This window comes from Microchirus variegatus, assembly GCF_963457635.1.
Source record: "Microchirus variegatus genome assembly, chromosome: 8".
NCBI classification, from domain to species: Eukaryota; Metazoa; Chordata; class Actinopteri; order Pleuronectiformes; family Soleidae; genus Microchirus; species Microchirus variegatus.
The window spans coordinates 17,542,012-17,793,515 of NC_139809.1; the positions used below are offsets into that span (position 1 = coordinate 17,542,012).

Consider the following 251,504-nt stretch of genomic DNA (forward strand, 5'->3'; position numbering starts at 1 on the left):
CAGTAAAAGTTTGAGTAAAGTGATTAAAAAATGTCTTTTGACGTTTGTCTCCTTACAGGAAAATGTGTAATTAACCACTGTGACAAATTTGATTACAAAAGTAATAAAACTATTTTACAAAGATTGCAAAGAATGTCACTGTTTGTCAGCGTTTTTACAGAATAATAATGTTCACACACCAATATCAAAATTAGTTAATTAAAAAATCAAAACTACAATAAATTATTAGGTCAAAGTTTGCCCCATGGTTTCCCTTTCACCACAACCTGTCTAGGCACATGGCCGCACGTCTTTGAGTCGGGTTCTGTCAGAGTTTTTTCTCTCCACTGATGCCTCTAGTACTTGGTCATTGTGTGAACTGCTCTGGTTCTCTTCTCACTATAATATGATAAAGATGTCTTAAGATAATGTATATTGTGATTTGGCGTAATACAATTAAATTAAATTTAATTAAATTTAATTAAATTTAATTTAATTGATCTAAAACATGTAGAAAATGTTCTATAATGTTCTAAAAAATAATGTTCCCTTTACTTTATTTGTGTTCATATATATATACATATATATATTAGGGCTGTCAAAATTAACGTATTAACGCAGGATGATTGATTTGTGGAATTAACACGTTAATTTTTTAAACGCATTAACGCACGTTCTTACTTTCATCGCGCTACGGGTAGACGTGCAGTTTATGAACAGGCAAGGCAGGCAACTACTTGGGGCCCCGAGTCGATAGGGGGGCTCCCATGGATGTATAATATGAACTGGATAGAGCTCCGCCCCCTCTGCCTTGAAGAGTCCCGGACATCGTGACACTGATGACGGTGTGGACTACGGAACTGTGACCGTGTGATGCACTGAGACCTGCGGTCACTTCACCACTGATTCCCGGGGAGGCTAACGCTAACTAGTAGAAGTAGTGCTTCTCCTGCTGTGGGTTTAGTACCCCCAAGAAAACTATTTAACTTCTATACTTTATATTTTGTTTATAATGTGAGTTATTTACAGTGCAATGTGTAGTTTTTTAAAAAGTTTGTATAGGTTTTTACAAGTTATTTACAGTATTTTATTGTTCTTTACATTTATATTTTCACATACTTTATTTATTTCTCCGTTCCTACAACAATATAAAGAGAAAATTCTAATGTTTTTTTTGGCATATTTATGAATGGTAATTAATCGTGATTAATCGTGATTAATCCACAGCTAACCTGTGATTAATCTGATTAAAAATGTTAATCTTTTGACAGTCCTTATATATATACATACATATACATATACATATACACACATATACTATATTATGTTCCCATAGGTCCTTGAAATCCTTGAAAGTGTGTGAATATGAAAAAAAAAAAAAGAATTCAAGGGCCCTTGAAATTTTTGGAAAAGTCCTTGAAATCCTTGAATCCTATGTAATCCTTTGGATTAACCACAGACAGACCAGGAACCATATGTGGCACCTTCATGGACCTTGGTTTTCTTGTTATATCCACCAATAACCCTGTAATTTAGTGATGAAATGTTTCATTAACCAGTATTTCTCTAAATCTTCTTGAATCACGAATGATTAAAACAAAAAAAATGGGAATTTCTAATGTGACAAAAGTGAGCCGATGTCCTGTTTTCTCAAAAAGCCAGAAATGGCGTTGTGTGTGTGTGTGTGTGTGCGCTCACCAGAAAAAGGCTGAGAAGATTCGATAAACGGCAGAAAATCAGAGAAGTGGAGAGAGAAGACGAGACGAGAAGTTCAGCTGCAGAGGCAAGAAAGTGAATTATCAGCAGCCGCAGAGACCGAGACAAAGAAGTGGAGACGACGGCGTGGATGGAGACTCGCGGCGAGGTCATGTGGTTCAGTGAGGACGCTGTGCCACTCTCATCTGATTCACTCTCTCCAGAGGAATTCAGGTTCCCATTTCCTGCAATTAGAGGCTCTTTCTTTCCTCTCTTTTTTTTTATCCGTGCGAGTGTTTGTTTTCATGTGTTTGTGTGTGTGTGTGTGTTCCTGCTCGAGAGCAAAAACACACAACACTGATAAATCTCTCGTTACGGCAGCGCTTGATTTATTTCTCTTGTGTTCTGGCAGTTTGAGCTCAACACTGAGACTCAAGCAGGACAAGGACAATCCTACGCATGTCTGTCAAGCTCTAATAATGGAGAAATAACAGGGAAGGATGAAGCGCTCTGGTAATCACACCTTTGAAATTCAACGCACACGACAATAAGATTGTAGGATACATGGAAAACATGTTAACTCTTTACAGGGCACCTGTAAGTGAAGTACTCGTAGAAAAGCCAGGTCCATGAAGGTGCCATATGGTTTATTTTAGTGCTAGCGTCATGTTTTACGTGACTCCTGATTGTTAAAACGAGTCTGTAAGGCCAACTTTACATTATGCTTTTCGCTAACTAGCATATAGCGTGCGCCGATTAGCATATACCGCGCGCTAATTAGCATATACTGCAGGTCTTTTGTTCCAAAAAAAAATGGCGGGGGTGAAGGAGGGCGCTGTACGCTGTATGCGGAGCACCTCCAAAAAACTAAGTGCCCGATCAGTATCTGGTCGGAGGACGAGATCCAGAAGAAGCTGGAGTCATCCAGGAACAAGATTGTCTACGTAAAAATCCAACAGCGGATGCGGGAGGCCGGCTACGATCGTACAGTCGAGCAAGTAAAGAGGAAAGGTGTAAGCGCCACGGGTGTCCTGCCAGATTTCTGGGCGGTGTGTCTAAAGACGTCATGATGACAGCGGTGTCCCGACAGCGGGAAATGTCGCCGCGTAATGTAGCGTAATGTAAAGTGGGCCTAACGTAACGCTAAACTTTAAAAACAGACGCACATATACACAGTACACAGGTAAGCTGGTTATTTGTAGCGCTGCTCTTTTCGTTAAATAATAGACAGACCACTCCGGTTCAAATGTAGGTGCTAAAGGAGCTAACGGAGCTAAAAGGTAAACAGTGCCTGGACTCATTTTAATTTTTCGGGAGTCATGGAAACATGACATCACGCGCGTCATTTTCCGGTCAGTCTTCATGAAAACGCGCTAACGCTGACGCCGCTAACGCTGGTAACGCCTTTAATGCGCCCATCACTAGTTTATTTACCATCTGTGGTAAATAGCAAATATCCAAAAGACTGTACGACTACACAAGAAACACACAAATCAAGTCAAAGGAACATTATTTTAGAACATTCTAGAACAGTGTTTCCTAATCCTAAAGTGATCTCTTCATCCTTTCTACGTCCATCTAAAATGTTGTTTCCTCAAAGTTCTGTTGTTTACAAATGTTTACAATTATTTATTGAACACGTTTTCAAACTTCAAGAATCCCAAAACACACACACTCTAAATTTGACTCTGTCTCCAGCTGATATTCATTCCGTGTCACATTGTCAGGTCACTAAATCTCGTTCCCAGCTCTGCTGATAATTCCCGTGAAGTTCAGACAGAGTTGAAGTTTACACAGCGGCTCATGTTCAGCAGCTGCAGATTAAAACTCTGCTGCGTCAGATAAGACTCTGCGTTCCCCGGAGGAATGAAACAGAACGCAGAAGTGTGACTGAGGAATACTCCTGGATACACACGGATAAGGAAACATAATAATGATAATAATAATAAGAATAATATGATCTGGTAGTTTCATCCCCATTCTGGATCTGTCGTACATTAAAGCAGCTGCAGCTACAATCTGTGCTCAACAACTCTGTGATATAAATGTTTGAGAGGAAAGACTTCATCTATCAAGTCTTTGATCTCAAAATTCTGACGTTACTTTAATCTCAAAATTCTGACTTTAAACCAATAAAACAATACATTTTCTCAGAATTGTTTAATCTTAGAATTTTTACTTTAATCTCAAAATTCTGACTTTTTCTTTAATCTCATAATTCTCACTAAGTCTCTCAGAATCCTTTAATCTCATAATTCCGATTTATTCTTGAATCTCAGAATTCTGATTTAAATCTCAGTTCAGACTTTTTCTTTAATCTCAGAATTTTGACTAATCTCAGAATTCTGATTTCTTTAATCTCCGAATTTTGACTTTAATCTCACAATTAAGATTTTCTCAGAATTGTTTAATCTCAGAATTCTGATTCATTCTTTAATCTCAGAATTCTGACTTTCATCTCAGAATTCATGCCGTTTTATTTATTTCCTTTCTTTCATTTTTACATGTGGCACTAATAGTCTTCCGTAGATCCTCCTGGTTCACATACATATAGATACAAACTACAGCTTTAGTGTAACATGATGTCATTTCATCTTCATCTGTGTGTGTGTGTGTGTGTGTGTGTGTGTGTGTGTGGTTTCCTGTCACTGTTCATGTAAATCACCACTTACTCTCACTCTGTTTTTTTACTCCAGGCGAGACAGAGAAACAAACGACTCCCTCATGAGCCACAACAGCAAACTCCTCCGTCTCCAAATCTTTGTTTTTATGTCATGCAAACATGATTTCAAAAGAGCCAAACTGTAGCTCAGAGCTAAAATAAAAGAAGAAGAAGAAGAAGAAGAAATCTTTCATTGTTTCTTGAATTGTTTCTAAGTGCTTGTGTTTTTTCCTCCTTTTGATAAAATATCCTGGAGCCTGGCGTTTACAAAGAAACTGTTCTTTCTTTTCCTCCCACAGTGCAAACACGTGCAGGTCACTCTGTCACACTAACTCCATCACCATGAGAGTGATGAAGAGCTCAGGGACTTTACTTTCAAACACTTCTAAATTATTCAACATCGGAGCCATAAAACATGACCCTTGTCCAGATTCTACTGTGTGTGTGTGTGTGTGGCATAAACACTGACCTTGTCAGGACCAGTCGTCCTCATGGAGACCAAAAACCTGGTCCTAATGAGGCAGAAACTCATTTATTTCAAGGTTTCCTCTGAAAAAACACTGTGTTTGCCTTCATAAGGACATTTTTAGCTGGTTTTCACAACTTTCAAGGGCTTTTATTTTGACAGTTAAGAGCTATTTTTAGTTTTGGAGTAAAATTTGGGTTGATGTTAGGGTTAGTTTAAGGGTAAAGTGTTTAGTTATAATAGTTAAGGTTAGGGTAAAAATGCCATTTGAGACATTTTCTGGCACAAACACTGACCTTGTCCTGACCAGTCGTCCTCATGGAGACCAAAAACCTGGTCCTAAAGAGGCAGAACCTCATTTATTTTAAGGTTTGGGTTGATGTTAGGGTTAGTTTAAGGGTAAGGTGTTTAGTTATAATAGTTAAGGTTAGGGTATTTGTTGCCTTTTGGGACATTTTCTGGTACAAATACTGACCTTGTCAGGACCAGTAATCCTCATGGAGACCAAAAATCTGGTCCTAATGAGGCACAACCTCATATCGACGTGTTGGGTTTAGATTTGCGTTGATGTTGGGGTCATTTTAAGGGTAAGGTGTTTAGTTATAAAGGTTACGTTAAGGATTTCCTTTGAAGACACGTTGCCCAAACCTGTATGCGAGTGTGTGTCTTCGTGAGGACATTTTTAGCTGGTCCTCACAAGTTAAAAAGACATGTTTTTTGACAGTTAAGACCTGGTTTTAGTGTTTAGGAGTTAGATTTGGGTTGATGTTAGGGTTAGTTTAAGGGTAAGGTGTTTAGTTATAATAGTTAAGGTTAGGGTAAGGGGTCAGGGGATGAATCGTGTCTATGAGTGTCCTCATTTTCTTGTATTTGTTGCCTTTGTGGACATTTTTCTGGCACAAACACTGACCTTGCCAGGACCAGTAGTCGTCATGGAGACCACAAACCTGGTCCTGATGAGGCAGAAACTCATTTTTAGCTGGTCTTTTTTTGACAGTTGAGATTGAGTTTAAGTGCTGGAGTCAGATTTGGGTTCATGTTAAGGTTTAGTTTAATGGTGAGGCATTTCGTTATGATGGTTAAGGTTAGGGCTGTTAGGGCATTTGCTGGGATAAACCCTGACCTTGTCGGGACCAGTCATCCAAAACCTGGTCTTAAGGCTTAGGTATGAACTGGTTATGGTTAAGGTGAAGGATAACACATTGTCCAAATGAACAAAAAGTCAATGTAGTGTCCTCGGAAGAACACCTGTGTGTGTGTGTGTGTGTGTGTGTGTGTGTGTGCGCGTGTCAAGGCCCGTCCAGGCGATGGCAGGTACTAATGTGACACCAATTATCGTCATCACCATCCACCATGTTGTCAGGGAACCAGTCAGCCTCCAGCTGAGGACACGGATATAAAAATAGGAGGAGAGACGAAAATGGAGTGTTACACTGATGGATGGATTGATAAATGAGGGGAGGTGGGAGGAGAAGAGTGACGTGTGTGTGTGTGTGTGTGGTTCCCCCGGGGGTATCATGGGTGTAAAAACAGTGCTGATCGATGTGCTGCTTGTCCAGAAAGTATAAATTGAGTCCAACGCGTTTGACAGTCAGTGGGCGATGGACGACGGCAGAGGACGTGTAAATGATGACAAAGTCAAAGATCAGAACCTCGGGAGAAAACATGTCACATTCAGGTTTGGGCTGAGAGAGAGCGAGAAAGAAGTTGTCCAGTTTACTACAGTGTGTGTGTGAGTGTTTTTGTTTCCTTTTGTGCATTGTCTAACGGGAAAAGATCTCGATAAAAAACGCAAAACAACAAAAAGTGCATGGACAAAAGGGTTTGCTGTTTATTGTTACGTTTTTTTTTAAATTTCAAAGGAAAATGTATGTGTCCCCACATAATTGTTCCCCCACGCAAGCCAGGAAGTGCAGCAGTTCCCTGACCTGGTGAAGTTTCAAGTAGATCAGTCGATCTATGTCCAAGTTAAAGGGAATTTCCTGTTTCATGGGGGCGAAATGGCGGCAAAATTCAAAATGGCCGACATCACGTTGGGTCAAGTTTGTGTTGGTAGATGTGTTCGGGGGCGGTCTCTTGTGTCACTTATAAAGTTTTGAGACAATCGGTCAATGTATTCCGAAGTTATAGGGGCACTTCCTGTTTCGTGGTGAATGTTTTTTTTTTAATTCGCCAAAACGCCAATGGAAGGGCATGGCCACGCCCTTTTATATCCACAAAACCTTTTTTGACAACTTTTCGCCTTTGATTTGTGTCTTGTACCAATTGTCACATTTTTTATAAGCATAAGAGTACGAGTTCACTCATTTATGTAGGTTGCAAATCACCAAATTGGACACCAAAATTTAAAAAAATGGCAGACTTCCTGTTGAGTTGAGGCCATGGTTACGTTTGTCTTTTTTGTTCGTATTGGTCTGTAACATCTTCCCACCAAGTTTCAGGAAATTCGGTGGAACTCAACGTATCCCGAAGTCATAGGGCACTTCCTGTTTCGTGGTGAATGGTTAAAATTTGCCAAAACGCCATTGGTTGCCGTGGCCACATCATTTTGAATCCGCAAAGCCTTTCAACAATTTTCCACCTTTGATGTGTCTAGTACAAATTGGCATTTGTTTTTATGTTGGTACGACAAACGTGCTCAGACGATTTCACTCATTTATGTAGGGTGCAAATCGCCACAATGGACACCAAAATTTAAAAAAATGGCAGACTTCCTGTTGAGTTGAGGCCATGGTTACGTTTGTCTTTTTTGTTCGTATTGGTCTGTAACACCTTCCCACCAAGTTTCAGGAAATTAATTGGAACTCAAAGTATGCCGAAGTCACAGGGCACTTCCTGTTTCGTGGTGAATGGTTAAAATTCGCCAAAACGTTGTTGGTTGCCGTGGAAACACCCTTTTGAATCCGCAAAACCTTTCGCCAATTTTCCACCTTTGATGTGTCGAGTACAAGTTGGCATTTGTTTTTATGTTGGTAAGACAAACTCGCTCGGACGAGTTTGCTCATTTACGTAGGGTACCTTTCGCCAAAATGGACACCTAAATTAAAAAATGGCCAACTTCCTGTTGAGTTGAGTCCATGGTTACTGTTGACTTTTTTGCTCGTTTTGGTCTGTAACATCTTCCCACCAAGTTTCAGGAAATTCGGTGGAACTCAAAGTATGCCGAAGTCACAGGGCACTTCCTGTTTCGTGGTGAATGGTTAAAATTCGCCAAAACGTTGTTGGTTGCCGTGGCCACACCCTTTTGAATCCGCAAAAGCTTTCGCCAACTTTTCACCTTTCATGTGTCTAGTACAAATTTGCAATTGTTTCAATGTTGGTACGACAAATTAGTGATGCTCAAATGAAGCAATAAAGCAGTATTGAACCACTTTGCCAACTGTATTGAACATGGGTTCATTCATTCAAAGGTTCATTTCAGTGACATCTAGTGGTGAAATAGTATACAGCAAACACTGTCAATAATGTTTAGCTGATTCAGTAGACTGTGTTGATGTTGACTAGTAGTATCTGGGATTGAGAGAGGGTGTGCTTTAGGAAACAGTATGTGCAGGGAAGGTAGGCTGTGCTTGTGTAACATAGACTGTCATGATATTTGGGGATGGGAATTCAGAGGCTTTTATTGAGGAATAAGAGTTCTTCCACAGTTTTTGGACTCAGGCAATTTCTTTTTTCTCCTGCCTTTGAAAAGACACGTTCACAAGGAACAGATGAGGCTGAAACGCATAAATATTGTTTAGCCAACAAGAACAAATGTGGATAAACATTTCTGTGCTCGTTCCAGTACGCCAGAGGATCCTCCGATCTTTGCATGGGAGGATCAGTCATGTATCGCTGAACTTCTATTGTGGCATCAGATGTGTGATTCCTGTGAGCTCTTGCCAGTGAAGCATCAACATCTAAACGTTTCCAAAGGTTGAAAGCTGAAAGAAAAATAAAGACTTGACAGTCATGATGAACAGACAAGTTTCAGCGTGTGTGTGTTCGTGTGTTTATAATTACCAACTTACTTCTACCTGTGGAGGACGGATTTTCTGCATTTGTTGTTGGTTGAGGTGGAGCAGAAGTTGAAGGCTCATCTGAAGTGTCCACTCGTGTGTGCCTCACCAGTGCTGCACATTCAGCTGTAAGTTTCTTTACAGAATTTTGGGCCTTTTCTGGACTGTGAAATCCGATGGCCTTGAATGTACAGTTGAGTTCTCGAGGTTCTCAAACTTCTTCATGTGGGTTGCTGTTATATTTTGTCCAAGAAGCGTTGCTGTTACATTTGTGGTCTTGTGTATGACATCCCGCGTTGCTTGAAATAGCATCTTAACAAGTGGAATCACCATTGAACCTGACACTCTCTTCTCCTGGGAAAGTTCCACAGTTGCTGCATAGAACGGAGAGAGCACTTGGAGACATGCTGCAATTGTTTCATATTCCTCAGACGACAGAGTATGAACATCTGTCTTAAGCCATGCCAGAGCTGCCCCGACTGTCTGCCTCTCATTGTACAAGCGCTGCAACATCAAAAAGGTGCTGCTTCAGCGTGTGTCCACCTCCTGAATGAGCTTCATCACTGCACAGTTCATCTGCTGTTGCATGTGCTTCAGTTTTTCTTTACCAGTAGTGCTTGACCTAAAATAAGTCACCACTCTTCGTGGCTTTGTGCGCAGATCCTCAAGGCCTGGCGTTTGATCCAGGGATTTTTTTTACGACCAAATATAATGCATGTGCAATGCAAACAACATGTTACATGGCCAGTTTTCTCGCAGTGGAGACCATGTTTGCAGCAGCATCAGTCACCAGGCATTGAACCTTCCCCTCAAGTCCCCACTCCACCATCAGAGACCTCTGAGCAGCAGCGATGTTGTCAGCACTGTGGTCTTGGGGGAAAGGCAGCACTCCTAGAAGTAAAGTGGCTATCTTCATATCATCCAGCACACAATGACAAGTTACTGTCAGATATGCATCCATATTGGTGGAGGTCCACATATCAGAGGTCAGGCTCTCTGCCTCCACGCTCTGCAGCTGAGCTTTGGCTTTGGCCTTCTCCTCCTCATATTTCTCCTTCACCATCTTCTTCAGACCCTTGAAGCCTTGATCGTCCCCAATGGTAAAAGGCTGAGAGTCCTTCACCAACATAGCATTTTAGTGGTGTGTAGAATTGTGTGGATAAACATATATATTAAACATAACCTACCATGAGTGTTCTCTTGCTTGTTTTCATGCTTAGCTATGTTGTGCCTAAGCATCGAGGACAATGCAAGCACTGGACCTCTATGAACAGTAATGATCAAACAAGAAAACAAACTGTCAGGTGATAGAAATCACTTAAATCACCACACATGCAACTGTACTTAACTTACAAACTGCTAGCTTAAGCTTACTACTGTTGAATTGCTTGTTTAGTAATAAAGTAATACTCACCTTATTAGGACTGATCAGCTCAAAGTGTTCCCACATTTGAGAACGGCTTCTCTTCCTTGTTGGCTCCATGTCAATCAAACAAAAGCAGTGATGATAATGATGATAACAGCAATAACGCATACAACAACTCCAACAACCCACAGAGATGTTGTGGGGGGTGTCGGGTGCCTTTAGGTGTGTTTTGGCGCGCACAAGCCTCTTGAAGCAAGTCTCGCGACGACGAGTCATCTCGCGATATGAAGCTATTGTGAGATTCATTCGGGGACTGAAGCAGTCACTGCTTCATACGTCATCGCTTACGTCACTTGCTCTGAAAGTGAGATAATGGTCTGGAAACAACACAAACATTTTTCCATACTTTTTTCCCCTTTTCCATACTTATGCAGACCTGGAAATGTTCTGCTTCTATAGCTGTATGACAAAACACAATTCAAAAAAACAAAAACACAAACACTGAATTATACCTCAGATATATATTGATAAGAATTTGGCACACTGGCAGATATGACATGAATACAGTACATCCAAACTATTCCATAAGTTTTCCCATAACTACTTGGAAAATCAAGAGAACAACATTAGACCATCTGCAAGACATAACATGGTTAGCAGCCTCACCTCTGCGGTGGTGGAATTAGCCTGCAGTTGCTCATAGCGGTTCCTGAGGCGTTCAGACTCATCCTACCTCTCACGTGTCATCCAATCCATCAACGTCTGCACCTGAACCAGCTCTTTCTTCAGGACGTCCACATCCTCCACTCCTAGTCGCTGCAGCTAGAGGGCAGCACATAACTATTTTGTTGAGGACATGGAGACTGAAGTTGAGCAACAGAGGCTATGATATAACTATATATCAAATATATTACAGAATAGATAAACAGTCCAGACAGTTTTGGGAAATGGCCAGCCCAGTGTAAAATGTCAGACATCACCAGGAGGTGCGCTCCCTCTACTACAAACCTATAATGAAGGTAGCTTTTTTTTTTTTAAACAGACCAGTTTACAGGTCAACAATAGCCTAAATGCTATTCTTAAAGCACATCATAGATTCATGTATATCTCAAGCCTAGTAAGAAGAGAATAAATACCAGGAGATACTTAAGTATTGGTTGTACCAGTTCTGTTTGGAGTCTCTCATTCTCCTGCTTCTCATTCTGCAGTTGGTCAGTCAGTTTAGTCAGCCTCTGGTTAGCCTCCTCCCTTAAGCTCTTCTCCTCATCATATCGGGACTTTAAATCTGTCAGATTCAATAATAATAAAACATTCTTTTGATAAAAATTCTAATTCAAAACATGGTATTCATATGCATCTAATCCAATTTCCCAAAAAGACCAAAGGAAAATCATTTCAGTTTGAAATAAATGAAAAAGAAAGAAAAAGAAACTCTCTAACACACAGTGGGTGGATTGAGCTCAACAGTTCATTGTTCACTGTGTTAAATGATGTAGACAAAGATTTTTCAGTTTCCTGGCCCAACACTAACCTACTATCTCTGTGGCCAGCTGGGCAGCCTTCTGCTCAAACAGGTCTTTCATCTGTTTGATGTTGAACTTTTATGTCTCACATTTACAGACACAGACATTTTTGTCTCAGTTTCTCTTAACCTCTTCTTACCTGACCCTCTTTTGGGGGTCCCTACTCAAAAATGACATGCCCAAACTAAATAGAGTAAATCTCTGCAGTTACAAGCTCTATATGAATTACCTTGGTATCAAAATAAAGATAACACTGAGATTTCACTGTTTCATGCAGATGGAACTCATCAAATTCAATTAAGGATTTTTCCCCTTGCCTACAAAAATGTTGCATTTTAAAGTAAATATCACCTTTAAAACTATGCAGTAGGAGCTTAAAAACTCATGAAGGTCAAGTAACAAAAAGTGAAGCAGAGTAAAATTACAGCTGCCTCGGGAGATTTCTTAGGTACAAAATTATTAAAACCATTTAATGCATGAATTAAAAAACAAAAAAAGTAACAACTCTCCGACTCTGCAGCATGTTCAGATACGCAGGGCCATAGCTCTGGCGTACATTGGTCAATTTGGGTGATTGACCGCTTGTTATCCTCTAAACTAGGGGTGTCAAACTCATTTTCACTAAGGGCCACATCAGTATAATCGTTACCCTCAAAGGGCCAGGTGTAACTTTCATACAGAATAAATATAACTAAATGTCACCAAATATAATGTAAAATAAAGGTAACTACTCCGTAACATATTGCTAAATAACTCTGTATTTATTACTTATTTCACTTGTCGCATGCTGCATATACAATGATACACTGCCATCTAGTGGCGGTGCCCTCACTTTGCGGGTAACGCAATTGCCATGCATTGTGGGAAATGTAGTTGATGGTCAATGCATGCCTTAAAGCAGCATAGATCTATTTTAACACAGATATGCGGGCCACATATGGTTTTCTGCTCCTCCTAAAGTTAGACTTGGTTTTATGACATTTTTGTCACTGCATGCAACACTCAACACTAAATCAAAATGTCACTGACCTGAGTCCTCTGAGCTCTGTCCATCATTCTGAGAAAACAAAGAAAAGACACATACAGTAAGAGGAGGCATGACCATTTTGTTTTATTAAACAGTGTTACATTTAGAAACACTTCGTAATGAATCAAGTTAAGTAACTTGAGGGAATTACTTGCTTCAGATGTCCTTGGACTTTGTCCAACTCCTTCTTGAGTTCTCCAGAGAACCATCTTTCCTCCTACATCAAGTGAAAACACAAACATGCACACAGAGTGAAGTCATTGAATGAACCTTCCATTTAAACAGCCACAGAATTAAAACTCAACAACACCTTTAGAGAGGCATGCAGGTCCTGAACTTCTTGTCGCAGCATTGTGAGGTCTTCCCTAAAGCCCAATTTATACTTCTGCGTAAAGTGCTCTGCGTAGGCTACGTAGAGACTCTGCGTCGACGCAGAACCTGTCGAAGAGCCTCTGCGTCGTCTCCGGGTGCACGAAATATTTTTTAAGTGTCCGTCACTCCGTCAAGGGACAACGGAGACGGCAAGAGCTACGATTGGTCCTCAGGACAGGCTGAGCGAAGCTGCTCTGTGCCGGCTCTCAGTGCGCTCCGGGCGTCCTGACAGAGGCGGAGCTGATCCCCGCCGATAACGCCGCTGCCGAACTATAAATACGTCATATCTTAACACACACGGCACATGTTTAGACCCTAAATGGCCAATTTCTCGCCTCAAATTATCTTAAAACTGCGTTCCGTCACACAGAAAAGTGAGAAACGGCCACTGTTTCAACAACAACAGTCTTTTTCTCTCTTTCTTTCTCGGACGCCATTGCTCACTGTAGCCAGAAGCACAACAACCTTGCGCAGCGACCCCTACTGATCGGGCGGGAAATTGCAGCGAGTGTCCGTCACCACGACGCAGAAGTATAAATGCTCGAGGCGTCTCCGTGGTGACGCAGACGGATAACGCATACGCAGTCGGAGAATTATAATGTGGCCTTAAGAGAGGAGGACAGCATGGAAAGACAGAAATTAACAGAGTAAAATTCTGTCAAGAGGTCAGACTCTATGTCATAATTGATGTAACTTTAATAGCAGTATCACCGAGTGGGGGCCATGTGAGCTGGGAGGTCTCCAGTATCATGGAACAGCTCGTAGTGCTTGAAGAGCTCCTCTGCAGAGTTATGAGACTTCATGCACTGAGGACAGATGAAGCCCTGGACATGGAAACACGCCAGGAGAGTCAACCATGTGACAAACACTTACCAGACAGCTTCAATTCAGCACCTCTGCATAAAGAGTATAATTAGGTTCAAGTTATCAATACACAAAAGGGAAAGTTGCTTGTTACCTCAGAAGTCTGGTCGTGGTTAAGGTCTGTGCTTGGCTGCTCCGACTCTGCATTCTGGGAGCCTCCCTTTCCAGGAGTCTAAAAAGGAGATAATAAATTGAAATATTTTGAATGTATGTTGTACATACACATACTCGGTATATCCAGTTATGCTTAAACCCTTTCCCTGTAGAGTTTGCAATGATTAAAAGTGGGTAATCACACTGTTAAAATTGAAAACTACCACAGTCTCTGTAGAGCTGACATGGCTCCTGATGTAAATATAAAAGTCTCTTGCAGTGGTAATGGAAAAACTCATATAATCAGATGACGGCTGGCTGCAATGATTATTTGATTATTAATCGTCAACTATTTTGATGACTGATTCATCGGTTTGAGTGGTTTTCAGTAATTAAATCAATTATCAAGCATTATAAATCTGAATCTATATAATTGTGTTTCATATTGCTACAATAATTGTAAAAATGCATTTTAATTAGACTACTATAAAGTTGCTTTTACTGCAAACTGCTCGAAAGTGGATAATCCTGGTTTACAGGCTGAGACGTCAAATATTCGGCCATCAATGCACCGTGGGAAATGTATCCTTGATTGATAAAGAAAATAATCAACAGACGAATTGGTGAAAATAATGGTTAGTTCTAGGAATAGACTTTACACTTGAACAATTTGTCTTTTTTTCCAAAGTAAGCTTTAGAGCTATAAGCATCTAAAAAAAAAACGTAAGTCTGTACAGTGTCTCCCATCCAAGTAGTAACCAGTCGTAACGTCACCCCTAACAATCTGAACTCCCATTCTGAGATCAATCTGAGTTCACTCGAGAAGTCGAGATAGATGCCTACCATACTTGAAGACACTGTAATCAGATGTGTACATCTGTGCCATCATGCAATTTTATAATACCTCACTACTTTCACCTCAGATGATCTCTTCAACTCTGTGACTGAACAGTCTGTGACATTTGAATTTAATAGGCGGCATTTCAGGACATAGTCTTTGGTATAGTGTTTACTGCAGCACTCTAGAAGCTGTTTGGTCGTAAAAGAGGCCGTTGGCAAGACAGGCTATATTAAACAGCACACCCAGGCATTGAAAAGGGAGAAGGTAGAAGTAATAAACTTAGCGGCTCAGGAGGAGGTTGAGAAGTGATCTCTAGAGATCAGCTCAGTCCATTGGAGAGAAACACAAACACACTGAGTGCATGTGGAAAAAAGGGTGTTTGGGCTGACGGTTGTCTGCATGAATGAACTAGGTCAAAATACACGAGTGTGTGTGTGTGTAAATCCTCATCCATCTTGGAACATATTGGAGGGCTGATACACACCACTTTAAGATAACACTGAACATTTACATCATGGAACAAAGTTGACACAATTCAAACAAACTTAAAGCATAATCCAGCACTGCACTGATTTTCCCACAATGAAAATATTACTAACCTTTAGACAGTAAATTAAACAACTTTCCTACTTCAGCACAGCACCTATGTATAACTCGAAATAAATCGTTTTAAATATCATATTTCAATTTGGAAATATATATAACTGGGAACAAGCAAATTTTAATAATGTATAGGTCCGACTTAGCATTATAAATCCGAACCTACATAATTGTGTCTCATGATATTACTAAAACGGACAGATAAAGTTGGTCTTATTGCAAACTGCTCGAATGTGGATTTTCCTGGTTTACAGGCCGAGACGCCAAATATGCGGCCAACAATGCACCGTGGGAAATGTAGTCCTACTCAGAAGCTAACCAAAGAGTCAACATCTGTTAGTGTCACTTTTCACTTGAATGTCAAGCAATGTATTAATCCCTACTATAACGTAACTGCTAAAATTGATATGACCCCGTTTGAATAAAGCATGTTGGGTTATATTACATGTTGTTGTTGTTGACAGTGGACCTCACAACAGTCACTGGCTAATTACAGTATTAGCACATGATAACTGGTAGATGAGTTAACCTACAGCATAGCTAGCACACGGTAACCACAAAAACGAGACGTAACACAAACACATGTCCTCAGCTGAGTATACCAATCTTTCCCTAGTCAACCATGAAAGAGGACATGTTGACCAAATATCATAATCTTACATCTCGGTAGAGGGTGGCAAACATTAGACACAAGCTAGCTTGTCGTGGCTAGCTGTGTCAATCCCACATAAAGGAGCGTTTGATATATCCGTTATAACCTGGCGGGGTGGCGGAACTACGCCAATGGAGCAACTCCTTCGCTTACCAATAAGAACCCCGCCCACCAAGGACACTCCGTAGTTTTAAAACGTACATCCCTAACATGGAAACGGACCAGGATAGGCCCCGTGTTTCCAAGGAAAACGACCGAGTGTAACTAAACCGCAGCGATACGGACGGTTACCTTTGTCGCCTTAAAAGCTTACCATTTGAAGTGTCCGTCTGAGCATGGCCGCGGCTGTGTTTGTCCGCTCACTAAATACAGTCAATTTCACAAATACAAAGCGCCCGTAGCAGCAAGTCTAACTAGGGTTGCCACCCGTCCCGTAAAATACGGAATCGTCCTTTATTTGGCAATTAAATGTTGGTTTGTTCCGTATTTCCTTAAATATTCAATCCACATGTCTGTCACACACACGTCGACACTAAAGATAAAGATGAAAATAAAACACAGGGAATAATAAGCCAGCAAACTTGTCGTGGCGGGATCTACGCAGGATCCCGGCCGCCCCGACTCCGGTCCTCTGTGCGCGTGCTGCTGTCACGGTTGCCTAGCAACAGACGCCAAACATCGGTGCTGCTCACAGTTAACTGAAGAGATCAGCTCATCTGATTAATCTGTTATTCCCTTAATTACAGCTAAACTAAAGCTCTTCTACAAAAAGATTGAGACCACGGAGTGAAAACAATGAAAAGTGCGCTGTTAAGAGTTGTTAACACTAAGATCTACTCGGATCCCCTGCACGTCATCGCGACTGTACTCGATCCTCGTCATAAAGATTATTATTGGATGTAAAGATAAAACTGCGTGTAGAGAAATAATCCAGTCTGTACTGATATGGAAAGATCGCTTGGAGGAAAAGCTCAGAGCGCAGCAGCGACGCACAACGCAGCAGAGAGAGAGAGAGAAACCACAGTGCAGGTGCGGTGCGCAGAAAAAAAGGCCCGTCTGCACCAGATGAGGGGGCGCACTCTATAATATAATATACTATAATTGTAATGCCTTGACTTTAGTGAGGTAAGCACACACAGTCCCTGCCATAACAAAATTAGAAGAAAAAAAACAATGGTACAGAATTAACACAATAACTTATTTCGGTTTTCTGGTTTCGGCCAACTGTTTCCTGATTTTCTCTGCATCCTTAGTTATATTGCTCTTGCCAATAAAGACATTTCATGTCCATGTGTTCCCCCAGCTGCTTCCCAAAGTAGATGTTTTCTGTAATACAGAGTTCTGAAATGTTTTGAGTTACTTGGCTCATAAACAGACATATTACATTATTTCTGAGGGGCACATACATTTTGTTTCATCACATCATGTTTATTAACTGCACGCACACACACCATAATCATCACCATCCCGTATTGTTTCTATAGGATTATTTCTGTGTCACATGCACTTGCGTGAAACGGTTTCTGATCTGTTCCTGTAAAACTATCTGAAGTTACACTTTGGAAACTCTAATCAAACAGCATCTCCCGTGTGGCGGCCTGTTGCGCGCGCGTAAACACACACACGCACGCACGCATGTTAAGCTAGTCTGGCCCAAACCAAAATGGCAACGGCGGTAAAACGAATAACCATTACAGTAACTTCTTGCCAACCGTGAACAGCAATGTATACCATGTCAACCAGACAAGAAATCATACCATCAAAATGCATGTGAAGCCATACAATATCACAAATCTAAAACAGAGGGGGAATACTTACTCTGGAAAGACCCGGCAAAATGACGACTCCTCAATCCGTTACGACCTGAACTTCTGCCTTCACTTGTCTCGACGTGTCTCATGAAACTGCGCATGTGCAAATGCAAATCAAACGCAATGATATTTCAGAGTAGCAGTTACTTAGTATTTTCAGGTAATGTGCAATGACAATATAATAAATTAAATAGTATGAGTAAATCTCTAATAAAACTGACTCAACACATTCAGTTAATACATTACATGAATACACTGTGTAATTAATTGTTTTTTTATTTAGTTACCACTGAATCTTAATATTATAATGTAAAAATTACTATCTATTACAATGCCCGAAAGTCATTTCTTTCAGTGTAAAAATATACATATACAATTTTAAATATACTTATAAACCATCGGCACTCTTTAAGCCCACTTCAAGTGGTTTCATATCAATGTTAAGAAGTCTTTGCTGTGCATATTAAGAGGGTCCAGTAGTGTTTTTCAGAGCATATTTGTTTCCAGATATCCTTTCAGAAGAACGGCTGCCGTTGCTGACAATCCTATCTATTCACTTGATCCGAGCGCTCTGTGGAGCAATCACAGTGAGGAGGGTTGTCGTCAGTAATTTGGGAGCTTTGGTTGTTGTTGTTGTTGGTGGGGTCACACACGGAACTGCAGGTTGGACTGCAGGTGTTTGGGAGTTTGCGGAGGTATTCTGCATGGACGGGCTTGTGGCTCTGCAGAACTTTGAGAGCTTCATCAACTGTGAACCACTTCCTCTTTCTTCCTGCAAGGACAGCAAAGAACAGGACAAAGTGTAAATTGTCTGCATCTGGGGGAAGATGAATGAACGTAACTTTTGTGCTCAAGGACACCTCAGTACTTTGGAACTCAACGTGGGGCATGAACTTGTGCCAGCATCCACTTCAAAGACTATACTGCAGCTCCTAATATTCTTCACTAAAGCTATTTAGCAATGCTACTGTATACCTGAATGACAGGTGATTTGCTATACCACAAGTTTAAACAAGGCATTCATGCATTCCTTACAGAAAACTTACTGTTTATGAAGCCTTCATAACATTTTAAAAAATAAAATACAAAAAAGCGTTCTCTCCAGTTAACTGTCAGATGAAAGTTTGACCTCATCCTATTCATCTCCAAACAGCATTCGCTGTGGCCTACTGTGATAATCAGAGGGTGGTGATCGAGAACAGGATCTGTCCGATTCATGTTGGCACACTCGAGTGCCCCCTTAGCTGGCCTTACAGCAGAGGGAGAGAGCAAACTAGACGAGGGATCCTGAACTGAAGTGCCGGGAAAAAGAGGAGAAGTGAGGAGGGGGCTGTGGTGAGAACAGATAACTAGGAAAATAAGTGATCACAGCAAACTTCCCTCCTCCATCTGAACAAGCTCAACTCTATTTCTGTGGGAGACGGGAGTAAATCATCATGACTGCTATTTACTACTCCATGTAGAAAGAGAACAATTAATGGTTATCGTTTTTGGACTTCAAATACTTCTGGTTTGACTTGATCGATAAGCCTGTGCCCCAGTTTCTCAGCCGACCGAGGCCCAAATAATAATATATCATATATTAATAATTAAACTAAATGGTCAGCAGGAATTATGTACTGATTGTATAGATGCATGTTATATGTGTACCATGATACATAAATAAAGCTAAAATCATTACATTTACACTGTGAAGTTGCTTCATTTGAGATTTAAACATAGCGACATACCAATGTTGACTGAATCCTCCCAGTCTTCCAGTGTCTCTGTCACTATGAGGGTGTAGACGTATGTCCTGTGCTTGCTGTCCTGATTGTACTGCAAAGATTCAGACACTACATTTTATATTTATAACTATCAAAAGAGTCAAGCACAACACATTCAATATTTTTCAAATCAGGAACGAACAGTTTACTCATGGTTTCTTTTTAAGCTAATTAGACACAGGATTTTGAATGGTGTTGACACCATTTGAGAGTTTTTAATACCATTTTACAGCTTACCTCAAAAATCCCAAGCAGTCTGCCAATCTTCCCCTTAACACCTGCCTGCACACACAGAAAATATACAAATAATAATTTATAATAATTTACAAACCAGTTATGACACAGGGTTGTATAGACAGTGTGTAATATTTGTGTGTGTGTGTGGGGGGGGGGGGTTGTATAAGTGTAAAGCTTTTTAAATGTATTTTAGGCAAGAGCCTTGCTTTATCGAGGCCACAGACCACATCATGGAGAGCAGAGAAACCCAGCAAAAAAAACTCCCTTTCAACAGGAATAAATCTCAGACAGAACCAAACTCAGATATACAGCATCTGCCTCGAACGGTTGGGGTGAAAGGAAAAATGGGGGACAGAAAGGACAAGATGGAGAAGAGGTAGAGACAGAAGACAGGGACCAGAAGCAGATAACAATTGTATTAAGATCAGTGATGACATGTTTATAGAACTACAATGCCATTTAGACAAACAAAACCAATACTGAATATTAATAATAACGATGATATGATATGAATAATAATAATAGCCTCAAAACTGGATCTGGATCCTGCAAGATGAGTACATAGAGAAAGAGAAAGGACAGGAAGGAAAGACACAAACTAGGGAGCAAAAGAACATGGTTAATGACATAATATAATGAAGTCATATTCATACCCTGAGAGTGAGTGAGTGAGTGAGTGAGTGAGTGAGTGAGTGAGTGAGTGAGTGAGTGAGTGAGTGAGTGAGTGAGAGCACCACAGGAATGTCCCCAGCAGTCTAGGTCTATAGCAGCATAACTAACAGATGATGAACTAGTTTTTCAGTGTCCTTTGTTTCCAATTTTCATAATGTTCCGCAGGTGGAAGAAGGCTGTTAAAAATGGGTTTTATGTCTCACAGTGGAACTGAAAGCCATGGTAATGTCAGTATAGTGAGTCAACGTACTCTCATGAAAGGGTTTGTATGGAAATGTATGGAAACAAAAAAGTATGTTCCCAGTTTTTTGTGCATTATCCTACAAAAATCAAACGACGCGGTGAAAAAAAAAAAATCTGTTACTGTTATGGGTAGGGTTAGGGAAATGGAGAGGGTAAGGGCATAATATGCCCTTATAGCGCATCGTCACGTGAAAAGTACGTGTGTGTGAAAGCAAGCAACACTGCATTACTTTTCGTAGCTTTCAGTACGAACCTTTCATGAGAACAGGCTGAGTGAGTAACCTCCGTTTTTAGTTTAAAAGTAGAAAGTTACAGGTCATCCAAGACTGAGTGTCGCTGAGACATTCCTGGAGTTGAACAACCCGACTTATTTCATCCGGCCTCATTGATAAATAAAGCTGTGTGTCATCTGCATAACAATGAAAGTGTATGTTGTGCTTTCTAATAATGTTCCCCAAAGGAGGCATATATAAGGTAAAAAGTATAGGCCCCGAACACTGAACCCTGTGGAACTCCACAATGCGATGAGGTATTATCATCATTATCATTTACATGAACAAACTGGAATCTATCAAGTATGATTTAAAGCTCACATAGAGTGGTCCTGTTGCACATATGGAGGTCTACTTACATACATTAACTAGTTTTTATGGTCAAAAACCTCCTAGTTGCTGTAAACGAGCCGATAGAAATCCTTTTCCCAGCCGCGAGATTTGAGACTCAACTCTCACACCCAGAAGACAGAGTCTTGTGATTGGCCAGTACTATTCAGCACCCGCTCTCAGAAGCGCAGCTCCCCCCTCTGGAACGGTGGATGCACTGCTACTCATTATCAAAACATTGTTTTAACAGTGATTAAAAATAGCTTCTTCACGACTCCCCGCCACAGTCCCTTTGATGACTTTGACCCGGAGTCAGACCCAGAGTCAGAAGACACTGTCGCTCGTGAAACACCTCCACAACGGACGTTATTCTTCTTCTGCGGTTCAATGTACGCAACCGGATGTACCCGGACTAGTGCCCAGAGCAGAACAATCTGCTGTTCCGGAGAACTGGTGCTTACGTAACCGGACCGGGTTTTTTCAGAGATCTCGCTGAGCCCGAGATTACAATAAAACACAGCGTTCTCAGCAGTGGCTGAACTGTTTGTTTAGAACCTTCAGGGCTTCTTAAACAAGGAGATGATGCAGATACACACTACAAACAGCGTTAATTGGAACTTCCAGTCTAGGTCCGCTTTAAACAAGCAGAGGGCAGTACCTGTGATCCCAAGTCCTAGTCTATGCGATAGCTGCCGCTATGTGGTCCGCACTAACTACAGGGGACGGGCTAGCTGACTTAGTTTCTATGGTGCAAAGCCGAGTTTCTACCTCACTAAGCCTCGCCTCCAGCCTGGCTAACAAGCCACACTTATAACGTATCCTTATAAAGTATCGTAATAGCTAAAGGAGGCAGAAGGAGTAACTGAACATGTGGAACACACCACAAGAGAGAGCAGGAGAAGGAGAGAGAGAGCCATTGCTGCTAAGCTAACTTATTTCGCTATCAAAAGCACCGTATGAATCTACGTGAAAGTAGAGTGTATTAACCAATTTACAAAACGAGTGCTTTTTCAGTTAATGGATGGTAATAGTAGATAGGTAATCACTAAGAGTCAGACAGAGCAGAAGAAACCCTCAGCATAACACCGGTGAAAAACAGGGATACAATGCACAATTGTATAATCTCATTCAGGTGCACACATTGAAAGAATCGCATGGATGTAATGTTGACAAATGTGTTGAACTTGATAGTAAGATATTAAAACATGATGTTTTGAATGAGTGTCTTGCCGCAGTCTCTGGTTTACAGCTCATCTATATTGAGACACATTTCTGGTCTGGGTAGCACAGCAGGTGGGTAACTAGAAACCCTTCCCAAATGTCACTGCCATGCTTCAAAGCTGTCAACACACTGGGCAGAAGCACACACTCTAGTAGACACTACTGGCCAGCTACCATTTACTCCTTTACTACACCACAGGACAATTAAGCAGTCTTTTATGCATTACTGCCAAATATTTTTCCTCATCTGGATGTGGTTCGCAAAACACAGTATGTTTTTATGAACAGTCAAGTTGAGCTACAGCTGGACTACACCATTCAATTGGACTACTGTCCTTGTCCAAGTATACCAGCAATAGTAGGGGTATCCATTTATTGAATGAAGTGTGTCCACCAGTTTTCAGTTTAGCATGCGGCAAGGTATCCATTTCTTTAAGCTGAAAAAGCATAAAACTGGTCTCAATCTGTAGGCTACCGGCCTGAATTTTGCAATGACCAGCTTCTTACTATTATGAATCATACTAAAGGTGTATGTGCAGTAGTGGCTCAAAGTGTGTTGGTCTGACTTAGAGAAACTTGAGAGTCAAACAAGTTTACGTGTATTTTATAAGTCTGCTTTTCAACATTAGAACTGTGAATCTGAGAATCGTGAGACACTAAATATAGGTTTATATTTGGTCAGAATGAGCAGTCATAATTTGTAAATTCTCCATAATTTGATAGATAATGGATGGATGGGTGAAAACACTTGGTTAAGTAACAAGGCCAAATAGTCATACCAGTGTTTGCTTCTATGTGAAGTTTGTAATCATATGGCAATGCAGTTCTGAGAAAAACATTGTTAAAAAAAAGATGAATGGATACACATGGTTGTGGGAGTTTTTACCATGTGAACAGCTGCCACACCAACCCTTCTCAGAGCATGTTTTTGTAAAGTGGTGGGGGTGAGTTTTTCCCTTCAAATAAAAATGATTTAATCATGAAATAGTTTCAGAAAACGCAGCATAACATGAAATGGTGTTTGCGTTTAATGGTTCTGTAACAGAGGCAGCAGGGGGGAGGTGGAAAACACTCTGTAAAACACTGTAGCATTTCAGTTCCTTGACTCATTTTTGGGTTAGGATACTGAGGAGTCCTGGCATTTTTGTTGAGTTCAGAGGAGCTGCCACACATTGCACATGCATCAAATGTGAGCCCGGCTTTAGAATGTGCTTTTTAACATGTACAGTATGTGCTTACTGCCATATTTTTTTACAGCAGCCCAAATGGAAAAAAAACAGCCAGAGTAAATGATTTGCTTATATGCAAATGAAGAAAAACATCATCCTGTCTGGTATGCTAAGGCCATTGTAGTTACCCAAAGAGCTTGTGAAATACAGGGATGAGTGAAGGAGTTCTCCATTGTCCCGGTCGGCAGTCGAGATTATTAGATAACACTTAGGGTGAATTCCAATTCCTTGCTTAACCCTCACTCTCAAAAATGTGAGCTCCCTCTAGTGCAAGTGCTGTCCTGATTCTCAGAAAAATTAAGTTGAGGGTCAAGTTTAAGGGCTGTATCGCCCATAATATTGAGATTTTCCGAGACCACCCTTGGGAGCAAGGGCTACCCAGAATGCATTGCGTGTTTTCACATAAGAAAGATGGCGTCGAAAGCAGCGAAGCGAGTGCGATACAAATTAAGTATTTTCTCTGTTAATAGAGATATAAAAATGATGAAAACCATTGTATTATCTTAGTTTAGGCCCATATTATGGATTACTGACGTCATTGTTGCGTAACATTTATTTTTATTTTACGATCTTTTGTCAATAGCCGGCCGGTGCGGACAAGCGATCGTTTGCTATGGTTTACTTTTCAATAAGCCGTGGTGTGTGGTAACTGTCAGCTGAATATGTCCGTGGTTGTGGTATTTGTATGAGTATCATCTTATAACTAACTGACAACCTAATAACTTGACTGAAATAAAATAATAAATAAATAATCCTGACGTAAATGTGTTCTTCTTCTTCTTCTTTTTTGGAGTTGACAGACTGGACGCAGCTTTCGCGTTATTCTGCCCCCCACAGTCTGAGGACGTATCTGCATTTAAGGGGTGTCCCATTTCTAAGTGACAAAATAACCCTCAACACTTGGTTTTGAGGGCCAGTTAAGATTAAGGGTTGAGCTTGAGGGTTAAGATTGAGGGTTAAGATAGGAATTGGCCCTTATTGTTACACACTGGACCTTTGAACAGAGGTTTAAATTCAAGAAAACCCAACTCAATCCAACGTCGATCTAAATTAAAGTAAGTAGTAAGTAAAGCATGCTTCTGGAAACAACCAGTGATGTGAAATCTGTAGAAAAACATGCAAGTACATACTGTGTAATTACAGATTTAACAATAAATATTTGTAATTACTGCCAACCACAAAGTGAAATGTGAATGTCAACACTTGGTCATGGTGCATGATGTGCTCACCTCTTCAAACACCTCCCTGACAGCGGTCCCACACGGCTCCTCCTCTGGCTCCATTCCTCCTCCAGGCACGATCCATTGGTCTGGATGTCGACTGCTGCTCACCAGCAGCACCTGCCAAGTAGGAAGGCGTTTGTCAGGTATCTGTGGCTGAGTTGAGAGTTTCAAAGAGTTTATCATCACTACAGGTGTCTGGTGGCAGTGGAGCGTGACGTTATTCATTGGCAGCACACGTATTGAACGGCTCGCATATCATTCACTTCATTTACTCAATGCAACATGAGTGTGGTGTGAATTGGTCCTGTGGTGGCTGTCACACTCTTCACCTCATAATTAAAATAAGTGAATGCGAGGAACAAGTGTGATTTTTTTTATCTATTAACCTGCTGTTGCATGTTCCCACATAAGCACAGACACATTTGTTATTACTGTGAGTGAGAAACACTACATTAGATGTTGTTTTAACTCAAAGCTAGGATCACTAGTAGCTACAGCAAAGGCAAGATTTTCGGCAAACCTTACGCATAAGAATTACATTTCAAAATGTAGAGACAAACACTCCCCACAGTATTCATACACTCCCCTATCTTGCAATGTTAAGGATATAATATCTAACATTTCTACATTAAATTGTCTTTAAAAAGATGAGACTAATGTCATACATTATTTTATTTTTTTGAGTAGTGTACTTGCATAGCTGAAATGTAAACGACACTTTTTAAATTCATAGCAATCCATATTTATTTTGAAGGTATTAGACTGTTTCATTCTATCTAGTTGCCTTTCAATGATGTGATTCACTTTGTGGAGCTGCTGATTATATCAGATCACCATAAATACTGAACTTTTAAATCCTCCTTGCTGTACATATTTCACAATATTTCACAATAAATGCTTTGTTATTAAAAGTATATATTATTAAATTATTTGAGTGCTTTTCCTATGAAATGGGTACAGGAAGTGTTGCGTTTGTGACACATGCAGATATGGATGTTGACCTACTTTTATGTAGTGACCAGAGAAGGGAGGGTATTGGTCTTTCGGTGCTCCACTTAAAAAACAACAACCATTTACCTATTGTGAGCATTGCTCTCTTAAAAAAGAAAGATTTTACTCATTAGTTATGTGTATACAGTAGTCGTTTAGGTCTTTGGACTGTGGGAGAAAGTAGGAGTATCCAGAGACAACCCATGCACACACAAAAAACCCTGATTGAACCAGAATTCAAACATAAAACCTGTTGTGAGGCACCAAATCTAACCACTGTATGACCAAGCCAATAGTTTTTAATGATCTTAAATAGTTACCCTGAGAGTCTCATTGTTAGCTGTGCTCATTCATTCGACTGCATCGCAACTTATTTCCAGCGTCTCTGCAGGTTTCAACAAGACAAATTTAAGACTTTTTAAGAGTTTTTTTAAAGACCATAATGAATACAATTTAAGACCCATTTAAAATCCATGCTGGCAAAAAAGTACTAAATACTTTTTTGTACGATAAATTCTCACCGGGCAGCATAGATGGCCTACTTTAGTTCCGCGTTGTAGTTATGTTATCGCATCCTGAAAAATGGAAACATTTCAAAGCGAGACAGAAGTTTATGCATATTTTAAATAAAAGTCACGTTAATAATAATTTTTAAGACCTTTCTAAAATGTATTTAAGACCTTGTATGAGATTATAGGAGAATTTAAGACATTTTAAGGCCTCAAATTCAAATTATTGGATTTAAGACTTTTTAAGACCCCGCGGATACCCTGTATTTCACTTTTTAATGCATATTTAACATTAAGCTTATTTGTATTTATTTTTTTACTCGAATATAAAGATGCTAAATATACAGAATTTATGAGCAAATGAAGAAAACACAGGGTATAAACTGATGTGTCCCAGTACATAGTCCTTCAGAGCTGGAGAAACACTGGCCACACTTTTATGGGCAGTTTTACACAAACACCATGTGAAACACGTAGTTAGAGGCACATACATAAATACTCAGAGCCAAAAGGCTTTTCAAAAACCAGTGGATCAGCAGCTGCCTTTCTGTATGAAAACAACAGAGCTTAGCAGAGAAGGTTAATGACCCCAACAGGCACCACACACTTTGGGCATGTCCACATCCGCTTTTAGTGATGGCACTGATCACAGTCCAGATAAAACACTGTTGACAGACATTATTCTCACACAAAGTAAACAGGTTGCGTCGTATAAGACAGGTAAACGGAAAACCTGAAAGAAAGATTGTATTTGTATTTGTATTGTATAACTAATAAGGAATGCAGGCTCTGTTGTAGGCACAGAACTGGACAGTCTGACATCCATAGCTGAGCGACGCACACTCAACAGGCTCCTGTCCATCATAGACAAACCACACCATCCACTACACAGCACCATACACAGACAGAGGAGCAGCTTCAGTGACAGACTGCTGTCAATGTCCTGCTCCACAGAAAGACTGAGGAGATCATTCCTCCCCTATGCCATCAGACTCTTCAACCTGCATGACACATACACGCAAGCACACATGTACATGTTCATGTCATTCCTTTTAACGTCTTTATATTTTTTATATATTTTTTATTTTTTCCTTTTATACATAGACTGTACATAGACTTGCATGCCTCTTATGTTTCTATCTTGTAACATATTCTGGAGCTGCTGAACTGTGAATTTCTCTGTGAGATGAATAAAGTATCTATCTATCTATCTATCTATCTATCTATCTATCTATCTATTTTTTCCCCCCACATTATTATTGTCAATTCTTGTCCACAAAAGATTGAGAGACAAGAGAGTGCTTGCAATCAGTGATCAACACAATTATACAATATAATGCAACATGATAGAAATACTCCAGTATACTTTTAGTTTTGCAATACCTTGGCCCTGAAGGCTTGGGAAACAATGTAGAGTGGTATTTTTGCATACAGTGGTATGCAAAAGTCTGGGCACCCCTGTAAGTAAATGCAGGTAAATGTTTGTGATTTTCCTTTATAAATCATTGGTTGTTTGGATAAGAATTTTCAGTTGAATATATCATAAAGGAGACAAACATAGATATTTGAGAAATAAAGTTTGGTCAGGGTGAAGTTGTGCCAGGGCTGGATCTTTCAACAAGACAACGACCCTAAACCCTGCTCAAAATCTACTAAGGCATTCATGCAGAGGAACAAATACAACGTTCTGGAATGACCATCTCAGTCCCCAGACCTGAATATTATTGAAAATTTGTGGTGTGATGTAAAGCGGGCTGTCCATGCTCGGAAACCATCAAACCTGACTGAACTGGAGATGTTTTGTAAAGAAGAATGGTCCAAAATACCTTCAGCCAGACTCTAATTGGAAGCTATAGGAAGTGTTTAGAGGCTGTTATTTCTGCAAAAGGAGGATGCACAAAATGTTTTCTTTTGTGGTGCCTAAACTTATGCGCATGCCTAATTTTGTTTAAATAATTCTTGCACACTTTGTGTAAATCATATAAACTTTATTTCACTTCTCAAATATCACTGTGTTTCTCTCTAATATGATATATTTAACTGAAATATCTTATCCAAAAGACCAATGATTTATAAAGGAAAATCATGAACATTTACAGAGGTGCCCAAACTTTTGCATACCACTGTATATATACATAGACACACACACACACATTTATTATAATCACAAATGTGATTTAATGTCAGACAGTGTCGGAAAAAAGGTATAGAATATATATATGTATATATATATATATAATAAGGTGCATCCCAGAGGTGGGTGGTGATACCTTACTGACTGGGGCACTGAGAGGATACAGAGTACCTGACAGATTTTAATCTGTTCATTTTAATAAATCAAGATTTATTACAGTGAGGTATAAGCAAAATTCAGTCCTCGCCTCACACGTGTGGAGGAGCCAGGAGTGCAGCTGGTGGACAGTAGAACGTGCCGATCCAGAAGATGGTCTGACCGTAGATGATCTCCAGCACTTTCTGAGGGATAGCAAACAGTCACAGTACATCACTATCAGTCTGAGGAGAGCAAGGCAACACAAAGACACAAAAAATAAGGATGAGACAAATGTACACCACCTATTACGATTTAAGAACTAGTAGAAGAAAAGCAAGAACGTTGGATGGGATGCAAGATTTATTTTACTTAATGACATACAATATTATATAATTATGATCATAAATAAAAAATAAATAGAAGCTCACCCACCATTTACTGAGAAAACCCTGCACAGAGCTGGCAGAAGTGGGAGCCGAAGCCAGGGTGCGAGTTCTCAGAGTAGATTCCCCGAAGCACCCCTCTTTTCCCTTTTCCTGAATATGCTGTCGGTAAATAAAAACAGTTCTTGTTAGAGGGCCCCCCTTTATTTTCTATGGATTATCACACTGAAGAAGTCCTTGGTGTCTAGAAGTCCTCTGGTCAGTATTCTACCCATAGAGATACTCACTGTATGGTTCTATTTTTGTGTCTCTTTTTGTGCGTTTTATTACTTGTAATTGCAATTTTTACTTGTGTCAGTTTTAAAGATCTATAATTATTAGTTATTAAATTATCTATATTCATATGTATTATCTTTCTTTTACTACTGCATGAGACCATCATTATAGCCTTATGGATGCCCTTGGAATGGGAATAAATTAGTTTTCCAGTACTTGGTCAACACACTACAGTCTTTGCCATGTCTATGAACATTTTTAAAACAAGTCATCTCTAGGTAGCAAACACTGAAAGAAGTACTCATTTCCATGCACATCATGCCTTTTCATCATACCTTGTATGCAGTTTTTGAATGTCACCCTGCACTCTCTACATGTGTCCAGAGTGTACATTTCATAAGATTCTGCCCTGTATGCTGCCGAAAAATTGGTCCGGTTTGAAAGACCTGTAGAAGACAATTTTGAGAATAAGCTGATCTCTTCAATTTATTTTACATGGAAAAGATTGAAGAAAATGCACTTTTTTGCAGTAGTAGTAATAGTAACACTGAAAGCATGAGCACTGAATGTATTCAATAAATATTGTATTCCTCAAAAATAGAAATGCATGCAAACAAACCAAAACATAAAGAAATTAGATGAGATAACCTGTCAGTCAACATTAACACAAATCAGAGCTACAACCTCAAACACAGTCCACAAACAGAAGCACATGCTTGATAAGGAGGGGAAAGGCAACAATACAAGTGTTCTCTCAGTAATATGTAATACCTTGATGATGCACAGCCAACTGGTGATAGGGTATTTTCTGTCTTTCAGTTGTTGTGTAGCAAAGGTTGTATCCGTCAAAGGGATATATGGATGATCTTCACTTAGATGGGTGGCGTGCTGCTGAGACAAACGTATCAAAAGACAAAGATCATTAGATGCAAATAGCGAGTAAACTCATCAAGTCAGTATGCTGGAAAAAGTCAGCCGTGATTGTGCTACTGTGGTTCATAGTTGAGTACAACAGACCGCTGTAATCAAGTAACAGACACAATTCCATAACTTAGCAGGTAGTCCAACTTCCACTCTGACTTTTATCCAAGCACTCTCCCTTACTGTCCGGTCTCTGTATGCGTATACAGAGGTATGGTGGTATAGAGCTTGGGGAGCAGACCCGGCTCGAAACGACACAACAAGACAAAAAAAAAATAGCTTCTATTGTTGTGCTAACTGGGGCTAATAGTGCCCGGAGCTGAAAAGGTAATGGCTGACGGCGAAATAACATAACAACAATTCACTGCAATAAAACTAAAGCTCATATCACTTGTCATTACATCACAATGAGGCTTTAATGTTTAACACTCACCGACATGACGATCGTCTTCCTTCTTAAACCGGGTGGTGGACGGCACACTGATCCTAAAATGGTATTGTGGGCGGAGTTGGACGGGCAGCTTGCAGAAAAGGCGGAGTTGGATGGTCCTCTCTATCGAGCATAATTTTATTAGAAAATAAAATGATTAACGTATGTTTCTTTCATGCCACCAACTACAACTCGGTGTACGTGGTGAAATAAGCATTATATAAAACCACCACATCTATGTTAATTCAAGTTTAACTTAAAGGGACACTGTGTAGTATTTATGGGTTTATATAATCCAAAATCCACTTTTTTATACATATTATGTGCTCCTGCATTGTCTAGTCGTTGTATAATAGTTTTTGTTTCATTTTCGTAGTGTTTCAAAAAGTCATGTAAAATAACATGGTCGCGGGCCGCGGTTGCATAGCCACTGTTAGCAGCGAGACGCAATGTTTCTACCGGAGCCTGTAAGGACAAACGCGAGAGAACAAATCAAGCGTCGCTTTACTTGTAGCGGAAGTCCCGCCTCCACTCTCTCCACTTCGTCTGCTACGGCCGCGGTAGCTCGCCCTCTCCCTCGCCTCACGAACCTCATCTGCTGACACGGAGAAAGACGACGAGGACGACATTTGACCGGCTGCGGACACCGTAGCGCTCAGGTAAGGGAGGGGGTGAGCAGAGGAGCAGTTCTTTGTTGTAAATTTCAGCCTCTCCTCTAGATGTCACTATAAACTACTTACTTCACCTTTAAAACAAAAGTTTGAAAGTCGCGCCGTGATTGAAACTACTGTTTCATGGTGCTTACAGACAGCAGACAGCGAACAGCAAATGCGGCTGTCAGTCTTGTGACTTGTGCTTATTAATTACATAAGTAGCGATACAACTTTTAAAACAGAAGAAACATTAAATTTGTTTCGTTTTTGCTGCTGGCGCGCAAAGATTTGTGGGATATGGTCGGCTGCGAAGGATACCCCAGACCTATCCTTCAAAAACAAGCTAACGTTGGCCGCATATCTCGGCCGCATACGGAGCAGTCGAGGTGGACCGGTTCATTCGGGACAGACTACGGTGCATCGCTGTGATGCAATTGGACGACATCCGGTCGACATATCCACACTTCCTCTGCCGACCAAATGGGACAGACCTCTTGTGTCGCCTGGTGACATTCCCATGTTGCACACAGGAGGTGATTCATTTTATGTCAACACAAGCACAAGTAAAGTGAGATGACACCGATGCAAACAGTATGACTGAAAATACCAAGCTGTTCTGCAGTTTAATGATATAAATGCATCCTATATCCACCCACCCCTGCATTATTGCTGATTACATGCTGCAACTTCAAGGTGATTACAACCATAGCACCTCCTCTCAGTGACGTCACGTTACAAACTAGAGGGGTGGGAAATGAACAATAAAGAGCAATCTTGAGTCTTTCTTCACTGAAACCGGATGTCTTGTAAAAATACACACAAACACTCCCTCAGTCAGGTCTGATAGTATTGCTGGACAGAGGCCGTTTTTAGATGAAGGACACATCACTACAGTAGTATGCAAAACTTGGGCACCCCTGTACATTTTCATGGTTTTCCTTTATAAATCATTGATTGTTTTGAATAAGAAATTTCAGTTAAATATATCATATAGGAGATCAACACAGTGATATTTGAGAAGTGAAACAAAGTTTATATGATTTACAGAAAGTGTGCACGAATAATTTAAACAATATTAGGCATGTGCATAAGTTGAAACCAATTTGTGCATCCTCCTTTTGCAGAAATAACAGCCTCTTAACGGTTCCTTTAGCTTCTAATTAGAGTCTGGATTCTGGCTGAAGGTATTTTGGACCATTCTTCTTTACTAAACATCTCCAGTTCAGTCAGGTTTGATGGTTTCCGAGCATGGACAGTCCGCTTTAAATCACACCACACATTTTCAATAATATTCAGGTCTGGGGACTGAGATGGCCATTCCAGAACGTTGTATTTGTTCCTCTGCATGAATGCCTTAGTATATTTTGAGCAGTGTTTAGGGTCGTTGTCTTGTTGAAAGATCCAGCCCCGGCACAACTTCAACTTTGTCACTGATTCCTGGACATTGTTCTCCAGAATCTGCTGATACTGAGTGGAATCCATGTGACCCTCAACTTTAACAAGATTCCCAGTCCCTGCACTGGCCACACAGCCCCACAGCATGATGGAACCACCACCATATTTTACTGTAGGTAGCAAGTGTTTTTCTTGGAACGCTGTGTTCTTTTACCACCAAGCATAACACTCCTTGTTTTGCCCAAATAACTCTATTTTAGTTTCATCAGTCCACAGCATCTTATTACAAAATGAAGCTGGCTTGGCCATTAGCATACCTCAAGCGACTCTGTTTGTGGCGGGTGCAGAGAAAAAGCTTTTTCTGCATTACTCTTCCATACAGCATCTCCTAGTGTAAAGTGCGCTGAATAGTTGAACGATGCACAGTGACACCATCTGCAGCAGGATGATGTTGTAGGTCTTTGTAACTGGTCTGTGGGTTGACTGTGACTGTTCTCACCATCCTTCACATCTGCTTATCTGAGATGTTTCTTGGTCTGCCACTTCAGGCCTTAACTAGAACTGTGCCTGTGGTCTTCCAATTCCTCACAATGTTTCTCACAGTTGAAACTGAGAGCTTAAATCTGAGATAGCTTTCTGTATCCTTCCCCTAAACCATGATGTTGAACAATCATTGTTTTCAGGTCATTTGATAGTTGTTTTAAGGCTCCCATGTTGCCACTCTTCAGAGAAGATGCAGAGGAGAAACACTTACAATTGGCCTCCTTAAATACCCTTTGTCATGATTGGATTCAGCTGTGTATGGAGGTCAAGGGTCACTGAGGTTACCAAACCAATTTTGAGTTCCAATAATTAGTGCTACAGGTATTGAAACGACAAGGGTGCCTAAATGTATGCACATGGGTTGTTTAAATAATTCTTGCAAACTTTCTGTAAATCATATACATTTTATTTCACTTCTTAAATATCACTGTGTTTGTCTCCCTCTGCAAACAACCAATGATGTATAAAGGAAAATCATGAACATTTACAGCGGTGCCCAAACTTACCCCTGTAAAATAATGATTTGATGTTACTGTTCACAAGAACCAATCAAAGGCAGAATAATAACCTGACCTAACAACAATAACCATAAGTTTATTATTATTAATAATAATAATAATAATAATAATAATAATAATTAATAATAATTTGTTATCATTAAACTGGAAAATAACAGTATATGAAGTTAATTTCAAGACCTTTTTAATACTTTTTCAAGACCATCTCAAAATATTTTAAGACCTTATCACCACTTCAAGCTACACATTTAACTTTCAAAACAGTTTTAGTTTGCAATCAAATCTATAGAGCACAACCATTCATAGGAACTCATCAGCTGGGGGAAAAAAATGCTCAAAAGAATAAATTAAAACTAAGGTCAGGTTTATTAAAATAAAAAACAAGTAACACTTTAACTGATTTTGGTGTTATTTCGTGCAACTTCGGATATTATTTCCAGGAGGAGCATGTTCGCTATCGCAAGATGCATAACGTCACGTGTACACGCGCGGCCCTGAGCCAATCTTGCAGGGCGAGCATGCCTGCGCATCATAGTTTTTAACAAACACGGGGAGGAAAATAAATACATTCATGCGTACTTTTTGCAGTCAAACTCTACGGACAAAATATAATACCTCATGAAATCGCCAATAAGACTTAAATACTTTTTAAGGGCCTTAATTTTCCCAAAATTGATTGGTCAATTGATTGATCAACAATACTTTTTAAGACCCCGTTGACACCGAGAATAATTTCATTATCACTCATTCTGATTTGTAACGATTAGAATCCAAAAAGCCAAAGAAAAAGCTATACGTGTCCAGCTCTAAACATAAGCTGTAAGGTGAGAACAGACAGATGACATCTTTCTCTTCAGACCTGTTGCTGTCCTCCTAAACTCCAGCTGACATGTTGAGGAAGTGACAGTAAAGCAGGTATGCAGACTGTGTGGATCGTTGACCACATAAAGTCTGTCTCACACACACAAATAAAGACGGCGAGAGTGAAGGAAATCAGTGTCGTATACAATGAAAGCACTTTCCATTTCCAGTCAGACCAACAATAATCAAAAGGTAGTGTTTAGCACATGTCAGCACATAGGTCACACATGGATTGCAGAGAGAGAGTGATTAAAAGTGAGTGAGAAAGTGAAGAGCAGTGTACAGGAAGGAGGAGCAGGAAAACATATCTGTCAGGGGACAGCAAGTGCCTGCACCTTGTTTCTATAAATTGCAGCTAATAGGTCACTTGGTGTTTAGCACTCAGTGTAACACTCAACCCTTTCAACCCCACTCCCCTATCACATGTGGTCCTGAGATGGGCTGCCGTCACTAGGCAGACACGTCATGATCTAGGACACCCCTCTGCCCCCCATGCAGTCTGTCACTGCATGTTGTATGAAGTAGGCATGGGACCATATGAACATTTGTCAGATAAATGTGATCCTTAAAGCGGAACTCGACCGGAAGTTCCTATAAATGCTGTTTTTTTGGTGTGTATCAGCGTCATTACCTTGTTTACGAAGCTCTGAAGGTTCGAAACAAACAGTTCGGCCACTGCTGAGAACGCTGTGTTTATTGTAATCTCGGGGCTCAACGAGATCTCTGAAAATCCTGTAATAGTTATGTAAACAGCGGTTCTCCTGAACAGCAGATCATCCTGCTCCGGGCACTAATCCGGGCACATCAGGTTGCGTACATTGAATCGCAGAAGAAGAATAACGTCCGTTGTGGAGGTGTTTCACGAGCGACAGTGTCTTCTGACTCTGGGTCTGACTCTGGGTCAAAGTCATAAAAGGGACTGCGGCGGGGAGTCGTGAAGAAGCTATTTTTAAACCTTGTTAAAATGATAATGATAATAATGATAATAATGAATAGCAGTGCATCCACCGTTCCAGAGGGGGGAGCTGCGCTTCTGTGAGCTGGTGTGCTGAATATACTGGCCAATCACAAGACTCTTCTGGGTCTGAAAATTCACTCTGTAACATCGCGGCTGACGAACAGCGTCAGAAAAGAGGATTTCAATCAGCTCGTTTACAGCAACTAGGAGTTTTTTGACCATAAAAACAAGTTAATATATGCAAGTAGACCTCCATAACTAACATTTATGTGCAACAGGACCACTCTATGTGAGCTTTAAATATAAAAATGTACAAAACGTCCCTAAACTATCTTAATTGTATCCGTAAGCTTTTTGAGAATGTGCACAAACAAAGATCAAAGGAAGTGATGTAACCAATGTTATTGTGTTACCAAAACACCTTGTAAAATATTATATAGTGTTACAATAATAATACAATACAACAATACAATATAAAACACAATGTTTCAAGAAGATCATTATAGATTCACTAGGACTGTATATTACATGTCACTCACTGATGAAATACTACTGATAATAATCTCCATTCAGGATTGTGAGCATGAAAATTCACAGCAATCAACTTTTGAGAGCTTATTATCACGATGCGCCATAACATTGTATACGTGTCCCATTCCTCGTGTGTAGCAGCAGCAGCAGCGGAGAGCATGTGTGGATATTGAAATAATCTTGTAATTGTATTTGTCACATAGGCTCACATGTCAGTGCAAGTGTGATTTAGTGAATGTAGATGGATTTTTTTAATGACAGGTAGTAATTACAGGCCAGGGTATGTTACATTAATGCAACTGTGCACCTGTAATATTTACTCTATAATATGCATCAGCAGTCAACAAAAAAATGTTGATCGTTGTCATCGACATTGCACAGTCAATGCCTCAGGACTAGACATCTTGGATGCCCAGTCTTTAGGTGTTATGAGCCCTCTGGACAGGAAATGAACATGACGGTGTCCTGCAGCGAGATCTGGTTACAGTGGGTGCAAGACCTCATGTAGTTTAATAGGTTGAATATTTGGCACTTTAGCTGGGCCCGGCGCCATGAAGGGGCATTAGGGGGCTTAGCCCTCCTTAGTTGCATCTTGTGCCCCCTCTGTTTAAGCCTAATGCATCTATCGCAAACTACTGACAACAAAAGGAATGTTTGAGAAATGTGTGACTGACTACAGGACCACGCTGTTGTGGCCAAGTGGAAGGGAATTGGGCTTGTAACCTGAGGGTCACCGGTTGAAATTCCGGGACAAGTCAAGGGTTGTTGACTTGCTCCTGTGCCTGGTTTGTGCGTGTTCAATACTGGTGTGTAAAAAGTTTTGGTTAAATCCAGAGATCAAATTCACAAATAGCGCCTCTCCCTGCTAATTCTGTCTGATTTCATTCACAAATATAAATCAATATTGAGTGCTGTGCAGGGACATTGTAGGGGAACACTATGATGTCATAGTTACTATTTTGAAGATATAACAATACATGTCCTGTTTGATAATTCCAATTGGAAACATGTATGTTCTTTGTTTACCCCCCCCCCCCCCTTTTTTTTTTTTTTTTTTTTTTTTTACAAAGATGCAAGGATCACCCTTTTTCTTGACCTCTCCGTACTCCCATTGAATGGCTCAGTCTTGGTTTGCTTTCTATCACAGAGCAAATCCTAGCTAGACAGTGATGTTATTATATGCTTAAAGGTGCATTATGTAATAAATCTAAAGCAACTGGCCATAAAATCCTCCTAATATGTCACAGAGACTCAGGAATAATGTTCATATAACAAACTGAACTCACCAACAAACAACAGTACAGCCAAAATATTTGCATAAAAAAAATATTTTGCAGAATATTATTTTGCAAATCATGTTTATGTTTTGAAATCATGTTTTGGCGTCATGGGGCGCCACCTACCGCCGTCTACCAATCATTGCAGTCAGTAGAGTCTCAGCTGCCGCGCAACCACGGGTTGCCAGTCACGTCAGAAAAAGAAACCTAAAAGACCTCGGTATTTTGAATTTGAATGTAGTAACCATTTTTTTGGCAACATTCTTACACATGGCACCTTTAAAGAATCAATAACTTGAATGATAAAATGACTCATTAAACAATTCAGACAGAAAAACAGCATGGCAAATGGCAAATGGCAGTTGGTTATCTATTATTTAGAACAAAAAAATTAAAACCTATATTTAATAGCTAGCTAGTTTAACCACTCCTTCAACGTTAGTAGTGATTCTACAAAGAAGTCAAGTTTGAGTTGTAAAATTGGATATTTTTAGGTTTGTGTGTTTCTATTTCTAGCAGCGCCCCTGGTGCTGTGCTACGTTGTGTTCATTTGTGGGTTGCCTACTATTCTTGGTGTTTAATTAACTCTGAAACTATAGTTTGATGTTGTTTAGCCTTTCTCAATCTGTTTTATGGTTAAATAAATCAGTTTGACTGAAAAGACCATTTTTAAATCCCCCTCAGCCAGGACAGCCTTCAGTTGTGTCCACCTCTGCCCTAAATCTGGCAGTGAACCGGTAAATCTGTGGCTATGATATAAAACTGTATAAAACTGTGTGATGGTCAGCGAGAATACTGTACAACAAGCTAAAAAGATGCCTTATTGGTAAATGTCCTCTCACCTCGTCCTCCTTTTCGTTCCTGAAGCACAGACACGCCGCTCTTCTCTTGAATCCCTCGCCGTCGTATGTCCTGGTCTGGTTGGGCTTATATTTCATCATGAATAATGTCCTCAGTCGTCGAGTGTAAGAAAACGGCCCGAGGAAAAGCGAAAATATTCTTCAAACAACTGGAGTAGAGTGAAACGACGTCAGGAGCGGTTAGGTCTGATTTACACCTCGTCGCGCGACACTTTAAAAAACGTTTAAAGTAACTGACATGGAGAGAGAAAACCACCGTCGCTCACATTTCCCTTTCATGTCGAGCACCTGTGGAATGTTCTTGTGCCGCGGACACCGTCACACTCGGTGGTCTACGGTCCCCGTGTGTGTGTGTGTGTGTGTGTGTGTGTGTGTGTGTGTGTGTCTCGACGTGTGTAGATGTTACATCTTCAACTGTCCGACCAACACATAAGAGTCCCTGCTGCTCTGTCACTGACCACCAAGATATATCAATATATCCATCAAAACAAAGAAAAAGTAACATATAAGTGAATGTACAACTAAGACAACAATTATTGTTATTATTTAAGACTGCATTTTATGGGGGAATTGCACCTTCTACCAATTAGTCTCACTCATGTTGCACCTGTGCCAACACTTCAGTCCTGTGTGGTAAGTTTCTTTGTAGAGTTTATATACAGTTATTATAAAAAGACAGTTAAAGGGACACTGTGTAGTATTTATGGGTTTATATAACCCAAAATCCACTCTTTTATACATATTATGTGCTCCTGCATTGTCTAGTCACTGTATAATAGTTTTTGTTTCATTTTTGTAGTGTTTCAAAAAGTCATGTAAAATAACATGGCCGCTGGCCGCGGTTGCATAGCCACTGTTAGCAGCGAGACGCCATGTTTCTACCGGAGCCTGTAAGGACAAACGCGAGAGAACAAATCAAGCGTCTCTTTACTTGTAGCGGAAGTCCCGCCTCCTCTCTCTCCGCTTTGTCTGCTACGGCCGCGGTAGCTCGCCCTCTCCCTCACCTCACGAACCTCATCTGCTGACACGGAGAAAGACGATGAGGACGACATTTGACCGGCTGAGGATACCATAGCGCAGTGAGCAGAGGAGCAGTTCTTTGTTGTAAATTTCAGCCTCTCCTCTAGATGGCACTATAAACTACTTACTTCACCTCTAAAGGTGCCATATGTAAGAATGTGGCCAAAAAACGGTTACTACATTCAAATTCAAAATACCGAGGTCTTTTAGGTTTCGTTTTCTGACGTAACTGGCAACCCGTGGTTGCTCGGCAGCTGAGACTCTACTGACTGACAAACTGATTAATTTAACCGTAAAACAGATTGAGAAAGGCTAAACAACATCAAACTATAGTTTCAGAGTTAATTAAACGCCAAGAAGAGTAGGAAACCCACAAAAGAACACAACGTAGCACAGCACCAGTGGCGCTGCTAGAAATAGAACACACAAACATAAAAATATCCAATTCCCAATTTTACAACTCAAACTTGACTTCTTTGTAGAATCGCTACTAAAGTCGAAGGAGTGGTTAAACTAGCTAGCTATTAAATATGGGTTTGCAAATAGCCACATTCTGTTTTTAGATCTATTGTTTTTTTTAATTTGATTTTTAGTCTTATTGTTTAATGAGTCATTTTATCATTCAAGTTATTGATTCTTTAAAGGTGCCATATGTAAGAATGTTGCCAAAAACGGTTACTACATTCAAATTCAAAATACTGGGTTTTTTTAGGTTTCGTTTTCTGACGTAATTGGCAACCCGTGGTTGCTCGGCAGCTGATACTCTACTGACTGCAATGATTGGTAGAAGGTGGTAGGTGGCGCCACATGCCAAAACATGATTTCAAAACATAAACATGATTTGCAGTCTGCAAAATATTTTTTTTAATGCAAATATTTTGTCTGTACTGTTGTTGTTGGTGAGTTCAGTTTGTTATATGAACATTATTCCTGAGTCTCTGTGACATATTAGGAGGATTTTATGGCCTTTAGTTGCTTTAGATTTATTACATAATGTACCTTTAATGTGACTATTGGTACTATATTCAAAAAGAAAAGAACACATGTTTTATAATTGATTGCTATTAAAAACTTAAACTTCTACTTTGGTGTACTGAATCATTAAAAATATTAAACTACTGAAACACAGCCAGACATTTATTTTGAAACAGTCACAGGAAAGGAAATGTAGATTACCAGTGAGGTTACATGTCCCAGATAATATATTCAGTATTGTTGTTGTGTATAAATATTGGTTTAATGAATATAATTTCTTTAAAACCTTGTATTTGTGGCCCTTCTCTTGCTTCATGTATGTCAGTGTGACCCAGTGGGGGATTTTTTATTTATTTATTTTTTACCTCACCTACCACTGCTTTAGATCCTGCTGTAGTAATGACATTAACCAGGGTCTTTGAATGCATCTCATTAGTTTCTCCCATTAGAACTGAAGTTAGTTTACAGTAATGTTAAAAAGCTCAGCAAGTACTCCCTCTAGTGGACAAAACCCGACATTGAAGATGACAGTCGTGACTTTTGAAGACTGATAAAAACCAATGAATACAGAAGGTACTGTAAAAAACGTATTATTTCTATTATTTACTTCTCAGCATATATTACACAATAAGTGTAAAATATGAAATATGTGTACATTTCATACAGCAACATTTTACTGTCACTCAGCATTATTTCTATTTTTTAAAAACACTTTGATAATGATAATTCTTGACATATTTCCTCTTTTTTGTGTCAGTCTATTCCCATTTCATTTAGCATTATGTTTATTTATATTTTTTTTTCCAGAACAATCTTTTCCATTCGATTCCAAGACCTCTATGTTGAAACTATGTACCTTCTCTTCTCTAACTTTTAGTTATTTTGTTTTCTTATGTCCTTTATGCATATTTTTGTTCCAATATAATTTTATGTATTACGAGGCCTCTCATTAAGAGGGCCGCCCGGCCACATGATTATTTGGGGGGGTTCTATGTGCATTTATGTTCCTTTTATTCCTTTAATCTTTCATAAAAAATACAAATATAATAGAGGTGATGCTGATATAGATCCAAACAGGGTTACAGTAATTACCTCAATACAAGCAATATAACAAAGTTCATTATCTATCACTATACCATTTTACATAATGCTAACACCTTTGAGACACTACAACACACAACTCATGGTTTGACAGAGGAAAGATATATTCTCTATTAGATCTTTTTAACTGAACCTTGAAGGAAGAACTTTACCCTCTACTCGATTACAAAAAAAACAAAAAACTAAACGAATTTTGCTTATGGGCGTTCATACCGTGGTCTTAAAATGCCACCTGCTACCAACCTGATCCAAACACCAACACGCATCAACAGTACTACATCTACATCAAGAATCACAAACAGAGAGTTATTAATCAATAGATTTTATTTACACAGCATGACAATATGCAGGTGAACTGTTCCAAAGCACTCTGAGAGCAGCACAACATTTCCTCCCCAGATTTATAGAAATAATTCATTTACAAACAGTGAACTGAATACAGACTTTTCGGCAAAAAAACAGTTAACAACAACCAAGTCTCACAGCCTTCATTGAACTTTTGTTACCATATGTATTTTGCCTCAACTCCCCTGACACCCACTGTTATCATAAAACAACAGCTTACATGTTACTCCTCACTCCTCACAAGTTAATGCCATTAGAAAAAGTAAAATCACTGTCTTATAGAATTAGACTCTGATGATGACAATGGGGAAACAAACAGAACAGTTAGTATAGCAACAGTAAGATTTATTCACATATAACAGACTGGATATGGTCATAAAACACACACTAAGTGCTAAAAGTAAAGGTCCAAAATGTCCATCTTAACCCTCCAATTCCCCAGTACATCCACGTCTACAGAGTGGTTGAACATTAATGAAGCAGGCTCAGTTTGTTTTTCTAACTTTATAAAGCCACATGTGACATCAAGAACATAAATGGGCTCCAAATGCTTATTTGTCCTGCAGCGACATCTTTGCAGCAGCAAAAACTCTCGCCCAACTTCAGGTGAGTGTCTACATACAGTGGGTTAAGAAGTAGTAGTTAGCTCAGCTTCATAAACAAATCAGCAAGACAATAAAACAAAAGTTATAAAAAAAAAAAATCATCAACAGTCAAACAAACTTAAAATATATTCCATATTCATATATTAAAAGTCTCTCACCCATTCCAACACCCCGCCCCCCTCTCCCTGTGAGCGTATCTGTTCAAGCACAGGTGATAAAAGCCTTCCAACTATCAATGGACAGAGAAAGAGTGAGAAAATCCAACACCTTGGCCCCATGCATTTTTCAACAGTAGCAGGTTAGGACAAAGAAGCTATTTCATTAATTAAGTGCATTTTAATCACCAGCTGTCAACAGTTGTGTTTTCTTTCACAATATACTCAAGTTGAATTTTGCACGTGTGTGTGTGTGTGTGTGTGTGTGTAAGAATGTGTCCCTTTAAATTCAAATGGAGTAGGAAGAACATGAGGAGTTGTGTTCACACACAAAACTTCCATTTTGCGTCTTGTTGCACTCGGGCTGCTCTATATTTCATTTTTGCTTCCAGCGTAAAGCCTGGTCCATGACTTGGCTGTAGAGACACAGAATAACAACATGAGTCCAGTTTACCAGCATTTCTGCTCTGTTTGCACTGTGAAAAACATACCAAAAATACTTTATACACATAAACTCAACAACAGCAACAGTCCTCATGACATTATTTTAAAGGTCCAGTGTGTAACATTTAGGTGAAAAAATGCAACTGATAAACCTGGTGGGACCACAAGGCACTGCTCTCATGTCTCTTTTATGACGCTGTATCCAGTCAAAAGAAGTATAAAAGCTTATATATTCATTTTATTTCACCCACTGAATATTTTCAACAGAACTCTCCTGGAAAAGCAAAAATAAATCAGATGTGTTTTAATTGTGGATGTATGGTATGCGTGTTGTGGCTGGATATTGGTTTAATTTAAAGTGACTAACAAAGTCAAAAACTTTAAGTGGTTTTCACCTATTTCTATGGCTTCAGCTTCATTGTTCTTCCACTTCTCTGCAACATCATTTGCTAGAGGATCATCAGGGTTGGGTGCACTTAGTAATGCCTGGATCGAGAGCAGCACTGTGCGAATCTGCAGAGCTGGTGACCATTTATCTAAAGGAAGGGGGAAAAAAACAAAGCTGTTAATGAGAGTAAAATTGATGCGGCAGCAGTTAGTGTCTACATAAGAGGACATAGGACGGGCTGTTATTGTTTTAAAACACATACATTCCTCTCTGGACACCCCTGTCATCCACCCTGCAGTTTCAAAACGTCACTGGCTCCATTTTTGCATGATCTGAGCACAGATGAGCAAAAACAGAACTCTTTGGAAACTAAGGCCCAATTCCAATTCCTATCTTAACCCTCAAGCTCAACCCTTAATCTTAACTGGCCCTCAAAACCAAGTGTTGAGGGTTATTTTGTCACTTAGAAATGGGACACCCCTTAAATGCAGAGACGTCTTCAGACTGTAGGGGGCAGAATAATGTGAAAGCTGCGTCCAGTCTGTCAACTCCAAAAAAGAAGAAGAAGAACACATTTACGTCACGACGATTATTTATTACGATCAAGAGTCAAGTTATTAGGTTGTCAGTTAGTTATAAGATGATACTCATACAAATACCACAACCACGGACATATTCAGCTGACAGTTACCACACACCACGGCTTATTGAAAAGTAAACCATAGCAAACGATCGCTTGTCAGCACTGGCCGGCTATTGACAAAAGATCGTAAAATAAAAATAAATGTTACGCAACAATGACGTCAGTAATCCATAATATGGGCCTAAACTAAGATAATACAATGGTTTTCATACTTTTTATATCTCTATTGACAAAGAAAATACTTAATTTGTAGCGTACTCGTTTCGCTGCTTTCGCCGCCATCTTTGTTATGTGAAAACACGCAATGCATTCTGGGTAGCCCTTGCTCCCAAGGGTGGTCTTGGAAAATCTCCATATTGAGGGCGATACAGCCCTTAAACTTGACCCTCAACGTAATTTTTCTGAGAATCAGGACAGTACTTGCACTCAGAGGGAGCGCACATTTTTGAAATTGAGGGTTAAGCAAGGAATTGGAATTCACCCCCACAATTATCTGCAGACTGCTTCTGATCAGTTGCATCAATTTTACCATCAGCTGTGAACAAAAACACATTTCATTTTTTTTCCAAATAGGTTAAGCATTCTGCGTACCAGACATAACTGGACATGAGTTCAGGGTCTTCCTCATGACACACAATCTTTTAAGTGTCTGCGCTGTAACAGTGACATGAACACTTTCTGACTTACCTTTCAAAATGTCTAGACATATTCTCCCCAACTTGTCTACATTGGGATGATATATTTTGGTCATGAAGCGCACTTTAGGAGCTGCCATGGGATATTCCTCTGGTAAAAAGAGTTCAAGTTTAAATGTGCCACCCTCAAACGGTGAGTCCTGAGGTCCAGCAATGACCACGTGAAAGTAGCGGGCGTTGCTCTCATCGGGCTCTGCCTTGATGCCTGGGACAGGCTCTGCAAGCAGACGCTGTGTTTCCTGGAATACAAAAAGAAACAAAGAAAACATTTAAGAGCTTGTTTTTAGTTATTGTAATAATGTAATATATACGTTTATGTTGGCAAATTTATTATTCTACTTTATCATCAACCTAGAGCTGAATTAATGTCTTTTTCTACACATGATAAAAAATAGGCATAGGCATAGCATTACAAATAACAAATAATATATTATTACTGGTTACTGAAATTTGAACACCAACATTTATGTTGATTCAAAAATAGTTCACAATGTTGAATGTCATTATTTTTTAACAAAAGAAGTATAGAGGCAGCTGTATATGAGTGACTCAGTGCTTTGACTCTGAGGACACACTGTGCAGCAGGCAACTGTCAGCCACCACCCCACAGTAGACAATTACTGTCATTCCCATCAGCCACTGCAGCAGAGCTACTCCCATCTACTCACCGCTGAGTGACCTACAGGAACACACAAACTCTCACACACACTCTAAATGAAGAGCAGATACCTGGGGTGTGACATGCACGAGCATGCACAAGTGACACACCTGACTCAAATTAGTGTTGTGTTGGTCATGAATGATTCGTTCGAAAGAAACTTTTGAGTGAACGAACTGACTGGGATCACTTCATGAACTGAGCTGCTCAGCAGCGAGTGTGGCGGCCGGGAGTGGAACTGCAGCGTTCTGTGAATCACTCGTGAAGTCGTTCGCCGGCACCGTCACTCACTCGTGAATCTTCGCCTCTAGCCAACGTGCACCGAGCGGGGAGGGAGTGACTAGTATGAAGAACTGTGTCTGCCGTGCTGCTATGATTCGTTCGCGCTGTCAGTCACTGATTCAGTCATGATTCGCGAACGAACTGACACACAGAGAACTGGAGAACTGTGGCTGAGGACATGAATCTCGTTCGCGCTGTCACTCACTCTATGACCCGCGGCACGAACGTACTGCACTCAGGGAACACGTGAGTCTCGTAGCAGGGCACTGGGCTCATTCTAAGCACTGAACTATTCGAATCTTTTGAACGAATCATTTAATGAACGGATTCTAGTGATTCAGTACACTTAAATGAACTGCCGATCCTATCACTAACTCAAATTCAACAAGGAAACTCATTGTTCCTGTTTGACATGGAGCCTTGTAGGGATAAGCTAATTGGTATTAGGCCGATACTGGTCAAAATCACTGGGTTGGATAGCAGACAAGAAAAATGTTAAACATAAAAAAACCTAATTTCACATAAAAGCATCTTTAAAGCATTAGCACTAATGAGTTTGTTAAGCTTGTCAATTTTAAAGAAGCTAAAATGACTGTATAGGACTGATATTGGTATGAGTAGATTCTCATGGCTGTGATAGCGGTATCAGACAACAAAATGAGTGATGTCTGTATGTGTAATACACACAACAGGATAATAAATAAACAAATCTGTATAATGAACTATAAACCATAGCACATCCAACTGCCACCACTCTTGTTGGGGACTTTCTTCTCCTGAATGCAGCTGGGAGTGAGATTCCTGAAATATTTCAGATAACCCACAGACAAAACCATGCAGTGAAAACACAGACACGAGCGGGGCTCACAGTCCCAGTCACACGCTATGTTGTCTCAAGGGCTCTGTCCACTAAACGTCAACTTCCAAACTTCCCACCTTTTCCCACCAACAGCCTGTCTGTGGTTTGTTTACTCACCACGTGCACAACTCCTCTTAAGATACATTCTTTTTCCTGTGATATCAGCCTCAACATACCAAGTTCAGCTCCATACAAATTACTTGATCCAATAGCAGAGAAAATTAACCAAAAAGAGGATTTAACAAATATACATTCCAGCTAATAAATATCCTGAAGAAAAACAAAAACAATGAATTTAAAGATATATGTAAACTAAAAATGTTCTAAAATGACAGGACAAATGGTATATGTTTTATTGAGTGGTGTAGCTAAAGTCTTCACATCTATAGAAATCTGTATTTGTATTCGAGGTAACAGACAGTTTAATTTTGCTTGCCAAAGACATCAATCTTCTTTTCTGCAACTTCTGGGCAAACCCCAAGGAAACATGAAATATGCAGTACTACTAGTTAACCAGTGAGTTGCCTTTTGTTTTTGTCATTTTATTGCCTGTGTGTATTTGACACTAATGGATCACATTGCCATTTGCTGCACATTCTGTCGTCAAAGCTCAGTCGGTACAGCACTAACACACAGGGTAACCAAACAAGCCAACAGTCCCCATGATCCTACACTGCTTCCCTTTGTGATCAAACCAGGTCTTCTGTTTTTATAGTATTGTTTTTAGTGGCTCTGTGTGTTTGTCGGTCTGTCTGCTTGTGCTTCCACACTTGCACTTGCCAATATGACCAACAGAGGCCGCCAGTCTTGTTGTGTGAATGGGGTGAAGTCTGCCATCTCTGATTGTCTTGTTTTGGTTAGGAACAGGAAACAGATGGCGTGATGTTCAAAAATCCCTTACCAAAAAGTGTTATGTCAAATTTAAATAACATTGCGAAATAAATGTATTGTTACAAAAGCTTGTTAACTGTTAAGGATATTTAGTTTGAGTAAACATTTGAAGTGAAAAACCAAAAATAAGAGCATTCTAAATGATGAGGTCCTAAAATGACTGGAGCGATGCAGGCCCCCCTTGGGGCAATTGGAAATAAGTTATTAGGAATGTATGGTGGTAAGTGAGATGGACAGTCACTTCGTACTGAAATATTGAAGTTCCAGTGTGTAACAATTAGGCACGGTAAGTTCAATAAAATGTACAAGTTTGTATAAGTGTATAAATTAGTTTAGAATAAGCCTTTATATTCACTTTAGGCAAGGGTTGCCATCTTTCTGCAACAGCTCTTGAGGACAAACCAGCAAGAACATTTTTAAGTGGAAGCTTGCGAAACTAATGAAGAAAAATATCCTTTCTGGTATGTGAAGGCCACCGTAGTTCCCCGATCCACTTGGGAAATAGAGTGAGTGGAGGAGTCCTCCATTTGTTACAATCTGCAGTCTCAACATTAGATTTACACATTGGATTGATTTTCTCTATTCATGATAATCCCAATAATGTAAATTTACTACAATGCATTATTGGGAGTGTTTATTATATGTCTTATGTATAACATCCTATATTCCCCTGTCAGTTATTGATGCTGTCTCATTCAGCCAGGGGCCAGAATGTGTCATCCTCCTGCTTTTCTACTGTAGTTAAAATTCTAATAGGCAAAATAAAACTGTCAAATTAATAAGTAATGACCTTTTTGAGTAAATTAAAAAGGGTGTTGGGGACTGCAGGTTCAGCCAAATCTTTAAGTATAAACACGAGTGCGTGGGATTGACAGGACAGTGTTATCTTGTCAAAAGCTCATCAGAATACAAACAGTCCTAACACAGAATTAGCTAGTCTGGCTAGCCAAACATTCGGTTAGCCCCACAGTAAAAAGTTCAGAACACAAGCGCATTTATTAAGTGTGTTACACACACGACGAGCTCCACACAGAGAACATTAACTGTCATATTAACACGGCACCCGTGTATTCTACCTATCCCCTGCGCTATGGGAGTGAAACGGAAGTTACTTTAGCAGACTAGCGTTAGCCAGCTGGATGCTAACGTTAGCACAGAGAAGTGCACACCGGCGGAGCTTTGGGAGTTCAGGCTGTGCGTCAGACTGTGTGTGTGTTGTCCAGCTGTAACACAGAGTCATACACGCAGCTGCTTAAAGGTTGAAATAAACACTTGCCTTGGTTATCCTACGGGGCAGTCCTGCCATCTTGAATTAAAAATGCGGGCGTTTATCTCTCTCCCTCTCCCTCGCTCTCGCTCAGTGAGTGTGTGAGTGTCGTTGTCGTTGTTGTTGGTGTTGACAGCGAACACACGTCTTCCGGGTCCTTTGGTGTTGACAGAGGATGGAGGGCAGAGGAATACTACTTTGAAGTTGTGTTACAGTTAGAGTTATCTCTCTGTATTAAGATACAGTTGGAGTTAAATATTGTTTTCCGTGGCTCTGTGTCTCTCTGTGCTTCCGCACTTACAAACACGATCATCATTCCCATGTATATTATTGTTTTCTCATGGGGATACAGAAATTCTACTTCATTTCTGAACTTGCATCTTGCATCTTTCAACACATGCATGTGGTTATTGTTACAGCTGAGCTGAGCTCTATGTCATATTTGAAAGGTTTAGCTTCACAACAAAGTGCTCCATCAACATAACAATTTACAGATTCAACATTACTGCAATGTTTGGCCTGTATGCTGACTGACAGACACTGGATACTTACATAATATACATACACATAATTCACCATGGCTTTAAAAAAATAATAATAAGTATTTCTTAAAATCTATTGTACATTATTAAAAGCAATTTTAAATCTTAATTACAAAACTACAAAATTATAACCATTTATTTATATTAAATGACCTTAAATTCACAGCCCACATGCAGCACCGTCACGGTCAATCAGTAGTCCACACTTTGGGAATTGCTGGTTTGAATGATTGAGTAAAAAGTAAACAAAGTAAAAATGACAAACACTGTGCTTCCCTCTTATATAATATAATATAAAATGAAATATTTGTACTTTATATGGAAAGTGCCAAATAATATAATGTAATCCAAGACGTCCACCAGTTTATAAATGAAATAAGACTTTATTTTCACTGAAATGCATGACTGACCAATCCTAAAGCCATTCTGGACTATGAGCCTTGAATTCCTCTTTTAAACTTATATTAAACATTATTTTGAATGTACATATATTCTCTCTACCCTCTCTTTTCTGTTCTTCATTTCTGCATGTTTTTGCATTACTTTGTCTCATGTGTAATTTCACTAAAAGCTGGGAAACCTAAAAAGTAAAAAAAAAACAGGTGGATTCAGGTGCATTAGGCACTATTGTAATAATGATAATAATAATAATAATAATAATAATAATAACGTTAAAAGTAATAGAAGTAAGAAATAGATTATGTTGCATTTCATTGACAGATTCTACAAGAACAACGTTTCTCACCGTAGATGATGTCAACATTATTACATTTAAATCTGAATGCCATGGAGACACCAGCTGCATTTGCCCTTGTTTCCCTCTGCAGTTATAGATGGGGGCAGTTTTGGAAGCTCCTCCCTGACGTGCTCATGTGGACAAAAGCTTTGTCTCTTCGTGTGTCACGTCTGTTAGGTGAACATTAGCTGTGCGGTAAACTAAGAGGAACTTAGGAAAATTAACATTTTCTGTCCAGCATGCTATTTCTGCTCCAACACAGCCCGGCAGGTGGGTTAGATTATTATTATTATTATTATTATTATTGTTGTAATTGCTTAATCTTTCTTTAAATTGTTCTGTGGTATGATCTATTGTGTGTTTGCTACTGCAGGAATATAGAGATTATTTAGTTTTTTTCCCCAATTTGCCAGAATAGTAGGCTATTATATGATCTATTTCATGTTGTTCACAATTATTTTCACATTTATGAATTGTGCCATGCAGTAAAAATAGAATATTTCTTATTGGAGATTGTTTTGGAATACTTAACTATTATTTCTGACGGGTATCTGAGAATGGGCTATTGTGCCTTTGTCAGTGATAGTTATGTCTAAACCTTGACCCTGAATTCACTGTCACAACATAGCATTAAACATCTGTCATTGAGTCTTTGTGACTATGTATGTCACAGTCAGCAGTGCACAGTGTGAGTCTGTTATTAACTCAGGTTTTCTGGTTTCTTTACTGCTCATTTTGACTTAATCATGGGAATCCTTTGAACTATATTTTATAGTATTTTATAGCTTCTTTAGATGGACTTAGATTTCTTACTCAATCTTATTAATATGTGTCCGTTTGTAAAAAGGCAGAATTACTGGATTATAAACTCGTGTCATTTATGACAGAACAACATGATTTGCTGTCACTTATCCACATTTTCGTTAATTCTTTGCTGCAGTGTCTTTTTGCTTTCTGCCCCTCCCCACTTTACCATCCCTCCAAAAGATTTTCCATTGTTCAACACACACGGAAACAGATGAACCAGCGCTTAATCGGGTCCCGTCTCTCAGTGCACAGAGAGAACAGACAGTATCAGCCACATTACAGGGGCTGCTGCTCACTCACACACACACGCCTTGACCCGAGTGTGAAGATCTCTTTTGACAGGGATTTAACACACTCATATATCAACTGGGAATCATTTACTTAGAGACATTAAAGTCAGCCTGACACTAGAATTACTCTTAACAACAAAATATATATAGTTATATTAGTAATATAACTAATTATCATTATTTCTCCTTAAAGTCTCATTGTGTATCCGTTGCATGTAATGGCAGTTGTATTTAGATTGAAAATACACTTCTACAGTCACACTTCTGGGTTAGGCAAGTTTATTTTTAAGCAATTTTAAATATTACACCAAAAACATTGGAATTTGAAAGCGACAGGAACAGAAACAAGGGAGCAGAGTTTCTAAGAATGAAAAAACACTGGAATTAAAATATAATAGTATTAGTATATAAACGCGGTGAAGACACGTTTAAAACATGTTTGGTGTTTGTTTGTTTGTTCGAATGATTCTTTCATTTTCTTTCATTTTATAATTGTATTGTTTTACGCATGGATAGTATATAAAAAGTTGACATGGTCTTCATGGTTTTACTAGATGAGTCCAACCTGGAAGTAACAGTAAGTTGAATAGCCAGCAGGGGGCAGCTTCACTGGCTGCAAAAAAGAACTGAGATTGAATGGGAGTCTGTGTGAAAATTAGTCTAATCAAGAAATTATTTAAATCATTTATAAATGTTTAATTAATAAATCAATACCAGGGAATATCTACCTGAGGTGTGCACACACCGTATAATTGAATTTATAACACCAGTGTGATTGACAGCCGGTATGATATATTAGTTATACATATATGTATGTTTTTTGTAGCAATAGATTAACTTTGTATTATAAATATGAATGTTTTGTTAGGGTTAGGGTTATGTGTATGTTTTTTGTAGCAATAGATTAATTTTGTACTAATATGTTTGTATTGATAACAATATAGCATTCATCAACACTGACTCTTTTATTTTGAAATTCTGCTGAATGTCATCGCCGATATTGTTGCAGTCTCATGATGGAATATTGTGATATCATTTCACGCTCATGGTGCCCAGCCCAACGAACAGTGACTCATTTTCGACAAGTGTGGTCTTATTTTGTTAACATCCTGACCAGATGAGACGCTCAGTGGCCCCCAGGTTATTTGAGTTTGAGACCCCTGCTCTATAGGAATAGATGTTGCTACTGTAAAGATTTACAGTGATGAATGTCTTTCATTTATATCTGTTGTTTGCTTGAATTCTTTTCTTCATTCTTAGCTCACTGGAGCACACGTTACATCCTGCTGTGCATAGCCATCATGATCGCCTCCTCTGGACCAGTCTCTCCTTTCCACGCTCCTCCAGTCACAACAGGTCTCCGCTCAGCTTTCTCTGCCACACAAACCACCAGCATAGTGGGAGGCAGGCAGAAGGTCGTGACCTTCGACAGGCTCATGGTCAACATCGGAGGGGATTTCAGTCCCGACGGCGGCCGCTTCCGCTGTCGCATCCCCGGGGCTTACTATTTTTCCTTCTCCGTCGGGAAGTTTCCAAAGAAAATACTGTCAGTCATTCTGGTGAAGAATGGGAAGGAGGTGCAGGCTATGGCGTACGACGATTACCTCAAGAAAGGGAGGAAAGTTCAGAGTCAGAGTGTCATGATGGAGCTGAGGCACATGGACACAGTGTGGCTGCTTTTACAGCCGTCTCCTCAGTACGCTTTGTACAGCAATGCCGGGCCTTACATCACCTTCTCTGGCTACCTCATCTACCCTGACGTATCCACAGCCAGCTACACCAACAACCACCTCTCTCCACCAGGCCAGTCCTACCCACACTGCCCTCCTCCTGCTGACCCACAGGTCAGAGGTCAGACGTCAGAGCAGCCACGGTCAGCCTTCTCTGTGGCCCGGACATCCACGCTCATTGGTCAGAGCAGCGGGCGGCAGAACAAGCGACCTCTGACCTTTGACGTGGAGTATATCAACATCGGGGGACATTTCAACAAAACCTCAGGCCTTTTCACTTGCCGCTTCCCGGGCGCTTACTTCTTTGCCTTCACTGTGGGGAAACACCCTCGCAAGGCCGTTTCTGTGAAGCTGATGACGGGGAAGGGAGACGTGCAGGCGATGGTGTTCGACGACGACACGTCAAAGAGGCGGGAGATGCAGAGTCAGAGTTTGCTGCTGTCTCTCAGGAGAGGCGACACGGTTTGGCTGTACAGTCAGCAGGATGAACGCTATGCCGTCTACAGCAACCAGGGCAGGTACACCACCTTTTCTGGGTTCCTGGTTTATCCCGAGGCAGAACTCTTCACACCGTCGACCAACTGGGACACAACTCAACTCTGAATGTGTTTTTAGTAGCAGAAAAGACAAAAAAAAAGTTTTTAAAGAAACAGAAAAATAAATTCTGCATCACCATAGAGCGAGAACATTCACTACTTTTTTTTGTTTGCGATTGACTTCATTCTCAGTAAATAATTGAGTTCCAAATTACACCACAAGATGGTGCTATGACACAATAGTGTACAACATGGTATTTGTTCCTGTACAAAAACAAAAGGCTAAATGTATTATTTGTGTTTATGTATAAATTATTGGTGAAGTCAAAATTGTTTTTTTCGTGAAAAAAAAAAAAAAAAAGATCATTTAATTTTATATTTAATAGTTTGGATGCTCTGTATCTGTTATGTTGCTGTTTATGCTTCCAGGCTAATCTAAAATAAATGTATACACTTAATTCCATTACAATGTCATATTTGCCTTTTATGTCAGTTAATAAAAATGTTTTGAGAGGGTTAAATAAATGTCAGTTAAATCTACTGACTGACTGACTACAGTTACAACTGCAGTTAATGACAACGACAACGATAATTGGCATTAGGCAAATAAGGAAGAAAAGAAGTAGTAGAAGGATTGAAGGAAGGAACATTCAAAAAGTCAAAAGGTCAATTGGATTTTAGATATTCTAATACACACACACACACACACACACACACACACACACACACACACACACACTGTATATACACACTACCAAGTAAATGGAAAGGTGTGTCCAAACTTTTGACTGGTAGTGTATAAAAGAATATAAATATTGGCAGAGTGGTAAATACTGAGGCATAAAAAGTCAATGCTGTTAAAGATATTTAAGTTACATAATTTAAGTACATATTGGACAAGAATTTAAATTTGAAGAGAATCATGCTTTTCAGATGCAGCTGTTTTCTCTGTGCTGAACACAAGCTCATATATTTACCCTTTTAATCACATGATTTATTTAGAGGAAAAACACAACACTTCAATGTCACACTTACTGTATTCATTTGTAACTAACTGTTACAGATGAAAAATAAAAGAAGCTATTATTTAATTGAACCTTACACTTTGAATACGTTCCAGTGTTTGTACTTGGACTAATTGCATTGGGTCTTTGGGATGTTTTTGATTGATGTTCACAGGTATAGTTTCCTCTCTGTGTTGTAAACACTGTCATTTCAAATGCTTCTAAAAGTCTGACTTGGCTAAATGACACAGGAAATTTAGACAGTGATGGTGTGAACCATGAAGAAAGTCCATGAGCAGAGCAATAATCTTTAAAACTCCTGGAGTCCAAACATGACATGAATAATATGTCTTATAAGTCAATTCCCGGGCGCTTGTTTTGCGTTACTCCACGTCCCATATCTCGCAGAGCAGCGGGGTGAACTTGTGGTCGTTCATTCTCCACGATGTGAGCATCTCTGCGTGGTAATGGTTGAGTGTTCTCAGCTCCGTCAGGCGGCCCAGGAGGCGAGCGAAGTACTGCGGCTGCTGTGGATGCTGCAGGACACACAGCTTCCTCAGCACGTCCAGCATGGGCTCCTGGAGTCTCTCAACAGCCTGCTGGTCCTTGACGAAAGGCCGGTCTGCAGAAGAACAGAGGACACCATGTTGATACATATATACAATACATTTGCTGGTATTTTCCCCCCCCAGAATTTGAATAATTAAAGCTGCAGTATGTAACTTTGTTGTTGTTGATATCATTCTGCGTCTGTTTGGAACAGCGCATTCGTGAACTGAAGCAGAAAAAAACATTTCGGGCAGCAGAAGTAGGACAGACGTGTGCGAGGGAAGTGTAGCATTGTTCTTTTTCCTCTTTGCTAGGAATGTGTCCTATTCCCTGTGTCCAGACTGTACTGTACTGTGTTTACAGTATCCCACTGTAAAGTGGGATACTATAGGACCCTGAAGGTTGGTGTAGTGGTTAGCACTCTTGCCTTTGCAGCAAAAAGACCCGGGTACCTGGGTTCGAGCCCCGTTTGGAACAACTTCGGAACAAGGGCCTTTCTACATGTTCTCCCCGTGTGTGCGTGGGTTTTCTCCGGGTTCTCCGGCTTCTTCCCACAGTCCAAAAACATGCAATATGGGGATTAGGTGATTTGGTCACTCTAAATTGAGGTGTGAGAGTGTGAGTGAATGGTTGTGGCCCTGTGATGGACTGGCGAAATGTCCAGGGTGTACCCCGCCAATCGCTCAATGTCAGCTGAGATAGGCACAGCACACCCCCCGACCCTCTAGTGGAGGATGAAACGGTAGATAATGGATGGATGGATGGATGCACTTTGGCACGTTTGCTCTGTGTGCGGAAGTATACCCAGGGCCTTAAGGGAGCATTTATGTGTATACAGCAGCAGCACAAAAGTGGGAGGAGACAAGAAGTGTTTATCCCATCTAACTGCCAATCTTTGATCTTAACATAAACTAATCACTTCCTGTGTGCAGCACGGTAACGACACAAACAAGAGATCTTAGATCTGCTATACTGACAATGGTTTTTGACAATGGTTTGAATGTAAAATAATTTTGTTTACATTACAGATTTAGCTATATTTATGTAAGTAATATAAGTCATGATTCATTCATCAAACCTATATCTCTCCTATTTAACATAGTATTAACACATTATATGAAGAACACATTTTCTCTCCTCTCAATTAATATTGTGAGTCGGTTTGTGATTGTCATAAAGTTTGGGAAACAGCGTTTTCTAGGTATCAAAGATCATATACTGTTGATAAAATACCCTCTGGATCAGGAAGCTGTTACCTGGAGTCAAGATGGCGATGGCTGTGAGGAGAGCCTGTTCCTCCTCCATCATGTGGAGTTCACCAACGCTCTTGTAAAAGTTGAACATGGGCGTCATGAATTCTTCTGAAATACCTGCAGAGAAGGAAGTATTATGTTGGCTTCATATACAGCTTTCGAAAATATTGCTAGAGCACTGGTTTCATAAGCTCTTCTTTGAGGTCCAATGTGAACGAATCATTGATGGTGAGACTGCACATAGCAAAATCCAAAAAAAGAAGAAAATTACCTTCTTGAATGGTTTAGAACCCACCATAGTACAGAGACTGCACTACTTAGAGTAAAAGATGATATTCTTATGGCCTCTGAAAAAGGACTGGCTTCTATACTGGTCCTGCTGGAACTCAGTGCAGCATTTGATACTATAGATCATCCTGCTACATAGACTAGAACAAGATGTTGGGATTAGAGGATTGGCACTTGTCTGGTTCAAGTCCTATTTATCGGACAGATTTCAGTTTGTTAGTGTAAACGAGGAATCCTCCATATTCACTAAGGGTTCCGTGCTCGGACCTATTCTTTTTACCCTGTACATGCTGCCATTAGGCAACATTATCAGGAAACACAACATAGATTTTCATTGTTATGCAGACGACACCCAGCTATATGTATCTGTACGACCGGACGACCCAAACCCATCTATTAAACTCCAGGATTGTCTCATAGACATACAGACGTGGATGACTCGGAACTTTCTGATGCTTAACACAGAAAAAACTGAGGTCATGGTCCTCGGGCCAAAAGATATAAGAGCACCACTTTCAAGTGGAGCTCTAAACCTAGGCACTAACACTTCAGTCCCTTGCACTACAGTAAGGAACCTAGGAGTCCTGTTTGACCAGGATTTATCACTGGATGAACACATTAAGCATATGTAGAACAGCCTTCTACCACCTTCGCAACATCAAGACAATTAGAAATATTATATCACGACAAGACTCTAGACAGTAACTCCTTACTGTCTGGATGTCCTAGTAAGTCCTTGAGAAGCCTTCAACTGGTCCAGAACGCAGCAGCACAGATACTGACTGGAACCAGACGACGTGATCATATAACTCCTGTCTTGGCTTCTCTTCACTGGCTCCCAGTGAAAAGTAGAATAGTTTTTAAAATACTTCTACTCACATACAAGGCCCTGAATAATCAGGCACCTTCTTACATTTGTGACTTAATCACTTTATATCAACCAAATAGACTGCTGCGCTCCCTGAACTCAGGTCTACTGGTTATTCCTAAAATAAAGTAGAAAAAAAGTAGAATCGGTGGTAGAACATTTAGCTACCAGGCTTTATCTATCAACTTCCACTTTCAGTCAAACAGTCTGACTCGGTCTCTGCCTTTAAGGTGAGACTGAAAACCTTCCTTTTTAACATAGCCTATAGTCGAAGCTAGATCAGGTAAGTCCTGATTAGAATAGTCTATCTTATGCTGCCATAGGCTTAGACTGCTGGGGGAATTTCCCATCATGCACTTAGAATGAGCACACAGACTTTGCACGAGCCGCACTTTCTCTACCCCGTCCTCGATTTTTCATCCCTCACCACTTACCCGATGTCCCCCCATGAGATGTAGCACATAAATCCACATGTAGCTCATCTCTAACTGATGTTTAATCTCTTACAGTTCTGCTGACACCAGTGAACAACATGAGGTCAGGACAGGAAAGAGGCCTCCATCATCTTCAAGTTTCTGACCACAACAGTCTTCACTACAGGCTGTGACAAACCCAGTGATCCAGATGATCCTGGCATTTAAAGACTTTTTCACTTTTTATTCTTGTCATTGTGTATTGTATGTTTTGGGTAACATCTACTGCACGTCTGTCCGTCCAGGGAGTGGATCCCTCACCTGTGGTTCTCCCTAAGGTTTCTACCCTTTTCCCTGTTATAAGGTTTTTTTTTTTCCCTGGTAGTTTTTCCTTACCCTGGTCGAAGGTCTAAGGACAGAGGATGTTACCAACCCTGTGAAGTCCCGTGAGACAAACTATGTTTTCTAAACTGTGGGCTATATAAATAAAGATTGATTGATTGATTGATTGATTGAATGGTTGACCCTTTTTGAAGAGTGGTTGTAAGGTATTGCCTAAAGTGAGCCACTGCACCAGCCTACTATGTGGAAACTAACTCTTAATGTTTGCTGCCTTCAGGGACACAAGGAAAGACAGAGTTCAGCCATGCAAAAGGCTCTGCTTATTCTTTCTTGACAATACATTATTCTCACTGTAAGACAGTTGTGGATTAACAACTCCTGTGTCCTGTGATGCAAAATCACTGATTTTCTCTATGGACTTTGGTGTGAGGAGTCAGCACTTTAACTTAAGTTTCCAGCTGTAAAAGTCTGTCTTAATGGCATAAAAGTGGCAATTTTTATTTTTAAGATAACCCCAACTTAAGCAAGGATAGATTTTAAAAATATGTTCATCCACATGTCTCTGCTGCGTTAATTCTCGCAGTTAGCCGTGAAACTCCTGACACAACCACACTTCAAAAAACCTGAGCTATCCCTTTAAATGAATGCATTTACATATTAACATACAGTAGTTAACCCTTCACATATATATAACAAATACAGTCTTCTCTGCTTTTCTTCTTTACGTTATTATTCAATAATAATGAAGGATCATGAGCACAAACTGCTCTCGCTATGATTTGCACTGGGGGAGAAGACTGTCTGTCTGTCTGTCTGTCTGTCTGACTGTCTGTCTGTCTGAACACATCATCAAGCACTCAGAAATACCAGTGAGGTTCATAGGCAGAGACGTGGACAATAGCACTCTTGATGTTTTGATAAGAAACAATGGTCTCCTCAGACAGCTCTGCTGCCTTATGCTCCCAGACTGGCCTTTAGTGTGAATATCTCCCATCACTACTATTCACACCAGCAATGTGCCGAGGGACACTCACTCACACACACACACACACACACACACACACACACACACACACACACACACACACACACACACACACACACACACACACACACACACACACACACACACACACACACACACACACACACACACACACACACACACACACACACATATATCACACACACTCCTGCCATCACTGCTACAGTCTGTCTAACGGTCCAGCCTGGCTGACAGAATGGCACCTCAAATTATTTGTATTATTCCACCAGTCTCAATATGAATAATGAGAAAAAAAACTTTACATAACATATTTGTGTTATAAACTAAACCTAATTCCATGGAAGACCTGGGTTTATTTTACGCAGTCTAAAACATTGGCTCTCAAAGTGCGGCCCGGGGGCCAATGGTGGCCCGCAGAAACATTTCTGCCGGCCCGCAATGAATTACAGTTGATAGTTTTAATCCAGGAGCTACTAAGCTTGTTAAATGTTTATTGGACATTACTGGATACAGACCAATAAGTGTAAACAAAAATACTGGGTATTTACCTGGTTTCTATATGGTGAATTTTAGTGTATTATTGGGTTATAAGCTGGTAATAAGCAGGTAGCTACAGCCTCCAATTACTAGCTATTTACCCAGTAAATATATGGTAACAGAAATGTGTTACTTGGTATTAACCTGGAAATTAGAAGGTAAGAAAAATGGCCTAAATACTGGGTAATTACCCAGTAAATTATAAATTATTATTATATTAACGCTTATATTACTTAACGCTAAACTGTAGAACTGCAATCTGGTCATTAAAATGATTACAAATGGGATTTATTTCTGTTTTTTTTCATTGTTTTTTTTCCTTTGGTGGCCCTCAGTCCAATGTTGGGTTCCTAAATTGGCCCTCAGGTATCACAACTTTGAGAACCCCTGGTGTAAAAGTATAGTTGTTTCCTTGTAAGTGTGAGTGTATGAGACATTTCTTAATTATCTACACTTCTAAATCTACAATATCTTAAGAATATGTTTGCTGCTTTTTCTGACAGACGACCTTTTACAGCTGGACATTTAAGTTTCTATGTATCATAATGCTCCCAGCACCAAAATCAGCAATGTTACTAAAATCATTCATTTTCTCTATGGACTTTGGTGTGGGGGAGTGAAAAGCTGTCTCGCTGTAAAAAACAACAACAAAAAAAACATATTCCTAAGATATTGTAGACTTAAAGGTGAAGTAAGTAGTTTATAGTGCCATCTCGAGGAGAGGCTGACATTTACAACAAAGAACTGCTCCTCTGCTCACCCCCTCCCTTCCCTGAGCGCTACGGTATCCACAGCCGGTCAAATGTTGTCCTCGTCGTCTTTCTCCGTGTCAGCAGATGAGGTTTGTGAGGCGAGGGAGAGGGGGAACTACCACGGAGAGAGAGGAGACGGGACTTCCGCTACAAGTAAAGAGACGCTTGATTTGTTCTCTCAGGTTTGTCCTTACAGGCTCCGGTAGAAACATGGCGTCTCGCTGCTAACAGTGGCTATGCGACCGCGGCCCGCGACCATGTTATTTTAAATGACTTTTTGAAACACTACGAAAATGAAACAAAAACTATTATACAGCGACTAGACAATGCAGGAGCACATAATATGTATAAAAAAAGTGGATTTTGGGTTATATAAACCCATAAATACTACACAGTGTCCCTTTAAGCAGGCATGCCTTTATGTGGTAAGCATGCCAACACACAGACCTAAAAAAGAGTGAAACTCTACACGTGTGTGTCAGTGTAATCCACACCAAACTGGAGATTAACAGGCCAGCACGCATCTCGCAGCTGCATCACAAAAGATCAGGCCCATCAATTATTAAAAGAGGATCTGACTGGATTTGGCTGCAAGGGGGAACTACAACCGAGTGTCGTAACGATGCAGGTTCACCTGCCCCTGGTGGAGCCGAGGCACCAGGACTCTTGAAGGTCAACGACTGTGGTTATCATTTAAAAATGTACGTGTAAAAAAAAGGAGTAGAAACTTCAAAGAGCACAGTTATTTTCACCGAGGTAGAATCCCAGTTTTATGTTTTTAGTCGACTCACCACTCTTGCGTATCCTCTCCTCTAACACTTCTGTGTGTCCGTTTGGCATCTTTCTGCTGAAAACCTGGGCTGAGCGCAGAAACATGGCCTCCACTGCTGAGCCCTTCAGCAGAGCGATTTGATCTTCATGGTTCAGAGACAGAAAACCTGCCACACACATCCAGAGAAAATACTCACTGTAATATGCCTCTATATGAAAAAACAAAAACAAATATTAAACTCTATAAGAGCTGCGAAACATGATACCTGGAATATTTTTGGTGAACTCCACCAGAACTTGAACTTGACTCGTTGCCATTTCTGTCAACAAAAGGAAGTTTTCCTCTTCACTGTACTGTTCTTGCAGCTGCAGAAACACAAGTCGTTATTTTACGCAATTATTACTCCTTTCATTGACAAAGATTGAGGAACAAAAATCACTGCAATTTCCCAACTTTTTTGGCAACCTTAGCCATGTTTCCATCAAGCAGAACAGTGCAGTTTTAGAAGTAAATCCTAATCTGGCTTGTGTTTGTTGGTCAGATGGTGGCAGCTACATACATGGTTCTGCAGGTCATTGATTGGTCGGGATTGGAAAGGGAAAAAACCCAAATACACTGTGCATTGCAACAGAGAGAGGATTTTTCCAAATGACTGCCTAATTAATGCTTTACTTGTTTATGAACTATGGAATGTCTTAGTTTATGATTCAGTGGTTCCGTGTTTGACACTAACAGTCTCAGGAGGTTAAAAAAAAGGTTGATTTTCCATTTACGTCTTTTTTTAAAATACATTTTGGGTTCCAGTCGCATGGTAAGAGAGGGTGACAAACATATTCTTATGATGTTTATGTTCTTATGATGCAGCTGTGGCCTAGTGGTTAGGGCTTCGAGCTCGAGACCAGAAGGTAGCCGGTTCAATCCCCGACCAGTCCGCAGCTGAAGTGCTGTTGAGCAAGGCACCTAACCCCCTCACTGCTCCCCGAGCGCCGCTCACTGGCATGGCAGCTCACTGCGCTGGGTTAGCATGTTCTCCACCTCGCTGTGTGTGTTCACTAACTCAGTGCAGAATTAAATTTCCCCTTGCGGGACTTAAAGGGTTCTTAATCTAATCTTAATCTAATGATAGTGTTGAGTAGGATTAGATTTTATTAGGTTGGATTTATGGTGCTAGAGCAATGCTCAACTCAACTCTACTCAGTTTGGTGTCAAAGCAGCTGTTTTTTGGTGTAACTGAATCATTAGAATCAGTTCATTAAAACGACTACTTCCTGCATGACTGGAGCACTGACTCCGTCTGACACAGTCACTGAACTAAAATACAACTGAACAGGTTGTGATTCAGTCTTAGAACTGTAAAACATTTCCGTTATATTAGTTGCGCAAAACCAGCTCAGGGTTTACTGCTCATAGAGTGAACTGAAATGCACAGAGTGAGTGAGTGAGCTTGATGGAAACTGAGCTTCAGCTGAAAATCTCCTCAAACAGAACGAAAAAAATAAACACTTTGGAGAAATATGAATGTAAATGTACCAGTTTTTTGGCCACGTCTTGAGGAATTTGATGTCTGTTATAAGCATCTACGACGACTTTCATGAGTGCTTGTTGCTCTTTGGTGATTTTAACCTTTTCCTGAATTTGAGAAAGGAAAACAAATGTAATGCAACATTTATTTCAACATATTGACACAAGTTGAAATGACAGATTATATCAAATGACGATCACCTTTGACAGTCTGGTGGTCGAGGTGACCTGTTTGTTGTCTGTGTTGTCTGCCCCCTCTGTCTCGTCTCCAGTGGACTGTCCCGGGGAAGCCTTGGTGTTCTTCCGTAGCCTTTTAGATTTACACTGGATCTCTGTCAGTAGACCTGCCAGCAGGGACAGACACGGTTTGTTGTACATATGGGTTTGAAATGGTAACACACCTGATAAAAAAAAAATAGTTTTGGGGAAGTAGTGTATAGCCAAGGAAGGAATGATTAGGTTGTGTTTGTGACCTAGATACAGATCTGGGATTTTGTTATTTTTTAATAATACAGTTATAAAATCTCAACAGTCAGAATCTGTCTATTACCTATTTACACTGAAGGAATTTGCTTTGGTGTTTTGTCCATTAACAAACACAGTAACACGAAAAAAAGAATAAAGAACAGTCAGGATCAACATTAAATAAAGAAAAACAATAACTGTACCACACATGTATACTTAAATAAATGAATATAAGTGCAAAACAGTGCAGAATATGAGAAACAGTTACATATTTGCTACACCACAATAATAACTTTTATTGTATGACATGTTCTAATCATAATAACAACACTGCATGTGTAAAAGTCTTCATTCCGTCACATCTCTATTTCTGTATGTGTAAGTTCAATCAAACAAGTGAAAGATTGAATTACAAAAGGCTCGACGAGATGGTGGAAAGTCATCAAATATTAAAACAGAAACTTCTCCAGTAAATTAAATATATGTGTCTATTCACGCTGTGATGAAAAAAAAAGGTGGTTGAATATGTTGAGCTGTGGTTGAGCCTGAAGGTTCAGTCCAGCCTGCAATATTCATCACAACATCACTGCACTATTGATGAGCAACAGGAGTCCAGTGTTTCAGCCGACAGCTCTGAATAGACTCTATAACTAAGAGAGTGAGCACATTTATCACACATTTGTTATATATATATATATATATATACAAGTATATACTGCATTACATACATTTCTGTTTTCATATTGTAGTTTGCTTCAGATTAAAAAAAAAAATATATATATAGAGAGAGAGATATATATATATATCTCTCTCTATATATATATAAATCCTGACATTCCAGAAGACACTTATAGCTTTTCTATAAGGCACTGATTGTAAAGTTGCGCATGCTAAAATAAACAGCAACTTTTTTTGCCACATTTAGCAAAAAAACATATAAAAAACATGTGAATTTTGTTAATGTTAGTTTTGACCAGATTTACAGCAATATTTGTGAGTTTAGTGATATTTACTTCTCTTGTGAAATATAATATAATATCAATGTTTAATCTGAAAAAAAAATCTAAATCTAAATGTTAAATATAAATATAAATGTTTTACATAGTTTAGGTAGTTATTATCAGGATAGTTTATGTTCAAGTTGATTTCCCCTGCTGGGGTGGTTTTAATTCGTTATTTGATTTTATAAACACAGCCTGACCTCCTCGAGCTTTTATTTTGGTAAATCCGGTTACCGGCAGTGTGAATTTGCATATTAGCTAAATATTTAGTTTCAAACGAAAGATTTATATTTAACATTTATATTTAACATTTAACATTTAGATTTTTTATTCAGATTAAACATTTAAATTATATTTTCACAAGAGAAGTAAATATCACAAAACTCACAAATATTTCTGTAAATCTGGTCAAAACTAACATAAAAAAAATTCACATGTTTTTTATACATGTTTTATTTTAGCATGCGCCTCATACTTTTCCCCTATAGTCCAGGCTCGCTTTGGCTCGCCACGGCACGGCACGATTTAGGGTGCATCTCCGCCACAAAATAGTACTGACTCAATGTGGGCGGAGTCATCACTGCAATCCTGCTGCTTGAAACTGCGGTGACAAACGAGTGACTTGTAAAGCAGTTGTTTTCAGTGTAACTGAATCAGTGAATTAAAAGTATTTGTCTGACACAGTCTCTGGACTGAAGACAGCAGCAGGGTTTGAGATTCTGATTTTAGACGTTTCCCTGGTAACTGTTGGAGATGAACCCTCACTTTTAGGACTGTTAAGTCTTTTTAACTGATCTACAGTTCGGCACTGTTCAACCTGATCCTTGTGCCGTGACGTCTCCGGAGCACAGACTCAGTCTGACACAGTCACATACTCTGGTAAATGTTGAGATTTCCCTGGTAATTGTTGCAGATTAACCCACGTTTTTTAGGATTGTTAAGTCTTTTCTACTGATCTACAGTTCGGCATTGTTGGGCTTGATTTTTGTGTCGGACGTCTCTTCCTGTGACGGCACTCTGGCCAATCAGTAGCCGGCAGTCGAGCGGTGGAAACACGCTTAAAGCATCACTTTAAAGACAAACAAATGACTTTTACTGGCAGCTATTTTCTTTTCATTTTCTTAAGGTGTCCGTCTACTGCTTCTATTCCTGTAGCAGCAACAAAAGCTGAACCTCTCCGTTGTCTGGTTAGTGATATTCGATCCACAGTAACAGTTACCGGCCCATGTCAGAATGGAAAATGAGGGCTCACCAGTGCAGCAGCTCTGTCAGCCTCTCTTGACACTTGACACTTATAGTTTCAGTGAATGCATGACAGTTCGTTAGCATATCAATCCCTGATTAACGGTTTAATGCAGCGCCTGGAGCAGATACCAGAGTTAGACGTTGAGTTTTGATACTTACATTCAGCCAACATGCCCATCTCTTTGCACTTCCTGAGCCGACACTCCTGGCATTTCCTCCGCATGTACATGTCCATCTCACAGTTTCCACCACTCTTACATTTGTACACAGCTTTCTTTGTAATACTCCGTCTGAAGAAACCTGCGCGTTAAAACAAGTTGTTAACATATACGAGGTACAGAAGAGGAGATATTCTACACAGAAGACATATAATTCAGGATCATTTACTTTTTATATTTGGACCCAGATTTTAAAGATGGCAACTATCATAAATCATGACATTCTGCATCTACAAACAGGAGAAAATGAGCTACAACCAGCTAAAATAAATAAAGTGCTTATATATATATATATATATTGGTTACTTACTGCCCATTCTGTATATTCTATTGTATTTTTATACTCTTAACTTTCAATAGCTCCGACAAGGAAGTGACATTTTTGCCAGCCAAAGGATTGTGGATTACATTTCTGGGAATGTAGGTCATGACCCACGAAAAAAAAAAATACATTTATGAAATTTTGGTGGTTACCTGTGCTCTCTGAGTGCTTTCTCTTATATTAGAATGTGCCTTTAATTGCAGTGTCTGCATAACAACTTGATACTGTTTTAATACTTTTCCCCCTGATAATTAAAACGTACTTAATTGCTTGAATTGCATTAGAGCTGAAACGATTAATCGATGAATAGATTATTAATCGATTACTAAATTAATCGGCAACTATTTTGATAATGGATAATCGGTTTGAAGCTTTTTTCATGATTAAAACAAGATTTCTGATTGTTTTAGTTTCTTAAATGTGAATATTTTCTTCGTTTCTTTGCTCCACATAACAAAGAAATCATTAAAACTGAATCATTTTTGGTTTGTGGACAAAATAAGGCATTCAAGAACATTATCATTTCCAGGTCTGACGAACACTGATCAACGTTTTTTTTAACATTTTCTGACATTTTATGGACCAACCGATTCATCGTGTAATCGAGAAAATAATCGACAGATTAATCGATTACGAAAATAATTGTTAGTTGCCGCTCTAAATTGCATATAATTATATTTGGACGTATGGGTGAAAAAATGCTGTTCTAATGCTGTGACAGAATCCCGTGAATCCCGCTGGGTTCATGAGCGGCAGACACACACACAGAGAGAGATTCTGAGCTACAACATTTAGCACAATGCCATGCATTAGCGTAACTGAGCTCAGGTTGCCGCTGCATTGTACGGCAGAAAGCTGAGAGGGAACCAGATCTGACGGCAGCAACAACACCAGGTTAGACCTGAGCCTCTTCTCAGTCAAATGGCAGGACAGAGCAGCTGCTGCACTTCAGCCATTGTCCTAACCTCACAGTGTGGAATTACACTCATATCCATTCACCGTGCTATTGGCATGAATCACAGCAAATTCACAGTGTCGTCAAACACGTAGAGGGAGACACTGCGTGACGACACGGACCCTGACACGGAAATGTGTTTTCCTGTTATATAGTGTCTTTAGATACATATGCAATGTTCTCTATAAACATGTCTGAATGAATATAAAGTATATGTTTGAAAACATGAAATTGCTGCTCACTATGTTCAGAGATGGGGCAAAAAGTAGGGTAGTTATAGCTCAGTAGGTTCAAGGCTTATCTAGTGTATAAATATACATATATATACACTACTGTTCAGAAATTTGGGGTCACTTAGAAATATTCCTATATTTTTTTTTTTCAATGAATATAACATTAAATGAATCAGAGATACAATATTCATTGTTAATGTGGTAAACGACTATTCTAGCTGCAAACGTCTGGTTTTTAATGTAATGTGTACATAGTTGTATAGAGGCCCATTTGCAGTGTTCTAATGGTCTGCTAATTGAAGGCTATTGGATGATTAGAAAACCCTTGAAAAGCAAAGTTTGAAGGGCAAAATTATTACTTTGAATAAAAATCATTATTTCTAATCATGTCAATATCTTGACTATATTTTCTATTCATTTTGCAACTCTTTTGATGAATAATATATATATATATATATATACATTGCACTGTATAGGCCAGGGGTCTGCAACCTGTGGCTCTTCAGCCTCTCTGGAGTGGCTCCTTCTAGCTTTTCACACTCTTTTTGTCAAGATAAAGGGATAAATAAAAGAGTTTTGATATTTTGTCCGTTTCGTCCAATTGGAAAAACCTCCCCCCAAAGCCATTAAAGTGGCTCATTTTAGAGTCCTGTCCATCTTTAGATCCATGTAACTGACGCCAGCCAGGTTTTCTCAGACATAAACTACAGACAATTGTTTTATTTCATTTCAAAATGGTTTTGCTACACTTTAGAGGTTGGGTATCAACTTGCGACAAACTGTAGTTATAAATATGACATATGACTTAAAAATATGGTATATATGCATCCATTTTAGGGATCAAATGGGTTTTGCGGCTCCAGATTGATTTTATTTGGGTGGCGTGGGCACAAAAATGGCTCTTTTCATTCTAAAGGTTGCAGACCCCTGGTATAGGTGTAATTCACATTAACATGACCACTACATTACATTACCCATTCCAAATCAACACAGATGAGATTTGATAGTTCACATTCATAACTACAAGTGCCTTAACTCTGACTTTGACGGCCAAATATCATTAATATCTGATCTAGGATCACACAGTGAAGTCACAAAAGTTAATTCATTCACTCTACCACTTTTTCCTGCACACGAGGGTCACAGGGGGGCTGTCCAGCTGACAGAGTGAAAGGCAGGGTACACACAGGACCACATAGAGGCAAACACCCATGCACACACAGGGAGAACATGCCAACTCCACGCAGAAAGACCCTTGTTTTACCACTTGGTTTGGAAATATCTTGCTGCAAAGTGAACACCAACCGTGTGGCCCAAGTCACACAGGTTTGATGTGAAAATCAGAATTGACCATCAGATTTCTGTGTCCTTACAACCCAGTCACAAGTCACTTCAGCCTGTTTCTCTACATCTAGTCACAGAAGTGCTTCATAAATGTGTGACTGGATGATCGTCAAAATACACACAAAACAGTTACCATTTGACTAAATGTTGGTAATCAAACCACATTCTGACCTCAGCAGCCTTACATTTATTTTCTTAGCTCTATCAGTTTAAACACTCACTCACTCACTCACTCACTCACATACTCTGCTGCTGTTACTGTGGATATGAGCAGACGCTGTCATGTGTCCTAAAAGTCAACAGCTAAAAACAAGACCTTAATCTCTGAATGTGGGCCAAATGTCATTCTAGTCATTAATCAGCATAAATGTACTCATAACCAGAGACCTGGGTGTACAGTTCAAGTACAGCCTTGATTTAATAAATACATTTTAAAAAGCTGATCAATTCAAGTAGTTTTTATTCCACAGGACACATTTATCCATGGTGTGCAATTATCAACAGAAAGATCAGCATCTGTTTTATTTAATGCTCATAAATGATTGAAGATTGAATTTGAAAAAGCAGCATTAACATGCAAGCCTCTGCTAAACTGTAACAATTCGTGGCCGTAATAAGAATAAATGACCATTGTATGATGCTTCAATCTGAAAACCGAACTAAAGCAATACTGTTAGACTGAGGGAGCTTTTGTGTGTTTGAGGCAAGAACAGTTCATCATATCAAAGTGCAGAGTAGCTTTGTTTGTATATTTTTTTGAGCAGTAGAATTTACTTCCTTGTGTTTTCAGTCAGACTCCGACCTGTTTGCAGTCGTCTAGCTTTACTAGCGCTATGCTGCTATTGCTTCCATCTGTCTTAACACAAAACAAATCACTCCCTCTATGCAGCCACTGCAGCTTTAAATCCTATTTGGGATGTTGAATGTCTCTGAAAAGTACATTACAACTTTGATTTTTCATATTATTAACACACTGATGCATTGACTCATACATTTGGACAGCCTACCCAAGGCCTTATCCCCAATCTTAACCATAACCAGTTAAAATCTAACCCAAATTCCAACCTAACTACAATTCAAATGTTAACCCTAAACTCAACCAAGCCTCATTAGGGACCAGGTTTTAGTATCCAAGAGGACTACTGTCCTGACAAGGTGACAGTGTTTATGCCAGGAAAGCTCCTCCATAGGTAACAAACCCACTGAAATGTGTCTGAAGCTCCAGATGAAATAAACAGAGTGTGGATGAAAAGTATGATCTTACCCTTACATCCCTCACAGGTGAGAGCGTTATAGTGGTATCCCGAGGCTTTGTCTCCACACACAACACACAGTTCCTCCCCTTTCACCCTTCCAGCTTGTGACATGTGTCGGGTCCTCTTGCACACGGTGGGCACCACAGCAGACATCTCCTCCATCTCAGCATCATAGCTGACCTCCAGAGAGCCTTTCCTCAGTTCATAAATCCCTGCGTTTGAGTACCATTCGTCTCCACTGTACTGAGGGTAGTAGTTCTGATTGGAGTAGTACTGAGTGGACGACATGGTCGGCTCCATGGACTGGTACTGCATGCTGGGATAGCCAGTGAAGGGTAAGACGTCAGGATCCTGCAGGAGAGGACTGCCGTGATCTGCCAGAATATCTGAGACGTGAAGAGGAGAGCGATTTAACAGATGTGTGAACAAGAACATTCCATCCATTTTCTACCGCTGTATCCTCCACATGAGGGTTGTAGGGGGTGCTTCACCCTGGACAGGTCACCAGTCCATCACAGGGCCACATCTAGAGACAACAACTATTGACGCTCACACTCACACCTACAGTCAATTTAGAGTGTCCAATTTATCTAATCACCATATTGCTTTATTGTTCTTTGATGGGAGGAAACCGGAGAACCCGGAGAAACCCATGCAAACTCCATGCAGAAAGGCCCTTAAGGCCACATTATACTTCTCCGACTGCGTAATGCGTTATCCGACTGCGTCACCATGCAGACCATGGTGACGGATACGCGCTGCAATTTCCCGCCCGATCAGTAGGGGTCGCTGCGCAAGGTTGTTGTGCTTCTGGCTACAGTGAGCAATGGCGTCCGAGAGAGAAAGAGAGAGAAAGACTGTTGTTGTTGAAACAGTGGCCGTTTCTCACTTTTCTGTGTGACGGAACGCAGTTTTAAGATAATTTGAGGCGAGAAATTGGCCATTTAGAGTCTAAACATGTGCTGTGTGTATTAAGATATGACGTATTTATAGTTTGGCAGCGACGTTGTCGGCGGTGATCAGCTCTGTGCACTGTGAGCCGACACAGAGCAGCTTCGCTCGGCCTGTCCTGAGGACCAATCGCAGCTCTTGCCGTCTCCGTTGTCCCTTGACGGCGTGACGGACACTTAAAAATATTTCGTGCAGTCGGAGACGACGCAGAGGCTCTTCGACAGGCTCTGCGTCGACGCAGAGGACTCTGCGTAGGAGTATAAATTGGGCTTTAATCCAACCGGGCGCAAACCTTCCTGCACAGGCAAGAGTGCTAACCACTACACTACACTACAATTTTATATATAGCACTGATACAAATAACAGGTTGACAAAGCAAAAACAGGTGATCTTGGAGTCCGGACAGAAACAAGAGGAACACAAAGGCAAAGTCATGAAATTGAGAAAAGGAAATGTAAAAAAAAAAATTAAAAAAAAAATCTCCTGAACAAGATCATAAACTATTGTTGAAAGCTTTGAAAAGCCTCATAAATGGATACTGAGTAAAGATTATACTGCACTTTTCAAGGTCAAGGATGAACTTTCACACTTAGCGTCATTTAGATAACATACGCAGTAAAAGCTGGTCTATGAGCTAAGCATTCCTGCTACAGGAATTACAGTAAAAACCATGTTTAATCCAAAGGTTTGCCTCAGAGAATGCTGCTCAATGCACCGGAGAATGGTGTTGTTGTACTAATCACCTTTTAAAAGTCTTGTTCTTGTCTTGGATTCTGACGCGTTTACTTGGTTTCTTTCTCTGTCTCGATCAAAGAGGACTTTTTGGATTTTATATCCAGACCACGACTGACTTATTTTGTACAAATCATTATTGTGATTGAATGGAAAACCTTTATCTTTAAAACACAACCAATAACATGAGTACTCGAATGTTTTGTCACAGATATTAGCTGCCACCCCTCTTTCACACAAAGATTAAAGAAGATAAAATTAGGTTCATGGAGACGAGGAGAAACTGTGTGATTGATTGGGAAAGAAATGTTACCCAAGTGTTCAAATCTGCCTTCATAAAAACACAAATAACAGGAAGAGACAGTACAGAAAACAGTACACATAGCGGTACCATGCCCTCACTTTGGAGAGAACAGCCATGATGTGGGATCAAAGAATAGAATGTGATTCATGTGATGAATTAAACGTATCACCTCTCGACAAGGTCAGTGATTCCAAAAGACATGGCCGGGATCCACAGATGAGTTGCAAGAGATTTTTTGGGGGGGGGATCCCCAAACAAATATACAGAATGTTCCCCAACCTTTTATTTAATTATGTTTTAAATAACATGCATAAATTAATTTACAAAATAATGTATTTACCAATTCAAACTAATGTTATGTGTGTGTGCAGATATACAGTAGTTGCAGGTTAGTTGTTACATGCACACATTTGTTCTTTCTTTGGTTTCATTTAATTTCATGATTGAGTACCATCTTTAAAAATGGGTCCCCACATAAATAGTTTGGGACACACTGACCTACTTTCCCTGGGTATTAGCATATAAGACTTATTATTATTATTATTATATATATATATAGTATATAATATCGCTAATATTATATATGTGGACTCAAAACATGAACCAAATAGTTATGTCATAATGCATAATAATGCAGCATTAATGCTGTATAACCTCTTTCAAAGACGAACAATCCCGTTTGCAATGCAGTCATGCAGACAAGTAGATCAACATTGGCCCGTGCACCTGCTCAGATATATCGCTATAGCTTGTCTCATATTGGCAGATGTGACAGCTTATAGGGTTTTACAAAAAAAGGTAACAGTGAGTTATAATTCTCTAACTTCTAGTGGTTTTTGGTAAATAAAAATATCGACCGCAACCAATATTATATAGTGCTCAGTCTGAACTAGTCTCAGTCCATTAAAGCAATGTTTTGGTCTTGGTACACTCTTACACTGCCGTTAAAACTACTGTATAAAACACAGCCCTCTCTGTCCTTGAACTTCAGTTTTATTGTGGAAACAAATCTCTGTATCAGTTTTGTTTGAGGTCTATAGAAGCCGGTGAGAGTAAAAACAGTCTCAGCAGTAGTCTGCAATGCACACACCACATACTATACAACCTATTAATGAGTAACAGTTTGCTTGCACAGAGCACACTGTGTCTTTTAGAGCGACATAGTGTAAACCAAACAAGTTACTTTTCAAACTGATGCAAGAATGTCAATAGGATCCATAGAATATTGTGACATGGTATTTTCATCACATTTTCTTTAAAAAGATAATAGAACACTCTTTACAAAACAATACCTCTACTGTACAGAAATACCCTCGCATAGTGAAAGCAGACACTGTTAATACAAACAGAATACATGTAAACCACTGACCTCTTGAAGACTTGGTCTGGACCATCTCAGTGTGACCAAACACGGTATTTAGAGAATTTACTGTCTGATCTCAGTCCAATTCTGTATAATAGGTCAATCCTTGTCTCCGTGCCTGGCTAAAAAAAAAAAAATCTGTTTCTCTATTCTGATGGAAATGTTTCCTCTAAAGACGAGAGAAGAACAGATGAAGAACCAAACGTGTTGGTGTTAGCTTGAGAAGTGCCAAGGGGAGCAAAGGTTGTGACAGCTACTCATTAACAACCAAGACGCTCGCTCTTACATAATTACAAGTAGCTGGCAAGTGTGTAAAGTCGTTGTCAGATTGGGACAGTGGTACCATTTGGCTGCTACTGTTTGGTGCTTTTGGATTTGTCCAAAACGTGGAAACACCTGGAGTTGCGTAGGCAACTGGCCTTGCTCGAGTTCCTTGAAGATATTGTGAAGAAAGTGTTATAGTAGAGTTCTCAATGTTGAAGTTTGAGCCAAAGAAAAGACTTCAGTTGAGTCTGAGTCAGGTTCCAAAATTGGCCAATGCTAAAGTTTTCCCTGTCTTATATTGAACACTTATGGTCTACTGTGGGCACACAATCTGACATTATTTTGAGTATTTCGAATCCTCAGTCCTCTACTGTTGTGTTTCCATCATGGTACAGTTCAGTTTGGTATATTACAAAGTACGGTAATGGTTTGGAATAGTAAAGCCCATGGTCAGGCTGACAAAACAGACAACAATAGAGCTCCGGTAGCGGACGTCACACAACCAAGGTAACACCCTCATGGCATTGAACTCTGACAGTTTGTATCCAGCACTGGTCGCTTTCATTTTTGCCACCGCTTAGGCTGCCTGGTACACGGTGGTTCATCGGGACACGGGAGTCACGTGACATGCGGAGCTCTTTTATCAAGCTTTGCATGAGAATAGACTGCATGCTGTTTTTTGCCTCAAATTTCACGGGACATTTTACACCAATCGCAAGGGAGTGACATTTTTCTGACCCAATCAGCTGACTGTTGTTGACTGTACAGCACCATTTTACTCTGGTACACCAAGGGCAGGGTGCCAAAGAATGGTATGGTTGCGGCTGGTTATTTTGGTTCTATTCCTAATTGAAACGCAAAAAAAACCACATACCATACTTTCTTGAATTAAACTCTTCTGCAAGTGGAAACACAGTGAATGACTGAGACTTGGGGCCAATTCCAATTCCTATCTTAACCCTCAAACTCAACCCTTAATCTTAACTGTCCCTCAAAACCAAGTGTTGAGGGTTATTTTGTCGCTTAGAAATGGAACACCCCTTAAATGCAGATACGTCTTCAGACTGTAGGGGGCAGAATAACGCGAAAGCTGCGTCCAGTCTGTCAACTCCAGATAAAGAAGAAGATTATTTATTACGATCCGTTTGTCAGTCAAGTTATTAGGTTGTCAGTTAGTTATAAGATGATACTCATACAAATACCACAACCACGGACATATTCAGCTGACAGTTACCACACACCACGGAAAAGTAAACGATAGCAAACGATCGCGTGTGCGTTTGCTATTGACAAAAGATCGTAAAATAAAAATAAATGTTACGCAACAATGACGTCAGTAATCCATAATTTGGGCCTAAACTAAAATAATACAATGGTTTTCATCATTTTTATATCTCTATATCTCTTTATATCTCCAAGCCCACCCTTGTGGGCTTGGAAAATCTCAATATTGAGGGCGATACAGCCCTTAAACTTGGCCCTCAACTTAATTTTTCTGAGAATCAGGACAGCACTTGCACTAGAGGGAGCGCATATTTTTGAGATTGAGGGTTAAGCAAGGAAGTGGAATTCACCCCAAGAGAAGACAAAAATCTCTGAAATGCATCCAAAAATGGTGGTCCAAGATGGTGATTATAGTCAACATTTACCTGCAGCATGATGTTGTCATTGTTAGCTCACATCACTTCAGATATGTCTTTCCGTGACCTAGATTCTGCCTCGTAGACTCACCAAAAAATTGGGCGCTCTCTGAGATGGAGTAATCATCGTTGGGCGGGATTTGCAGTGGTCCCACCACATTGATGTCGGGGCCCACCCACTCATTCATTCAGGAGGGTCGTCGGGCACCAGCTCAGGAAATACACAGATTGCAATGGTGTGCCTCTGTTTACTTCTGTAACAAGCATAGTAAATAATGTGAGTTGTGGGCCATAACGGAGATCTCGTAAACTTGCACCATGATAGTAATTAAACATCAGCATGGGAGTCTCTGCATCAACACACCTGACAAGTCTTCTCTCCCACTCAGGGATTATGTGTCCAGGAGCTACTGATGAGGAGGTTAGAGGTGGAAGTCAGGCGACAACACAGCCTCTGTGAGAGCATGTCAAGAAAAATCCATTAAAATCAGTTCCTCAAGTGTCCTGTCCCATTTCATATTCAAGTCCACATTAGTCATCAGGGTTAAAGGTGCCATATGTAAGAATATGGCCAAAAGCGGTTACTACATTCAAATTCAAAATTCAGAGGTCTTTTAGGTTTCGTTTTTTTTTTGCGTAACTGGCAACCCGTGGTTGCTCGGCAGCTGAGACTCTACTGACTGCAATGATTGGTAGCCGGCGGTAGGTGTCGCCACATGCCAAAACATGATTTCAAAACATAAACATGATTTACAGTATGCAAAATATTTTTTTAATGCAAATATTTTGTCTGTACTGTTGTTGTTGGTGAGTTCAGTTTGTTATATGAACATTATTCCTGAGTCTCTGTGACATATTAGGAGGATTTTATGGCCAGTTGATTTAGATTTATTACATAATGCTCCTTTAACAATATCATGAAAACTGAATTGTAGTTGAGTTCAAATCTGTCGGAAAATGTTTTGAAACTTTACTTTCACAAACCTCACAGCTCACATTTCTTTTTAATTAAAGTGTAATTTCCCCCGAGATCAAAAAGCAACCCACACCTATACATAAATCTCCGGTCCACACTTTCAGCCCACACAACAGTCAGACATAACTCTTTATACCTGTCAAATACATACGCTCTCTGTGGGCTAATATAAGAGGGCACTGGCTCATTAACATGAACAACAGTCTTGTAGCTCTTACCTTATTCTGGTCGGTTAATGTTTTATTCCAGCATGGTAATAATTCTCTTCAGCCTTTGTTTTAGCTCCATTAGCAGTCGCTGATGTGCAACAAGTTGCATGTGTCTGGACTCCAGTGAGAGCATGTGTGACCAGTTGAGGTCAGGGAGAAATGGATGGTTATTAATTAAACTGTCCATTCCTGTGCATGTCAACCCCCTCCTCCATCTCCCTTTAAAAAAAATCCCACTTTATCATAACAAGGCCTGCCTCATGAATCCGATCCAGCACACCACACCATGGTCGGAAATCCCACCCACATACACATGCAGCGTGCATGTAGTCATTAGTATTACACAAACATCTGAAACGAGTGTGAGCTGCTATCACTCCAAAGTCCAATCGTTTCTGTGCGAAAACAATGTCTGCTATTAGTTTGCTCATATATGTATTCTCATGAGCGTACCAAGACATCGGATATCATAAAACTTCTGAGCATGTGTGGTGATCTTTGCCATTCGTCCTTGAAAACCTCAAAGCCATTTCACCATATCACTGCCATGTGCAGGGACCGGTTTACACACACTCTGATCAGGGCAGGTACACTGATACAGGTACACTAATACAATACTAGTACCTGCCCTGATATCTTTGTGTATTCTGTGATTATCGGGAACATTTAAACTCCTAATGTCTTTATGATCCTTCATTTGTCAAAAAAACAAAAACCATTAATAGTTTAATCATTGATGGGTTGTTGCTCCATCCACAGGAACCTTCTGAGTCAACAGAAGTCTCTTTGAAATAAACACAACCTTTGCCATTGGTTGTTTGTGGACTACGTGGTCTCTGTTTGACACAACATGTGGGAAAAGACAGACATGTACAGTCAAACGAGTGAAAGCTGTCTCTCTGTTTTTTTTTATTGTGGCTTTAGCGTTTCCATTCACTGTGTTTAGATATATACCGGATTGTGAGCGACATGCACGCAATGAAACAAAAAACACAAAAGTGACATAATCGGCCGCATGCTCTCAAGGACTCGACGGCACTGTCAGGATGACCAGCGACAAAGTCTGTAGCCTTGAAAACAGTATCATTGACAGTGCGAGAGGGAATAATCGTGACATTTCATTGATAATTGCTCAGTTGCTGTGTATATATTTAGGCATTTTTTCAGTTCTCATCTCTTCTAGAGGGAGTAGTTTGACACGGATGAGGAATATCCTGTCCAGTAATTATGTCCCGTGGTGAAAATTAAGCAGAAGGGTAAAAAACGCAGATAAGACAAAGGATGTTTACCACAGGGTGATGGGAAACAGAAACAGTCTCAGTCAGAATCTTTCAAAATGTCTAATTTAAGCATGCTAACAAAAACAGGCAGTGTTAGCGATAGCTTGTACTGTCAGAAGATAATGAGAATGTACATCGTGCCCTCATGACAGTTATGTGGATAAATGAAAAGTGAAAATCAGCTACAGAGGAGGGGAAAGTGTAGAAGGAACAAAGTGCTTGATTATTTATTTTCAGCATGTTTTATTTCTTTTTCTGCAGCTATAAGGATGAGGGTCCTATGTTCCCCGGTCACGTACAAAGTGGGACAACATAGGACCCGGGGAACATAGATACGGTCCCGTCACCAGAGGATGGAACCAAATAACATTTTAGGTTTATAACACTTTTCTTTGATGGAATATCACAACAGCTCTTAAATATAGCCACGTCATTTACAGTTACAATACTACACTTCTTCATGTAAACACTGTTAGCATGTTAGCACGATATCATTAGCATGTACAGTAGTGTGCAGAAGTCTTAGGCCACCATTAGATGTTGTTGTTTTAGCAATGCTATATAATGACAATAAAGGATCATTATTTCTGTTTCGCTTTACTGGAACACATCCAGAAAATATGTATGCAGTTTTTTGTTGTTTAAAAAAAATAAATACAAATAAAATTCAGCAACAACAACAACCAAAAGACCATCCTCTACAGGTGTCAAGTATTTAGCATGATCTATCTTTACACTTGAACAATAACCTTAATTCATGTTACTGGTAAATCCTGTGTTTGTCCTACTATTTCATTTAAAGAAGTATCTGCTGTAAAAAAAAAAAAATCTATTACGCCAGGTTTATTCAAGACATGCTTGAGCATTACATACATACACATGTTGCATGAATTAAACTCATTGACATCTCACTAATATGTAAGAGCAGCATCACTTCCTTCCAAATTCCAATGATCACAGTATTTGACAGACAGAAAAAACAACAGAGGTTGTTTAGGTGCCTGAAACTTTTGCACAGTACTGTACAATCTTACAGAAACCAACTGTGTCTTACACTTAGCATCATGTAGGCATCTTCCCTTGCTTCAAATCAACGCTTTCCATCCCCATTTATAAAGAAATGCACAGATGCACCTGTGCCATGTAAGTAGTACATGTTGGTCTTAAAGGTTCAGTGTTTAAGAATTAAAGACATCAAACAGGAGGGACTGCAGATTGGAACAAGTGGAGGACTCTAATGTGCACCTTTTCCTTCCCCAAGCAAATCAAGGAAACTAAAGAAAGGATCCCATTTTTGATGCGTGCAAAGGGCATGCTCTGGCAACTTTGTCCATTCAGGCTGCTGTACAAATATGGTGGTGTAAGATGGCAGTGATCGTGAAGCCAAGCCCTTGCCTAAAGTACATATAAAAGGCTATGACAACCAAACAGCTTTTGTCAACCGCTTATCTGAGATGGGGGTAGCAGCTCTAGCAGGCGGCCCCAGACTTCCCTGGCCACACCGTTCAGCTTTGACTGGGGGATCCCCAAGCATTCCCAGGCCAGTGAAGAGATATAGGGTGAATTCCAATTCCTTGCTTAACCCTCAATCTTAACCCTCAATCTCAAAAATGTGAGCTCCCTCTAGTGCAAGTGGTGTCCCGATTCTCAGAAAAATTAAGTTGAGGGGCAAGTTTAAGGGCTGTATCGCCCTCAATATTGAGATTTTCCGAGACCACCCTTGGGAGCAAGGGCTACCCAGAATGCATTGCGTGTTTTCACATAAGAAAGATGGCGTCGAAAGCAACGAAGCGAGTGCGATTCAAATTAAAGGGATACTTCACCGATTTGAATGTGGCTTTGTATTGCTTGAATAGCAGTAGTATTTTTTTAGAAAATGTGCTTCCCTCCCTCAGTTTTTCCCTGACTTGTAAAAATCAGTTTTCCCTTATCCAAATGTGCCCTACTGTGAGTCAAACTGGCCTTTTGCATCACAGTAGGGCACATTTGGAGGGAAAACAGATTTTTTTACAAGTTTCTAAAAAATACTACTGCTATTCTAGCAATACAAAGGCACATTCAAATCGGTGAAGTATCCCTTTAAGTATTTTCTTTGTTAATAGAGATATAGAAATGATGAACACCATTGTATTATCTTAATTTAGGCCCATATTATGGATTACTGACGTCATTGTTGCGTAACATTTATTTTTATTTTACAATCTTTTGTCAATAGCCGGCCGGTGCGGACAACGATCGTTTGCTATGGTTTACTTTTCAATAAGTCGTGGTGTGTGGTAACTGTCAGCTGAATATGTCCGTGGTTGTGGTATTTGTATGAGTATCATCTTATAACTAACTGACAACCTAATAACTTGACTCTCTAAGTGACAAAATAACCCTCAACACTTGGTTTTGAGGGCCAGTTAAGATTAAGGGTTGAGCTTGAGGGTTAAGATTGAGGGTTAAGATAGGAATTGGAATTGGCCCATAATCTCTCCACCTTGTCCTTGGTCTACCTCTAGGTCTCCTTCCAGTCATCCTTCTGAGAAAACCCATTTCGGCCACTTGTACCCACAATCTTCTACTTTCAGTGATGACACATCGCTCATGACCAAAGGTCAGTAGATCGTTTTCGTCACAGTGGTGCAATTTGTTTGAAACAAATATCCAACACATATCCAAATATACTTATAATGTATGCATAATTCTGCCCTAAATGTTCCACAGTGGACCTTTAAAGCTTGTTTATGGTGTACGGTTTCATGTGTTTTTGTTTTGAAATAGACTCTTTTTTACATTACACCAACTGAACAATTTGTAATTTGATTATATATCTTTTTATAATACATTTTTAATACAGAAAATAAGACACTGAACAACCTCATTCACATTACTCAAAAATCCAAATCTAAATATTCACAATACAGAATAGAAATGTAGTTAATTACATCTCCAGTGTGTTCAAGTAAAGTGCAAATCAAATCAATGCTCTCTCACACAATATGATAATAATTAATCATTTTTGTACAAAATTGACATTCTCTTCTTTAGCAATAACGAACAGTGTAAATTCCTAAAGCTATTTCATTACCCTACGTTGTTTATTTAGCGACAAACTGCTTCTCTGTGGAGCAAACATTGGAGAAGCTGCAAAAAGGACAAACACCAAAAGAATGAATGGAGTTCCACTAAAAGCTACACAGAGTAATGTCAGCACTGAACTCACCCTCCATTTTGGCCCATTATGAGCTCAGAGTGCTATAAATAATGGAGGTGAAATGACGCTGGAAGACGTGGCTCACAAACGGATGGTGAACTAAGCAAGCGCTGCTCAGACAAAAGGAAAGGAGCATAATCATTCAGCAGCAGCCAAAAGCCAATAAGATTCATCACGTTAACACTGTCATCTGATGTCAAAGCCATTAGTACAGATGTTGCATTGCTGACAACACAAAAAAAACCAAGTGACATGAAGTTAAGTTTGCGTGTGATCAGTGCAGATATGTGTCATTATCACAGCATATGCTGGTCCATGGATGTTGTGGAATACTTTGATTATTGTTCTGATTTGATCTTGTTTTTGAGGATGATTCTTTATTATTTTTGTTCATTTGTTGTACCTCTAATAAAAGTATATGTTCAATTTTAGTATTTTCACTTAAAAAGTCCAGTGTGTAAAATTGTAGGAGGTTTTACTGGAAGAAATTGAATTTACTTCCTATAAATATGTCTGTAGAAATTAAAAAAAAAAAAACGTTAGCCTTTTACTTACATTAGGCAAGGGACTGTTTTAGGGACTTTATTTCTGGTATGCGATGGCCACCGTCGTCCTCCATTAGTTACAATGTGCAGTCTCACCATTCGATGCCACTAATTATTACACACTGAACCTTTCTAATATATGATCCAATATGTTTTTGTTCTGCAGTCTTTTGATTGTAGTGCGTTATAATTACACTTCTGTATTGAGCAGAAAAGGCAGTCCTTGGGTTCTTCTGCCATTTCTCCCAGGTTTCTGACATTGTTTGGGCGTACCAGCCTCACTGGTACTGATCCTGGTAGTCCCCATTCCCACAATGTTCCTCCTCCTCTTGCATGGTCACACCTCTCTTCTTTTTCCAGCCATGTTTTCGGCCAGATGAATTTTCCGTCGTGCCGTAAGTCTTCTTGGGGGCCACCGTGTTTTCGATGGTGAGCTCTGACTCCTCGGCCAGCTCGTCCTCGTCGATGATGCCACATTTCTCCTCGCTTGTGCTCTCGGGGTTGGCCCACTCCTGCTGCTCTCCTGACGCAAAGATGGCGTAGAAGATGACCCCAGTGTAATGCACCATGGACGCAATAACAAAGACGTTCTGCCACTCCAGGCGTGTCTGTGGAAAGATGAAAAGAGTCAGTGCTATTTCCATGATGCTCCACTTAGTAGAAGCTGTAAATCCTCTGAATTACTCAAGGCAGTAGAATTTTAACAGCTGCAGTGGGTATAATAAGGGTCCAAGATTATATATATAGAGCAACTCTGTGTTTCACCAGAAAGCAAACATGATGCAACAGAGGAAAAGGTACATTATTTCAGTTTCTGTCGATTTACAGGGGGCTGGAACATACAATAATTCGTCATTAATTCAATAATTTTTTCAATTTCAACATGGTTCTATGCACCTTGTGCTCGAACCCTAATCATTTCAACGGAATATGAGATGTATTCAGTAATAAAGACTCGATGATTAAAATGGGGATGGCTTGATAGCATCCTAAAACACTTTTATTCAGGTGTATATGGTTATCTAATAATATTATTCAGATCCAGGTCCAACACGTGTAACTTGGCGGAGTCGTGCAAACCAGAGCGCAGAGCGTCCATTTTGCCAGTGAACAGTGAATACTATTTTCTGATTGGCTGATAGGTCGCTAGTTCAGTGGTGCTCTGTCACCCCTCCTTCCCCTACTCACTCATCAATAACTCCCTGCCCACTTTTGGTAGATTTTCGAATACAGGCATTGGGCGGAGTTAGCCTCAGACCAGGGGTTTAGTTACTCTTTAAGTAACTTTGTTGTTGTTGTTGTTTTGTTTTTTAATGCCAGCTTAAAATAAGCTCACACAGCCGATATGATCACTGCACTATGACAGACAGTGTTTTTATTTTGTCTCCTATGTTTTATGTGCCATGTTTTATTTATTTATTGTATTGTTAAGCACTTTGTACCAGCTATAGCTGCCTAAAGCGCTCAATAAATAAAGTTGAGTTTAGTTGAGACATGTAAAACATTATTGTACATTACAGTCATAATAAATACATGTTAAACAATGCAACATTCCTGTACCTTGTGTATAGTCAAAGCTCCAACAATCAAGGGACACACCATTCCAGACAGTGTCCCCACCCCGTTAGAGATGCCCATCAGGATGCTGGCATAGCGAGGAGCAATGTCCAGATGATTCACATTAAAACCTAAACACAGTAAACAAGTATTTAGGGCTACAACAACTAATCGATTAATAATCGATTATTAAAGTAGTTGGCAACTAATTTAATGATTTAAAACAACAGTGATGTAGAGATACCTGAGATGGCAAATCCACTGAAGCCCACGGCCAGAACAAGGAAGGAGATGGCGACTCCTCGAGTGTGAGAAAAGCCAACCACCAGCAGCAGAGTGGCCTCCATACCAAATCCTGGGATAATACAAGACAAGAGAATGTGCAGCATTGGTGCACATAGAAATATATGAACCACGTGAAACAGTTTCATATAAGATATCAGAGTGTGTGTATTAGTACATGACGTCTAATTCTGGAATCTTATGGTCAGACTGTAACATACAGAGGACTTGGTCCAGGTTGGTGTTGCAAGACTACACAAAAAATAATCTGTAAAAAAACAACTGTACCGACCATGATTGTTGATTTACCTCAAGGACCTTTTGTTGTGATCTGGACATTTAGTTTTTACTTTCATTGTGTCTGTTTTTGTCAGAGTTTTTGTTTTTTTCTTACATTTTGTAGTCTTTCTCCCTTTGTATTTTGTTCCCTGTTTAATTTTGTGTCTTGTTTTATTGGTGTTTCTCATTCATCATCTATGACATCACCTCATCTATGTGTTCTGTCTGTTTCCTGCAAACTTTCTAGCCATTTCCCTCTTGTTCTTAACTGAGTTCATGACTATCTTTTATCACTTCATTATTCTTGGATTTTGCCTGAGTTCATCCCTGCACATATAATCAGTGTGCGAAATACCCATTAATAATCGGGGGGGTCCCCATCTGCCATTTGTTACGCAATACTGTGTCACCACCCCAGGTGCCACCCTGCAGTATTGGCTATCTTCCCTGTCAGATGTGGGCTTCTGTGGGCCTTTTCCACAGCGCCATTTGGAAAGCAATTCATAAAAACATTAAAAATACACAATTAGAAATAAAATATTTGACATTTCGTCTGGTTTAAAAGGATAAGAAAGAATGCAAAGTGTGTTATGTATGTAGATCATATATGTAAAACTGAAATTACAAAAATATTTAGGAAAAAAACATGCATTCCAATTACACGGCAACATGTTTAGACCCCCCTAGAATTTTGCATTTGAGGCTTTTAGGGGGGCTTGAGTGTTAATCAGGGGGGTCTAACCCCCAACACCCCCCCGTATTTCGCACATTGAATATAATACATTATATTTATTAGTATGCAGTGTCATGATAATTGCTTAACATACCTCCACAGTTCATGAGTTTCCTCACATTAGTGGTAGACATGATTTTGTTGCTGCGTAAATAGTCAGCCAGCTGACCCCCAATAGGAACCACGATCGTCATCACCATGTGAGGCACAGCAGACAGGATCCCCACCTGTTGAGTTCATCAAACATCCAGAAATCAACTAAGCCAATCAGTCCTGTGAGGAATAACCTGTCTGTGAATTGCTGAAGTCAGACTTTAAGACTAACCCTGCTGATGGGGAAGCCGAAAACTTCCTCAAAATACGCCGGCTGACTGATGAGGAGCAGGTAGAAGGTCCAACTGCGGCAGAAGTTAGCCACGATGATGGCGTAGACGGGCATGGAGGTGAAGAAACGACGCCACGGAGTCTTGAACTTCTGTGATTGTGAGACAGAAACCAGCGTAAGCCATGTGTGTGTCAGAATTTTAACCAGCTTAGCCAACAAGTGGCAGAACACAAACCTCAGTCGCACTCAATTTCATTGTTTCACCAATAGCAGTCTCAATGTACATCCTCTCCTCTTCTGTGATTGTCGGATGAGCAGCAGGACTTCTATACGCCAACAGGAGCCACAGAACATACCATATGATCCCAAACACACCTTTCGAAGCAGAGACAGAGACGACATAGCATATTAATCCATACATGTGCACTTAAAGATCTTTATCTCAGTGGCGACAGCTTTGTTAAGTGTCACAGAGCAGCGTGAGGGCAGCACTGACTAATTAAAATAAAACAAGCCCAGACCGTCTGTGGACTGCAAGAATTTTCATTATTAAAATTAAATGAGTTGGTCATTAGTCACAGAGTCCAGACAGGAAAATGCAAATTTACACCAATAAATCAAAAGATAATATCGCAGCTGAAGCAGAGTAGATTTTTATTAAAACACATTCAGCAAAGGCATGACTCATATGTTAGTGTTAATCATTGTAATCAAACTCAAAAGCAATTCAGATAACACAAGTGTTACTGCGACACAGCAACATGTCAGTAAAGGATTAACAAAAACACTTAAAGGACACTGGGTGTTTACTGACACCAACATCTGATGAACATCTTACATGTAAACATTAAAATATAAGGTTTATCAATTGTTATCAATGGGTTTATTGCTTCGTCCTATGTCAGCTGAGATAGGCACAGCACCCGCGACCCACTCTTTCCACTGATTTACAGATCAGCTGTAATCCATCCTTTCTTTTTGGTTATAATGTTGGTGAATTATTAATAAGTACGTCTCTAGGAAGCAGCCAATCTGCAGTTATACGTGTTAAGAAGATTTTAAATGTAAAAAATCTCAATGAAAAAGGTGGATGATAAAATACAGCTTAAGGAATTATTCCACAACTCACACCCTGTATCAGACTTACAAACCATTCACAAAGATTGATCAATCAGGTTAAAATGACTGTACTGTCGAGAACTGTAAAGTGTTTCGAGCATTCCGTTGGTGACTGTGTGTCTCAGATTTAAAAAATAATAATAAAAAAAATGTAAAGACATTTTTCCACAATTGCATTGAGTTTGAACATATAGTGATTTAAATCAGTCTCACCATAGATATAAAAGACAGAAGGCCAGCCGACGTACTGAACCATCACTCCAGCTAAAGGCATGGCGATCATCGCTCCTGCATACGATCCTGTTGACAAAGGCATTTATGAGATTCAGCACGGTGCCCACAGTAACAGAGGATCTCACAGAAGGACATTTCACAAGTTTACATATTATAGACAACTGAAAATTAATGTTTTTTTTAAAAGTTTTTTTTTTTTTTTTTTTTTCACTTTTTATTCTTGTCATTGTGTATTGTATGTTTTGGGTAACATCTACTGCACGTCTGTCCGTCCAGGGAGTGGATCCCTCACCTGTGGTTCTCCCTAAGGTTTCTACCCTTTTTCCCTTTTACAAGGGTTTTTTTTCCCTGGTAGTTTTTCCTTACCCTGGTCGAAGGTCTAAGGACAGAGGATGTTACCAACCCTGTGAAGTCCCGTGAGACAAACTATGTTTTGTAAACTGTGGGCTATATAAATAAAGATTGATTGATTGATTGATTGATAATGCTCTTCGGTTGTTTTGCTAGTTGCGTAGAACTTAGCCTAAAGCATATCATCAAGCTGTATCCCATTCGGGACCGTACCTATGTTCCCCGGGTCCTATGTTCCCCGCTATGTGACCGGGGAACATAGGACCCTTTCTCTAACCTCTCTGACTCTGACAATTTAAAGTCACACGTGTGAAATATTAACAATTTTCACCATTCATGATAAACCGAGATAAAGGAACATTGCCTCTAAATTTTGCAGTGTGCAAAGATACCTTATATCGTCCCATCCCTACTCACCACAGAATGAGGTAGTGGCTAGTCGACTCCGTTCAAGAGGTGGCGCCCATTTGGACCACATCCCATGGCATGCTGGGTAGGTGACACCCTAGGACGAACAGGGTGTGGAAAATGTCAAGGGTCAGCGTTTGACCTACGACTGAACACGGGAATTATAGGGCAAAGTCGAAAAACTTGGAAACGTTTAGTATTAGATGATAAAATGTTTTTTGTTGTAATAAATAAGATGCGCTTTAACAAAATGTAAGAATGTAAAATGTCCGACTATATTCGCACATAAACCCCCCCAAAAAAACATGTCTTACCTCCACCAGGCCCTGCAGGATGCGAACAAACATGACACAGCCATAGTGGACTCTTGCTGCTGATGGGATGAACATATTCAGCACTGATGTCAGGAAAATGGCCGCCCCAAACACCCTGTGGACAGAAATTATGTATTTTTAATTTTTTTTATTTTTTTTAAATCCACATTTTTAAAACCAGCCCGTCTCAACTCAAATGCTAATAAAATACACCCGCCAGTATCACAATAGCTTATCTGTTAATCTGTGTCACATTTTTAATTCCCAACATCATTTGCCGTGTTATGAAGAGATACATTGTGTTGTGTAAATTACACTAAATGTGATTTTGTTGACTTTTATGGACAGCTGTAAACACGCTGTTCCCTTCCCTTCAGCTAGCTAGCTATAGTCTTTAGGCTAGCAAGATAAAACATGCTAGTTTCAGTACAGATTGAAAGTCATTGTTCTCATATAATCTGGCAAAAAGCTTTTTTTTTATATGGCTTTTAATTATTTTTTCTAGACCAAATCTTGTTATTTGATACTAACTAAAGCGAGACAGTGTTCATTTTTTCGAGTAATAAATAAATGCTGAGGTTTTTTAGCAGGTTAGATGAACATGCTATTAAAATGTAGTCCTCAAGTTTTTTTTTTTCATAGTATCAATTGTGTAGTTAATTCTATGAAATCTAATAGAGAAAATGTTATGCAATAATACTTAAAGGTGCCCTATGTAAGAATGTGGCCAAAAACAGTTACTACATTCAAATTCAAAATACCGAGGTCTTTTAGGTTTCGTTTTCTGACGTAACTGGCAACCCGTGGTTGCTCGGCAGCTGAGACTCTACTGACTGCACTGATTGGTAAACGGCGGTAGGTGGCGCCACATGCCAAAACATGATTTCAAAACATAAACATGATTTGCAGTCTGCAAAATATTTTTTTTAATGCAAATATTTTGTCTGTACTGTTGTTGTTGGTGAGTTCAATTTGTTATATGAACATTATTCATGAGTCTCTGTGACATATTAGGAGGATTTTATGGCCAGTTGATTTAGATTTATTACATAATGCACCTTTAAGGCAAAAGCACAGCAAACCCTCCAATGTCAGAAAGATGTATAATATTGGCAGTCAGTTTATCTCTGAACATCAGTCAGTCAAAGCATCTCCGTCAGTCTCATAATGAGAGAGATCTCATGCATCTCAGAGATAAATACGTCCCTTTCAACCAACAAGTTTCTCCTTCATGGCCACACGACTGAGCTCCCCCCTCTCTCTTTTCTCCTTCACCTCCTCCCCCTTCCTTCTCTTTTTCCGAAACAGTGTGTAAGTGACACTTGTAATATTCCAGTGGCTGGTGTTGGAGAGAGAAATCAGAGGTAGGATCTTTCATTATTAACTCTGTCAGTGGCGTGTCCTCTTTTCCTGTGAAGCTTTTATTACAGGACTCCTATCTGCTTCATCAAACCAGCTCACCTCACCGTACAGATTTAACCCTTTAACTCCCTTCAGCTTCCCCCAAAACCTATGTTTTCAGATACTTTGTCATGACTGCAATGACTTTGCGCCACGTGAAAAGAAAACAAACAGCATCATTGTTTTAACATCATCCGTTTTCTGTGCAGCGAGACTTGTTTTCAGTACTGATTAATCACCTGCTAAAGAAAATGTCAGACAAAAGTAATAAAATGTCTTGGTTTCTTGGTACGCAACAATTTTACGCCAAAATGATGGCCTGTCATGGTGTCATTTAGTGTATGTGACCTGTTGGCAGAGAGCTTGTTGGCGATGAAACCACCGGGGATTTGTGTGACAATGTAGCCCCAGAAGAATGAGCCGTGGATGAGTCCCACTGTTTCTGGATCCCAGTTAAATTCAGCTTTCTGGAAAAAAGAAAAAGAAAAATGTATTTAAAGGTGCCATATGTAAGAATGTGGCCAAAAACAGTTACTACATTCAAATTCAAATTATTTTAGGTTTTGTTTTCTGACGTAACTGGCTACCCGTGGTTGCTCGGCAGCTGAGACTCTACTAACTGCAATGATTGGTAGACAGAAGTAGGTGGCGCCACATTCCAAAACATGATTTGCAGTCTGCAAAATATATTTTTTAATGCACATATTTTGTCTGTACTGTTGTTGTTGGTGAGTTCAGTTTGTTATATGAACATTATTCCTGAGTCTCTGTGACATATTAGGAGGATTTTATGACCAGTTGCTTTAGATTTATTACATAATGCACCTTTAATTACAACAAGCATATTCTTACAGTAAGCCAGCCATTTTGGCAGGTCACAGGTCACAGTTCCTCCATTTGACGGTGCAGGCTGGTTCACTTTTGCACTTTCCTGACTTTGCATTACCTGAGCATAGCTATCATTAACCTAATCACGTCAACATGGCTGTTCTCTCTGACGCTATAAGCCAGAGGTTAGAGTCTTCAAAAGCTCCACATACCTGAAGCACTGGAGTCCCATTGATATAGACAGTGTTGTTGTTCACCATCTCCACTATGGCCACACCGAGGTTACAGCGAATGCCAAAGGAGATGCAGAATCCCAGTCCACTGAGGATGGCGATGATGTAGCGTTTAGGGAGACCACCACAGCTGCAGTCCAGCAGCGGTGCAGGACGCGGCGCTGATGCTACTGGACGCCCGTCCTCAGTCAGCTCAATGTGGTCCTCTTCTTCTACATTGCTACCATCTATTTTCCTGAGGAGCAAATAGCAGGGGTCCATTTGTCATTGTGTAATTCATAATCTTCACATTAAAAAAAACAGCTCTCTGGCAAAGGACAGGAGCAGAGGCACATTTGTTTTATATTATTACATATACAGTATATTACATTTTCCTTTTCTTTTTATAGCCATGTTTTTCTTTTTAATTACGACATTTATATTGGTATTTCATTGCTTTTATTGTTGTGTATTTTATATTTTATATATATGGTCTGTCTGTCTGTCTGTTTGCATGTGAGTATCTACAAACCAGAAGATGCTGGGTTCAGTTTTTTCAAATGCAATCAGTCTTTGATAGTGTGGTTTATTTTGTCACATTCAGTTTTGTGGAATAATAAGTAACTGCACAGTCTACAGTTATATGAATGTGCTATGATGGAGCAGATTATGTTCTCTGTCTTTGAAAGAACAGCACTGTACAGAGATGCTTGTTGTAAAACAGCCGATAAATGGCTGCAGATAGCATTATTTAAAGAGGTAATCTACATTACAGGTCAAATAAATGTGGTTATCGTTACGTTAAAAAATTGTTATCCATGTATTTGTGACACCTGGTGCAACAAGTTTGTGATCAATGTAAAGCTTTTGTACCTTATTTACATTATGTGAAGGATTATTTTGCAGAAAATAACAAAATCAAGCTTTTCCCCCCAAACTGAATTGGTCTCTTAGTTTAGAGTGTTTCACATGATGCCATCAACATGGAATAAGATCATGTTTCATTTTGCGCAAAATACATTTTTTAATCTTTTGAATTAAAAAAAAAAATGCAGGAATATAAATCACTTTAGCAAGTAATAGTTTGTTCATGTGTTCACTGTGTTGCTACTCTACCTGAATAAAATACACACATGTAAATGACACACAAAATATATTCTTACAGGAAATTGTCTACTTGGTGCTTTATCTCCTGCCTTCATCACTGCATACACACACACACACACACACACACACACACACACACACACACACACACACACGTGAAATATGTATCAGATATGAAATATGTATTATGTCTTAAAATAAAATGTGTCTAGGATTGTGTGGTAAGTACAAATATTATTCATTTAGCGTCAGAATCCTGTAGGATATGAAAACATGGTGGACTCAGTGGTTCGGTCCAGACTATGTGATCACTTTTTTTTTAATCTTCTTTTTTAATGACATGTTTGTAATGTGTGAACAATGAGCAAAAACATTCGGTAACGCTTTCTTTTACAGTCCCCTAATTACCAGGTATTTACCTGGTAAATTCATGGTAACACCAAAGTGTTACTAGGTAATTACCAATGGTAATAAGAAAGTAAATACAGTGAAACGGTTGCCAAAATACTGGGCATTTACCTGGTAACTATATAGTTAATTATAGCGTGTTATTACTGCTGTTAATAAGAAGGTATGTACAGCTAAACTATGGCAAAACTATGGTAAATGTAAGTGTATTATTGGGTTATAAACTGGTAATAAGCAGGTACCTAATTACTAGCTATTTACCCAAGGGGTAATCTAACAAACCTAACCCTAAAAATGTGTGTAATTACATGGAAACAAGCTTGGCTTTCTTTTACAGTACAGTTTTACTTTACTTACCGAGTACATTACCGTGCATTACCCAGTATTTTGGCAACTGTTTCACTGTATTTACTTATCTTATTACCCTTGGTAATTACCTAGCAACACTTTAGTGTTACCATGAATTTACCAGCTAAATACCAGGTAATTAGGGGACTGTAAAAGAAAGCGTTACCAAACATTCATTAAATAATGTAAGCTATATAAAATGTGAGGCTCACACATCCTGCTCACACACAGTCCTCATGTACAGTGTCTCCATATGAACCAGCCCACCTTTGCAGTTTTCCTAGAGAGTTGCCTACTGAGCTCTTAACTTCATCCGTCCCTGGTTTAAACACCTGCTCCTTCAAACCTGTTAAGCCACCAAAAGGCATTTTTCTCTAGCTCGTCTCTGGATTTTCTTCACAACTTATTTCAAAACTGTGTTTTCCTTGCACGCTTTGTTCTGATCGAAAAAAAACAAAATCCACTAGAAGCTGTTCTTCATCCTCCCTGAGTTTGTAGCACCAGTGGTTGGCTCCACCTTTCAGTGGTGCCAGGAGTTCCTCACAGGTAAAGATGGCATTCTATGCTTTTCAGTGAAGAAGTTGAAGTATTCCTCTGTTCAGTCAGCCTCGGGAACTTGTTTAATCTCCACAAGATCCATTCAAGGTGGATTAATAAAAGCAAATAAAAGTGTAGGATCCAGTTTTTTAAAGTGCGGACATCACGATCTCTCGTCTACAGCTGAACTGAATCATCCGCTGCTCACGTCTCCTCTTCATCTCATAACTCCTCCAGCCCTGGTGAGGAGGGGCAGGTGTCGCTGCCTTTTCCATCCAAAACCCAGCCCCTTGCTTCACACATCATCTTCTCAGTCAGCATCACCATCACCATCATCATCATCACCACCTCCCCCTTTCTTCACAGACGTGTGTTCATCTGATAGCAGCCCAGTGGACAAACAATGAATTATGCACGAGCTTGACAAGTCGCTTTGAGGAAACACAGGAGCTGCTGAGCTGCTCTGGTGTAAAATGTGAGCAGGTGAAATCTAAGACAGAGCCGGGAAGTTTACAGGTTTACACTCACGTTTTCTGCTTGGCCTTTTCACACGGGCTTGTTCGTGTTTTACTTACCTAATTGTCATGATAACTGTTGTACATGTTTGCCAACAGGTGGGAACAAAATCTAAATTAAAAAAGCAGATCATTAAATATACCACTTTTAAAAAGGTATTGAGAGAAAGTTCATGGTGTCTGATGGTGACTGCTGTAGAGAGACAGCTCAATGCTCCACAGCACAGCAACTGAGCTTTTTTTTGCATATATACATGCATACATGTATGCATATATACATCTGTCAGTTTATATTTTTCTATAAATAATTATTTATATGAGAGATATCACTGCATATTCCCAGAAACCACGAAGATGATGGCTTCTCCTTTTGCACAGTATTGTACGGTATGGAAATGAGATATCTCTCTGTTGTTTCAGCTGCATAAATATCTTCAATAGTGTTTTTGATGAGGATGAATGTTGACATTGCTGCTAAGCATTTGTCACTGAAACACACAGAGAGTCGTTCATAAATGAGCAGGATTTAAGAGATGAACCATGTGGTGGTAATCACAGGTAAAATGGCCAAACCCAAACAGAAGCAAGGGAATCAAACTCTCACACGTGACTCTTCACTTTAAAATACTGAATCTGCAACATGGCAGTTTTCTCAGGTTCACACAAATACTTAGCAGCTCTTTGAAAGGAATTCAGTGGTTTGTAATATGAGGAGCAGAGAATATAGATCATTTAATTTTATTAAAAGCAAATTAAAACCCACATTTCCAGCCTGGTTTTTATACAAGTTTTATTCATTTATTTGTGCATTATTTTAATCATTTTCCTCCATTTTACTTCTCAGCACATCTTTTTACTCTACATTTAATCTACTTAAACAGCATTTTATTTATTTTCAACATGTCATGATCATTTTATCTACGCTTAAAGTGTTTTCTTATTTTACTGTTTGTTCTCTAAACTGAACTTTTATTGAATTTGTATATTTATTCTTACTGTATATTGCCATTATTTACTGTTTATTATGTGTTTATATGTTTGCATAATGTGTTGTTAGTGGATGGTTATTCTAACTTTGTATTGTTCTTTTTTTGTAGAAGAATTTGTTTGCATTAGTCTCAAAATCTGAATGTCAAATTTAATTTACCACCATCTGTAAAACTATGAATGGTATTTGGCTTTTTTTTAAGCGCTAAATAAAATGTATGTTGGTCTGAACGTCATTGCTGTGAATATGAATCTTGGTGTTCTAAATAAGACATGTCTGCCATCTAGTGTTTGGAATGAGGAGGTGACGCGTGATTGTTCAAAAACGCATTCAAGCAAAGAGAATATCAGCAAAGAGAATATCTTTGAATTTTGTGTAACAAAAAATAACCAATACGTCTTGTATCAATTAATAGATGGATATAGTTTTGTTGGAATTAAAAAAAAACAATAACAAAAAAATAATCAAACTGAATATTTAACTGAGCTCAGACATGGTGGTATTAATAGCAATTGAGAGAGTGTTATTTATCATTATAGGGAAACACCCAACAGTTCATCATAATGTGCAGGTAACTATGAACATGTTATGTAGACTTTCAATCTGTGAAGGCTGACAGTCATCCTGATGACCTACAGTCCAGTAGGTGGCAGTAGTGTACCTTTAACTAATTGGACACAACAAAAGTAGAAGAAGTAAACATTTCCCAACGGCCGTGAAGGCAGCAGCAGCAGCTGCAGCAGCGGTGGTGGTGACTCCGGTGAGCCGGCAGGAGACAGGAGTCCCTTCCGTGTTGTCCAAGTTTCACCTCTCATGTCGTCACTGAGCCAGAGTTTCAGCTCCCTTTCCCTCCGTGTTTGCTTTATCTGCGAAAAAATAAACTACATTAAATTTGCTTGCATGTCGTCTCACTGAGAACCGACCCTGTCAACACAGCAACAATTCGGAGTAGTCGACCGCCTCATCCATGCAGTGGAGTGCTGGGCCAAGGCTCACCGGCCCCGGCTCCAGCCATGTCGGTCAGGAATACATCGGCCGGTGGCGGTGACAGAGCGGGAGGCGGTGAACCGACAGGTAAAAACAACAACAAACGACACACACGCTTTCCCCACTGTTCTCAATGGGACAGCTATTGTAAACACGCGGTGTATATTCACCTTAAAATAGATACGTGTGGTGGTGTGTTTTTTTCCCCACCGGCTTACTGTAACTTTGCGCTATTTCAAAACTAGGTCAGTAGATCAGTAGAACAAACTCGCCATCTACGTGGTTTATAGAGCTCCGCAAGACGTCTGTGTGTCATATCGTTACTGTATTGTGCAGAATATGTGTGTATCTAAGCTTGTCACAAGTGACGTCGTTAATAAACGTGAATTGTGTGTGTGTTTGTTGTGTACAGTGTCGTTTGGCTAGTGTTAGCCAGTGCGGCTAAACCAGGTGAATGCTAACTTGGCACAAGTAGCACGGCCTGTTTACTGGGTCAAATGTCTCCTCAGAGCGGCCAATTATGTCGTTTATGTATTATGTAGTTTTTGTGTGTGCCAATGAAGCACCGTGGTTTGTGAAATCACCGCTGTCACACTGGGCAAAACAAGCGCCAACGTTTGCTGTAATTTAGGCCTTTAAGTAAATATTCAGTCTCTGCTTCACCGTCTATGTGACGTGAGCTAGGTCAAAGCACTGAGCTACCTGTATGTTTGGGGAATGTGACATCCATCCAAGACCCTTAAGCTTTTGATTGTACCTGTTAATATTCTGTTTTCTTAACTATAAGCTTTCAGAAAATGGGACAGTTGAAACAATAACCATTAATAAGGTTCTTGGAAAAAAAAGCCAAGAACCTTATCACGATAAAGTTTTCCGGTCATTCACTATTGATTATTATTGCCATAAAATGTCAAATATTTTAAAGTAAAATTTTGCTTCTTAGTGAAAGTTGAGGAAAATCAGTTTGTGGTTTTAGAATGATTTATGGACAGAACACAAACATTTGTAGGAGAGACAAGCACTCTTCTAGTTCAATGTAAGGATAATGTAGTAATGACGAAATCATTAACATATGAATGATAATTTAAAATCGACTCCTTTCAGACAGACCGCTGTATTGTTGTCTGACAACATACTTGAAGCTTAAGTTCAATAACTGACTAGACTTGAACACATTGTAAATGAGTTAAAATGCTTTTGTTATAATATATTGTTTCTATGACGTGTGTTTCATATTTGTGTTATTAAGATGAAGACTATGAAGAAGGCTAAGTTACTTAACAAAATGTCATCTCTCTGTCAGTCCTAAATGCTTTATTAACACTGTCTGTTTGCTCTTACTAAATATAAAATGTCCACATCACATGCCACATCAGCATAATGGTTAACCTCAAAGGGCCATATAACTGTCATACAGAATAAATGTAACCAAATATAATGTAAAATAAAGGTAATTACTCCATAACAGGGGTCACCAACGTGGTGCCCGCGGGCACCTGGTAGCCCGCAGGCAGCCAAAACGGTGCCCGCGGGCTCACTTCACTTCACCTCACTTGCATGTATCCGTATGATCTCTCAGTAAAATATCTTTGATATTGTTTATAAAAACTGGTAATCGTTCGGAGTAAGCACTGGAATGAATGTGTATGCAGTTAAATGCATAATATTAATCATTTAAATGGTAAACAAACAAAAAAATATTATATGGTAGCCCTCCATATTATTTTTTACCCTTAAGGTAGCTCTCTGTCTCAAAAAGGTTGGTGACCCCTGCTCCATAACATATTGTTAAATATCTTTCTGTATTTATTACTTTAAGTTACAAATATGATGCATTATAGATGTAACCCAGTCCACGATGGTGTTTCTTGACAAACTAACAGTTTTAAGAGTCTGTATCTGGTCGGGTCAGACCTGCTCACACACCTTCAGCATGCACTGCTTCAAAAACGCACCCTCAGAAAAAGACTTTGAAGCACAGGTGATTTCTTCAGCCACAATAAAGCGAGCTTTCACTGTCTCATCGTTGAACACATTCTGCTGCGATCACAGTCTCAATCTCAATTTCACTCGTCGCATGATGCATATACAATGATACACTGCGATCTAGTGGCGGGAAAAGTAGTTTATGGTCAACACACGCCTTAAAGCAGCATAGACCTATTGTAACACAGATTTTTAAGACCATTTAATCACTCGCGGGCCACTTAAAATGACATGTCGGGCCACATCAGGCCCCCGGGCCTTGAGTTTGACACGTGCACAAGAATGTCAAAGTTTAGTCAATAATTTCAATAGTCGTGTCAGAAAATTATGAAAATGGATCATCGTCAAATCATGCATGAACAATGTGATGGTGTGAGTAAAATGCACCTAGCATGGCGTCTGTCAAGTGTAACAGATGCTCATTGAAAGACTGGATGAATGAGCTTGTTAATGAACGCATGAGCTGGACAGAGAGATTGTGGGAGTTGGCAAAGGGATGTCTGTTTGGCGTGATGTCCAGTAATCTAGTTGTCCTCTTTTTAACCCTATAATCCAGAGTTTTACAGTCGGAGTGGGATTATAAATCAGGTTGTTATTAATCTTTCTATGGCTGCAACTAACGATTATTTTCATAACTTATAAATCTATCGATTTATTTTCATGATTAGTCCAGTACTTGTTTGTTTGGTCTGTAAAATGTCAGAAAATGGGAAATGTTGATCAGTGTTCACCAGACCTGGAAATTATGATGTTCTCAGATGTCTTGTACTGTCCACAAACCAAATACTATTTAGTTATATGGAGCAAAGAAACCAGAAAATAGAAGCTGAACAAATCTGAAAATGTGTTTTAATTATTGAAGAAACACTCTAAATAGTTGACGATTCATTTAGTAATTGTTTAATAATTGATTAATTAAATATTCATTGCAGCCAACTTTTTAATGGCTATTAATGTATTTTGTGAAGCAGAGCTACAGAGAGGTGTCATGAACAACAACCAAATGAGTTCTCATCCGTACCATTCTCTTCAGTGTCTCTCTGTTGATCATTTAAGTAAATTTGGGTTTGTACATACCAGGAGTAAAAAACTGTGCCTGAAGACATCAGGTCATGACTTGTCATACATTAAACTTTCTGCTTTAAATAAAGAGACAGCAGTAGAGTCAACTTAGTGGCAGAGAAACTTGAAAGCAGCCACACCAGAACAACCAGTTATGAGTCAGGTCATTGGCTGCAGGTGAGAATAAACAGACACCAGAAGACATCTGGTTGAAAACATGGTCACAATTTTCTTCATGGCTTGCAGAGCTGAGCTTTTGTGCTTTGAGTTCCTGATTCTCTAACCTCAAATTATAATTTTTGGGATATTTTAAGTCCTCATTGAATAATATACGCATTTGAAATGTGACCAATAGTACCAATCTGTTGCAATAATAATTTAAATGGCTAACATTTTCTAGTCTTAAAATGGAGAAACGTGACATTTTTGTCATGTTCTCACTCTCAAGACGTTTTGAATGGTCTAATATGTAGACTTGCGTGGGGCCATTTGAAGAGTGATGTGACAGACACAGTCTCAGTTGATGCCTAATCAAGGACACTCTTGTTTTGGCAAACCTTCAGTATTGACCGTAGTCCACCGGCTCTTAAAATAATGGTAAAAGAAGCTGATTAATGAAAGTGTGGCACATTTTATAACTGAACTGGACCAGGTTACATCTGCAGCGTAAGTGCCATGGTGATCTTGTCAGGTTAAATGTGAGCCTCCTTCATCACACAGAAAGCATCAGCATGACAAACAAAATTATTAATCCAACTCCCCTCTAGTTATGATTAGTCGCAGTACATTGTTTATTTCAGTGTGGGTGTTTTTCAGAGGGTGTCCTGGTTGAGGAAAACCAAAGCAGCTGTATGTCTCTGTCCAGCCTGATGACCGCATCCTCAGCTGCTGGCTCGTCCTTGAACATGGAGATGCCACGGAAGCGTAAGGGCAGCATGGACAACCAGTGAGTATGCATATGATTTGTTTAAAAGCCACGGACTTAGATTGATATTAATTGTTATTGACAGCCTTTTTTTCTTCACAGGGATTCCAGATCTGCTTCCATCCCTGATGTAGATATGGAAGACGACCAAAACGGGTACTGTGCATAGAGCTGGATCAGTTGGTTGATTGAAAAGTAAATGTTTTGTAAAGGGATTAATTGCTTTTGTTTGCGTTCATCTTCTTTACAGGTCAGATGGGGATGACCAACATGTTAAAATGAAATGCATCAGGTATCTTTATTATTTTATCATTTTAAGTACTTGTGATGTTATATTGTATAATACGCCACAGTTCACAGATGAACATTAAAATGAAAGCAGAAAACCTTTTTCTGTTAAGTGACTTCTGATTCCATGCCTCTGCAGGGAACCACACAGCCAAATTGAGAAGAGGAGACGGGACAAAATGAACCACCTCATTGACAAACTGTCAGCCATGATCCCGACTTGTAACCCCTTATCCCGAAAGCTGGACAAACTCACTGTCCTCAGAATGGCTGTGCAGCACCTCAAATCTCTCAAAGGTACAAATTGTCTATTTGTTGTCGTTTCAGAGATTAACATTTTAGAAAGTTAGTTTACTGTACTATAATAAATACAGCAATAGCTAAAATTTGAATAAACATCCCAACAGTTGCAGCCAATATTCTGGACTCTTTTACTTGGGAGTAAAACTGAAAGCTCAAGTTCTCTCCTCCCAATGGTAAAAATAAGTGAGTGGTATGTTAGAGTATGTCCTAAAACTCTGAAAATAAGATCCAGGTGTCAGTAAAGAACACTCCTTTAACTTGTTTACTATGTAAATTGTTCTTGTCATGTATTGATCTGACTTTGCACTTGCTTTGTCCTTTTTTTTAGGTTCATCAAGCTCGTTTTCTGAAGCTCATTACAAGCCTTCATTCATTCCAAATGAGGAGCTGAAACACCTTGTCATTAAGGTAATTATCCCACTGACATTGGTAGTTGACTATTTTACCTTTTAAAAGGAAAGACGTAATCTCATGAGAAGTTAATGATGACAATTAAAGCCCTTATCTTGACCAGTTGCAAACCTCACAGGTAATTGGCAATGCTTCTGCTTTACTGTGAGCAGAAACCGACAACACACAAAATGCCCACCACATTTTTTTTTACTTTTTTGTATTCTTGATGCTAATATTATAACTTAAAAAAAAAAAAAAAAAATCAATATACATCTTTAAGTTGACTGTCAAGTAATGTAATGTACTCGTTTCAGTACTGATTTTAAACGGCTTCTGTTTGTTTTTTGAAATAAAAAAAATTATTTAGTCAAAATATATGAACTTAATTTACTCAGTGTCCTCTTTGTCTTTGGCTCTTCCTAATCTTGCCCATGTTTTTGTGTTGTGCAGGCAGCAGATGGGTTCCTGTTTGTAGTGGGATGTGATCGTGGAAAAATAGTTTTTGTCTCAGAGTCCGTCACGAAGATATTAAATTATAGTCGGGTAACACTTTTACATTTGTTACTGTATCTGCAGAGTCTTTATTTAGCAGGAAAACCCTGGACACACCAGATGGCTTGCACTGTCTCGTCTTGGCAGTAATGTTGATTAACTAGAACTTTGCAGCAATGCAGGGTTCTCTACATGTTTGGCATCACATGCACACTGAAGTACAGTTAAAAAAACTGATATTTGCCTCGTCATTTAAGAGAGCGCATCAGTGTTAAATTTAATTTAAATTAAAAGAACAAGGCTGACAATTGAAACCACCTCATATAAGTCATGTAACAAAGTTGGTTCCCTTATTTTGTGAATAATGAAATTGATCTGCAAATATGGTTGTTCAAATTTTTACAAATTTGCTGTCACTGTCATATCGACTGCAGTGCCAAAGTCAATATCAACTTCAGCTGTTGTATGCATGTTTTCTCAGAGCTGTGACTTTTTCTCTCTCTCGCTCTCTGCAATGGCTCTGTATGGTCCATGGTCAGAACAGCTGATCATAAGGAGGAGAAATAGCTTATTTAACATGAAAATGTTTTGAGTCAGGGTCTGTCATATGGGCTGCATTTCTGTGTTTTACAACTGCTTGTATTACAGTCATTTACACCGCACACGTCTGTAATTAGAAAGAATTGTGCAGTGACTAGCCAACAGAGCACTAGGTAAAATAAGGGCAGCTTATATTAACTATATGGACATTGATATCACAGACAAATTTGTGCATTAAGAAAACAAATCAACGTCGTGACAGCCGTGTATGCTAATGCTGATGGAACACCTTTGTTCCTAATAGTGAGGATATTTAGAAAATTGACTTAAAATTGTAATCCATGTGCGATTTCCTCAAGAAGACTGAGAAATAACCCATTGCCTCTGTGCTTCATTCCTACTTAATCTGTTCCTCTGCTCTATACAGTATCTGGTGTGCTCCGGGGTCAACAGTTCATAGTTGGTGTACTTTGTTCAATATGTTATTTGTCAGCAGGAAGTACTTTAGATACAGAATAGAGTTAATATTTGTGTTTATCAACATGGGAACGTTATTTCTGTCAGTCATGAGCTGTTTCATATTTTACAGGCGGAGCTGATTGGACAGAGTCTGTTTGATTACATTCACCCAAAGGACATGGGAAAAGTGAAGGAGCAGCTGTCGGCCTCTGAATTATACCCTCGTGAACGACTAATAGATGCTAAAAGTAAAGCATTTGTGTGTGTCTCTCTCTGTTGGTTTGTTTTTAGGCTACTTTTGGGGACACATTTTATCCCAAAAGTCTGCTTCATTTGAACATTTTGAAAAAGTAGATACTGCTACACAGTAGAAATTGAAGGCTCACGAAAATGAAAGCCACTACTGGTAAACATGTACCTGTTTTCCCATTAAAATTCCATGCAAATTTTAAAGGGGACATATTATGCAAAATCAACTTTTTAATCATTTAATCAATTGGCAAAGTGTGAAAAAAGATGACTCATGTTTTTGTGGTCCTCCTCAGTCTAAGTACAGGAGATAAAACCATTATGTTGACTTCTGCGCTCATTGTGACGTCACAATGCGATACATTCCTGGAATTGTTGTCTCGCGGAGCTCTGCTTTGTCTGCTTTGTCTGTAAAACACGCGAGAGTGCTGGCGAGGGAAACGGTATCCGAAAACTGGAAGTCCGCGAAAAGTTTTATTCTTGGCTCCACAGTGCAGCACAGAGTTCTACACAAACTTCCCGCCTCAGAGGATTTATCTGTCCAGTGGATACATGTTATATATGACGGCAATGTGCCTGCTAGAGCCTGCAAATGATCACGTTTCCAAATGCTAACTGCTGTTAGCTCCCAGTAGCCTCTGTGGCTGATGTCATTTCCTGTCCCTTAAGCTTTGTTTTACTTTTTTTAAGGTAGACCTTAAGAGATACTACTAAACAGAGCATTCTGAACAGGGCTGTTTAGGCAGGGTGATTGAACCAGGGAACTAGTTTAACTTGGAGAAATAGGGTATAATATGTCCCCTTTAACTGAATTTTCAAAATGACAGTAAAGGAAAATAGTTTCCATTTACTGCTGTTAACACAAGAAACTCGCCTAATGACTCTTTGTGTATGTACGTCTTTGTATGTGAGAAAGAGAGCCCATTAACGCGTGTTTCATGTCCTCAGCCGGTCTGCAGGTCCAGGCTGACCTCCCAGTCGGTGGAGCACGGTTGTGTTCAGGTGCACGGCGCTCTTTTTTCTGCCGCATGAAGTACAACAAGATTTCTGTAAAAGTGGAAGAGAAAGAGTTCCAGGCCAGCTCCTCCAAAAAAAAAGGTGCGGACATGACGCAGCCTATCGCGTTTTTGAAAACATATGGCTTGTATGATTTAATGTGTGTGATCTGTGTGTTCACCTGCAGAGTCACAGAAGTACTGCACAGTTCACTGCACAGGCTACATGCGCAGCTGGCCAACCAGTCAGTTGGGAGCAGAGGGTGAGGGCGAGGCAGACAAACAGGACAGCTCCCACTTCAGCTGCCTGGTGGCAGTGGGACGTCTTCACTCTCACTCCTCTCCCCAGGTGAACGGAGAGGTCAAAGTTAAATCCACAGAGTTCACCACACGCTACGCCATGGATGGCAAATTCACCTTTGTAGATCAAAGGTAAAACTGAATATGCAGGAGGGAGAGTGTGGTATGTGGTTTAAATGTGTACATTTGTATGGTCTTCAGCACATAACTTATCATCTGCAGAGCTACAACCATTCTTGGTTACCTTCCCCAAGAGCTGCTAGGGACATCATGCTACGAGTACTTCCATCAAGACGACTTACCACATTTAGCTGATAGACATCGAAAAGGTAAAACGTGTTTTTCACCTCATAGTTTCACCTCCTTTCACCACCTAGTATTAATCTTTCCACATGTTATCTTGAATTGTCACTTTAAATTTGTAGTACTCTGTTTCATTCCCCCTATGTTTTATATCAGCTTGTCCTGTGCTTGTAGTTTTGTCTGCTTTAACGGCTGATGCAGCATCTAGAAACACGTGGAGTGTGATTTTAACAAAGATGCTTAGGCCTGGGTCACCCTGGATGCATGATGTGTGGCGCCACTGTGCCATCTTGTTCATGCCTTTAATCTCTTTAATTTCTGATTTATCTCTGACAGAAACCAGCACATGACTTTTGTTTACTTAGACAGATACAGAGTGAGAATCTGCAGTTCACCCACCTGATATGCAACCTCCATATTGTATTCCTGTAGTTGTAGCCTCCACTCTCTCCACATACACCTGCTAAAACTTTTAAAATGATGTTTGTCATGTATTCAGATTCAGCCTAGACACTACAACTACAGTAAAATGTGTCAGTTTTATGTTATCAATAATATCGTCAATAGATAAGCATGCTGAAATTTAAAAATTGACACGTGCAATGTCGCAACCTGAAAAAGAAGCGTCACACACTCTAATACCCTTTAGCTTTGATTATGACACTCATTCACTGTGGTGTTTCCATAAGCATCTGCAATGTCACAAGATTTATTTCAATCCAGTGTTGCATTCATTTTTCACCAAAATCTTGTATTGATGATGGGAGACTCGGACCACTGCACAAAGCCTTATCCAGCACATCCCAAAGATTCTCAATTGGGTTAAGATCTGGACTCTGTAGTGGCCAATCCATGTGTGAAAATGATGTCTCATGCTCCCTGAATCACTCTTTCACAAGTTGAGCCTGATGAATCCTGGCATTGTCATCTTGGAATATGTCCATGCCATCATTGATGGAATAATCTGGTCAGTCAGTATATTCAGATAGTCAGCTGACCTCATTCTTTTGGCACATAATATTGCTGAACCTAGACCTGACCAACTGCCTAGACTACCAACAATAAACAGCTACTGTAAAAAGGTGGCAACTTTTTATTTTGGCCAGACAGTGTATGTTAACATAAGAAACACCATACTTACACCAAAAACGTGAGCAGTTACACACACCATGTGTCCAGTGTGAACCAGGCGTTAGGGGTTGCACTCATTTTACATCTCTTGTTGCTAAGCAACCAAAGCATTGAGGCTGCTGCGATGACTCTGCCGTTGCTGCAGCCTCGTGGAAATTTAGATTAGATTAGATTACTTTATTGTTGTTGCAAAAGTAAGTACACCTAGTACAACGAAATGCAGTTTAGCATCTAATCAGTAGTGCAGTAGTGCAAAAAAAAGCTTATTTTCTTTATAGCAGTGCAAAAAAAAATAATACATAAAACACAGAATGCAGTATGCAAAAATACAGTAAATTATGAATAAAATCAAAACAAAGATGATATCAGCATTTTCCTGATGTGTGGGTGTGGAATTCAAAATAAAAACAAACTTGCTGTGTCTGGCCAGATCCACTTCTTCAAACCAGATGGAAATACAGAGAATGTCATTTATTGGGTGCAAGTCTCGAGTATCTGCATGTATCTAAATATGCTCTGCTTTTGAAAAAGTTGTATATTTTTTTTTAATTTTGGTGTGACGCAGACACACCCAGAAAAACAAGCCCAACACAATGACGACCAGGTTTCCATTAAAAATAACTATATATAAATATATAATTGTGCATTCAAAAGCTGCTTCATGGTTATACTGATGTTCTGTTTTCCTCCGTTTAATCCTCAAATTTGTCTTTGTTTTTTTCTTCACAGTGCTGCGGAGTAAAGAGAAAATTGAGACCAACTGTTATAAGTTCAAAACGAAATATGGCTCTTTTGTCACTCTGCAAAGTCAGTGGTTTAGTTTTGTAAATCCCTGGACCAAAGAAGTAGAATACATAGTGTCAACGAATACAGTCATAGCGTGAGTACAAACTTTAATCTGATTGTGCCTTATCTGAATATCTTTATAGCCTTCAAAGAATCATATTCATCGGTGGTGTTTTTTGTTTTCCTGCATGGTCACAGTCAAGCCAGTCGGTCAGGAAACAAGTCTGAACAGTCGAGCAATTCCAAGACTTCTGAAGGTGGGTTCAAATATAAGACTACAAATAACGATGTCAGGGTTGTAGTAAGCTTTTTGTAGTGATCAGAGCACAGTTGTCTGTCCTGTTGTTTAACTTCATGTTTCTCTTAGAAGATGGTAAGAAGTCCCTTCCAATTATACCAGGCATCTCCACCACACCTGGATCTATGATTTATGCTGGAAGCATCGGAACTCAAATCGCCAATGAGCTGATGGATTTCAACAGGTCCGTGTCCTCACAAAATGCATTTTTTATGCTACCATTTGTGATGTCTGTTAATCTGTGTTTGTGCTGCTTTTAGGATGAACTCATCACCTTCCAGTGGCAACGTCAGCCCCTTCAGTTTACCACAGGATAAATCTCCACAAATTCACAATCAAATCAGCAACAATGTACGTTTCTGTGCATGCATATTTGTTCTGGTGTGGTCTGTCCCAGTTTATTGCTTTCCCATTCACAGTCTAAAATATTTAATCAGAAGATTAATGTCCAGCCTCATACCATCATCATGATGGAAGTTAAAACTTTATCCAACTTTCTAACTGAAGATAAAAACAGACTGGAGCCATTTTAGCTGGGAACAGCAAAACTCAAAGACTTCTTTTTCAGGGAGTATGAACTAGGAAAGAACTGATTAGGTTTTGGTGTTGTAATGTTAAGGATCTGGGCATTTGAGTGGCCCTTTCTCCCGTTACGCATTTAATTTAGGAAATGACCATTCAGTTTTCAATATTTCCACAAAAAATATTACCTGAAGGTGGTGAGAATATTATTATATTATATAATATTATGTGGAACTCATATAAAACACCACATATTTAACAGAATATCTCTTCTGATGTGCAGTACCTGTTAAGTATTTACTACTTGTATGGTTATCTGCAATTATTTTTTTAACTAACCCAGCAAACCATGTTTTTTTATTTATTTATTTTTTAAGAAATATAGCTGAAACTGTAATTTTTCAGACATATTTGAACATTTACAATATCAAAATGACTGAAGTTCCTCCAGAGTTTTAAAGGCAAAATTGAAGCATGACAGTTTTGGTTCTTTCCATTTTCCCTTTGGTGACTCAACTCCTATAATTTTCTCCTCTTTTGGTCTGTAGGTGCCAAATGGAGAGGCAACAGATGTGGAGATGCCAGGAAAGTCCAGCTCAGAGGGCGAGCTCCAAGGTGCTGCGTTCTCAGGAGGAGAAACACTGATGGGTATGTTTTTCTCATGTTTAATATGTTTACTGATTCTCAAAAGGTTTGGACAACAGAAACCAATGTGCACATTTAAGAAAAACAAATGAAAGGGGCATCAAACAACAAAAAAACATTGGTGGTACCCCTCATACACACGAAAAACATGTTTTTACAATCAGCTGAAACAAACGGCTGAAAAAAGTGATTAACACAATATCCATTGCCAGTGGTTCATCTTCCCTATGGAGTATGTTTGCCATTGTCACCCCTGCGTACATGTTGACATCACAGATGTGCCAGAAACAACATGAGTCACAGGAAGTGATGTTACGGCGGTTTCTACTTTTGGTTTCTACTTTTGATCATTTAGATGATCCAGTCGATGATATTTAGTCTGAAAAACTCCCTCCTCCCAACTCCCAATTAGGCCTGTCTCGATAACAAATTTTGCTGGACGATAATTTGTCTCAGAAATTATTGCGATAATCGATAATATTGTTGTTCTGAGATCATTTTCATCTAATACAATGATAATGGTATAATAATGCAGGTACACCTTTTCAAAGAGAAATAAACTTTTATTTTTAAGGAATATTTAACACTAGAACACAATAATTTAACAAACAAGCAATAAATAAAATGGGTTAGCTGCACTCTGCTGTGGTAGGCTACGCCAGGAGTCCCGCCTCCACACACACCATGTGACTGACATGAGGGTTCACTCATCGTTACTCTGGCTTTACACGGCAACGCTCCTATGAAACCGACAAAATATTTTATCAGATGTGCCTTACGTTGAGACGGCGACAGCGTTTTTGGGGCTTAAAAACGCAAAAAAAAATGAACCCACCCTCCAGAGTGGAAATCTTAAAAACGCTCCGCTGTCACATTCCCGTCTAAAGGGTTTTCTGAGCTGCTCATGCTGGCACGACGCTGAAGTTGGCACCACATTCGCCCCGGTTCTCTTTAGAGAACCTGAGGCGAATGTGGTGCCAACTTCAGCGTCGTCGCGCTGGCTATCGCTGACGTCAGATCCATGTGCAGTACAGACAAACAACAACAAACATGTGGATTAGAATCCATCAGTCGCCTTAGCTGCTCTGATACCTATCCAGGAGTCATTTCAGCAATTACCCCGAGTCAATGTTTTGGTTTTCGACTGTGGGCTACTCAGCGCTACTAGAGAGAAGTAGAAGGAAGTTTCAGCGCATGGGAGCGCTCCTGGTGTTGTTGTATGGCAGTGCTTCACAGCGCCACCTAGCCACCTGGCATGCATACTACATCAAATTTCACACACTTTAGGACCCGGCAGAGAGAGAGAGAGAGACGGGGAAAACAAAAAAGCATGCAAATGGCATTTATCGCGGACAAAAAAATTATCGAGCTAATTTTAATTGATTTATTGAATATCGCGACAGGCCAACTCCCAATAAACCTCCAGCAGCACACTAAACAAACCATTTTAAAGGTTTCTTAAAAACCAGTCCTGCAGCTAGGATGACAATGACAGTTTACTCCTTCAATTCCTTCCCAAAAGCTGATTATACTCGCCGTAGTGTGCACGCCCAAAATGATGTCATATCCTGTGCAGCGCCGGGCGAGTGAGCTCCAAAAGGTGGCGCGGTGCTAGGGCACGTACCTCTGAATTTTTTCTTCTGTGAATTCTGGTGGATTATGGTATGTTTGTCCAAATAGGTGAAGCACCGTGAGACGGACAGTCATTTTGAGACCAACGTACGCGATATGCAGAAAGTTGTTGTTTACTACTGTTGCTGGGCAGCGGACGTTTACCAGCAGTACAAGTTGAATATTTTGGTTGTACGCCCTCTGCTGTTGCGGCGAATACTGCAATGAACAACGCGCTGAGTATAAACGCCTCCGTACATACTTATATGGTCATGCACCGTCTGCGGAGCCCCACGCCACGGCATCACCCGCGAGTATAAACGAGGCTTTAGTAAGAAAGTGCAGTAGATTCTTTTTTTTCTCAGACATTGAATAAATAAATTCAATAATGTCTTGATCTGCTGACCATTCGACGCAAAGCAGTGAAGTGTCGTTTTATGTCTTCTGTAGATGAAAAGTACAGTCTGTGCCCAACTTTAAACTGAATTAAAACATGTTTAGCATTTAGGTAAAATGAATGTTGTTGTTATGGGATTACTACATTTTATCTGAAATTTCCTTCAATAGAGGAGTGTTCGATTTTTCACCTTGTTTTGTTTTTCCTGTCTGCCAGCTCATCTCTCCTCAGGTGAGAATTCCCAGCTGGATTTGGACAGTGTGGTTGGACCAGGCCTTAGTAGTCTGAGCAACGATGAAGCAGCCATGGCAGTGATCATGAGCCTCCTGGAGACGGACACAAACTTGAGCGACACTGTTGACTTTGAAGAGATGCACTGGTCTTTATAGAATCTGCTCTTGCAGTGTGACGCTGTAGCACACTGTAAAAAATACTCTGACCTTTTTTTTTTGGGTAAGATGAACTGCTCGAATGCTTACACCACATTTGATTTTTAAGGACTTAATTTATTTGCTACCTATTTCCCCACATAAGCTGTGTAGTCTTCGGGTGTATGCTCTTACACGTTCAAGGTCAGTGACAATTAAGCAAAACTGCATTTACCTCTAAAGCCTTACAGCGGTCCTCCTGCCCTGAAAACACTGGTCTTCTTTCCTCACATCTACTGTTCATCCTCTGTTTAACTGAAATGGTTTAAGAACCCATGAAAAACAGACTAAGCTTACATCATGACAATTTGAGGGATCTGCTCGGTTTTTTTTCCTTCTTCACTCCCACTTAAAGCTATACTTACCTTTCTTGCATGTCTCACAGCACTTAGTAAATCCCAGCAACACCTGCTGCTTGTTGAGCACAGTAACTGCAGAGTGATAGAGTGCTTTGACGTGAGAGTCTCCAAACACCACAAAAAGTCTGCAGATTTAGTGACAAAGTCGCCATGTTGGTAACACTGCTCTGTCAGAAATGCTCTCACAAGCTGTGACGCATGCTTGTGTGACGCATGACAGAGACGGAGTCGAGGCGCGCGACAGAAGACAGACGGGGAGCTCGGCCAATTATTTTATTCGGTCCGAATGTTTTAATTGGTCATACTTTTATCATTATAATATGAGAATTAAATAATGATGAATTTCAAAACCTGGTGGGTTTATCTTACGTTTTAGAGTGCCATACGCTTATTAGGAGCAATTTAAGCAAGAAAGGTAAGTATAGTTTTAATCAAAGGTTGGGAGTGACAAAGAATAAAAGTGCACTGAAAAGATAACTATTTTTAAGGCCGTAGTTTGATTAGGTACTGTATGTTTCATTAAAAATGCAACCTGGCACTTCTCTGTGACCCCACAGGATCCAAAACTGTTCTCAGGCAGTGAACCATGTAAAATCACACCTCCATAACCTCCGACTCTGAGAGTCACTCAGTGATGTGCTGCTCAGAGATTTTTCACTCGTCTACATCTGAACATTTACTGCGAAACAATCCACTAACTTCACTTGAATAAACAGTATATGTGTGCAGCGCTGCAACTAACCATTATGTTCATGATTGATTCATCTGTCGAATAATAATTTCTTCACTAACTGATTAGTATTTCCTCTACAATCTTTTACAGCTTCAGTGTCACTGCAGCACTGTCTTCATTCGTTCAAGTTAGAATAGTTAAAAAGGGCCTAATAATGGATTTTTAATTTGCGGCTTTAGGGGCTTACTGGTGCAAGTTATTTGAGATAGTGAATGACATTTGAGCAGCTGCTAAATGAATGTAGAGGAAACACTGATCTGATTTTCCTGGTGAAGGTATGGTCCAGTCACTCAGGATGTGTCTAGAGCCGTTGACCTGACTGTCGGTTAATGTTCACCAAACCTCAAAATGATGATGTAGTCCACAAACCAAAGATAATATAGGTAATTATATACATTTAAGAAGTTGAAAAATGGGAACTTAAAAGAAACACACTTGACTGATTACTTGATCATAAAAAAAAGTGTTTGCTGTTGCCGCTACATTTAGTAATCTGTTCATAATCGTACTTTTAATGTGTGTGCATTTGTTATGTACGCCATATTAGGCCATATCTACCTTTGTTTGTATAGGAATAATATTTTCCATATTTACTAAACCCTTAAAAACTGCCCTTGATTTTAGATCTTAGCATTTAACCCCTTTAGGCAGAAAACATCCACCTTCATAAACAAATTGGTGAGAGAGCAGTCGGTTTTGTTGGATGACCTTTCACAATCTCCTAGATTTGCAGTAGTTCTGAAAGGTTTGAGCTGGACAGCAGAGTCATTTCAGGACGAGTATGGTGATAGAAGTGAAAACTCAGGGAGCGACAGAAGCTTAAAGCTGCCTCACAGAAACTTACTCTCTGCTTTGTATTCTGGAAGGAAAGCCATAAGTGTAGCCGTTGTACCCCCCGTTGTACCCCCCCCCCCCCCCCCCCCCCCCATATATGTCATTTGATGCACTGATGGTCTTTGAAAAGACATGTTAATGTTTCATGTGATTCTCAGAAACACAGTGTGGTCATGCACCTGCATTCGTTTAAAGGGATTATGCTATGCAGAGCTATCATTCCATCAATAAGAGACTTTAAGTAATTAACGCTTAATTCACACTTGACTTTAAGAAATAAAACTGCAGAAGGCCGACAATGTACTGCTGACTTGTGAATCCTGCATCCCTTCCCATACTCACAGTTGCACAGTAGCCTTTATGTATTTCACATTAATTAACTTAAATGTGAAAATACATAATAATTTTTTTTTTTAAACTGCTGCCATAATTCTGGCCAAATGGTAACCAAAAATGCTCAGTATTAAAAAAAAAAACTATAGATATGACTACATTTTGATGTACATTCTCTATTTCAAAGTATCCATACATTTAAAGTTAGAGTCTAATAATTGTAAATTAAGGCTGAACTGAATTTAATTTGAAACGGTGCAATTAGCAAATTGTGAAGGCTGCATTTTAATCGTTCTATGTTGTTTGCCAATTTTTTTTTTAATTGAGTATATAGATTTTCTCATTATTTTAGAGTATAGTAGTTCACATTTTGATGGGATTTCATGTACTAAAGTGTTCTAAATGTGTAATGGTGAATATATTGATCCGAGGACTGACTTGTAATAAGTCAAATCAGAAAATCACAATTGGGTGGCTTGCATAAATCTTTCAGCACTCTTTTTTTGGGGCATTGATGTTTGAGTATATGTGTCACCCTTTAAAGTTTTGCATTATCAATAAGCATAATAATCACATTTCTGTGTGAAGTGTTTATTTAGACTGTGTATCGGCAGCTTCACTCTGTCAGCAGTACATGAACCAGTCATGTGACAATATAGCGGTCACTTTCCACATGAACAATAACCGATGATACTGAGTAGCTTATAAGCTATGCCATTGTTTATATTGTTATTAGAGGCCACGTTTTATAGTTATTTCCTGTCTCGGTGTCGATGATTTTTCCATGGAATCTCTAGTTTTTAGGATAGTAGACTGTTGGTTGTGGGTCTTTTCTCTGATGCTTGAATTAAGAGGAGTCTGTGGGTGAAGGAGCCAAACTCAAAACAATTCTCCTGCCTGTGTCTGAAGTGCCTTTGGACATTTGTGCTTGGTCACATTTATGAACCTGTTGTTGCTTTTAGGGTTTCGCTCTGCCTGATATTGGGACCAGAAATGTATCGTAGGACTCACCTGGCGCAAGCCTAATGTGGAAGCTTGTTTGTGTTTGGATTCAGCACTCGATACCTAACTACACAACTGGAGCTGTGATGTTGTGCCATAGACACAGACTGGTCCTTTTTAAAAGCAAAAATGTCAATTTTATATTGTTATTTACTCCCTTGTAGCCGTTATTCCTCCACATTGTTCTCATTTCAGCCTCAAAATGTCACGTTTTGCTTCTGTCTCCATTAAAAACCAAACACTAGACTTTGTAAACTAAAACCCAACATTATGTTTTCATTCCATGCCCTGTGTGGTGTTGTGTGTAGTTGCATGCTGTTCTTGTATCATTTATTGCTGTTAGATTTTAAAAATGTGTTGGCTAAACATGATACGGACCTGCACAGGAGGAAGGACTGCATTTAAGAGCGTGTTACTGCCTCCATTGTATTACTTCCTGCCATTTTTATGAGTTTGTTCTCGTTTGATTTGTGGCCTCGGAGGGGAGAAACACTTACTGTATTTGTTAATTGCATTACTGCTGCTACCTTTAACATGCCTGGCATGTCGACCCAGGTTGTCATGTTGTTAATAAACTGTTTACTAAACCCTCACAAGAACTTTTGACCATATTTTCAAACTTGTTTTGACATCTTTTGAATCCAGAGTCAATTGCATTTCATTCTGAGATTTTATGTCCTTAGTGAGACCAAATAAGAAGCACCAGGCTTCTGTTTATTTTATTTTTCTGGTTGTTCTAACCTCTGTTTGAGTCATTTGTTAGATGTGGTGAAGTGGTTTTGTGTAATTAAGACAGAGTGGTAGAGTATATAAGCAGGGATTTGTTGTGTATATAAAGTCGGTGGTAAAAGCAGAGCTGTTGCTCTGTTTGGACACAATGGGCCAAGCCGCTAACCTGCCTTGTAGGAGAGGAGAGACTTATGTTACAGAGCTGTACGAGTGGTTCAGGTAAGATTTTCACTTGGAAGTTCGTACCAACAAAACTCCAGTATGTTCTGCGTGTGTTCAGGCAAAGAACATGCGTTTAGCAGATTTTATTTTCATAATAGATTAATCTGTAACAAGGGCCTTTCTGCAAGGAGTTTGCATGTTCTCCCCGTGTGTGCGTGGGTTTTCTCCGGCTTCCTCCCACAGTCCAAAAACATGCGATATGGGTATTAGGTGAATTGGTCACTCTAAATTGACCGTAGGTGTGAGAGTGTGAGTGAATGGTTGTTTGTCTCTATATGTGGCCCTGTGATGGACTGGCGAACTGTCCAGGGTGTACCCCGCCTATCGCCCTATGTCAGCTGAGATAGGCACAGCACCCCCCGCGACCCTCTGGTGGAGGATAAAGCGGTAGATGATGGATGGATGAATCTGTCGATTAATTGAGTACCTGTTTGATCCATAAAATGTTGATCGGTGTTTACCAAACGAAAAATGATTCAGAGAAACGTGTTTTAATTATTGAAAAAACAAAACACTCAAACCAATTAATCAATTGTCAAAATAATCTATAGGTTAATGGTTGAAGCTTTCTCTTACATAGTGCCCTCATCCATAGTTTATTTACATGACTTCACATTGCTGATCCTTCAGCCTCATGTTGACATGCTGTTGTAAACTGGTTCAAAATCATTTGGTCTAATTATCTTAACACTCATCCCAACATTTGCACAGGCTTTCAGATGTGGATAATCCACAGCAGGGCTGGGTTGACCTTAATCTCGCTTTAGAGGGCACATGTCTCCTGCCACAAATCTGGCTCATCTAAAAGTGCCTTCATGTTTGTTTTATTTGTGTGTGATTAAATTTGTTTCTAATACATGCCTTTATTTTGAATCATAGGAAGTTTATTCATGAATGTCCAAGTGGGCTGATCACTCTCCATGAGTTTCAAAGGCATTTCTGTGATGGAACAGTGGGCAGAGAGTCGGCTGAGTATGCACAACAGATATTCCGCACACTGGACAGTAACGGGGTGAGAGATTCACACTGAATGACAACAGCACATGAATACTTTTCAGGAATTCTGACAACCATGTTCATGTGATGTTGGGAAATGGGGCAGGAGCTGATTTGAGCTCACGTTTACCTGAAGGAAATGTGTAATTAGGAGGCTGCACTTTTTAATACTGTTATTTCCACCAGAACAAAACCACTTCTAATGAAGAACTACACTAACCCAGCATGCTTTGGAAACAAATCCCGGTCTGATTGATCATTACAGAGCGACATTAGATCGTTCTGATTAGAGAAGATCGAATGTCCGCACAAATGCATCATATGCATTCATGTCCTTTTGACTCGCTAATGAAGTGATTCACACGCATTTGGAGACCGAGGTCTGATTCTACCAGTTTAGAGGTTTAAAACGAGCTGTCAATCACCCTAATTGACCAAGGTAAGCCAGAGCTATGGCGCTGTAACTGAAGAAGCTGCAGAGTCACAGAGTTGTTATTACGCACAGGAAGCATCGATTTAGCGAGTTATCTTTTTAATTTTAATTTTTTCAAAACAAGTATTTTTTAGACCTGTAGTGACATATAAATAAAATTAAATGGGTTTTTAATAATTTGGTACGTAAGAAATCTCAAATAGCACAGATGGTGCCAAACTGTGCCAAAAGTGAGGACGCCCAGACATCTCTTTACTAAAACCTCTGTAATTTCACTCTGCTTCATTTCAGCAGCATCAGACTTTGCACAGCTCATATCCACATGGTGTTACATGACCTCCATGTGTTTTTTAGCTCGTACTGCACATATTAAAGGTGATATTTGCTTTAAAATGCAATATTTTTTTAGGCGAAAGAAAAAAAATCCTTCAGTTATGCTGTGTTCCACGTACATTTACTCTGACACAGTGGCATCTACAGTGAAACTTACACCTAAGATAATCCACATAGAACTTATAACTCGATGAGGGTCGCAGGGGTGCTGTGCCAATCTCAGCTGACGTAGGCTGACGGGGTACATCCTGGACAGCTCAATTTTTATAAACAGTCAAACCAATTTGGTTAATTTAAACATCTCAGCAGACAGAAATTGAAAAAAAGTTAAAAGTGTGTCTGCTTTAGAGCAACAATAACAGAGTGAACAAACATTCTATAGGTTAAATATCCACTGAAGCAAGAAAGAGGGAGAGAGAGCACATTAGCTAAATTTGGCTGAACGTCCCCGTTTTGCTTCCCTGTACAGGAGAAAAGCATCCATACAGACATGTTTGTCGTCCATCTTCACTTTCAGTGTCTACATTTGAACACATCACAACTGCAGACCCTCATTTTTCTTCTCCTCTGGGTGAACATTGTTTAAGTTGAAGACGAACATGTTTCCTTTACCTGATGACAGATCTAAAGCATGTCTTACGTGTAGCACCTTTAACAACAAGGCACTAATGATGCACTGAATCATGATGTATTTGTTAAAATGATCAGTCCAGTCGGGCCCACGGTTGGTGTAGTGGTTAGCGCTCTCGCCTTCGCCAGGTTCGAGCCCAGGTTGGAACAAGGGCCTTTCTGCATGGAGTTTGCATGTTCTCCCCCCGTGTGCGTGGGTTTTGTTCGGGTTCTCCGGCTTCCTCCAAAGTCCAAAAACATGCAATATGGGGATTAGGTAAATTGGTCACTCTAAATTGACTGTAGGAGTCAGAGTGCGAGTGAATGGTTTGTTTCTATGTGTGGTCCTGTGGTGGACTGGTGAACTGTACAGAGTGTACCCCGCCTATCGCCCTATGTCAGCTGAGATTGGCACAGCACCCCCATGACCCTCCGGTGGAGGATAAAGCGGTAGATGATGGATGGATGGATGGATGGATCAGTCCAGTCTATGAACATGATGGTGCTTTCCTTTAGGACGGGCTGGTTGACTTCAGGGAGTATGTCATGGCCATCAGTATGCTCATTGAAGGTTCAGCTGTGGAGAAACTGCGCTGGTCTTTCAAGCTTTTTGACAAAGACAGAGATGGAGCCATTACCAAGGAGGAAATGCTGGACATCATGCAGGTGTGTACGCGTGTGTGTGTACGTGTGTGTCATACATCAACACAAAATCAAGCTCATTATAATCCCACAGATGCTGCATCTTTAACTCGTGTGGTTCCTTTTGTTCACAGGCTGTTTATAAGATGAGTGTGGCTGCTGCTTTGGCCAAACCCAACCCACTCACTGCTGAAGAATGCACCAACAGGATATTTGTGAGATTAGATAAAGACAATAACGGTGAAGACATGATTTCCTCTTTTCTGCCCCTGAATTCTTAGTGCTGGACATGACACTCTGTTGTTGTTTTCCCTCTTCATTATACTGACGTTATACCACTATGTTTTTTTTTACTATTTTCGGGTCAATGAAGCAAAAATACTCAATAAGGTTATTTGTTTTCTTATTGAGTGAGAAAAATAATACAATCAGATTATGTAACATTATAGATTTTTGGTGTGGCTGGCAGCACTGAAACAGGTTTTACTTGAAGAGTCAGGAAACAATAATTCATTCATTTTATTAACCAAAAAAGTAACAGAAGAAAAACCCAAGGTCCCCGGCAAATAACAAATGTATAGTCAAATGTGTTTATTTTCTATATATTTATAGTGCTTGGCGCGTTAACGGCGGTTAACGGCGTCGTGGCGCGTTTCCATGACGACTGACTGGAAGAAGACGCACGTGACGTCATGTTTAGGTGACTCCGGATTGTTAAAATGAGTCTCTAAAGCAGGGGTGTCAAACATACGGCCCGTGGGCCAGAACCGGCCCGCCGGAGGGTCTGATCCGGCCCGCAAGATTAGTTTGTTGTTGAAATACTATACTAAACTACCTGTGTGATGTGTAAATGGTAAATTTAGAGATAATATTATTGAAATTGCAGTTATTTTTTCTCATATTTTGTCAAAAAGATACTTCATTAAAAGTCAAACAAAAGGGAAAAAAACTCAGATGTTATTATGCTATTATTTTATTGGTCCGGCCCATTTGAGATTAAATTGCGCTGCATGTGGCCCCTGAACAAAAATGAGTTTGACACCTCTGCTCTCTAACGCTTAACTTTACACACGCAGTACACAGGTACGCTGGTTATTTGTAGCGCTGCTCTTTTCGTTTAATAAACAGACCGCTCCAGTTCCACTGTAGGCGCGCTAATGGCGCTAAACGAGCTAATGCAGCTAACTGGTAAACGGTGCCGCGGCACGTAAACATGACGTCACGCGCGTCTTTTTCCGGTCAGTCGTCATGGAAACGCGTCACGCATTAACATGTGTTAACCTAGAGCCCAGCACTAATTTATTATTTTCCAAAAGACAGAAATAAAAAACAAAGAGGACACGCGGAAGAAAAATGCAACATACAGAACATAGCAGATCTTAATTATAGTATGAATTCATGGACATTGTTAGACAATAAGGTGAATGACAAAAAATACTATGGGTAAATCAATGAATAATATAAGTATACACACATTACACAAACTCGTATACATTTACAGCCTCTGCTTACGTTAGCTGCCATAATCTCTTCCCCCACCAAAGGCCAGGTGGCTTCTTATATCCCTCCTAGCTCCACCCTAATTGGACTGTACCATTGTCTAGGTTAGTAGTACTAGTAGTAGTAGTAGGTTAACTAAAACAGACAAAAAAAACAACTGTAATCCTGTAACAAAAACACCTATAATAAATTACACTAGGAAAATAAACATGAACTGTTAAGGGAAATGTGTGTGTGTAGTCAATCCCAAACACTCCTTATCACCTCACTCTGAGGCCAACTAATCATCTACAAAAAGAAGAAAAAAATAAAAAACTGACTTGTGGAACCCGCAAAATATTTCCAATGTGCCTGGACTGTTGTTTAAGCATAAATGGCAAATAAAAAACTTGAAACTTGAAACTTACAAGTGACTTTACTGAATCTAAACTTCTTTCCTTCTTTCACTTAATTCACTTATTTTAATCATTCACTTCTGAAACTCAATCATTAAAGCACATTAAACTGTTGAATACGTGACATTAATCAAAGTCTAAGTCAACTAAGACACACAACATTGCGTTTCTCTCAGTCCCCTACAGTGCAGCTCAATAAACACTACTATAAACAGGTGAAAGGAATAATAACATTAAAGTAGAAAAATATTCAGGAATAATTGTGAGGATGTACAATAACAATAACACAATCTAAACGTCTAGGTCTGCATGAACATCATCTTATCTATGGACATCACCTGTATGCACATGACTTCAGTCGTCTGTCCTCTGCTTTTTGTCGTGTCCACAGCCATCATCAGTCTGCAGGAGTTCATAGAAGGAGCTCTGGGTGATGAGTGGATCAGAGAGATGTTGGAATGTGACCCCAACACTGTGAAGGTGGAGAGGCCAGTGAGGAGGGACACCACTCTGGGGACCCATGGTTGACATGGAGTCCACCATTTTATTCATCAAGAGCAGAGATTTAAAAACCAGCTGCACATGCAGCCATTTTAGATGATAATCCAGGAAGTAAACATTGATTTTAAAATTAGATTTTGGTGGTGGTCTGGAAACAGTCGTTTTGATAAATTTTTGTGCTGCAGTTTGGTTCATTTTTTGGTGTTTTCTTTGCTGCTCATATCTTGATAAAATAAAGAACAACACAGAAACTTTATCTCATGTTATTATTTCGTTGCTCTTGGTGCCCAGGTTGTGAATACCTTTGTTATTTAATGCCTGTTACTGTGACACATGCAGTTGCTTTGAATTTTGAATTTGAATCATCTCATTTATTTATTGTAATAATAATATTTTTTTTTTTGCGTTTGACCAATTAATCAGTAATAGCAAATAAACTCTATATAAAATTAATTGCACTAACATTTTGTTTTTCAGACCATGACTGAAAGTTTTATGATGATGTATTTATAAGGTTTTAATATTATATTTTAATAAAATGAAGAAACACAATGCAGATTGAGATACAGACGACAAGAGATCAATACATGACGATTTAAGCAATTGAATTGGGGGGTTATATCTTCCACCACTAGATGTCGCCTTTGCTCATTTTGAAGCTGACACGCTGGCAACTCCCAGACTTTGAAGAATACGCTGCTTTCCATGTTTCCGTGAAAACACAACAAAGAGGTGCCTGTGTTTCTGACTTAAGCAGGAATAATGTCGGCAAAAGTTGTGCCTGAATGAGAAGCGGTTACAGTGGACCGCTGTAACTCTGATAAAACATACAAGTCGGGAAAGCCTTTGTTTTTTCAAGCGTCTTGCGCATTGTTGTGAACTATTGTTAGGAAGGACAGTGTTGTCCATCATAAAACTGCTATCTCCTACCATTTCAACGGTCCAGTGAACGCACCAGAGCTCCGACTCCACTAGTGCTGCAGCGGGGCAGGATTTTTCCTGCCGTGACGTCACACGTTTTTCAGCAACTCTGTCACTTGGATGGCGTAGATGTGGACGGACGGGGGGCGACACTGGTGGGCACCGAGAAGTTTACCAACCGAGTACGGTGGAGTTGTTTTAAACCGTGAACCGAACGAGCTAACGGAAATATCCTCAGTTCTCTGAGCAGAGTTTGGGTAAGTGACTTAGTTTGTGTGTTTTCGCTGTGATTTATTATTTCCACTAACTCGAGTTTTTGCTAAGAGTTGCTAACACACTGCCTGGAAACAAACGGCCGTTGTGGCTCGTGTGGTAGAACGTACACGTAGTCGTGTTTAAGGTTTACTTTTTACCATGTTACGGACTCCAAAACGCCGTTTCCCTAACGTGATGCGTTCAGGGGGTTCGAGCATCAACACCAAGTCACTGGTACTTTAATTTCACATTTTCTCACGTTTGTGGACCCTTGCACGACAAGAAAAGCTTTTGTGCAAAACGCCGTAAACGTCTCATTTCTGTTGACAGTAGTCTTAGTTGGAATGGAATGTTGAAATAATACTATTCTTCATAGCGAGGGTAGAACAGTGGGTCAGATTTATGCCTCTTAAAAAGTTTCTGACGCGAGAAAGTCAGTCTAACATTAGTTTATGACACACACACACACACACACACACACATACACACACACACACACACACACACCGAGGAAAGTCACTCCCAGTGCCCGAGGACACCACTTTTCTCACTGACTCATTTGCATTCACTCACGACATTTCAGCTGCTCCAGTGTTGCCTTCAGGTGACACGGATAGTAACTATACTGTGATCACATCGCGAGGAGAGGAGTTATATGATTTTATTACACACCACGTTGGAAAGCGCTCACAGTGTGTTGATAGTGGAGAATTTCCAATTTCAGTGTAATTGTGAATGAGGAAAATCGTCAATATTCCACGTGAATAATAACTTACCCTAAGGGGGGAGCCTGAATGTTCCGGTCATTCACTCATGATATATAATATTATTTTTCATATATATTATACATATATATTTTTTTCTAACCTTAGTAAGATTTGTTACCATTTTTTCATTATTTTTTAAGATAATGTGCACATGCGATTGGCAATTATTTTGGTAACACACCCAATGCAAATAGTATCCACTGTTAACTAGGGAGGTCAAGTGGCTTTGAGTCAGTTCTCAGTACTCGAGTACATACTTGCATACTTGAGAAGTACAACTGGAGATAATACTCGCCAAGTACAGGAGTATGCATACTTAGTATAGTATACGTACTATAAGTACGATCTCTTCTATTGAAACAGCAGTATACGGTACTTCCTTGTTCAACTGTTTAACATCATTACTGCCACCTATAGATTGTTGATAAATGAAAATAATTGTAATAAATGCATATATGTTATTATTTTCACATTTAAAAAATGTAACTTAATTTTTACAGTGCAGTGTGGACAATGGATACATTACAGCAGTGTAGAGTAGTACACACACACACACACACACACACACACACACACACACACACACACACACACACACACACACACACACACACACACACACACACACACACACACAAATATGTATAGTGTCCATATTATATTTAAATAAAAATACAATGACAGTGCGACAATGCATTCTGTGATACAAGAAGTCACCACCCGATGCATACTTGGTAAAATGGGTGGAGCGAGAACACTTCTGGGTATGAGAACCGTACTCTCTGTTCACGTACGTGAGTATGGATATTGAGAAAGGGCCAATGTTTTTGAGTGTTGTTTGTAATCCATGAAATCTGATCAGCAGTTGTGTTGCCCTCCACTTGACCTTTTAAAAGTATTTACTTTCCCTTTTTCAAATGCTCTCGATAACAACAGTATTGTCTGCAAACCAGACACCACAGCGATTCACCATGTGTTCATACTAGTTTTGGCTTCATTCATTCATCCTCCCTATGTTCTGGAGACTTCATGGCAATCTTGAGGTGTGGCATTTTAAATATCTGTCTCTGTGATTTTAACACTTGGGCTTTCCTTCACCATGTTAATAATTACTCAGATTTTAGGGAAACGTCTGAAGCGTCTGTTATCTGCAGCTCAGTCTTTACTGCTGCAAATACATTGAATTTACATCAGAAGAGTGCTAGTTCAAGTTAGGCTGCAGTCCCTCAAAAAGCAACCATTATTACTTTTTAAATGAACAACAACTGTATCATAACAAATGCAATAATGTATAAAACAATTAAAACTACAAGCAGTGCAGAAGTGCGCAATATGGAAAGTATTTATATTTGCTGTCCAACACAAATTGATTTCACATTTCTTACAGACAGGAAAATGTCAATAATTTTGTATTCCATTTTATCACATCGAAGCAATTTTATAATCTGCTTTCAATAAAACATAACACATTACAGTAACAAAGTTTTTGCTGGCCTGGTGGTCTTCTTTAAGTTAAACAGAACATCTTTCTTCTCTCATATTTGTGCACTGTATATCTGCAGCTCCATCTTCCACTTGGGAAATTAGCCCCCGTCTCTGGTTGTAACTCCCTGATAGCCCACTGTGAGAACTTTAAATCACAAACAGCGTGCGGCATGCTTATTGGCTCACTGACGCTAATGTAGGGCCCTATGAAATCCGTTTTATTTTTTCCCCAATTCCGTTTTATTTTTTTTTATTCTGTTTTTTTTTACCTTTTATACTTACTTTACCACCATAGAATGTGTGCTTGTTGTGTCAGTGAATAAAATGTCCACTGAAATGCAACTTTCTTCTTGAATCCACTGACTTCTCAATTGTTCAATTGTTTTGACTTAAGTTAAATCCTAATTAAATAAATGCCAGTGAATCTTAAAACAAGCCATGCAATGCTGGTCACATTTAAAAGTAAAATAATAAACATAAAAAAAAAAATGGTAGTGCCCCTCATCTGATGCAGACGGATTTCTGCGCACCGCCCCTGCGCTGTACTGTTCTCCCTCTCCTGCGCCGTGCGCTTCTCCGTATCCAACTGGATCATTTCTCTACACGCATTATTACCCCTACAACTCTGCAATTAAGGGAATAACAGATGCATCAGATGAGCCGATGTCTTTAGTTAACTGTTCAAAGAGAGAGAATGTTCTCTGCTGTGAAGTGAAAGTCGCGGGGAGTTCATAAGTTTCACTTTTGCGCAGAGACTTTCCAGCATTTAACAGGTGATGTTCCACAGTTTACTCGCCGTGTTTCGGCCGCCGAATTATCGGTGCATTCCTAAATATAACATCTTTATTGACAATAACAATATAACCGTAATAATCGCGTATTTGATGGTGTGACTTGGGTTACAATCGGCACCTGGACAAGGGGACGCTCGCCGGTTACATGCGCACTTGTTCCGCGGTTTAGAAAAAAAAAGTGTATATAAAGTAAATAAACAAGCAACACGCACTGGGGGAAACCCTGGCCGGGTGAGTGTTTGTGAGGAGATGCACGGGTGGTGCCACGAATGAGCGTTCCCCGGAACATTTCTCCAGACAAACGTTCCTTCTCCTCACGATGACAGCATTTCAGTCACATTATGTCAATTTCCGCGATATTCCGCGTTTAACATTAGATTCCGTTTTTATTGGCCAATTCCGCGATTCCGTCCGCGATTCCGTTAACACGGAAATCATAGGGCCCTACTAATGGGATGATCTCATTAGGAACCAAAATATGACAGAAAAATTACACCTTATTGACATAAGGTGATACAGAGGAAGTTTGATACACACAGTCGATACCACAAATCTATTGAAGATTCATACCAGCCCAGTGTAGAAGGAAGCACAACATCACCCATTGAACTGAACATAGGGAAAAAGACGGCTTTATATTTTGTTATAAAATACACGTCAGTGTTTGGTATTTATAAAGTTAGTGTCAGGGTATACTGCCTGCTTTCCCAAGTTGGAAATAGCCACAGGTTATTCCAGAGTGGTGCCATGCAGGCAGCTGATGAATGTGTGTGTACACGCTCGGCCACATTACTTCATTTCATGCACCCTCAAATTTAGAGACTGTAACATTAGCCATGAGATTGCTTTTTAGCAGACAATTTGCTCATTGTACAATAGTAAGCATCTTGTGTTTGTCTAGAGTTCATGATGCCTAAAGCAAAACTTAACCATTCTGTTTCTAGTGCTGTTGAGTAGTCTGACCCAGTCTGTGAGGTGAAACAGGATGAGTTGTGTGAGCTAGAATGAACCTTTTTTCATGGAAACACTGTGTGTAGGTAAAGACTAGGTCAAGGCATGTATGACTCACAACATGGAAAGTGTCATTATGTGGTGAGACATGGAGCTCGCTCACCTCATAGCCCCTTAAACTGTCACAGATTTAGCTTTGTAACCTGGATATAAAAATGCAACCGTTAAGTGCTGTGTGATGTAGTGAAAATTCCTTTCCCCCTAAGCTTTTTTTAACCACCAATGAAACTGGTCTCGGAAACAGTGAAAGCCAGATCCTTGTAAACATTTTTTCCCTTAGAGACAAGTGGCTTTGAGGCTTCTATTTTGTTTTCTATTTCCTGTGTGTACAAGAGTGCTCAAGCATGTCTCTCTAGTGAGGATGGATTATATCAGTTCTTCCCGCCTGAAGGGACCAAAGCTGATGGATTTGAAAGGCCATTATAGTGGCCTTTCTCTGCGTGTCACCATGCATTTCATGACTGTTTTCACCAGAGGACAAGATTGTTTTTACAATTGCACTTTTTCTTTTCTTTTTTTTTAATGTTTGGCAGCAGACTGGCAGGTGTTGCTGCAAATGTTATGCATACTGTAGCTTTGCTTTGTCCTCTAGTGAATTTTAGTCAAAATACCCTGATACTATGAACAATTAGTAATGGGGTCGGCAGTCCATTTGAGTGTACTGAATCCCTAGAATCGGTTCAATGATTCGTTCAAAGGATTCATTCACCGAATCATTCAGTGCTGAGCAGGACCCCAGTGCCATGCTACGTGACTCACGTCCTCCCTGAGTGCAGTACGTTCATGGGTCAGTGAGTGAGTGACAGTGTGAACAGGATTCACCTCCTCAGCCCACAGTTCACCAGTTCTCTGTGTGTCGGTTTTTCGCGAACGAGATTCACGTCCTCAGCCATGGTTCAGTTTGTGTCAGTACGTCCCGTTTTTCTTTTTTTACGCGCTTGTTTTCAAGTGCCGTAGCTTGACTCAACATTAGCCGTTAGCTTGGAGAAGGACGCCAAATTGTCATCCATTTCAATTGTCATTCTCATTTCGCTGAGGAGGTGAATCTGCGAGCTGCGAACGTGATTCACGTCCTCCTCTGTGACAGTTCTCTGTGTTTCAGTACGTACTCAAATCATGAGTGAGTCAGTGAGTGACAGCGCGAATGAATCGCCTCATCCGGGAGTGAGTGAGAGCAGCAGACAGTTCTTCTTACTGGTCCCTCCCCGCTCGGTGCACGTTGGCTGGTGTCGTTTGCCGAAGATTCACGAGTGAGTGATGGCGCCGGCGAACGACTTCATGAGTGATTCACAGAACGTGGCAGTTCCACTCCCGGCCGCCATGCTCGCTGCTGAGCTCAACTGAACTAAGAAAGGAACGAATCAGTTCATGAAGTGATCCCAGTCAGTTCGTTCACTCAAAAGATCTGTTCTTTCGAACGGATCGTTCATGACAGACACAACACTGAACAATACCCTTCTCTGTGTGTCTTACACTCTGTAAGTGGTGCTTATAGAAGGAAAGACAGAAAGAGACTTTGTGGTGCTTGTCTCCTTTTGATGGTTGGAAATTTTAATTTATATATTTTTTTAAAATGGCGCTGAAAAGACTACTAAGGAAGTCCAGTGATGAAGAAGTAGTTTATTTACCATTTTAAGCACAATGTCAAACACTGACTTATGTATGAGAATTTGTTTTTGTACTTTGTTGTAGGTTCCAGGAAAAATATATTGGGCATTTTTGACACTATCTAAAATCTTAGTTTAGTAAAGCAGATGATCTGGTGCCGAGAAAACACGCTTTTGTTTACATATGACTGGCATACCACGGAGACATCCCCGCATTAGAGGACAGCACACTTCTCTGTAATTAAGTGTTCTTTGTGCTGGACTCTGTGTCCACTGGATCCAGGATGAAGCGACAGACGAGCTCAGAGACAGACAGCATCTTTTCTGTACACAAGCATTAACACTTTTAGTGACACGTGCAGCAGGTTTCTGAGCAGCATGTCTGGTCTTGGCCTGATGTGTTTGAGATATGCTTTGTGAATGGTGTTTCTGATGCGAGACAAAATCTGACTCAGGTTTTTGAGGCCCTGCATGCTTTCATTCCTTTTTGAGTGATCACAGCACACAGACTATGTCTGTGTAGATACCTCCTATTCAATAATTCTGCTCTTGCATGTGTCATCTGAGTGTTGTATGTTTTCTGTAGTTGGTCTTCTGCCTAATTTGTTTATTCCCTGTGGATCCACTGCAGCATGGATGGATAAATAAATCTGGTCACAACAGAGAAGCTCTGTCCTGAATTAAAAATGCCAGTCTGTTGGGAAAAGTAAAATGGTAAATGATTTGTATTTATATAGCACTTTTCTAGGCTTGATGACCACTCAAAGCTGCTTTATACTACGGTTTGCCATTCACAATGACAATGAGGCTGTTTGATATTGATTGTGAATATATATTTATTTTACCACGTTGCTGACATTTCATTGAAAAAAATCAAATCTAGTTCAAATCTTTATAATTTTAGTGAAGAAATGAGAACACAGACTATAGATTTGTCTTGTTCTCTTCCGCTGCTGATACTAAAAATTGCACAGTTTTTAGTTTTCTGTGGGTGTTACATTTCCTCCTCCTTCTAACACCACCCTGCCTTGTGCAAATAACTGTTAGAATCTGTACTATTGTGCCCTACCCCACCCCCCACCGAATGTCTTGTCTGCTATTCCCATTTATTCAAGTGGGACATGCACTTACTGCAGGACAGGCAGCCTGAGGGAAGTATTTTTACCCTCATTGAGAAACCACTGAGTAACTTTGGAGCTGACTGATGGCATGCTAGTTCCTCTCATCTCTACACAGTCTACTGTGCACTGTGATGATTCTTACGTTTTAGTGCTCTCTCATTTTACACATAATGGAAAATGTGACCACAGGAATGCTGAAATAACAGTCTGTTATATGGCCTGTGGGTGGTTTCTATAAAGTTTGAAAATGGTCTGATGTCCCACTGTTGGACACTCTAGTGACTAATTAAATGAAAAGGTGTGTCTGTCTGTGTCTGTGTACATGTATGTGTTACCTCTTTAGGACATTTACTGGTATAAACACTGCCCTTGTTAGGCCCAGTAGTCCTCATGGAGACTGAAACCTGGTTTCCAGTGAGGCAGAACTGAATAAGTTTTTTTAGGGTAAGTTATTATTAATATAATCATTAAATTTTAAAGGCGCCTTATGTAAGAATGTGGCCAAAAACAGTTACTACACTCAGATAGGGCTGGGCAATATGGCCTAAAAATAAAATTGAAAAACACAAATTCTCGCACTCTTTTGTGGTAGCTGTGTTGTCGCTGTGTGTGCATCCGTGTGCATGTCCCGAGGGGAAACAAGTAGGAGGGGTTCCGCACGGAAAAGGTGCGCTGTAGTAAGAGGAGAAAATAATGTTGTCCAAGCGTGTGTGTGTGTGTGTGTGTGTGTGCATTGCGAACGAGGTTGCGCTTAAGTTTAGGACGGGGGTGAGTGACATAACACAAGCGCTACACAAATGAAGACGGCATTTCACCCAGTCAGGATCACTGTACTTCACTCTGGTGGACACGTAACGAGCGCAGGTTCAAAAACCTGAGCCGTCTGGCGAGTGGCGACACACGGGTTCCAGCGGAGAGTCTGCTTTTTTTCCTTTTTTTTGCCCCTCATTTTTATTATCGCTGTTCTGATGGTCAATAATGGACATTACAGCCATGTTTTGAGCCTAAAATGAAGTAGTACACTGTAGAATAATTTCCACCCCCGCATTACTGCTGTTGCTGCTGCTGTAAAAAAAAAAAAAGTCGACAAAAAATTTGACACGTGGACCTCGACAATCGACTCTAAAAATTTGTGAAATTCCCATCCCTAGTCTGGATACGTCTGTCTGGTCTTGTCTTGGTCTTGTCTTGGTCTTGATACCCTCTGGTCTTGGTATTGTCCTGGTCTCGGTTCAAGCGGTCTTGACTGTAAAGCCCAATTTATACTCCTGCGTAAAGTGCTCTGCGCAGAGACTGTCGAAGAGCCTCTACGTCGTCTCCGACTGCACAAAATATTTTTTAAGTGTCCGTCACTCCGTCAAGGGACAACGGAGATGGCAAGAGCTGCGATTGGTCCTCAGGACAGGCTGAGCGAAGCTGCTCTGTGCCGGCTCACAGTGTGCACTGAGCGTCCACAGACGCGGAGCTGATCCCCGCCGATAACGCCGCTGCCAAACGATAAATACGTCATATCTTAACACACACAGCACATGTTTAGACTCTAAATGGCCAATTTCTCGCCTCAAATTATCTTAAAACTGCGTTCCGTCACACAGAAAAGTGACAAACGGCAACTATTTCAACAACAACAGTCTTTCACTCTCGGACACCATTGATCACTGTAGCCAGAAGCACAACAACCTTGCGGGCGGGATATTGCAGCGCGTGTCCGTCACCATGACGCAGAAGTATAAAGGCTCGAGGCGTCTCCGTGGTGACGCAGTCGGATAACGCATTACGTAGTCGGAGAAGTATAATGTGGCCTTAAGTCTACTACAGACATTAGTTGTTTTTTTTTGGCAGACCAGTACAATAAATAAGACAAAAATTTTAGAATCCAGCTATGCATTATTGATGTATTGATTGATTTATTTTTATTTTTTTTATTTTTAATAAATATTTTACTTCTCTCCCTTTAGGTTCATCAGTGAGTGAAGATGATGTCCGATGCCAGCGACATGTTGGCAGCAGCCCTGGAGCAGATGGATGGCATTATAGCAGGTAAGCATCTCCTAAAACGCTAAGCACCAACATAACATTTGTAATTTAGTCATGGTGTGATTCTGTTGTTTTCTTAGCTGTGTTAGAAGCCTAAAGCAAGAAAGTATGTGTTATATTCTGAAGCACAGATGGTCACAGCCACTGACTGGCTGAGGTTGAGTCAACACTGATAACAGATTATCTCGTGTTGTTTTATGGTTCATTTCATAACGGACATTTTAGATAGCCATCGCGTGATTTCTGGAGGTCTCTTTGTGGCATTTAGCGTTTAATCTGCCCTCATATCGGCTGTTTGTTGAAAGGTATATAACAATAATATACACAAGTAAAACTTACAAACATGTCTTCATATGGGAACCTCATCTGTTGATACAGCCACAGATGACGAGGACGGCATTTGATCGGTGGAGGCCACCGTAGTGCTCAGGGAAGGGAGGGGGTGAGCAGAGGTGCACTACTGCGTTGTAAATTTCAGCCTCTCCTCTAGATGTCACTAGAAACTACTTAATGGTGCACGGAATTTTTACTGTGAGATTTAATCAGTATGGACTATGCTCTATGTGCTATTAATATCAGGAGTTAAGTGTGTAAGACTTTTTTAAATAATTATTTGGTGAGGTTGCTGTCATTCTTTGCATTTTAGTGCTTTCCTTTACTTTTCGCCTGTGTTTTTACCTCAGGATCCAAGGCTCTGGACTACTCCAATGGCTTATTTGACTGCCAGTCACCCACATCCCCTTTCATGGGCAGCCTGCGGGCACTTCACCTTCTGGAAGACCTGAGAAGTGTCCTGGAGATGATGGACACTGAGGAAAGGGAGAATCTGCGCTGCCAGATCCCCGACTCCACAGCTGATAGTCTGGTGGAGTGGCTCCATGGTCACCTGGTGAGAACCTTGTAAAAGGATTTAGTAAAGTTACTGTCAAAAATGAGGAGATTGCTCATTTAAAATACACATTTCATGTCATATTGAGTTTAATTTCTGTCTTCATTAGAACAGTGTTGTCTCGGGTCAGTTCCTTGTGGCTGGGCTCCATAAAGGATAGTTTTTTAAAAGCAGTTCATGTTAACATATTTAAAAAAGTGTATTAGAGGAAGAGGTTTTGTATGTAATGGTCCAATGGCTCCAAAAAATTTCATCACTGGTTTGCTGCTGATTAGGCTCATTCAGAGTGTTGTACTAAAAGTCCCATGACTGCACACAACAGGGGCAAACAATCCTGTTTCCCCGAGTAGACAAAAAGACGTTTGCTAAATAAAAACATGGCTTTCTGTTTTGTGCTGAATTTCCTGGGAATACGAGATAAAATGCTGGTGTTGTCAATGTCACAGTCAGTGTGCTGTAAGAAACATTTTGTACTCTTGGGAACCAGAGTGGTGTTTGGGAGAGTGATGGGCTGCAGGCCAGATAAATGCCAGAGTTTATGTGTAATGCTGTAACAGACTGAATTTTTAATCTCAACCATGTAAGGGTTTGTTGGATTAAATCAGGACAACCAGTCAACCACACTGAGATCATTACCAGACACCAAACCTTTTTTTTAATGAGTGAACTTCAAAACACTGATTACCCATGTCTTCACCTATAATAACATTCTATGACTCTTTGTTCCTGCAGTCCAATGGGCACATCTCTCTGAATAGTGGTGACCACTATCAAGAAAGACTTACCAGACTAGAAAGTGATAAGGAATCTCTGGTGCTTCAGGTACCCATCCAGCATAATCCAAAAATAAAATCTCATTTTATACCCATAGACCTATTCATGTGTGTTTTTAAAACCTGAGTAATGGCTTGGTTTCATGAAGGTGAGTGTGCTGACAGACCAGGTGGAAGCTCAGGGAGAGAAGATTCGTGACCTGGATTTGTGTTTGGACGAGCACAGGGAGAAACTCAACGCCACTGAGGAGATGCTGCAGCAGGTGTGTGTTTGTTTTCTCGGAACAAATTGTTTTTGTTGAAATCTTTGTACATGAGTTCCTCTGTTGTTGTAATAACAGAGGAATCATCTTGTGTTTATTGTCAGCTATTGAGATTACGATGGCAAATATATACTGTTAAAAGTGGACCTAGAATGGAAGTACCAATTGTTTTTTTGGTGTGTATCTGCGCCATTACCTCGTTTATGAAGCCATGAAGATTTCAAACAAGCAGTTCAGCCACTGCTGAGAACGCTGTGTTGTATTGTAATCTCGGGCTCAGAGAGATCTCTGAAAAAAACCCATTCTGGTTACGTAAACAGCAGCAGATCGTCCTGCTCCGGGCACTAGCCTGGGCACATCCGGTTGCGTACATTGAACCGCAGAAGAAGCACGTCCATTGTGGAGGTGTTTCACGTGCGACAGTGTCTTCTGACTCTGTGTCCAATTCCGGGGAGTCGTGGCGAAGCTATTTTTAAACACTGTTAAAACAGTGTTTTGATAATGAGTAGCAGTGCATCCACCGTTCCAGAGGGGGAGCTTCGCTTCTGAGAGCTGGTGTGCTGATTACGTCACATCCAGGTATTGGCCAATCACAAGACAGTTGGGAAGGCTTTACGCTGGCTGGCCAATCACAACACAGTCTGTTTTCTGGGGGTGAGGTTTCAGTCTGAAACAGTGCGACTGACGAGAGCTTCAGTAAGGAGAGATTTCTATCATCTCATTTACAGAAACTAGGAGGTTTTTGACCATAAAAACAAGTTGATGTATGTAAGTAGACCTCCATAACTCACATATTTATGTAGGACCACTCTATGGGAGCGTTAATATCTGTCTTTACCACAAAGCACTGACTAAGCCTTAATTTTTATGGAAATCAGCCCCATCGTCACCATGCTGTTGTAGGACAAACATACATACAGTCCTTGCCAGTGACCTTTGGAGATGTTATTGTGACCTTCACTGTTACTATTGTAAATATCTACCAAAGCAAATACCCATGTTACCAGTGTTATGTCTGCTCCCAAAAAGGTTTGTCTATAACAGTTGCCATTCTTCATTGTAGGAACTTCTGTGCAGAACTTCACTGGAAAACCAGAAGCTTGAACTGATATCTGAACTGTCCAACCTGAAGCTGAAGTTTAATACCAAGGAGAGAGTGGACTTTGATGACAGATTTAGAGACAGTGAGGTATATGAACATTATTCTTAAGGACAGGAATCCTCGTCTGCCAATTTCCATCTTCTCTCATCTAAGGATACACACACGTACATTTGCACAGCTGAATATCAGCTAAACAACTGAAACAAACCAGTCACATAACCACAATTCAAATCTATTCTTAAACTTAACCAGTTCCTTAGAAAAGAGTTTCTGCCTCATTAGGACCAGGTTTTGTTCTCCACGAGGACTACTGGACCTGACAGGGTCAGTGTTGATGACAGGAAAGGTCCTCAAGAGTTTATACACACACAGACATCAAACACTTATTCTTGTTGTCTGACACCTGTGTGTGAGAGGGACCTTTAATTTTACTGTCGGTCTCAAAGCAGCTGTGTTTTCAGCAAAAACAGAGAGAGTTTTTTATTATAGATGCTATTTGCTTGATTTAAGTTTCTATATAGAATTGTATTCCACAGAGTTCTTCTCTCACATGATAATTGAAAACGTTGAAATACATAATCTAAGTGTCTTCTTTCCCCTCTGGCACAACAACGTAATGTCTATGTTTTACTGAACGGAACATAAATCAGTTCTTCTTCACATGAGGTTTCCTGGAATTGTGTCACTGTTGCTGCTTTGAAGACTTTTCTTTCCTAGAAATTCAGTCCCTTCTAATTTGTAGATTAGTTTACATTTTAAACTACATATTCTGCTTTTATATAACACAGGACTCAGCACTCACAGGGGTCGCCTAATGTTTTATTTTTTACCTTTCTGTGACATGGATTTTTTTCTCCCCAGGATCTGATTCTTGAAATTAATGAACTGCGGTACAGATTGACAGATATGGAGAGTGAAAAGCTACTGTATGAAAAGAAACTTAAATCCACAAAGGTAAGTTGTCACAGTGATTATATGAAACAACCTTTCAATAATATCATTCTTTTTTAGGTTGTTTATTTATCTATAGGGGACATATTCTCCAGCTAAACAAACCACTGAAATTAATTTGATGTGCTTTGCCAATTTGTTATTTAATCTCCTCACTATGAGATGGCTTTTCTTTCATATCATGTAAATCCATATCCTGATGAGGAGAAAAATAAGTCATGCCATTGTGATATCCTCTCTGTATTATTGTAGCTCTTGTGCACATCTGCTGTTCATCAGTATTGGGTCAAAAAGACATGACATCATCTCATTGTTTCCTGCTGATAACAGCTACCTTTATGGCTCTCATCAAAATAATGAATTAACTGTTTGTGTTCAGAAAGTGTATTGGCTGTTTTTTAGGCTTTTAGTTTTCAAAGATTGTTATGACCTCATGATTTGTGAGGATGTTGCTGGTTATATCTTGAGTCAAACTTGTGGAGCAACTGCACTTTTTCAATTGCTAAACACAGTGTAACAGACCTTTGTCTGTGTTTTTTCGAGTTAACACTTTTCTATTTCTTTCTTGCATTCCTATTTTCTCTTTCTTACTTGGGTTGTCTCTACTGTAGTCGCTAATGGCCAAACTTTCTAGCCTGAAAATCAAAATGGGCCAGATGCAGTATGAGAAACAGAGGAAGGAGCACAAACTTCAGGCAATGAAGGTTTGCTTTTCTCAGGGAGACTGTCGTGCTTGCCATATGATTATGGTTTTGACCTCTCCCTTTGGCTCCTGTTCTGTTTTTATGTTTAGAGGAAACCTCCTTCCACTTGGTACAGATCAGCTTCCTTTGCCCTTTGAGGCAAATGGTGTCATATGTCACTCTACACTAAAATGCAGTGTTAAATGTGGCCATATGTAGATGTATATCACTTCTTCAGCAATACCAGTACAGTGCTTCACTATTATGCTTTACTTACTTGAACTTTACCTTTTATCCCTCTTTACTTTCATGCCTCCAACTATTCTTATCCTAATCTCCATAATGAATTATTTAATTTGTCTCCATGCATGATTCCTGCATCAGTGTTTTTTATTATCATTACCTTTGCTCTCATCTACCCTGGCCTGTGTCATCATCTGTGAACCTTGTGTTGTGGTTTGTTGTTTGTAGTGTGGGGGTATGCTGCAGGGGGAGGTGGCATCCGTGAAGGAAATCTCCTCACTGTTGTCTTCTGTTGGACAGGAGGAACTAAACGTGCTGAGGAGGCAGCTGGAGGGCAAAGATGGAGAGATGAGGAGACTACAAGATGAGACGGGCTTCAAAGCCATGGCCTTGAGCAGTGCAGATCTCTCAGACAGAGGTGGGCAAGCCGGTTGAGTCTCAAGCCTCTCGAAACATAGACATGCATGGCGTTGACTATCATATTCAGCTTTATGTTAAAGCTGCTGTCAATAAAATACTTGAGTCAAAATCAGTGATAAATAGTTATCTTATTCTGAAAGCTGTCACTGATCCGTACAGATCTAGTATAAACCTGTGTTTTGAATGATCATATCCCGTGGTCACAAAAACCACATCCGGAGATAGTTTAAGGATGTATGTGGCCACATTGTTAGCTGCATCTGTCATCAAGATGCAGTAGAGACTGCATCCTCAGCAGATGTCCTGACACATAACAGTTTTACAGTATTTTATACTAATTGGCACCCAGATGTTGATTTATATTATGTCACCCCTACAGTATACTGTTCATCACCATTTATGTTACAGCAGTGTGAGTAGTGCCACTTTCCACATGAGTAGTTGACATCAGTACAGTCACTCATGAAATGACGTGTGTATTTGCATAACGAACGTGTGAAAGTCGAACAGGGATGTATTCAGAACACTTGTTAATGCCAAGTGTGACCAGTCGTACTTAGCAGTGTCTACATACAATCAAGTCTTTCAAGCCTGATGTTAATACCAGGTCTGAAGGGGGCCCTTCAGTCTTTGCTCAGTGACATGGGTCTCTCAGTTTCAGGGATCTGTTAGTAAATCAAGGATAAACATTCTCTAGTATCTCAAAACACATTATCAATAAAGAGGTGGCCCTTTCTGTGAGCCACCACCACCAAACATGTTCATGAGATTGATGGAGAGGGGAGGATAATACTAACAACAGTAATGGACAGGATGTTAGCCAAACAATGGTATTGCTGACAGCAGCTTTAATATGACTAAGTGGTAATATCTGTGTATTAGCATTAGGCTAATTCAGAATTTGCAACCAACCAGTTTCTGTTTCATAACCCTTTGTCCTGTTTAGTCTCTCATCCAGATGAAACTCTTAGAAAGAGGCTGAAAGAAAAACGTAAGGGGGGTTTTTATGTTTGTGTTTATCATTGCACTTAATTACTGCACCCATCTCAACTCCTGTTTGCATGAACGAGCATGAGCCATCTGAACTCTGCTTGTCCATTATAACCCACTGGAGTGCCGATAACTGACCACAGAACACCAACCCTCTGTTAAACTGTTGTTTTTCTGATTTTGCAGAACAAATCCCAAGGTTGTCCAAAGCCCTTATTAGTTTGTTGTTTGTGTCCAATCGGGAACAGCAACAGGGAATGTCTGCTTTTCTGTTTTCACTAGGAATGAGGAATGAATTGTGTTTGTCGTAACTGTTGAGGCTGCTTACTCATCCTCCTACCTTATGTCCTATAATAATCATCTCTTCCCCTTAATATCTGTCCTTAAACTCCTCTACACCTTCAACTGCTCACACCAACAACCGATGTGTACCCTGCTAACCTGTAATGTCAGTGTCATGGTCAGTGTTGTATGGCAGTCACTTTGTAAGCAAGTTGTCATCTTATTTGTGCCTTCGTCCATCAGTGACCTTTTACATAAGTGGAACACTTTCGTTTTAGTTTTTTACTGATTGCACACTCTGTGTCCTCCTTCATTTAACATGTGTTGTGATTTGTTCACAAGTGGGCAGTTTATCAGTCCACACTCAACATTAAAAGGCATATTGTGGTGAGCCACTACCGATTAATGAAGGGGTAACAGCTGTTACTGTACACTAACAAAATAGTAATAGTATGGTAATCTTTATTTATTTTTAATGCAATTCCCAGCTCTTGTTTACAACAATGATAATAATGAGATAGGCCTCTTTCCTGCCTCTGTCTGCCTTTCTCTCTGTCTGTACACACACATGAGCTCCACATATTTTGTTCATCCTTTGAGACAGGTTGTGACAGCTCTCATAAGTGTAATATTTTCACATGGAAATATTTGATAATTACCATATTATAAAGATTAAATGTATATTCCCTTACACCAAACACATTTATTCCTTAAGAAATAAGATATTACTATAATTGGTTCCTATTACAAATTACCATACTATTAGTATATTGTTATATTAAGTATATTATAGTAAGTATATTAAGTGCTACTAATAAATAAAAAATGGAAGGGGCCCTGGTGGTTTGTTTTGAATGTACAGACGGGTCCAGGACTTTAGAATAAACCAAAAAGATAGAAATGTCACTTTTCAAAATATTATGGGACCTTTTAATGTGGAGGGTTGACTGTGTGCAGAGTGTGTGTTCTGAAAAAATATTATTTTTGAAATATTCTTCTAAACTTGTGATTGTGGTTTTGCTGGAATTTAATTCCAGTAGTAGTGCACCCAGTTTGATCTGAATGCTTTATATCGTCTGTATATTCAGGCTTATTGTCCATCTCCAAATATTAAAGCTTCGTTAGTGCAACAGTATCTAATGCATTTTCTGTCCTGATTAGATGTGGAAGTGCAGAGAATGAAAAAGGCAGTTGAATCTTTAATGGCAGCCAATGAAGAGAAGGTACGTTTGACAAGTTGTGATAAACTTTGTGTAACACCAGGCGACCAACCTTCACACACTGTGCTTTTCATGTCATTTGCAGGATCGTAAGATTGAGGAATTAAAGCAGTCGTTGGTACGGTACAAGAAAGTTCAAGACATGGTGATGTTGGTGCAAGGGAAAAAAGGTGAAACTTCTCCAGATACATGCACCATAGTACGTTACATAAGACTGTGCTTAAGAATAAGGACATTTGTAGATCAGAGCCCTTATTGGTGTGATTAACGTCCAGTGTATAACAATCGGTGACATCTAAAGGTGAGACTGCAGATTGTAACAAACAATCCTACGCTCACCCCCTCCCTTTCCCATCAACAAACTAGGGTGGCCTTCACCAACCAGAATCTTTGTTAATCTTTGTTTGAGGAGCACACTCTGGCTGGTTTGTCTGTTCAGGCTGCTGCGGTGTAAGATGGGGGCATCCCTGAAGCAAGGCCTTTGCCTAAACTATATATAAAATGCTTACTTTAAAGCTAGAATAGTCGAACAGTTTTCATTTTAAAGCGATTGTACACTTAGACATTCTTATGTGTGCTATATTCACTATCTGCCACTAAACTGTACTAAATATAACAGCCTTAAAAGGATGCTCTCCAATTTGAAACTGAAGTCGACTGTGAAACAACAACCCTTTGTTCGTCTGCTTGTTTTCCTTTGGGTGTATTTGTTTTTCTCCGAGCTGAATGTCTGCTGTTGCACTGGTTTATGTAACTCTGTTGTTTGTGTGGGGATGGGTATTGAAATCTGTTTCTAAACCAATGGCATGTTGTAATTATGAACGACTGTAAGATTGATGAGCTGCAATGTAAATGTTGAAACTGGAGATATTAGAAAATAGATTTTAAATTTAGTATTCTATAAAAGATTGATTTCCAAAATTTTCTGGTTCTACTTTTGAGCGTGTGTAAAATATTTAGTAATATCCTATAAAAGTCAGTGGTTTCACTTACATCCTTATTCTCTACTCCAGAAGAAGCCAAAGATAACGAATACATTGAGAGTCATGGTGATGTGTCCCTCTCATTTCTGTCGACCATCCTACCGCCTGTGGAGCCAGAAAAAACTGACGAAACAGATGTTCAACGACTGAAAAGGAAAAGCCCAGATGAGGTTTGTATGGCGTCATGTGATCTGGTGTCAAAATCATGATCGCAAACATAAAAAAGAAATGGTTTGAGTTGAATATATAAAAGTGTAGAATATGAAATGTAAGCTTTGTTTAAATTTTTTTTGGTTTTGTTTTGTTAATGTTATTTTCCTGTTGTATGATTAATTATCTGTTGTAATGTTTTGCTTTCAAGCAGCTTCAACTGTCATTAAACTCTAAAGTGGCAGTAAAATGTTATTCAGTTCCTATAATTTCACACTTTTGAGAGTGTTTGACAGCTTGATGTGCAATTAATCAGATAAAGTCTCCTGAAGCATGCCATTTTAGTCTGCTGTGCACTTGATAAATCTATGTGTGCAGTGTAAGTTATTACTTAATGGTAAAGCGACTTTTTTTTTTTTTTTTATCATTCTAGCTGGAAATTCTCAATGGAATGAGTTTAAATTCTTCACCTTCACCAAGCCCATCAGACCCAGAACAAGTGTCTGAGTCCACACCAACAGATGTGGAAAGGTAAATGTAGACTGCAGCGCTACATCTAAGCTGATGCTGGAGTGTTTTTTTACTTTTATAAAACCACTATCTATATTTACAAATTAATAATGAAAAGTTATTGTTATGGTTTTGTTATTTCAGCAGCCAGGATACCACAAAGATGAGCAGCCAGGAATATCTGGACAGGAGCAATAATGAAAAGGTAAAATAGTAAAAGTAATTAGGAAAAGTCCATTATTAAACCAAGTATATCCGGTTAATATTGCTACGTTTTAGTGTGGAGTTGTTGCTTAATTAAATTCTCTTTGTCTCATTAGATTTAACTCAAAGTCCAGCACATAATGTCTAAAAACTGCTGCTGTAGATGAGTATTTTGTTTTGTTTCTTTCAGAACACAAGTGAGGAAGTCAGTAAGCGGAGTGCAAAGCCACCTTTGAACCCCTCTGCCACTTTACCTGCCGCCACCACAGACGATGAACCCTTTGGCTCAAGAAAGGCTCGTTCATCTTTCGGAAAAGGTTTTTTCAAGATCCGTGGGGGCAAGAAAACCGGCAGCTCTCCTAACCTTGGTAAGAGCAGAGCTCATAATCCTGCATAAAAAGTAATCTCTCCATGTCAGTTTGCAACTGACATATAGATTTATAGAGTGACATTTTCTTGAAAGATTTTTCTTCCACCATGCACAGCATTTTATTTTCCACAGCCACACCCGTGGAGTGTACTATATGGACCGTAATTTGCAGCCCACACAAACTGTGGTCCCCATTTAATTATGGAAGTCTTTTTTTGCGTTGCCCTCCGCGCTGTGTGAACCAATGACATGTATGTTTGTGTTTTCCTTCCACCTTCCCAGTCCCTGTTATTTCAATCATAATGTCTGCCCTCTTGTCTTGTTCTTTTCCTGTTGGACACTGTCGTGTGTTGCTTTTTAACACATGAAGACCGCAGCCGGAGTGCGAGTGCGCCTATGCTAGGTACAGTATTGACCACAGGTCATTGTAGGTTTCTTGAGCTTTACAAGCAAACGGAACTGCTGGTTTTCCCCATATATTTGTTCATCTGTTCCTTTTTTTTTTTTAACTCAATCCGCTGACATCCTCTCACATTTCAGTAGATGCAGTACTTTAACAACCACACCCTCGTCGCTATCCACTGTTGCACAATTGTTGGCTGTCCCAACATCCAGCCCGTGTGTTGTCTCTGTTGATGATTTGCCTGTCTGCCTGCATGTACTTTGTTTACATTCTCCCTTCCCCAAACTCAAACCTGTATAGAACTATAGTAATATAGTAAATATAGAACTAATTAGATTCCTTTACTTCTAATGAAATAAAACATTATTACATTCTGAAGCTCTTTGCACATCAACAGCACGGAATTGCGATTCATTTTAAGATGATTTTTCGAAGAACTCTCACTATTGACATCAAACATCACAATTAAGCGAATCAAATTTAAAAAGAGGGTGGGAAATACACCTTTCACATCAAAAAAAAAACCATAACCTGTGCTGTAATTTTACTGAATAAAAAGGAGAAGAGAAATACATGGTTTCAGTCAAAAATGAAGAAGAGATTTATCATAAAAGCTTCAGGACAGACTAGGATTGAGCATTTGAGGTAGGAACAGTTTGTTTGGAAACAGTCCCAGCTGGAAGCTAAACTTTAAAAAAAGGGCAAAAAAAGTTGTGTGCCTCATTGAAAATATGTTGCTGATGTGAAAGCTTACATTTACCGGATACAGGTCCAAAAAACATGAATAAATCACACGTAAAAAAGTTGTCTGAGGTGCAAAGGTCTTGAGTCTGACATTGGTCATGTCTAAATGCATGTGCTAGAAGCAGAGGTGGAAAAAGTACTAAAATATTGTACTCAAGTAAAAGTACCAATACTTTGATAAAATATTACTCAAGTAGAAGTAAAAGTAGTTCATTTGAAATGTACTTTAAGTAAAAGTTACTTAGTTACTTTGCGTGGGGTGTGAGGGTAGTAGAAATATGACAAGGTCAGAAATCCTAAACTATTTTGGAGCTCATGCCCGGTGCAACACAGGATATGATGTCACTTTTGGCGCGCATCCTCTATGTTCACGCGCCAGTGCTGGTGATAATCACATCGTTCTGGTGTATATTTTCCCCCTGTAGGTCTTCATTGTGCTGAATGTTTATTTTTACTCAGTAACGGATAGGATTTATAAAGTAACTAAGTACAATACTTGAGTCAATACGTACTCAAGTAAAATACAAAATCCTGATTTTAAATTGGACTTAAAAAATACAAAATACACAAAAAAAAGTATTCAATACGGTAACTTGAGTAAATGTATTTGTTTACTTTCCACCTCTGGCTAGAAGTGATGATGCCCGCAGCTATGACCTCTCCATCTGTCTAGCTCTAGGATTATTGTGTTTTCTGCATGCATGCGTGTGTGCGTGTTTGTGTTTGTGTTTCTCACACTGATGATGTTCTGTGGGAATGTGTTTGTGTAGCCGAGACCGAACGACAGGGCACCGACCACCTGGATTTGGCTGGTCTGCCGCAGAGGTCGGCTAACAGCGACAGCACCCACACACTTCCTACAACCCCAGAGGGCAGGAAAAAATCCAAGGGAATTATGAAACTCTTTGGGAAGTAAGTAGGAAAGGAAATGAGAATATTGGAATATCTTGCCTTGTAGGAGAATTTATGAATTAACTAATATAAAATAACAATTAAAAAAAACATGGTTAAACAATTAAAATTCCTAAGGATAGAAGTAAATCATATCAGCTGAACATAATTCAAATGATTAATTTACTGTGGATTTTTGTATAATTCTTGTAAGAATTTCATAATATTAAGACTTTAATGGTATGTTTTTAAGGCTGAAAAGAAGTCAGTCTACCACATTCACCCTGGACGACAACCTACCAGAGGGTGAGTTCAAGCGGGGTGGTGTGCGAGCCACAGCAGGACCCAGACTGGGTTGGTCACGTGACCTCCAACGAGTCACCAAGTAAGTCTGTGCTTTCAGCCTGAATAATGAGCCTCAGAATGTGGTTTCTTTGTGTTGAATCTGGTGTGCAGTGACATTTAGGTACAGTGCAGAGATTTTCTCACAAGACAACAAACATGGGATCATTTTTTGTACTCAAAGGTGTGTCTGTGTGTCTTTTTTTTTTTAATTCTCTTTCTATTGTGTTTGTCTTAGTGATGTCGATGCTCCCTTTGCACGCTGGTCTAAGGATCAGGTGTGTGACTGGCTCCAGGAGCAGGGTCTTGGTCTTTATGTGAACATGTCTCGTGTGTGGATCTCCTCTGGACAGACGCTGCTACAGGCCTCACAACAGGACCTGGAGAGGGTGAGATGTAGTAGAAGATTCTTGAAGATGTATTGTACTGTGTATTTCTCTGGGATACATAGTCCTTACTTGTTGTCTGTGTGGGTGATTTAGGAGCTTGGCATCAAACACCCACTGCACAGGAAGAAGCTGCAGCTGGCTCTCCAGGCCCTAGGCTCAGAAGAGGAGGAGAGTAAGGGAAAGCTGGACTACCACTGGGTGACAAGTGAGTACTCCCTGCCACTTAGTAATGAACTCAGGTTTTTAAAGTGTGGTTGTATGAAATATTTATATATTATCTGCCCTTATCGCACCGTAGTGTCCATGATTCACCTGAGCTCAGTCTCACTGATAACATGACTGCATGCTTGGACAGAAGGAAAATTTGATTTCAGCCACCTAACGAAAGGCTCGCTAATAAAACTTAATTTTGAAAACACTACAAATATGTTTGCTGCTCTTTATTTTGGCTGGTTGACAGCCATTTCTGGCCAGAAACTGAAACTTCACCAGCGTCCATTGAGAAAATCAGCAACTTTAATGACGGTGCATACAGGAGTTGCAAATCTGCTGCTGCCCTCATCAACACTAGCATATCATGTTTGCTTGATGATTTCCTCAATGGACTTTGGTATGGGAGATGAACTGGGTTTTAAACTAAGCTGCAAAAAAGCAGCAAACATATTCTACTTATGTGCGCGCACATTTTATTAGTTTACCAGTGATAGTGGAAGTGATTCTCCCAGCCACATCCATGTAAAACTTGATGATTTTTGCCCTTTCATTTTTATCAGTTTGTCTTAAAATTGTCAACTCCCTCCTCTTCCTCCCAGGGTGGCTTGATGACATTGGTCTTCCTCAGTACAAGACTCAGTTTGATGAGGGCAGAGTGGATGGCCGCATGTTGCATTACATGACAGTGGTGAGTGTTGATAAGATACTGTATGTGCGCGTCCTCCACAGAGCCTGCAAATAAGTGGGTCTGACAACTAGTGCCGCCTCACATTAGGATTATCACAGAGCTGTAGCTGTAGTGGAGACGGCCTGTTCTCACTCTCTGTGATATTTCTGACAAAGATGAAGCCTCTGGCTGAAACAAAGTGACGTTTATGTTAATGTTATGTAATGATAGACACAATTTGATCAGAACTTTGCTTCTATTGTTGAGATTTTACAATATCAGCGATGTCTTCCTTTGTCCATTAGGATGACCTGCTTTCTCTGAAGGTGGGAAGTGTCCTGCATCACCTCAGTATCAAGAGAGCTATACAAGTGCTTCGACTCAACAGCTACGAGCCCAACTGCTTACGTCGTAGGCCATCAGACGAGGTTTTGTAGCACCATGTTCTCCTGATGTTGCATGTGATATTCGTTATGCATAATGTGCTCATCCTTTTTCTGTGCTGTCTGTCTGTAGAACAACATTTCTCCAGCAGAAATCTCTCAGTGGACCAACCACAGGGTGATGGAGTGGCTGCGGTCGGCGGACCTCGCTGAATATGCACCCAACCTGAGAGGTAGTGGTGTGCACGGGGGTTTAATGGTGAGGAAGCCTTGTGTTTGGTCTTTTTTTTTTTAAATGCTGCCTCTCCCAAATGCATCCACTCATAAATCTCCCCACACCTCAGGTTCTGGAGCCACGGTTCAATGTGGAGACCATGGCGTTGCTGTTGAACATCCCCCCGAACAAAACTCTGCTGCGTCGCCACCTTGCCACACATTTCAACCTGCTCATCGGTTCAGAGGCTCAGCAGCTCAAACAGGAGTGTCTTGAAAACCCAGACTACACCCTGCTCACTGCCACCACCAAAGTCAAGGTAACACAAGTGCCTGAGAGAAGGTGTTATTCTTCTAAATCTGGTGAAACTCCCAACAAGATTTGTCATTAGACTTCAAAATGGTTAAATCAGTTTTTCCATTCAAGATTATGATACAGTGACTGTCTCTTAACCTCACACGATATACTATAACTGGAAATGCTAAAAACTAAAGTCATGTGCACAATATGGAGCAGGTTTTTGTGCATTTCCATTATGAAAAGTACCAAAACAACCAGCCCCTACTATTCCATTCTTCTGCACTCTGTCCTAGCTCCACCCATGACAGATCAAAAAAATATTACTCCTTTTCGATCAGTGTAAATATCCCATGGACGAGGAGACAATTCAACACCCACATTCTATTCTGGTACAAAGCTTGACGTCTTGTTGAGACAAACGGCCACAAACAGGGTCTCTCTGTTCTCTCCTTTTTCACACCAGCCAAAGAAACTGCCGTTTGGCAGCTTCGGCAGTCTGAGGAAGAAGAGGCAAGATGAGAATGAGGAGTATGTGTGTCCAATGGATGTGGAAATGCCAAAGGGCAGAAGCTTCCAGAAAGGCTTTGAGCTCCAAATCTATGAGGATGAACTTGACAGACTCCAGCAGGTGAGTGAACAATACGTTTGGCCTTTCTGACTTTGAGCAGCATAATTCAAACACTTAAGAATGGATTTTGAAGAAATGTTTAAGAAATTATTGGATGATGCAAGTTTTTTTTGTTGTTTTTTTTAAACAACAAAAAACTTTAAGCTTGTGAGACAAGTTTATGATATATAACTATGCAACTGTATAGTTTTGTCCTGTGGTTGGGAACGGTGTAGAGTGTATTCACACTTTGGGAAACTATATGATTGGTGGAGAATTGATCGACTGTGTGATAAGATGCTTCTCTTCTCACAGATGGAGGACTCTGAGGGAACTGTCAGACAGATTGGAGCTTTCTCTGAGGGCATTCAAAACCTGACTGTGAGAATCTTCTCACTCATTGATATCATATATATTACAATTTGGATGTGAAGCTCATATTTCTTTTCCTTGTTTTTACATTTACCAGAGCATGCTGAAAGATGATGAGTTCTTCAAAGAGATTTCAAATTCACCCAACCCCAGCGTAACAGATGAGGACTCAAACGCATGAGACGCATCGGGCACCTTGAGACCTGGTCCTGCTGTGAATGAAACTCTGTGCCAACTCTGACCACTAGACACGTTTCAACTCGAGAACGCGCCCACATTTTAGCCTTTTTAGCGTTGCATTCAAAGAGATGAGCCAAAAGTATTAGTGTCTTTCTAGTTTCTGTTTTGAACGATGGTGTCATGACAGCCTTCAGTCCAGTAGCCACTATTCCTCCTGAACTTTGTCTCATTACTGTCGTCGGATGACAGAGGGAACACTAAAGGCAACACCACAGTTTGCCTGCCAGCTGGTTTCTGGAGATCATTTTGTACTGGGTTACGAACTGGCATCTTTCTTTTTATGACAGAACTGAAGTGTCAACCAGCAGAAAGATGACATCTAGAATATGCCGACATAGATTTAATATATATATATAAATTGATTTCTGACTGTAGAAATATTGGGAAAATAGTGTAAAGTAATAACTGAGACAGCTGCTATGTTTTCTACAGAACTAAACCCTGCTAATTCATTGATGTGTCTAATATCGTATCCTATTCTGGAGACTAACCAGGTTCTCACTACTCATCCGTAATACTCTGCATGCATTTGCACCAATACATATCATACAGTACAAAACCTAAAGAATATCATTGCATGGTATTGAACTCCAACACAATTATACAGTGTATGAGTGTCTTATTTTGTTAGAACCATAGATTTTAATGGAAACCTGATAACTTGCAGTTATTTTTGGAAATAGAGTTGTTGCATTTTTACATTTGTTATATAAGATGATGTAATGGAGCGTGTGGCCATACCTAAGAAGATAAAGTGTGTTCTCTTTTCTTTTTTTTACTATTGTTTTTAATGTTTAGGACCAATAAAGTAATTTAAATCACTTGGGCCTTTTCTATGGAAAAGTTGCTAAATTCCCCTCAATTCTGAAAGGGCAAACATTTATCCCCAAATATTAAAGACTTAAGCAACATGTCTGTGAACAGGTGTGAATTATTGACTTTACACAGGAATAAAACCAGTTAATGACAGTTGTATTCTACTGCATTGATATCATCGCTGAACTCCATATATGTATATGTATACTCAACAAAAATATAAACGCACAAACTTGAAATGGTGAACAAAACTAGAATGTCATGACATTTGCTCAGATTCCTGATGCATTTGTTTATGGAATGATTTGTTTTGCTCAAACCCAGTAGTCCAGTGTCACTCGGCCACTCCTATTGACTACAAGCTCAGCTTGCGTATTTCAACTCACCAGAGTCATGGAGCATGACAGAGTGGTTGTCAATATGCGTAACCAGTACACAGACACTACTTATGGTCTGCTCAATAAAAGGCCACACCAAAATGTGGACTTTTGGATTGTGCCATTGGCATGCTGAGTGCTGGGTTGAGTGTTACAGCTGAGGCAACACAACTGAATAATTCCACGATGATTCCAGGCCACGATCGACAACCTGGTGATGTCCATGCGTCGCCCGTGTAGCGCTCTGCGTGAGGCTAATGGTGGACACACACGTTATTGAAGTTTGTGAACTTGGCTCATCGACCCCCATTGTGCTCTTCCTGCCGTTACTCCAGGACTTTTGTTTTGAAATTGATCCTAATGCTCGCAAATTAAAGCCACTTTATTGGTAAAGTTGTACTGTTATTTTGGGATAGTTACTCTGTTTTGTCACATAACAATAACTACAAGTTTTCCTTTATATTTTTGCTGAGTGTATGTCTATATATATATACATACATATATATATATATATACATACATATATATATATATATATATATATAAATATATATATATATATATATATATGAATAATATATATATATATCTCTCAATCTGTGTCGTGTTATTTTGATGTGATGTGTGTAAATGTCTATAATCCTTCCATGTGTTTTCATGTCTTCAGTGTAGGTGTTTCACAGATTAAATTAAAGCTCCAGAGTCAAACATCTGTTGTCAAAACACGTGTTGTGTTGCTGCCACCCAGGACTAACCCCACACCTTTCCTGAATGGACGACTGTAGCTCCATATTCCAGTGCTCATCTTTCTACATTCTATTCTGTATGTCACTACATGACTCATGTTTCAGAGAACCAAGGTTAACTCCTTAACCTAAAGTACCCTCCTGCCTGCCTTCCCTCCATCACCTTTGACCTACAACGCAACAGCTTGTGTCACCACAGACACGAAAACAAAAAACACCACTATATTGAGAAATGGAGTCCACGATGGTTTAACATGTTTATTATTGAAAAGTTACACACTTTAATTAAGGACTGAATGGTTAGTGTATAAAACGTTGGAAAATAGTCTTATTTGACTATTTTCCAACTACTTCTCCAAATAGTCAAATAAAGTTATTTTCTTGCTGAAGGAATAATGATTTTATGAAGAAAAATACAAACATCCAATATTTTCTTCTATTTATCAGTAATAGGATGCAGTTACACACTCACATTTTCCATAAAAAAATGGGCATACAAGTCAATTTGACAATTAAAAAGTTTAATATCAAAGATTCCCGTATGATACATATACATATATATATATATATGTATATAGCAACTTGAAAAAGCAATGACCACTGAGTCTCTGGAGAAATGCATCAATCAAGTGGACACAAAGCGCCCCCTGGTGGCTTTGAAATGAAAGATTTGGACCGTGCGCAGTTAAGGGTCATTGTCCAAGAGTGTGAGTCTGGTGGAGACAAACACCCACAGTTCAGTGCTGGAGTCAGAGGGAGTGGGAGCTCACGACAACTATCATGGCTGCGACGTATGTATTTGAATTGACTTTTAACATTAGTCTGAAATGTAAATGAACTCCCTGAGAAAATCTGTAGTTTGTAAAACTAAAGATCAACTCCAAATGTTTTTTCTCAAAGTGAATGTGTCTGATGAACAGGTTTGGTGGAGTCCTTGTTCTTCTTGCAGCGTCTCTCTGTGGACTGAATGCATCGAGGTAAAGTGGTCCTTTAAAGATGAACTAATGTCTCGTCGGTGACTGACAGTTACTGACACTATTAGACACCCGTGTTTATGTGTTTGACTGTAACAGACCAGCTGTAAACCAGGAACTCTCCACTCTCTTCAACGAGCTGTGGCAGTTGGATGTGAACCGGATGACTCCTGGGATGGATTACAACATATCTGTTCAGGTATGGGGGAGCAGGAGTCCACTCTTATTCACACAAACATGTGACGTGTGTTTATTGACTCAGATGTGTGCCTGTGCCTGTGTCTGTGTTTGAATGCACACAGGGCAGAGCCAATTTTGTCAGCCCGGGCAACCATGTTGTCCAGGACCACGCCTCACTGCCTCTTTTCGCCAACGTCGATGAGAACAAATTAAAAAACTTGACCACGGCCACCTGTAAGTGTCTCACGCTCGCTGAGCTTCTCGTGAAGCAGGTTCCTGGGTCACAGCTTCGCTGCAGTAAATGTTGTGTCATGTTGTGTTTCTGCAGCTTTCATGAAACTCCTGGACAACTATGAGTTCTCCACAGGCGTGACGGAGCGAGTCACAACAGAGGAGCAGACTGAGACTAATCTCTTCCTGGATGCTGTCTTACAGACAGAGGTCATGAAGGTAAACACTGACATGTTACAACGTGTTGCATCGAGCAAGCCACGTACATGTGTTTATCTTTGTCTTACACCTGATTGTTGCCTTTCTGCTTCTCAGATCAGACAAATAATCCATTATAAGTTGTTTTGTTCACCACCAGCTGTTGCTGCTTGTCACGTTCCTCCATTTTGAGGCTACGACTAATCTACAGTGTGGGAGTTTTGTATGAATGCATGTTAAAGAGGCAGAGAAACATCTGTCTGCAGCTGTGGAATGTTGAGTTGGCCTCTGCAGTGTCCCTATGGAGGATCCCTGGAAAAATGTGCAGTTCATGTCCTTGTGAGAATTTGAGGCGTTGGATTAGACAGTTGGACACACAGAGAGAGCCTTATCCTGAGCCAATTAACCCACTAATAAGTCACATAAATATGCTGAAATTGAGCACAATAGAATACAAATGATCTTTTTTTAAAGTGGACATTTGCCACCAAGTATCCAGAGGTCATTTAAAATGAGAAAAATTCATATTTGAAAGACCAGAGATTGATGACCTGGTGGATAGACCCCTCTCTAGGGGTCACTGCAGCAGATCACCTGCTAAGTGATCTGCATATTTGATATTTTTTTTATTTTTTTTTTTAAACATGGCCTTCCCTTTCTGATGCAACCATCCCATTTATCCAGGCTTGGGACTGGCACTAGGCGTACACTGGACACATTCCCACTGCAGCTGGGGTCAATTTAGACTGTAGAGTGTCCAATCAACCAAAACAATGGAGAAGGAACTGAGGAATTGGGAAGCTTTAGGAATCCATCAATGCTCCAGTTATTAGACCATGTTGCCCATTTGAAAACCAAACATATGATCATTGTCTGCAAGTCCAAGGGAGTCAAACTGCAAACATGTAAAAATAAAATCAAATAAAAAACATTACTGAACAGGCACAAAAACACCAACAGTGTAAGAATGTTTACTACTTGTAATACATTATTTAAATGTTAAAACCTAGAGCTGATACAAGCTTCATTTAGCTCAATATCAGTGAATTGCTCAAGTTATATCTAAGTGTTAGTTTTCACATTTTAATATGTTGCTCCATCTGTTAGGAAAACTTATTTCAAGACATGAAGGCATCTCATAACATTAGTACGTATTATAAGTATTATTTTTTTTTGACAGACAATGTCAGGCTGCACACGCCTAGATATTGAAATGTTCCATCCACAAAAAAAATAATAAAAATAACACACCACTTCGTCCAAATCCACATCACAATGTGTCTTTGGTGTTTTCTGTCACAGTGTTTTCTGTTTCTAAATAAATAGAAAGGGTCGACGCATCTTTAAAGGTGCATTATAATAAATCTAAAGCAACTGGTCATAAAACCCTCCTAATATGTCACAGAGACTCAGGAATAATGTTCATATAACAAACTGAACTCACCAACAACAACAGTACAGACAAAATATTTGCATTAAAAAATTTTTTGGGCATGTGGCGCCACCTACCGCCGTCTACCAATCATTGCAGTCAGTAGAGTCTCAGCTGCCGAGCAACCACGGGTTGCCAGTTACGTCAGAAAACGTATTATTTTGAATTTTGTATTTTGAATTTGAATGTAGTAACTGTTTTTGGCCACATTCTTACATATGGCACCTTTAAGATTAGTTTCTCAGAGGAGAAAACAAAACCCTTCTGTAAAACAAACCAATGGAGCTAATGAATCTGATCTGTTCTGTGCTGTGAGACTGTCCTGCTCCACTGCTCAGCTGTTGTGAATGTGATTTCTCCACAGCGGACTCACAGATACCTGGTGAGCAAAGGAAAGTCCAACTCTAACTTGAGGCTGTTTAAGAATCAACTCCACTTGATCTGGTTCCACCTCTACCACAGACAGAGGAACACAGGGTGAGATACTGAAAACAGCCACCGTAACGTCCATCTGTTAGGTGTGAGCACAAAGCAAACTGGTTTATTTTTCAGATTATTTTATTTTGTATGTGTGGGGGTGAAACAATGACTCTATTATTCATCGATTACTGCATGTAATCTATAATTAATCAACTATTTTGACAAAATAATCAGTTTTCCTGGTTTCTTGGTCCATATAACAAATACATTATTAAAGCTGAATAAGTTTGGTTTATGGACAAAAGTCATCTTAGAACATGAGGTTTTGAAAAACACTGATCAACACTTACTGACATTTTATGGACCAAATGATTAACTCGATTGATCGAGAAAATAATCGACAGATCGTTATGAAAGCAATCGTTAGTTGCAGCCCTGATGTGTTGTGTTTTAAACACTCACCAGTCCTGACTCCTGTGGATTTGAGCACGTCTTTGTTGGAGAAACAAGATCTGGGACAGAAATCATCGGTTTTCACAACTGGATCCAGTTCTACCTGCAAGAAAAGAACAGCCACCTGGACTACAAGGGATTCAAATCCAGGGTGCAAGACTTGGTAAGTCTTGAAAACACTTTACAGACGGACGGTGTGCAAGTGGTTATACGTTGCTTTTTTTCATTTGAAGAGAGGGAGAGTGTCACTATCACAGAGGTCAGGTGGTAATAAGTATAAGAGCAGCTGAAAGCCCTGATTCCCCAGAAACAGGACATTTTGAATATCTATGGTACAGTCTTGGATTGCCAGTTGATTACTGAAATCACAGAATGCATCCTTAAGAAAATGCTCTCAGCATCTAGATCGTCTGAGAAAGCTCAGGAGCCTTAGTGTAGATGTAGAACAAATCACTTTCCACTTTCCTGCCAGGTATGGCCACACCTCAGCTGCAAAAACAAAAACAAGCTCTCGGCAGCCTATGGCCAAGTGGAAAGGGAATTGGGCCTGAGCAAGGTACTCAACCCCCATAGCTCCCCGGGTGCTGCTCGGTGTAGCTGCCCTCTGCTCCTTCTAGGAAGTAGAGGATGGGTTAAATGCAGAGAAAGAATTACCCCTAAGGGATTAATAAAGTACATATACTGTATATATAAAAGCTTTTAAAAATGGTGTCAACAGCAAGAAAAAAATAAGTAATACCAAATTTGACCTTTGCACCCAGATAGCAATTGGGTGCCTTGCTCAGGGGCACCCCAGGCCTTGGTCCTCCCTGGGGTCCCTGAATCTGCGACCCTCCCGTTGCAAAAACAATTATTTTCCTCTTGTCCATGGGCTACCCTGAAATTAAATTCTGTTTATGTTGGTAAGCTTAAGGAAAATGTCCACTTTGGTGGAAAATAAAGTTCTATTCTGTTCTATTATAAAGAAGGAAATGTCTTAAACTCAGTCTATTTGTTTTTAAAATCCCCATTTTTCTTTTGTCTACAGCCGGATCAGGACGACCATGTTCTGAGCCTCCAGTTCAGCTGGCATGGTCTGGTGAAGCCTGTTGGAAGCGCCTTCATCGGCACCAGCCCCGAGTTTGAGATGGCGCTTTTCACTGTGGTCTTCCTCATGAACACAGAGAGGAGCACCACGGTGCTGGTCAACATCGACCAGTGCCAGATGGAGCTGGTGGTCATCAGACACGGCCGCTCCCTCGGCACAGCGTATCCCAAACTGCTCAGCAGCAACAGCAGACATGTTAGACAGCACTCACACTGAAGTGACACACGTGTGTTTCCTGTGGTTTGGTTAATCCAGCACAGACATGATATGTGTGTTTCTGTTCATACATTTACTGCCATAAGTGAAAATATCAATAAAATAACAAATGCTAACCTTGTCTTTATTATCTTCAGCAAATAAGATGGTACCTTAGGCTTCTGGTACTGTTCATGAAAGTCCTTCTCAAGGACCGTTTGTGATTGTGATTCCCTTGCTTGTGTCCAAGACAAAACAAGCCCCCCAACCCAAACCGCTGTCCACACACACACACACCAAAAGAATAGTGAATAATTACAAACTTTTATATGCAAAAATCAACAGCAGTTGTGAGGTTTTTGTTTCTTTGCTCATTATATGGATTGAAAACTGTCCCGTGCTTCTATAAAATCAAAACCAAGGCAACTCTTGAGATATTGCCTTTTCATACTGTTGAGTCTTTGGTACTTTTGCTTCTCAGAAATGATATTTCATGATCAGGTATATAGCTTCTACCTGACCTGATGAGGCTTACACAGTAATGATCAGAGAGGTTCAGAGGTCTCACTGTACGTATAAAGCTGAAAAAGGAAGTAAAATACACATTTAGAATTTATATATATATATATATATATATATATATATACATATATATACAGTGATATGCAAAAGTTTGGGCACCCCTGTACATTTTCATGATTTTCCTTTATAAAACTTTGGTTGTTTGGATTTCAGTTAAATATATCATATAGGAGACAAACACAGTGATATTTGAGAAGTGAAATAAAGTTTATATGATTTATAGAAAGTTTGCAAGAATTATTTAAACAAAATTAGGCATGTGCATAAATTTAGGCACCATTGACATTGTATTGATTTCAATACCTTTAGCACTAGCAATTATTGGAACTCAAAATTGGTTTGGTAACCTCAGTGACCCTTGACCTCCATATACAGGTGAATCCAATCATGACAAAGGGTATTTAAGGAGGCCAATTGTAAATGTTTCTCCTCTGCATCTTCTCTGAAGAGTGGCAACATGGGAGCCTCAAAACAACTCTCAAATGACCTGAAAACAAGGATTGTTCAACATCATGGTTTAGGGGAAGGATACAGAAAGATATCTCAGAGATTTAAGCTCTCAGTTTCAACTGTGAGGAACATTGTGAGGAATTGGAAGACCACAGGTACAGTTCTAGTTAAGGCTCGGCGTGGCAGACCAAGAAACATCTCAGATAAGCAGAGGTGAAGGATGATGAGAACAGTCACAGTCAACCCACAGACCAGCTCCAAAGACCTACAACATCTTTACATCAACTTTACACAAGGAGATGCTGTATGGAAGAGTAATGCAGAAAAAGCCTTTTCTCTGCACCCGACACAAACAGAGTCGCTTGAGGTACAGTATGCTAAAGCACATTTGGAACAAGCCAGCTTCATTTTGGAATAATGTGCTGTGGACGGATGAAACTAAAATAGAGTTATTTGGGCAAAACAAGGAGCGTTATGTATGGTGGAAAAACAACGCAGCAATCCAAGAAAAACACTTGCTACCTACAGTAAAATATGGTGGTGGTTCCATCATGCTGTGGGGCTGTGTGGCCAGTGCAGGGACTGGGAATCGTCTTAAAGTTGAGGGTCACATGGATTCCAATCAATATCAGCAGATTCTGCAAAGCGCTACACCGGCGACACATGGACATCACCAGGTTGTCGATCGTGTCCTGGGGGATGTTGTCCTGTTCTCCTGCCGAGCCACTTGAAGTGGAAGGAAAAATCATGATGGAAGAAACACAAACACAAAATTACAGCAATAAAACAGCATAGATGTGAGATAGATGATCAATACTTCGCCCTGACGTGTGGGTGTTATATGAGCAAATAGCAGGCTGCTCTCACAGGTCATTAAACCTGATTAAGGAAGTTGGAGCCAATGACTTTGTTAAGATTTCAGGAAGTGAACAAACCAGTGGTTCAGCTGGAAAATCAGACTCCAAACTCAGCATGTTGACAAACCAATAAAATGACAGGGATATCTGTGGAAGGGTCGATAACTGAGGAGGTACAAAAGGATGCATCACACATCCTGACACCCAGTCTGCAACTGTCATTTGTTCACTGAGTAATATCTGATCAGGTGAGTCCTGGAGACAGGGATTGATTCATTCATTCATACTTCTATTGTGACCGTTCTACCACTGGGTTTGTATGCAGAGGTAATGTCTCAATGTCACTTGGCTTTCAGGACATATCAGGACTATTATGTTGTGTGTGTAGTGTTTTCTTCATGTTGTAACATTGTGGTCTTCATTCAGGTAAACTAAAAAACATTCTTCTTGTTTCTTCAGGAAATTGTCACCATACTCACGATGTGGTCTTTGAGTGTGACTAAGGTGTTCTTGCTGTCTGCTCTCCTCTACCTCACTACTTCACTTCCAGTCAGGTATATCACAGCTACAGTCATACCACTCTCTGAAGATAAATACTACAAACTGAAAATAAATGATAATAATAATAATAATAATAATAATAATAACAATTTAGTTTGCTTCTTACTGCCTTCCTTTTGAGTGCTGTGCTTCTTGTCCTGTGAACTTAGAAACAAGGATGGAGAGGAGAGTTACCTGACTGAGTTTAAACACCTGACTTCACCAAGGTCTCTGCCAGGGATGAACACTGCAGACTCTCTGCTCGAGGCCAGATTCAGGTAAAATTATATTTAAAGGGGAAAATATATATAAATATATATATCATCTCAGGTCTCTGTACATAGACGATTTAGACGATATATATATATTTATATATATATATATGTGTGTGTGTGTATATATATATATAATTACTATTTATATCAAATACATATTTTTGGAGTGGAATGTTGAATCATTCTTTTTGTAAAATAGACTTGAGCTGCACAACAGTCTGTGGTCACCGTTGTGAGATTATCGACAACATGATGTACATACATTTTCAATAGGAAACAGATCTGGACTGCAGACAGACGTTGTTCTTCTAAATTAGATGTGAAGATTCAGGCACGTTAGGTCTTAAGTCTTTTTGTAATAAGGCTAAAATAATTTGCCTTGCTGGCAGCCATGCTTTTACTGAGAGCAGGAATCCATTGTCCCAGTTTCTCTTTGGTTCATGGTGCAGGGTCATGCTGAGGGTACACACAATTAATCCCTGACCCCATCCCTATACTGTACACTATGTCAGCAGCACTGTATACAACCCCAGTTGTGAAGATAAAACTGCAGATTAAACACATAAAATGGTTACGTGTCACACGAGGTACAGTGGTTAGCAGTGTTGTCCATGCAGCAAAAAGAACCAGGTTTGTGTTCCGGTCAGAACAAGGGCCTTTCTGCATGGAGTTGGCACGTTCTCCCCGTGGGTTCTCTGACTTGTCCTCCCACAGTCCGAAAAGATGCAGAGGTAAATGTTGACCTGTCCAGGGGCGTACTCCGCCTTTCGCCGGCCCCACAACCCTCATGTGGAGAATAAAGTGGTAGAAGATGAATGAACAAATGAATAAAACGATTATTGAAATTCCAGCTGAAGTCATATTCATTTAGTCGTTGATGTGATTTTGTTTTTAGGCAGTTGCTGGACCGCAGGAGGCAGCTGGGAGACATTGAGTTCTCCAATAGATATGCAGAGTTCTTGCGATCTAAAGCCAAACACAGCTCCACCTGTTCCTTCTTGCGCCGCATGCAGGGAATCAAAAAGAGGTACGAGACTCCAGACAACAGCGTTGTGAGGATGTCCTCTTCTCACTCTTTAAGTCTGGTTTGCTCTTCACAATGTGAAGCTACAATAATCCACAAGAAAGTGGAGAGATGTTAATGTTGATTGAAAACTGAAATGGAAAAGAATGTATTTCTATCAAATTATTATGGGTTTAATATATTAAATAATATTGCATCTTGTATATTAATAGTCAGTATTCTCTTACAAGGAGCATACATAAAATGACAAGCATAGAACATTAAATGTTCTACATGAATGAAATACTTTTATAAATTTTATAAAAGTATTTCATTCATGTCCTCATTTTTGGTTAAGTTTATTCATTTGTATATAAATACAGGAAATATAACAACTCATGTATGTGTTTTTGTCTACAGTGGGGAGGGAGGAAACAGTGAGAGGGTGAACCTCCTGCTGAAACAGTACATGTGTCCGTCCATCTACAACAACTGGCCAACTGACCTGTAGACAACAGCAGAGAGATTAAATGTGGTGTTGCTGATGTGAATAAAGCTCTTTATGTGTACATTTAACGTGGAAAGAAGTATGTTGCTTATTTCAAATATTTTATGATGTGCCATAGTTTGACTGGTAAATGTGTTTGGCCCACAGGGCACTGCACACATGTTCTGGGCAGGCCCCTGGACATATGCATATACAAGTTTGAGATGGGTCAATGTATGGCCAAGTTACAGGACACTTCCTGTGTTGTAGCAAAATGCCAGCTAAATTCAAAATGGCAGACTTCCTGTTGCATCAGGTCTGTGTCCATAGACGTGTTCTGGGTTGGTCTCGAGGTGATCTGTGAATGCACTTCCTGTTTAGTGGTGATTGGTTGAAATTTGCCAAAAATGACGATGGTTGCCATGGCCACACCCTTTTGAATTCACGGAACATTTGGGTAACTTCTCATCTTTGAATTTTTGTTCATTTTTGAAGCGTGCAAAATTGCCAAGATGAATGCCACATTCAAAATTATTGTTCACACCTGTTACCCCAAAGGACAAAGGAGAAAAGGATAATATCTTGAACATGGCGTTCCAAAGAGGACAGACTAGGAGCTAGGATAAAGGCTACATTATACTTCTTTGACTGCGAAATGCGTTATCCGACTGCGTAACCACGGAGACCCCTCGAGCCTTCATATTTCTCGTCTGTGGTGACGGATACGCACTGCAATTTCCCGCCCGATCAGTAGGGGTCGCTACGCAAGGTGGTTGTGCTTTTGGCTACAGTGAGCAATAATTTGAGGCGAAAAATTGGCCATTTATGAATGAATGAATGAATGAATGAATCGTTTATTTCGGGCATGACAAGTAATCAACATCTGCACACATCAGCATTTAAATTAATACACATGACCGAAAGGGACAGCGAAGAAGCAAAGCTTATCTAGTCCCGCCCCCATTACACATTTTTTTTCTTACTGTCTTAACTTAGATATTTGTGTCATCAGCGAACAATATTAATTTTAGAATATTAGACACTTTGCATATATCATTTTTATATAGTATAAACAGTTTTTAACCCAGAACTAACCCCTGTGGGACCCCACAGACTATGTCCAAGCAGTCTGACACTTCATCACCTATCTTGACGTATTGGGATCTATTGCTTAAGTAGCTCTTGACCCATTCCTGTGCTATACCTCTTATACCATATCTCTCTAGTTTTGCTATCAAGATCTCATGGTTAATGGTGTCAAATGCTTTTCTCAGGTCAATAAATATCCCTATGGTATGCAGTTTATGGTCAATCGCATCAGTAATAACTTCCACTGATTCAGTCAAGGCCAGAGCAGTCGAGTGGTTGCTTCTGAATCCATATTGGCTGTCATCCAACAGATTGTGTTTGTTGATGAAGTTGTCTAACCTGTTGTTATACAGTTTCTCTAGTATTTTAGACAGTTGTGGTAATATTGAGACTGGACGGTAATTAGTAAACTCATGCTTATCACCTTTTTTGAACAGTGGCAGCACTTTGGCTATTTTCATATTATTGGGAAATGTCCCTGACCGAAAGGAGAGATTGCAGACATACGTCAGAGGTGCAAGAATTCCACACAGTATCCTCTTAATTAGCTTCATATCGAAGTGGTTCACATCCGTGGATGTTTTGTCTTTACACCCAGCGACCAGGTGTCGTATCTCAGTGTCGTCCACTGGTGAGAGGAACAGGGAGTTAACGTTCCTGTTGGCTTCTTTATCTAAATGATTCCAGGGTAGCTGAGAGTTTGGTATGGCCTTGGCTAACTCTGTACCTACATTCACAAAGAACTTATTAAACTTTTGAGTTACAACTGCCATATTGCTTTCTTGTTTATCATTATCATTAAAATATAGAGGATAGACCTGTTTAATATTCTTATTCTTAGTCACATCATTCAGAATTTCCCATAGTCTTTTAGTGCAATTCCTGTTTGCTGCCAGTACTTTACTATAATACTCCTTCTTGAAATCCCCGAAGGACGGCATTCAGTTTGTTTTTTATAAAGTTTGTATCTCTTTTCAGAGATATCAGTCCTCAGTTGAATGTATTTCTTGTACAGGGTGTTTTTCTTCTTGCAAGCATTTATCAGAGATTTCGTCAGCCAGGGATTCTTCTCCTTTGCTTGATTTGTGTGTCTTTTCAGCACCGGGCAGAATCTGTCGTATAGCATTGTAAATTTTCTCACAAAACACTCATATGCACCATTTACCTCTTTTTCATTATAGACACTGTCCCAGTTTTGATTCAGTAGTTCATTGTTTAATTCGCTCATTCTTTCCTCAGTCCTGACCCTTATATAAGTATCTTTGCGCTGAGGCTGCCCCACTGCTTGTTTCCAGTCGTAATTGGCAAATATTGGCAAATGGTCGCTTATGTCATTGACCAGAATACCCTTTGTTATGTAATTCTCTATGATATTCGTGAAAATGTTATCGATTAAGGTAGCACTGTGTGTCGTTATCCTGCTCGGCCTCGTAATCAGAGGTTGAAAGCCCAGCACATACATGGTATTAGTGAAGTCATCAATCATCATATTCTGTTTTGGGTTGAGTAGGTCAATATTTACGTCACCACAGATAAACACCCTCTTATGGTTAAGGTCTGAGAACTTTTTTCCCATGTACTCACTGAAATCTTCTATTTTTGAGTCTGGTGCTCTGTAAACACAGCTTACCACAACATTTTTACCTTTTGTCACACAAATTTCAATTGTCACACATTCCAATAATTGATCAATGACTTCGGATAAATTTTGCACAATGTCAAATTCGATGTTGTTGCGGATGAACAAGGCCACTCCTCCACCACCTTCGCTTTTCCTGTTAACACAAACAAACTCGCACCCCTCCAGGCAAAAAACGGAGGCTTTTTCAGCATTAATCCATGTTTCTGACACCGCGACGATATTAAAGGGATTTTTTAAGCGGTGTAGGTATTCCTTAATGTGGTCAAAGTTGGCGTATAAACTCCTGCTGTTAAAGTGAATTATTGACAGTGATCCTCTCGTCTCGACGTTTTCATTGTATTGATCCTCAGTGTAGTAATGACATTTCTCCGATGTATCAACATATAGGAGTGTTCGTCCGGGTCAATTCCTTCATTTGGCTCTGTTAGTGCGTGATTCATCTGTTGATTCGTAGTCAGCTCCTCATCTCCACGTTCAGCAATCCTCTCTAATATTTCCGTCATCTTATTCATCTGTGCAGGGACCTTTAACCTTAGCTGTGGTGTGGATATGGATAGGTTGTGGGCCATCTTTAGTTATTGTATTTCTCCAAGTCCTCCTCGCTCCTGATCTGCAGTATTTTGACTCCCTTTGGTGAAGATTCCTTCATTTTAATGTAGATACTGCAGTTTGACGTCCACGTCAGGTCAATCTTGCCCTCTTTTTTCAGCTGGCGAGCCCTTTTGGCGATGTTTGCATTCTTTTTGGTGAGATTCTCATTCATGTAGACGGTTGTCTCTCTGAGCTTGTTGCGCTGCTTCAGCAGTGCTATCTTATCTCTCAGGTTGGTGAATCTCAGCAAGATTGCCCGCGTTGCATGCCCTCTCCATTGGGGCAAGAGGCGACACACTTCCAACTTAGCGACATCCATCACTATTCCCTTGCTGGTCAGGAACTCTGCCACCTGCTCCTCCACAGACTTGGTTACAGATTCATCCGGCGGGAGGTTACCCTCATCCGCAGCCGCCCTGGCATAGGTCTTATGCTTAATTTTAATTTTGAGGCCAGCCACAATCGCCTCATTGATTTTACTCAGTTGATCCATCCGTTCCATCTGCCGACCCATCGCATCCATTTTGTTCTTTATATTCTCTTCTTTGAGCTGTTTGATTTCAGCCATCAGCCCTTCAAGGGGTTCCAGCTTATTCATCACCGCCTTCATGTCCACACTCATGATCCTCATGTCATCCCTCATCTCCTCTATCATTGCGGCCAGGTTTTCAGCAAGTTGGTCTATCGCTGGATTGGGTTTCGGAGGCGGCATTTCTCCACCTTTTCTCCCACTTCCAAGTGTGCGTATAATCCCTCGCAGTAGCTCACAGTAGCTGGCAGCCAGTAGTTGTTATCTCACAGAGCTCTGTCTGCTGCGTCTGTCCTCGTGCGAGGTCAGTCAGTAGTAGTAGTAGTCAGAGTCTAAACATGTGGTTTGTGTATTCAGATATGACGTATTTATAGTTTGGCAGCGACGTTGTCGGCGGTGATCAGCTACGCCTCTGTGGACGCTTGGTGCTGACAATGGCCGGCACAGAGCAGCGTTAGCTCAGCCTGTCCTGAGGACCAATCGCAGCCCTCGTCGTCTCCGTTGTCCCTTGACGAAGTGACGGACACTTAAAGGGGAAGTAAGTAGTTTATAGTGCCATCTAGAGGAGAGGCTGAAATTTACAACAAAGACCTGCTGCTCTGCTCACCCCCTCCCTTCCCTGAGCGCTACGGTATCCGCAGCTGGTCAAATGTCGTCCTCGTCGTCTTTCTCCGTGTCAGCAGACGAAGCGGAGAGAGAGGAGGCGGGACTTCCGCTACTTGTTCTCTCGCGTTTGTCCTTACAGGCTCCGGTAGAAACATGGCATCTCGCTGCTAACAGTGGCTATGCAACCGCGGCCCGCGACCATGTTATTTTACATGACTTTTTGAAACACTACGAAAATGAAACAAAGAATATTATACAGCGACTAGACAATGCATGAGCACATAATATGTATACAAAAGTGGATTTTGGGTCATATAAACCCATAAGTACTACATATTGTCCCTTTAAAAAATATTTTGTGCAGTCAGAGACGATGCAGAGCCCTCTGCGTCGACGCAGAGGGCTCTGCGTAACCTACGTAGAGCACTTTAAGCAGGAGTATAAATTGGTGGCAGAATGTGTGTACTACAGAAGCAATGTGAAAGCTAGCAGTGGTTGAAAGTCAGAAATACTGGGTAAATCTGGGCAAATTTTCGAGAGTTTAGCTTTTGAGAGACGAAGGCAATGCAGCACCTTAAATTGAATGACGCCGTGCCCGGGCGCATATTGAGGCAGAGTGTACCCGTCCAAGGCTTCTTTCCATTGCTCTGGCTAAATAATCACCCCTAAGTCTGTTTCCCACATAGACTTCAGAGTCTCCAGTAATAGTGAGTTTGTATATCGTAATAGTATAGTAGTATAGCAATACAACTATCAATAAAAGATACAGAGTCGCTCCTTAAAGGCTAGGAGGAGAGGTCAGGTTCCATATGCAATGCCTGATGCAAATTGGGGAAGGACGGCATACCAGTTTTTATAAAATTATGAATCTGGGGGGAATCTAGAGAAATGGGATTCTGTTAAGATAATACATTTTTTAGGTGTTTGAAAGTAGGAAATATTCCATCAATAAAATGGTTTTCATATCAACAATGCCTTTCCCTTTCCCAATACCAAAAGATATGGAGGAAAGAGTTGGTAGGGATGAACAGGAGCGTCAGTAGAGAGCCTCTCTGTCAGCCAAAGTGTTTCCTAACTGCAGACCAGTACGTGACAACAGGGTTGTTTTTGACATGTTATACCAGAGGCAATGGGGAAGTAGAGTTAGATTTAGAATTTTTGCACGCACACACCATCACCAATAGTAATGGCAAATTTAACCTTATATATATTTATGCACCAGGACTGAACACATACACACAGGACCAGTGGTTGCAAGCCCAATATCTGTCCTCATGGGACAGAGTACAGGAGTACAGGTGTCTGCTGAATGGGGATGTGCTCTCTCAATCTAATTTTATTTATCTAGCACTTTGGCTCTTTGGCACACTCATTCATTAGCGGTTTCTATATAACCTGAGTCAAACAATCAAATAAAAGTGAAAACCAATGGTTGCCAAAGAGATCATATGACTTCCCGGCAAATAGACATGTTTGTTGTGTTTTTATGACAAGTTAAAGTCCACTGCAGCCATAAAACTGAGCAGATAAGAAAAGAACAGAGGACATAAAACAGACAAGGACATCATTTCAGACAAAACGGAGAGAGACATGGATGAGATTCAGTCACACTTATTCATGAGGACTTCCTTAATCTTTCTACTTCTCTACCTGTTTCAACCATCAGCCGGCAGAGAGAGTGAGTACTGAACAAAGCAACAGCCTCGATAAGTGTCTTTTGTCAATGGTACATGTATGTGTTTACTACCCACACTGAACAGGAGTATATGCGTTCAGGCTAAAGGGCAGAAGAAAGAAGACTATGGATATATTCTAAAATACTGGGCTATGCCTTTGTTCGTGCCTATTTGCCAAATATTACATTTGATATATGGTTTATTGCTTAAACAGAAAAACAGAGAAGAATATTTAAACAAGGTCAAAATAAGATGTATTTTACAGGTATTATACAGGTACAATAATGGGAGAGGGGTAACATGTGTGGGGCCTGTACTGAACTGCTGAACATAAACACATACACCGTCACTGATGATGGTCTTGGGTGCTGATCATGTGTGTTGATTCATCAAAGGTCAGAGATTAAAACAAAAAACAAAAAAAACCAATACAAATAAACTACTGAATAATGGTCTCAATATTTTCTAATTTTCAATCAAATTTGGGTGTTAGAATTACTTATTGACAAATTGAATTTTCTTATCTGATTTTGGAGAAGACAGTTGAGGTTTTTCTGAAGTAAATACTTGACATAGTGTGCCGGACGTGTGCCAAAAATGACGTCATATCCTGTGTCACGGGCGCATGAGTGTTGTGGTTTCACTGGGAGTTCACCTCAGTATCTCAGGCTGATACAAACCGCTATGAGATAAATGTCTCACTCCAATCGTTCAACCGCACTTGAAAAAACTTGAATCATCAGTTTTAATGTTAAACTGTCTTTTTAACTGTTTGATAGCACAGACTGTTGTTCTTGTCTCCTCACAGTCTGTACACATCCTCAAGATGTGACGGTTCCAGAAAATAACCCAGTGGGTCAGTTTATAGCAGACATTACTACCCTGCCTGGAGTGACCCTGAAGCTCAGTCCCGCCTTTGACAACACATTTAGACTCCAAGGAAACCAGCTGTTAGCTGCTATATCGTTTGACTTTGAGAATGTAAGTACCATTTAATCCATCTTTTTGCATTTAGAATTTTTACATTTAAAAACCTGTGTTGAAAATAGTTTGCTTTGTTTTCAGCTCGGAAAGAAATATGACGTTGTCATTACTTGTTATGACAACGCTCCAATTTCTCCAAGTGAGGTAATGTGTTTGTGTGAAGGTGCAACTCAAACCATTGTGTGTGTGTGGTGTGTGTGTGTGTGTGTGTGTGTGTGTGTGTGTGTGTGTGTGTGTGTGTGTGTGTGTGTGTGTGTGTGTGTGTGTGTGTGTGTGTGTGTGTGTGTTCTCCTTGACAGTTAACTGACAAGGTTTAGAACCGGCAATGTATAAATATATATATCATTTGTTTATTTTACAACAAACAAATATTAATGTTGAACTAATATTAATCATTTATTTAATATGCCTGTCTTTGGTCACAGAACACATTATGTGTATGATAATATTTTTGTAATTATTTACCCAGAGGGCTGGATCACTTCCCTCCAGTTCCCTGTTGTTGCCCTTTACATTTTACAGAAACTACATGAGTTTAGTTTTTGTTTGTTTGTTTACAGATGCATTAGGACACGGGGGTTACAGTTTATTAAGAAGGCCGGATCACACATATTTTTTTTTTTACATCATTTTCATTTCTTTCATACCATTTTCAGCTGACCATCACCATTATTGTAGTTGTGGGTAATGTGAATGATAACGCTCCACGCTTTGACCAGAGCACCTACCATGTCAATGTCAGTGAGGTAAGAGTCAGATAAATACCTTTGGAGTGTATTTGTTTGTGTTGCTTTGTTCCCAATAACAGAGATTAGTGTCGAGTTATGTATTAAAACTCTCTTTTGTCTGTGTTTAACTATAAAGAAGCGACATATTGTATTTTGTGTATCTTTGTGTTTAAGTCGTCTCCTGTGGGAACAAGTGTGGGCCACTTTGCTGCCACAGACCTGGACATAAACACTCAGCTTTTCTACACACTGACCTCTGACCCTGTAAGAGCTAATGTTTTGTTTAACTTAGCACAAAAAGCAGATGAGAAACTGCATCATAGTGAGACATGCATACAGTTTTTATTGTCATGTTGGTTTTCTACAGGCGCTCTTTAAATTGAGGTCACCTACAATTCCCGATGTCCTTACTAATGCAACACTCAACTACGAAAGAGTCAAAAATGTCAGTTTGGTATTGTATGCTCAGGTGAGTACATTCAACTGTAATTTATACTAACTAACTTTTCACTTAAAGGTGCATCATGAATAATGTTGATATAACAAACTGAACTCACCAACAACAACAGTACAGACAAAATATTTGCATTAAAAAAAATATTTTGCAGACTGCAAATCATGTTTATGTTTTGAAATCATGTTTTGGCATGTGGCGCCACCTACCGCCGTCTACCAATCATTGCAGTCAGTAGAGTCTCAGCTGCCGAGCAACCACGGGTTGACAGTTACGTCAGAAAATGAAACCTAAAAGACCTTGGTATTTAGACTTTGAATGTAGTAACTGTTTTTGGCCACATTCTTACATATGGCACCTTTAATGAAACTAAGCCACCAACTGCTGTGAGCAATGCTCAGGCCAGGGGGTGGCTTTTTATTTTATTTTTATTTTATTTTATATTTTGAAGTACATCATGACATTATCAAAGGCAAACCCAAAGTAACACATGACAGCCGCAGCCTGTGTGAACAAGACAGGAGAGTGTAATAGTGTGTGTGAGAGAGTCTCAATTCATGGTACAATTAGACCTGAAGTAGAAACAGAGCTCTTCAAAAGTAAGAAAAAATGTAAAATACAAGCAATTTTGTTACAAAGTAAGGTTAAGGTCAGGTTAAAAGTATTTGGTAAATTCTAAAGCTATGAAAGAAGCATTTTTTTTCCCAGATCTCTTAATTGTACTTGTATTACTGGAATAATGATGTCTTTCTTATTGTTTCTTGGTTTTCAGGACACACCATTGGAAACATCCGAAACAAAACCCTCATTCACTGCCTCCACCACCATCATGGTCACCATCACAGATCAGGACAACAGGCCCCCCTGGTTCCAGCCTTGTACCAAACATATTAATGGGGAGGCTGTGATCTGCTACATGCCAGGATACAATGGCAGTGTCGTCTTAAACGAACTACAGGTGTTAATCTAAAAAGTACTGTGCAAATACAGAATCATTGTTTGATGATTGAAATAGTGATTAATCACAAGGAGGGTGGTAGTCTTTAGCTCTATTGCCTTTGCAGCAAGAACACCCAGGTTCATGACCCTGGGCCTTTCTGCATGGAGTTTGCATGTTCTCCCGGTGTGTGCATGGGTTTTCTTCGGGTTCTCTGGTTTCCTCCGATAATCTGAAGACACGCAGATTTGGGGATTAGGCAAATTGGACAATCTAATTATTTGTAATTTTTTTATATCTGATTTTCTGTGATTTGTTTCCTGCATTTCAGGAAAGACAAAGAGAGCACAGATTTAGCTTTGACAGAAAACACAGCTGCCTGTTCATATTTGCTTCTTTCAGCATAGCTCTGAACCAAATCTGTTTGAGGGCCTGTCCATTACGTGTGGACACTCCCTTTTCAGAGGATGCAGATCACATACAGTGTCAGCGCTGTCATCCCTTTACGCATGAAGTGGATACTCGGGATTCCTCTTGACACTATTGGTATTAGTCATCCAGTACTTAAAGCATTTTATCTGGCAGTCAGGATGGAGGAGGAAGGGATTAGTAGTACAAAGGTTATGCATGGAACTATGGTTCTATTAATCCTGGATTACTGCCAGAGCATCTGGTTACTTCATCAAAGGCAAGAAGATTCTGTAGGAACTGATCTTGATCCTGAGTTCTGAACCAGTTGAAGTTTATGGAGGGATTTGTGAGGTCAACCATTTAGGAGTGCACTGCAGAAGTCATTGCTTTGAATACTGATCGACCACATGATGGTATCGTAATAAAGAGTGTTTTCTTCTCTGCAGACTGGGTTTTTACCACTGCAACCAGGACCCCTTTATGCCATTGATGGAGACTCTGGAATTAATGAGGAGATAACGTACCAGTTTCTGAGTGGTGAGCAGTTTGGATTATCACAAACCCTGAAGTCTAGATCAGCAGCTGTTGATTATCGGCATGTATAGTAGCGTGAGCTCAGTGTGTCTGTGTTTTAGGAAATGATCATTTTGAGATCAATGCAAACACGGGGAACATCAGCATGCTGAAGCCAGTGAGCAGACCTGAAAGTATCCATCTTACAGTGCTGGTAAACTTCACATTTTCAAATGCTTTTATCCAGTTTCTGTGTCTATATGGTCTTCACTTCACTTCACTATTGTTGGCTTGTGCTGCAAAAAAAATGTCCACTAAATTAATTTAGATACATGTCACTTACCTTAACCTCTGGAACAGCAGAAATAATGAAATAATGAAATACATAAACAACATTTCTGCATGCACTTGCATACAAACTCTTTGTATGCATGCACGACATACCATACTGTGCAGTATGTTTTACTGCATTCAGCTCTACACGCTCTGGAATATGTTTGTTTTCTGAGCACTGTCATGAAGGAATACAGAGGCTGCTGCTGCTGCTATAACTGTAATCATTTCTGACTGAGAGTGACAGGTGTGATTTGGGGTGAAACCATTTTCTGGGGGGCCCTCAAGCGGCAGGAAGAAGAGCCATTGACGGTAGCTCAGGTAGCGCAGTGGTAGAGCGAATCGTTTTTCAACTCGAAGGTTGTGGGTTCAATTACAAGACACTTCAGCAGCGTGTGAACGGGTATGAAAATGTGCTGCACATAGATGCTGTTTGATAGTGTGAGTGAATGGCAAAAGCTGTAGTATAAAGCAACTTTGAGTGGTCATCAAGACTATAAATGCAATTGCAAACCATTTGCCATCTCCTCCCTGAGCAAGGACCCAATCATCACCAACCTGCCAGCAGACAAGGGAAGATGCACCATCATCCTCAACACAGACCCACTACCACTCCACAAGCCGATAACTTTTCTAGAAGAACTGGAAAAGGAGAAAATCATGCAAGACATACTACTGCCTCTAGCCCGGGGGCAGACACTATGCATATATGGACGACATACAAATTAAACATTGTGAGCAACAATCCCAGACTTCACCTCCAAGGAAGGAAGCAGTACCGATGCTTAGGAAATGGTTTAAACAAGACAGCTTTGACACCAGGACCACTTTCACACCTGACCAGATTTGCACCCTGGACGACCTCTGCCTGACCACCACCTATTTGAAGTACCAGGACATTTTCTACAGACAGAAACATGGATGTGCAATGGGTTCCCCTGTGTCACCTATCTTGGCCGATCTCTTACATGGAGGAAAACAGGACCTCGAGCTCGAGGAACTACAACTTGCCACTGGTTTAGTTACATACATGACACGGGTTAAAATTAAACCTTTCCTGGACTCTCAACATCGAAGTCTACTGGAAACCTACACACACAGGCCAATAACTCCTTTTTGACTCTCACCACTCATTAGAACACTCATCAGAACATTACAACACCGGAGTGTAGAGTATATTCCCTCCAAGGCTGAGGTTAAACACATCAGGGAAGTTCTCAAGACCTGCACTTATCGAAAATGGGCACAACAAAAACCATAGACAGATACCATTAATGAAGAAAACAACAGATGGAGCATCATCATCACACCCCACGTGTCTGGCTTATCAGAGAATTCCAGGAGGATTTTCCCAGAAGCACAAGATCTGTGTAAACCTTAAACCCAGCCACACCCTGAGGCAAGGAATGGTTCACCCCAAGGACAAAAACACCAAATCACAAACTGAGCAATGTTGTGCAATGAGGAGTGATCAGACCAAACTACCACTCCACGACACATGGCACAACACAGAAGAGTCAGCTCCATGGGACAAGACTCAGCTGTAAACCTGCATCTAAAGAAAATGGGACGCTCCTTTGATGCCAACGTTCATATTTTGGACAGAGAAGACAGACGGTGTGAGAGAGAGGGGTAAAGGAAGCCGTCTATAGCCAATCAAAGTAAAAAGAGTAACTGGAATGCTGACTTGAGGCCAAATGGTTTCACCCCAATTCACATCATGGCCCATGTGACATTCATTATTATTATTATTATTTATTATAAGACGGCAAAACATTAAAATCACTCTGTGATGAAACCAATAATATCTAATGTGGTCACAAGCCAAACTATCTTTTTCATATGATTGTAGGCCAAAATGTCATTTCTATTCTTAAAGTACAATAAAATGAAACTTTGAAGTCTTCCCTCACATCTATGTCTCTCAGGCTGCTCAAAAGAAAAACAGTGATCAGTTTGCTACCACCAAGGTCACAATCAGTGTTCGGCTGAAGAGTGACCACCCTCCAGAGTTTCAGAAGTCGCGTTACACAGGTCTCATCACTAAAGTAGGCTCGATGGCCATGGACAATGATAAGCCACTGTACATCCATGCAACAGACAAAGACTACCATGAGGTAAAGTGCCACAACTTTAATGTTCTCTTGTCAAACTTATGCTTTCCTGAACCAGAGACAGTGTCGACAATGAAAATCTCATCAGCTACTGTTTCACTACATCGTTATGTTTTTGATGATGTGCATCACTAATCTTCCTTGTTCCAACAGGCTCAAAATCCCTTCATTGTGTACAATGTTGCTGGGAGCAGTGACTTTTACATCTCTGGAGGCTTCTTATTCATGACCAGCGATCTTCCCGACAGCACATTATCTCTGAATGTGAGTTGAAACAATCAAATGAAGTTAAACATGACTGTTTTCTCATTACAACACTTTTCATCATCTTACTCCCAGGTGGTGGCAACAGACGAGTCTAATGGTGAGTCAGCCACAGCTGAGCTCATAGTGGAGGTGAAAACAGGTAGGAACCAGATCTTTAAATAGGCCTCTTTTTTAAAAATGACTGTAGCCAGGGGACTATTTCCCTCACACACTTCATAATGTGATTTATATTTTTTGCTTATTATTATTATTTTTATCTGTGTCCAGTGAATGTAAGCAACAGTTCAATTGAAGGATAATGCACTCAGCTGAAGTTACATTAATGTCAAATAATGTAACTAACCCTAACCCACATTAGAATGGGAAATATATATAAGTGTATATACTGTATGTGTGCATGATTATTAAAAATGCGATTATCATACACGATTTGGTAGGAGTGGAACGGTTCATAAAAAAAAGATGCTTGTCATGGTTCGGAGGGGACCGTATCTATGTTCCCCGGGTCCTATGTTCCCCGCTTTGTATGTGACCGGGGAACATAGGACCCTTTCTCTAAAAAAAGGTTCTATGTTCCCCGCTGTTCACCCAAAAGGACCCGGGCAACATAGGACCCTAACCCTAACCCTAACCCTTTACCCTGGAGCTCCACACCCAGGCTTCCACAAAGTGGGGAACATAGGACCCTTTTTTTTAAAAAAAGGTCAGATGCTCCCCAATCGGGGAACATACTGGCCTTTCGCCAGTAAACTAGTGAAGTTTTTTTTTTATTTCCATTTGGTACGAGGAGGCATGTACTGTTGAGTGCTGCAAGTCCTTTGACATCTCACCTGTGGGATCATTTTTCCCGGTGAGACGTTTCAAAACACCACTTTTTTTTTCTCCGCAGTTTTGCACAAGCACCTTACTACAGTCACTTTGTTTCTCTGGCCGCTCTGTGTCTGCGCCATGGATGTATTCTAAGATCTGGATAGAGCAGCACCCCTTTGGCACCGTTCATTCCTATGGAGCTGCTCACCTAGCGCATATGCCAAAAATATATCTGAATTCCGCGTTAATTTCCAGGTTATGGGGCCCATAGAGCATGAGCAGTAGTGTTACTCCCATAATGCCTCTTGGCTATAAAAATCTGTGTCAATGTCTCGAGGTGTCCTGTGGACACTTTTACAGGCGTCTCTTTTACTATTGTGCTCAATGGGAAAATTGCTTTTTGGGCCCCATGGGATTTTTTTTGCAGTACCCAGAGTGGCCACCATGACAACTGTCTTCAAGGCAGAGGGGGCGGAGCTCTATCCAGATTTTAGAATACATCCATGGTCTGCTCTCACTGGTTGTTTTTTATTGTTTGGTCAAAAAAGCATATGTGAAGCCAACATTATTGGGGTGGCAAAGTTGATGAGTTTGGATTCAAATACAAACATGTAATAAGAGGACACGATTCTCATTTTGTAGGTGATAGAAAATAACAAAAAATCAACCGAACCAAAAACCGTGATATGAACCGAACCGTGGATTTTGTAAACCGTTCCACCCTATTATTTGGGGACCTACAGGCTACAAGTTTGCTGATAACATGTAGAAATCAATTAGTTATTGTCCAATGGTTCAGTACTTCCTGCATGACCGGAGCACAGACTCCGTCTGACACAGTCGCTGAACTGAAATAATGCTGAAAGGGTTGTGATTCGGGCTCACGGTCGCCAGCTTTCATCAGTGCTGTGGCTTAATGCACCAAACTCCTCTGTTAAATATTGACTTTTATTTATTTTTTGAGTATTTTTGACTGATCTACAGCTCAGGATTGTTCTTGGACTTTCCGTGGCTGATTAGTTTAAGCTGCTGATTATCACTCCCTGATTCATTCACAGTACATTCAGTGAACAAAATCACTTAAGGTACCAGCACACGTAGCGTTACGTCACAGCTGAGCTGCATCATTGCTGAGACTGTACGCTGTCCTGTCTTTATGGACTACACTCTACATAATAGGTTCTTCAGCTTGTACCTGGAAAACCTTTTGGAGGGTTCCACCATAAACCCCTTTCAAACCCTTTATTCAGGAAAGGGGCTTTAAAGGGTTCTCTGGATCAAAATGGTTTACTGGAACCATTAGTGTTACCAAGAACCCTTTTCAAACCCTGTCAAGACCGTGAAGTTGTTTCGATCGATATTTGATTTACAATCGAGATTGTGAAACCCCTATGCAGTATAGTATCATTGGTTAGGGCTTCGAGCATGAAACCGTAGGGTAGCCGGTTCGATCCCCGACCAGTCTGCGGCCGAAGTGCCCCTGAGCAAGGCACCTAACTCCCTCACTGCTCCCCGAGCGCCGCTGAATGCAGGCAGCTCACTGCTCCGGGTTAGCTTGTTCTTCACCTCACTGTGTGCTGTGTGTGTTCACTAATTCACGGTTGTAGTAATTGGAATTTCCCCACTGTGTGACGAATAAGGGACTCTTAATCTTAATAAGGTTTTAGTACCCTAGTACCTATCAAGTACTGGTATACCGTACATCCCTACATCAGAATGTTGTTTGTTGATTTAAGCAGTGCTTTTAATACAATTGTCCTGCAGTTTAATGTGCAATTTGCTGCTGTTTTAACACACGTTTTGACACAACACAACATGGACAACATTAGAAAACTACAGAAAAATTAAAAAAAAATACAGATATTTTTGCGATAGGGTTATTTCTGGGTGTCCTCTCTGTTCAGCCCATACTCTTTCACTCTCTCTGATGAAGTTCCTCGTCTGTGAATATGGTTCACAAAGCTATCACATTGGATCTTCCTTAAAGGCTCTTCATCGGTTGTTTGTTAAATTGATTAAATGATACAGGTCTCAAAATGCTGCCAAATCATGTTCTGACAAACTGATGGATGGTGGTTTTATTGTTCAAATGAGTTAACATAATATATGCATGTGGTGCATAGCATGTTAGTTTTGTTTTTTGCTAACATAGGACCACTCTATGTGAGCTTTAATATATACATATATATATATATATACATATATTTATATATGTATATATATATATAATTTTTGTCATTCAGAGGAGGGCGTCATTTCCATCACACCACAAAAAAAGGTGTTTTTTAACCTTTGTTTTTAACATAACATTTAACATAACATAAGTCTTTCCATCTATTTCTATCATCAATTTTCCAGTTCCAGAAATGACTTTTAACCAAACACAACTTTCACAACTTTCAAAAATCAAAAAAATATTATGGGTGTCACTGTGTACTTTTTTATGAATTGTATACAAAAATATGTGTTGTGATGGAGATGACATTGTGTGGTGGAATGACATGTGACAAACAGCATTGCTGAACACTGTTAACATCACAAATTAACATCAGTTTTGAAACAACCTCTGTTGTTTAAACTTAAACCATTAATTAATGATTAATATTAACCATTAATACACATTGACTCAGATGGCAGAACATTGCTTCTTCTCTGCTCTGTGTGTGCTGAAAACTACAAGACTTGACTTGCTGTTGGAAACAGGAGTACTTTGAACTTGTAAATAAAATTTCATTGAAACTTCATTTTAAGTTTAAAATGTTTTAATTCAAAAGGAAATAAACAAAAACAAAGTTTTAAATGTTTGTTAAAATGAATGTTGAAAATATTTAAAATACTGAATATTTAACTAAGCTAACTCTAACCCTAGCTAAACCAAACTGTTCAATCCAAAAATCCTGTTTTACAGTTTAACAAATAATGTTTTGCATTCAGAATAGACATTTACTTGGTCGTGGTGCTTACTCTGCATTTTAATATTATTACATTTATATTTATAATCAATTAACTCACACTGTCAAACTTCATGTCTTTATCCTTCATGATCAACAGCACAGCATTTCTACCATGTGCTATCTAGTGACTTTCACTAGTCTTCTCTTTTGTAATCAACACATTTTGAGGCTCTTTCATTATACAAAGTCAAGTCTATAACTTCTGTGTTTTTGACCTACCTAAAAAGTCTGCAGCTATTGCTTTCCTCAGGCCACATCTTTGCTCATTTCTGATCAAATTTGAGTCACATAATTAAATCATGGATCAAACACAACAACATTAACTGAAAACACAACAGTAAGTAAAATTAGGACCAGAAATACCAAAGCAAGTACAAAGAATCCCCTGCCAGGGACTTTAAAAAGCCCAAACAATTCTGTTTTGTTGTGTTGCAATTATTGGTCTCAAAGCAAGTCATGGTCCTGGGCTGGAGGGCATTGAAACCACATTTCTTAAATTGTCATTTCCCATCTTAAGGTATCCTCTTAGTTATATATTTAACTTTATCTCTTTATCAACATTTCAAATACTGTACCTGAGACATGATAATGCTCAGGTGTCATTCCTCTACACCCTGGCTGCCCAACCAGTCCATGGTGAGATGAAGCCTTGACAACGAATCAACTCTTTGCTCATATTTTTCTCATGGCTGTGCTGCTCCACCTCTCAGGCCCTTTCACTGCAAGGGAATGGTATGTGTACTGGTACATTTAGTGATTTGTTCACTGAACATGCTGTGAATTCATTCAATTCAATTATATATTTGCATACATCAACTCAAGGCTCTGTGCATCGACAACATCATGCAGAACAGAGAAACCCAACAATTCACACAATGAGCAAACACTGGGCATCAGTGGAGAGAAAAAAAACTCTCTTAAAACAGACGAAAAAAAAAATCTCTGACAGAGCCAGACTCAAAGATGTGTAGATATCTGCCTCGGGAGGTTGGGGTGAAAGAAAAAATGGGGGACAGAGGAGAGGTGGAGGACAGAAAGAGGGAGAGAAAGGACAAAGGGGAGATGAGGTAGAGAGAGAAGAAGGAGACCAGGAGCAGATATATAACAACTGTGTCAAATTATACTATTTATACAGGACTTATCCTACATCCAACTAGAAAAAATGTGGGATCTCCTACTCGCGAAGTCGGGGCTGATCGACCTACCCCGACTTTACCAAAATGACGTCGGAGAATAATGGCGGCACCCATGGAGTCACATGAATAGGTTATAAACTTGCCTTTTTGCCTGTAGACTTGTTTTTCATGTTATGGCGTGAAATGATGTCGTCGTCGTTATCTGTTAGCATAACGACGACGACAGGGCTACGGTAAAAGTATACTCATGACGTTTTATGTAAGGCTACGGTAAAAGTATACTCATGACGTTATATGTAAGGCTATGGTAAAAGTATACTCATGACATTATATGTAAGGCTATGGTAAAAGTATACTCATGACATTATATGTAAGGCTACGGTAAAAGTATACTCATGACGTTATATGTAAGGCTACGGTAAAAGTATACTCATGACGTTATATGTAAGGCTACGGTAAAAGTATACTCATGACATTATATGTAAGGCTACGGTAAAAGTATACTCATGACGTTATTTGTAAGGCTACGGTAAAAGTATACTCATGACGTTACAAATTGGCATGCATCGCTTTTATATTTACGGCTCGCTTGTGTATGTAAGTAGATTGAATTGCTAACAGTCAAAATGCCTCTTCAAACATAAATCTAAAACGCCACGATCGTCCATGTTTTCTAACATTCAACTTCAATTGCCTGGAACGCTTTGAAGTAGGAGCTAGTACAATTAAGGTAGGATAAGTCCCACATCCCATTTGTTTGGATGGGCTCTGGAACGCAGCATTAGAGTCAGTGATGACATGGTTATAGAACTATGATGTCATTTATATAAGCAGCAGCAGAAATTGTTGATTTTTTTTATTTATTAATTTTATTTTTAATGATATCGACTTTTAATTATAGCATAATAATAATCGTTATGACATCCATCCAGCCATTATCTACCACTTTATCCTCCACCAGAGGGGTGGGGGTGGGGGGGGGACACAAACTTGGGAGAGAAAGAACAAGGTTAATGACAATGACATCATATTCATACCCATTCCTGTCAGAAGTCGTGCTGCAGCGTTTTGAGTTAACTGAAGTGACTTCATCAGTGAACATAGCCCTGAGTGATATCCAGTGGCTCAAACTGTCACAATCAACCTCCGCAAATCAAAGAACAAGAACAGTGCCAAAATAATGTTCCTGAAAACATGCGTGAATTTCCAACATTTGGCAAAGAGATGTCTAACATCTTCATATTTAACAGAGGAGTCTGGTGTATTTAATGACAGCGTTGCCCAAAGCCGGCGGTCGTGAATCACAACCCATTCAGCCATATTTCAGTTCAGCGACGGACTCTGGTCATGCAGGATGTACTAAACGATTCAGTGAACAAATCTTTTCAATCAAATCATTTTAATTCATGGTTACTTATGATTCAGTACACTGAAAAGAGCTGCTTTTTTCCATCGCTTCTCAGCATCTAATGACAGTCAATTGACTGGCTTTTTATTGGTTGATCACTACTTGCTTTTACACAAATTTTATTCCATTGGTCTAATGCTGTACTTTGGTTCAATGCATATCTGAACAACATCTAAGCCTGATGAACCTACAGTTCACCTCTTGGTCCACTTCTCTTTTCCAAATCAAGTTCAGAGTCAGATCAGTCTGATTTTAACAATCGACATTACGATATTACTCAATAGTCCTAAATCAAATATGACATGTGGAACTAGACAAAACAATACATCCAAATCAAACCATCACACATTCATAACAGGGACATAATGATAAATCCACATAAGCGTCAACTGTGCTTTTCTGCCAGGTCTCACCACCACCAGTGTGCCAATGAGCACATCGACCATTATGACCACAACTCCCACAGGTGAATCCACCAGGAGCAGCACGATCACTGAAGATATCCAGACATCCACCACCGACCATCAAACATCAACCACTGAAGATATTCAGATATCCACCACCCACCATCAAACATCAACCACCACCAGTGCAGGTGTCATCTCCACCTCAGATTCCAGTATGGCTACAAGCAGAGCCACAGCAGGCAGCGTTTCAACTAATCCCAGTTCGACCAGTGAAGCGAGCGTCTCCTCTGCCAGCACCGATCGTCCTCCTTCAGGTGGTCTCATGTTTCTTAGAGAAGCTTCTCTGTATTGTCCCTTTGTGGAAAAGTATTGCTATAGCAACAAAGGTGAGAATAATTATATCCAGGTTACCAAAACCTTAAATATTTAACACGGGTCACCAGAAGCAAATTTACTGGCAACTATGGCAAGAGATAGAAAATATCCTTCTAAGTCATTTAAAGTAATACAGGGCAACATTTGAGATTTTCGACTCGCCAGCGCCTCTACAGGTGTAGTCCTGTAAATATGTCGTACTGACGCTGTGACGCGCCTCCTCCTCCACTGCTCCTCGGATCGGCACAAGGTGGCAGAAAACAACAATGTGATCCTACAGAGGTACAGTCATTTTTCTTCTTTTCAGCAATAACAGTTGTAGTAATTGTATTTTTTTATATTATAATAATAATATAATATTTATTGTACATAAAATAAAGTTAGAACAAGTCAGGTTTGTACGTCTTCCTCGCCTCCACGCTCACATGATAATGTACATGATGCTTGAATTATTGTGGTTTTATGGAGTCACAGATGATGTCAGTTGAGTGTAGAGTTTGCAAATTAGCTTGTGTTCAATTATAACGTGCAGTTTATTCAAAGTAAATCACTTACAGTGTAACAGTGGTTAGAATCTTTCACAACATGTTTTTTCTCTGTCATGGTTTTATCACAGGATATGCTGACAGCATGGTCACCTGTTTGGAGAATAAGGCATAAATATCCTGACCCATGGAACATGTACACTGGCTTCAGGCTGCACCGACTAATGTAGAAAAAAATACAACTTTTATAGCCAGTAAATGTATATAATCAATTATATGTTATATTGTTGTGTACTTTTGTTTGATTTATTTATTTATTTGTGTATTTGTACTTAACAAGCAAACACAGTTAAGCTAATACAGTGAATACAGTTTTATTTGTACATGTTCTTACTTTGTAAGATTAACCACAATTGTTCTACCAGTATTTATTTGAAAAGTCATTGATAAATAAAGCTTTCCATTGTTATGGATATTAACTTCACTTTTTACCTTTATTACTTTGACTACAGTCTAGCATTGAACGGTAAGTGGCAAAGAAAAATAAAAGTATGTCAAATAAATGTAATATAAATGATCCCTGTTTTGCTGGGGACACACTGTAGCCCTAAGCCCTGACCACACCTGAGGGTCCACAGATGTGTTGTTACTACAGGTTATATGATCATTTGTTACCAACAGTAGTAACAGTATGACATTCAAGGAACAGAACATCCCACCAGGAGGATTTTATCTTAGGATAGGATCTTGGAGTACTCACAAGATGAAAAATACACTTGGAGTCGTGAATAGAACTGAAAGCAGCCGCACCAACAGCTGCTGGCACCACTGTTTACAAAAACTCAAGTTTTCCTGAGGAGGGCATATGGGGGGGGGGGGGGGGGGGGGGGCGATTAAAAGCAAGGACAAGTGGTTGGATTGGCCCAGGTGTGGGAGTGGTCTTGCCCCATAGCCCTGTTTGATGTTCAAGTATGCCTTGTCCAAGATGTTATCTCCCCTCATAGCACACGAACATGCTGGTGTCTACAGTCACTGTGTTGGTACACCAGCTGTTGTTCATGTACACACACACACACACACACACACACACACACACACACACACACACACACACACACACACACACACACAGAGCCCCCCACCTCTACAGAGTCCACTGTTCTGACATGGCACTGTGTGATGTAGCCTGTTAGCTCGAGAGCAGAATCCGGGATGGATTAGTGAAGCCAGAATGCACACGTTCTTCATGGTATTGTTCGCTTCAGTCGGGGCTCCTCGCTAACTCCACCGGAAACTGATGCTGTGTTTACAGAAAATAAAAGTCCGGTTTCTATGTGGATATGGATGTATTTTCAGCTTTTAGAGAAAGGTGACAGCTCCGGGGATTTATACCAGCAACGGTAGCTCAGTAGTAGAGCCGTCTTTCAACTGGAAGGTTATGGGTTTTATTCCCAGCTCCACTAGTCCACATGCCAATGTATCCTTGGGCAAGAGATTTAACCCCATGTTGCTCCTGACAGATGTGCCGACAGCTTGTGAATGAGTATGAAAGATGTAAGAAAAAGCGCTGCACATAGATGCACTGTATGAAAGTGTGAGTGAATGGGTGAATGGCAAAAGTGTAGTGTAAAGCAGCAGAGTGGTCATCAAGACTAGAAAATTGTTCTATAAATACGGACTAAATACAAAAACTGTACCAGTGATCAGTGCATGGAAATGCCAACAGCAAAATGTGAATGCAGTAGTTGGTGTTTGACCGTAGAGGCAGTAGATATGCCGATCGTTATCACATGCTTTAGTGATATATTATTATATAGGGTTTAGTTTTATTTTAAGATGGAAGTTATGTGATGTTGCCGTGGATCCTGGGAAACAGTCCAATAACAAAGGTTATTTTCGAGAAATAAATGGAAAGCAGCAACATCACGTTCACTAGAAATGATCAAAGTGACACCTTTATTTGGTGCAATTTGTCCTTGCAGTAATAATACCATCAGGCGGCTATGGGTCAGGAGACATGGCAGCACTTGGTGTGACACTTGGCATCCTCCTGTTTGCCTGTCTGGTGGCCATTGGAGTGCTTGTCCATCACATGAGGAAAGAGAAAGCAGACTGGAGGAAGATCTATGAAGTCAACGTGTTTCGAAGCTCTGTGAGTTCAACATTTAAAATAATAAAAGTTTGCCTGGTTTCTATTTGATTTGGTCAAACTATTGTTGAGTGACTAAAAGTTATGTCGCTACTGGCAGCCATGTTTTCAGTGAGAGCCTCCCTTAAGCCGTTACTGGTGCAGGGGGTGCACTATGTAGGCGTCAGTGTATTATTCATACATACAACTGCAATTCACACGTTAATTATTACTTATTCTGTTTTTATTACTCTCTGTCTCTCTCTCAGCTTGGTCAAAGCCCAGGCGGCTTTAAGGAGGGCCTTCAGTTCACTAATGAAGCCTTCCAAAACAATGATGAAGGAGGCATGGGCTCCAGTCCCTTAGAAAAGGGAGGTGGTAGAAAAGCAGTGGACGACGTCCCTCTCAAACAGGCTATCAGTAAATCTTTGCTGCCACTGCACACGCTCCTGTCTGACGATACAAGCCAGGCGGGCTCAGATAAGGCAGACAATGAGAAGGAGGTAAAACCCATCCTGACCAAAGAGAGGCGCATGGAGGAGGGTTACAAGGCCGTGTGGTTTAAGGAGGACATTGACCCCAATGCTAAAGAAGAGGTGGTCATTATCCCAGACAGTAGAGTGGACGACAGTGAAGACGAGGAGGACGAGGAGGAGCGACACAAGTCCAGCAATAAAAACCTGAAGAAGGAAAGTGATGACACAGATCTGGATAGTGGACTCGGCGTGAAGATGGGGGATCGACCAGAGGACTCAGATGATGATGATGCACTGACATCTGATCTCTGAGAAGAGTCAACAATTAAGGACTTGGCAGGAAACATCTATAATAAAATGTAATGATGATTTGTCACCTGTTTTATGTAACACACATATATTAAGCTCATTATTAAAATGAAATGAAGCAAATATGTATTGAAATTCTTTATGTATACAGGTTTAAACTATATTGAACCTTTCACAGTTATTATTATTTCTGTAGAACGTCACGTGTCATAATTGACATAGTGTTAATGACTGATGATAATTAACTTAATGATCTTGCTGTTATGCTACGAACCCTCCTGTGGCACCGGCCTCCCACAGTGAGGCAGCCTTCCACCACTACGGCCCATGTTTATGGAACAGCCGGCAGGATAAGCTGAGGCCTGCAGAGAATGTTGACTTTTTTAAAAGCAGGCTCATGACCCACCTTTTTAACTAGATTTTCTAAAAAGAAAGTGGATTAGTTTAAAGCGGACCTAGACCGGAAGTTCCAATTAACGCTGTTTTTTAGTGTGTATCTGTGTCATTACCTTGTTTAAGAAGCCCTGAAGGTTCCAAACAAACAGTTCAGCCACTGCTGAGAACGCTGTGTTTTATTGTAATCTCGGGCTCAGCGAGATCTCTGAAAAAACCGGTCCGGTTACGTAAACATCGGTTCTCCTGAACAGCAGATCATCCTGCTCCGGGCACTAGTCCGGGTACATCCTGCTGCGTACATTGAACCGCAGAAGAAGAATAACATCCGTTGTGGAGGTGTTTCACGAGCGACAGTGTCTTCTGACTCTGGGTCTGACTCCGGGTCAAAGTCATAAAAGGGACTGCGGCGGGGAGTCGTGAAGAAGTTATTTTTAAACATTGTTAAAACAATGTTTTGATCACGAGGAGCAGTGCATCCACCGTTCCAGAGGGGGGAGCTGTGCTTCTGAGAGCTGGTGTGCTGATTATGTCACTTCCGGGTATTGGCCAATCACAAGACAGTTGGGAAGCCGGGGTGAGAGTTGAGTCTGAAATATCGCGGCTGGGAAACACCGTCAGAAAAGAGGATTTCTATTGGCTCGTTTACAGCAACTCTGAGGTTTTTGGACCATAAAAACAAGTTAATGTATGTAAGTAGACCTCCATAACTAACATATATGTGCAACAGGACCACTCTATGTGAGCTTTAAATACATGGAGTCAACGTCCAAAGCAGTGGACAATGGACAGAGAGGTGAAGAAGAGCATGCAGGCAGGGTGGAGTGGGGGGAAATGAGTGTCCTAGATTGCATTGGGGCAAGAGGAATGATGTCACGCCCTGGATGAGATGATGAAGTTGATAGTGATGAAGACAACTCTTATTAATGTTAATGATTTTAGAAATGCTCCTGGTCCCTATTCTTTATTTTAGCCTACTCTCCTTCACTAACCCACTTCACCTTCCCCCTCATTTCTCTCCTCTCTTTTACTCTCACACTCTCCACTGTTGCCAAGTTCATCCTCATTGTTCCTGTTGGCTTTCTCTTTAGCAATTGTAAGATCTTGATCTCATCATGTAAAGTGCCTTGAGATAAAATACGTTATGAGTCCGTGCTTATATGGATATATGAATTGATGTGTGTAGAACTTTCTAGCAGTTATTGAGCGTGTGCTGTGCGAAATCAAAGCGTAATTGTCATCAAAGCTTTGTTGACCAAAGCACTTTTTGTAAAGCTAATCTTTATTTTCCTGTTTTCATCTGTAACTGATCATCGGAACCCGTAGACTTTGTCAGTTTAAAACCTATTAAGTAGTGTACTAAGTTGTGTGTAGAATAAAACCTCTTAAGGAATAATTTTAATGAATATTAGCCCTGATGCACCTTGACAGTGAGCTGACTTTCGTCTCGAAATCAAAAAGTGTCCGTTGAAAATATTTGCAAACCTCTTAAGGAATAATTTTAATGAATTTTTGAAAATCAGGAAATGATCCATTTGTCCTGATGCATTTTGACAGTGAGCTGACTTTCTTCTCAAAAACAAAAAGTATCTCGGAATGAATTTACCATCAAAATTGTCGGCATCGCCCTGAACAAGGCTCCGTTGAAAATATTCGCAAACCTCTTAAAGACAATCAAGTTGTCGCCCTTCCCAGAGAGTAGTTTATTGAGCTGTAAGAAGCAGCTGGTAAACATCTGGACAATGTGTGACAGAAGGATAGCAGCAAAAGTGAAGGTCTAGTCAGTAGTGAGTAGTAATGAGACCTGCTGTGATGAAGTCAGTGTCACTTTATAAAAGACAGGAGGCGGAGCTGAATTTTGGTCAAGATCAAGGTCCAGGTACTTTATTTGTCCCCCAATGAGGCAATTTGTTGTGCAGCAATAGTACAGTACAGATCACACACAGTCACACACACACACAGTTAAAAGTTTGCCTACCTTGCAGGCATAGTTAAGAAAAACAATAAAGTAATAATAAAATAAAGTGATTGGGTGAGTGGTTGGGAGTGAAGCACGACATAAGATACTGCACACAATAAACTTTGTCTCATTCTCTCTAACTGTGTGTCTGTGTGTATTCTTGTCCTCTTTACAAAGATTAGACTTATCAAGGACTACTTGTTTCTCAGGTCTTTATTTCAAATCTCACCAAACAATATTCGGATAACATCTGACTGTCAGTACTTCATACAGTTACACACATGAACTACATTACAACATTAACTATCCCTTTCAATGATAAATAGGAAGGGTTTCATTTCATTGATACAAAATCAAAACTGATAGAAAAGATATGCAAAAACATAGCAGTGCTACGTTTATAATTCAGGTCATTTCACCACCACCCACCAAGTCCCTTACACAATTCAATACATCTAATATTTGAGTCAAGTCAACTTTCTCAGATTTGACCTACACTGTTCTCTTTAGTGCAGTAGTGGGGCGCTGCGATACCAGGGGGGTGGGGGCTGCGCGTCACCCCGGGGGACATGCAGTTTTTGCCGCACTAGAATAAAGTGTAATTGTACATCCACATAGACAAATTGATGCAGTTTAAATCACTAAAAACAATGTTAATGAAGTTATTCTTTGTTGTAAGAGGCACTGCTTTACTGGGACCTTTATGTAAACGTGTTTACCAACAGTGATTGGTCGTGGTTGTCTTAATCACTGTTGAGACATTAATCCAGAGACATTAATCACATGTCTCTGGGTTGGTGTCTGTAGCGATGGCCAGAATCTTGTTGTACTGGGTGGAGATGGCTTCAAAGGCCTCATCTCTGTGATACATTGCACCAAACACCAATGGCTGCAACAGAACAAAGAGAACATTAGCAGCACTTGTGTGGAGTCAGTATCTTGTGATGAGAAGATAACTTAATCCATTAAATAAATAAACCTAAAACATATGGCCATAAATTCATGTTAATGTACAGATATTTCCAAGCATTTTCACTTTGTTAATTAGTTGAGAGTTTATATTTATTCATGCATCCAGATGAAGCAAATCAGGTTGTTAAACTTCATGTAACATCATAGAGACAGAAAACCTCTGACAACTTCGTTGCTCAGGTAAAACTAAAGCTGCTGTAACTTAGATAGTAGCAATTGACAAACGTTTTACTTGGGCCATGATGAACACACACACAGATACACACAGAATGAGTTATGATAACATTTCACACTCAGTTCATCTTAACTGTAACCTCTTATAACTATGAACGTAATCCAACCATGGTGGTTTATTTTGAGGTGTTGAAGACACATCCAGCGTGGATAACTGTCCTGTCGTTATTAGTTAATTTTAGCCCTAAACAGATCAATTTCTTATAAATCTCACTTATTTTTACTCCTTATTCATATATTTATTACATGTTTATACCATATTTTCAATAAAAAAAATAAAGCATACAAATTAAACAAACTTGAAATTACCATGTCATCATTTCTGGATTTAATGATCAGGGCCCATGTCAAAGAGCTGAAAGGACCTTTAATAGATTACTTTTCACCAAAATGCACACAAACTTAATTTTCCTACAGTCAGTTAGAATAGAATAGGTGTGTCATTTTGGGAGGCGGACACCCTCTCTGCAAAATGTAAACAGTGTTGAGCAGCATTTAACAGCTAAAAGTTAACTTTATCAGGTGGACAGAAACATGACCTTAAATCCATGATCATGTGTCTGCATGTATAATTAAGCAAGATTTTGTTAAAAACGTTATATAAGTGGTTCAATTGTAAGTGAGTATTTTGAAATAACATTTTTGCTCATTTTTTCTTTTTCTATTCCACCACTGATTTTAAGTCTGTCTGGTCACACCTTTCCTTTATTTGAATATTTGATAGTTGCATTTCCTCTGCAGATTTGTATAAAGTAACAGTCGAACTTGTTTCATATGCCACAGATGATCTCTGGAATGTGGTTATTATTCAACTCTACAGCCTCCATAATCCAGAAGGTGCCATTTGCTGTCAGATCACTTGAGAACTTAATACTGATTTGTAAAATCAATCATTGTGTGAGTGTTTTTATATCCTATTTTTGAGACTCTCAAGTAAAGCATGTTAATATCTATTCAAACACTGATGTTGTTTGTGTCCTGGGCTTATTTCTTTTCTCTACTAAAGAGAGCACACCTTTTAATCTGCAACATCACATTAAATCTAACTGTGCCATCACACTGAGCCTTACCTTCAGAGTGGATGATATTGCTATGGAGATACCCATTCCAGATCCAGGCAGCACTGACAACACTTTGTGCTATGAGAGAAGGAGAGGACAAAGTCAAATTATCATCTGTATTTGCCTGATTCAGCATCAGTCTCTGTCCTCAAACTCAAACCACCCGATTGGTCGTTTGTGGTGGTGGCAGCAGATTACAGCCCAGAGTTTCGTTTTTAAAATATAGGCGCCCCTACTGGTCGAGATAATGGCAATCTGGTACATTGGGTCATCAAATAGCTGCAAAAGGAGGGCAAATTACTCTGTCAATAAACAAATAAATCATGCAGCCACTCAACAGCAGTGGAAACATGTTGTTTCCAAATACTGAATTTCAATGAAAGCACTGACAGCCTTACTAAGAACACATTATAAGATCTGACCCAGCTCACTAAAGTGCACAGTGTAAATGCCTCTGGTTCCCCAGTCTCACTATCATAGTCTTATACTGTGTGCGTCACCATCATCAGTATCTCACACACAAACAAAGCTGAAATATCTAACCAAAGACATGCTGGGTCTTGATAGGTCCAGGGAGACTTCATTACCTTCTGAATGTCTTTGATGTCAAGCAGCTTGAAGACCTTGTTCCTCTTGGTGGATCCAGATCTGGAGCTGGAGCTCTCGAAACACAGATAACTGAGGAGACGGTGGCAGTTCAGTTAACATTCAGAGACACGAACCTGCACCACAGCTGTATGCTACTGTATATGCTGGATGTGACATTACAAATAACTTAACTATCAACACTGCAATATACTGTAGATGTAAATGTTTGTCCAGTTGCAGTAATAAGAAGCATCTTTGCCAGCAATAGCAGCTATAGTCTCACTGAACATATATGTTTTACTGTGGTATTCTGGCCTGGTCACCTGGTTGTATCTTAAAAGTAAAGGTAAAAGTGAAAGAACGTAAAGAACTTACTTCTCAGTAATGTAGAGGACTCCGTTGCGAATGTATTCTTTCAGCGTTTTCCTGTCTCTGTTGATGAGGCAACAGCGCCAGCCGTTCTCACTCACTAACACAACAACACAATGAATTAAGCACAAGGATATTGAACACAGCTATAGTGAACATTGTGTATTGTGTATTTGATCCGTATTTTATTGCATCTTATTGCTTTTTATTTTTATTTCTTGTGTATTTTGTAAATATTTTATATTTTATCTTGAAATTATTTTGAATTTAAATTTTATTTTATTTTATTTTATTTTATTTTATTAGTGCTTCACAGTTGCACGGAGGGGCTTGTTTTGCAATGTCATTTCACTGGGGTTACTTGTATCCACATGTGACAAATACAAATCTTGAATCTTGAATCTAATATAAAGAGACTAAAACGATATATTGACTTGACATTCTGTTACTTTTGTAGAAATATAGTGTGTGTGTGACTGTCCTGTCTGTAGTCTAGCGCTATCATGTAGAGTAGAATCAGACAAAGGACACCACCGGCTGTTAAATAGCTTGAGACTCAGCAAGAACAGTAAGACCTTATTTACAGTGTATGTGTACAAATGAAAATGTTCTATATCGCTCATCGACTTCATCACAAAATCCACACAGGACTGAGGCAGAAAATGTTCCACTGTTGTGTTTGTTTCTGCAACGCTGTCAATCAAAAACTTGTCCCGCCTCCTAGCAGTTCCTCCAGTCATCATGCATCTGCAGAACTCTACTGTCATCTGAAATGTCAGTTATGTGGTTTAAAAAAATACCATTTTCTTGTGTGGTCTTTGTTTGTGCACTAATCACTGAAGGTGAAGGATGTCTGCAAAGGCAGGAAATATAACACTGCAAAAAATAAAAGATGGCTCTCTGTCCAACTTCTATAGACTTTGATCTTCCCACAAAAGCAATGCTTTACTCATAATTCATGCAGTACATATGACATGTGGTGAAAAATGATGAAGCGAAATATTACTACTGCATAAAACACAGTGGTCTTATTTGTTTCTACCTATGAAAGTGAGTAAGGCATGTGATGGCAAATTCCTGTTCCAATGAGATCACTCATGGGTTTTTTTTCCAGGCGTTATTTTCGTAATAATATCCACACACATTGTGCATTGCTTTCAGAATTTCCGACGCAAGGAATCGTGGTCCATGTGTCACCTTAGATGCTATGCTGTATAATGAATGATATGACTGTGTGTATTTTCTTACTTGTCAGTGGATGCTCACTTTCCGGCAGGTTGAAAACTTCATAAAAAGCTCCTCTCTTCGTGCTGTAGCATCGTCCTCCATCCTCGTCCCGGCTGACGCCCACAGGACCCTGCAGGTGAAAAAAGGCATTTCACTTTCTTTCTTTCTTTCTTTCTGAAAATGTGACAAGACTGTCACAGTATGTATGAAGATCCCGACAGCTGAGCTTCTCTTAAAGCCTTAGTGTGTAACTTTTAAGAATAAATCAATGTCCGTTACATACAAAAAGGGATATTTTGCATTGAGCAGGTGAGCAAAAGAAGCACACAACATTAATAACGTGAGAATTATGGCTGCAAACACACATACATATGAAAATTGCATGTTTAGTAGCATTTCACAATTTGTCAATGTAGATTCTCATTCATCCAAAGCACATTGAGTCAATATCAACTGGACATGAAGTTCTCCAGTTGTGAAGTCCTACTGAACATACAGGTTTCGGTTGATGGTGTTTTCATGTGTTTTGGACTTCACAGTCGTATTTTCATCACATTCCCGACGCTGCCTCTTATACCTGTCCACACATTTTAATTAGTGGCACCATCAGCTGCCAGGGAAGGGAATGTTAAAATTCAGGATTACCAGGAGAACAGAAAAAAAACTGAAGGAGGTGGTTTCTTCTGGATACGCAAGATTATCTTTAAGGCTGTGGCTGAGGAGGTCCAGGAGAAGAGCTTTGTTCCTTCTGTTTCCTAGGGGACAGAAAGCCTGTCCATGACTACTCTTACAGTACTAACTTCTTCGTTAAGGTTCATCTTAAAGTTTTTCTATGGCCAGATGGTTCAGCAGATGGTTCTCCCAGTCTTTCTCTAGTTGTTGACTTTGGAAATCAGCTTTATTGTTCCTGGGTTGTTATCTTATTGTGAGAAATATATATTTTAACCATTGGAAAAAAAAAAAAATGTGTCGATCACTGTTAATATTCTGGCTTTTGCTGTTGTTCCAAATCAACTCATGTAGCTGCACAATGAAGATTAGATATACTGTAAAACTGCAGCAGGTCAGATGATATCATCTGAGGAGGCCATCTTTAATGCGTTCTTTAAACAGATTGCATTCATTCATGCCCATAATAGTCAACACATCACCTCCAAATGCAGTTTTTCTTCTCATATCTCATCTGATCTGAGAAGCATTCTCATCCAAAATGCTGCTGCCAGAGTCCTGACCAACAGCAAGAAAATGGACCATATCACACCTGTCCTTAAATCATTGCACTGGCTCCCTGTGTGTCAAAGGATCGAATTTAAAATCCTGCTACTAGTCTACAAGTCACTGAATGGTCTTGGGCCTAAATACATGTCAGAGCTGCTCGTCGATTATGAAGCGTCCAGACCCCTCAGATAAATTCAGGGTCAGAACCAAGCAGGGCGAAGCTGCATTTAGCTTCTATGGTCCTCACCTGTGGAACAAGCTCCCTGAACACCTGTCAGCTTGTTTAAATCAGGGTTGAAGACATTGTTGTTTACTGCAGCTTTCTAATATTACCCATTTTAACCACTTTTCTTTTTAACGATTTTAATGATTTTAAAATAATGATTTTAAATCGCATTCATTTCTGCTTGATTTTATATTGTTGATTTTAAATTGTTCAATGTTTTAAATTGTTTTAATTTCATAGTTGATTCTTGAATTTATTGTGTTACTAATTTCAAATTATTTTAAATTGCATTAATTTCTGCTTGATTTTTAATTGTTTGATGTTTTAAATGGTTTTAATTTCTATAATTGATTTTTTAATTGATTGTGTTTTAATTTCAAATGTAGTTCCTGCCCGTAAAGCACTATGAATTGCCTTGTGTAAGAATGGCGCTATACAAATGCCTGCCTTGCCTTGATCTGTATATAATGCTGTCTAATACCATGTCTGAGCAGACTCTGTGTCAGTGCTTCACACAACCACACTTCAAAAACCTTACCGACTCTGTCACTTTAAAGTCACAAAATGACATTTCATGATGGAACTGCAGGAAAAGTGTGGAGAGAGTGTCAGTCATTATTCATTGGAACATGAAAATCTGAAGAAATGAGATAGATAACATGCATGACTTTGCCATCACTAAAAATCTGGACTGAATATCAAACTTGAGCACTTTTTGGCACACAGGGTTTGGTCAAACCATGTTGTAAGTAACACTCTCACAAAGTACACTTTGACACAAGTTGTAGAATCCAGAGCAGCTTTGAGGTCTGTGAGCTGGATACTGACCTGTCTGTTCCTTTTGATGCTGTTGCGCTCCTTCACCTGCAGGTCTGTTGGTAAATTGGTCCAGATAATATAGGGGCTGTCAAAGCGCTGTCTCAGCTTGGGACATCTCTTGAAGATGAAGGTGATGATGAAGAACTTTATACCTGCGAACATAGCTGAAGAGGAGTGCTGTAATCAGACACGCAGCTGAATCTTAAATATGATCTTATACAGACAAAGTCAAGCCCAGTATTAACAAGATAGTAAATCTCAACTGCCATAGCAGTTTTAACAGAACTGTCCCAGAGCTCACAAGCTGTGCTACATCTGTGAGGTGATGGAGAGAAGCTAGTGTGAAAGCCAGTGGCAAGATTTCACACATCCATGTGTTTCTATTGAACAGAATCCAATTTCTATTTCAACTTGGTGTAAACAGATAAGCTAAAAATGAGAAAGTGATGCAAACTTGTAACATTCAAAAAGAATGCTTAAGTTTTATTTGTAATGTACATTTGTTTATTTTTCATTTTAAGGTGTGTTAGTGCTACAAGCTGCGACAAACCCAGTGATCCAGATGGATCCTGGCATTTAAAGAGAAAGAAAGGGTTTATTTATACTTGGTGGTTTAAGTTTGGTTTGATCTGTCTGTTTAGGTTAATGGTGTCTTTCACTCTCTTGTGGGTCGATCAGCTACTTTTGGAGCAGCTCACTTTAAGTTTACATTATGCTAATTCATTGTAAATAAACTTTATTTGCAGTTACGTTCCACTTTGTCTCTGCCTTTCTCCTTTTAAAATATCCCAAGGTTTTGTTTTTACATTGTTACTCCCCTCATCCCCTGGACTCAGAGGTGGAAAAAGTACTAAAATATTGTACTCAAGTAAAAGTACCAATACTTTGATGAAATATTACTCAAGTAGAAGTAAAAGTAGTTCATTTGAAATGTACTTTAAGTAAAAGTTAATTAGTTACTTTGCGTGGGGTGTGAGGGTAGTAGAAATATGACAAGGTCAGAAATCCAAAAATATTTTGGCCACGCCCTCTATGTTCACACACCAGTGCTGGTGATAATAACATCATCATTGGTCTGGTTCTGCTGTATATTTTCCCCCTGTAGGTCTTCATTGTGCTGAATGTTTATTTTTACTCAGTAACAGATAGGATTTATAAAGTAACTAAGTACAATACTCGAGTCAATACGTACTCAAGTAAAATACAAAATCCTGATTTTTAAATTGGACTTAAAAAATACAAAATACACAAAAAAAGTATTCAATACAGTAACTTGAGTAAATGTATTTCGTTACTTTCCACCTCTGGCTGGACTTTACGCTGATGTAACAGATGTATATTTTGAGTATTGTCTGATTTGAAATCCATGTTTGCTTTCAAAGTGAAAATGGCTATTTTTGTGTTGTACTACCACCACTGCTTTCACATCAGTATAAAAAGACCCAGATGATACCAAACCATATTTACTGTATGTGTATGAATGTACCTATAATAAATCCCAACAGGTCGTACGGCAGCAGGCAGGATGAGATGAAGGCCACCCACAGTCCAACATACAACTTCTGAGTTAACTCTGGCTGCACCCACGTGAGCAAACTGAAAACACAAACATATGAAATGTCTATCTATGGACCATCACTTCTGTCTGAGCTGGAATCAAATCTGTTGAGACAAAACTCACTTCTTTATTTTCTCCAGGATGTCGGCCAGTCTCCCAAAAAGATTCTGTGAAGACAAAACAACAACAAGAAAGAAAATTGAAGTGAATGGACATGAAAGATGTGTGAATAGGTGAAACTGTAGTCTAAAGCAGCTGGTGAAGACTGGAAAAGCTCTACATAAATATAGACCATAATACCAACTCTTCTTCTGATTTTATTTGGTAGTAATTAGTAAATAGAGGAAATGTACACAATTTATTTAGAAAATGTAGTGGAGTAAAAGTTGCTAGAAATATAAATAACAAAATAAAGAGCAAGTTCACCAAGGAGGATACTGGGTACAGACAGTTACCTTTTCTGGACTGTGCCATGATCATCGAGGAAGGTGGAAGCCTCAGCATTATTGGGGAACAATAATTTGATTTGATATTTAGGGAAAGTTAATTAACTAACTCAGCCAATTTGGTGCCTCAATTTGGCTCAAATAGCTCAAATTCAGGCTCTCTCAACCAACATGTGTCATAGTGTACATTCACAAAAGACACACAGTTTCCTAACAGTTTCTTCAGTCAGAATAACATTAATTCAACACAATGTGAAATAAATTAAAGCGGACCTAGACCGGAAGTTCCAATTAACGCTGTTTTTTAGTGTGTATCTGCGTCATTACCTTGTTTAAGAAGCCCTGAAGGTTCTAAACAAACAGTTCAGCCACTGCTGAGAACGCTGTGTTTTATTGTAATCTCGGGCTCAGTGAGATCTCTGAAAAAACCCGGTCCGGTTACTTAAACACCGGTTCTCCGGAACAGCAGATCCTCCTGCACTAGTCCGGGTACATCCGATTGCGTACATTGAACCGCAGAAGAAGAATAACGTCCGTTGTGGAGGTGTTTCACGAGCGACAGTGTCTTCTGACTCTGGGTCAAAGTCATAAAAGGGACTGCGGCGAAAGAAGCTATTTTTAAACATTGTTAAAACAATGTTTTGATAATGAGTAGCAGTGCATCCACCGTTCCAGAGGGGGGAGCTGTGCTTCTGAGAGCGGGTGTGCTGAATAGTACTGGCCAATCACAAGACTCTGTCTTCTGAGTGAGAGAGTTGAGTCTCAAATCTTGCGGCTGGGAAACAGCGTCAGAAAAGAGAATTTCTATCGGCTCGTTTACAGCAACTAGGAGGTTTTTGACCATAAAAACAAGTTAATGTATGTAAGTAGACCTCCATAACTAACATATATGTGCAACAGGACCACTCTATGTGAGCTTTAATACATTTAACAAGATGGCTGTGGATCTCAAGCAGAATTGTGTACAGTGACAAAGACTGCAACACAAAACAACAGACAGAGCATCATCGCCATCCCACATGTCTGGCTTATCCGAGAAATCCAGGGGGATTTTCCAGAAGCACAAAATGTGTGCAAATTTTCGAACCCAGCCACAACCTGAGGCAAAGACTGTGTTTCACTCCAATGGTTTGTATGCAGTGCAGTGCAATGAGGAGTGCTCAAAACTTTACATAGGTGAGACCAAACAACCACTGGTCTGAGAGAAGGATGTCATCTTTGTCCATTCTTGAGGGGCCTCCCCAAATGCTTTCACCCCAATTCACATTCACCCATGTGACTTTAACAACTCTCATGGTGCTCAGGGTACAATCAATGATCCAGATAAATCATGATTGTTCCAGTCTGTGTTTTGTATGTATTTATAAACAATGTTCACATGTTTTGGCATGCAATAGCTGAGATAACAGGCCTCACCTGTGCCTTCTGGGCGACAACCAGAACCAGCTGGAACTTCTCTGACATCGTCCGGTCTTCCTTAGGAGGCTCCTGAAGAGTTCAAGAGGAAACAGAGGTGAAATGTCACACACTGACATCAACATTCACCTCAAACACTTGACGTTAAAAGCACAATCATTGATCCACGTGGTATTTTCACAGTGTCAGTCAGACATCTTAAATTACTCTTCCTCTAATTTGTCTGAGATACAAACTGGACTTTATAGAATTGATCTCTGACAAGTTAAGTTATTATCATTGACCGTAACCACAGCCCATCACCTACTACGTGGTCCTAAAATAACAGTCATGTGAATATTTAAAAAATGAGATCCGATGTGTCCCTTATCAATACAGATAAAAATAATAGATGGAAGAGAGTTTGCTCACCACCACAGGTTCTACCAATTCAGGTACAATGCTCCACTGGATCCTCCAGCCTCTGAGTGCAGAGCAGAGAGGTTATGGTAAACATTAACCAAACATTTTGTTCACATTTGACACTTGTAACGAAACCAATCAAAGTGAAGACTTGTGTTTCCTAATCGCTGTCTATGTTCACTGTGTGTTTCCGTGAGTTCATCCTCTGCCCATATAAACTACCGATTTGCCCTTAACTACCAATGTCCAACAAACAAATATTTGAGTGCAACTAGTCACAGTTGAGTTTGATTTTCGGAGAATCCTCCATTACTGGAGTGGAGAATCCACTCCTTCTACTCGTATTAATACACATATTCCATGAAACACAGGTGAAGGAGGAGGGGTTAGAGCATTTTATAACTGCAGTTTATCAGTTAAACCAAAACTAAGACTTATCTGTGCGTCATTTTAAAAGTCTTTTGCATCCAAAACTGGAAATGACAACAATCTGTCCTGCTAGCTATTGTTTACTGTTCACCATGGCTCTTCTTATCTTATCTGAGTTCTCTGACTTCCTGTCTGACAGTGACAACCTTAGCCCTATTTTGAAAACCACAGTTTCAATCACACCCTTAAATTCTGACTTTCTGACCATTTTCTAATCACATTTCATCAACAGTGAAATAACTACTATTACATCATGGCCTTTATAACTTTAACGTTTATCAGGCTTGCATCGCTCACCTTCTGCTTGTTCAGAATGCTGCTGCACACCATTTGACAAAAACAAGGCTCTAAAATGGTAGGGGGCCCCCTTGCCACCCGTAGCTCCGCCCCTGGCAGCTTTCTTTACATTTTGTCCATTTTAATTTCATTTTTACAGCAGGACTGAACTGCTCATGGTTCTGGACTATAATAACCACTAAATGTTTCACAATAGCTGCTGGATCTCCATTCTTTAAGGATATACCTGGAGGGCCCTCAGCCGCTGTGGACCCCAGAATGTCAGGATGGGAGACCACGTCTCCTCTACCTCTAAGTTGAGAAATGCAGCAGCTAGAGTGTAAGCCAACCAAAGCATTGTAGGAAATCTTCCAGCACAGGCCCTAGCCAATCATTATCTACATGTTTAGTTTGGTGCAGTGCAAAAGTTACCAATGTTACACAACACCAAATAGGTGGACTTTCATCCTGTACACCTGCAGAACTCCAATGGTGGTGTCTGGACCTTACAGGAGGTCCTTGTTAAGAGATTATTCACATCAGAGTGATGTGCAAAGAGTCTTCAGTGAAGATAACTGGCCTGTTGTCTACTGTTTTGCTCATAAAACTCATCATTTTATAGCCTTTGAGGACTGTCACTCGAATTTTAAGATGAATAAAGTATGTGTGATGCAGAAACTAAGGACAACATCACTTTCCCTAAATCAGGTTCACACTCTGGTTGATTGTTGTTGATTGATGTGTTAGCTGAAGGAAAGTGGGTGGGAGTTGTACAAACCTGCCGATGAGGTAATTTAAGGATAGGCGGAGGATGGCGAGAAACAGGAACATCGGGATGGCCCATCCACGCCACGCTGCATACATGTAGACCTTTATTTAAACACACACACACACACACACACACACACACACACACACACACACACACACACACACACACACACACACACACACACACACATGCATGTGAACAAACAAAATGTACCTGTACACACTGTGAAAGGTACAGTGCTTGTGCAGTTTACAGATTTAAAGGTAAATGAGATATTACTGGTTATTGTTTTAAATGTTCAATACAAATGATGACACCAGTGTTGTTTAATAATTACTGTATTATTTTCGGAGCCTTAGAATAAGACCTTTATAATAATATAGTCATGGACCGCTTCTCCAAAGTCCTCCACGATCGCGACACGCTGTGTTTCTACAGGAGCCTGATGGGGACAAACTCTACAGGTGTCGTGCTTGAAAGGTTCCCGCTACAGCGAAGAAGCCCAAATGTGCATGGACTCACAATGAAGACGATGGCCGATGTGTAGGCAGAGTACCAGCTGGATAAGGCGGATAGGTTCTGCAGGAAATGATTCACTGGTCTGTATCCTCGTTCTGGAAACATGACAGCAGAAGGCACAAAGTAAGTGGATATGTCTGAACTTTGTTGTGTAATCATTTCTAATACTTCTATAAAGTACACAAATAAATTCACTCTGCACTCCTTCTACACAAAGACGAGACGTAGCCCTCAGTCATGTTGCCCCTCAGCTTTAAAAAGAATGACTAAGAGGAGGACTGATACACCTTTCTTTTAACAGTTGTTTCAAGCTACACTTCCCAGCATGCTTTGGGGACAAATCCCAGTCCGATTGATCATTTACTTTGTATTTTTCAACAGTATTATTTTGTTACAGAAAAGAGAGAAATCTTTGGTTATTTATTTATTTATGTTCAAATCTGTTCAGTTTTATTATTGGCTATAATAAGGGATATTGTGGTTCAGTCCATTCAAAATGAACAAAAATTAAATGAAAAGACACCATACTGTTAAAAATATGAACAAAAAAATATACTCACTTAGTCTTCTCGTGTTTTCTGTCAACCTGTGGAAAGGAAAGCAGTTCATGATCCTGATTTAAGACAAAAGCTCTTTTAAACTCAATTATAAACACAATAAGTTCATTTAGACAATAGCAATAATGTCCAGAGAACTGAGCCACGACGCTGTCCCACATTTGCCACTCACATAGTATGATGAGCGCAGTGGGGGAGATTCTGTCAACGTACTTACAGAGAGTCAATGCAGAGGTTCAGGTGGACAGTGAGAATCAAAGATTATCTAGCTGTGGGCAGTGTAATTCAAAAAGTGGACGGATTTGGACGACATTTTCTGGGCCCAGTGGTTCAAAAAATGGAATCCGGATCAAAATGATCCATATTTGGAAATCCCATTTTTTTGCTATCCAGGATCAGGTAATCTGTCTTACTTTTAAGTCGGTTTTTCAAAGCAACATTGGATTGGCTCACCCTGATCCAGATACACAGTTTTCAGGATTACCAGCTATGTAAAAAACAGGTAGAAGAGCCAACATTGGGTCACTTTAAGTGTTTATTTTGAGACGAAACACAAAACATAAACATCCACTTCCATTTATAATTTCTTTTATGAGCCTTTTATGATGCACCTGAGCCTGTTGAAGAACCAGACCAACCTCTGGTGTTCTGTCAGAATGAGGGACTGTTTGGGGGTTTATTTCATAGGGACAAGATCATTTTTATTTTTACTTTACTATACTGAAAGGCTTAATTGGTAGCCTATGTCTTTATCATTGTAAGTCAAGTGCATTTATACTTATAAATGAAAGTATATACACTAAATGATACAAATGTATTATTTGACCAATTTTAAAGTTTTACTACATTTTTTTCCTGAAATCCACCTTGAAATCCTACCCCTACCTTGTTGGGATCAGGGTAATCCTGTTTTTGTGGATCAAAGTTATCCAAATCCTACTGAAAACACAAACTGAAGGTTTGATCCATTTCCATTTCCCTACATTGTCTGCGACCCACACCAACGTTTTATTTCACAGTTAATCACATACCCCTCTTTGCAAGTAAATGCAACAAGGTCCTCAGTCGCCGCAAGTATAGCTATCAGTCAGAGATCTGAACAAGAACACGGCCCGTAACTAAAAAAACATCAGCTAATGAGCTCTTTAATCCGGATAAAATTGATCCGGTTTTGGTAATCTTTTTCTTTTGCTATCCATGATCATGTAATCCATCTTACTTTTGAGCCGGTTTTTCAAAGGATCAATTGGATCATTGGATCAATCTGATCCGGATAGAAACTTTTCAGGATCACCAAATCTGGATAAGCTCAAATGGGATAGGAAATCAACAATGTAGGACTATAGATATAGAGCAACAAGTAGAATAGCAATGCAATTGAGCATTTAAATGGAGTTCTTATGGGTGCTTTGTATGCCTTAACGACCTGAGAGCAGAACCACAGAGAGCATGCAACATAGCCCTTGCCTGTATTGTCCTGCACAACATCGCTACCAAGAGCAAACAGGACGTGCAACAAGGGACGCAATAGTTAAGACACTATTTCTGATTTGGATTTGTTTTGGATTTCAAAAAACAGTGACATAATTTAAATATATTATGTGTGGTTAATATTGACAGCTGTTTGTCTTGTCAGCTTTATTGCATGATCCAAATACAGTATTATTTGTTACAATTTTAAAGTTTCTTTAAATTTTGGGCCTGAAATCCACGCTGAATCCACCCTTCTGATGGAATCAGTTTAATCCAGATTTGTTGGATCAAAGTGATGCCAATTCTACTAAAAAGTTCTGAAAAAGCCAAAGTAAAGGTTTGATCTGGATCAAAACCAAGATTGGATAACATGATCTAATCGGATTACGTAATCCGTTTTTTCTTTTGAAAAAGTCATTTTCAAGATTTGATCCAATCCGTTATCCAAAATCCGAGCAGATTACTTTTGAAAAACCGGGCCCTGGGCTTCTGTCAAACAGTGCCGTACGCACTGTCCTGACAAGGACTATCAATGGTCATTGACTCCCTGAGCTGTGTATGTAGTGTTTCCCAGGGCTGATACCAACAGCTCATGTATTTTCCTCCTTACCTCTTGGCACTGAGTGGCTCCTCTGTCTCTTCTGTCATCTCCTCTGGCTGGAAACGAAAGTCTTCGATACAAACCCCCACATGCTGATAAAGAAATTTCAGGACACTGCTGAACAGAGTGTCGTCCTGTTTATCTGAGAAGAGAAAACAGGAAAGCTGCATGACCACATTTATTAAGTTAAGTTTACAGTACATACTGAAGTCTGTGCCGAACTTTGTCATAATAAGAACTGGATTATTAAAGCTGCCGTGTGTAACTTTTATAGTTTGTGTTTCTGTGTTTCTCAGTGGCATTGTTTTCCATCTCAAATGCTGGTGCAGGTGGTGAAGTGGTGCACATATAGGATTAGAAGAGAGAGACATAAATGTGGCCCCCACGGCCAAAGAGGGCACAAGTCGGCCCAGCACAAAACGAGTAAAACATGAAATTTTTTTTTAATCAAAATTAGGGATTTTCATCTTCAACTTGAAGTTTGTAAGAAGCCACGACATGGTGAACATTAAGAATAACTAAACTGTGGCTGTACTTCTTAAAGGTCCCATATTATACCCTATTAACCCAAGTTAAACTAGGTCCTGGTGCCCTAATGAACCTGTCTGTGTCAAAAAAACGATTAATGCGCAGCGTGTATGTAAATTCCCATGCTAGAAAAAGACCCTGAACGCACCAGTGTTAATGCGGCTGCAAGTGATGTGTGTGGATCAACAACACGAGGAGAGAATGTGGAAACACGACAGAAAGGCAGCCTTTGGTTGAGAAGAAATGTAGGACAACATCTACATCTTTCTGCAGTAACTGGTGCGTTCAAGGTGTCCCTCCAGCATAGGAATTTACACACACGATCATCAACAAAGGGCTTGTGAAGCTTGTGAACATTTTTTTCATAAATAAAATATATCCACTGGACACACAAGTCCTCTGAGGCTGGAAGTTTGTGTAAAACACTGTGCTCCGCTGTGCAGCCACTCTTCCTCCTTGCCTGCACTCTCGTATTTCACAGGGACAAGGGGGAGCTACGGTGGAGCTGTGAAGTACTCTGCCTGGCAGGGTGCCAACATTCACGGTGAAATGTACGCACTGTCGTCACTTGGTTGGTAGGTGTAAACATCGCGTGTTTTATCGCCTATACTTAAACAAAGTAGAACAACTAAAACATGACTGAGTCTTGATTTTGCACAATAGGGGACCTTTAACAAAGACAGAGACAGACCCAGATCTCACTTCTGCTATGTAAGTAGACTAGTTAGCATTTTAAGATAGCAATCTTTATGCTAACGTGTTAGACAACAAACAGATGATTATTCAGCGCCCGGAAGAGAGCAGGACAGACACAGTAGTTGTCTGAGATGATGACGTGACGCCAGCACCGCTCTATCTTCTTATGGTGAGTTTTCATTAACGTCGTTAAGTACAGTGAATAAAGAGCCGTTCTTCAACACAGACGAAGTCCCGTTGTTTAATGTGTTGTTGCTGTAACAAGCTAACGTGTCTTCACACGGAAAAGCACACAGTGCTCGCCATCCACTCAAAACGTAACGTTTATTGCCGGCTCGCGCATGGGGTCTGTTGTTTTGTTTCCGGTCTAGCTAGATCCGGTGTGGTGTTGTAGTTGTTCTAACAACAACCAGTTGCTGCAACAGCATGTGGGAAAAAAACGACAGTTAACTGACAGCACTACATAAAACACGAATGCAAAATAAACATAGAATAAAATATTATAATAATCAATTTAACAGTGTTGTGTGGTCATTGAGAGTACTGGTGAGTTTTTAGTTTGTGTGAGTAAATGGGTGTGAATGGGTGAATGGCAGAAACAAAATTTAGATTACAGGATTTAGGAAGTAGTGCTATTAAGAAGTATTGATGCCTAAAGAAACACAGAGTGTTTGCACAGCTCACCTGTGCTGCCGCCTGCAGGTGTGTCGGGAGGCGGAGCTTTAGGTGTCTGACAAGATGAGTCATCGAGGCTGTGCAGTTTTACCACATGAAAGAAAGAAATCAGTGCGTCAATCCACAAAGAAACAAGCAGCTCATAATAACATATATTTCTATGAATAATTACCGAGATCTCAAGATGTCATTGATCTTCTGCTCCAGCTGGAGGCGCATGCATCGCTCCTTTTCCAGCTCCTGCTTCAGTAAATCCACGTTGGATTCTTGTCTGAGTTTACTCAGCTCCTCATCTGAAACACACAGACGTCGTTTTAGATTTTTAAACTATGCCCTGCGGTGGTGGTGGTGGTGGTGGTACCTTCAGCCTGTCTGTCTGATGTGATGTCCATCAAAAGCCTTAAAGCAGGGCTCCAGACTAACTTTTTAAACTAGATACTAGGGATGGGACTTTTTTGTCGACAAATTGATTTTTTTTTTGCCCCTCATTTATATTACCGCTGTTCTGATGGTCAATAATGGACATTACAGCCATGTTTTTGAGCATAAAATGAAGTAGTACAGTGTAGAATAGTTTACATCCCCGCATTGCTGCTGTTGCTGCTGCTGTAAAAAAAAAAAAAAAAAAAAATCGACACGTGGACCTCGACAATCGACTCTAAAAATGTGTGAAATTCCCATCCCTACTAGATACACCAGCACAAAATTCATTTTAAGGCTCGCCTTAAATATACTTCATACTTTATTTATACTTATGCACATGAAATGGTGACAATGCTTCACTGGTAAGTTTTGTAGTGGTTATAAGGTGTATATTGGGCAGCATACAAACATAACACAAATCAAGTATTCGTAGTATAAGTAGATGCTAGAACTGCCTACTACTCATCTTTGAATGAAGAAAACATTATGGTATATGATAAACTATGATATGTTTGCTAAAATATATCAAACCAACACACGTCTATCTTAATTACAGAAGCACTGGTTTTGTCTTCAATTTACTTGGAAAAAAAAAAACAATTGTGGTGCAATCATAGAATAAAATCAAATCACTGACATGATGGGTGTGACAGAATTAAATAGTGACACCAGTGAAGATGCACAGCCCTACTCACACACTGTTCACACTGTTTTGGGACCACTCTATATTTATCACTTTATTAGACACTGATCACTTTAAATACAGCAATGTAATAAATAAATAAATCCATTTCCAGTTAAAGTCCTGTAACTGATGACATCGGCAGCAAGAAGCAGACAGGCCATGATATTTTGTAGTTATTCTTATTCTTCTTCTTATTATTATTATTATTATCATCATTGTTGTTGCAGTTATAACATGCCTGAATGAACCAGTGAATACATTTTTTTTCTTTAATTGTTATTGGTATTACTATTATCACCTGATGATTGTTATATGTTATTAGTGCTGTTGGGGATCAGCTCTATCAAGATGGAGTTGTCTTGGATAGAGACCACAGGGTTTCGTGTCCACCTCACAGTCTGGTCTGACCATCCATGGGCCATATAACAGCTACCAACTCAATATGTTTTGTATATTGATGATCTGGATGAATGAGAATCTACATGGCTCCTTCAGTGCAGAGCTAAACAAGCTCCTCGCTGCAAGAGAACCCTCTCTGCTGATCTCCAAGCAGAACTGCTCGAAGCAGCCAGTGACGTGAGGGCCTACCTTATTATCTGAGATATCAACCGCATGTACAGCCCAGTGATTGGCTCAGGGGCAGCAAGAGAAGCTCAAGTTTCCTCTAAAACATCATCAAATTTGTCCTGTGTATTCATATTTGCATTTCAATACTAAACATGTGCTAAAAGACAATTAGAACATGTCACTAGAATCAGCTGTTTATCTCTGATGACAGATTGTCCTATATGACGATTGGAGGAACTGTCTGCAAGGCGGAACCAGTTTTTGATTGACAGCGTTGCAGGAACAAACACGACATGGGAGCCTTTTCTGCCTCAGTCCTGTGTGGATTATGCAGACCAGACAGAAAGGGGAAGACATAAAAATGTGCCTGCGTGCTTTAGGTTTGGCCCTAAACTCAGCACTGTGTTGTAAGAACAGCACATCACCTGCTCTCTCTTGTCTCTTCTGTGACTCACATGTTTGTGGCATTTACAAATGCTCTATATGGTTTCAATTCCCTGAATCCAGACTGGTAGCCCAAATTATTAATCTTGATTAATATTTTTATTTTTTGATGATGAATTATTTCTCGCTAATAACACCAGAATACTCACGTAAGAAGTGTTTCTCCAACAGGGTAATTTCTAGGAGCTCTTGGACCTCATTCAGATCAGTCCTTGGGTCATCTTGAGCGACTGCAGGAAATGGTTCAGGACATGCCTAAAAGTCGGGGGTGTAAAATAAAGCATCAGGATTATGTGTCATGGTCCAATTGTTGTCTATAATTGCAAATGGCATGTTTGACACAAAAAAACAAAACTGGCACAGTTATCCTTTGGGGTGGAGGGAGATCTGTAATGGTAAAAAAAAATACCCGTATCAAGTTTGGGCCACAATCTTCAGCTGTCTCCAAGAAATATCAAAATGAAGAGGGAGTTCACCTTTCAGCATTAGAATTACTTAAATTAAAATTAGTTAATTCAAAGAGTGGGTGTACCAGAGCATAACAACGCGGATCTCCCTCCACCTCCTTCACCTCCTAAAATCAAGAAGATTCCAAAACCTCCACTGTGTCCTCTGTGTCCTCTGTCTCTTCTGTGTCGGACGTGTTGGGCGACTCAGCCGGATCCAGGACCTCGTCTCGTCTCTGGCCCCTGAACCGGATCCTGTCCAGTCGCTTCAACATGATGGCCGTCTGAGAATGGTAACATGGTAAATGGTTTTGTATTTAAATAGCACTTTTCCAGTCTTGATGACCACTCAAAGCTGCTTTACACTACAGTTCTTATTCACCCATTCACTCACACTTTCATACATTTTTCTATCACTCATCTATCGTACCCTATATATATATATATACATATATATATACTTATATATATATTAAACATGTGCACTGATAATATCATATACTGTATCACACATATTTTAGTCATGACATCATTCAGTGCAGTTACTGTGGTATAGGGCGTACATGTGGTCAGAGATAGTTGCAGCCCTGACCTTAAACACTGTCAATACAAGGTGTGAATGTGTTGACACTCAAATGATCTGAGCTGTCAGACTGGTCTAACTGTGCTTAATTTAAACAGACTGTGCTCAAACAATGAAAGAGCAATACAAGGCATCCTGGTGCTCTCCTGTAGCCTCCTGTCTGCCCTGTGTTCAAACCAAACTAACCCTAACAATGTGTTTGATGTGATGCTGCACGTGTGTCCGATGCCAACATCTCTGTGTTTGTGTGCATGTGTGAGTGATGGAGAGAGAGGAGAATGGAGAAGCTGAGCGAATCAAAGTACTGCTCACATATATGGGTTATTTAATCTAAAAAAAAAAAAAAAAAAAAAGTTTTTTTATAGTATTTAATTCTATTTTATTATTTCTATAAATGTAAGACCTTGCAAAGCGCTTATCCTGTAACTGTGTGTTTACGCATAGAAAATAATGTCATCAGTGCTGTAGATGATCAGGCAACATTACTACATATAATATGTTTGTGTATTTTGATATATTACAGTTACATGTACCTACATGTAGTGGTACAGGTTTTCTTTACTGTATTTTCTTCTCCGACATAAAGACAAATAATTGACATTATATTTCTATCATACAAATACAAAAGCATAGTTTTGCTGTTGGCAGAATAGTGATATTGAATTGATGCACATTGGGTGACATGATTAACATGATGTGCAGTCTAAATCTCAGCGGTTTGATCTAAGTTAACTTGTTTCACCTTCAGCTGCTTCCAAATCCATGTAGATGTTACAGGAACCTGACATGTCAGGACAATGTTTCATGTCAGAGTCAGGGACTGAGAGCGTAGAAAAGGAGGAAGTGTGAGAGGAAGAAGGAGAAACTGACAGAGGAGGAAAGTTGTACCTTGAACCTTGAAGCCGGAGTAAACGTTGCCTCTTCTCTCCAAACCTGTTTCACCTGTTAGAACTGTGACACGTACGATCCAAACCGTTCCGCCCTCCTCTCACCTCTGCCCAGATAATAAATCCTCACTTTGGGTCCAGTTCCTTTACCTCACATAAAAATGACCTCTGTAGGCGGAGACAGCAGAGGCAGCCACAGGAAGAACCAACATACTCAGCCCTTTGTGTCTCCTGCATGTAGTGAACTCCATTCATCCACTCAAATGATCAACATAGCCGTAGGACCAACCTTAAGGTTGGGCTAATGTGTCTGAAATTCCAAAACAAAGCAACAAGAGCAGTGATAGGATGATAGACAGAGACCCGCCTCCTGCATGTAGCTGCCTGTAGCTGCCCAGACACATTCACACTACAACAATCATAAATCAGTCTCATGGACTGTTTTCATGAGTTTGAGCAGTAGTTATTCATTTATTTCAAATGGTTGCAATGCACATTGAACTGTTTTAGGCATTTTTTGCAATGACATTGAAATGGCGAGTGATTTGTTGTGATTTGTTTCCGTGTTAGGTTTGCAGTCTCGACCATGATGCAAAGAATCGCACTTTGTATGTAGACACATTCCTTTCATTCAGCTGGGTAAGGGTGAGGGAAAACTTCTTCACTTCTTTATTGATAATGTCTCTTCTACCAGGGCTCGGAAATCTGACCTCCTGCTTATGACCCTTCTGTCTCTGCCTTTTTTCACAGGTTTGACTCTGTCCATTGTGAAAGGGAAAAACATTTATCAGCTCCCATTCCTAAGCACAAGCCTAAACAATTCAGGACGGCGCCTGCCACAACTGCTGTAATCACAGTGACCTTGGTATAACACTGGCTCCAGTCTGTTGTCTACAGAATTCATCTCTTCATATTTTCACTGAGCCTGACCGGAATGGGGCAGACGACTGATGACGCTGCTGCACAGTCCTCCCCAAGGTCAGCTCCATGTATCAGCAGAGAAAGCACCTTTAAATATGCTAACTCTGGGACTCACAGGCAGACTGACAGAGGATGCCCAACTGTTAACATACTTGTTTTATGTTCGGCATTGTCTCAGTTCTCCTCAGACCTGAGCTGCTTCCAATAAAGCTTTTCAACTTAACTCATCTCTGACTCCAGGAAACTCGACTCACTAAATAATCAAATCTCCGCTAACACATTTTTACAGAAGATTGTTGGTCATTTAAAGCTCAGTTCACCATGACTCTGTCCCTTCTCGCTTGTTTAAGCAAATTTCCAATCTGTAGACACATCTGTACAGGTGGTTATTAATAGCAGTCTTTGTTCAGGTGTGGGCCCTGAAAATCTTAAACATGCAGTGGTGCAACCTCTGATCAAAAAAAACAGCTCTGAAATCCAACAAAGCTTTTACATATTTAGGAGTGACTGACACCAAAAACCCAAATGATCTCCTCTGATTAAAACCAATATTGAGTTTTGGAAAACTCTCCCAATATCCATGGTCGAGAAGACGAATGCAATCAAGATGATCATATCTTTTCCAATGCATTTCATGTTTAATTGCGCAATCATACTTCAAGCAGTTAGACTCGATTATTATACCTTTCATTTGGAGTTATAAAGCAGTTAGAATACCTAAATATCACCTATCAAAACCAAAGGATATGGGAGGTTTTGCTTTACCAAATGTTAAGTTGTACTGTTGGGCTGCACACTTATCTATTCTCGCATGGTGAAAGAAGAGCCCTCCTTCTGAAGCAGACTCATGCCCTGCATGGTTATGTATGGAAAGAATGCTTTGCAAAAAAAAAAAAAAAGTAATTATCTGCTCTTAACAGTCCCACTTCTGTTAAAAAGGCACAATTTAATAATAGTTTTGTAATTAGCAACACCATAAGAATCTGGAAGCAGATAAAAGATTACATCGAGGCTCCAAAAACCTACTTAGACACTTAGTGGAATGATCTGCCACTACACATCAGACAGGTGTTGTTTGTTTTTAAATCTCTTCTTAAAACTCCTTTGACACTGTTATTGTGGGTTTTCATCCACGTCTTTTAATTAATTTGAGTTGTTTTAAATGCATCTTATCGCCTCTGTGAGCTGACATGACTTTTATTTATTCTTCAGTACAGCACTTTGGTTCACTGTGGTTGTTTTAAAGTGCTTTGCAAATACAGTTGGATTGGATTGGGCTGCGTATCAGTGTTGCTGTGGAATTTCCACTGTTCATACACCAGACAGGCTCCTACATGTAACTGAGAGGGGGGTGGCACAGGGTGATAGGCGCACTACACCCTGGACAGTTTGTCAGTTCATCGCAGGGCCACATATAGACACAAACAACCATCCACTCAAACTCTCAAACCTATGGTCAATTCAGATGTGGGAGGAAGCCGGAGAAAACACACACACACACACGGGGAGAACATGCAAACTCCTTGCAGAAAGGCCCTTGTTCCAACTGGGTCTTCTTGCTGCAAAGGCGAGAGCGCTAACCACTACACCAAGCGTGGGCCCCCCACTTAACACATGGAGTTCAATTTTAATTGCCAGGTGCCCCCAATCTGCACAGGGCCCAGTGAGGTGTGCACCTGCTGCACCGCTGACCACCTGCTGACTTTGAACATTTTCCAAAGCATTTTCAGGCTGCAAAAGTACAGGTGCATAAACGCTGACACTGGAAATGACTGGGAATGAGACGTGGAATGACATGGAAGAGAAACACAATGGTTCAACCAGAGTGTAAAATGTCACCATGATTCAGCTCTAAAAGCAGGCACTAATAGGTGTGAGAATTAGTAAGTAAGGAATTAGAGGTGAAAATCACAGCTGTGGTAAATTCAAAATACTTGTAAGATGTAGAATTATCTTCATTATTAACACCAGGTTGCCAGTGATCTAACAGATTGATTTCTTATCATCATGCAAACAGATTCTTCCTCAGAAAGACCAGTATCTTCTTCCAGGCGTCTTCCTGAGCATGAGCATGTGCTACAGTCTCTCCACCCCAAAGAACCACGGCTGTGAAAAGAGTAGGAAACAAAGGCAACATTAAAACAGCTCTGACTCTGTCTCCGTCTTCATTGTTACCAGTGTTCAAAGTCAACCTACATTTTTCACGAGCGCCAACCGACACAAAGTTGCTGACTCGGGTGTGTGGCATGTACGGAGGTTCAATCAGGTGACCAGTGTTAGGGTAAGAAAGGACAGACAGCTGGTGGCTGTTTCCCGCTTTCTCCATCATCTCCTTCATCTGGAAGAGACGGTAAAACAAAGAACAGACAGCCTAGGTCAACACCTGCTGACTCTTACTACTGAACTCGATGAAGGCTTAATAATCAGTGAAGTTAAAATTCACTTTTCATGGCATCAGCCATAAAAATGTGACCTTCAGTTCATTTAAGTTTGCTATGTTTGTGACATGAAACAACACTGAAAAATAAGGAAATTAGCACTGTGGAAATCATTTCAAACAAAATAGGGACAGGATAAGATGGAGGTAGTTGATTCGCTGTGGCACCGCCTAAAGCATTGGTTCTCAAAGTGCGGCCCGGGGGCCAATGGCGGCACGCAGGAACATTTCTGGCGGCCCTCAATGAATTACAGTTGATAGTTTTAATCCAGGAGGTACTAAGCTTGTTAAATGTTTATTGGACATTACTGGATACAGACCAATAAGTGTAAACACAAATACTGGGTATTTACCTGGTTTCTATATGGTGAATTTTAGTGTATTATTGGGTTATAAGCTGGTAATAAGCAGGTAGCTACAGCCTCCAATTACTAGCTATTTACCCAGTAAATATATGGTAACAGAAATGTGTTACTTGGTATTAATCTGTAATTAGAAGGTAAGAACAATGTCCAAAATACTGGGTAATTACCCAGTATATTATAAAGCGTTATTATATTAATGCTTAAATTACATTATATTAACGCTTATATAACTTAAAGCTAAATTGTAGAACTGCTATCTGGTCATTAAAATTAGTACAAATGGGATTTCTTTCTGTTTTTTTTTCCTTTGGCGGCCCTCAGTCCAATGTTTGGTTCCTAAATTGGCCCTCAGGTATCAAAACTTTGAGAACCCCTGCTCTAAAGGGAGAAGCCGAAAGAAGAGGAAAATGTTGCCATAGAAATATGGATACAGTGGATATTTATTAAATACATCACAGACATCATTTGTTTTCTTTCTCTTCTTCCTCTCCGTGTTTCATTTATCAGATTCTGCCATCCTGCTTTCTAAATAAAAAAATTATAATGTATAGGTCAGTGAACTCACATCCACTGCAGACTCGTGGGCAGGCCAGTTCTGATCGTCCTCACCAACAACCAGCAGCAGAGGACACTGCAGTCGTCCCACCTGCTCAGAGCACACAGCAGCAGCAACATTTCACATTTCCTTCTAACCTAACATCGATGCTGGAATTTGATTTAGCCACAAACAATCAGCTTTTTGTGATTATTCACCACACAGATTATAAATGAAGTGGTTTACTTTAAGAATAACATTTGTTGCTAGTGTAAAAAAATGTTTTTAATAATGTTACATTACATAGTTACTTCCTTTGTAAAGTAATGCATTACACTACTTTTGTACTTTCATCAAAGCAGTTGCTGGAGTGATTTTTAGCTGTAAGAACCATACAAAACAACAAACATCATCCTCAGTGTATTATACTGTACTTTCATTCATTCATTCTTTCAGTGTAAGATGATCTGATATATTAGCCTAGTCTTTGTTCTGTGTCACCATCATTCATTAAATACATCTAATTCTTTATCTACGAAACTAAATCTATCAATTAGAAGAGGGACAGTGAAATTACAGTGCTGTTTGGGGCCATTTTAATCCTAAACTCTGAGCATAATCTGGTCGGAATGAGCCTTAAAACTGTGACTCACGTCCACTTTAAACGACGGGTCAGTCGGTATAGGCAGCAGCAGATCTCGCAGGATTGACTCGTTCTCCTCGTTGAGGCGTTTCTTCTTGCCCTTTCTGATTGGACCATTAAAAAAGAAGAAGAAGAAAAAAAGACTTCATCTGTGACATTCATATTTGACTTTTATCCAGATTGGATTCATTTTAAATGACAACGTAGCAAACCTACATACACTGTACATGCATAATTAGAGTGGATTCTATTCAGGAAGAAGATCAGAGATGCAGCGATAGCAACACCAGTGTCAGGTGTCTGATCATGTATTTGTATTTATAAAACTACTCTGATACTGCTGCAGCCAATACAGTACCAATACAGTACCAATACAGTACCAATACAGTACCACTTTATGTGTCTTCACGTGAGCAGAGCAGGTGTACATTAATAAGCCGTTGTGTCACAATGACTCAGCAGTTTGTAGAAACTTTAAGATAAGCTCTGATGACGTAGACCTGTACAGCAAAGGGTTTGCCATTAAATAGGAAGTATTATTCATGTAAAATTCAAGTCTATACAGTATATTCCTATGCTTTTACTCCTACTGCTCAGATTGTGTGTTCATGAGAAGACAGAGGGACACATCGTGCCTCTGGACGCGGCTGTCTGACACTTAGAAACATTAAAGATCACTCAGAAAAGCTCAGATCAACTTACTCTGATAAGAAAGTCATTATATCCTTCAAAGATCCACCAACTGGCTGCACGTGAGAGCCACTGACACACACCAAACACCTGAGCTGGAGACAAACACAGACACGCGCACACACTCAAAACTACTCTGTGTCCACTCTTTAAACCCTGAACACACACAGCACTGTGAGGACAGCTTACACTCTGAGTACAGCAGCTGTTTTATCTTTATTTATTGATAGTTCTGAGGACGTTTAAGAATGAAATTACAGTTTAAATAACCATAACCACACAGCACAGAGAACTCAGCAGCTGCAATCATATTTGACATGGCTGTTCTCAGCCAACAGAGGGCAGTGCAGAACTGACGAGTCTGCAGTGTGATAGAAAGTGTTATAGAACAGAAAGTCACCATTGAATGTACATCTGTGACATTTAACATCTGTTCTGTTTAATATCAATGCAAACTACATTCACGAGAGGTCAGATAATCTCAGGGTGAGAGTCTGAGAAACACTGATTAGCATTCAGCGCTGTCACTATGAGGATTTGGGCATCACTTGTTGATCCAGATGACTTTAGCTCTGTTCTGTAGGAGACGCTGGAAAAGTCCGTTCCCTGAGACTGAGAATCCTGTCACTGTCCAAACCATGACAGAAATGATCATTCAGATTAATCTTACCTTCATCACCTCAGAGTAGATGGCCATTTTGAGGGTGAGAGTTGAACCAAGGGAGAGTCCCAACATTGCAATCCTGCTGCCAATGACCTGAGGATGCTGCTGCAGGACTGTGTAGGCGCTCTGCAGACGGAAAACACTGTATTTAAGCAGCAGGAGCAGTTCTGACACATTTGTTTTTATTATTGGACATAAGAGGAGAAAGAAAAGCATGTACAGGCCATAAGGTGATAATATATAAGAGTTTTATTTCATTTTAAAGGTGCATTCTGTAATAAATCTAAAGCAACTGGCCATAAAATCCTTTTAATATGTCACAGAGACTCAGGAATAATGTTCTTATAACAAACTGAACTCACCAACAACAACAGTACAGACAAAATATTTGCATTAAAAAAAATATTTTGCAGACTGCAAATCATGTTTATGTTTTGAAATCATGTTTTGGCATGTGGCGCCACCTACCGCCATCCACCAATCATTGCAGTCCGTAGAGTCTCAGCTGCCGAGCAACCACAGGTTGCCAGTTACGTCAGAAAACGAAAACTAAAAGACCTCAGTATTTTGAATTTGAATGTAGTAACTGTTTTTGGCCACATTCTTACATATGGCACCTTTAACTTTTTTAATGTGTCTGTTTTATTTAACTTAACTTCTGTGTGTTTGATGTTTGTGTTCTTATTTAATATGTAAAGTGATCTTGAGTGTCAGAAAGTGTCAATAATAATACAATAATAATAATTGTATACAAAAAAAAATGTACTATTATTATTATTATTATTATGTGTGCCACCTTTGTTACACTGTGCTACTCCCATATTATTTGGGACACTTGTATTTGGTTTACCTCAAAGTACTTGTTCTCCACCAACTTCCCAGTTTCCCTGGTGATTTTTGGAGTGAGGTAGTCAAGAGCCAGGGCAGCAATACCATGGGACGCCAACAGAGCTGCTCGGAACTCTACTAACTTCCCTCCACCCCCCCACAGGTCCAACACACCCGGGAAGGGTCCAGGTCCTTTAGTAGAGTCAAAACAGTTCATTTAGTTGATCTAAACCCAGATGATGTGCTTCCAATTTTCCCCAAACATCAACAGAAGGTTGCAGCCTCCACTAAATGAGTGCTACGACTACTACAATAGTGATGAACGATGTGAGCTACATCCACAGGACTCTGCTCTGCTCGTACCTGGGGGAAGGAAGAGGGTTGCAGTGAGTCCACCCTCTGTGATGGGGATCCTGCTCACACCAGGTGCTGTGTGCCAGCGCTCCACCACCACACTGGCCAGCGGCACCTGATCCATAAAGCCCACAGTCTGATGACCCTGGTACACTGAGACTGTCACCTCCATGGGAGCCTGGGTATTAATCTTCCTGAGCCTGAAGGATGACGGCAGAGTCAGCGCTGACACGGACAACTGAGTCAGAAGTGAACTATTTTACCCTGTTGTCGTACCTGAGTCCTGGTTTGCTTCCTGAAACTGGTCTGAGGCTCCACAGCAGACCCATTGGTTCAACCCCAGAATACGTCCCGCCCAGACTAAGATCCTCTGAGACTGTGACAATTTTACATAAGAGAAAATAAAATGAATAATGACATAAATAAATAAATACAAATAGACCTCTGTCTGGACAACATACCATTTACATTCCCAGAAGCATCAGCAGTGTAGTGACCAAACGCCTCCCAGCTGTGGCTGTCTTCACATTTGTGGAGAGCGTGGACAGTCAGCGTGAAAGAAGGTGAAGCATTCTGGACCAGGACAGTTAACTTCTCATCCACAAGTCCTCTGCACGGCTGCACCGACAGCCTCACACAACACTGTGTCCTGTCCATCCTGAAAAGACTGAGGGAAGAACCAGTGTGTTAAAATGTATGTCATTCAACTCAGTACAGATATGAAGATGTGAAATCAAATGACAATGACAATCACAAATGTTTGTCATTTGTGATTGACATAGATTTGTAGGAGCATATGTAGATTTGTAGGAACGCACATAGATTTGTAGGAACGCACATAGATTTTCCTACGTAGATTTGTAGGAACGCACATAGATTTGTAGAACTGTACATAGATTTCCTACGTAGATTTGTCGGAACGCACATAGATTTGTAGAAACGTACATAGATTTCCTACGTAGATTTGTAGGAACGCACATAGATTTGTAGAAATGTACATAGATTTCCTACGTAGATTTGTAGGAACGCACATAGATTTGTAGAAACGTACATAGATTTCCTACGTAGATTTGTAGGAACATACATAGATTCACAAATCGCCAAAATTCAAAAAGGCCAACTTCCTGTTGAGTTGAGGCCAAGGTCTTCCCAACATGTTTCAGGAAATATAGGTGGAATTCAATCTATGCTGAAGTTATAGGGCACTTCCTGTATCGTGGCAAATGGGTTGCCATGGTCACGCTGTTTTGAATCTGCAAAACCTTTCGACAACTTTGCTAGTATTGCTAACAAACATATATTATATTATATTATATTCCAAAGGGAGCATATCCAACAAAGAAGAAGACGGCAATAGACAGAACAACATTGTTATTCTCTATGTTACTGGAGTCTCTTCAACAAACCTCACATCCCGGTACACTTCAAACCCTGCAGTATATACTTTTATGACAGAGATCAAATCAGCACAGACACAAACAGCACTGTGGTTTCTGCAGTGCTGTTTGTGTACTGAGGAGTGTCCTGACCTCAATGTCAGTGAAACTACCGAAAACAACCCCTGCATGGACACAGCAGCTGAAGCAAATTCCTATATGTTCTTTTGCATGAATAGTAATAAAGTTTTCTGAATCTGAATATGCAGTCAGGCGAGGCTGTGTCAAAAACTAATAAAGATAACTTACAATGAATTTGTTTTCAATAATGATTCCAATCATTTTAATATTTTGTATATTCAAAATCCCCAGATTTGCATGTCCTGTTCAAATACACCCAAGGTGTTCTGAGCTGAGCTGAGCTGAGCTGAGCTGAGCTGAGCCAGGCCGAGCCTCAGCCGCCCTCACACACTGGGTTGATGCATGTGTGTCTGTTGCCATCTCTGAACTGAAGAAGATTATGGTTTCAATTTCACTGGATTTTCCACTCTTTTACTTCATGCACAAGAAGTATAAAGTGATTGTACTGTGTACGTTTGGAGTAATCCAGGGTCAAAGTTCACCTTTGCGAGCAAAAGAGATTATTTGTCTACCATTGAAGTGGAATAAAATCCACAAGTTGCATAAGTAGTTTATGGTTTCATATGGTTTAAATCTTATTGGACTTTGTACGTCTTGTACTTCATACACAAGTAGTATGAAGTACTTTTACGATGTACATTTGGAGTAGTTCAGGTCAAATTGTCCTCTACAGTTTGAAGTGATATTAAAATCATGGCTACTGTCCTTGTTTGAAAGTATTTTCACAAACACTATCTATGGTCAATTAAAAAAAGAAAAAAAAACTACTACAAGACGGATGTTACGAGAAGTTTTATTTTGGATATATTAATACAAAACTAAACTTATTTTTAAGACAATTATCAAAGTGACAAAAACTGTACATATTCAAACAGTCGTCTAACTTTTTCCTGACATCCTGAAGAAGGGGTTGTCACAACCCTGTGTGTGCTGTGGTGTGCATGTTTCCCTATGGCATGGGTGTCAAATTCTGGCCCGGGGGCCAAATTTGGCCCACCGTGTAATTTCATTTGGCCCTTGAGGCAATATCAAATTAACATTAGAGCTGGCCCGCCGGTATTATACAGCGGCAATCGCGCTGAGTTTAGCCGGCGATTTGGCGACTTTGATGGTCAGTATAGGGGTATTTTCAAATTTATTAGCTTGTGGAAAAAGTTAATGTTGATATTTACCTCAGAAGGCTGCAAATAGAAAAGAAGCATTCAATTTCTTATTTAAATTTTATTTGATATGCCATTGATATTTTTTAATTATTATTATTATTATTTGAAACTCGATTTTGCATGTCACTATAAAGTTATATAAGCCTTGCTTGTTCAATATTCAATGCAAAACTTGTTTGGGTCCCTATTAAAAGGTTAATTTGTTCAACCTTGGCCCACTTTGTTCAGATTTAAATTTTGGCCCACTCTGTATTTGAGTTTGACACCCCTGCCCTATGGGACAATAAAGTCTATTGATTGACTTGTGTTTGGAACTTTCTGGTCAAAGTCTGGGTTGTTGCACAAGAGGCAAATTTGACCTGTTTGGTATGTTATCATTTAAATATATGACTATGAACCTCTAATTATTTTACTAGACACTCAATGACACACAAAGAGATCTGGCGCCTTTGAGGTGGAGCTCATTGCACAGAAATGGTCTGTGTCAAACAATATGATAAACACTGTTTTGAAGCATACCATAATATGGGTAAGAATTATATAATATATCATTCTTGTGAGCCGTCATTTGGCTGACAAAGAGAAATTCAACATAAATGAGCATTTTTAAAATGGTTAGGACGTTCATCAAGTGCCTGTGGACATGATGCTGTTTCTTAAGCCTCAAATACACAAACGCTTTAGGCATTTTAGGACCTGAAACAGAGTGGGAAAATCTCAAAACTCCAGCCTCGCATTACCATGGAGACAGAGAATACAATGATGTAATATTCACAGCTCTGTTTCTGCTGTCATTCATTGTCTTGTGCTTGGAGATTGTTTGACAGTTTTATCTTTAATTACTGTCAATGAAAAGTCAGTCTGAAGAAACATTAGATATCATGAGGGCACGTCCTGTTTTTAGAGATTTAAAGGTGCCATATGTAAGAATGTGGCTAAACAAAACGGATACTACATTAAAATTCAAAATTCCTAGGTCTTTTAGGTTTCGTTTTTTAACGTAACTGGCAACCCGTGGTTGCTCGGCAGCTGAGACTCTACTGACTGCAACGATTGGTAGACGACGGTAGGTGGCGCCACATGCCAAAACATGATTTCAAAACATAAACATGATTTGCAGTCTGTAAAAAGTTTTTTTTCGTTAAATAAGCTGTAGACAGCACATCCACAGCTCGCCTGTGGCTATGTTTAAATTCTCATTTGAGCAATGTTGGGAATAAAGGAAAACAATAACTGTTGTTTGCTGCTGGATCAACTTCAAAGACTGAGCTAATGGCAGGAGCTAAATAGCTGACACCATTTAAGAAACAGCAAACATGTCTAATGTTGTGTAGTAAGTGTAGTAATGATCACAAACCAGACACGCTGCCGACATTCACAAAGGAGATTATTGTCCATCTATAAGAGCAATACATTTCTGTTTTTGGTGCTTCATAAAAACAAAATATACTATATATATTTAAGAGAGAAGGATCAAAGATAGACACATATTTCTATTACAGACATTTTTACTCATGTTTTATTATAATTGTTTCATATTTAATCACAGTGATAATATATCATTGTTTTAACGGCTAACTTTTTAACATTTAATATTTTTTCTGTTTTACTACGTTGTTTGCAGTTTTGGTAAGACTTTATTTTGAGAAGCCTGCCTGGTTTGGATGTACCGTAAAGGAAATAATATCGGCGCATATGACTTTACTTTTTCAAACAAGGAATGAAGTTACATCCAATATGTTCAATAATAAGTCACACTTCCATGTTCCCTCATCTCGAGCTCTTTGATCCTGTAACTATGTTCCTGTTATGAGACACTGAATGAATCTTTCTGACTCGGGTCACGTGACTCGAAGCTCAAAGTCCGGTTGGTTTACGTGTGAATGTAAGAATATAAATGAATGCGTTACTTACGGTCAGAGTAGAGTCAGTCACGCACCGCTGTTCTGCTGTAAACTTGTCTCCTCACAGTCCGGAAGGGTTAGGGTTCGATTCTCTCTTCTTCTGCTGCTGCTGATCTCTGCTGATCTCTGGTTTTCTCAGTCTTCACCAGCAACAGCTCGTCTCTCGTGTTGTTTCCTCCCACTGCAACATCACTATATGAACACTAGGTGGTGCTACAGGACATGCCGACTGCATTGCTCAGAAAGGTGGTCAGCAACCAGTGGTCTGTGGGCCCAAACTTTCCCGCCAGCATCAGTATCTGGGCCCAGCAGATGATTATTTATTTATCTACTCATCTCCAGCTCTGAGCTTTTATTCTGGAAAAATAGAAACGTATGCAATAGATTCTGTTAACTAGTTAAAGGTGCCATATGTAAGAATGTGGCCAAAAACAGTTACTACATTCAAATTCTAAATACCGAGGTCTTTTAGGTTTCGTTTTTTGACGAATCTGGCAACCCGTGGTTCCTCGGCAGCTGAGACTCTACTGACTGCAATGATTGGTAGACGGCGGTAGGTGGCGCCACATGCCATAAACATGATTTGCAGTCTGCAAAATGTTTTTTTTAATGCAAATATTTGGTCTGTGCTGTTGTTGTTGGTGAGTTCAGTTTGTTATATAAAGCGTACATGCATATAATATAAGAAATAAAGTGTCTTATATCTCTTTTTTTCATTTCCAACACAACCTTTAGACAATCTGATGAAACATGAAAGATGTGACCTATGATCAGTATGTCCATATAAGGAGTTGTGTATTATTCCCACAGTCATTTACCAAGAGTGCACCTGGGGCACAGAACTCTGGTTACACATTGACTCATCATTTAACAATATCTAGAGGAAATTGGAGGCAAAGTGACCACTTTTAATGATTTCCTGTCCTTATTCCCAAGTATGGCTTTATGTAGAACTGATACAAAACATTTATACAAAAACATTATATTTTCACATGGGATAGGGTGAGATGGATGTATTATATTTTCTTATATAATTTATATTATTGTATTTTTAAAATGGATAAACTTTTACAGTATTTAGCAGGTTGGGTTTTTGTTTTGTTTTTAAGCAACAATGAATATCAGGTCATCTTTATTTTGCATATAAATATTTTCACATCCTTGAAATCAAAGAGCTTCACAACTATTTGGGGTCATAAACTACAACATTTCACAAAAGTCTTCACAGATGATGGAAAGGGAACAGAACCAAAGTTCATGATGACATATTCTGTTTTGACTTTGGTTAGCCAATGTTGGGACCTAAGTGTGTCACTATTGCCACTATTGTTGATCCTAACATAATGGTGCCCCGTGCAAGGGGTTTAAGAAAATTGATAACAGAATTAATTAATTATTAAAAATAATCATCCATATTCATATTTCCTCACCAATTACAAGGCTGGATCACAACAGGAGGGACACACAAACACACAAAACAGGCCATAACACAGCAGGGGGGGCGTCACAACATCTCTAGCAGTGTTTCTTTGACAACCACTTTCATTTGCACTGAGGCCATCTCTCCCAAGATGAAAGTCTCTGAGTAGTGAAAGAGCATATTCATTTTTTTTAAACATGGTTTAACTCTCTTCCATGTAGCTACTGCACTTTATTTTAATTTTTGGAACAATACAGTGTGCATATATCCTCTTTTATGTCATGCGCCTCCTTATAATCATGGTGGGCTGCCATGGCCAAAGATGCCAGGTCCATTTTTTGGTTCCAGTCCAGCCCTGGTGACGTCACTCTGGGAAATAAGATAAGATAAGATAGCTTTATTTATCCCACAGTGGGGAGAGAACAGGGTTCCAGCAGCTCAGTATACATTACAAAATATTATAAAAACTGTACATGGAAAGAAATAAGATAAGAGTGATCGTAAATAAGGTGCATATTAGGTTAAGATAAAAAATAAGACAAATATAGGCAAAAAAAAAACGGAAGACAAAAACTGTAAACAATAACTTAACAGACCAATTAAAAACAAAAAACAGACTAATACAGCAGTGACACAAACATTGTTATTTGGTTTGCACACTGTCTGTAGAGACAGACAGCAGTAGGAATGAACGACCTGTTTATATGTAATAATATATTACTGGGCTTTTTATAGTCTTTAGGAAGATTTTACAAATATGAAACTCCATTGATCAAAACATAGAATATAAAGATCTATAAAAATCCTATGTCCAAGTCTCGAGGTGTCCTGTGGTCACTTTTACTATTGTGGTCAATGGGAAAATTGCTTTTTGGGCCGCATGAGTATTTTTGGTTGCAGTACCTCGAGTGACCACCATGACAAAATTGTCTTCAAGGCAATGGGGGAGAGGGGGCGGAGCTTCCCCGGTCCTCAATGAATACGTCATTTTGAACAGGCGTTTCGGGGACACCTCACAACACAAGTTCTCCTATCGTCGGTATTAAAGCGACACGTGAACGTGAGTAAAACGTAAAATATTATCTGTTTAAAAGGTGTATAGTTTATTCTGCAGTGTTTTAGCAACGTGTGCATATGTAGCTGTGGATAACAACGGTGTAGCCTGTGTTCTGATGGTTTAGACCACAGTCTCGACACGGTCTAAGACACAGACAGGCAGAGAAATGGTCGCTCCTAATATCCTAAACAGACTGCGGTGAAATTAGTTTCACTGATATTGGCGGGGTTGTGTATGAAGACATTTCTGTAAAAAGAACAATATGAATACAACAATAACCATTCAAAGAAGAGAAGTCGTAGAGAGTCATGAAGCTCTCTGTTGCTCTGAAGGTCCAGCAGTCTGTGGTCACTAAATCTGACCTCTTCCAATAACATGATTATACATGGAAAAAAACACCTTCTTGACCTGCTTAGCATTTTGTAGCGTGGTTCCAGTACGTGAATGAAGTGTTAAAAACCAGGATTTTCCACCACTGAATAAGATCACATGTCTGATGAATAAGTTTGATGATCAAGTTTGATGCTACAAACACGTCTATAGCTCAAGTTATCACTTCAGCACAAGGTGAAATTTGAGGATGTTTTTGCTCCAAATGAGGAGTTGTTGCCATAGATCTACGTCCTTATGATGCATGTGGAGACATCCTGTGCTTTGCTACATGCTCATGACATAGTTTACACACTATGTGAGAGGAGCTAACGTGTAGTGCTACGTGCTCCAATGGCTACAACCACAACACTGTTGTCCCCTCTGGTACACATGCAGGACATCACACTGTGAGCGTGGTTAAAGCCTCGATTCCACCTTTGCTTTGAAGGTCGAGATTGTGACTTTGTTTTGATCAATATTCACTTTACAATTGAGATTGTGACACCCCTTCCCGTTTGTGTTTTTATTCCTTCAGAGGACTTGGTGGTCAAGATGGGTCGCTCCTCCAAAGACAAGCGGGACATTTACTACCGTCTCGCCAAAGAGGAGGGCTGGAGAGCAAGGAGCGCTTTTAAACTGCTGCAGCTCGACCAAGAGTTTAATCTGTTCACAGGTGAGACCCAGCACACGTCAGAGACAGGACTATGACAGGTCTCTGACCTTCCTCACAGTTACCTCACTTTGTAGGGTCAACACTGCCTGTGAGAAACTAACGTCCTGCAGATAAAGTACATTTAAAAAAGAAAAATTGTTCCTGTTACGAGTTTTTATTGAGTTCTTACTGACATGCAATAGGTTTGACAGTCTGTAATTACAATGTGATCAGTGAACAATGACTTAAAGGGGAAGTAAGTAGTTTATAGTGACATCTAGAGGAGAGGCTGAAATTTACAACAACAAACTGCTCCTCTGCTCACCCCCTCCCTTCCCTGAGCGCTATGGTATTCTCAGCCGGTCAAATGTCGTCCTCGTCGTCTTTCTCCGTGTCAGCAGATGAGGTTCTAGTATTTATTCAGACAACGAGAGGGAGAGGGCGAGGAGGAGGGACAGCTCTTCGTGGCCGCGGTAGAGCTGTCAGAAGCCGGTGAGGGAGAGGGCGAGCTACCGCGGCCGTAGCAGACAAAGCGGAGAGAGTGGAGGCGGGACTTCCGCTACAAGTAAAGCAAAGCTTGATTTGTTCTCTCGCGTTTGTCCTTACAGGCTCCGGCGTCTCGCTGGTAACAGTGGTTATGCAACAGCGATCCACGACCATGTTATTTCACATGACATTTTGAAACACTACAAAAATGAAACAAAAACTATTATACAGCGACTAGACAATGCAGGAGCACATAATATGTATAAAAAGTGGATTTTGGGTCATATAAACCCATAAATACTACGCAGTGTCCCATCATCATCATCAGATTGGAGTGCCACAAAGCTGATCGTAGGTGGAAAAAGGACAAACTGCAGGTGTCATTTCAAACCTTAAAGAACTGCTGGTGCCATTACCACAACACTGTTGAAGAGGCTAAAATGGAATACTTTATTAATACTATTTTGTTGCCACAGGCTGTGTTTGGATGCCTCCTCTGAAACATGAAATGACTTTCTGGACTTTTTCTTAAGAAGGACCCTCATCTTCACTCCTGTCTTTACACCTGCCGTCTGTGTCATTTGTTCTGCTGTTTTGAACTCGGTCCATGTTAGAGAATATGGTTGGCTATATCAAACCCTCTAGTTCCCCTTGTGATGCTGCCCTTCCTCAGTTGTAAAGAGGTTTTCCCAATAGGTCAGTCAGTTCTTGCCATTATTAACAACATTCTGTTTTCTGGTGTAGTTTCTATCTAAATTCTAAATTCCAGCAGTGCAACCCCAGATTAAGGTGAAGGATTTTTGGATTGTATCAGATTTCGAAACAAATACAGATACTGACCAATACCAATTCCCATCCCGACCTTGAAGTTCAAGTTTTGCTTCCTCTCTCAGGTGTGAACAGAGCAGTGGATCTGTGTGCAGCTCCTGGCAGCTGGAGTCAGGTCCTCAGCCGCAAACTCAGGTTTTTTTTAATTTTTAACATATATATTTTATATACTGTGTATTCACCTGGGCAGAATTTAATTTAATTCTTATTCATTAACAAATTCTGTACTTGTTTTTCCACTTAGAGGTCAGGAGGAGAAGGCTGAAGAGGTGAAGATTGTAGCTGTGGACCTTCAAGCCATGGCTCCTCTGCCAGGGGTCACTCAGATCCAGGGAGACATCACCAAGGTAAGGACGGGGATGGAGCTGGGGGCAGGGTTGGGGGTCATACACCAATACACCGTATTAGAGAGACTTCACTGTGAAGGAATTGGATCCAAATGTTGGTGGGGACATGTCCGTCCAGACACAAACCTACGCCCTTGGTTTTCAGTTATATTTCAACGACCCCCACAGTTTTTATTGGCCCCCACGTCATTTAAACACAGACTGGGGGGGGGGGGGTCGGTTTTCTTGGTTACTTGGCATTTGTAGTTTTGGAGGACTGGTTTTTACCATAATACTTTATTTATGCTTTTCAGTTTTTGAGAAAGGCACAATACAAAACACCAACATGAACAAAAGGAAACAACAAAAATAAACATTGGAACAATAGGTTTGCCAACCTTATTCTATTAGTGCATCCTACTGTCACCCTCCACAAATACAAATGATCAGGTGGCAACTTCTTCAGATATTTACAAATTAGCAGTGTTGAAATGCAACGAAGTACAAATACTTTGTTACATTATATATCTGTTACATTCACATATCTGTACTTTACTTTGTTATTTATATTTCTGACAACTTTACTCTCTACTCTTCTACATTTATATGTGTACTTTTACTCTGGAAAGTCAGTATCTTATGATACCCTACAATCTATTAACCCTATTGATTCCTCTTAAATAAAAACAAGATGGGAGAAAGATCTGGGTTAGGAAAGATAGTCCAGAGGGAACACGTCAGTGTGTTCTAATAATGCAAAGCACTGTTTGATCCAATGTATAATTCTTCATCATATTCACTACTCCAAAGTGAGATTACACAGTATATACCCTGAGATCTCTCCATCTTGTGATTGATCTCGGCTGGAAGACGACACTCTAACCCACAGCTTTGCTCTATGTCCTATTGGATCAGCATTTTCAAACTTAGAACTGAACATTTGTGATCAGATCACGCAGGACAGATGTTAACACTAGGTGCGAATTGGGTCAAAATGGTGTCATTGCTGAACTGTCAGAGTCTCATCTTCTTCTTCTTAGGTGTCAACAGCTCAGGAGATTATCCGTCATTTTGAGGGTCATCCTGCCGACCTTGTGGTGTGTGATGGCGCTCCAGATGGTATGACGTTCACTTTCTCTAATCTTGAGTTTCCTTTATCTCCGTGTTGCAAAACTTTTCTTGGTTCTGTCTTCACAGTAACTGGCCTCCATGATGTGGATGAGTACATCCAGGCTCAGCTGCTGTTAGCTGTAAGTAGAGAGGTCTGTCTGTCTGTCTGTATTCACATGCTTCTTTGACGTTGTGTTGACAAGTTAAAAAACTGGCGGTGAATTTACATAGGAGATGACACTGAGCTAGCAAGTCATCAAATTAGCTGCTCGTTATGCAAAAGTCTCGCCGGAAACTCTCCAAGTTGTGTCTGGCAACGGGTGAAAACACATGATGGCGGTTTCTTCTCTGCTGTTTCCAGAAGAGATATAACTTGTGGCGTAGAGCTCCAGGTGCAGAAATTATACGTTTCTCATCCATTTTTTCTCCAGTGTGAACGCAGCATTAGGTCTTTTGGAGTGCAGGGAGAACTCCTTAATAGCGTCTATGACTATGTAGTGGCATGGAGTGGTCTGCTGGAGCAGTATAGTATCTCAGCTAAAAATCAGCTCTTGACCCAGTGTAGGTCATGGGAGTGATTGCTAAGCTATCAACTCTGATGGACAATCTCTTCAACCCCCTGCAGTACACCGTCACAGCACTGGGAAGCTGTACAATTTCTGTTTGAACTGTAAATAATAAGTTCATACTGTATATATTCTGGTAAATATGTCTATAATGTATATGCTATTTTTACCTTTTTATAGTCTTTTCTATATTGTTCATGTGAGTGTTTATTTAATAGCTTTATCTGTACTATCTCTGCTGCTGTGGCACTGTTCTTATCCGATCTAAACTGCTTGTGTTTCAGGCCCTCAATATCACCACTCATGTCCTGAAACCTGGAGGAACGTTTGTGGCCAAAGTGAGTCCATGTTTGATTAATGCTGCAGTTTATATTTTAAACATAGCAATGTCTGCTTCATTCAAGCCATTCACACTTAAGTCCATCAGCGCCGCATGACTGTCTCTCTGTTTCTCAGTATAGCAGTATTAAAGGTGAAGTAAGTAGTTTAAAGTGCCATCTAGAGGAGAGGCTGAAATTTACAACAAAGAACTGCTCCTCTGCTCACCCCCTCCCTTCCCTGAGCGCTACGGTATCCTCAGCCGGTAAATTGTTGACCTCGTCGTCTTTCTCCGTGTCAGCAGATAAGGTTCGTGAGGCGAGGGAGAGGGCGAGCTACCGCGGCCGTAGCAGACGAAGCGGAGAGAGTAGAAGCGGGACTTCCGCTACAAGTAAAGCGACGCTTGATTTGTGCTCTCGCGTTTGTCTATACAGGCTCCCGTAGAAACATGGCGTCGTGGCAATGCAGTAGCGGCCCGCGACCATGTTATTTTACATGACTTTTTGAAACAATACGAAAATGAAACAAAGAATATTATACAGCGACTAGACAATGCAGGAGCACATAATATGTATAAAAAAGTGAATTTTGGGTAATATAAACTCATAAATACTACACAGTGTCCCTTTAAGATTTTGTGTTGCCCAGCAACATTGCTGCACTTTACACAGGAAGTGATTTGTTTGTCCACCAGAGTGCAGGATTTTGGGTGAGATGCCGTCTTCATTTGCGTAGCACTTGTGTTGTGCCCCCCACCCCTGCCCTAAATGCACACAAATGCTTGGACACACACACAGCCACTCGAGAGAACTGCTGTTGTCACCATGTAGGCTAACATTACAGGTGACTAACCACACATTCATGTGGTCAGTCAAGTGTCTTGCCCAAGGACACATTGTCATGTAGACTAGTGAAGCCGGGAATCAATCCCACCACCTTGCATTTGAAAGACGTCTCGCTCTACCACTGATCCACCGTCATTCCATCATTCCAGTCCAAATGCAAGTGATCACAGTATTTAAATGTAACAGGGGTGATAAACCCCTCACTCACAGGGTATCTGTTTCTCAACTCTCACGGTATTATGTCCAAATCTCGCGGGATGGTCACCTGGGTCACCTGGCGGTGACGTCACGGGGTCACGTGGGTCGGCGCAACCAACCGACGTTTAGTATTGAGCCGCTGCAGTTCAGTCTCAGAGAGGGAGTAGTGGGGAAGCTGCATGAGAGACGAGCTACAGGAGCCCCTTACCGTGTCGCAACTGCCGTGCCGAGACCGCGACGGCCGAACGTATGTGTAGTGCGCAGCGGACGGCCGGTGAGTCAAATTGTTTGTAGCCGTTAGCATTAGCATTAGCCGCTAGCATTAGCCGCTAGCATTAGCCGCGGCCGCCATTCACTTTAATGGAGGTGGCTAGCGCTGTTTAGCAAACAGGCCTGGGTCTTTTCTTTTGTAATGGGAAGCCAAGGGTTCTTTTGAGAATGAATGTAAAGTATATTGCTGTAATGGGTTTAAAGAGTATTGATGATGTATCATGTCTGTTTAATAATGAATCATGTTGCTAATTGTTGTAACTGCTGGTTATGATGATGATAGATACAGATGCTACTTATTTTTCTATTTATATTTATATTTGCTAAATCATGACTTTGAGAATATAACATTAGTGCAATGAGTACTTTGTTGAATCATGTGGATTAATGTATTGATTGATGTATGAAACCATGGTGAATGTTATAAGGAACTTTGGTCCTGTTCTCTTGACCAGGATCTTATAGATGGCGAGCTAAAGGAGCCACGGACTGACAGATTGTCGAATGAGTCGCATCCCTCCTGCCAGGCTGGTAGGGGGCTCTTTGTAGCCCAGTAAAAGACTCTCACCCACTCGCTCAGCCCCTGCCCAACACACGCTCATATCGGAGCTCCAGCTCAAACAGCGCAAGTCTCGTCCTCCATCGTTTGCTGAGCTGCTGCTGCTGCTGAGGACGGAAGAGGATCGTGGGGCGGCAAAGGTTCAGCGTATGAAGCAGCACCTCGGCTCAAAAGCCAGAGCCGGGGCGCACGCCCAGTACGCCTCTGCAGCCCCAGAAGAGGATAAAGTGGAAGTGCTGACTACCATCACCCAGCAGCTCACCCAGCAGCTTGCCGACATTCAAAAGCAGCTGGCGGCCCTTACTGCTCAGTCCAACCGAAAGCAGCCTACCTCACCCAATTCCACCCATGTCAGTCGGCTCAGTGAGAGTATGAGGACCACCAAGGCTCCACCCCGTCCCTCTTACAAGACCCCGCCCTCAGGGCCAAAGCCAGGTTATTGTTACAATTGTGGAGAAGATGGACACATACGACCCAATTGTGATAATGATCCGAACCCGTCACTTGTGGCTATGAAGAAAAAACAGTTCGCTGAGAGGCAGAAGAGGTGGTCACGATCAAGTCCTCACAGTGCCTCGTCTTTAAACTAAATCAGGTTCCTGTTGAGGGGCAAACAGGAACTGGGGAGGACCAACAACGTCCCATCATGCAGAAACCAGTGAGGTGCAGAGATCAAGCACAGTTCGCGTCCCCCGAGGTTATGCACCTGCCACGGGGGTTGATCGGGTCCAGATGCACTGGCCAGGTGAGCATAGCTGGCCAAGAGTTTTCATGCTTACTGGATACCGGATCGCAAGTGACAACAATACCCATCTCGACCTACAATCAACACTTCTCACATCAACCTGTCAGGCCATTGTGTGATTTGCTACAAGTGGAGGGTGCTGCTGGGCAAGAAGTACCCTATCTGGGCTACATCGAGGTGACCATTACTTTCCCGAAGGAGTTCATTGGTGCTGATATGGATGTGTGTACCGTGGCACTGGTGGTCCCGGATGTCAGGCCAGGATTTCATGCACAAGTCTTGATTGGAATGAACACATTGGATCTGCTTTATGAGCAGCGTCTGGAAAGTGAGTGTGCCAGCTACAAACCATCCCGGCATGGCTACGGAGCTGTCCTCCAATTGCTGCAGCTGAGACACCAACAGGCCCAAGGGGAGAGCACTGGCGTAGTGAGATTGGCGGGTGCATCTCCACTTGAGGTCCCAGCAGGCTGCACCATGGTCATCAGGGGCTCCGTCCGTGCAAGTTTATCATCAGCTGGCAGGTGTGTCCTTGTGGAACAGCCGTCCACCCCACTGCCTGGAGGTTTGTGTGTAAGGAACTGTCTTGTTTCTCTGCCCAGCCACGCACCTCACCGGATCCCTGTTGTGATCACCAATGAATCCGACCAGAACATCACACTTCAGCCATTGGGCGTCATTGCTGAACTCTCCGGGTCACCTCGGATTTTGACTCAAGGTGTCTCCACTACCCAAGTGCAGAGCCCGGAAGAAAGCAACTTGGAGTTTGATTTTGGAGATTCTCCAATTCCCCCGGATTGGAGGGAGCGGGTCGTATCCAAGCTCAAGCAGATGCCAGGGGTTTTCTCGCACCATGATCTTGACTTTGGGCGTACCGATCGTGTGAAGCATCACATCCACCTCCATGATGGGACCTCATTCAAGCATCGAGCTCGTCCCATTCATCCTCGTGATATTGAGGCAGTTCGTGACCATCTGCGGGACCTGCTGAAGACAGGAGTGATAAGGGAATCTGAATCACCCTTCTCTTCTCCCATCGTGGTCGTACGTAAGAAGAATGGAGATGTGAGGCTGTGCATTGATTACCGCAAGCTTAACCTCCAGACTGTGAAAGACAACTACGCACTACCGAATTTGGAGGAGTCGTTTGCGGCACTGACCGGTTCACGTTGGTTCAGTGTCCTTGACCTCAAATCCGGGTATTACCAAATTGAAATGGCAGAAGCTGACAAACCCAAGACTGCGTTTGTAACTCCACTGGGCTTTTGGGAGTTCAATCGAATGCCGCAAGGCGTAACCAATGCGCCAAGTACATTCCAGCGGCTCATGGAGCGGTGCATGGGTGACTTGCACCTCAAGGAGGTTTTGGTCTTCCTGGATGATTTGATCATCTTTTCAGACACCCTTGAAGAACACGAGAGGCGATTGTTGAGAGTGCTTCACCGGCTTGGAGACTATGGCCTCAAATTGTCCCTGGAAAAGTGCAAGTTCTTTCAAGCGTCGGTGCGTTACCTGGGACATATCGTCTCGGAGCAGGGTGTGGAGACGGATCCGGAGAAAATCAGTGCCCTGAAGTCCTGGCCAGTCCCCCAAAAGCTGAAGGAGTTGAGATCCTTTTTAGGATTTGCAGGATACTACCGCAGATTCATCAAGGGATATGCCGAAATTGCAAAGCCGTTGAACGACCTGACGAGGGGGTATACTCCGACCCGTTCCAAGGGTCGCAAGGGGTCAACCGCCCTGAACCACGATGCTAACCAGCATTTTAATGAGAAATGGACACCAAAGTGCCAGCTTGCGTTCGAAACGCTGATCAACAGACTGACGACATCTCCCGTGCTTGGCTTCGCAAATCCAAAGCAGCCCTACATCTTGCATACCGACGCCAGCACCACAGGTCTGGGAGCAGCACTCTATCAAGAACAAGAGGGACAATTACGTGTCATAGCGTACGCCAGTCGGGGATTGTCTGCTAGTGAGTCTCGATATCCAGCACACAAGCTGGAATTTTTGGCCCTGAAGTGGAGCGTAACAGAAAAATTCCACGACTATCTGTATGGGACAAGTTTTGTCGTCGTAACAGACAACAATCCCCTGACGTACATCTTGTCTTCTGCCAAGCTTGATGCTGCCAGTCATAGGTGGCTTGCTGCATTGTCCACCTTTGATTTTAAACTCCAGTATCGGGCTGGCAGCCAGAACGGAGACGCTGACGCCCTCTCTCGAAGGCCCCATGACCTGCCGGATGAAGACCGCTGTCAAAAAGAATGGGACATGGTCCAGCAGTTCACCCGTGACCATGTGGATGAGACGGCGATTGAGCTTGATCCAGATGTTGTGGCCGCCATTTGTCACAGCTGTCTGGTGAGAGTTTCAAGTCCCCCTGAGAGCGGCGCTTCCTTGGTGGAGTCGTTGAGCATGTCAGTCTCTGTCATTCCTGACTGTTATGCCAGCGAGTCTCCTCAAGGGCTGCCAGTTGTGCCTTCACTGTCCCCGTCTGGCCTCCGGGAGAAGCAGAGAGCGGACCCCAGTCTCAAGGAAGTAATCTCTCACATCGAAACTGGTGAGAGTGTGCCGCCCACCGTACGACAACAACTTCCAGATCTGGGCCTGCTGTTGAGAGAAAGGAATCGCCTTGAACTCCAGGACGATGTTCTGTACAGGAGGAGGCAGGATGGAGACCATCTGTCGTTTCAGCTCGTATTGCCAGAGGAATTGCGTCAAGGAGTTCTCACCAGCCTCCATGACGACATGGGGCATATGGGGGTCGAGAGGACCCTTGACCTGGTGAGATCTCGGTTCTTCTGGCCACGTATGGCTGTAGATGTGGAAAAGAAAATCAAGACTTGTGATCGCTGTGTTCGAAGGAAAGCCCTGCCGGAGCGGGCTGCACCGCTGGTGAACATCAGGACCAGCCGGCCGCTCGAACTGTTGTGCATGGACTACCTGACGCTCGAGGCAGATAAGAGTAACACCAAAGACATCTTGGTCCTCACAGATCATTTCACCAAATACGCCCTGGCTTTTCCTGGAAGTTTGACCTAGCCTGGACTGTGTTGCTCATGTCCTGAAGCCTGGAGACAGAATTAGACCTCCTCTGGGTAGTATTTGTTTCCGGACTCTGTGGTGCTCTAATGACACCGCCCTTCAGCACACTCTCAACCAGACATAGAGGCAGTTTTCCTGGCCTTAGGGGTTTCAGGCTCTGTGGGCCTGTCTGCAGGAGACAGCTGTGGAGTGCTATGACATTGACATGGTTCTTGGCTGTGGCTCTCATGGCCCACAGCTCTTGCAGGTAGAGTTCAATGCCCTCCGGGTTGTTGCAGGGCAGCCGCTTGATAGCCACCCTCTGTCCTGTTTTGGATATATGTCCTTCAAAGACAACACCGTAGCTGCCTCTTCCCACCTCCTGCTCTAAAGTGTAGAGCTCCTCCATTTTCACAGGAGCTGAGCCCACAAATGTGCAGCTAACCACAAGCGATAAATCGACGTGAATGTTCCGTTTACTCGACTGACATGTCGTCCTTCCGCATATTAGTTTTTAATAAAAACTTTTTATTAATATTATAAAGGCTTAACGACTGACAAAACAAAACAGAAGGAAAGTCGCTAGAGAACTTCCCATACAGATAGTCGTGGAATTTTTCTGTTACGCTCCACTTCAGGGCCAAAAATTCCAGCTTGTGTGCTGGATATCGAGACTCACTAGCAGACAATCCCCGACTGGCGTACGCTATGACACGTAATTGTCCCTCTTGTTCTTGATAGAGTGCTGCTCCCAGACCTGTGGTGCTGGCGTCGGTATGCAAGATGTAGGGCTGCTTTGGATTTGCGAAGCCAAGCACGGGAGATGTCGTCAGTCTGTTGATCAGCGTTTCGAACGCAAGCTGGCACTTTGGTGTCCATTTCTCATTAAAATGCTGGTTAGCATCGTGGTTCAGGGCGGTTGACCCCTTGCGACCCTTGGAACGGGTCGGAGTATTTGTCACAGCTGTCTGGTGAGAGTTTCAAGTCCCCCTGAGAGCGGCGCTTCCTTGGTGGAGTCGTTGAGCATGTCAGTCTCTGTCATTCCTGACTGTTATGCCAGCGAGTCTCCTCAAGGGCTGCCAGTTGTGCCTTCACTGTCCCCGTCTGGCCTCCGGGAGAAGCAGAGAGCGGACCCCAGTCTCAAGGAAGTAATCTCTCACATCGAAACTGGTGAGAGTGTGCCGCCCACCGTACGACAACAACTTCCAGATCTGGGCCTGCTGTTGAGAGAAAGGAATCGCCTTGAACTCCAGGACGATGTTCTGTACAGGAGGAGGCAGGATGGAGACCATCTGTCGTTTCAGCTCGTATTGCCAGAGGAATTGCGTCAAGGAGTTCTCACCAGCCTCCATGACGACATGGGGCATATGGGGGTCGAGAGGACCCTTGACCTGGTGAGATCTCGGTTCTTCTGGCCACGTATGGCTGTAGATGTGGAAAAGAAAATCAAGACTTGTGATCGCTGTGTTCGAAGGAAAGCCCTGCCGGAGCGGGCTGCACCGCTGGTGAACATCAGGACCAGCCGGCCGCTCGAACTGTTGTGCATGGACTACCTGACGCTCGAGGCAGATAAGAGTAACACCAAAGACATCTTGGTCCTCACAGATCATTTCACCAAATACGCCCTGGCTTTTCCAACTGCCAATCAAAAGGCGAAGACGGTTGCTAAATGTCTGTGGGAGAATTTTATCGTGCATTATGGCATCCCGGAGCGTCTGCACACAGATCAAGGCCGCGACTTTGAGTCCCATTTAATTCGAGAACTCTGTGACATCGCCGGCATTCAGAAAACCCGTACCACGCCATATCATCCCCGTGGCAACCCAGTAGAGAGGTTTAATCGGACGCTGCTGAGTATGTTGGGTACGTTGGGACCGGAACAGAAGCAAAGATGGAAGGAGTATGTGAAACCCCTGGTCCATGCTTACAACTGCACCAGAAACGAGGTCACAGGCTACACTCCTTATGAGCTCATGTTTGGTCGCTCTCCGAGATTACCTGTGGACCTCGCTTTTGGCTTGCCAGCGGGGGACAAGTCTGTCCCATCACATTCGAAATATGTGCAGATTCTTCGCTCTCGCCTGGAGGAAAGCTACCAAGTCGCTTCCAAGAATGCAGCAAAGTCAGCAGAACGGAACAAGACTCGTTTTGATCAGAGGGTGAGACCCTCCGCCCTGGAAGAAGGGGATCGAGTGCTTGTCCGGAACGTGAGACTCCGTGGAAAACATAAGCTGGAGGACAAGTGGGAGAGAAACATCTATGTTGTGGTTAACCGTGCTGGCGACCTTCCAGTTTACACAGTGCGACCAGAGACGGATTCATCTGGGAAAACTCGAACATTGCACAGGGACCTCCTGCTACCGTGTGGTTTCCTACCTGACAGTAAAGAGCCAGAACTGCAACCTGTTACATCTGCACACAGACTTCAAACTCGCAGTCTGAAGAAGCCGGTTGTAGACCCAGAGGAGTACCTGAGTGAGGAAGAGGAGGGGAGAATTGCCCAGGTTTCAATCCCAGCAACTGTACAGTTCTGTGTAGATGGAACTCTTCCTGCCCAGCTGTCATCCACCAACTCAGCGTTGGCTGAACCAATGCACTCACCTGCAAGGAACCTGCTGGAGGTCGAGGAGGGTTCTCTGGTGACTGGTGCTGTGGATCCACCTTTGCTCAGTGTGGAAGAGGATGTCTCTGGAGCGTCTGAGGAGGAAGATGGAGAGTACTTAACAGAGCCTGAAGAGGTCAGTTCCATTCTTGACACCCTGCCATCAGAGGAAGATGGGGAGCTCGACGGCCCTGTAGAGACATCCCCTGATTCGGTCGTTCAATCACAGCGTGCCGCTGAAATACCCATCGCTGGTTTAGACTCTGAAGGTGGGGGTGATTTAGATGTTGTCGAACCGGGTCAGTCTATCCGTCGTTCTTCGAGGCAGCGGCAACCGCCCAAGCGTCTGCAGTACACCGGGTTGGGTAATCCGTTAATTTCTGTTGTGCAGACACTTTTTCATAGTTTGGCTGATGCGTACGGTGAATCGTTTGCCAGTCCTGTGTCCCATTCCCCTGCATGTTCACGGGTCCAGGTAGTGTAGCATGCACCGGAGTTGCATGGTTTTAGAGGGGGAGTGTGTAACAGGGGTGATAAACCCCTCACTCACAGGGTATCTGTTTCTCAACTCTCACGGTATTATGTCCAAATCTCGCGGGATGGTCACCTGGGTCACCCGGTGACGTCACGGGGTCACGTGGGTCGGCGCAACCAACCGACGTTTAGTATTGAGCCGCTGCAGTTCAGTCTCAGAGAGGGAGTAGTGGGGAAGCTGCATGAGAGACGAGCTACAGGAGCCCCTTACCGTGTCGCAACTGCCGTGCCGAGACCGCGACGGCCGAACGTATGTGTAGTGCGCAGCGGACGGCCGGTGAGTCAAATTGTTTGTAGCCGTTAGCATTAGCATTAGCCGCTAGCATTAGCCGCGGCCGCCATTCACTTTAATGGAGGTGGCTAGCGCTGTTTAGCAAACAGGCCTGGGTCTTTTCTTTTGTAATGGGAAGCCAAGGGTTCTTTTGAGAATGAATGTAAAGTATATTGCTGTAATGGGTTTAAAGAGTATTGATGATGTATCATGTCTGTTTAATAATGAATCATGTTGCTAATTGTTGTAACTGCTGGTTATGATGATGATAGATACAGATGCTACTTATTTTTCTATTTATATTTATATTTGCTAAATCATGACTTTGAGAATATAACATTAGTGCAATGAGTACTTTGTTGAATCATGTGGATTAATGTATTGATTGATGTATGAAACCATGGTGAATGTTATAAGGAACTTTGGTCCTGTTCTCTTGACCAGGATCTTATAGATGGCGAGCTAAAGGAGCCACGGACTGACAGATTGTCGAATGAGTCGCATCCCTCCTGCCAGGCTGGTAGGGGGCTCTTTGTAGCCCAGTAAAAGACTCTCACCCACTCGCTCAGCCCCTGCCCAACACACGCACACACATCCTTCCCCTACACACTTTCCCACTCATTTCCCCTGGACTCAATTCCCCAACCCAGACGTGGGTTTACATAAACTGTGGAGGGGCAGCTGGGATCATCTTTTTGGTGTTCATAATGAACCAAGCGTATGGGTTTTTGCTTATTTCTGACTCTGACTTTGTTATCTGTTGATGAATCTGAATCATGAATATCTGAATGTGCATATATGCAAATGATTGAAAAAAGTTAACTTACCGTAATTCTTTAATTGTCTGCCTTTAGCAGATCGGCCGGTTCACTGTATATAATATCACTTTATTGTTGTGGGTTTTTCATTGCACTTTTTGCTATATAAAAATACATGGTATCATTCAACCAGCAACCTCAGTCTCTGTCTGCTCCCTCCTTTGGTCGTACCTTAGTCTTCTGATCACTAGCCTATTGTTGTATTTTATTGTTACACATTAGCTTCAGTGTTAAATTTGTGTGACATAGGTGCTACATAAAGGACATAAAAACAACAGCAGACTTGTTCACAATCCTCGACACACTACATTTTCTGATGTAGTAGAGGCTGTATGAACCCTCTGTCCTATCTGGTGTGTCTCAGATCTTCAGAGGCAAAGATGTGGTCCTGCTCTACTCTCAGCTGAAGATCTTCTTCAGTGCTGTGACCTGTGCTAAGCCCCGCAGCAGCAGGAACTCCAGCATTGGTGAGTTTATCTCTCCCTGTGGACTGCAGTCACAGAAATGAGCTGTTGTTTAAACTGTGCACATTTGATGATATTTTTGAACTGTGTGTGCAGAGGCGTTTGTCGTGTGTCAGAATTACTCTCCTCCTGAAGGTTATGTCCCAAACATGTCCAACCCTCTGCTGGATCACGCCTATGGTAACTATCAGGCCTTTTTCACATAGTATGGTCATTTTGGTGGAGACGAGTGCATTGTTGTGTCTGAAGTGTACTTGTGTTTAATGTACTGACATCATCATAATAAGCTGTGACAGAGACCTGGAGGCTTATGCTCCATGAAAACACATGGAAAGACTTATTCCCTTATTATTATCATAATAACGATGATTATTTGATTTGAATTATTTTGCACAATTAAATATGACAAATATAAAAATAGAGTCCTAAATTATGTTGGACCGCAGAACTGTAAAGAAAACAATATGTTTAGAATAAATGTGTTCCTATTAATAATACATATGTAAAGTAAATGCATAATAAATCTATTTAATAAATATCACAATTAAGCCCCTTTTCAAAAGTCCCACCTATTAAAATCTATAAATGTAAATTATATATTTGAGAAGATAGAAAAAACTGAGAACTCTCCAGTCTTCAGGGTTTTTCATTCTATTTTGCCTGTTTTGTGTTTGCTCTGTGTCCATGAGATGTGGACTTCAACCAGCTGGACGGTCCAAACCGTGTAATTGTCCCCTTCCTGGCCTGTGGTGACCTCAGCGCCTTCGACTCAGACAGGACTTACCCTCTGCAGGTGAGGAGAGGCACTTTATATGTATATGTATATGTATATATATATATATGTATATGTATATACATATATATATATGTGTATATATATATATATACACATAATTATTAAATAACTAACAGTTATTTTTTGTTCTCGCTTCCTGTAAATGATGACGATCTCAAATTTTCAAAGAGGCTTGAAAATCAGAAAACCTGTCATAATTATATAAAAAAAAAACTTAAACCAATCAATCTATTATCAAAATAGCTGCAGATAAATGTAGTAATCGATTAATAATCAATATTATTTATTGATTGATTTCTTTGCACAAACATGCATGATTTTCTTTTCTTTAGCTGGATTCTGATAAACCGTACCAGTACACGCCGCCCACGCAGCCGCCCATCCAGCCACCATACCAGCAGGCCTGTCACCTCCGCAAAAACAACCTGCTGTCCAGAGAGGACACGCCGTCCGTCTGTCCAGAGCCAGAGCGACTGACAGAGCAGTCTCACACTCAATGAACATCTTGCTTCCTTTCACAAGAAGACCGATATCCTTTCAGGGGGAGCAGCATATTATCTGAATTCTGTTTCTGTTTTGTCTGTTTTTATGGAGAACACTTGGTGACTGCTGTTCATATTTTATAAATAAAGTCAGTCTTTGGTGAAGTATATGAACGTATATGATGAAGTGAACTAAAAATAAATTGTTTTTATGAAATAAACTTGTTTAACTTTCACAAGGGTGGTGGGAAAATCTCATCTAATGAGTGAAACAGAAGGTTTTTCGAGTTTTACAATAGCTGCGAGTTATTCCATGAAGCAGGATTAAATTAGAATTAGAACAGACTGAGGCTGATGATGTTTTCACAAGTACGGACAAGTACGGACAAGTACGCACAAGTATGGATATTGAGAAAAGGCTCGAGGGATTACTTTTTACAAGTAGGATTGAACATTACCCAGAACAGGTGATTAATTGAACCTAAAACTGATTTTGTCAGTTGTTAATTACTGTTCCATCCAGTGTCTCTGGTGTGGGCTGCAGTTAACGATTCAGCCTCCAGAGGCATCTGTTCTGTTAAGTAATATTGAGATTCCATAAAATTTAAAAGGAAAAGGGAAAGATATCATATGTAAAATCAAGATAATAGTGGAAAAACAATAAACACTGTGTTGTGATCTCCCCAAGTAAATATGAGAGTTTCTCTGTGTCTGTAGTGTGTTCAAATTCAGGGTGTATTTGTATTATTTTGGGAAAGTGTTCATTTCTCAGAGCCTGTTATTTGGTATCGCTCTCTGTATTTGAATTATATATATTTTCATTTTCTCTGATATATACCGTGTGTGTATGTATATATATATATATATATATATATATATGTATGTGTGTGTATGTATATATACATATATGTGTGTGTATATATATGTGTGTATATGTGTATATATATATATACATACACACACGTCAGCGCCAATAGGCAGTAGCGGTCGATGCGGCGTCTACTGTTATATGTCTATGGGTATAACCCATGGATGTATAATATGGGTCGCTTCCGTTCATTCCTATGAAGCTGCTCACCCAGCGCATATGCCAAAAATTGTTTTGACTTCCGTGTTTATTTCCGGGTTATGGGGCCCATAGAGCATGCGCAGTAGTGTCACTACCATATAAAGATCTATAAAAGCCCGTGTCCATGTCTCGAGGTGTCCTGTGGACACTTTTACAGGCGTCTCTTTTACTATTGCGGTCAATGGGAAAATTGCTTTTTGGGCTTTTATGGGGTTTTATGGGGTTTTCTGTTGCAGTACCCACAGTGGCCACAATGGTTACCCTCAAAGGGTCAGATGTAACTGTCATACAGAATAAATATAATTAAATGTAACCAAATATAATGTAAACTAAAGGTAACTACTCTGTAACATATTACTAAATAACTTAATGTACTTATTACTTCAATTCAATTTCACTCATCGCATGATGCATATACACTGCCGTCACTTTGCGGGTAACGCAATCGCCATGCATTGTGGGAAATGTAGTTTATGGTCAACGCACGCCTTAAAGCAGCATAGACCTATACTAACACGAATTTTTAAGACCAATTTATCACTCGCGGGCCACATAAAATGACGTGACAGGCCACATCTGGCCCCCGGGCCTTGAGTTTGACACATGCGATATAATACATCCATGGGTATAACCCACACTACGGCGAGTACAATCAAAATACAGGCTGTGTCAACTATGACCACAAGAGGGCACCGTCCACACTTGTGACAGTTGAGCGCTGCTTCTGCACCACCGAAAAACAATTACACGTCTAAACCATAAAGACAGAGGACGCAGATAAAATGCCACAAAAAAGAAAAAGCTATACAGCAGAATTTAAACTGCAAATGTAAAAATGTTAAACTGCCGTCAAGAGGGGGCGCCAAAACGTAGTATTTCCATTTTTTTTAATATCCATATGTATAGTAAATACAGCAGGGGCCTCTCCAAACTGCGCAAAATGTACTACTATTTTAGGGACAAGATTTCACTGCCACAGGGATTGTGAAAAGATTCAACGCTTTTGGCAAACCGTATGTGATGAAGTTAGTGTGATAATACAGCAGCAATTTTATGTCTATTTGGATGTAACCCTGACTCACTAAGATCACATAAATACACTGTACATTTATGCATATGTTGGTCTGAAAGGCTGTTATGACCAAGTGGGTAAAGAGATGAACCTCCTTCAACATATCTGTGGAAGTCTTTGATATCAGACTATGTTTCTATGGAAAGACTGAGATGTGGCATTAACGGTCAAAGTTTGGCAAAGTGGAGTACCTGGGAACTCAGACTACAACTGCCTGAAATGTTAGAACTCATAATGACTTTTTAGATCACTGCTGTTGATGTATATTGGATTTGCTGCATCATATAATCTGTATATACTGTGCTGGACTGTTATAATTCTTCTAAAAGAATGTACAAAAAATACCTCTATTTGACATATTCTGTAATGAATAAGGCACTAACTCAAACTCATTTAAATCAAACAAAATTTGAATGTTTGTCCATTTAAAAAAGTGGTCATGTAGTCATGACTAGTTGTAGCTCCTTGTCATTATTAATCTTTTTCTAAGTCATGCTCTGTGTGATCTGTGTAGTGATTATTCTCAATGGTAATGCTCACTATGTTAATAAGAAAAAGCTTTGCGTTTGTTCCGGTTTGTTTTTTTGTGCGTGATGACGTCGGCGCGTCACGACGTGCACAGCGTACCGCATTGTTGTTGGGGAAGAGAAGCTGAAGCTCGAGCCACCGCTGAGCTCTGCCACTTGTGACTGACTGCAATTCAACAGTCCTGCTTACCATCGTTTTAACGGATTACAACAGAACACAGGACCGGCTCCGTCGCCCTGGATACCCGCCAGTTACGCTCAGGGTTTTCTCGGTTGAGTGCGAGCCGCGGCCGCCGTTGGAGAAAAGGGCTGGATGTGGATTTAGCCACTGCTTTTGCTCCACAGGCCGCGCCGCCATTGCTACTTTTGTGCGAGCTGAATTCGTGAAAACCCCGTGGTAAGTTCAGTCTCACGCTGTAAATTACTCTTTCGTAACCACCTCCTCAAATCCGGGGATTTGTTTTTAACTTAAACCAACACGTACAGTTCCCCGGAAAAAAGAGAACTTGCAGTGAAGGCAGCACCTTGCTGGTCGCCATATTTCCTCCCCCACTTGGTAATAGTAGTGTTAACAGGGCAACGTTAGCCATGTTTGTGGACGGAGTGAACTAAACCAATGAACGAATCCCACTTAGTCCACCGCCGCATCACCACCGGCGTATTTTCTTGTTTGATTTACAATGCTGGACAGAGTTGGGTCACTGTAGAGGAGGATTGTGTTTGTGCTGTGTTCAGCTAGCGTTTAGCTTACGTTAACTCAGGTTAGCAGAGAGCTACTGTCGTTCTCCGATCATAATCAACAACAAACCTCTCCAAAAGAGTGATGTCGAGTCTCTGTCAGTTTTCATTCATCAATCGTGTGTTAGCCAGTCGTAAAATTGCGGTATGAAAACACGTGACGTCAGGAATTAAAGCTACTCTTAAACATAAACTGAGCTGCTAGCTTTAAATTACTGTTGCTGATATAGCAGAGATAGAACTTAATTTAGTTCCTAAATAAAAAATTTCAGAGCTGAAGTTAACCATAATCATTACTGAACAATTCATAAACAATTGTCTTTAAAGTTATGTCTGTTCAACGTCCCACGCCCCATTTTAATGCCTGAGATCGTTTCATTTACTGTTATGTATGGAAAATAAAAACACTGCATTTTCACATTATAGAAGTTGACAACTCATCTTTTAAAGTTACAGATTATGTCTTTGCAATTAGGTATTTGTGACTTTTAATATTATTACATAAATTATGAGTACAAATGAACGATCATGGACATGCCCATACGTTATTAATTATTATCCGTTATCATTTTTTTTGGCAACACTTTGGTTTAGTTTTAGAAAGCAAATTCTTGGCATTTCTTTCTCATCACCCTTTACAGTGGAAGTATTTCTACTTTTGATTTACTTCTGTCAGCTTGAGCATTGTTGGACATTAACATTTTTGCTTAACTTTTGTTCCTTGTTAAATCAAGCATATTTGAAGACTTAAATCTGTATCCTCGTTTGAGAGCCTCTATTAATTTTGACCCATCATTGTATTTCATTTTTTAAACTACAAAGACAAAGCAAAATATCTCTATTTGTACTCGCCCTGATTGTATTTATTTTATTATTAGTAGGAGCAGCTCGCTGTATAACCTATATAAGTTCCACAGATAAATTATTTTATTATTATATTTGCATTTGCAAAGGAAACATGGAAAGCGTGCATCCATAAATTACTTGATTAATCTCAGATCCTACTCTATTGCTTACCAACAATTGTACAAGGCTTATCTAAAAATGTATTACATTCTTCTCTGTTCTCTTCATCTCCAGCTACTTATTATTGTATTCCTTGGAAAAGGTGCAGACATCCTTGTATAAACACCATTATCTGACCACCGTTGCTCCTGGAATGCATATTTGAGTCGGCCTTAAAGCCGTTAATCATTGGTGCTGGTTTATGTTTTATTGTATGTAATGCTCTGTGTGCTTGGCATTGCTTCACTTGTATTGAATTTAAAAACTAGCACACATCAGTCAGTTAATAATACTGTTGTTTAATTTCTTTGATTTTCAGAGGGTTGACTGTTTCAAGATGAAGAAAAAAGGTAGAAATCACCGGCCATCTGTGCTGAAGAGGGAGTCCTCTCCGATCAAGCCGTCACCAAACCGGGAAACACTGACTTATGCACAAGCTCAGCGGATTGTGGAGCTGGAGGTTGACGGCCGTGTACACCGGCTTAGTATCTATGACAAGCTTGATGTTATCACTGACGATGACCCCGCTGCTCAGGAAATCATTGAGTGTAACAGCAACAAGGAGAACAATGAGAAGCCCCAGCAGGTACTGGTGCGCTCTATGCGTCTCAAAAACAACCAGCAGAAGAAAATTGCAGCTCTCACAGCCTCCCACGGCACTAGTGGCACCCAGAGCAGTGTCAGCAGCCTGTTAGAGCCGAAGGTTAGAACTGTTGAATACAATCTGCCTGTTGTGCCAAAAAGGCAAGCGGCATATTACAAGTACACAGAGAGGACCGCTGAGGAGCTGGACGAGGAAGTGGAGTATGACATGGATGAGGAAGACTATGCCTGGCTGGAGCTCGTCAACGAGAAGAGGAAGAGTGAGGGGATCAGCCAGGTGTCACACAACCTCTTTGAGTTCCTGATGGACCGCTTTGAGAAGGAGTCCTTCTTGGTCACACAGGGTCAAAGTGATCTGCAGCCTCTGGTGGACGAGGATGCTGTTTGCTGCATCTGCATGGATGGAGATGGTGCAGACAGCAATGTTATTCTCTTCTGTGACTCCTGCAACATCGCTGTGCATCAGGAGTGCTATGGCGTGCCATACGTCCCAGAGGGTCAATGGCTGTGCCGCCACTGCCTGCAGTGTCCGTCACGGCCTGCAGAGTGTGTTTTCTGCCCCAACCAAGGTGGGGCTCTGAAGAAGACAGATGACGACCGCTGGGGCCATGTGGCATGTGCTCTGTGGGTCCCCGAGGTCGGCTTCTCAGACACGGTTTTCATCGAGCCCATCGACGGTGTCCGCAACATCCCACCTGCACGCTGGAAGCTAACCTGCTACCTGTGTAAGGAGAAGGGTGCAGGAGCATGCATCCAGTGTGACAAGATCAACTGTTACACTGCCTTCCATGTCAGCTGTGCCCAGAAGGCTGGCCTCTACATGAAAATGGAGCCTGTCAAAGAGGTGATGGCATCTGGTGCCACCACATTCTCTGTGAAAAAAACTGCTTATTGCTGCAGCCACACACCCGAAGGTTGCAACCGCCGCCCCCTCAACATCTATGAGAAGTTGCATCCAAAAAATGGAGCCTGTCACAAGAGGGCTGAAAAAAGGGGTAGTTCCCGTGCCAAAGGTTGGCACAAGAAAAAGAGTAAGAGGACGGAACCTGAACCACAACCACAACCCGAGTCCCCCACCAACACTGGTCCAAGTATTACCTCCTCAAGGTAGGAAGGCGAGCAACGTTCCAAAAATGCATGTATTTTGCAATCGATAAATATGTCGATTCTTTTTTCTATTAATGGATTAGTTATTTTTATCCATAAAATGTAAGAACATGTTTATCACTTTTCCCAAAACCTGGAAATGTGGATGTTCTCAAAGCTGTAATGATTTATTTATTTTGTAGAGCAAAAACTCCCTGAAACTATTCATGTTTAAGAGAGAAAAGTCAGACAATTTATTTTAATTATTTAAAAAACAAAAACAAAAAAAAACATGAAAAGTTATTAATTGATGATAAGAAATAGTTGACAATTACAATACAACAGTTAGTAGGTCAGCTGTCAGTTGCTCCCAACACAATATCAAGTTTGAGGTGCCAGATCATACCTTACATTAGAGTTATTCAACTTCAGAAGTGGATGGTCCAAAAGAAAAATACCTGGTGTTTTGTGGGTCAAATATATTGCTGCATGGAATAAAAATAGCCAAACATATACTGTATTTTTCACTTCTAGTCAGTCCACTTTACTAGTGGGACAGAGTTGGACATTCAAGAGAGGTGCAAAAGTTAAATCCCACACTAACAGAGAACAACATGAGGCGTATTGTTTTGTCAACAATGGGCAGTGGACATGTCCCCACTAATATATGGAGAAAGCCACTACTTTTAGATTATAGCCAGGACAGTGTGTGTGAATGCTGTCAGAGTAGAGCGGGCGGATTTTACTGGTATCAGTGAACGCATCACTGCGAGTCAAAAGGCAGATGACAGAGAGAGTGCAGGTGATGTGCTGTTCTGACACAGTGCACAGCTTTTAAGTTTTAGGGCCAAACCTGAAGCCAAACCTTGTCACCAAACCTATGCCTTTGCCTGTACGTTCGTCCTCCGCTCCTCCATGACCTCTGGAAAACTGGCAGAAAACAGAAAACGAGCCATGATTTGACCTGTGCCTCTTTAAGTTAATGCGCTCCTTTAGCACAGAAACGTGGTCATGAGTACACAAACACACAGTTTGGTGCGTGTACTAGCTGGTAATTTCTCCGGCTCTTCGCTCTAGAACTGACTATTTTCTAAGTCAACTTTGTGTCACTTTAGCTTTGGTGAATGACATTGCGATGCACTGACAGTTCAGGGAGTTGAGGCCATAGGAAAATTAAAAAGGGCAGTATCTGGCCCGCGAGCCGCTAGTTGAATAAGCCTGCCTTACATTCATTCTTCTTTTCTTGGTCCTTCTTAACAAAGTCCGTGAACCCTCTCTGTGGTTTTCCTCTTGCCCAGCCCTAACTTCAACATCCCATTAGAATCAATATTCCCCCTCTGCCTGTGACCAAACCATCTAAACCTTGACTCTCTTACTTTATTTTTAAGTGGTCATTTCTAATCCTGTCCATCCTGGTCACCCCCAACACATTTTTTTCCTCTCCTGCCTTTTAGACCATGCCACTGTCTCCAAGCCATACATCATAGCAAGTCTCACTACCATCTTGTTGGCCTTCCCATTCGCCTTTATTTCTCGTACTCCATCCTACCGATATACTGAATAAACGTTGCTATTCATAGCTACTATAAACTAAGGGATAGGTACTAATCGTACAGTACGATACAATTTTGAAATACAGTAGTATCATTAAGTGCCAACTTTAATGGTGCTGTTAGGGGTATTGGACACAATGAGATTGTTTACGATGGCTTTCTGCAGTTCCCAGTCCTGAGGAGAGATCTGTGTTTGTCTCCCTGTCTTTACAGGTGGCGGTACTAGCTGCCTGTCACACACACACACACACACACAAACACAGAGGCAGCAGAGTTTCACAAAGACACAGACCTACTTGCAACCGAGTGACAGTGAGGAAAGTTAAACATTCAAAAGTCAGGTTATGTTTCACCAGAACCGACACTGACCGTGGTTGGAAATCACAGGGGAGAAGCTGTTGGTTTACAAGCAGTTACTATGAACTAAGAAACGGGAGCATTCAGAGAGAGCTCAAGGATCACTTCCATAAGAGATATGAAAACATGCATTTTTCTCCTCCTGTATTTGCTGACTAACATCTTGTTTTATTTCCTGTGGTTCAGTTTCGACACTATATTGAACCAAGTGGCAGTTCAGAGGAAACGTCAGTTTGTTGAACGGTTACTGAGCTACTGGGTGTTGAAGAGACAGTCGAGGAACAATGTACCGCTGATCCGCCGGCTGCAGGCCAACATTCAGCTACCGAAAGTCAAGCAACCGGTCAGTGCTGTTAGACAATCGAGCATTACCTTCTATATAGTTCAACCTACTGAAATGAAATCTGTTTTTTTCCAGGACCGTATGGAAATGAACCAGCTGCTAAAGGAACAACTGAAAGAGTGGCACCGCCTCCGGCACGACCTGGAGCGAGCTCGTCTGCTGCTAGAGCTCATCAGGAAGAGAGAGAAGCTCAAGAGGGAAGAGGTAGAGTCAGCTCACCTGTAAATCAAATCTGTGGTGAATTTGTTAAGACTGTGTTGATGCCAACTGCCAACCAAACACAGTATATCTCAGTAAAAGTCCAAAACTTGACTCATTTCCACACAGTGTTGGAAAAGTTTCAGTGTTTCCTCCACCATTATATCATTGAAGGTTGTTAATTTTATTGAATGTTATTTTATATATCGTGCCAGATCACAACAGAAGTCATTTAATGTTACCTTTCCTATAGAACAGGCATATACCTTGTCCTTTTATTAAACAAACTAAATAGCCTCATGTTATTTGTCGTATGTACACAACGGCATGTCATTTCTGTCTCTACATGGACACGGGTTTACAATTCTCATCTGCCTTCTGTATTGCGTACGGCGGAGATTCGCCCTGATGTGCGCACACAGGTGAGCACACCCGTGCACACAGGTGAGCACACTCGTGCACTAGTGGATGGACAGCACAATTTGGAACGTGTCTTGTCAACCACCTGAAATGCAGAAAAAAATATCTGCTTTTTTAAACGCTCCCAGGATGTGAAGTTGGCAATGCTTGGGCCACCGGTCCAAGTACAGAAAAGAGCCCAAGTACCTTTCTCTTGTTCAACTTGCACACACAAACACAGTCTTAATGCTCATGCATAAAAATTATTGATATATACTGCGAAACATTGATCATTGAGGAAAAATACCATGGTATAAATATTTCACCCAGCACTAACTAACCAACTAACTATACATATATGTATGTACACATCCAAACACTGGGTTTGAATCATTATAATAGCTTAATCCTGTGACAATTGTCTGTTTCTGCAACAGATAAAGCTGCAACAGTCGGTGCTGGAGGTCCAGCTGACCCCCTTCAACATTCTGCTGAGAGCTGTGCTCAGCCAACTGCAGGAGAAGGACCAGTACAACATCTTTGCTCAGCCCGTCAGCATCAAAGAGGTTTGCAACCATTTTATCTCCTAAAACAACCTGACAATTGATTTATGTCCTCTTCAGACTTTTCGAGTTCCATATTTGGAGGGAGCTCCATCCATACGCATTACTCTACTGCATACATGCCTACTGATCATTGAAACTATAATTAGTGTCCATGTAAAGTTTTGTGATCAATCAATTTAATTAAGAATTAATAGTTTTAATTCAAACTTGTCTCAATAATTTCTTTTTATTTGTATAATTTGCATAATGTATTTTTTAAATAAGTGACGTAAGTACAATTCCTATAGCACTTTTCACATACTTCACAAGATACATATGCTTCACAAGATACATGAACAATAAAAATAATAAAAACATTATACAAATAAAATACAAACAACAAAAGCTGCAGTACATTTAAAGAAATACAGCAACATATTTAAATTTCAAGCGCCTGCCTCAACAGATGAGTTTTTAGTTGCTTTTTAAAACTGTCGGCAGAAGAAGCAGCTCTTAACTTAGATGGTAGAGAGTTCCACCATTTTGGGGCGACGGACTGGAACGCTCTGTCGCCTCTGGTTTTTAGTCTGCTCTGGGGAGTAACAGGCTTCCAGCCGATCGCAGTGACCTTGCAGGGTGGTAGTGAGAGCGGAGATCTTCTAAATATGGAGGGGCCTGACCGTTGATGGCTCTATGTGTCAGGATGAGGATTTTAATTTGGATCCTGAAATTAACAGGTAGCCAGTGCAAGGATGCTAATACAGGGTTTTACTGAGACAGGTGAAGAGGGAATCACAGTAATCAAGGCGTGAATGATCATCTCTAGTTCTGAGTGAGACACAATTGACCTGAGTTTTGGAATGTTTCTGGGGTGGAAAAAGCAGCAACAGGTTATTTTTTGTATGTGTTCATCAAATAGCAATGACTGATCAAATGTAACACCAAGATTTCTGCAGCCAGAAATTAGCAGAAAAGGTCCCTAAGAAGGGGTAAACGAGTTTAAAATCATCAAGTTTGGTGTGGAAGAAATCTGAGATTTAATTTTTAGGCCATACTGCCCTGCCCTACATGCCTTCTGTTCCATTCCCACACATACAGTATGCTCTACTTTCACTGCTAATGTTTGGCTGCGCTCACACTGACTTGACCTGACTGAATGATTTGTCACTTAGACCTAGGACTCCATGGAACCAAAATGTACAGTGTCTCTATTCAGACCAGATTCGTGAAGCATTCCAACCTTTTGTTTTCTTTTCTGTAGGTTCCGGACTACCTGGATCACATCAAAAATCCCATGGACTTTTCCACCATGAGAAAACGCATTGATACTCATTGCTATAGAAGCCTAGAGGAGTTTGAGGAGGACTTCAATCTCATCATCACCAACTGCATGAAATACAACGCCAAGGACACCTTCTTCTTCAAGGCAGCTCAGCGGATGCAGGATCATGGAGGAGTCATTCTCCGCAGGGCTCGCAGAGAGACTGAGCGGATCGGCTTTGATTTCCCCAGCTGCTTGCATCTACCTGAAGCCCCAAATCCAGAAACCCCACACCCCTTTTCCTGGGAGGATGGTAAGTTTAGACATGCAAAAATCAATAATGTGTCATTATGTGAATGTGTCACAAAGGGGCAAAAGTTTGACGTGGGCTAATCTTAAAATATGAAATCTTCATATGTGAAGTACAGTTTGACTATACTTTAACTTGACTTTTGCTTTGTTTTTCCAACATCGAATGGAGAGACTCAAAATATGTGTTTACTAGCTCTACCACTGTGTTCTTGAGATAACGTTGATAACAATCTCTCTCACTCTTGCAGTTGACCGCCTGCTAATCCCCACCTACCGTCAGCAAACCCCCCTGGAAGTTCAGCTAAAGGAACTGCTGGAGAAGCTGGACCTGAGCACTGCCATGAAACACAGTCCATCCCGCAGTAAGAGGCTCAAACTTCTCAAGAAGATCATCATGGAGGTACGTAGTGAGATGAGCCTTAAGAAGTCCCTTCCACCACCACCATTTGCTGCCCCAGAACTTGGACCCGCTCCCACCGAGACTGATGAGAAACCACTACCTGAACTTCCAGCAGAAACCTGTGTGCAACAGGAAGAGCAATCTTTATCTCCACCAATGTTAGAGCTGTTGACCTCACCATCACAGCTTGACACCTCACCCAGTGACTTGGAGCGGCCCCATTTACAGCTAGTGAAACCCAGCATAGACCAGACTCCCATGGAGTTTGACAGTAACATGTCTACCTCACCACACCCAGATATCCCCAATGGGCACCCCCCAGGCCCACCACTCCCTAATGGTGTCAGCAACACAAGAGCCCCTGATATCTGCAAAAGACGTACTGGTTTACTATTCCACAAGTCCAAGGGTGCCAGCTTGCAGAAAACATCCAAGGCCCAGGAGGCATCCTCTGTTCCACCTCCATCCTTGGGCGCTAAAACCTTCCTGTCTGTAGTGATACCTCGACTGGAGACACTCCTATTGCCGAAGAAAAGACGACGCAGCAGCAGTGCTGATGGAGAGGATGAAGACGAGGAGTCGCCAATTAAACGCCTCGGCACAGGTACCAATTCAGAACGTATTTCAAAATGCTATTTAAAAATTGCCCTGAGAAACATTAGGTAATATGTTGTAACTCTACTGTGACAAACTGCTGTTTTTTTATTCCTAAGGAATCGCAAATGGTTTTGTGGTCGAGGAGGAGGAAATCTCACCGTCTCCTCGCCTGGTGGAACCTCGCCGTCGATGTGCATCTGAATCGAGCATCTCCTCCAGTGGGAGTGTCTTCTGCAGCACAAGGTGAGTCCAGAAGGGGCACAATCGGAGACCTGTTTTTGACGGGTAATAATCAAATTTGATTTTATACATAAGTGGGCTTTGTATTGAAGTATATCTGTTATCTTCAGTAGTTAGCTGTGGGCGACTGGACTTTCTTGAGTTGAGTTGAATACGTTTCACCTCTCCTCCAAGAGGCTTCTTCAGTTCTGACTAACAAGTGGGAAGAAGCAGATATTTAACCTCAGAGGCTGATACCGGTCTAAAGAATTTTAAAGATCGTTCACCCCTCCCAGTTTTAGGTTGTTTGTTTTACCTGAGACAAGGTGTGAATGGGTCATTAGGGGGTCATCTGAGAGTAATGTCTGTTATTATGGAGCACTTTTGGGCATCCACCTGTAATTGCTTCCATTTTTGGCCCGCATTTTCTCTGCACCATCTTGTGTGTTTTTATGGATTTAAAACTTAACCACATGTTGCTCCTGATGGCTGTTCCGGCATCGTGTGAGCAACGCTGCACTCAGTGCCATGCTCTGCTCATGCCGCTTTAAAGCGGACCTAGACCGGAAGTTCCAATTGATGCTGTTTTTTGGTGTTTATCTGCGACATTACCTTGTTTACAAAGCCCTGAAGGTTGAAACAAACAGTTCAGCCACTGCTGAGAACGCTGTGTTTTATTGTAATCTCGGGCTCAGCGAGATCTCTGAAAAAAACCCTTCTACTCACGTAACCAGCATTTCTCCTGAACAGCGGATCCTCCTGGTCCGGGTACATCCGGCTGCGTACATTGTACCGCAGAAGAAGAATAACGTCCGTTGTGGAGGTGTTTCACGAGCGACAGTGTCTTCTGACTCTGGGTCTGACTCCGGGTCAAAGTCATAAAAGGGACTGCGGTGGGGAGTCGTGACGAAACTATTTTTAAACATTGTTAAAACAATGTTTTGATAATGAGTAGCTATGCATCCACCGTTCCAGAGTATTGTATTTTTTACAATGCAATATTGCCTTTTGCTAGTCTGATTAGTTTTGTAGTTTTATAGTTTTAATGCTCTGCATGTGCGTTACACGTTCTTTAAAGAGTCTCTAACCTTTCTCATGTCTCCATCAGCACCATCATTGTATCTAAAGGCAGTAAAGGGCGGCAGGTGGCGACTCGACGGAGCACTGTGGATGACAAAAGCAATCTGATGGCCTGTGTGGATAATGGGGAGTTCACCAAAGCTGCTAAGATCTCTCCAGGTGAGCAGAGAAGTGTGTGCTCAGTCAGCAATACATGTCATGTGATGAATGTGCATGAAACAACATTGTGGTGTTCTTATTGTGCAGTTCTTAATTCCATTGGCTAAAGATATTTACTTACCCCAGGAAGTAGTCTCTACTTGGGGTAGGACTTCACATCAATTATTTTAAGTGAAATTTACATTTACAGCATTCCGTAATTTACAGCATGCTTCTAACAATGTCTAACAGTGTCTACAGATAGAATGGTGCAAATACATGTACGGCTAATGTTGGTGTGGAAGCACACTGAGGGGGAGGTGACAGTAATCGGATAGCAATCGGATCTTGATGTGGAGACTGGAGATGCTAATATCAGGTGTAAATTCATGTGGTGAACCACTATCTAGTCACAGAAATCACATTCTAATGTCAGGTGTAGAGGGGGATATAGAGTATAACTTACTGGATCTTTGAGGTTATTTTATGTTAGTCAACATGGAAGTGTTAAATGCACAGGAAAACTGTGATGGACAAGGGGAACGTTTTTATCTTCAGGTCCTTGGAATTATAGGCTTATTACAGTCTATTGTCCAGCAAATGTCCATATTTTGTGATTGGGTCTTGAATCTGTAGTTACTCCACCATTCCATGTGATTACACTTGAGAACGCAACAATACGATGTGAAAACAATTAGTGATGTAACAGAATTTTTTCTCAGAAGCAGTTTATTTAAGGACCCATTATTACATAATTGAATGTACTGTATTTACTTTAACTATTTCACTGAATCAAGGCAGAGTCCAGCAGTGGGCACGGGTTCACACAGCACTCGCTTGTATACCAGTGTTTGTCTTGGAATTTTACAGTAGCACTGCTGATCCATGATACCATGTCCATGAGGGTGCAACGCTGACTAAACCCATGGCCATGCCAGTCTAAACTTTTTAAAATTAAATGGCCTTAGAAATCCAGTGTTTTATTGGCTCCATTCTGTATACGTATTATCCATGAATGTCCAACTTGCTGTTATCTTAAATCGTGCGAATACTACCAACCAGTTCAATAGGCTCATCTGACAAGATCAGTCAAATTTAACTATCAAGATGTAATTTTGTTTTCTATATAGCACCAGATCACAACAGAAGCAATATAATGTTACCTTTCCTATAGAACTCTATACCTTGTCCTTTTAATAAACAAACCAAATGGCCTTATGCAGTGATGTTGCTAGGTTTTCAATGTAATGTGGTCTTTTATGGCACATTTGCACTAGTAGTCCTGGCTCACACACATACACACACACACAGTGACTAGTGTCTTGTAAAGCAGTTGTTTTCAGTGTCAGTTAATTAAAAATATTTGCTCAGTACTTACTGGAGCACAGACTCCGTCTGACACAGTCTCTGGACTGTAATACAGTGGCAGGGTTTGTGATGCCGGTCGTGGACAAGACACTGTTAAATATTGACATTTTAGACATTTCCCTGGTAGTTGTTGGAGATTAACCATCGTTTTTAGGATTGTTAACTAGTTTTAACTGATCTACAGTTCGGCACTATTCGACTTGATCCTTGTGTAGGACGTCTCTCCCTGTGACGGCACTCTGGCCAATCAGTAGCCAGCAGTCCGGGCGACGTCACACATAGTACCTACTCGGCGTGCTTGGAAATTTGCCAGAGCACCAGTACCAGGTACTTTGATAGTGGAAATGTAACTTATCCGTGCCGAGGTGAGCCAAGCCGGTGGAAATGCACCATTAGATGAGTCCCAGTGACATTCAGTGATTACCAAAAAAATAAGTCATTTTCAACAAAGTGCAGCGTTTAACTGGTATTTGATCTTATATGGTTATATAAGTGTAGACAATGCATCTGAAAGAAATAAACAGAATTTCAAATCTGAAAGCTTTTAATATTTGCAAAATAAAATATGCAAACATAGAACATTATACAGTATAAGGTAAATGGTACCTAAATAAATACATTCAAATAAAAATAAATAACAAAAATAGCTAATTAAATACATTCAGAGTAGAACATTGTAACTGAAATAGCACAAAAATAAATAAGATAAACCATATGTTGTGCATTCTGAGCAAAATAGCCTATGATGCATTTAAGCCCAATTTATACTCCTGCGTAAAGTGCTCTGCGTAGGTTACGCAGAGTCCTGTGCGTCGACGGAGAGCCTGTCGGGGAGCCTCTGCGTCGTCTCCGACTGCAAGTGTCCGTCACTCTGTCAAGGGACAACGGAGACGGCAAGAGCTGCGATTGGTCCTCAGGACAGGCCGAGCGAAGCTGCTCTTTGCCGGCTCACAGTGCGCACCGAGCGTCCACAGACGCGGGGCTGCTCCCCGCAGACAACGTCGCTGCCAAACTATAAATATGTCATATCTTAACACACACAGCACATGTTTAGACCCTAAATGGCCAATTTCTCACCTCAAATTATCTTATAACTGCGTTCCGTGACAAGTGAGAAACGGCCACTGTTTCAACAACAACAGTCTTTCTCTCTCTTTCTCTCTCGGACGCCATTGCTCACTGTAGCCAGAAGCACAACAACCTTGTGCAGCGACCCCTACTGATCGGGAGGGAAATTGCAGTGCGTAGCCGTCACCACGACGCAGAAGTATGAAGGCTCGAGGGGTCTCCGTGGTGACGCAGTCGGATAACGCATTATGCAGTTGAAGAAGTATAATGTGGCATTAAGAGTTCAATAATCAGAATCAGAAAGCAGTTATTTAAGGATATTGAGTAATTAAAGTTTTTCATGCTCAACTTTTGTGAAACTCGCTGATTTTCAGGAAGTTGCTTTCTGAGACCCGTGTATAAAACGGCATCACATCAATCAGTTTCCCAATGGAGGCAGCAGTTTCACTGTGGCGTAGCACAGCACAGAGGCTCCCGCATAATGATCAAGATTTCCAAATGGATATTTGCATGTATTGGAAAGTTTATATGTGTTGTTATGATGTCGGCTCTGTTGCAATGGGGCAGTGCAATTACTTTATGTGCACTGTAGCGGAGACTGGGAAGGGGGACAAGGAATGTTACAGTGCGCAACGACGGTGAGGTAAATGCATATTTTCTGAATTATTTGTCAGAGATGCCGGACGCAGGGCTAACAATATGACTGCTTATGTTATTTATCTTATTTACACGAAATGTCAGGTCGTTTCTGTCTCTACATGGTCGCGCAATTCTCATCTGCTCTCTATATCGATCATAGCAGTTCCACCACTGAGCGTACACACGCACGCACAGCAGATAGACTGTCAGTGTGATTGTGCAACAGTGGCTGTTGGGGTATGATGTTTCCTTTCACTCACATATGACTGAGAGGAAGAGCGAGAAGCAATTGTTGCTATGCTAAGTGTTAGGCTAGGATAACCACTCTATGTGAATATACACTGCCTGGCCCCCTAAAAAAAGGGTCACACTCTTTGCGTGATTACACAAGCTTTGACTACAGCACTCATTCCCTGTGGCATTGTTTCAATGAGCTTCTTCAATGTCACAGGATTTATTTATTTTTTATTATAAGTGTATTGCATTAATCTTGTATTCATGATCGGAGTGTGGGACCACTGCGAAAGCCTTCTCCAGCACATCCCAAAGATTCTCAATCGGGTTAAGGTCTGGACATATGGTGAAAATCATGTCTCATGATCCCTGAACCTCTCTTTCACAATTTTAGCCACATGAATCCTGGCATTGTCATCTTGGAATAAGCCCGTGCCATCAGGGAAGAAAAAAAATCCATTGATGGAAGTTGAGTGTGTTTGCTTGTATTGTGCGAGAGGGAGCAGCACATTTGAGTGCGTGTCTGTTTATGTAACTACATACATTTATGGTAGTTTCAGACATTTCTTCTGATAATCTTTGAGGGACGTTTGTGTACCGTACAGTCCCTTTTCAAGACATAACATTCATGCCAATGAAAAAAACACACAGGCATGCTGGGTACTTTCAGAGATCGTGCTTTGTGCAGATGGACAGATGTTGAATAGTCAGAATTGGAGTATAAATGGGCCAGTAACCCAGTGAAGTTTTCTTGTTTTTGTTTTCTCCATGCAAACTGTGTAATATTCCATGGAGGATGAAGCCTTCAGTCTATTCTCATGCATCGTCCGATGTCTTGTTGAGACAAACAGCCATGAACTGAACAGGATATAAAGATATCCCCTAAAAGGCTGTCTCCATGTGGACGGAACGCCGCTCAGGCAAACAAAAATTCTGTGTATTCACCTATCACCGCTTTCATGTGGACAACCCCTTAATCATTGATTTAGTTATTTGGCATTTTTTCCGCCGGACATTTTGGCCTTTGACAATTTTTTTGCTCTCCAGATTCACGTGACAACGCCCAAAGGCCGGATAACATGCTAACATAACATACCCTGCAGCATATACCAGCTAACGCACATAACTTAGAATGTAAAAACACCCCTGACTCTGTATACTTTTGAAAACTCCTGGGCTGGTTTAATCTGGATGGACAGAAACTAAGAGAAGTAGACCCAGTTCAGGCATGTCAATATTAGGGTTGGGACTTTTTTGTCTACAAAACGATCGACAATCAACAAGTGCGCACCTCTGCAAAAAAACCACCATAACACCTAAAGTTCAAGACCAACGAGGTTAAAGAAGCTGTGCATCAAAAGGTGAGCCTGCTATCCAGCTCCCTGCAGTCTCAGATGATGGTGTGCGTGGAGGAGAGAGCCCGGCCACGGCAAGACACAACAATCGCTACAAAAATGAAACCGGCATCTCCCCAGTCAAGATCCTGCACTCTGGACACCTAACGGGCGCAGGTTCAAAAACCTGAGCCGTCTGGCGACACACCCGTGCCAGTGGAGAGAGCACCCCACTTTTTTTTTTATTGCTGCTTTGATGGACAATAATGGACATTACAGCCATGTTGTTGAGCCTAAAATCAAGTAGTACAGTAATATACTAATATTTTCCACCCCTACATTGCTGCTGTTGCTGCTTCTGTGAAAAAAAACGACAAACATTCGACACGTGTACCTCGTCAATCGACTTTCAAAATGTTGTGTAATTCTCATCCCTAGTCAACATGGACGCAAGTTCCTTGTCATGCTGGACACAGTTGGCTTTGAGTTTTCAAATGAAAACAGTAGCATGTGATTCCTGTGTCTATGGCTGGTTGTGGAGACTGGTTGTGCTCTGTGTCTGTTGCAGTGACTCCTTCATAACTTGCTTTTATTGTTCCTGTAGAGGTGTGGAAACCCACTGCTGCTTCTCCATTTGTTCTGGAGCCTCTTAAACTAGTTTGGGCTAAATGTAGTGGATATCCCTCCTATCCTGCCCTGGTGAGTGAGTGTTAGACCAC

At 40.4% G+C, this 251,504-nt stretch overlaps 14 protein-coding genes across 19 annotated transcripts in view; 8 read left to right on the plus strand and 6 right to left on the minus strand.

Annotated features, from left to right (window-relative positions):
* Positions 1-17,871: 17,871 nt before the first annotated feature.
* nudt4a (nudix (nucleoside diphosphate linked moiety X)-type motif 4a) lies at positions 17,872-38,791 on the minus strand. The gene is made up of 5 exons (XM_083894120.1): positions 38,502-38,791; positions 25,149-25,259; positions 19,953-19,997; positions 19,680-19,767; positions 17,872-18,721 (listed from the first exon to the last, which is right to left on the minus strand). Exons 1-5 carry the CDS (start codon positions 38,598-38,600, stop codon positions 18,495-18,497), a joined length of 570 nt encoding a protein of 189 aa, XP_083750246.1. The 5' UTR covers positions 38,601-38,791; the 3' UTR covers positions 17,872-18,494.
* A 3,974-nt stretch (positions 38,792-42,765) lies between these two features.
* Positions 42,766-48,886, minus strand: ube2na (ubiquitin-conjugating enzyme E2Na; the record flags this gene model as incomplete). The annotated part of the gene is made up of 4 exons (XM_083894237.1): positions 42,766-43,136; positions 43,560-43,700; positions 44,883-45,129; positions 48,857-48,886. 4 exons carry the CDS (start codon positions 48,884-48,886, stop codon positions 43,090-43,092), a joined length of 465 nt encoding a protein of 154 aa, XP_083750363.1. The 3' UTR covers positions 42,766-43,089.
* Positions 48,887-52,523: 3,637 nt separating this feature from the next.
* Positions 52,524-53,555, plus strand: c1qtnf13 (C1q and TNF related 13; the record flags this gene model as incomplete). Its single annotated transcript, XM_083894238.1, has 1 exon — positions 52,524-53,555. The coding sequence occupies one exon, from the start codon at positions 52,524-52,526 to the stop codon at positions 53,553-53,555; it is 1,032 nt and encodes a 343-aa protein (XP_083750364.1).
* A 1,320-nt stretch (positions 53,556-54,875) lies between these two features.
* nr1h4 (nuclear receptor subfamily 1, group H, member 4) lies at positions 54,876-75,274 on the minus strand (the record flags this gene model as incomplete). Its single annotated transcript, XM_083893888.1, has 9 exons — positions 54,876-55,114; positions 56,298-56,411; positions 61,292-61,438; positions 61,538-61,637; positions 62,803-62,901; positions 62,995-63,137; positions 65,664-65,804; positions 69,841-70,218; positions 75,178-75,274. The coding sequence occupies 9 exons, from the start codon at positions 75,272-75,274 to the stop codon at positions 54,876-54,878; spliced, it is 1,458 nt and encodes a 485-aa protein (XP_083750014.1).
* Positions 75,275-81,573: 6,299 nt separating this feature from the next.
* slc17a8 (solute carrier family 17 member 8) lies at positions 81,574-91,569 on the minus strand (the record flags this gene model as incomplete). Its single annotated transcript, XM_083894156.1, has 12 exons — positions 81,574-81,903; positions 82,856-82,983; positions 83,097-83,207; positions 84,241-84,373; positions 84,472-84,621; positions 84,707-84,846; positions 85,804-85,890; positions 86,593-86,680; positions 86,898-87,012; positions 88,647-88,765; positions 89,339-89,594; positions 91,469-91,569. 12 exons carry the CDS (start codon positions 91,567-91,569, stop codon positions 81,574-81,576), a joined length of 1,758 nt encoding a protein of 585 aa, XP_083750282.1.
* A 2,547-nt stretch (positions 91,570-94,116) lies between these two features.
* Positions 94,117-110,274, plus strand: bmal2 (basic helix-loop-helix ARNT like 2). 4 transcript variants are annotated; one of them, XM_083894377.1, is made up of 17 exons: positions 94,117-94,315; positions 98,093-98,222; positions 98,304-98,357; positions 98,452-98,493; positions 98,629-98,786; positions 99,121-99,200; positions 99,636-99,728; positions 100,807-100,924; positions 101,874-102,023; positions 102,109-102,352; positions 102,443-102,549; positions 104,384-104,534; positions 104,627-104,697; positions 104,808-104,922; positions 104,999-105,089; positions 105,809-105,908; positions 108,145-110,274. In XM_083894377.1, the coding sequence occupies exons 1-17, from the start codon at positions 94,255-94,257 to the stop codon at positions 108,300-108,302; spliced, it is 1,923 nt and encodes a 640-aa protein (XP_083750503.1). In that variant the 5' UTR covers positions 94,117-94,254; the 3' UTR covers positions 108,303-110,274. The 4 variants fall into 4 exon arrangements, with proteins under 4 accessions (XP_083750503.1, XP_083750501.1, XP_083750500.1 ...); XM_083894375.1 differs by having other exon boundaries at positions 104,639-104,697; positions 108,130-110,274; XM_083894374.1 differs by having other exon boundaries at positions 104,639-104,697; positions 104,811-104,922; positions 108,130-110,274.
* A 2,205-nt stretch (positions 110,275-112,479) lies between these two features.
* Positions 112,480-117,989, plus strand: LOC310931300 (guanylyl cyclase inhibitory protein; the record flags this gene model as incomplete). The annotated part of the gene is made up of 5 exons (XM_083894427.1): positions 112,480-112,550; positions 113,433-113,565; positions 115,441-115,590; positions 115,701-115,806; positions 117,853-117,989. The coding sequence occupies 5 exons, from the start codon at positions 112,480-112,482 to the stop codon at positions 117,987-117,989; spliced, it is 597 nt and encodes a 198-aa protein (XP_083750553.1).
* A 1,018-nt stretch (positions 117,990-119,007) lies between these two features.
* On the plus strand, positions 119,008-144,641 carry ppfibp1b (PPFIA binding protein 1b). Of its 3 annotated transcripts, none has more exons than XM_083893287.1 (27): positions 119,008-119,140; positions 127,882-127,963; positions 128,644-128,849; positions 129,582-129,671; positions 129,772-129,885; positions 130,949-131,074; positions 131,849-131,941; positions 133,165-133,282; positions 134,231-134,275; positions 135,718-135,779; positions 135,862-135,946; positions 136,790-136,929; positions 137,343-137,440; positions 137,564-137,624; positions 137,814-137,991; positions 138,364-138,396; positions 139,911-140,052; positions 140,285-140,416; positions 140,612-140,762; positions 140,856-140,967; positions 141,575-141,663; positions 141,948-142,070; positions 142,159-142,284; positions 142,370-142,558; positions 143,003-143,167; positions 143,462-143,527; positions 143,616-144,641. In XM_083893287.1, exons 2-27 carry the CDS (start codon positions 127,900-127,902, stop codon positions 143,697-143,699), a joined length of 2,892 nt encoding a protein of 963 aa, XP_083749413.1. In that variant the 5' UTR covers positions 119,008-119,140; positions 127,882-127,899; the 3' UTR covers positions 143,700-144,641. The 3 variants fall into 3 exon arrangements, with proteins under 3 accessions (XP_083749413.1, XP_083749415.1, XP_083749414.1); XM_083893289.1 differs by having other exon boundaries at positions 137,567-137,624; XM_083893288.1 differs by having other exon boundaries at positions 136,793-136,929.
* A 1,767-nt stretch (positions 144,642-146,408) lies between these two features.
* On the plus strand, positions 146,409-151,220 carry endouc (endonuclease, polyU-specific C). The gene is made up of 8 exons (XM_083893900.1): positions 146,409-146,488; positions 146,618-146,674; positions 146,771-146,870; positions 146,974-147,085; positions 147,180-147,301; positions 149,077-149,189; positions 149,598-149,748; positions 150,613-151,220. The coding sequence occupies exons 1-8, from the start codon at positions 146,478-146,480 to the stop codon at positions 150,886-150,888; spliced, it is 942 nt and encodes a 313-aa protein (XP_083750026.1). The 5' UTR covers positions 146,409-146,477; the 3' UTR covers positions 150,889-151,220.
* A 10,599-nt stretch (positions 151,221-161,819) lies between these two features.
* On the plus strand, positions 161,820-178,426 carry LOC310931129 (cadherin-related family member 5-like; the record flags this gene model as incomplete). The annotated part of the gene is made up of 14 exons (XM_083894239.1): positions 161,820-161,853; positions 162,003-162,175; positions 162,835-162,924; positions 163,081-163,170; positions 163,274-163,375; positions 164,133-164,318; positions 165,155-165,245; positions 165,344-165,399; positions 167,483-167,671; positions 167,822-167,932; positions 168,008-168,074; positions 174,650-175,036; positions 177,493-177,662; positions 177,908-178,426. The coding sequence occupies 14 exons, from the start codon at positions 161,820-161,822 to the stop codon at positions 178,424-178,426; spliced, it is 2,265 nt and encodes a 754-aa protein (XP_083750365.1).
* A 3,125-nt stretch (positions 178,427-181,551) lies between these two features.
* Positions 181,552-200,678, minus strand: LOC310931130 (GRAM domain-containing protein 4-like; the record flags this gene model as incomplete). The annotated part of the gene is made up of 18 exons (XM_083894240.1): positions 181,552-181,665; positions 183,053-183,121; positions 183,631-183,721; positions 184,007-184,100; positions 185,249-185,357; positions 187,500-187,654; positions 188,977-189,086; positions 189,172-189,215; positions 190,911-190,982; positions 191,325-191,373; positions 192,796-192,887; positions 193,312-193,403; positions 193,869-193,894; positions 195,949-196,081; positions 197,848-197,915; positions 198,011-198,131; positions 200,107-200,212; positions 200,556-200,678. 18 exons carry the CDS (start codon positions 200,676-200,678, stop codon positions 181,552-181,554), a joined length of 1,668 nt encoding a protein of 555 aa, XP_083750366.1.
* A 4,121-nt stretch (positions 200,679-204,799) lies between these two features.
* LOC310931131 (acyl-coenzyme A thioesterase 3-like) lies at positions 204,800-213,991 on the minus strand (the record flags this gene model as incomplete). Its single annotated transcript, XM_083894241.1, has 11 exons — positions 213,905-213,991; positions 209,772-209,977; positions 209,587-209,686; positions 209,320-209,510; positions 208,979-209,148; positions 208,135-208,254; positions 207,477-207,559; positions 206,785-206,878; positions 206,162-206,242; positions 204,991-205,132; positions 204,800-204,900 (listed from the first exon to the last, which is right to left on the minus strand). The coding sequence occupies exons 2-11, from the start codon at positions 209,965-209,967 to the stop codon at positions 204,800-204,802; spliced, it is 1,278 nt and encodes a 425-aa protein (XP_083750367.1). The 5' UTR covers positions 209,968-209,977; positions 213,905-213,991.
* A 2,332-nt stretch (positions 213,992-216,323) lies between these two features.
* Positions 216,324-233,233, plus strand: ftsj1 (FtsJ RNA 2'-O-methyltransferase 1). Its single transcript, XM_083893962.1, has 11 exons — positions 216,324-216,374; positions 217,279-217,416; positions 218,775-218,844; positions 218,954-219,056; positions 220,076-220,154; positions 220,233-220,285; positions 220,996-221,049; positions 231,263-231,365; positions 231,459-231,542; positions 232,052-232,155; positions 232,491-233,233. Exons 2-11 carry the CDS (start codon positions 217,296-217,298, stop codon positions 232,656-232,658), a joined length of 939 nt encoding a protein of 312 aa, XP_083750088.1. The 5' UTR covers positions 216,324-216,374; positions 217,279-217,295; the 3' UTR covers positions 232,659-233,233.
* Positions 233,234-235,507: 2,274 nt separating this feature from the next.
* Positions 235,508-251,504, plus strand: part of LOC310931132 (bromodomain-containing protein 1-like) — a gene marked incomplete at its 3' end in the record, with an annotated part of 17,287 nt that continues 1,290 nt past the window's right edge. The window contains exons 1-11 of the mRNA XM_083894242.1: positions 235,508-235,705; positions 237,371-238,761; positions 240,837-240,993; positions 241,069-241,197; positions 242,028-242,156; positions 243,397-243,709; positions 243,957-244,712; positions 244,822-244,948; positions 246,033-246,163; positions 250,840-250,962; positions 251,390-251,484. Coding sequence (XP_083750368.1) covers positions 237,389-238,761; positions 240,837-240,993; positions 241,069-241,197; positions 242,028-242,156; positions 243,397-243,709; positions 243,957-244,712; positions 244,822-244,948; positions 246,033-246,163; positions 250,840-250,962; positions 251,390-251,484 — 3,333 coding nt within the window. The 5' untranslated portion in view covers positions 235,508-235,705; positions 237,371-237,388. The remainder of the gene's footprint in view (positions 235,706-237,370; positions 238,762-240,836; positions 240,994-241,068; positions 241,198-242,027; positions 242,157-243,396; positions 243,710-243,956; positions 244,713-244,821; positions 244,949-246,032; positions 246,164-250,839; positions 250,963-251,389; positions 251,485-251,504) is intronic.

Bases quoted from the DNA above. Each gene is read 5' to 3' on its own strand.
- ftsj1 (XM_083893962.1), top strand. From the start codon at position 217,296: ATGGGTCGCTCCTCCAAAGACAAGCGGGACATTTACTACCGTCTCGCC. The intron at 220,155-220,232 runs GTATGACGTTCA...CTGTCTTCACAG, and splicing joins GTGTGATGGCGCTCCAGATG to TAACTGGCCTCCATGATGTG. The intron at 231,543-232,051 runs GTAACTATCAGG...TGTGTCCATGAG, and splicing joins TCTGCTGGATCACGCCTATG to ATGTGGACTTCAACCAGCTG.
- bmal2 (XM_083894375.1), top strand. From the start codon at position 94,255: ATGTCGGTCAGGAATACATCGGCCGGTGGCGGTGACAGAGCGGGAGGC. The intron at 94,316-98,092 runs GTAAAAACAACA...GGTGTTTTTCAG, and splicing joins GGGAGGCGGTGAACCGACAG to AGGGTGTCCTGGTTGAGGAA. The intron at 98,358-98,451 runs GTACTGTGCATA...TCTTCTTTACAG, and splicing joins ATGGAAGACGACCAAAACGG to GTCAGATGGGGATGACCAAC.
- nudt4a (XM_083894120.1), bottom strand. From the start codon at position 38,600: ATGATGAAATATAAGCCCAACCAGACCAGGACATACGACGGCGAGGGA. The intron at 25,260-38,501 runs GTGAGAGGACAT...CCTACTTGGCAG, and splicing joins GGAACGAAAAGGAGGACGAG to GTGCTGCTGGTGAGCAGCAG. The intron at 19,768-19,952 runs GTAAGCTGTAAA...GAATCTTTGCAG, and splicing joins GACTGCTTGGGATTTTTGAG to TACAATCAGGACAGCAAGCA.
- endouc (XM_083893900.1), top strand. The intron at 147,086-147,179 runs GTAAGTGTCTCA...GTGTTTCTGCAG, and splicing joins AAACTTGACCACGGCCACCT to CTTTCATGAAACTCCTGGAC. The intron at 149,190-149,597 runs GTGAGATACTGA...AACACTCACCAG, and splicing joins CACAGACAGAGGAACACAGG to TCCTGACTCCTGTGGATTTG.
- ppfibp1b (XM_083893287.1), top strand. From the start codon at position 127,900: ATGATGTCCGATGCCAGCGACATGTTGGCAGCAGCCCTGGAGCAGATG. The intron at 127,964-128,643 runs GTAAGCATCTCC...TTTTTACCTCAG, and splicing joins GATGGATGGCATTATAGCAG to GATCCAAGGCTCTGGACTAC. The intron at 131,942-133,164 runs GTAAGTTGTCAC...TCTGTTGGACAG, and splicing joins AGAAACTTAAATCCACAAAG to GAGGAACTAAACGTGCTGAG.